At 41.3% G+C, this 288,358-nt stretch overlaps 1 protein-coding gene and 2 long non-coding RNA genes across 13 annotated transcripts; 2 read left to right on the top strand and 1 right to left on the bottom strand.

The window, feature by feature from the left end:
* The first annotated feature begins 58,328 nt into the window (after window positions 1-58,328).
* Window positions 58,329-212,167, top strand: LOC309349841. Of its 3 annotated transcripts, XR_014160212.1 has the most exons (4): window positions 58,329-58,681; window positions 122,263-122,298; window positions 127,494-127,670; window positions 212,107-212,167. It is a non-coding gene; the product is annotated as an uncharacterized lncRNA (long non-coding RNA). The 3 variants fall into 3 exon arrangements; XR_014160213.1 differs by lacking the exons at window positions 127,494-127,670; window positions 212,107-212,167 and adding an exon at window positions 164,231-164,369; XR_014160214.1 differs by lacking the exons at window positions 127,494-127,670; window positions 212,107-212,167 and having other exon boundaries at window positions 122,263-122,455.
* LOC309349839 lies at window positions 201,730-215,412 on the bottom strand. The gene is made up of 3 exons (XR_014160210.1): window positions 215,139-215,412; window positions 210,833-211,060; window positions 201,730-204,795 (listed from the first exon to the last, which is right to left on the bottom strand). It is a non-coding gene; the product is annotated as an uncharacterized lncRNA (long non-coding RNA).
* Window positions 215,413-220,042: 4,630 nt separating this feature from the next.
* On the top strand, window positions 220,043-275,451 carry PCDH10 (protocadherin 10). 9 transcript variants are annotated; one of them, XM_081876083.1, is made up of 7 exons: window positions 220,043-223,624; window positions 225,892-225,950; window positions 226,581-226,687; window positions 238,946-239,251; window positions 260,843-260,864; window positions 263,819-263,894; window positions 272,789-275,451. In XM_081876083.1, the coding sequence occupies exons 1-6, from the start codon at window positions 220,967-220,969 to the stop codon at window positions 263,859-263,861; spliced, it is 3,195 nt and encodes a 1,064-aa protein (XP_081732209.1). In that variant the 5' UTR covers window positions 220,043-220,966; the 3' UTR covers window positions 263,862-263,894; window positions 272,789-275,451. The 9 variants fall into 9 exon arrangements, with proteins under 9 accessions (XP_081732209.1, XP_081732213.1, XP_081732211.1 ...); XM_081876087.1 differs by lacking the exon at window positions 238,946-239,251; XM_081876085.1 differs by lacking the exon at window positions 260,843-260,864.
* The last annotated feature ends 12,907 nt before the right edge of the window (window positions 275,452-288,358 follow it).

The raw sequence follows: 288,358 nt of genomic DNA, 5'->3' as shown, positions 1-288,358 counted from the left end.
CAGGATTAGGTATGGTTTGGCAGGTTCAAACTGAGCAGAAGAAGCAGCAAAGGGGGCAAATTGTTGGAACTAGAGATGGAGGTTCTTGCCCTTTTATCCCTCCTAAGCTGTGGAGAGCCTTGCTAGGGGGAGGGGGTAAGAAGGTGGCTGTGCTGGGGATGGCCAAGCCAGAAGCAGGACAGGCTGAACAGTAATAAGAAAAGCAGGGTGTGGCTTTGACACCAAGGACCAGGTGTCACTTCCATAGATGAGAACAGACTCACCCATCTAAGGCAGTGTACTTTATGCACTTGCCATTTTTACAAGGCTAGACAGATTTGCAAGTAAGCTCACCACACTTCATATTAAAAAGCTTGGCAAGAAAGGCATGGAAACTTATTGGGAAATCTATGTTGCAAACAAATTGTGTATGTTTGTGCCCATTCCCTTAGATTCCTAACAATAATATGCCATTTATTTGTCATTTATAAATTATTTTTAGTTATCGGCTTTACCATCTCAAATTCTATGATTCTATTATTCTGTGTTTTCTGTCCTGACAATCTTCTTAGGCTACCTGTTATCATTATTCCATCTGTACATAAAGTATAACAAAATTCATATTGTACTGGTTCATATTGGAGATCATGAATCTGGAAAGAAGCCTCCATGTGACTATAGCAGTTCTAAGGGACTCCCATCCACTTTTCCTTCCAGTCCCTTGTATTTATTTGTTCACCCTGCCTCCACCCCAATCTGCAGCATATTTTCTTGGAAGATGGATTTCAAAGTTTCCTTTGTAGAAACAGCAGTAGGTGTCTCAATAGTTTCTGCACTCTGGTGACTAAAGATGGTGTGTGTAACAAATACACCATACCAGACTGTAATGCTAAACCAATATGGTGCTCTCCAGATGTTATAGACCACAGTTACCACCTCCCCTGACAAGCAAAGGTTGATGGAAGCTGGAGTCAACAACAGCTAGACTGCACCTCATTGGCTACCTCTGAGCTGAACCTCTGAGCTGATTTCGTTTCCCATTTTACATCCAACCTTTTAACCCCATCAGACTTTTGTTTATTGTGAACATCACAATAGTTATGGAGATGAGATCTTGCTTGGGAGTGTGTGTTTATACTTGTGTGTGGTTCCATTCTGTTTTGTGATGTTAGTCTTTTAACCAATTGAGTCAAACGGAAATGAATGATTAACGATAGGTGGAATGACAACCAACAATGATTTCTATGCCACTTTGTCAACCAGATGGGTTGCATTTTCTTAAAGAAGGAATTAGGGAGCAGAAGGGAGAAAACACTATATAAATATGCAGAAGAAACTGCCGTCCAGAAAGCAGCTGCTTTGCATTTGTTTTAGAAGGGGATAATGATCCAGTATGGATTTTATCCACTCGAAAAGTATAGAAGGCATTATGAAAGTTAGTAGAGTCTAGACAGTGAATTAAGATAGTTGCCCTCAAAAGCCCTTGACCCCAACCTTAAGATGTTAATATCTCCTTTGAAATACAGAATTAAGCTGTTGTTACTTTATATGTGTTACCTTTAATATATTATTAGTTGAAGGAAGTGGCACAGACCTTATTCTATATAATTAGGTCCATATGCAGACATTGAATCACAATGTTTCTTTGCTTGTATAGTAATCGCTCTTGAACAGCCATGAGTAACATAAACTCTTCACAAAAGTCAAGGCTTTAAAAATGGAGGGGAAACTCCATTGGTTGTAGGTTTTATTTTGTTATCTTTAGGGACTTCTGCCTTGTTCTTATTTTCTTTGATACAAACTTAGCTCTCCCCCCCCCCCAGCTTCATCACACTGTTTATTCATGTTAAGCTTGTGGTTCATTAAGACCCTAAATCGTTTTCGTGTGTACTACTAGTAAGGCAGGTGTCCCCCATCTTATTTTTGTGTGCAGCTGGTTCTTCCTGCCTAGGTGCAGAATCATACATTTGCCCCTATTTAAATTTATTTTGATAATTTGGGCATAGGTCTCCAATCTGTAAGGTCATTTGAATCCCAATTTTGTCTTCTGCAGCATTAGCTACCCCTCCCAGTTTGGTGTCATCTGCAAATCTGCTAAGCATCCCCTCAATTTCTTCATCCAAGTCATTTATAAAGATGTTGAACAACAATGGGTCCAGGACAGAACCCTGCAGCCCCCTGCTTGTCACTTTCTCCCAGGAAGACAAGGAACCATTAATGAGTACTCTTCGGGTTTGGTCAATCAGCTACAAATCCAACAGTTACCTAATTCAACTCACATTTTACCAGTTTTCTCACAAGAATATCATGGGGGACTTTGTCAAAAGCCTTACTGAAATCATTGGAAAATTTCACTGGAAAACGACATTGGAAAATTCAGAGAAAGTTGACTTTCAAAGGATGTCTGTGTTTCCCATTTTCTATACCATTAAAGCTTTTAATATTATGCATTTTTCTTTGCCATTTAAATGCAGAGGATTACTTTCAAACTTTGAGAGATGCAGAGAAGTTTGTGCTCTGTAATGTTGTTTGCAACCACTTCTTTGCTAAAGAGGAAATCCATTTGTATAATTAATCAGTCAAAATAACCCCAAGGATTATTTCTTTTCCCCACCCCAGAAGATACCTTTTGTTGTTCACAAAGTAATGAAAACATTTCATCAAGGTTTTCTGTTGTGATTGATGGCCTTTGTTGAATTTGGTTGAAGGTATTATTGTCTAAGCGGTGCCTTGAGCACTTTATTCACTTTCATGGGGATATGAAACATCACTTTAATTCTTTACTAGTAACAGGTGTTTCCTCTATAGGAATCCATTAGCTCCATGTTTTTAAACAATACAAATCTGATTTTTATTTTAGGCAGGAATTAAAACAAAAAAAATTGAAACATTTAATAATTTACAAGCAAACCTCAGAAGCTATGAAAGACAAGTATTCAAAGACTAAAGGGTAAGTTCATAAACTGATTTTTCCCTGGCACTATCAGGTTTTTCATGATTGTGTGAAGCACAACAATGAGCTTGATGCACATAAACCGCACATTTTAATGATCTATTGAATAGTTCTTTCTAGCAAAGGCAGGTGGTGAAAAATTAGTGATTGTTCCTACAGCAGGTTTAGATGTGTAAAGGCACTAAGATAAAAGCTTCCTTTTGCATGAGAATGATCAGTCTAATCCAGTGCTTTTTTTATTTTAAAGAAAAAGAAGGTGACAGTATTCACCATGAAGTTGTCGCAGTAAGTGCCACACTATTAACACTTTTTTTTTTTTTTTACAATGTACCCTTGAGTAGCCCCAGAAAAAAAGCACCAGAAATCTAAAGCAATTAAAAAGATGGAATGAAACATGGGTTCTTTATGAATGGTTTGAACATTTTTTCAGGAGAAGGTATGTATAAATAAATAAATAAATAAATAAATAAAGCCAGTCAGACCTGCACTGGGTAACAATATATACAGAGCTCAGAAGTAAAATTAGCAGTTGCTGGGGGGAGCAGTCAGAAGAACAGGAAGCAGGAAAGAGGGAAATGGAGATGGATAGAGAGGCAAGTTGAGAACAGTAGGTCCTGTAACTGCCTGTCTGAAACATTGCTAATAACAAGTTATGAGTTGCTCCTTTTATTATACAGACAGGGTCATATGAAACAGATTGAACCAGGAGATCAGAAAGTATGTAGTGTAGCTGATCCAAGTAGTTTCAGCACAATGCTCAGCACTGATTCCAAGCCCTGCTTTCCACAGGGATCAGCTTTGCATGGGAGCTCTCACTGAGAGCTTCCAAAGTGAAATAAAGCCCAGCAGAGCATTTGGAATTTGGCACAAAATCTAAAAGGAGCTCGATTAAAGGCCCACTTGCCAAGAAACAATCGAGAGTATATTTTAAGGCTCCTGTTTACTCCTCTATAGTCACATAAGTACCTACCCCACATAAGGCATCATACATAATGTTAGATGTGTAGCGAGTGGGCATAAATAAGGAAAATAGCTTTATGGTCCAATTTGGGGCCCTTGCCAAGCTTAATTTGCCATCTGCTGAAAAGGCTGTGTGGACGTATCAAACATTTCACCCTTTCTCCATCACAAAGGGGGCTTGCTTCACCCTAAAACTCAGTTTATACATCTGTAAAACCCTGGTGCTAAAAGGTCCACTTAATTATTATCAGTTAACAATTACAAATCCATATATACTTATATATGTTAAGGAGGTGCTGAAATATAGTCAAATATGGTGTCTGCCTAAGTTCCAAAGGAAGATGACTCCACATAAAGGGTAATAATAATAATAATAATAATAATAATAATAATAATAATAAAAAATAATTTTATTTATACCGTGCCCTCCCCAGCCAAGACCGGGCTCAGGGTGGCTAACACCAGATATAAAAACAATTGATTGAAATACAACTTAAAAACAAGATTAAAATACAACATTAAAATGCAGCCTCATTTCAGTAGGAACTCAAATAAAAAAATTTTGGGGGATGAAAATGTCAAGTCTTCACCAAGGTCAACTATCCAGGAGGACTTCCAGGTTGGCGCCTCCGGTAATGGCGGAATTCCTCTGATCGGGAGGAATTTGCCCCGTGGGAATCTGGGTCTGGCCGCCACGGGGAAGGCAGAGATCCACAAAAAATCACAGGCGGGAGAAGCCTGTGAATGTGGGATTCGGCGGGCACCTTTTGCGCCTCCCCTACTCATGGGAAAACCCGGTTTCGGGGGTCCGGAGCAACGTGGGGTGAGCGGCGCGGTGCTTCAAATTGTCTGCTTCTTCCACAGAGCGAAGCCGCATAGCTGTTGCCGGAGAGCGCTGACTTTTTCCTGTGGACAATTTGAATCTAAAGTAACTACCCGTGAGTAGAGCTGAAGCAGGAGAATTGGATTTCTAAACGTTTAATTTGGTATCGTAACAGGGAGGTTCAATACAGGAAATCCGCCTTTCCCTTTTGTAAATAGACTGAAGCAATGAGGCTGCAAGCTGAAGTCTTGGAAAGCCTATTGTAAAGGACTAAATTTCCATCGGTAAAGAATATTAACCCCCCCCCCTTGGAGGCAGGAGAAGAGGGGGGAAAGTTGTGAACTAATAAGCCTGCGGGAGAGAGCGAAGAGAGTTAAAATACCGCTGCTCAGACCCTGGAAACGGGCTGCTAGGAGGACTGACGCTTTTTGGAACGTTCACTGACAGCGATCATTCGTTGACAGCTAGCTAATAAGAGAAATACATTGTTTCTACTGTCTCTGTCTGCTTTTAAAAAGGAGTAAAAGTAACTGAAAATTGAAACTAACTTCATTGCTTGAGCTGTGTTTAAAAAAAGGACATTACTGACTAACTTAAATAGAAATGGTTTCCCTCTAGAGGAAGCCATTGAAACTGTTGCAAGAGCTGGGCTGGGGGAATTTCCAGCTGCAAGATAAAAAACTGTGAGACTTTGGGACTGACCTTGAATCGGTTAAGTGTTATGGTTAATGGAAAGGAAAAAACTGACCAGTCAATTCTTGAAAAAACATTAAGGTTTGGGAGGACTTGGCAGCAATCTGGGAGAGCCTCAACATCAGGCCCCCCTGCTTCTTCTACTACTGCTTTTGTACCAGCATATTCAAAATCAAGAGGAATGTCGATAGAAGAGGTCTAAGCGGTTGCATTAAATAAGATAAGTGATTCACTGGAATAGCTTAACAAGAAAGTAAACGTGACAAATGCGAAAGTGGAAGCTGCAACTACTAAAATAGATTTAAATACAGAAAGTATAAATAATTTGGGACAAAAGGTGAATATCAATACAGAAACCATCCAGAAATTGATACAGGAATCTACTTTGACATGGCAGACTGCGGAGGAAGCTAGGGAGAAAGCCGTTGCTGCTGAATGTAATGTAACACAATTGGAGAGAGAGAGAGAGTCCCAGCCTTGCAGAGGCAACTGGATGACCATAGGTCGACGCTTGCTATGATTGAACTTAAAGAAAAACAAACGAATTTGAGGATCAGAGCCCTACCTGAGTTGGAGAAGGAAAGTATGATAGATTTCCTCACACAGGAATTTGCTGATTTTTGGGACTTGGGTCAAGAAGAGATTAAAACTGTGAGGGCCTTCAGACTTGGAAGAGGAGGGAAAAGGGAGAGGAACAGAGTGGGAGACTGTTGGCACTACCGGAAGAGCCTGGAGGTACAACAGCCAAGAGTGGAAATTTTTAAAGACGCCCCAAAATACCTTTTGGATCTTAGGTCAAACTACGGAGATTTGGCTGCCTTGCTGAGAAGGAATAAAATCATCTTCAGATGGGAGTTTCCCCAAGGTCTACTCTTCAGCTTCAAAGGAAGGAAAATAAAAATAAGATCAGTAGAAGACAAAGTAAAGTTTTTGTATAAATATGAAGAAGATCTGCAGAAGGGACTTGGAAAAGAGCTAAGAGCATCAGACAGAAGATCACCAGGTTGATGGACTATATGAAACTGGCGGAAATGACTGGCAGAATCCGAGACCAGGGAGAAGAGTCGGTGGAAGAAGACTGGAAAAAGTTTAAAGACTATTTATAGAAATATTGTAAAATTAATGAATGTTAGAAAAATGTTGGAATGAAGTTATACGGCTTTAGTAGAAATGTTATAAGGAATTAAGTATAAATAGATTATTAGAGTATTAGGGAAAAATAAGGTTAGGATATGTTAAGATAATTATAGGATAGAAAATAGAGGAAGATGGAAAGGAATTGCTGAAACAATCAACAGAAGTGGAATACAAAAAGGGAGGTGTGAGGAGGTCGTTGAAACAAGTAAATGAAAGATATGACATTGAAATTGTATGACGTGTGTTAAAGTGTTTTTGTTTTGTTTAGTTTAGTTTATGGTGTTAGTGCTGTGTAATGTTTTTATATTGTATTGTATTGTTTTTGTTTGTTTGTCTTTTTTCTTTTTTCTTTCTATTTCTGTAGTGCTTAAAAGTAATAAACATTATTTTTAAAAAAACAAACAAACAACTATCCAGGGAAGTCTCCAAATAGGAGTTCCACCAGGGTACATCCTAGTAGACATTGATTACACCTCTATTGATTATGGCAACATAGGAGACTATCAGGGCAAACAAGGTAAATTCTGTACTGAAACTTGGCCTGAAGCTAGACTAAAATTGGTCTAGGTAATCAATTTCTTCGTACTATGCCTAAAGTTGGTACACCACCAGCTTGTCAATCACCTTTTTTTTTTTAAAAAAAAGTAGGTATTTGTGTCTGGACTGTAGTTATAAGGACTTCAGGGTTCAGAGTGGGTTTCTTTTCCTTTCACTTGTCTCTTTCAAAGAGGTGTGTACTGCTACCCCCTCATTATGAGGCATTCACTGCACGCAGGAATCATTTTCTTTTTTTTTTTTTTAAATAATTTTTATTAATTTTCAACAAACAAAAATACAAACAAAAAATATAACCTGACTTCCCCAAACCTCCCCTTCGCTGCATCCTTATTTTATCAGTTTTTTTAGCATTCTTTCATCCAATTCTTAAATATAATTCTTATTAAAGTTTATCAAACTCCAATTTTACAACTGTAATTCCTTGTGTCTAATCCCTTGACATCTTAGCATTCCATAATATTACAAATGTCCTTAAGATAAATTTTAAATTTTTCCCAGTCCTCTTCCACCGACTTTCTCCTCTGGTCTCGAATTCTGCCGGTCATCTCCGCCAACCCCATAAATTCAGTCACCTTGGTCTGCCATTCTTCCAGAGTAGGTAGTTCTTGCGTCTTCCAATACTTTGCCAGGAGGATTCTTGCTGCTGTAGTTGCATACATAAAAAAGGTTCTATCTTTCTTTGGAATTGTTTGGCCAACCATGCCCAAGAGAAAGGCCTCCGGTTTCTTTACAAAAGTCCATTTAAGGATTTTCTTAATTTCATTATAGATCATTTCCCAGTAAGCCTTAATCTTAGGGCAGGTCCACCAAAGATGATAAAAAGTTCCTTCACATTCATTACATTTCCAGCACTTGTTGTTGGGCAAATGATATATCTTTGCAAGCTTGACTGGGGTCATGTACCACCTATAGATCATTTTCATTATATTCTCTTTTAGGGCAGTACATGCCGTAAACTTAATGCCTGTGGTCCATAACTGCTCCCAATCAGCAAACATAATATCATGTCCAATGTCTTGTGCCCACTTAATCATTGCTGATTTAACCGTTTCATCCTGTGTATTCCATTTTAGCAGCACATTATACATTCTAGACAAGTTCTTAGTATTGGGCTCTAGCAATTCTGTTTCTAATTTTGACCTCTCCTTCTGGAAACCTAGTTTCTTGTCCTGCTTGAAAGTTTCATTGATCTGGTAATAATGTAACCAGTCACGGACTTTAGGCTTTAATTTCTCAAAACTCTGTAGTTTCAACTTTTCACCATCATACTCTATAATTTCACAATATTTTGGCCAATCTGACTCCATATTAAGCTTTTTAACCGCCTTGGCTTCAGGAATCATTTTCTTTCAGTGACCTTGTATCAGCCACAATGGTCAAGGTTCAATAATACCACAAAATCTGACGAGGTGGTACACTGGTGCCTCTTCCAGACCTGTCAAAACAACTGTGTCTGGGACACTATAAGGTTAAATGACATTATCCTCAAAGTGCAAAGCAAATTTGCCACAGCTACTGCTCCACCTTAAATAGGGATAGTTGGAAGTTATGTAGTAGAAAGCACTGGGAAACAATTCTCAGTCCTAACCTAGTTCACTTAGAAGTAGGTTCAACTGATGTCAATGGGATTTATTTCCAGGCGAGCATGCTTATGATTGCAGCCTAAATGTGTTAGGATTAGGACGCCAAACTGTAGTCCGCAAAGAATTACGTGTAGCTGCTTGAATTTAAGCTGCTTTTCACTTCCGCCATAAATATATTTCCTTGGAGTGTATCCCATTGATTTCAACTTAATTCAGACTGATGTGACTGTGGTTTGGCCTCCAAAGTTTCGAGAAGGTAAATAACAAAATTGTGAACTACAAACTGATAAAGAAAAGGGGTAAACAAATGAAGATGCTTCCTGATAGGAGCAATTTGGGATTATGCATTTGATTAATGACATGAGCACCCTTGACTTCTCTGCTAAAGTAAAGAATAATATGCAATTTGTGAGCCAGGTTTCTTTCCCAATAGGATCTACTTTCTTTTGTCCAGAACAGCTAGTAAGTTAAATAAATTCCTTGACAGCTCCAGAAACTTAATGTTCAATTAAGAGTTCAATATGAGTTACAGCAATGAATCACAATGCATTAAATTTTTTATGGCTATGAATACCATCAGCCTTTTAACATCAGAGTTACCTGTAGGCAAAGCTCATAAAGACATATGCTTGCCTTGTACTCTCATTTTCTCATTGATGTTAACGTTGCTGCAAAGCATGACCTTTCAAAAACAGTTAAATGGAGACTTTGTGCATTTAGTCCTTTCATCTATTTCCAGTTCTTTCTGAACCAAGTGCATTAGCAGTTATTTAGGCATGCTGGGAGGAAATTTAGACCAAAATTAAATTCTTTGTTTATATGCCATTATAATACTTTAAAGATGCAGCTGTTGAGGTTGTTTCCTCTTCAGACTTTTATAAAAAGGATTGAGTGTATCCTCAATACCGGGTTTTTCTTTGCTTTTCAGAATTTCAGTGATAAGCATATGTATGATTAATTTTAGTATCTTTGCCATGCTATAAGATGTACCCAATTGGCTTTTAAAAAGACATGGAGCATTGCTTTTTATTAACTAAATGGACATATTTTACAAGATGTCATTACATGAATCAAATGAACAAATTCCTAGGAAAATTGCCACAGTTTATTAATGGTAGAAAGAATAAGTCTGAATAAAAGTACAATGATACGTGTTCATTTTAGTGATGTAAATGCAATTCTCTCTCATGAATTTCCAACCCTCTGTTCACATATGTACATAGAACATATGCACACTTTTTTTCAGCTACTGTACTCATGGGTGGATGGCGACAAAAAAAATATTACCAGATTTTTTGGGAGGAGATGATAACCAAATATTTCATGAGGAAATTGCTGCTTACCACATCATATCACACTGCATTGCTCCCAAGGAAATCTCAGGAAAGTTGCTAGAAGAAAGTAGTGCATGGGGCAGAAGAAAATACTAGTGATATGTGAGTAACACTTAAATTTGGCCCCTAGACATTGGCAGAGATGAAAAGTGAAAGGATGGTTAGGAACTGAGGAGCATAATGTGCCTTGGAAGTGATTGATCATGGAACTTATTACTTAAGAAAGATTTCGAAAGAGCTGGTGTTCAAATAAATATATGATTAATCCTGTTTATTTTAAAATATGTGGGAAGTTATGAGTCCTATGGAGATTTGGTACATGGCCTTATAACTTATTGCAAAATATATGCTGGCATGTAACAATATAATGAACCCTTCCTTAGCAAGTCTTGCTGCAACCTCTAGTGCCTGATTACCACTTGCTTCAAAAGCCAAGCTTACCATGCAAAATGATACAGTTGGGTAGCACTTAGAGCAAACTTCATATGAATCTCTACCACAATACATTTTATATGTAGTTTTGGCTGTATTGTACACATTTTTGCACAGCAATTTTACTTAATATAACGCATTGTTGTTTATTATTTTCATTAATATCTTCATTTTTATTCACACTTTCCTCTAAGATATGCATCTTTGCAAATATTGTTTGTTTGGAGAATGGCATGACAAATTTGAAGGATTTGAAGGATAACTATATTTCCGCTCACATATTGATTCGAGAAATGCATATTTGATAGAGTTGGCTTTAAATGTCTACTGAATTAAATTCCTACTCCATAGCTATGGTTTATGATTCTGGGTCCACCTACCTCCAGAAAATTGTAGTTAAAAATTACCAGAGTTCCCAATTCAGACACAATAAAAAACTCCAGTTAGTTTAAACCAGGAGAATGGGGGAGCACTTCAACTCAAGGCTCCATACTGTATCTTTATGTAACACCATGTAAAGCTTGTAGATAACGGTTTAGCATCATGCCTGAAATTGGCCACAGCATAATAATGACTGTTGGAATCCTACCTGAGTTAAAGCTAATGACTCAGGTTTTAGAAAACTAATTTTAGAGCCTAGCTGTCACATTATTTTGTAAGGACATGACTGAAAATGGGAGTAAGGAAGACAATGATTTTTCGAGAAATTAATACATTATGTATTACAATGTGAGAGCTGGTGTTAATGAGATACAACTGTTGTGATACTGAGAATGAACATTTAGGCTTCCTAAATGTGACTTACTTCTCAAGCTTGCTGAAGTGTATAATTATCAACTGGATGATCACACATTTGACCGAGAGGTCACCGCTACTACAGGGCAGATGGCAAATCCAGTATTGCACTGTAGTAATAAGCAAATAGTAACATGACAGCACAAGAGCAGAGGTTATAATGAACTAAGCAGCAGTTGTACTCTAGTGATGTTAATAATGCTCCTGGTTTTGTGTATGTTTTGAAGACAAGAGACAGGAGATGTAACAGATGGTGTTATCATGTAAGTAGTTCCTTCCGAATCATTATAGTCTTCCTGTTCCATGCCGTATGACCCTTTTTGTCCATCTGCTCTGCTTACTTCGGTACTATACTATTCTGAAATGTACAGGTAAGAATTCAGAAGGGGGAAAGTTAGCAATTTGCCACACTCTTTTCCATACAAACCCAACTGGTTCTTGTTAGTTTTGGTGGAATTCTGGATTGATACCCTTTGCTACATCGGGATTCACTTGGCACATTTTTTAGAACTGAAAATTTGGGTAGTTGCCAATTACTGTTCCTGTTACCCAGTAAACAAAAGACCCTTTCCTTCTTTTCTTTTCTTTTCTTTTCTTTTCTTTTCTTTTCTTTTCTTTTCTTTTCTTGGTTCTACCAAGCAGAACATAGGCCATCATACATGGTTAGTTGGTTGGCTATCAGAGGCTCAATACAATAAGCTGCTCCAGGACTGCAAAATTTGAGTACGCCTGCATCAAGCATCTAGCACTGGAATCAGCAAGGTTTACCTTGCCCGGGCCGGTTCACTCCAGCGGAGATCCTTCTGTGGGCCAGATCATATGTGTGTGCATGAGCATGTGTGCCCACAATTTCTGGCATCTGCATCAACGCAGATGCGATTTCCAGCGTCTGCTCATGCACAGATGTGATTTCTGGTGCCATGGAAGCGAGTCCCCATGCCGTGCCGGTTTAGCGCAGCATGTGGGGACCTGCCGAGTGGGCAGCTAGGTTTGGGGGTGGCTTGTGGGCCAGTTAAACGACCCGTGTAGGCCGCTTGTGGCCCATGGGCTTTAGGTTGCCGACCCCTGATCTAGCAGGATGAAACAAATGGCTGCTGCGCTCCCTTCAAAATTGCGGTTTAAGTTGTACAGAGCTATATCTTAGGGCAAAATACGACCTATCTTCATCATCAACATAATGGCTTTTCTCAGCTGGAACTCACCAGAACTTACTTCCAGCATCTCTCAGTTGGGTGCTCTTGCCATTATAAGAGAACAGGGTAGGTGTTCATGCTAAGTTCTGGCACCTCTTTTTTCTAGTAAAATAGCACTGGTCATTTCTTAGTCACTTTTTTGCCACAGGCAACTCAAAGCAACTTACAAAAAAAGCAGGAACAATGCCCTGGTGAGTATCCAGCATGTTGAAGGGATGTTTCTTATTGTTGATAGTCTTGAGAGGAAATGTCAGGATGGACACACCTTGGGCACTGGGGATAGGGTACCTTTTTTTTTTTTTTTTTTTTGCCTCGGTGAACCATCTGATTCACCAGCCAGGATTGTGTTGTTCAAGTTGTTCCAGTCTGGAGCCAGGATTGTGTTGTTCAAGTGTAGTATTGCACTGAAAATTCCCTCTGCATTTTTTAAAATTATTGATTGATTTTATAACAAATACACATTGTCTGGACAGCATTCATGAGGTACGAGATGGATGAGATTGCATTGTGCCTTTCAAATTAGCAAATAACAGATTAACAACTATTATGGGTAAGTCATCTTCCCCATCAGTTAACAAGAAAAGAAATTTATTGAAAATTGTCAGTGGAGAGAAAAAAATTGCAGTAACATCCTCATAGGTGAGGTGTAGAGGATTTGATGAGCATCACCTTATTTTGTGCTGTCTGAGGCTTTTGTCCTCAAACAGTAGCTATAAATCTATATTGCTTGACAGATAAAGAACGTATTCTGGACATAGCCAGTGGATAGTTGATCTCACCTTTGCAGGTGCTTGGTTGGCATTCATGGCTCTGTGGGATCTCCTTCCTTAATACATTTGTGATTTCCTGTGCTATGCTTTCATCTTTCTGTGCTTGCACAGGTGACAGGGAAACCAGGTGAAAGTAACAAAGAATTGCTACTAACTACTATGCTAGAGCCCTCTGCGCTGTTTCAGATGCCATATTTAGTTATATATGAGTGCATGGAGTGTGCACCTGTATCATATTGGCAGCACATTAGGCTACAAAAATGAAGCTTTTCAATTTCAATGTCAATCTATTTCTGAGTCTCTCTCCTACTTAGCAAGAAGCTCAAATGTTTTCATCAGAAGCTTATTTTGCTTCATAATTGTATCTGCGGGATCATTTTTTAAACACTTTTACATCAATTCAACAATTTTTCTGACTACATAGTCTGATTTGCTGTTGGTTTCCTCCATCAGCTTAGGGCAGAAATAAGGTATCTAACTTTTTATATATATAAAATGTATTTGCTTATAAAGATCTGGGCACTTGTTTCCTCTTTAAGTAGAATACAGTAACCTACAGATAAATCCATTCATGCTTTTGTGATATCTGGGCTAGTTTACTGCATTAAGGATGTCATCAAAGAGATGCAAACAACAACTGGTTCTCAATATCTTAAGTATTTATTTAGTTCTTGCATTTGTATCTAAATTATGGAACTATCTCCCTAGGCATGTTCACCTGGCACCTTTGTTACTACCTTTTAGGCAACAGGCAAAGTCCATCTTGCTCTCCCGGGCTTTTAAGAAATTTTGGTGGCCTTTTGGGAAATTTGTTTTAATGACTTTCAATCAACTTGCTCATTGTTCTTCTTGTTTCTATTTTTTTACTGCATTATTTCATCACATTCTGATTTTGTAAGCTGCCTTGAAACATACACAGGGTATAAGCAGGGTACAGAACCCTGAAATAAGTACATTTAGCTTTAGAACTATTCATAAACAAAGCAACACAGCAATTGTTATGCTATTATTGTGTTTTTGGTGCATGATAAGCCACTTCCCACTGTGCTAATAGCTGACCACAGCAACATGACTTGATATGAGTTATAGATCCATTTCGTGTCTTGGCAGTGTTCTCTTTCACCATTGTAAAATGCCTATTTTAATGAACTTTGATTCACAGTGGAAATTGGGAAAGCGAAGTGCTCATCAGTGTAGCTGAACTACACTATGAGCTCAGGATATATTTGAAAAGAATTTTGTTCAAAGAGTTAGATACACTCTTGATATCTTGTTGTGTGCATGCCTGCACACAATTCCTGCCACTTGACTACCATTTGTTTCAAAGAGAAAAAAATTATAGCTTGGGATATATTTGCAGAAAATTTTGTTCAAAGAGCTATGCATTCTTGATGTTTTGTTGTGTGCATGAATACTTGACAATCATGTGCTTCTAAGGGAACAAATTACAACCTTATCAATAATATGATGATCTACCAACAACTAGAGACATGGTTAGGGCTAAACCAAGATAAGTGACTTCCTACAAGCGCCTTTGGAATCCACAATAGCAGCTGTTAAGGCAGCTCACCAGTGGAAACAGTTATCACTGTGTATATGCTAAGGTGAAGAAAATTCCAGAGGGTGATGGTGGAGGAAGGGCGTCTCCCTTGCTTTCTACCTGCACAAGCACCTCTGCCACTGCCCCAGGTCCAGACTGGGGCTTCAGGCAAATGTACCTGTTGATATCTGATTTTTGAGGCATCAGAGATCTTCAGATTTGGGAGAGAAAATGTGGGACAGCAGTAGTTGGAGGAGTATGCTGCATGGCTAAAGGGTGATTACAGGAGGGGTTCACAATCCACATTAAGCTAAAGTATGGACAGGCCTCCATCTTGAGGCAGACACAATGGTCCATCTAGTTGAGCATCTCTCCAGGATTTCAGGCAGGGATTTCTCCAAGTCAGGGATTGTACCTGGGACATTCTGCATGCAAGGCAGATGCTCTTGACCCTTCCAATTGATTTTGCTTGTTAATTCCTGTTAAGTCGCTTTCACACTTTTTCTTTTTTTGGGGGTACAAAGTGGCAAACAAATGCAATAAATAGCAATGGTAATAAAAACAGTAAACAAACTTTGGAAATTCTTAACTATGAACCTTATCATTTCAAGAAGACATATTTGGTGAAATGTCTTTCAAATCCTATTGTTTGTTAAATATGTGGGAAAGTTATTAGTACAGCTATGGCCAACACCACTTTTCCCAGGTATAAAGGCAAGCAATACATCCATCCCTTCTCATAAGTGCAGCTGTAGATGTTGTATATGCACCCCATGGTTCCCACAAAGTGATTCTTGTTTGAATTCATATTAAATGCAAAACTAATTAGTCAGCTCACTGAATTCTCTCTGCAGCATTAAATGTATTTTCATGGAAGTGTTTACAAAATGTTTATCTAGCTCCCATGGAGGCTTGTGACCTGCATGAGAAAATGTGAATCTTATACTTCTATTTAAAAAACCATCACCAAATGTAATTTAAAAATATCTTGAGTGATCTGTTTTACTCGAAAGATAAATAGTGAAATATTCAGAACCTTCTTTTGCTCCTTCACTTCTACATCTTACAGTACATTGAACATTGAAATTAATCTATTTCGATCATCCGTTTGAGAAAAAGCATCCTTTTCCATCTGTTTTCTGTGAACCGTGCAGGCAGTCTTTTCTCCCTCCCTCTGAGCATCACATCCTGCCTTTGCTTTCTTTGCTTTTTGAAGGTTAGTGGCCCTGATTAGGAAAGTATTATCAGATGAATAGTTAGGGTTGTAGCAGGTATCAGGGGCAGGGTGGAGAAATGAATGGGGGGCTAACTTTAACTGGGGTCTCAATAACAGGAAATAAAATAGTTTGATTTCAATTAGTGAAAAAAGTGGTCAGGGTATTAAATTCTGTACAGTGAGTTTAATAGTGTTGGATGCTAAGGCTAATAGTGGGATATGAATAGGCTATGGGCCTATGGGGCCATCCCTACCATTATGTCAGAGTGAGGCAACTGCCTCAAGCAACCATTGCTGAGGGGTGAGAGGAATAGCAGCTCCAAGTTCTCCCCGCTGAATTCTCCCAGGAGCCTGAGGCTGCTGGGGAAGGAACCAGGGGAGGAGCCTTAGACAGAGGTGGGAAGGCGAATACCTTTTGTCCTTGCAATTGTCACAAGGAGGCAAAAGAGTGGCTGTGATACTAGGTCTGCACTATTTTGGTTTCTTTGAACAAAGAGTTAACTTCTCTGACACCAGGTCTGCATCTACACAGCTATAAAAAAAAACGTTCTTAAAATGCTCTGGGGGGAAAATGTTTTAAAGCTCACAGTGGGAAATTCCATAGAGTTCTGTTTTCAGCTCTACAGCATCATCTGGTGTCAGAGTGTTATAGAGCATTTATAACGTTTTATTTTTACTAAAGTAGCTGAGTCCCAGATGTTTTATTGCTGACCTGCCCCTGGCTCCATCTCCTGACATTAGGTACACCGATTGTACATTCATTGAAATAACGAGCGCACGTCTATGAAATCCAGCCTCCACCATCTCACAGACTTGAGCCAGTCACTGTCTCTTAGTCTAACCTTCCTCACAGGAGTCTTGTGTGAATGAAATGAGGACCTTTAAAAGCAAGTATGCCACCTTGAGCTCCTTGGAAGAAAGGGGGGGGGGAGTTAAATAAAATAAACAAATATGGGATGGATGTAGAGAAATCATATTTTTAAAAAGTGTAAAGAAGACGTATCTCAAATAGAAAAGTTGCTTGTCAACCAAAACAAATTGTGACTTGGATAATCTGGTTTCCAGTAGCCTATGAAAGTTTCATTGAGAATAAAGTGATAATGTTCAATGATTTCCTGTGCAGGGCTAGTGGCTTTGGGTTTCTTGTCTACCAAACAACATATCTGTAGAACCTCACTTTATGGTACACCCCATGCCAGAGAAAAACTGGCACAATTTATTATACATCAAAGTCCTATGAGCCAGTCAGATTCATATATTCTGAATTTCAAGCCCTTCTTTAGCTACCTATTTTAAAGAGCTGTGGCACAAACATCCCATCACAATATTGTCTCTTGAGTTGCATGTATTCAAGGTCCTGGTAATATGCTGGTGTCAGTGTTGAGAAAAGCATTTCTCTAATCTCAGTGGTGCAAAATATGACATATTTTGTTCTGCTTTAGCCTGGGTTCTAGAAGTCTCTGAGCTTTAGTGATTGCCACAATGTGCTGTGGAGTGAAGACCAAGTGCATATTTTCCAGCATCCTTTCTGAAAGTGTGAATTTGAAAAGTTGAGCAAGTGAAAAGTGTAAGGTGATGAACAAAAACTTTTCCTTACTGACTGTTTTTGATGTGTGATGCCAATGCCACTTCTGATCTCCCAGACATACATCATTTCCCCCTTGCACTTAGTAGCTTGAACCTGTGAAGTTAAGAGAGCAGAAGTGGATGCCTGAGTCACGGAGCACAATTTACCACTGGCAAATAATAAGAAGTCTTTCTTTTTTCCAGACTTTAACCTTAAAAGATAAAACTATATCATTACATAAAATAAAGAATGGATCACATCTCAAAACCTGGCAAGTAAATGTTTGATCTTCTGAATAGGAATTGTGCAGTTGCTGCCATTACTCATTCTTACAGTATTCTCAGTTATACAACTGTGGGTTCACCCAGAAGTCTGCATTCAGAATAGAGATTTACAGATCTGTCACTTTAGGTTTCTCTATTTCTTTTCCAGACCTAAGTCCAGTTTGCTGCATCAGTTTGTGATTTTTAAAAACATTTACATGAAATCTCAATGCATTTTATGTGCATTTTTCCAAAATGCACACCTATGAATGTCATTTTCCCAAATGCACAGATGTTTCCAAGTGTTTCTGTACATTATTTTTACTAATACCCCCCTTTTGCTGCTCTATTCTCCTAACATATACTGTATACATTTTGGGGTCAAAAACTGCACTACAAAATTCAGAGAAGTGTGAATTGCAAAGTATAGCTGCATTTTAGTTCATGTATTGGCTTGGAAAGTGTGACTCAGATAGGTCCCACATAGCACATTGCAGTAATCTAGACTTAAGGCTAACACAGTAGCCAAGCTCTTCCTCTTCAGGAATAGTTGTAGCTGGCAAACCAGACAAAGCTGGTAAAAGGCACTTCTAGCTATAGAGGACTGTTGCTGTTTTAGGTGCTGGAAGCAGCATGAATGTGAAGACTGAACATAGGGATGGCAAGTAAGTATTTAATGTTCATAATATGGCACTGGAAAGATTAATTAGTTAATAAAAATGTAAATTGCTAGATAAATGTTATTAATATTAGCCCTTGGTAGCAATAAAGAACACCAGAGAAAAAGAACAGAGCAATAATATCCTGCTATTCTAGCATTGCTGATCTTGACTGATGGCAAAAGTTTTCACCCTGGTGAGTTTGGGACCATGATTTAATGGAAGATTTTGGAGTTCATTTGGCACCTATATTGACTTGAGATATTGATCTAGGAACATGAACCTGGTGGAGAGAAAAAAAATCAAATCCTTATCTGTCATTCCCATCTACTTATTTGAGAGATTATTCACAATATACGAAGTATGGGGATCACATCTTCAGTGGAGCATAGAAACACACACCACTTTGGGCAATTATAAGGATAAACTGAAAAGATAAGCAAAAATGAGCCAATTAGGATGGTTTATCTCTTCTGAGAACTTGGAACACATGGGCATGCAAATACAGAGGAGTTGTGCTGCATGGAGAAATAGACACTGCATGCTGAAGCACTAGCCTCTTAACAAACAGATAGAGAAACTGAGATTTGGAGAATGTGAAGGCTTGGCCCAATAATACTGTCAGAGAGCAAGGCAAGACAATGTAGATGGTCTCAGAAGTCAAAGTGTGACTGTTCTTTTATATGTCAACAGGGTAGCACTGAACAGCCCAATCCTATGACTTTGTGCTTGAAGCTGAACCTGTATCCAGCACTGGTAGAGCATTGAGGAGCATTATATGGGGTAACTATGCCACTGAAGAACCAGGCATGCAGCCTGGGAGTCATTTTGGACTCACAGCTGTCCATGGAGGCACAGGTCAATTCTGTTTCTAGGGCTATCAGTTCCATCTGGTACGCAGGCTGAGACCCTACCTGCCCGCGGACTGTCTTGCTAGAGTGGTGCATGCTCTGGTTATCTCCTGCTTGGACTACTGTAATGCACTCTGCGTGGGGCTACCTTTGAAGGTGACTACAACTAATCCTGAATGAGACAGCTGCCAAGACCACATAACACTGGTCTTGAAAGACCTACATTGGCTCCCAGTACATTTCTGAGCACAATTCAAAGTGTTGGTGATGACCTTTAAAGCCTTAAATGGCCCCGACCCAGTATACCTGAAAGAGCGTCTCCACCCCCATCATTCAGCCTGGACACTGAGGTACAGCTCTGAGGGCCTTCTGGCGGTTCTCTCACTCCAAGAAGAGAAGTTACAAGGGACCAGGCAGAGGGCCTTCTTGGTAGTAGCTCCCTTCCATCAGATGTCAAGGAAATAAACAACTATCTGACTTTCAGAAGATATCTGAAGGCAACCCTGTTTAGGGAAGTTTTTAATATCTGATGTTTTATTGTATTTTTAATATTTTGTTGGAAGCCGCCCAGAGTGGCTGGGAAAACCCAGCCAGATGGGTGGGGTATTATTAACAACAACAACAACAACAACAACAACAACAACAACAACAACAACAACAACAACAACAACCCAAGAGGCCTTTCCAGTGTAGAGAATATTGTGGTACTGTCTGGCAGCTTGCACAAGCATGCTGAACATTATTAGAGAATTCCCCACTTGCTTAGTACTGGAGGAATTCTATTCCAGCAAAATGGAAGTGTGACAGCTTGTTTTCCCCAGGAGTTTTAAAGGCAAGAGGAACACAAGTGCATGACATATTCTACTAGGCCCTTGAATATCTGCATGATTTATCAGGTAAGCCAACAGGAGGATTACACTTGCATGGAAAAATGAGGGCACTGTAAGCTGACCAGGATGCATTCTCAATTACCATCCCCATGATCCTCTAAGTAACTGGGGAGGAGCTGCTAGTAGGTCAGATTGCATATTGCTGCCCATAGTGACTATACATGGGGGTTTAGGAACCTCTGATATATCACCCTTCACTGAAGAAAAAGCTGAATGTGCACTGTGATGAACAAGCCATGATGAGATAATGACCATAGAAGAATGGTTATATGTGGCTTACAATAACACATACTAGATGCTATCTACAGTATCTTTACTTGAGCAAAAGATTTGTGTTTTATGACTGTAAAAGACCTGAGCAATCTCTGCACCTCAATCTTCACAAACTCATAGTTCATTGGATGGTTATCTGCTTAAATTAATGGCCAGATTCCCCATGTATTTGTGTGACTATATAAATATCTCATTAGCATTTTTTTCTGTCTCCAACCAATATCTGAACAAAGGAGAAAGTACATTAATATAGATCCTCTCTTGGCAGATTAAGGCACATACATAAACCTGTTTATAACCCTGTTTTCCAGGTGTAAAATAAAGTTATTGATGTGCCTTTTTCCTCGATCAGGTGTAATGGCTGATAATTCTTTACAGTTATTTGCTAACTGTTAAAACAGACTTCTAATGAACCACTAAGAGTATTCCCGGGTATTTAGCCAAGTGTTTAACCTCTTTTAAGTGAGCCTGTACAAATATATACATGGTAAATATTTAAAATCTCATGAATAAGCTTTGCTCTAATCCCTATCAACAGACCTTGGATGTGAAGATGGGAGTATTATGCACTACATTTTCCTAAGTGTTGCCCTTCTAATCCTAGCAATGATGATGTGGGGAAAAAGGTGAGAAGGTCTTTGCTAAATCAGTAGTGGTTACTGTATCCAAAGCTGATGTTAATTTCTGATTCCCCCCCCCCCCCCGGCAAAAAAAGTGATTACTTAATTCTGAATAGGGTTTGTTATGCATATTCTCCTGCATACAAAATCTGTTCTTGACTATAAGGGGAAATGTTCTGTAAAAATATAGTCACTACTATATTTTATAATAGTTAATGCTATGTTTTAACTATCCAATATGTGTGCTCTTTTTTTCTTTCTTAAATTTATTGTAAGTCAGCTTCACTAGGTGACCTTGAAAGTTTTCTAGTTATTTGGGAAGAAGGAGAAATTTTCTCCTTCCTCCATTCTGTTCATATTATTCATAATATTAGAAACCTCTATCATGCCCTTACTAGAATCCATTTCATTATAAGTGTTACCCTGACTTGACTGAAGAACTTTGACAAGGGTGGAAAAATGCACACCGTGATCATGTCAGAACACAGCATAAGTGACTATATATATTTCTGGAGAAAGGAAAGAACTCAGCATACTTTTACAACATTTTCATGGCAGCCATATGTTTGGCATATTTTGTATAGTTTCATCCTGAGATACACAGTATAGACAGTTTGGGACCTGTAAAATATTACCTCTTTGAATGATAGTTTTTGATGTGGATTTTAAAAAATGTAATTTCTAATATTGATGTGCAGTAGTTGCGTTCACCTTCCTGAAAATGTTGGGTAAGGCAAATATAATGTGTATGTGTGTGTAACAACCAAGACTTAGGAATGGAAAAAGTAGCTCAGGAAGTATTGCTGAAGTGGTTAAAACATGCACAGATAGATATCTCATTAAGGTAGACTTAAGACTTGTTCAAAGTCCCCCAGTATTGAATTATTCTCAGCAGAATGCAAATGGATTCCAATGAAGAGCAATAGATCTGAGGTGTTGCCCCATCTGCAGTGTTTGTGATGGCTCATTCATGAATGTCATATATTACAGTTATCAAGAGCAAAGTGTGAACATCTCATCTAGCCATTTGATTCTGCTTCATTCCAGGCTCTATGAGCAAACTTCAGAATGAAAAGCAAGACACAAGTTCTGGACTGAAATGGGCTATAACTATAACTGTCAGGATCTTCAATATAATGTTTAAATACTGTATTGATACATCCAGTTTGGATGTATCATGAGGGATATATATTGGTGGTGATCAGTCACCTGCTGCTTTGTCTCATTATATGGGTGACTCCACCTTAGTTATGAACTCTCCATCCAAAGATGCAGGGAGAGAGGAAAGTTTGAATTACCATTACCACCATGGGTCAATAAGCCCTGGGTAGATGAGGCAGGCAGGCCTGCCTTCAAAGGATTCACATTCCTGTAGTCTCTCTGAGAAACTGGTCCTTCACTGTCCAAAAATTTTCTCAGTTTGCTAGTAGAATATTATATAACCCATATCCTGCCCTGTCTCTGATAATTAAGAGCTATTTCTGATTTCTATGCATATCTTGGACACATCAGGTGACCTGATCTCGCAGTGCATGGCCAGTGTGGATCAAAATGTTTCTACTCATCCTTTGCAAAGGCAATTGGCCATACCTGCATGACGATGCCTGGGAAGACAGGTGGTTCAGTGTTAGGTACCAAGTGTGCTGGGAATGCTGGTATTTTAAATAGTGTTTGCCTGCATTCTTTTGGATGACTTACATGAGGCAAAAGCCAGCAGAGCCTTTGTGCCTTTTCTTCTTAAACATATTTTCAGGTATCCTGCAAAGCTACTGCCACCCTGGCTAAGTAATGCTTTTGTAATCAAAGTTGTTTATAACTTGTTAATTCTTGAGAAGCTAGTGTCAATTTTTGGACTGAGCAGTACAGCAATGGAATACCTTGTAGCTGACATTAGCACTAGATATCACCTTGAGAAGGTGAGGATCCATAGGGTGTTCCTGAAGAGAGAATGTTAACTTTAAGCACTAGAGTCATATAGGTGTTGATTTCTTTGTGATGGTGTTGCTGTCTGGTGACAATTTCACCTTCAAGCAGTACTTATTTGTGGGTGTGGGAGCAGGCATGCACCTGTTTTGTTTTTAAGGACTTTGTTAAGGTGGAGTCTTCATTCTTCTTTCTCCCACAATTCAGCCCTTGAAATAACTGATTCAAAATCAACAAAGTTTGTCAATGTAAAGAACTGCAAACTACTTTGATCTGATTGAACAAATTGATCTCTGTGGGTGCTCATTGGAGTTGGCAATAAATCTTTGCCATTGCAACTCTCCTGTTCACCTCTTGTTACTATATAACAGCTGAAGGGAAAATGTGTAGCTCTTACCTTTCCCCTCATTTGAAACAAAAGAGGTTCTAAACGATGAGGGAGGTCAAGAGTTCATAAGCAGCAAGCGGGATTGTGAAATGAGATAATGGGTGTGGGCAAAAGTCAGTTGAATTTATAGGTACTTAACGTGTGTCAGTGTTCAGATTTCACATCTGAACTAATTTTACCTGAAGGGGGAAAAAACCCAAGGCAAATGGCTGCAGAAAAAGGTGTTATTCCAAAGCTGTCTTCCTTTTGTGATACATATGTCATCGTTTCTGGGTCAGTGGAGAGGACCTCTCCTTTGACCCAAAAGTGACTGGCTTTTCTTTGTCTAACACAGTTTCCAACTGGCAGCCAGCCTGTTAAATAGGTTCCCTTATGGGGTTTTATTTCAGTGCCTTGCCTGTCAATGTTCTTTCTTCCTCACTGCTGATGTGTCCCAGCCATGTCAAACTTCGTTTCCTTTCCATGTGTTAGACCACACACGCCCTCCACAGTTCTTCACCCAGCAATAACTGAAGTTATTCTTTATCTATCCTATCTGTCAAACCATTTTATTGTTTCATCTTTCAATGGTTACAAGATTTTTCCCTTGGTTTAAGAATTGTTCTTTCTGTTACACATCTTAACTTTGATTATAAGTCTTAATTTAAGTATACTATATAGTGCCTTTCTTATAGATGACATAAAGTTAATGGCTCTGAAATATTGTTCATTTCAGTGCTGATATTAATATTCATGTGTACAGCCCATTTCAGTGTACACTGGTTTTTCTTATTTCAATTTTTGTCACAGAAAGTGCCTAAGGCAGAGTTGCTTGCAATAGTTTGACTTCATTTCCCCCCATATACTAATGGTGCAATCTTATGTACATGTACTCAGAAGAAGACATGTTAAGTGGGTACAGGATTGTAGCCTTGATTTGTTATCTATATGAAGCCTTTCCAACTTTAATTATATCCAGACACAAACAAAGATGGTAGCTTTCAAGCTATTTCTCATAAATGGTTCATTCTGTACACAGCAAATAATCACAGTATTAGCATGCTATTGTATTTTCCACTATACTTAGAAGTCTATGCAAACTCATTTAGGGATTTGTAGTTGTTAAAATATCAATAATAATAATCTGCTATACAAGTGCTTTTCCTTCTTTTGGTACTCAAAATACAACTGAGTCATTTACTATTGCATAATAACAATGAGTTTTTTCCAACTAAGTCATACTCTGAGTAGTGCTATTCAAATAAATGGACAAGTAATTTTAGATTTATTTCAGTGCATCTGCCCTGAGTACAACTAACACAATATCACCTGATATATTTCCATTATGTATCAAACTAAAGTATGAAGATAAGGAAGTTTATCATTCCAATGGAAACTCAGTGTACACTCAAACAAATACTATTCTGATGCTACAGGCTGTACATACATGTCTAATTTTTAGATTAGAAAGGTTATGGCCAAGGCTATGAATCTGATGAGCTCTCTTATGAACACATAGTTTCAGTTCAGTCCTATCACAGTAAGTAGTTTTCTCAGTCCAGATGCTTTTCCAGTTTTCCAGGAACTATAACAGGTTTCCTCAAACTCGGCCCTCCAGATGCTTTGAGACTACAATTCTCATCATCCCTAACCACTGGTCCTGCTAGCTAGGGATCATGGGAGTTGTAGGCCAAATCATCTGGAGGGCCGAATATGAGGAAGCCTGAACTATAGCATCAGCAGGGATAGGCATCAACCAAGCAGTATTTAATCAGAGTTGTGTGACTGTGTCTCAACATACAGTATCTTAAGCAGTATAATTACAGGATTTGTGGATAAACTGTTTCTCTATAACTTTTTAATTTTTTTCTGGAATTGCAACCAGCCCACGTTCATCACTAGTTGTTATAAACAGTCTGACTATACAGCCCGATGCATTCTCAGCCTAGATTTCCTTCAGCACTAGTAGTTCAGATTTAAAGGAGTGTCCAGTCTACCAAGACCAGTGCTTGATTCAATAGTAAACTTAATCAGTATCAACTGAGCTGATTTTATTTCCGTCTTAATGAAAACCTAAGTGTAGTTCTGTCTCCTGTTCTGTTTAACAATCGTTGACAGCTACTGAACCTGAAGATGGATCAAAGCCGACATTTTAGTAGAGCACTGAACCAAACCAATAAATGGCTGCAGCTGGGACACATCTTGTGGTTGTGATGCAGGAAACATCTGTGTGGTTTCTGTGGCAAATAACTTTAGATAGCTAGTTTTTGCTTTAAATTGTGTGCAGGTGACATGGCATAAACCATTTGAAAGAGCTGCCTACTGTTGTCAAAAGAAGATTTTGAGTAATTGTTTCGAGATACGGTTGTTAGATCCAGGGCAGCTGGGAGATTAAGTTCACCAAGCAATCTCCCCAAGGCCCTGACAGGTAGTATTCTTTACATGCCACTTACCTGCTATGTGTATCAACTCTCCAGATGAGCATCTGAAGCTCTGTGCTAAATGATATGAAGAAAATGCTACCCATGGTGACTGCTTTGCCTTGGGTTTAGCAAAGGATAGGATATTGTTAGGGTTGAATGACTTGTTCAATTTGAAGTGGAAAATGGGCTGCAGTTAATTAAAAAAAAATTGTATTGGCAAGATCCCATCTAGAAATGTTGTCAAGTAAATGGCAAATCATATAATAAATTTTCCCTTTGAACAATAAACCAGGATACTTCCCTTTAGGGGTACGAAAATGTGTTTTATGCATATACCCTCATAGGCACCCTAGAGAGCTAAAATGTTATAAGAAGTGAAATGAGTCAAAAGAAGTTCTAATAGGGAGATGAACCAAGAGCCAGGGTGAATGTATGAATCTATGAGGAGAATTTACTATGTTATGCCTACCTGAGCATTGTACTTAGAATCATAAAGATGATGCCAACCCTTCTAATTTAAGCTTATTTATTCTCTTAGACTAGAAAGAATGATCTCCAGAGAAAATAAATGTTCAGCATGAGAATGTGCATTTTGCAAATTAAATAGAAAAGCACTGCATATTGTGAAATATTTTGGTCCAAACACATTTTTAAATGTAGCATCATATTGTTTTCCATATGAGACATTTTTCAAATATGATCTCCTGCTGAGAGAGATCATTGTATCTGAAAAAGCAGTGGAAACCTGTCAATAATACCCATATGTCCTATAAAATGTTTTTATTTCTTTCATGGTATGTTATGCTTCATCAGTTCTCTTAATCCTAGCTTCAATTCACGTTGCCATTCTGAAACAGCTCACTGAGCAGTAATTTATCTCTTGGCTGGGCATAGCAACCGCAACTACAGGTTATTTTGGGAGCAGGGATTTGCATTGCATAAACTGTATTTTGAAAATCATTTCCAAATGAGATTAATTTGTGATAGGGAAGGTAGTCCTCTATTTTTAGAAAGCAGCCTCTAAGCCACTTGAGGCCGACACTTGAATGCTTTCTCAGGTATCGGGCGGAATCTTCATTTGAGGATTAGAGGAGGGATGCCACAGGAGAAAGGAAAAGACGTCTCTCCCTATTTGTTTTAATACGTATTTAAAATTGGCAATGGAAAGATAATGACAGATTGCGTCCTAGCCAAATATTTCAGTTGTGCTCCAGATGACTTGTATTTCTTTTCAATTAGGCTGACTGCTTTAGCATAGGAAGAGATTACTGTTCCTGCATGCTGAAAAGATATTAACAATTAAAATAGCAGGAGAATGGGGGGCTGGGTCGTGTACTAGAGGATTATTGTTGTTTTCTGTGCAAAATGACTGGGGATTCTCTTTCTATCATTTTAATGTTTGTCATTAAGCAAAGATGGTTACATGTCAAACAGCTACAGTTACTATGCATTTTTTATATAAAAAGGGGGGGGGGAGAAGAAATATTTGCATATTTGCTATGGAAGCAGAACAAAATTAGGATGCCTTTACCAGTCAAATAAAGTGCATTCATTAGTGGCTACACTGATGGCTACAGCTTGGGCAAAGCAGACTAGCCCAACACTTTCACCAAGCTCTTGAGTGCTATTTCCTGCAGCATTGTCTGAGCATCAGTGAAATGGCCCACACAAAGAGGTAGCATGGATTCCAACTCTATTGGGGGCTGGCTATATCTGCCAAGTGGCACTGGAGAAGCACAATAGGAATTCAACCCAGAGCAGCAGACTGGGTTCTGACTCCAACTCAGAGGTACAAGTCCAGTCCATTAGCACAGCAGCACCAGAAGACAACCCAAGCCCCACCACCATGGCTAGGCCTGACACAGCAAACCTAAAAGATAGCGGGCTCTTGTGTTCAAGACTGCCAAGGCAGGACCTCTAAAATCCATATTCACAGGGCCTGCACAACCTAAGAAACTGCCACCCTTGATACCAGGAACCTGCCTCCCCATGTCAATTTGTCAACACAGACTGTGCAACCAGAGAGAATGGTCAGAGTGTAGATGTGCTATGCTCCAAGGCAAGACCTTTAGGCTTTTCATTCTTTGAGAGACGGGGTGGACCTTTGTTGGGTAGATGAGAGGCAGAAGTTCACAACCTCATTTCTCTTTCAGCCTTTGTCAGAGACAGTTGCTGATGTGGAACTCTTTGCTGTGTTATACACCATATATCAAAAACAACACAGGTGGTGCTTTGACTGACAATATTAAAACTCCCTCACCTTGGAGGTTCACGCTATACCTTTAAGACAACAAACAGTCTAGGGTAATTGGTGTATTGACCTGCTTCCCTCACAGTTAGAGCCTCATAATTGCTCTTCGTTTGAGGGGTCTTTAGAGAGCCCCCTTTAGACCAGGGTTGTCAGTGTGGTGACCACCTGACAGGGGTGCCAACCTAGCCCCGTGACCATGGGTGCCGTGCAGCGTGCATAACCCTGGCACCAAAATTTGTGGGTTCCTGACCCCTTCATGTGGAATTTTGTGGGTGCTTGGGCACCCAGGGCCCCAGAGATTTGGCACCTATGCCTCCTGATGTGGTTGAAATGTCCCACATCATCTCTCACCATTGACCATGTTGGTTAGGACTAATGAAAGTTGGTCCCACAACTTCTTGAGGGCAAAACATTGGCTTTTCCTGCCTTAAATGTAGTGAGGTAGATAAAGGAGCCATTGAAATTCATTTAGCCTCTTTACAAATGTCTAGCTCATTGAAAGAGGAGTCACTCTTAAGGAGACTTCAAGCTGAGAGAATTCAAAGTGTTAAATTCTGAGTCAAGGTCAAGCTCTATTTGGGCTTGATTACAACTGCTTCACCCATCATTCCCAGCCTGTGTCATTTTTTCCCCTAAGCCAAAAAGAATAAATAAATAAAACTTTGGAAGACCTTGTGGGAGGAAGAGGTGATAGGCAATGAAGAAGGCTCACTTCCACAGCTGAGAGGCCATGAAAGGTCACAAATTGTCTACATTTCCTGTCATGGATTGTGGGGACTTACTGACAGAAAACTAGCATTCAGCAAAAGACTTCTGACAGAAAATTGCACATGATCTGTAGGCATTACCAATAATATGTAGGATATGTATCACAACAGGGGGAATGCCCATAAAAAGAGAGAGGTTAGTATGGAAGTGGATAGAGAAGGGGGGGGGGCTGGGGAAATCTCTTATACATGATTAATGCATTCTAGTGTTCAAAAACATTTGGTGCTACAGTTATATCTTATTCTGAAACGGAATTAACTTCAGCATCTCAGTGTATCAGCTATTATGATATGTCCTCAGGCAATGTCCTGAGACTACTTACTCAGGGAAGATATAGCTATCTTCCAGCAAATCGTCTGTGTTGCCTACTTCCTCACATCATGTTCTATGACAAGTATCTTGTTAGGAAATCTCTTCATGGTTAGCATGTATTGAATAATGCAGTCAAAGAAATGAAGCTGAGCCTCAAAGCATTGGCTCCTCAGTTTACATTCATTAGTGTGGCTGCAAGGTAGGAGTTTTCAGTGGACTTGCAGTATTTCATGCCTGCTGAGATTCAAACACCCGGAGATTATTAAGAGCCTCAACTCACAGCAAGTTTGCGGCTTCAGAAATTCAAGATATATACTGTTTAATATCTGGTTTTCCACCAAATATGGAACCCAAGCACTGGGGTACACAGACCATGGGCTGAAACAAAGGATATGAAGCAAACAATGAATAAGCAACGTCATTCAATCTCTTAGAAGAAACTTTGGGACAAGCATCCTAGCTTGTGAATTATATATTAACATAATATATTTTGACATTGCATAATTGAATTCCAAAAACTTCAGGAGATAGACCACTTTTGTGCAGTTCTGAAGCCCAAAGACCCTGTTCTGTCATGGGCTTTGGAAAAGAAGATTAAAGAAATGAAACACAATGAAATGTATTTGACAGAAATAAAACCTACAGAATAATGTTTGATAGCAAGTCATTTATATTTTGAATATGAAACTATTTTTGCATTCCTAGTGAAAAATGCAAAGCTCTGTAGTGATGTCACAACTTCTTGCTGTTGGCATCCATCTGCTTCAGGAGATAGTGGAGGAGTGTGCCTTTGGGGGTGAAGTCAAACTATTGGAGAGTTACTGAGATTGCTGTGGCTGTAGAGACTGATATGGGAGAGACATGTTTTGTTGCAGCTGGGGCAGATGAAGGCAGCCAGTTGTGATGTTGCAGATGCACCATGGTGTTTCTTCTCTCTATGCTCCTCCCAGTGGTCATTCCTCCTCTGGTCACTACTGTGGATACACAACGTGACTGTCTCCAGGCAATGTGGTCATCTGCAAGGGATTCCCACATAGTGAGGCTGACATTGCCAACCTACATGTCTCATTTGCAGATATATTTGTAAAAACATATGAGGAGAAGGCATTGAGGAAAAAATGAAATACTTATAGTTTTATACAGCATAGATTTTTATGCAGTTTATGAATCTAAGAGTATTTGTATTTCATTTGTACTTTGTATATGCATGTGTATTTTCCTCTAATAGCAAACTGAGCTGTTGTATGCTGTGACAGGAGTGTAGCCCAAAAAGCAGAGGCACTGAGAAGTGAGAGAGAAGAATACAGATGCTTGAGAAACTTCACCACTGGAAGAAAGACAAAAATATTTAAGTGAGAACCCTGCAACAGTCCACTGAAGAATGAGTGTGGCCAGTTGCCACAGAACACCAACTGCCTGTTGGGGATGGTGAACAGAAAACTGAGAATAGGAATGAGGTGTCTTAGACGAGAGCACAGCTGGTTGGCTGGCTAGCAAAATGAAGAACAGCACTGCAATCTGTTGTAGCTGATGTGACAATGCCACGAGTATTTAAAACAATTCTTTTTGGTCCACAATGTCTATGGGTCTATCTATAACTTTTATATCTTTATTGACTGTGACAAAATCCCTGAAATAAAGTCATGCAGAGACACACATTTTGTGGATACTCCTCAGCTACAGGACTTGCTTCCAGAGAGATCTAAGCTTAATGAGGTTTTGGAAGTTCATTGTGAACTGAATGGTATTGTGGTAGTGAAGAACTCCCTTTGTGAAATGGCCATTCATGGCTACCACCCGCAGCAGCTGGGAAATTGTTTTCACACTGCAATTTAGTGTACCACTGCAATAGAAATGGTTACCTGCTGCTACTACTACTACTACTACTACTACTACTACTACTACCTACTACTACTACTAATTTATTATTTATACCCCGCCCATCTGGCTGGGCTTCCCCAGCCACTCCGGGCGGCTTCCAAAAGAATATTAAAATACTATAATACATCAAACATTAAAAGCTTCCCGAAACAGGGCTGCCTTCAGATGTCTTCTAAAAGCCTGGTAGTTGTTGTTCTCTTTGACATCTGGTGGGAGGGCGTTCCACAGGGAAGGCGCCACTACCGAGAAGGCCCTCTGCCTGGTTCCCTGTAACTTGGCTTCTCGCAGTGAGGGAACCGCCAGAAGGCCCTCGGTGCTGGACCTCAGTGTCTGGGTAGAACAATGGTGTGGAGACGCTCCTTCAGATATACTGGACCAAGGCCGTTTAGGGCTTTAAAGGTCAGCACCAACACTTTGAATTGTGCTCGGAAACGTACTGGGAGCCAATGTAGGTCTTTCAAGACCGGTGTTATGTGGTCTCTGCGGCCACTCCCAGTCACCAGTCTAGCTGCCGCGTTCTGGATTAGTTGTAGTTTCCGGGTCACCTTCAAAGGTAGCCCCACGTAGAGCGCATTGCAGTAATCCAAGCAGGAGATAACCAGAGCATGCACCACTCTGGCGAGGCAGTCCGTAGGCAGATAGGGTCTCAGCCTGTGTACCAGATGGAGCTGCTAAACAGCTGCCCTGGACACAGATTTGACCTGTGCTTCCATGGACAGCTGTGAGTCCAAAATGACTCCCAGGCTGCGCACCTGGTCCTTTAGGGGCACAGTTACCCCATTCAGGACCAGGGAATCCTCCACACCTGCCTGCCTCCTGTCCCCCAAAAACAGTACTTCTGTCTTGTCAGGATTCAACCTCAATCTGTTAGCCGCCATCGAACCTCCAACCGCCTCCAGGCACTCACACAGAACCTTCACTGCCCTCTACATACTGTAGTCTACATACTGTAGTCATTTACAGTTTGGTTCATTGTTCTATTGGCACAATATAGCAATGCCTATAGATATTATAACCTCCAGACTAGTTCCTAGAGGTTACATAGTGGACTGGTTACCTGAGTGAAAGTTCCATTGAACTCAAGATGATGTGATTATATTGTAAGTGAGCAGAAATGTCTCATGATATAAGTTTATGGCCTTTTTAACCCTCCCTACCCCAACTCTTCTAAAACTGTTGCAATTTTTCAATTCTTCCCAGGAGAATATTTGACAAAATGTTCACAATTTCACCCACAAATAGTGGGTTTGGAAGTCATGTTTTGCTCAGCTGCAGTCTATTTTGAACAGTCATTTAAGCTATGGGAAGTGAGTAGAGCCAGTGGCGAAGCATGGGTTGTCAGCACCCGGGGCAAGGCAAGTAATTTGCGCCCCCTAACCCGTGGATTTTAGCACTCAGAGAGCTGCAAGTGCAAGCGCGCCCCCCCAGATGTTGCGCCCAGTGTGGCCGCCCCCCCCCTGCACCCCCATGCTACGCCACTGAGTAGAGCTAGGACGATCTCTTTCCTTCCACCTGCTAATCCAGGTTTTTTATCACAGCAGTGTTGATGTCACCTTTTGCTCCTGACACACTACTAGCTTCTAAGCCAGGGATGGAGAACCTCAAGCCCAGGTGCCAAATGCAGTCCTCCAGGACTCCTGAGCACCAGATATGCACACGCCCCCAGCCACATACCTTCACAAGCCCTGCTTGGCACCCTCCTTGGGTGTTTCTGCATGGCTAGAATGTACCTTGAAATCTAATAATGCTTATTGCTTGCCTGGATAGAGATGGACATGCAAGTGCATGGAAACTAGCTTAGTGTGCAAATGTAAAATTGGGAATGGGCTGTAGCTCAGTAGTGTGCATCTGCCCCAGGTTCAATCTCCAGCATCTCCAAGTAGGCTAGGAAATAACCCTGTCTGGAAGCCTCGAGCTGCTGCTACCAATCAGTGTAGACAATACTGAGTTAGATGGACCAATTGAAGTTTCCGATGTTCTGAAGCATTTACTGCCAAACTTATTTTGCAAAACTAATGGCTACTGAAAAGGATTCTATGGGTAATATAATATTTAGGAAATAGCCCTGTGTGTTTTCTTGTTGGTTTGTTCTATCTGAATAGATTTTGTTTTTTGTCCAGCTTTGCTTTAAAAATCACATTGTATGCTGATAGCTAAAGAGACAAAATGTGAAAAGTACACATTCAGAATGGCTTTCTCAGGCAAAGCTATTAAATGCTAATTTGAAACAAAAATGAACTGAAGGAAATGTTCTCTGAAAAGGCTTGAGAACTACTTGTGGAAATGGGTTAAGAAATAAACTATCTCACCTTCCTATCATCACAGAAACAAGTGCCAAAACATATGTTTAGTATGTAAAAAGCAAAAGTAACTGTCAGTAAACTGAAATGGAGGAACATGGAAATTGTTGCCTGAATTAGAATGTTGTCGATACCAGCTTAATATCCATTTTCATGTGTTTCTGAGCTAAAGGGGGGAAATAACAGTGGTCCATCACCCACTAGAACAATTCCACTTACAAGATTTTAGAGTGGGTGTTGGGAACCTAAGACTGGTTGTGGGGGAATCAGGGTCCTCACGACATCTCTATCTGGTCCTCAGCAGTCACCTCAAACCACATCCCTTCCCCAGCCACACCCACTTTCCCCAGGCCACTCCCCTCACTTGCCCCACTTTGCCACCTTCCTGTGTGTTTTTGCTTTTCTGGAATGTGTAAAAAATAATCACCTACATTACTTACTTGAGATTCCTTCAGGCTACTTCAGGTACTTTCTCTCTTCATGTGGACTGTTTAAAAACACACATTTTTACATTTTACAGGGCAATTCTGTACATGTTTACTTTGAAGCACGTTCCACTGAATTCAATGGGGCTTGCTCCTACATAAGTAGGCATGGGATTGCAGCTGTGATCTATATAAACTCTTTCTATTCCTAGCCCCATGGAGTGAGTTAAGAGGAACAGCTCATAAAGCAAGATGACTAATAAATGTCACTTGAGATCCATTTCCACACAAATCATCCCTACAGGAGGAAATTGTATACAATGATACTTGGAAGATTTGCTTGTCTTTTTTATTCAGAATAGGGGAATAAAAATATGTGAGGTTCTTTTTTGAAGAAAATGCAGATTTGAGGAGTCTTACCTTGCAGCTGCAGAAAGGCAGTCAAGGTAATCATGGGAAGAATTCAAGGTCATTCTGTGTCAATCATTCTGTCAGGGTAAGCTTTTCAGCTTGCCAGATGAAGCAAATGCCCCTTCCTTCCACTTCATGCTCCTCTGGGGGTTCTCCTGACCCTCCTGAGTGAGTTTTTTTCAGGGGTGCAAAAAGAGGAGGGGGAGCCCCATTGCTCAATCAGAAGTCCTTGTACAGGGCTTCCACTGACAAGACTGGTTAAGTGAATCACACGCCAAATTTTTAAAGCCTTGACAGAATTTATATTCCGTGGTCAGAACCCAACTAGTTGTAAATGCAGGAGTTAAAGCAACCAGGGTGGGATGTTTAATGAGATTACTGCCATAGCACTAGAGTGTCATGGGCCAGGAGTCAGCGTTGCCTACTGAACAGCAGCCAGAAGGGGGGAGAAGGTGGAGTGACTCCACTTGCAGCCTTCAAGGACTCAGAGAAGAGGGTGCTGATGAAAACCAGCTGGCTTCAGCCTTCTTAAGCAGAGCTTCCAGCAGCAGTTAGATGCTGGTAACATTGTCTGTAGTTCCTGGTCCTACCTTGCTGCTTCCCCCTCGTCTTGACCCTTGACTTCTGTGACCATCAGATTCCCTAAGCCCTGGACCATCTGACCATTGCTGATTGCTGCTTACCTGACTGGACTGGACATGTCTTTGGATGCTGATTCTGCCTTCAGGCAAGTATACCTCAGAGACTCTTCTTGCTGCATGGTCTCCCACTCCACTGAGCTCAGCAATGACATTACGACATAGGGTAAGCTTGTGGGCACATTGCAGAGAATACCTCTATCTGAAGGCTAGTCAGAAAGCAGTTCTATTTGACGTGCTGTACAAACCATATCTAGTTTATGCATAAAGAACCATGAGAAGGAAGAGCAGGGGGCTCTTAAAGTTGCCCATAAATAGCATTTGAAATAAGAACACAAGTCACCAGGTCACAGCTGTCTCCACTGTGGTGAGATGTATTCCATTTCTAATTATACTGTGTTTCTAAATATTCATCTAGCCATATGCAAATTGTATACAAAATCATGTCTTTCTTGGTACCCTTTCTGGCAATGTGTAAGTGACCAGCCTACATGGGGCAGGGGAGATCAGACATTTTCTGTCTGATTTTCTAAATTTTCCACGCGCCATTTTCCTGATATTAATGTTAGCAAATCACCTCAAACTGCCCTGTAGGGAAAACATGTGAGTATACTTTCCACTGTAAAATAGATACAGTAACTGTCTCAGTGGACAGGATAAAGTAATGGATAGGCAATACTGACCCAGGGGGATACTGGCCTAAGGAGGGAAAGGTTAATCCATCCTCATGCTACTTCGTTAGTTTGAAATTGCTTTTTCTTCTGCATGGGTATCTTTTTCTATAAAAGGAGGTGTGTACAGTAGTACCTTGGGTTAAGTACATAGGCGCCGACTCCATGGGGCTTGAGGGGGCCCGAGCCCCCTCAAAAATTCGTTTGGGGGGGCTCCGCCCCCCCAATAATCTCCGGCGCCCCTCCAGCAGAGCGCCATCGCCGCCCCTCCCCCAGCCCAAAATGCACAGGGAGGGGCGGGCTGCATGCCTCCTGCCCTCCCTCCCGAGCAAAAGCTCCACCCAATTTCCTTTGGAGCTGATTAATAGGCGCAGCACGCTCTCCCCTATTCGCTCACGAGGAGGCGGCGCCACTTTATTTGCATATTCATGAGCTTATTTATTATTCATGAGCTTTCCCGGGCCCCCCCAATATTTTTTATAAGTCCGCGTCCCTGGTTAAGTACTTAATTCGTTCTGGAGGTCCATTCTTAACATGAAACTGTTCTTAACCTGAAACACCACTTTAGCTAGTGGGGCCGCCTCCTGCAGCTGCGCCGCCGGAGCACGATTTCTGTTCTCATCCTGAAGCAAAGTTCTTAACCTGAAGCACTATTTTTGGGTTAGCAGAGTCTGTAACCTGAAGCATATGTAACCTGAAGCATATGTAACCCGAGGTACCACTGTATGTGTGTGAGAGAGAAACTAGTGATTAAAGCCCCACAGAACAGGAGTTAATGAAGAAGTAATTGATCTGTAAGGACACAGCTTTTAATTAAAGGCACAGGTTTTTTTAAACTTTAATTATATTGTGCCCAAATAGTCTCAACGTTGGTGGTGACTTGACCCCCCTTCTTTCCCAGTAAGTGGCAGCGTCAACTGCTGCTGGGAAGCTAGCCCAAGTGGGAAAGCCCCTTCTGTCCTGTGGGATGTACTACTAGTCAAGTACAACATTTTCCTGTTGCCTAGAATGGACACACAGGGGAATGTGGCTCCAGACAAGGAGGACTTCCTGTCATACCTGCTCTGGAGCTTCCTTCCCATGTGTGTGACCAAGGAGATGGGCATGAGCCTAGCTGACCAGATAAAAGGGCTGGCCATGCAACCATCTCTCTTGGACTCTTACTCTTGGATTCTTGCTCTCCTGGCTCTTAGTCAGTGCATGGCTCAACCTTCATATAGGATGGAGCCCACAAGCAGAAAGTCTGAGATGTAGCTCAGACTTCTTTTCACTGTAAGCACAATATAAAGCCTGCCTTTAGATTACTGCTTTCAACTGAATGTGAGTAAAACTTTATTCTTACTTTTAAAGAAAACTGTGTTGTGTTATTATTTTAAGAGGGAAATAAATGGGAAACTTACCTAAAACAATCCAGACAGGACAAGCCAGACTGAATTGCTTAATTAAAGGATTGTAATGAATCATCAACTTGCTTCCAATAAGCTCATCACTAGCATGAGTGAGGAGGGGTAATATCAAAACAATATATCTTTTCCTACCTTCCTTCTACCTGCTGCCACCAATTAGGTCTCAAGAAGCACAAGAAAATGGAATAGAAAGCATCAGTATTTCCTAGATTCTCCATAAAAATATGAGTGAATAAAGTACGGGTGGTTAGCTCCATAGAAAATGGCTTCTATGGAAGCAACCAGGAAATTATACCAACATATGGGATGTCAGAAGTTGGTTGTAATGGTTTGGAATTATTTTATGGGGTGATTGTGTAGTTTTCCAGTTCCCTAACTGATTATACAACTCTGGATACATGATTTCAGTGTTGTCAAAAATAGATATAATAGTCCAGATCTATAGAAGTAGCTTATGTGAAAAGGACAATTATGAAACATCAACCACATACAGAATTTTACCAAGCAAGAAATCATTTTAGTAGACATTTTTGGATCTAACACCCATTGTTGACCTTTTCCATTGTGCTAATCCCTAAAGTCTTAGAATTACCCTGCCAGGTAATTGCACATGCTATAGTTCAAGTAACTCCACTTACCTTCAGGTACAGTGTTTATAATGGAGCTTTGCTGTCAATACTACAGTGTGGTGTTAAGCAAACAGAAATCCCCATGAGGCAGAAACTGCCAGTGGAGAGCCTTTTATAAGCAAACAGTTGGAGAAAAACAGAAATGTTACAGCCGCTGTCTCAAGAGCTTCACCTAGGGCTGTTCTTGTAAGTCTTTATTTTTGACATCTCCAGATCATTGGTTCCAAAGTAACTAACACAACCAACTTAAAGAGCTGCTTCACGGTAGAAGGTTGTGCAATGGATTGTATCATCTTGCTGCTGCTTCAGCACAATGGTATTTGTAGCAATGTGGCTAATGGAAGCATCCATGCAAATATTTGGCACTGAGATGTAAAACACAGTGGAAAGCATTCACATCTGTCAGCTCTTGAATTAATGCATCACCTATTGCAGGGGGGCTGTTTGGCAAAACTTGATTAGGTTAGGCTTTGGGAGCCCATTGTTATAATTCACATTTATATTGGCAAAAACCTTTTCCTGGCAAAAGACTATAAAGACTACAAACCCCAGTCAACTTAATGAGTTCATAGACAAAAAGAGAGAGAAATCACAGTAACACTTTTCAGGGGAGGCTCAGCAGGACACAGAGATCCTGTATATTCAACAATTTTAGTGATATTGGAAGTAATAAAAGGTGCAGAAGTAAATCAGTGTGCAGAAGCATGTGGTCTCAGCTCTACGTTTTGTTAGATATGGCTCTGGCTCATACAATCACTCCTACCTACTCTACCCATATAAATACATACAAGCTAAATTCACTCTCCTTTTATCCCCAAACCATGACAAACAGCACTGCTGACCCCACTCTATTCCACTAACTTTGCCACCAGTCAAACACTCTCCCACACCCAACTCCAACTATCTCCCACCAGTATTGTTGCCAAGTGCTCATGAGAAGTAGAGATGTCTGCTGAGCCAAAGATTATTTGGCTTCTTTTCTTCCTTCTCCAGTCAATTAATAGGAAAGTTGTAAAACATCTGCTTGAATCTAGACCATCAAATACTACTCTCTCTGATGTATCTTTACTCCTGCCCTGCGCCCATGCTTGGTATGGGCAATACAGGTTGTGCTGTGCCCTAATGGAAGGACCCATACACCTGATTCAGTGCAGCAATACATACGACTGGGTTATAAGGTTCTGGTCTTGGCCATCAATGCTTTCTTAATAGAGGCAATCAGGGAGGCATTGAGCATAATTATTTCAATTAGCAGCACCAATGACATGTTTTAGAGCAGCAAGAGCTCTGAAGACTGTAAAGAGAGCTAAGATACATTTAAGCTTCAGCTATTTACTTTGATTCCTAAGGAAGATAGAGGGGAAAGTACTTTCATGATTTGCTAAATGTATGGTTGCCCTTTACATATGGAGTGCAATGTTTTGAGTTAAATCTGGAAACCTAAGGCTTTGAGAACTTGGGGAAGACCTTTCAGTTGACTTTGCTGTACAGCAACGATCTATACAGACCCTGGTTGGAAGGGTAGCAGCAGTAAAAATAGGACCCAAGGGGAAAATGAAATCCAAAGACAGCAATATACATCATGCAGTGAGCTGTTTTATCTGTTGAGAGAAAATAAATCCAACCCACTGTTAACCTCACAGTTTTCTGGCATTGGTTTTTATTATCTATTTGATCTGAGAATGAATGAATGAATGAATGAATGATTAATTAATTAATAGAAAGAGGCACTGCTTTTGTGCAGGGAGCAAAATACTGGTCTTTTTGACATCTGATGTGCAAATCAAATGCTTCTCATAAACTAGCAATATAAAAATATATAGTGTTTATTAGCATAAGAATGCAGAGTGTGAATCTAAGACAATTATATATCATGGTTTAATCAAAAAGGTTTTAAATTCCTTTTCAAAGTACCTTTATAAAATACCGGCACATTTCTGAACAGACTTATACAATCTTAAATCCCATTGTAATCAACAAGATATGCATCTGTAGAACTATGTTTGCACACTTTATTTTTTACATTAGCATCAGGAAATTGTGCATAAACAACCACATATTGTTGGGGAAATGTTTGAAACGTGATTTTGCTATGCAGCTGGAATATGAAAGATTGGTTTGGGTCACAAAGCAAGATATTCAAAATACTGTGAAGTGCAGTGTGGAATTTTATTCAGAGATTTGTTTGTATAGGTTTTAGCACAAATACCAACAAGGTTATTAGCATCTATTGACCATAACATTGTTTAGTGTGTAAGCAGGAAGTTTTCTTGCTTCTAACATTTTCCTGCCTTAGAAAATAAACAGAGAAAAAAGAAAACAAATGAAGGAGACAATATGGCCAAAACAAACAGAAAAGTATGAATTAGGCTGGAAATCTAGGTCTGGTTATCAGAAGCAGCAGATTAGATGTCTAAAATGTACTTCAAATTGCTGGCAGGAAATCATATGACTGGAATGCGCCTCCATGTAAAAATTGCACATAGAAAATTAGATGACAGAAAAAAGGGTTCTCGCAGCTTAGTTAACTATGAAGTCATGTGGGGCAATTTTGCTGGTTGTATTTGAAACACATGGCAGCTTGCTTACAACTTTCCATATATTTCAAGAGAGTTGTAAAAGGCAGAAGCTGTAATATTGTTACATCTGCTGGCAAACCATGCTTTGTTGGGTGAATTTCTAGTTAATAATACAGAATTGTTGACTTTTGAAAACTAATGGTTAGAAAAAGTTAGATAGCAGGGGATGGGTGTGAGTGACGACCAGCATATCTCCTTATATGGGCCCATCAGTGCAGGCACATACAAAACCCCAAATGAACACAAACTAGACATAAAGAGTGTGATCAACCCTAGCCTGGGGGGTAGGGAAGTCTTTAACTCTGTGCTAACTTTGTGGTCCTGGTCTGGATTGCCCTCATCACCAGCAACTGTTTACGTAGCCCAGGGGGTGGCAGCTCCCATTGATGAATGTTTCTCTTTCTATGTAAATTGCTGGGGGCATGGAGAATCTGGGGGCAGGCAAAGGGACTGTGGTTCTTCTCCTTCACATTAGGGTTCCAATCTAGATTGAGGAAGAGCATTCTGGCCATTTATCTTTTATAAAATGTACACTTAAGGACACAGGGAGCTAACATATAATCCAATTTAGGGGTGCCAACATGAATAAAATATTGGGTGGGCAGGTAAGCCCCACCCCTCATAATCAATCACATGATGCAATGCCTATCAACTTTGGGGGACATCCCCTTCAAATAAGTTATTGGGGAGGGTGAAAGGATCTCAGCCCTAAGAGTTGGTTCCTATGATCCAGTTTGTTTCTGATTGCCGGCTGGGTTTTATTGGTAAGGCGACGGTTTGTTAGTATATTTCATTTTCCATTGCTGGATCATATGATCCTATGTTTACTTTTCTATACTGTTGTTGTATGGGAATGGAAGTCAGTCTGAGATACTTCCACTCTTTGTTTTCTATCTCTCTTCTGAGGGAAGTGTCTGTGTGAGAAGCTGTGTGATGCAGCTCACTGGTCGTCATGATGCTTTTGTTTTCTTTGCTGTAAATGAAGACTCTGACGGTACATATCCGACACAATCTTGCTTTCGCTGAACTCTGCTAATGCGTGCTCACATCTACAGATGTGGGTTGAAGTGTTTTGTGGGATTGGCCCAGAGGAATGTCCCGATACGGTTGTTTTAGTTGTGTGTGTTGTCTAGAAAAATGTTTTTATTAGGCAACTAAGAAATCAAATAAAAAAGTGAAATGAAGTAAATTACAGCCATAATACACAAATGCAGTGACAACTATGACTGACAGTTGCTATTTCCCCCCAAAATATGATGCACAGAATATGCATTTTGAAGGGAAAGATGACGGTTACAAATTCAACAATGTTGCAAAGGAACACAAGTATCTTTCCTCACTCCAAAAATCTGTAGGTTTCCTTACGCCAACATGCAAATGGGAGAAGAGTGTTACATGCTCCTCCTGCCCCAAGTCTCATCTCCTCACTGACCTGAATTTTTAAAGATTTGGTCGTAACAGCCTAGCTGTGATACATATTACTCTTCCAGTGATTCACTTTCATTACTCTCTAGGCATAGTATGGGCTCTTGAGAATCTTTCAAATCAAATATAACATACAGTCCTTTTTCATCCAATGTTTTCAGGATTATGCAGAAAACACATATCAGAATTGCAAGTGGTTGAAGAGGGCTTCATTATTTTATTGTATTTACTATTCAGGATGATTACTCAACCCCTCTCAGTTATTTAATCTCCTTTTGAAAGGCTGGTTGTGTGTGATTACTATGCATACATGACATTCTTTCTGGCTCAATATTGGCCTGATCTTAATAATGAATTCTAAGGCCACACAGCTTTCATAGGTACCTAGCTCTGCAGCATCACAATACATGCTAAACAATGAATTTAAAAGGAAAGTCTGGATGTCTTTTTGTGACAGAGGAACATTGAAAGAGTAAATGATGTTACAAATGGTACTAGGCAAATCATAACCCTCTCCATTAGAGTAGCATGTGGCAGCTCTTTACTGAACCATTAAGCTCCCAGAAATAACAGTATTCTAGCAGTTGTGTTTGAATCCCCATAAAGATAACATATATCTAGGCAGGCCAAGTCTGCTTCACCTCTCTCAAGAGCTCAGGGGAAGCAAATGTAATGGTAAGAAAAATGGTAACCTGCTGGTGATGATTTGACTCTGAATTCATTATTAAAACTGGCTGCAGGTTGGAGGGATTTTGTTATGTTGTAAATGTTTGATGGGTTCTTACGGCAAAAAGAAAAAAAAAGTAGCAGCTGAAATATCAGCTAGTTAAAGCATTAATTTGTTAAGTCTTTGTCTTTCTAAATACATGCAGAATTAAATATTGAATGGTAACCTTTAGAAATATGCCTATGGATACAAGCAGACAAATAAGAATGAAGCTGTTGAATCATATGTATATACAAACACACACACACACACACACACACAGAGAGAGAGAGAGAGAGAGAGAGCGCGCGCAAATATAATGCCATACTCTATAATGCACCGTATTGTGGTGAATGCAAGATATAGTTACAAGAAATTCAGACACTGATTATTTTTGGTTGTTGTTGTTTATTTCCTCTGTGTGAGTGTGACAACATTTCTGAGGTGGCACAAAGACTGGGTTAAGACTTTTTGCTGCCTGAAGCAAAGGAATAGATGACACCTCTGTACCATACACACAACCCAACTGGCATTTTTCTACAACAGTGGCAATGGGACAAGGTCTTCCACCACATTTGGGAGCAGCAGGCTAGCTTAAAGGTTGCAAAGCAGTCCATGTGGTACATACAGCCTTGCCATAACAATAACACATGTCATTTATGAATCAGAATCCCACAAGGAATGCTGAAGTGATGATATATGCGTGTGTGTGCATTGCCAGCTCAGTTTTGTATATTTTTGTTTATAGCATTAGTTGCAACAGGTATCATACCACCTTGATATAACTTCATATCATTGTTCTTTTATAGCCTGGTATAATTATAATTTGTGAGCTCTTTTCCACAGTATTCCCCAGGTTTCCATAGGAATATTACCATCAATTTTCTGTGCCCATGTTATCACTGAATCTTTAACTTGTTTTCTCTGTCTTTTTTATTAAGTAGTAACTAGTTCCATGTCAAACAATGGTGTGAAATAATTATGGATTGTCTCTAATTAAATTCTACTCAGAGTAAAGCCACTGAAAGTTATCTGCGTTTACAGCAAGTGTGACTAGCATTGGATGACTAGAATTAGATACAACCCAGTAATGATAATGGCATGCATCTTCATCCTAAACTCAGATGTAGCACAGTATGTAGAAACCAAGAGTAGAAGACCTAAAAGCACTGACGCCTCACTCCTCACCCTTTCACATCTCAGTTTATTTACTGGAACTTTGATATGAGGTGAATTTTGTAGATATTGATTTGTTTTTAATTTTGTGGGACTAAATATTGATGTCAATGTAAGTTTCAGGCAAAATGCAATCAAGTCATAATGAAATAAATCATAAAATCAATAACTTCTGAAATAAAATCATCATATCATAAATCATGATTCCATGAAATGATACTACATGTAATGAAGCACTGAATGTGCTTATTTGATGATGTGAAACTTATGATTGCTTGTTTATCATAGCACATGCTACAGGGCATATTGCTTAATTGGGTGAGTGATCATTTTTAAAACTCCTGGGCTTTTATGAGTTGATTTTTCAATATCATGTTTGAAAGTCCAAATGGAATAAGGTAATAAAACACACTAAAGTAAATGAAGCATAGTAATGAAATAGAGTTAGCATTCAAATGAACAAATCAATTAATGCAAGAAATCAAGATTTATGCTAACCACTTTTGGAATTGATGGCCATGATCCAAAGAACAGGGCAACTAGTTCCATATATCCAAGTTGTCTTGGACCATTTCCAAGCATCAGTCCTATGGAGAACTATTTTTCAGACTGAGGACACTCCAAATGCAGTTGTGTTAGCCAGAAATAGTTTCCAAATGGACTGAAGAGGAATAGCTATTAAAAGCCTCAAATGGACACAGTTATGGGTATACAGTGATTACAATATTCTTCTTTTATCTGTAGTGGTTTGGAAGATGACTAATCTGTTTCAGATCCACTCTGTACCATTTGTGTCTGATTTCTTATCCTCTTATCTAATCTGTCATATTAAATCTGAAGCTGTTTTCCACCCACTGACTATAATGGGGAATCTACAAAACTGCTACCTATTTTTCTTTTCTTTTCACATAAGTGGATGGAATTTGCAGACAAAAGATTCCCCACTTGCTGCCACAATTACATTAAGCCTGTTAAATTTCAGGCAGATTCATCGGTGGGTAGGAGTGAAGGGGGGTGGACTTTTAAAATTTGATGACTGTTTTGGATGTAAATAGCAGACATAATCACATATTTTTAGGTTGGGGGTGCAAAATTTCAGGAAGATAGGTGCAGTGGTTCTCCTTTAAGGGCAGAGATTACCATTTTGAGTGGGAAAATTCAAATTGTATTCCCTCTCACAGGGCTTTTTGTTAATGAGGGTGGGGGTTAAAACTGGGGAAATAAGGGGGATTACTTCTGGGAAACAAAGCTGCAAAATTGCAGACACTTCCCACCACCTCCTACCTTACCTCTTCTTAGGAGTAACCTCCATGGAGAAAGAGAGAAACAGAGTTCCAGTGTTAGTGGTTTTTTTTGGGGGGGGGGCAAGGAAGTAGTAGGTGAACCCAATAGCCAATTTCTGCTGCTTGCATGCTGTTGTCGCAGTCAAACCTCAGAGGAGCAGGATGACCCCCATGAAGAACAGTATTGCTTATTTACTTGAAAATCCCTCTCCCAAGCTACTGTGATTGGAGTGAACTGGGGAAACAGTGCACTGAATTTTAAGTCAAATTACAAACAAAAACAAAACGCCATTTCTACCCACCTAAGCTCTGGACATATCCCTGGTCACTGGTTTCATTTGCTAGAAAATAAAAGGTATTTAAAAGTTACCACATTTAACTTGGAGAGGGGAGTGAAGCAGTAGAACTACACAGAAGGTTGCGAACTCCCCATTTCACACCAACCCTCCTTAGTAATGAAGTGATTAAACTCAGGAATGTGGGAGTTTGCCTCAAATCACCTCAGTGTCTCTCATAATTCAGATCTGCACACAGCTGAAACACATCACTAATACATACTGCTAGACTAATAAAGCTTATGTATTGAAAACTGTTCCCTGGAAATATCTGCATTGTCTCCCAGGTGTCTTCTCTGCTCAAACAGTAGGGGAGCTGACCTGAAGATATCCCTGACTCCCAAATCAGCTTTACAGTATCTATTGAATAAACATGATAACTTGCACCTTCACTAACATCTATATTAGAGACTTGGGTAAGATGTAGACTCTGTAAGCTCAGAGCTCACATGCTGTTTCAGTACTAGTCATCTTCAGGCACCAGCCTGCTTTAACTGTCATCAGCTGTGAGGGAATGAGGAAGATTGTGGTTCCACTGTGGATTCCAAGTTGGATTAGTCTGAGTCAGAGGAGCGCATTATGACCACAGACTGGCACAATGGGTTTCCTTTGATCTCTTGTTTCCAGGTGAGTTGGGATACCTAGAGCTGTCCCTGAGGGCAATTTCCTCTCCCATTCTGTATGTCTAGCCTTCTAATCTTCCAAGGACAGAGAGTGGAACCCAAGGCCATGATAGCAACCCAGTCTGTACCTCCCAGATTAATGTGTGGATCTGAATTCCGTTATCTACCAGTTTTTCTGTTTCCTGAATATTCCAGGGCAATTCTTGACTGGAAAAGGGACAAAACAAATGTATGTGGTAAAAAACAACAACAACCCACCAAGTTTTTCAACACAAGCTTATTTAATATTTAAAGGCAATTTGTGCAGTTTTTAAAATATAAAAGATAGCAGATCAATTGCAGAACCATGATAGAATAGACTTAAGGGTGAACACAATGCATAAGTGACATGCACTGGCAATGGACTGTTTTGCACTGGCAATGGACTGTTTTGCATAAGAAAAGAGTCGGGTTCTCTTCATAATTACAACAACAATAAAGTAAACAATTGAACCAAAATAAGCTACTTTAATACACCTGCTTCTCCCTGCCTCATGATATTCCAGCCCTGCCACATGTTTTAGGATTTAAGCTTTCATTTCAAATTTCAGTAGTTAATACATGTAGGTTGTTTGTTCTTCTTTTAATAGTTGTGCTTCAATTTACTGCTTACATCTTACACTGTTATCCCAATTGGGAGATAACACACGAGATGCTTAGAATCAATTTACACTTTGTAACATAAGCAATTTATTTTATTTTGATTCTCCCTTTTATGAGTTCTATCCATTCACTGAAATGAGCAAAAGCGGCAATTGACTTTAATGCTTGTTTTTAGGTGCTTAGCTAGCTGATCAATGAATTCCTTACCACAGTGTTCAAGGTCCCTTGTCAACACGACTCCTAATATTTTACTTCAATGGGGGTTAAGCAAGTAAGGGATTAGTAAGTGGAGTGCTGGATTCCTCGTTGGTTTTTCTGTCACATTGAGGTTCCCCACTCCATAATGTAGATGTATATCCCTTTGCAGGTATCTTTTCTCACTGCTCTGTATCTATATTGCTCTGATTTCATATCTATAACATTGTAGGGGACACAGTTAAGCAGGGGTCGGCAACCTAAGGCCCATGGGCCTCAAGTGGCCCATGGGGGTCGTTTAACTGGCCCATGGACCCCTGCCGCTTGCTTGGAACCCCCCCCCCCACACACACTTCAGGGCTGGAGAGTGCTTTTTATTGGGACCACAGAAGCCAAGGGATAGGGCTAAAATCCCTATTTTCCACAGTTATACTATTCCTTCCTTGTGGTGACTGTTGTTAATTTTTATCCCACTCTTCCTGCCATCTAAAAATTTCTTTGAAATAATTCCAATACAGAGGCAGACTGGGAAGGATTTTGACTTAAAAGGCTTCTTGAAAGAGGAAGGTCTTTGATAGCTATCAAAAAGACAAGAGATAGCACATGTCTAATACTTAATGAGTTCCCTGGATGCATGCGACAACAATAAAGATGCAATTCCTGTAATGTATGGAAGAGGCCCCTGATAAGATGGTATCTGCATGTGGCCCTAATCTGCAAAGCACAGTGATTAATAGGGTGATACAAGAGTTTACAGGGGGGAGGGGTTGTTTTGATTTGATTTTTTCTTCTGTTTTTTAATGCTGCTGTGAATGCCATTCACCCAACTAATTTCACATCTAGTTTGGACTGAAGGGGCAATGATCATTTCAAAAGTATATCAATCTGTTCTTTTTCTGAGTTTGAAATGGTTGTGAATTACCTTGTATGTCATGTTCAGTACTGAGAGTCATTGTGGTACATTGCTGCATCATGGTACTTGGACTGAGGAGACTTTGGTCCACATCAAAATTCAATCCTGAATTCACTGTTCAGGTCTCTGGATCTGAGCAATGAATTGCCGATCAATAAAATGGAAATATTAAGAAACTACCTCAGAACATTGTGGGAAGGAAAGATTTGGCTAGAATCCAGAACAGATGATCGGTACATGAATCAGGTTTCCTCACCCTGAAATTCCACCTGCCTTTCAGTTCTGACAGTGCTGATAACCAGTGGAGTGTAAAACCTTTGAGCCCAACAACCTTTCATCATCTGCATACTGATGACAGTGCTGATCATCTGTTTGGCAAGGAATGATCAGATGCCCCTTTGTGCAGCCAAGTAGCTTCAGTGGCCACAGATTTTTATATAATGGTTTAAGGATGCAATTGAGATAAATTTGTGTTTGCGCCCATGCCCCATTGACATATTTATTAATCACATTTATTTCAATGGGATTTTGACATGCTATTTTCTCTGGATTGTGCCATATGCACACTAAGTAAGTGCTATAAGAAGTATTCATTATCATAATTTGACACATATTAAAAAGCTTGAAAGCATTTGTAAACAACCTCTGCATTTAACCTTTGTAGCTTAGAAGCAGAAACGATAAAGCAGATGTTTGAAATACTGATTAACTGTTGATGATAAGTACCAATAAAATTTTCCTACTGAATTATTATTTAGGGTACAGGGACTAGAATGTTTAAAATACTATCATTTACTCTGTTGAGGCTTGAATTGCCATCCCAACATTAAAATTTTTGGATGAGGGTTGGTAGGCCCAACATCCTTCTTCAATGATAAATTTTGACTATGTGCAGTACATGAAGTTTTGGGATGGCGGAAATGGCAGGAGGAAATTCCGCAGCTTATAAATTCAGTTTTCCCTTGTCATGTGATTTCATTATATTGACTATTAGAAAATTTAATTTGAGCTATAACAATCCAGAGCAAATGTAACTTTTGCTCTTAACTATATAAGCAGGATGTTCTGACAGCTATAAGGGATATGTCCTCAGCCATTTTTGACAATATACAACTTAAATTATGTACCTTACAGCCACCATGCAGGAAGCTGCCTTATACTGAATTTAATCACTGGTCAATCTAGCTTAACATTCTCTATACTAAAATCTCAGCAGCTCTTTGGTATTTTAGGTGGAATTCTATTCTCTCGTATGGCCTGGAGATTTCAGGCATTGAATCTGGAGTGGTGGTGGTGTGGAGCTACTGTGTACAAGAATGGTGGGGGGCCTGGTCATGGCAGCAGTGAGCTGGGCAGTTTGGTTCTGCTAGTGCATCCAAGATGCCTTGCCCTTGCCCTTGCCACTGCCCTGCCCTGCCCTACTCCCACACTATCTTGATATTCAATAGCAAAACCACTGCCAGGAGGCCAGATCTGTAGTGAAGAAGAAGAAGAAGAAGAAGAAGAAGAAGAAGAAGAGTTGTTTGGATTTGATATCCCGCCTTTCACTCCCCTTCAGGAGTCTCAAAGCGGCTAACATTCTCCTTTCCCTTCCTCCCCCACAACAAACTCTCTGTGAGGTGAGTGGGGCTGAGAGACTTCAAAGAAGTGTGACTGGCCCAAGGTCACCCAGCAGCTGCAGGTGGAGGAGCGGAGACGCGAACCCGGTTCCCCAGATTACGAGACTACCGCTCTTAACCACTACACCACACTAGTGCCTTCCTTTAACCACCTGCTGCTCCTTCCTGGGACCTACCATTTAATATATATATATTTTAAGCTGGAGGTTCAATGCAACAAAAATAAAGCACACATTTTTGAGCTTACCCTTTCCCCCCAACACCACCACTATAACTACCAGAAAATAGATACTAACAGGGGGGTGGGGATTGTGATAAGATAAACACTAGATACTTTAGGCTTCTCCAATAAAGTCATCTATAAGCCTGAAGTCCCCTCAGCTGAGATATGTATACAGGGCCAAGTGTAAATCTGGAGATAAAATACCACTACTTTTTACTTGTCCCCACAAGCAGACTTCGAATGATGTACCTCTACCACAATGCTAGATGTAATATCACATAGTGAAAGAATCATACTTATTCAATAAAGCAATAACAATATAATCATTCTCATTGTGAAAGCACCAACTGCCAAGCCCATTCCCATATCACTGACAGTATACAGTTGGAAAGACTTCACCATACACCATATAATTTATTACTGCTCAAAAGAATTGCTTCTAAGTTTGGTCTTGTAAATTTCCTGGCTGAGGATCAATATCACTTGTGTAAAGCTACAGTTATTCTGTATAACTACAGTGTAAGTCCTGTCGGAAAATGTTGCGTGTATACAGCCCTAGGGATATCTTTGGGTATTGCTTTTCATTTGGAAAGCCATTTTTGTTGCGTGTATGACTTTTGGAGTGGCTATCCAAATCATTTCTGTGATGCTGGGTATACTGTGAAAACATGCAGTGAAAGCCATTTTAAAACACAATGGATATTTTCCGTCCCTTCGTTCAGTTGTGTTGTTATGAATAATAGAATCATAGAATTGTAGAATTGGAATTCCAGTCCAACCCCCAGCAGTACAGGCACCACAACTAAAGAATCCCTGACAAATGACAATCCCACCACTGCTTAAAAATGTCCAATGAAAGAGAGACCACCACTTTCTGAGGTAGATTGCCTTTAGAACAGGACATTGTGCAGAAGATCTTCTTTTTACCTTTCTGTATTACATGCATGAAACTGAAATTCAAATAAATCCATTGTCCAGCTAAGGGATAGAGAACTCGTGGTCCTCCAGGATGTTGTTGAAGTCATCCACTTTACTTTTCAGAAAAGAAATCATTGTTTACTCCCCAATATGCATACTTTTTGTCACTTCATGTCTAACATACCACACATATGAGGAATATTCAGAAGAATGGTCCGACACATGTGGATATCCCATAGAAAAAAAGAATAATTATTACCACTTTCCTCAGTGTCAGTGCAGTGTGATTTTTTTTTACCAAAGCTCCTCATATCAAATGCTCTGTTGCAAATGAATGCCTTGTTCTGTGGTTGAGATGGAGAATGATATTCATAGTGGACAAGCATAGCCATGAAATCAATTGTTGGAGGATAAGCTCACTTATCGGTGACCCTATTTCATTCTGCCTATCAAACTGCTTGCATTATCCTCTGTCTGAGTTTTTCATGCATTTTGGTATAGCTATTATAGAGGAATGAACTAGTTATGGCTTATGGTAATATGGCTGTCTTAGTTCAAGCAAGTGAAAAAGATACTTTATCTTTCTAAAATGGAAGGCAGAAGGAAATCTTTATTCCCCTTCACCGTGAACAGATGTGGCAGGCGCTGGTCTGGAATAAATTTCCTTTCTCTTTTGTATTGTCTTATCAACCTTGAATTGGTTTTTAGCAGATGATCTGGCTGTCACTCTGGAGCACATCTTTTTATTGATGAAAAGGAGAGAAAGTCATTAGTAGTAATGCTGGTGAAGGAGCATGTAATAGAAGAAGCACAGAATGAAAAACACAAATAGAATATTAAATCCAACAACTTGTAAAAATTCATGTGTCACTGAAAATGAGGTTGCCACACAGAGAAGTCAAGATACTGGCTTAAAAATCTGGCTTCAGAAAGAGTTATGGTAGATCCAGTCAAGTTGAGGAACATTTCCAGACTTTTCACTAGTATTGTATTCTCCTGTGTCATTATGTAGTCTTCTGCAGAAAGCCTATCCTACTGAACCACATTTCATTCACTGTTTATTTCCATTGTTCTGTGCAAGTAGGGGGAACCTGTAGCCTTCCAGGTTGGACTCCAACTCCGATCAGCCCCAGCCAGCATGGTCAATGATTATAGGTGATGGGAGTTGTAATCCAGCAAGATCTTCTCATCCTTGCTCCATAGTGAACAGTAGGAGGAAAGAGGAACTTGGTGAGTTTCATAGCATCTGCAAAAATTAGAAATGGGCATGGCTTCTGAGAAGGTGGTACATCAGCCCATTGATTTGTGTTGACTAGTAAGATGCTCATGAATTACATATTCCAGAGGGGTGGCACTGGCAATTTTTAGGGTATGAATGTACAAGCTTAAGGCCAAGTGGTTGTCTTTTCCTTAGAATTGATTTTTTGGAAGTAAAGTCCCATCATCTGTAGAAGCTGCTAGCTATTTTGCTGCATGCATTTGTGAGTACATTCCTTGACATGTCATGTTATCCTTCTATTTCCGCACTAGGGATTATTATTTATTATAATCAATTCTTTTTATGACCTGTTTCTAGTGTCTGGTGGTCATTGACCTAAATGGCAATTCAACAACTCTATGAGCCCAGCCTCGTAGAACAGTTGAAAGAGCTTTCTGCAGGCCTTTGTTATAAAGCAGATTTAAGGTTAATCCTTAAATTAAATCCTTACAGATATAATGTGGAAATTTAGATTTTAGATTACCTGATTTCTCCCTTTAAAAGAGCCATGGAGGTGTCAGATTTTTTTAATCAAGTAGTGTTACTGCTTGAGCAGGGGGGTGATACTTCTCTCTGTTATATTTTACTGGTCTATATAGTCCCTTGAAGCTGCTACAGTATTCTCTTTTGGGAATAGTAAAGACTTTATTATAATGATGATGTCTCAGTGCTTTTGGTGGGTGGTTGAGATGGGGTGGGGGGGATGGATAAAGGGTAAGACCCCATCACCATCATTCTGATAAAAAATAGAGCTCCCAATGGCTGCTTAGGGGAGAAATGGAGATCCAGTCCCTGATTTCTCAGATCACTGATCTGCCATGGTCCTCAGAAGTTTATAGAAGTGAGTCAAAGAAAGCTATGGAAGTAGACAAGGCTCCTATAGTCCTTGAGACACATATAAAGGCAGAATAGCCTCCTTGGTTGAAATCAGATAAGCCTTAAAAAAAACACAAAAAAAACAACCTCTTCAAAATGTGGATTTTGGAGAGCATAGTCTAACAGAAAATATTTTAAGTGCAAAACCTAAAAAGTTATTCCTTAGATTTAATTTGCTGGTTACCTTTAAAGAGCTGTAGGAGGGAAGGAGCTATAGTTTTGCTTGTGACCACCAAAGGGTCTCCTTGAATTTGGTACCTGTGATATTCACCATCCTGTGCATTGCTGGTGGGGAAATTTAATAAAGATTAACGACAGGTTGGGAAGGGGAGGGGAGGTGGTGATGAGTCACCTGTCTCCAACAGATGAAGAAGCAAGTAGCCTGATCCTTACCTGGTTTGTTCAGAAGTAAATACTGCAAAGCTCCTTGCAACTAAGACTTTGACAAATGTGTTGAGGACTGAAGCACCTGTTACTTTTGGACTATGTGTTCAAATCAGTCCTCTCACACATTTAATAAATAATCATGAGATGAGAGCTGGATCATGTCCTCAACCCATGCCCCTACAATGCTTACGCATTCACTGGCAACCATGCCTATGAGGCTAAATGCAAACAGATATGAGAAAGTAAGGCACTCCCATTTAAGAGGCAACTCTGGTCAATAAGAGTTCCTGTTCCCTTAAAAGAGAAGTATCTGTGTACATCTGTATGAGAGTATGCCCTCTTTCTTACTAACAACAAATGTCTGCCGCCTGGGAAGGGGCATAACTAGTGGACTCTTCAGCATTAGAGATGTGACTTGCAATGACCGCTCCCCACTTAAAACGGGGGGCGCCTTTTGCGTGGACGCGTGCAGCCCTGGACCTGGAGTGGCCCCATCAGCATAGGCTTTGCCTTCCCCCAGGTGGGATACCTGGAGGTCCCCGCCTACCCCAGCGAGTTGTCCATCCCACCTGGGGGAAGTGTTGCCAGGGAAACCAGGCCAGGTAAGGGGAGGGATTACCTGCCCACACAATAGAGGGTGGATCTTAATTGTTAATCCTCACTTGGCTCCAGCTGGATCATGTCCTCAACCCATGCCCCTACAATGCTTACGCATTCACTGGCAACCATGCCTATGAGGCTAAATGCAAACAGATATGAGAAAGTAAGGCACTCCCATTTAAGAGGCAACTCTGGTCAATAAGAGTTCCTGTTCCCTTAAAAGAGAAGTATCTGTGTACATCTGTATGAGAGTATGCCCTCTTTCTTACTAACAACAAATGTCTGCCGCCTGGGAAGGGGCATAACTAGTGGACTCTTCAGCATTAGAGATGTGACTTGCAAATGCAATTCCTCTCCCTTTCCACATGAGAGCAATTCATCTGAATTGTGGGCAATTCTGTGTGAGGGCAATTCATCTGACTTTTATAATCTGTAAACAATACATGGCTGAGAGGTCTTCGGCTTATTGAAACCAGTGAGGCTTCCCAGGAGTCCAATGATGCTAAGATACCAATGGAATCTGAAGACAGATAAATGGATATGAACTGCTGCATAATCCATGAATCAAGTTTTGTGCTTAATCACAGAAATCACTTAATATTATTTATCCCATTCTCTCTCTCTTCCCTCTATATTTCTAAGCAATAAATCAAATAACAAGTAAAACCCAGTGTAGCTGAGCACATTGAACAGCAATCAAAATCCTTATATAAATAAATGTGCCATAAAAGGAACCTAAGAGAATATTGCTAATTGAAAGCAAATCTTTTTTTTTTTTAAATTAGACATCTGAGATTGTATGTAACACTGTGATGTGACATTTAGTTTAGGATTATAAATGATATTGAATTCTATCATGGGGTCACGGGCATCACATTGTTTTTTTTTCAATTTCTAATCTACGAGCTACCCATTTTCTCTGAGATTGGACAGGTCCAGTCCTATTAAGATTTTTGACACAGAAGGTCAGGAACTTCATCCATATTTTTTTGTTATTTTTATTGTGCTTTTGTCAAAAGTTTCTCAGTCATACAGGAAAACTGAAATATCCAATAATAACAACTTTAATGGTTTTCTGCTCATGAGGCATGTTACACTTCTCTTCATTTTTGACTCGCTCTGTGAATAAACAATGGTCTTTTAACCTCTTCTCCTCTAGCGTAAATAGACTGGGTATGGAAGGGGAAACTTTGTACATGAGAATATTTCACACACTTGTACCATGTGTGCTTATTGAGTGCTTATTAGGAACAACAGTTTATGCAGGACATACATTGACCTAATTCAGCAGGGAAAATAACCTCCCATGATTGTTCAAATCCAGCAGGCAGGATACAATACATACAGTAACACCTCCACATACACACATAGAAATAAATATTGTTCCCATTTTGCCCCATCACTCAGAAATGGCAATGTGTAAATAGGCATAGAACTTTTAGATGTGTGTGGCAGTGAAAACTTAACCATGGCTTCAAGATAATATTCACAAGAGGGAGAATGTGTGAATGAAGTCAAGGACAAGAATTTAATCTTGGCTGCCTTTGCTAATTTCCATCAGTAGGGTTTCCATTCGCTATAAAATATAGTTTGCCCTACTCCTGTTCCATTAACAGAGTTTTGAAACGTGTCATGGCATAGCTAGAAATATATGAGGCTGACATATACTGAGTCAGACCATAGGTCTATTTAGTGCTGTATTGTCTACAGCAGGCATGGCCAAACTTGGCCCTCCAGCTGTTTTGGGACTACAATTCCCATCATTCCTGACCTGTTAGCTAAGGATGGTTGGAGTTGTAGCCCCAAAACAGCTGGAGAGCCAGGTTTGGCCATGCATGGTCTACAGTAACTGGGGGCACCTCTCCACAGTTCCAGGCGTAAGCCTTTCCAGGAAATACCTTGAGATATGGAGCTTTAACATGGACATTTTTGCATGCAGAGCACATACTCTACCACTCAGCAACAGCCCTTCCCTTTATTATAGCTAAATATTAGCAACTGATTACAGCAGCAGTCAAAACTTCCAAACACTGCTAAGGGAGGGCTGCTTAGAAGTTGGAAACTCACAGCAGAGGGTATGGGAAGGACAGGACAGGACCTGTACACCAGTTCCAGATTGGACCAGATGCCATTTTGTGACAGCAGTGGGACAAGATTGAGATCCAGCAGACCATGGGCTGCCTCAACTCCACCCTGGCCTCATCCCTTTGCCAGGCTTTCTTCAACCCTTGCTGGCAAAGATGCTGCCCACCTATTCAATGGCTGGTGGGAGGCTGACTCAACCAGTGGACCTCCATGCAATCCAACCTCCCACAGCATAAGGGGGAGTCTAACTTCAGTGCAATACAGAATCCTTGCCCTTGTGTACTATGGAATCTCCACGGTTGCACATCCAGGTCTACTGGTTTCCATTCTTATCAAATTTCCTATCCTGTTGAGTGATTTGTGGCTGCTTAGAGTCCTGAAAATATAGCCTCTCTTGTTAGTGTTCAAGTGACTGGAGAAGCTGCAGTTGAAGAACTTCTTAAAGGAGGGGGAGGAATGGGTCTGGAAACCTTACCTGATTCTTCCTGAGTGCCATCCTGCTTTCAAAATCTTTCTAACAGGCAGGAAAATATCAGCTTGGTTCTTTACGCCGAGAGACGAAGGAAAAGATACACTATGACTTCTCTCTCTGCTTATAGTGTTGCGTGATTGCCACACAATCAGAACAACCCACACAGCTGGAATACTGATTAATAAATGAGAGGCACTGGGAGGAATATATTCCAATCACTCCGCAGAGTTAGCAAAACGAGAGGAAATTGATGGAATAACTTTAAACAACAGGGAAATTTGAGGAAATTACAATTTGCTTATGGATATCCTACCAGCACACACACAAAGGGCAAAACTTGTCCAATAAATAATTCATGGTGGAATATTTGCTCAACCCTAACTGATTTCCCCCCCTTTTATTTCCGTCATGAAAATAGAAGCACTTCTTATTAGCATAGAATTGAAAATGTGCTTTAAATTAAATTACCTCACATTATGCATTCTGCAGCTGACCGTCTCCCTAGGATGGGCACAACACCGTTTTCCTTGTTCTGCAGCTGTCCTTCCTGCACCACATTGTTACTATTGAAATATACTTTTGTTTTGCATCTGCATATGAGGAGTCAATCAAAAACTATTCTTTGACCTGCGTGCCCTGTCAGTTGGAGGTGGGGGTGGAATATCATTTCTTCTGCAAGCACTGTGCAAGCCTTTCTCTGGTTTTGCTTGCTAAATCTTATTGCATAGTAGTAGTCACAGAATAAGTAAGTAAAAACTAAAGGGCCCTTGGATGGTTAAGTCCAGTGAAAGGCGACTATGGGATACAGCACTCATCTCCCTTTAGGCCGAGGGAGCAGGCGTTTGTCCACAGACAGCTTTCTGGGTCATGTGGCCAGCATGACTAAACTGCTTCTGGTGCAACGGAACACCATGACAGAAGCAAGAGTGCATGGAAACACCATTTTCCTTCCCACTGCAGTGGTACCTATTTATCTACTTGCACCGGTGTGCTTTTGAACTGCTAGGTTGGCAGAAGCTGGGACAGAGCAACGGGAGTTGACCCTGTTGCACAGATTTGAAACTCTGTCCTTCCAATCAGCAAACCAAGAGGCCCAGTAGTTTAGACCACAGCACCACCCACTCCACTAGTTACAGAATAGGCTGGTGCTGATTCCCCTTTCCTTTGATTGCAGAGTATGCATCTATACTTAAGTGAATACTTTATTATGCGAATGTAGATGAACATAGCATCACAGGCTGCTCACCTCTGATTTAGAAAGACCCCAAAGCCAAACAGGAAACTTTTATATCCCTTTGTGCCAAGGAGAGCCAGTGACCATTCTGGTTGAAGTTTTAATGTCGAGGGAAATAATCTAACCTTAATTCTATTGGTTACCACATAGGACAGTTGTGCTCAGAATTTTAGAGAGCTGATTCTTGATCCAGGAGGTCCTCACAATGTTTAAAGACAAAATAAATTTGTGTTTTTGTGTGTTCATACAATGTTCTTGGAAGATATTGATCCAAAATGACCAAAATAACCAAATAAATGAATTATCGGTGTACTCCTGTTAAAGTTTTGAGCACGGTAACTTTCTGCAATAAAGCATTTCAACATAAACTCCATTTCCTTTCTGTTCTTCAGTTGTCCTTGTAGTTTTGTTCTTAACACAAAGCTAGCTGGTTCTCCCTATAATTATACTTGTTAAGAAAAGAAACCTATTTTTATCCAAACACAGGCTAAGCTTAGAGCTGTGCAATTTCACGTTTCAGAGCAGAACTTTAGGTTAGTTTGGCATAGTTGTTGGTATACATAATTAGCACCTGAGCACAAAAATTGGAGCTAATTGAAAATGCCACATTGAAGCTTATTATGCTTTTCATGGTTGAGATTACCATATGCTCTAGAACTGATCTGTTGATGGAAATAAAGATAGCTAAAAGTGGAGATTTCTGATAAATTATAAATCTTACCCTTGATGCATATTCTCCTATGAATGTGATAAATCTAATCTGGTGGGACTCGTATGAGATATTAGGAACAGTACTGCATTGGCTGACAAAACACATTGCTGGGAATTGCACCACAATACTAAACAAGCAATTACTCATAGATGCTCTGAGAAGCTAGTTGTCTGCCAGAAATGGTGCAGGTAGAGAGATGTGTGCTATTTTTGTAATCTATGGCCTACTACGTTACCCACAACAGAGACTAATGGCCTGAAAAAAGATGATGAGCTCACTAGACAGCAATGCACTATAGTATGCAACTTTTTGTCAATATGGCCACCCACTTAAAGCAGCAAATAGTAACACAGGGGGTAATCAATGACCCATCTACTGCAATGTGATCTTCCAAACATTAGGACGATTACCAAAGAGATTCAGGAAGGAGGGACAGTGGTAATATCGCTACAGTTAGCTGTAATATATATTGTAATAAAGTTTTTGGGGGTGATTGACTGAGCTTCCCATGGAACATAGGAAGCTGCCTACCATGCCAGACTATTTAACATTTATCCCAGTATTGTCTACTCTGGCAGCACTGGATCAGAGTCTGGCATTGGGGAACTGTGGCAGCGCATCTGCCTTACATGCAGGTTCCATCCCCAGGTTGGTGTCAGCTACATTCCTTCACTGACGAGGAATGAGAACACTGGCATAGAGAAAGAGCAGATAAGAATGGAATGCAGAGGGGAGGGAGAAGGGGCAAGGAGCAGCCATAACTTGATCTCTGGGCTTAGGGAGAAGGGAAGGGAGAGCCAGAGTGAAAGAATGCAGCTTGTCAGCCCAGACAGTAACCCAGACCCAGGAATCCCGGCAGTGCCCTCTCCAAAATCTCGTAAGATCATGAGACTTTACGAGAAGCGTGAAAAGAAAAGGAAGAGGAGGTGGGGGTTTTCCTGTTGGGGAAAAAGGGGTGGGGCTTAGTTCCAGCAACTGTGTTATCTGAGGATGATGGCAGTTAGCTGAGTTCCGACCTGGTTTGTTTGTTTGAACAATAAATCTGAAATAATTGACTGCCAGAGTGGTCTCGCGTTTGTGGGAGAGACCCAGGCCATTACAGCTGGGCAGTGAATGACCCCTGTCTGAAACCATAGAAAACTACTATTAATGCAAAGAATGCATTTTGATTGATTGAAAGAATGATTGCGTGGCGATTCCCCCCCCCCCAAGTTGGATAGAAATAAAGACACAGGACACCAGAATTTAAGGTTAATGGGCAAAAATTGGCCACAACTTTATTGATTACAGGTAGGAGCAGTATTGGCTTTAGGCATTGGTCCTATCAGACTATCCAGTAAAGACTGGGAGGGGTTAACTCCAACAGGGGGAGCCCCTGAGATGCACATCCCTAGGTGCTCCCCGAGGGGTCACCGCTTGGGGGTGCACTTTACGCCCTAGCCTCCGTAGGTTTCAGACGAGGCAACGCCCCCCGGAATCCTTTATCGGACTACCCCTCAACATTTGGGGGAGGTGATGGCACTCCTCCCCCCCAACTCATCAGCATAATAATACCCCTACCAATGCCTAACCGCCCAAACCAAAGGTGTTGTGACGTTTTGCTACGAGGTAGGCGATTTTAACATGGAAAGGCTGGAATATGCCTGATAAAATAGCAACAACAACAAAAACATGGTAGTATGCTGTTTAAGGGGTGGGGAAGCATATCTAAACTTGGGCATATCTAAAGTTGCACATTGGATCTCAGCCATTTTCTTTATTAAATTTGTCATTATGGAATATTAAAGTTCACTGAGAAATTTCTGCACTCAGCTTATACCTGACCTTTCCCTTTGTCCTAAGCTATGTGTTAATTATTGGATTGTCCTTTACTTAATAAAGGACTTCATCCTATCTACTCAAAACATATCCAGAATCCTCTTTTAGGGTCTAGGAACCTAGATAAGAAGACTGCAAACTGCAAGGCAATATAGGATATTAAATTTCATTGGTGCATTCATCCCTCTGTCCTTAATATATTTTTTTGCTTTAGGATATTAGATATTGTTGGTCATTGAGATATAGCTGTACATTTTATTATTGACTCTTTCCAGTTTTATTTAAATCCTAATTTCTTAAATCCCAGCCTCATGGGTGCATGACATGAAGCTCCACCTGAGCCTTCGACAACCTGGTGTCTTCAAGATGGGACTGATGTGATTTGCAGTCCAGAACATCTGCATGGCACTGAGCTGGCTAATGAAGGCTGTTCTGCTTTGTGCACCTGACTCACCAAGGTCAGTAGGACATAATATGGCACTTTTGAATTTACGTGGGGATACACACATGAAATACAAAGGTCCATAAACTAAAACAAATTTGGGGAAAAATCCTATGTGAATTAAATAATCTGATGATTAGAGTTTACTCACTGATATTTTGCAGGTTTGTTATTGTTGCTGTTTTAACTATGCCACAAGTAGACAATGAAATTATGAAGTGTCATAGACTCTACAACCTTTTTCTGGAAAAGGACACCCTGTGTCTAAATTCAAGCAGCTTTCTCTTATTGTCATTTCTGATCAGCTTCTTGAGAGCCTCTGTATTCTGCAAGAATCAACAGTAAAATGTTAAGTGTTCAGTCATTAAAAAATCATTTGATATTCATTGAAACACTATTAATCATCACACATTCATTTGGCATTCATGGGGCTGTCACACGGACTTCTCTAGGAGTTCAGTTATAATATGCATTAGCTAATGAGCATATAAAGCATTCCTGAATCAACATAGCAGCACAACATTTTTCTTATTTGCATTATTCATGTTCGGTAGATTTTAGGGTTGCAATAGCTGAGGCATACTTTTGGCTTTTCTGGGGGGGAATTGAGGCAGCTGCTATCAATATATTTACTTATGAGAGCCCAACGATTTGTGTGTTAGCTAACAGCTGCCCTGCATGCCTGGAACTTTGCCATTTCAATGTGTTTCTGTTGTCAGAATTGAAGCAGAATGTACAATGCAGTATAGGTCTTTAGATCCATGAGTGCCTCTTTGTGGGCAGTCTGCTGTACATCATCAAGCTACTGATGCAATTTGCTTCTAAGTAAGAGGCAATTGCTTTCACAGTGCTAAAGAAATCTTTCAATATTTATGAATGTAGCAATCTGGCTTAATTGTGAAGAAGAATGCTTGTGTTTGCCCCCAGTTCTCTGATAATATAAGAAGCCTGATGTCCTTCGTTATGAAAAGCACATTCTGGATTCAGGCACAAGACCCTTCCTGCTTGGATGTATCAACCGAATGTTTAGTGGTGACCTTTAGAAGCTGCCATTAATCCTTCATCTATGAGGGGGGGGGGGATAAAGGCTATTGTGCTTTTGCTAACATTTTCTGTAACATTTTCTTTTCTCCTCTTTGTTTCATAGTGTGGCCGTGTTCCAGGAAAGTGTGCAAGTATGGGTCTTTCCAGACTGTCAATATTTTGGGGTGGAATTCAGACATATACCAGCAAAGTCAGGTTCCATAATTAAAAGTTGATTTAGAGCAGAACTACTTCCCTGCACCCCCTCCCCACAACCCTGTCCAGGCAAAAATAATTCCACACTTCTTGCAGTAAGGAAAGTGATAAGTAAACACCCTGGAGAGTATAGGATAATATTTTCTTAACACAACATCTCTGAACCTCCCTGCCAAAAAAATATATTCATATATATATCAGAATGAACACCCAATAAATAGCACATTTTGTCTAAATCCCAACTTTTTGCAACCAAATCAGGAAGAATGCTCAGTTAAATAACCCATCCGGAACCAGCCTAATTCTACCTAGCTAGTAGGGCTCAGTATTTGGTTCTCATAATTTGCCTAATGAACAGAAAGCATTGCCATTTTCTCCAGGTTGTAAAACCTTTGCAGCCCATGCATCAATCAAAAGAAGCCAGGACAATCTGGTTCAAAATAATTTTAATCACTACTTACCTTTCAGCTCTGCCTATCTTAGAACCTGCAAAATAATAATAAAAAAATCCTTCCAGTAGCACTTTAGAGACCAACTAAGTTTGTTATTGGTATGAGCTTTCGTGTGCATGCACACTTCTTCAGATATGCACACGAAAGCTCATACCAATAATAAACGTAGTTGGTCTCTAAGGTGCTACTGGAAGGAATTTCTTTATTTTGTTTCGACTATGGCAGACCAAGATGGCTACCTACCTGTAACTAGAACTACGGAAGGCACCACATTGAGCCGCATGAAATGGAAGTCCATCGACCGTATCTGAAGAAGTGTGCGTGCACATGAAAGCTCATACCAATAACTAACTTAGTTGGTCTCTAAGGTGCTACTGGTAGGATTTTTTTATTTTGTTAGAACCTGCAGACACGATGAATCTTATTTTAGCAGAGACAGCATTATGTTTGACTGTCAGGAACCTGGCTTGAATTGTTAATGGGAAACCTACTTTAACCTATACAAAATATTCTTCTGCCTACTCAAAATAGTCATAATGTATTTGACATCAAGAAAAGCATACTCACCAACTTGGAACACCCCACAAAAACTCTCTGCCCACTCTAAGATTGTTGCTAGTGCCTGGACTACATTAAATCTTTCTTTCTTTCTTTCTTTCTTTCTTTCTTTCTTTCTTTCTTTCTTTAAGCTTTTGAAATAACAATCTGACAGAATATTGTATGGAGGTTATTAAAGATAAAACCTAAGAAAGATGACTTTGGAAATATTTATTATTACTTTGAAAATACACATTCATAGAAGCAAAGGGTAAAAATATAATTAAAGTGTGGAGGCTTATCTGTGTGACCTGAGCATGCTTATTTTCTGTCTCGTTTTAAGCATCACAAAGACGCCAGGAACTGATCCTCTGCTCTTTCTTGTTCACAGGCAGCATTTTTTGTTGTTAACAACTCTATTTGGAAATGGCTCTTGATCTCAAAACAAAACGTTAGCATAGGAAAATAAGAGAAATAAATAATAATTACAACAACAACAACAACTGCCATATGGCTACATGATTACTTGCATTTTTTGGCATGCAGAATAAAAAATAAGACATTTCTAAGTCTTTATTCGCCTGGAGAGATTCAGACTGGCTAAACCTTCTAAACATCTGGGTATTTGTCTAAATTGGGGGTGGGGAACCTGTGGCTCCCCCAGTCTTCTTGAGCTATATGTCCCATCATCCCTCATGACTGACAATGCTGGATGGGGGTGATGGGAACTGGAGGCCAACAACATCTCAGGAGTCACATTCCTTACTCCTGATTGAAATTATTCCAGCCCTCAGACACATTAGTGAGTACTCCTTTCCACAGTTTTGGGGACTATGTGAAGGGAGGGAACTGCGATAGTACCTGCTATCATGACTCCTGAAAGCAACATTTCAGAAGTTTTATGGAACATCTGAATAGACCCTATGTGCATGTCGCCTGCGCAGAAAACCTATACACATTCCATTTTATGCATATAGCTCTAGTCAGAACATCAGATGTCAATTTACACCCCACCTCCGTGCATTTGTTGGAAGTGCAAAAAGTGCTGCTGCAGTCTTATTTATTATTTGGAAGATGTCTATGCCACCCTTCGGTTAAAAACTCCCAGGGAAAGTGTACAAAAAAGAGAATAAAAACAGCAATTATATAAATACTCCAAGAATAAAACAGCAGAAGCAGCAATTAAAACAGAGGCATAAAAAATTCAACAGAACAAACACAGTCATAATCTAAGCAAATTTAAAACAAAATAAAAAAATTCCTTCCAGTAGCACCTTAAAGACCAACTGAGTTAGTTCTAGGTATGAGCTTTCGTGTGCATGCACACTTCTTCAGATACACCTGAAGTATCTGAAGAAGTGTGCATGCACACGAAAGCTCATACCTAGAACTAACTCAGTTGGTCTTTAAGGTGCTACTGGAAGGAATTTTTTTATTTTGTTTTGACCATGGCAGACCAACACGGCTACCTATCTGTAACTGGAACTATGGAAGGCACCACATTGAGCCGCATGAAATGGAAGTCCATCAACCTCACCAAGAAACTTGCACAGGTACAGACTGATATCTTCTTTCTTACTAAATGCAAGAACCTGGACATTATACCGTGTATCTGAAGAAGTGTGCATGCACACGAAAGCTCATACCTAGAACTAACTCAGTTGGTCTTTAAGGTGCTACTGGAAGGAATTTTTTTATTTTGTTTTGACCATGGCAGACCAACACGGCTACCTATCTGTAAGCAAATTTAATTATATAATGAGATGTCCAGTGAGATTTTTAAAAAGTTGGCCTCAAAATAGCAGCAGAGTTCATGCTACATGAAACTCTTTGAAGAAGGTATTCCAATAATATTCTCTTCAGGGCACAGTATCCAGAATGTCCCTCTTCCCAGTTACCTATCATCATCATTTTGTAGTCAGACAAAACAGAGGTCAATGAAGAGTTTAGGCAAGCTCATAGGGTTAGGGGTTTCTCTTTCTTTGTGTGTGTTATAAAGCTTAGGTTTCCAATTGAACACAGTTCTAAGAAAAATCAATACAAGCACTTTGACAGACACAGGGGAGCCATTGCAGCAACATATTTTCAAGGTATTGATATGAGAAGGTAGCACAGTGCAGGTAGTTTAAAGGTAAAGGGACCCCTGACCATTAGGTCCAGTCGTGCCCGACTCTGGGGTTGCGGCGCTCATCTGGCTTTATTGGCCAAGGGAGCCGGCGTACAGCTTCCAGGTCATGTGGCTAGCATGACTAAGCCGCTTCTGGCGAACCAGAGCAGTGCACGGAAATGCCGTTTACCTTCCCGCCGGAGCGGTACCTATTTACCTACTTGCACTTTGAGGTGCTTTCAAACTGCTAGGTGGGCAGGAGCAGGGACTGAGCAATGGGAGCTCACCCCGTCGTGGGGATTCGAACCGCCGACCTTCTGATTGGCAAGTCCTAGGCTCTGTGGTTTAACGCACAGCGCCACCCGCGTCCCAGGTAGTTTAGGCCTGCACAAATGTGTGACCCACCGGCCATGGAGGACAGATGTGTCAGATCATCACTGTATGGTTATGTAACCCAAGGTGGGAAAAGCAAATAAGAGGTGACATGATAGGGTTGTCATATGTCCGGAATTTCCTCGACATACTAGGAATATTGCACTCAAAAACAGTGTCCAGGCAGAAATTGGTAAAATAACCAGGAAAATCTAGACGTATGTCAGCAGTGGGGTTTTTGCTGGTTTTCTTTAAAAACAGCTAAAAAACGATTTTGCCAATTTTGCCAAAAAAAAGTTCAACAACTTTGGGCAAAACTAGAAAAAGCTCAGCAATTTTTCACTTTTTGAAATATGGAAACTCTCATGAAAGAAGTGTATAAAACATGGCACGGAGAAAGTAGAAATTTTGTCTTCCTCTCATAACACTGTGTCAGGTTTCAGTGAATTCCGATCCTCTCCCCTCTCATGGCAGACAGCCAAGGAAGTAGACAAGGAAGCTTTTACCGAATCAATATTCAGTCTTCACAGTGCCTCTGTATGCTGCCTCTTAGGTTAATGGTGTTGGTCCAACAGAAGAAGAAGGAGAAGAGGAGGAGGAGGAGGAGTTTGGACTTTCACTCCCCTTAAGGAGTCTCAATCTCCTTTCCCTTCGTCCCCCACAACAAACACACTGTGAGGTGAGTGAAGCTGAGAGACTTCAGAGAAGTGTGACTAGCCCAAGATCGCCCAGCAGCTGCATGTGGAGGAGTGGGGAAGTGAACCCAGTTCACCCGGTCCACCGCTCTTAACCACTACACCACGCTGGCTCTTCCCCCCTTCCTTCCTAGCAACAGCACTTCCCCTTAAGGTGGCTGCCAGGGGCTAATTGTCTCTAAGTCCTTTGCTTCTCCACTTTCAATGCATGTCGGGTTCTGGGAGAAGGGGGGTCAGAAATGCTCTCCAGTGATAATGTGTCAGCTGGCTCCTCTGGCTCTGTCTCCCCATTCTCTTCTCCCAACATTCCCAACTCTTCTGTTCACCTGTATCTGAGCTGTGACCATCCTCAAACCACTGCTGTAATTCAATACTGCCTTCCTCTTTTCTGGAAGGTTGAGGAGGAGGAGGGAAGGTTTTCACCATTCCTCCTCAGTCTCATCCCCCTCAGTCCAGTCCCTGACCCACTAGAACGCTGAACATCCAATGAAGCTGCATGTTGGAAGGTTGAGGATGTAGTTAAACTATGGAATACCTTCCCACAGATGGTCACTAACATGGAGGCGTGCATTATACAAATGCATAGAAGACTATCAATGGCCACTAGCCATGATGGCTATGCTCTCCCTCCGTGGTCAGAGGCCGTATTCTTCTGATTACTACTTGCTGGAAAACATAGGAGGGGGAGTTCTCTTGTGCTCAGTTCTTGCTTGTGGGCTTCTCACAGGCATCTGGTTGCACTTTGAGAATAGGATGCTGGACAAGATTGGTCTGATCCAACAAGCTCTTTTCATGTGTTTATGTTTGTCTCTTTGGAGTATTCCAGGGTAGCAGCATGCTGAGGCACAAAGCCTAGCGATCATGAGATGTAGTTATCCTAAGATTTGCTGGATCCCACTTACCATAAATCTACCTTAGCATAGCTGAAAATAATGGTTACCACCAGAACATCATGCTGCAATCCTGCTACCCCGGTCTGCTCTCGACAAATACTTTGTATGCTGCTCATGCCATGGTTTGGAAAAAAGGTATATATTTGGGGAAATCACAGCAGCATCCTGGAAATGTGGTTTTTCTTGAGCCCATGCTCAGATCTCTCTGGAGAGAGGTGACAATCTGCCTCATGCCTGCCACCCAAACTAATCCAAGCAAGAGACAGCCAATGGTAGCCCAAGCAAGGGGCAACTGGGTATATGGGGCTGACAGTAGAAATGCCAATTAATACATTTCAAAATGTTCCAGTCCTTTCAGAAGGTGCTGAGCAGTTTAGGAAAGTGGACCATATGTTATGATATGGATGCAATGCAGCTGCAAACCACTAGCTTGAAAACAAAACATGATGGGAATGTTGGGACTGTCTGTGGGAAACAGAATGGGATGAAGGCGCAATTGCTGAGTTCACATTTGCCACATGAGTACTGGGCTGAATCTTTATCGTGTTATTGTTACACTTGGTTGAGAGAGGTTTCAAAAGATATGGAGTGTTCTCCTTTTGAGAAACTATTTCATAGAAAACCTTCTGTTGCCCATTTTAAGGTTTGTGGATCTCATGTCTTGACTGAAGCTCCAGGTGGAGTAAAGAATGCAAAAGGCATTTTTGTGGGTTATGAAAAGGGTCTCTACAGAGTAATTTTGTCTGAATCAGGTCAGGCGATTCTCACAAAATTTCTAGAAAGTGCTCCTGAACAGGAAAGAGTAATTGTTCACACATTTCCTACTGAGGACAATTCAGATGATGATGCTGAATATAGTGGTACTGAGAGTGACACAGATAGTCCGAAGAGCTCAGTTGACACAGTCATTGAGAGGAAATCTCACACAATAGATAGACCCTCACAGGTTAAGGATGAACCACTGTTTACCGTTGGAACTGGTTCTCCAAAGAGTCCAAAGGATGAGCCAGTTAGCAAAGAGGATCAACACCTCATACGCAGGTCTGAGAGAGTTACAAAGGGAGTACCACCCAAGAGGTATTCCAAAGAGTTTGTTAACTCAGCTGTTGCATGTGTTACTATTGTTGACAACTCAAGACAGGTGAAAGGTGTGTCTAAGTCAGAGACAAAGACACAACAGGGAGTTGCTAAGCGTAACACTACATTCCCTAGCCAAGGTAATGCAGAAGCACTCATTCCTTGGAAAACAGACAACCAGAGAGGTACAGTGGGGAAACCAGTGGCGGGTAGTTCCAAGGGTGGAACTGAAACAACAGGGGATTGTTATATGTATAACAACTGTTTATTTTCTTCTCTGGATTAAGCTTTGTTAGCAGCTCACATTGATTCATATGGGGGAGTATGTTACGATATGGATGCAATGCAGCTGCAAACCGCTAGCTTGAAAACAAAACATGATGGGAATGTTGGGACTGTCCGTGGGAAACAGTGGGACAGTCAGTTCACAGGGCAATGCACCGAAATTTGCTCAGAGTGTAATATGAGCTCTTCCTCTTGCGTATGTACAGGAAGTACAGGATGTCTTTGTCACTTGACTGCTGGAGTTTGAAGAGTACAGACATGTTTTCTGTAATGCTGCAAAGACAGAAATAAAAGCATGTAAATATGTTTCTGTCTATCTCCTTTACCTGCCGGGGGGAGCAGGAGGGAGTGGGTGTGTTCTTCCCACGTTTGGGAAGAATTACCTATTGAGACCTAGCCTGGATCTTGCTGGGGAATGCAGCCAGGGAGGTCAACAGGAGACCAAGCCGGGTGCCTGGGAGAGTTGCCAGTTTCTCCCAATAAAGGCTTGATTTCCGACACCATAGAGGGAGAGCTCCAGGAGAGCTGATCCATTGAGGCAGACTGGCATTGATGAAACCTTAGCTCCAGCCAAGGTAAACTCAGACTTCAGGGGGCCTTTGGTGCAGTGCTGACAATGCCCCCCACCCCAAAACAGTCTCACCTACTGGGGCAGGCCTATGGAGGAAAGGTAGAGGCCAAGGGCTTAGAGATATCCTGTTCCCAAAAGCCAACAAACCCTGAAGCCAGACCTGTTGAATAGGAAAAGTTCTCTAAATCAGGGAAAGCCAATGTGGTGCCAACTTCCACCAGCCCCAGCCAGCATGACATTTGGCCAGGAATGATGGAACTCCAAAACATCTACCATACTTCTTACCCCTGCTTTAGATTGTGCCTTCTGCACAAGTATTGTACATGAGTGGAAGAGGTGGAAAAGCTATTGACTTGAATCCAAAACCACATCTGTTTGCTCAAGTCAATCCTGCTGAATTCTTTCAATTTCTCCATCTCACTGCAGCCATCACCCTGCCCTGCCCTGTCCCCTTGCCCCAGCCTACTTCATTCCACAGGGTCAGGAGTAGTTTCATGGGGACACAGGCACTGTAAGGGAAGGAAAAATCAGGAAAGTCTCACTGACCAAACAAAATTTCACTCAGTCTTCTATGGATCTAAGCCATATAATGCTGATTACAACATTATAATGTGACATCTCATGTTTAGCCATAGAACTCTTAATATTACCAAATGTAACTTTTAAAAAAATCAAAATGCATTGTTTAATATCCCAAATTTTGCATAATTTATATCAAAACCAGTGTGTGATAAAATGATAGTCTATTGGAGATAGTGACTGAATCATTATCTTGGGTTTTTTTCTCCTTTAAACAAAATCAGAAGAGGGATATATTTGAAAAAGTGTTGTGTATGACTACCATCTAGCTGCTGGCATTTAAAATGTATTCTATTAATCTTATAATCATGAATCGCTCAGACACAATCAAATGAATCTTCAAACTCTAAGTCTCCTGTGCAGTTTATGCATCACTTTAGCAGATTTCCCTTGCTTTCACCCTAACCTTATGATTTCTTATTTCTCCACCGTTACAGAATCAATTAACACTTTGTGTGCCCTTTTTACTTCTCTAATGCACTGCAGGCAGTTTAGAAAGAGTTAAGTACACTCTTCTATAATACGCCATTGTCTAAAGTCGATATAATTCATTTTTACTCAGAGGGAAGATTATAGAGCCACATTTTTTATATAGTGAAATTATATCTTTTAATAATACAAGCAGATGCAAAAGAAGAAGAAAAAAGAAATCCCTCACACTTCTGTTGTTGTTTTCTTAGTGTACCTTACTTTCTAATTTTTTGTTAATTAAATGTGCATTCTGTACCTTAGCTATACATGAAGTGAATACATTTAAAATGAATTTGCCTCTTGGATAAAACACAAACTCTTTCCAAATGAAACATTTCAAGGTAGATTTGTGGGTGTAATTTTCTTATGTGGAAATCATCTTGCCTAGAATTATTTTGTATATAATTTTCTTTTTGAGTTTTTTGTTTCACAATCTCTGGGGCTGCCATCTATAGACATAAATGCTCCAGTACCCGACTTCAATTTTCCTAGAGAGATGTGTAGAAAAAATGAGAAATGCAGTATGAGTTGGAGAGTTGAGATAAATTAGACTAGAGGGAGATGTAAGGTATCAAAAAATGCTCTGACTGCAAAAAAAAAAAAGGTTCACAGCACTCCAAGTCCACCTTCAAACCTGACTCATGAGGAGGATATTCTTTTGTATAATCCTATCTCAGCACTGAAATCACCTTAGGCAAGCCACTAGTTTGCAGTTTCAGTTTAGTTTCAGCCTTTCCCCTTACATAAACTGAGTATGCAGGACTACCTGTAGCCTTATTAGACTTTACCAACTGGTGGGGTCTGCGTTGCTCCCAGGAGGGAGAAAGGATGTCAATTGACACCGAGATTGATTCAGAGAAAGAGTTTATTCTGCTCTCCGGATAGCAGAAGGCACTTGTGTGGTCAGTTCACAGCAAGTCCAAAGAAATGAGAAATTTCATGCAGTATATATATCCTCCAGGCACCCTCTCCCCCCTTCCTCAGGAATTCAAGCACGTCAGCTTATACACGTAAGTTGACATCCACGAACATAAACAGTTATTCCTGTTCCGGCACGCTTGACCATAAAAGGTTGTTCCTGTCCCTATACTCTTATCTTGGGGCAGGAGGTCACCAACTCCTGGCGCCGTTCCCGGGTCTTTTGTCAGACTTGACAAGGTCTGTGCGTCTTTGTGGTCTTTGTGGTCAGGATGTAAGATAAGACCCAGACGTGCCATCCCTGCTCTACTGGAACTGGCAAGGCCACTCATTGCCATCACGGACTGATAAGGGAGAGGGCTTTGAGCACTTGTTTATACAGCTGGGTTTTCTGTTTATACTTTGACTCAAGCTCAAGTTTCCTGAGCTTGAAAAGCTCAGGTTAATGCATTTTAGAAATGCTCCCTTGGAGGAGGAAAAATGGGGATTTTGGGTCAGTTTCAAACTGACTGCACAGAAACCCATTCCTTCATACCTTACAAAGATGATGTAAACATTACTGATATATTGGACATGAACCATTTTAATATAGGGTATATAACTGATTGGTTTAATCCATGAGCAGCTACATAAATTCAATAACAAACATAGACTTACTGTTTAAAAGACAACACAAACAGGGAAAGGGGTGATAAGGTAAGATTCAAGCAAGCAAACTCAGGCAAACTCAGTTCCTAAATGGACCCGGTTGCTGAACAGAGCTGATGGGACAGGCCTCATCCCCATCTCTTCCTCTGCTGCAACCAAACAGATGGCTAACACTAAGTGACAGTTGAAAGATGGGAGGAACCAAATAGAGCTGGTTTCTCAGCAGAGCCAAAATACCCATAACGAACCATCACATTCGTTTCTTCAACTCTCAGCTCATCTCTTCTGTGAAGCCGTTGGCTTAGTCTCATCCAGAACAATCTTGAAAGGTTCTGGGGTTTATCAGGGAAGAAAAACCACTGCTGCATCTAAAGCCCTGCCAGCTCCTAACAATCCAGACAGACCAAGTGGGCAGGTTTGCATTTCCTGCTACTATTCAGCAAATGGGTGGGCAGATGATCCAGGGATCTTTCCAGAATAAGGCCCCAAAATAGGACATTTCAGGGATGGGCCATAGCAGGATTGGCATGGTATCCAGCCTTTGTCTGCTTTGGTACACCCCTCTCCTAAAATGCACTATTTCAGGGACTTCTGCTGACAGGATTCCTTCTGTTGAGTATTTAACAATCATCCCATGCCTTTGGTAGGTACAGTGTGGGCTTCTGAGGTGGAAGATCTCTCCCCTGGGTGGTGGAGTCTGGTGGTAGGGAAAAACCAGCAGTGTAGATTGGGTGTTAGGATTGTGCCTTTAGTCCAGCTCCTTAACTCAAACAAATGTAACGTACATGCAGCTGCCTTCATCCGTTGTCAGTGTCCACTCACACTTTCCTACTCTTCTGCAGTTTGTTTTCTCCTTGTTCCTTCCATTTCCTCCCTTATTGTCTTTAACAACTTGCTGTCTAAACTGAGATTGTAAACTCATCAGTGACACGCCTTTTGTTTATGCTGCTCCATAAAGTGCCATTTACACTGATGGTGGTATATAAAAAGTTAAGCATGCCTGTTCTTCTCTACTGCCTCTTCTTCCAATCCCACTAGGGGAATTTAGTTCATAGCTGTACGTAGTGTGTCCAGGCCTCTAGGAGCTGAAATGGGAAGTGCGCCCTAGTCAATCATCTCCCTACTCCACCACAGTAGCATCAGGTTGTTGACATTTTTAAAGGGGCAGCTGGTAGCACAGCTGCATTAATACAGGCCACTGTGTCAGTCTGCCATCCCAATCAGATCGCACAATCAGTGTAACACCACAAAACATAATGTTGTAGTGGAGTTTCAGCTATTTTGTCTCTTCTCAATGCATTGCTTTGAGCTGCAGGATCAAGTGTTCTGGATTTATTTGCATTTCATTTAATAATGATTTATAGCAGCATCCTTTGTCCTTTTTTTTTCCTTCCCTGAAAAAAATAAATGTCTATTTCTTCTGTCAATGCTTCAAATTGCTAAGTGGTCTAAAAGGCAAAGAGCATATTTGATTTTCAGTAAGGTATTTTTCTTTCCCATTCCCATAGCAAATTGCTAATGACAATTTCCAGAAAATGTATTCCTTACTCACTAACCTATTGTTACTTGTGTCTTGATCTTGTGCCTTTGTCAGACAGAATTCATCAATAGCCAACATTCTTAAGAGGATGATTGTAATGGATGAATATTGCAACTGCCCAGTGCTGTTTTGTATTTATTCTATTTCAGAGAAACTGTCTGTACTATCTTCTAGAACTCGTATTATGCCAACAATCCAATATTCTTTATGTCCGTAAGTCCAATTGAAGATACCAATTCATATGCATATAACTTCGTTTGTTTGTGAGGGATGGGATTTCATTTTACATTACTAAAAAGCTAGGCATGATGTGGAAGATTCATGATGAGGAACTCCTGCAGTGTCTTGAAGTTTTGTTTTATTTTACTCATCAAAAGATCCACTTTGTGCCCTTCCTATCTGCACTTCCCCCCATTCTTTCCCTCCCATTAATGAGAAAATGAATTGTCTTCTTATGTGTAGGGTTATGCTTACCTTACTTTTGAGGTGGCCAAGCGGTGTCTGTGAGTGTCTTTTATTTCATTATGCATATCATCTCACCTGTTGCCTGCACTCTGTACCGTTCCTGAAGAAGAGTTTGGATTTAATATCCTGCTTTATCACTACCCAAAGGAGTCTCAAAGCGGCTAACATTCTTTTCCTTCCTCCCCAACAACAAACACTCTGTGAGGTAAGTGGGCTGAGAGACTTCAAAGAAGTGTGACTGGCCCAAGGTCACCCAGCAGCTACATGTGGAGGAGCGGAGACGCGAACCCGGTTCCCCAGATTACGAGTCTACCGCTCTTAACCACTACACCACACTGGCTCTCTCCTGGGTGCCCATGCTTCAGCTAAAGCCTGGGGAAATACATCAGGAAGCAACTCCTCTTATCAACGGCAGAGGAAGCTGCTCGGGCGCCTGGGGCGGTGCACCCAGGGGCGGTGCAAGCTGCCCATAAGGATGGGGCACACTGCGGGGCCAGCAGAGTCTGCCTGCCTCCTTCCACTCAGCCACCCTACAACTGGGGGGGGGGGAGGCAGTGGGCAGATCGTTTGGGCAGCGCAGAGCCTGTACACACCGAAGCCACCGTGTCTCTCCCAGGAGAGACATATAGCTCAGGCATGCTGCAGGCCCCACGGTGAGTGCCGCCCGGCATTTTGTCACCCCATCAGTGGTGACACCTGGGGCGACCCGCCCCACCACACCCCCTTTCCTCCACCCCTGCCTCTTATTGGGCTTTTTCTGATCAGGAAGTGTGTGCAGTCAGAGCAGCTCTACACAGAAATGTTTACTGCAGGGAAAAATACACCTACTTCTCTTGGCCACCTTCCAACAATAAGATATTCTAAAATTCCATCAAACTGCTAAATAAATTCTGTAGTGCTTGTTCCTCCTACTCTTCTTTATATATTTATCTTTTGATATCAAAAGAAGCTTAATAAAAAACCATATGGTATTTTGAGAAGCATTAAATACAGAAGGATCTATTTAATACAATTCTCCAAAACAGCTGTATGATGTTGCTAATTATAGAAAATGAAAGCTAACCATGCCAGAGCCAGCTCACTGGTCTCCTGTGTTGAATTAATTCATGTCTTTTGTGCCCATCCCCAGAACAGTCAAGTGTTGAAAAGCAAAAGTTTTATTTTTAAGAAATCACTTTTGCCAACACCTATACGGAAGAGAAAAATTAATACTCAGAAATTCAGTGTAATCTAGCCACAAACACTTCTTTATGTAGCATGGGTTATGAAGAATCGGACACGACTAAATGACTAAACAACAACAAAATACCTTTATGAACTGGCTCCCTGCAATTGCTACTGACACTGCAAGGGACCTTGTCAATTTTACTTTCAGTTGGCATGCAAACATAAATTGGGTGCAAAACTCATCTGTTGTCTGGCCTAACATGATCAAATTTTAGCACAGAGAAATATGCAGCAATACAGCACATTTTTACATGACAAAAGGCAATTAACACCTCAGTCCTAAGATTCCAAGGAAATGTGTTGATAATCTCAGTCTTGGACCATGAAAGAGCATTTAAGATCTACGTGTATATTGCAGAGCTTTTGTTCCTTTAGCCGAAAGAATACCTTGAGCTATATCTGTCAGGCCGCTCTTGAAACTTAGTAGGGTTTTTTTGTGTTTTTGTTGTTGTTGTTTTTTTGCTGAGTAATAGGGGTCTTAGAGTAAATCCCCTGCAGGAAGGCCGTGGGTATAGAATGGAAACGGGCCATGGTAAACGCTCTTCTCAAATTGGGCTCCGTCAGGTCTATCAAGTAGTTGGCAAGTGATCTTACCACTTTCACTTTAGGGAGCCACGTGGAGAGGCGAGCTGTGGTGGACTGTGCCCAGTCCATGGCCTCGTCTCTAGTAAGAATCCAGGCCCGGATTTTATGTTGATCCCAATCTGACAGCGTGTCCAGATCTGGGAGGGAGTAGCGTGCAGTAATAGTCTCCATGGCCTTGGACCATTTATTGCTGTGAGAACAAGTTAAAAAGGCTTGCCTGGCTAAAAGGGAACCTGGGGCTTTGATTAATTTACAATAAAAACTAATAATTCTAATGTGGGCTCTCGCAACAATGGAGGGGAGGCCCAGTTCTGTTCTTAACTGTGCAGCAACCGAGCCCTTGGGGAGACCCAGTACCTTTCGTGCAAAGGAGTTTTGTAGAATCTCGAGCCGTTGTAGTGTTTTTAAATTCCACCCCCAGATTTCAACCCCATACAGTAGCATCGGGAGGACTTTGCTGATAAATGCTTTTCTGATTGGTGGAACCAACTGGCCGTCTTTTGCATAGAAGAATTTCTCCAAAGCTTTGATGGTTCTATGGGCAGCCAGGATGGACATATTTAGGTGAGCTGACCAGCTAAGCCCATACTGAAAAGTGATACCCAAATACTTGAATGCTGAACAATATTCAATAGAGTGGCCCTCAAAATTCCAGAATGGCTTCCGAGTTTTCGTGCCAAAAGTAAGAATTTTGGTTTTGGCGAAATTGATTTTGAGGGAGTTGGTATCACAATATGTCATGAGCCCTCTGAGCATGTTGTTTAAGCCCTGCTTGGTTAAAGACAGTATCACCATGTCGTCCGCGTAGAGTAATATGGGGATCTTGAGCTGTTGTAAAGAGGGGGCAGATTGGTTTAGGGCCTTCATGGTTGTAACGATGTCATTGATGTAGAAATTAAATAGAAAAGGGGCCAAGAGGCAGCCCTGTTTGACCCCTTTATTCAGAGGGAAAGAATCAGAAAGGGCTCCCAGAGGGCCAAATTTTACTCTGGCCGATATATCATTGTGAATTTCCATAAGAAGGTGGAGGAGCCTCTTATCTATGTTGGTGTAACTAAGCTTCTGCCATAGCCTATCTCTAGAGATGGAGTCGAAAGCGGAGGTCAGGTCCACAAAAGCCGCGTGTAGTTTGCAGTTGAACCTGTTTAGGTATTTATCAATCAGGGTAAATAGAACAAGACATTGGCCAGATGTACTATGACCTTTACGGAAGCCAGCCTGTTCCGGGTGGAATAGCTTTGTTTGCAATGTTGTACATGCATGTAAAGGCTCATCAGATTATGCCTTTTTATACATTATTTTGTTTTTGCAAAGAACCAATATGTGAAGGGACTCCAGTCACAAGGAGCACTTACATGCATCCAGCAGCTGACACATGACTTTTACAGACACTGCAGCAAATGCATGGGCATTGTGTGCTGCACCAGCATGAGTGTGGGTTGTGGTTTGGCTCCCCACTGCCACATGTGTGCATTGTACATATAGATAACATGAGAAATGGACCACTATGACCGATATGTGGACCACTGTTAGTAAAAAAAAATGTCTACTTATTTCTTTCCCTTTTATTAACAATTGTCTTTCTGTTTCTTTCCCTTTTATGTGGTGTCCTGAATATTTTAATCCCTTGAAATCAAAATTGTTTCTCAAAAAATAACAACAAAATATTAAGCAGGGGTAGGCAACCTAAGGCCCAGGGCCCTGATGCGGCCCATTCGCCTTCTCAGTCTGGCCTGCGGATGGTCCGGGGATCAGCGTGTTTTTACATGAGTAGAATGTGTCCTTTTATTTAAAATGCATCTCTGAGTTATTTGTGGGGCATAGGAATTCATTCACCCCCCCCAAAAAAAATATAGTCCGGCCCACCACTTGGTCTGAGGGACGGTGGACTGGCCCATGGTTGAAAAAGGTTGCTGACCCCTGATATTAAGCTTTAAACGCTGAATTGCAAGAGCACTAGGATGTTGCATGCTGAGGTCCCCAGGACACCCCTACCCCAATAACTCACACATCACACTTAATTTTTGTTTAAGGTTTTTGGCATAATTTTGGCCACAACTTTATTATCATACAAGATTGTGAGTGGTTGCTTAGGCATTGGTTATGACTAGCTGTCCCCCCCCCCCCCGCCTTGGGGGACAGCACTGACTCCCGTGAGTCAGTGTGGAGGAACAAGATCAGGGACAACTGGGGCTGCGACACAGACCCTCAGCTACTCCCCGCATGCTCCTTGGGAACTTACACGGCCCGCACCCTACTCCAAGGGTTTGGACGAGGGGATGGTAAGCCCCAGAATTCCTTTAACGGAATTCCCATGCAGCAGCAGCATTGGAGGGGTAGGCACAGCCAATCCACACCCCTCCACCAACCAATTTAACCAATGCCTAACCGCCAACCTTACAAGTTGTGACGATTTGCTACGCAGTAGGCAAAACCCAATTGGCACGCAGTAATCAGCCAAAAGGAAAAATGCGAACGACCCCATGACAGGCATAGCAAGGTCAGAGCGAACCCCAATCAAGGGAGGGCGGGCGGGTGATCCGGTGTCCACAGCGAAAGAGAAAGGAAAGAGCAGTGGACCTTACTTAAATAACCTCTGGTCCCACCCCTAAATTGGCAACATCAAATTTGCCCCAGTAACTCCAACCTCCAATCTGATTCAAGGCTCTTGAATCTATCCTGCCTGACAACTATGGGGTGTCCTGTTAGCCCCATCCACAACCCGTGCTCTCCTTTAATGAGAACATGCTTTCTGGAGCTCTCTGCTGGCTATGGCTAACAGGAGAACTGCTCTTTGTTGTCTGTCCCAAGAAAAAGTCATTTTCTATGCATCACCACATGGGAATAATTTGTGCTCCGGAGTCCTGAGTGTACTTGTTCTAAGATACAACATAAAAAAAAAAATCCTAGGCTAAAATTAATTAAACCAAAACCAACTACCTCATATTTCCTTTCTTATCCACAGAGTCATTCTTATCCATATGCCTTCTAGTGATAGCATTGGTTTACGGGACTGTTAAAATCCAGCACAAATTGGTATTTCAAAATGTATCATGTGGAACACCAGTTTTGACCAATCTATTTAAAGTGTTATAAATCTATACCTAACATGGCAAAAGATTTTGCTGTTTAGGTTGCACTCTGTGTGGATGAACACTTCTAAAACAAGAGATGCAAATTTAATCAATGGATTTAAAACTTTACGCCACTTGGGGCCCTTGATGAGCTTTTAATCAGCCTAGCAAAGTGAATGCATCATCTAATTGTTTTTCATCTCCCACCCTCTAAATGAAAGACAAACAGATATTCAGGGGGGGGGGGAATTTAGGTGCTATTCACATTTTTATTTATAATTTCTCCTACTCTGTGCCTTTTGCTTTTTAGTAGCATACTGTTTAAAACAGGGGGAGGGAATATCCTTCCAAAGTCTTCTTTCAAATTCAAGTAGTCAAGTGCTGTATTGACACTTTTGAGTCATGTCAAGAGACACCTTTTTGTACCCCTAGGTTAACGCAGTTGTGCTAACCATGAAAGAGGCTTCTATTTTTCTGACACATTCTCAGGGCACTTCAGAATTTATTCAGATTATTGGTGGGTGCAGAGTTTAGCTTGCTTTATTGTAAGCTGGCAATAGGTTAAACTCCATTCTAGCATACTGCATTCTCCCTGGCTGCCTATTCCTCCTGTCCTGAAAAAGCCCCATCAGACGAGTTACCTTATAATGTATTATAATGTCTTTCCCTGAACTTTAATCGACAGGTAGGAAGCCTGCGAAGTTGGTTACAGAATGTCTGGAATTAGTGTGCTCAATGATGTTATTTTTAAGGGAAGTCTTTCTCTTACCTTTTATTGTTAATAACTGATGATTTATTTAAAAGTACAATGACCTAAAACAATAGTTCCAGTTACAGATAGGTAGCCGTGTTGGTCTGCCATAGTCAAAACAAAACAAATTCCTTCCAGTAGCACCTTAAAGACCAACTAAGTCAGTTCTTGGTATTCTGAAGAAGTGTGCATGCACACGAAAGCTCATACCAAGAACTGACTTAGTTGGTCTTTAAGGTGCTACTGGAAGGAATTTGTTTTGCTAAAACAATAGGAAACAGTGAACAGCTGTTAGGAGCACATTAGGAGTGGTCTTCCCATTTTACTGTGCTTACAGATAAATCCATTGGGGATGTCATCAAATTTTCAGGAAAAAGAGCACCCAGAAAGGCTGCAGGGTGCAGAATGGGTAGAAATGACACTCATAAAACATTGCTCAATGACCTTAAAAGTAAGCTTCACATAACAAAGTCTTGCACCACACCCATAATAATTTCACTGTTTAATCTCCCCTTTTCTATTTCTTTTCTCATTAATTGATGGAGAATAGTTGGAAAAAACATGTGGCAGAAAGTTTAGGCTCAGCAGCAGCTAGAACAGACTCTGTTGGCTATAAGGACTGGTAGGGGCCACTGCATATTGAAGTTTGGATTTCTTCTGGATTATGGGTACTGAAATAGATGAGCAATTGTGCCTGACTGCGCCAGACTAAGGCTGTAATCCTATGCACACTTACTTGGGAGGAAGCCTCACTGAACACAATGAAGCTTAATTCTAAGTAAGCATACATAGGCTTGCACTGTAAGCCTTTTTGAACCATCTGAAGTGTAAAAGACTAAGACCCACTTGTCCTCCCCATACCTGTTTCTTCAATATAGGGTTGACTTCCTCATCTTCAGCTAACAGTGATGGCAGCGAAGGAGAAGCTCTTTGAGGTTGGCACTGGATATTGCTATTGTGCACAGGCTTGTTATCATCTCGAAAGTGCTTCTCAACTCCTGCTGCTTCCAGTACTGACTAGCAAAGAGCTTTAACTGAACGTTTTGTCTAAAATTTAAGTTCTGGATCTTGCAGTTTGACCCCCACTATCCCCTTGACCCACAAGTCTTCAAATCTCAGCATTTCCAGGATTGAAGATTTCCATACATCCTATGCATGTTACTGAGTAGCAAGTCCCACTGTATTTATTGGGGTTTACTTGTAGGTAAGTGGGTGTAGGATTCTGGCAATAGTGATATATTTTTAAAATAAAAATGGGACAGGGAGCTTTTAGTAATCCTTTTACACTAATAAGGCTTTCTCTTGGGGGTGGGATATACATAGATCTCATTGCTTAGACTGGAAAAAATAACAGTGAAATGGAAATTCTGCATAGCATTTCAAATAAGCCACTTTAGCCTTCAAATGTGCATGTTTTTAATTACATTTTGTTTTTTGTTTTGTTTTTTAAAAAACTTATTACCTTCCTATTTGTTATAGTAATGTATTCATGATCTTTTAATGCTGACCCCATGTTGAATACCACATACTTTTGCTTGAATGTTCCATTAACATAATTCATTCTGTAGGCAGCACATTTTCCTTTGTTATATTGAAGATGCTGTGTTGAAACATGATGCTTTGCCAGTGTTCCAGTCCCCACACTGTTCTTAATTATTGTACAATATTGTTTGAGTATTTGAACACTATCCAGACCCGGTGACCTGTGTAATTCATTCCATGGATATGCTGGAGACTAAAGTGTCAGCTATTTATTTCCTTTCATTGCTTGTATATGAAGTATTGGTTATCCTTTGGCCTTAGTTCCCTGAAGTACTTCCCATCTGTCATGTGTTTCTGTAGTTACATTTGTTTCTTCTTTACATCCATTTTAAAATGCAGGCATAAACCCAGTCTTTCTGATACATAAATAAAAAAGGAGAAGTGGCGGCAATTCAAGTTGGCAACTACACTCTAGTATTCTTTCAGTGCAATTCTATGCTTATCTGCTCCAAAATAAGTTTCATTAAGTTCAAAGGAATTACTCCCAGGTGTGTGTAGGGCTGAATGTAGTGAGTAGTTTTTCCCATTTTGACTGTGTACTGCACTCAATGTTGAAAATATATATCAAACAGCAGGCAAATCGGTCATATCTAACTTCACTGTATTTTGGGCTGATTGCAAAAACTGAATTGCACAGAAGCCAGGTACATATCATTGATGGGTGTATCAAACATTTTCTCCATAGTTTCCCTCCCATCTTCATTTTGTCAATAGTAAATAATGAAGATAATAAATTAAGCCATTATAAGATCATTTGAGTTTCCCACATAGTTTATTATTATTTATTTAGATAGAATTTTCTGCTTCTGTTTGTGGCCAGTGCTCTTCATCCTGTGGTACACATAACTGCCTGGCATTCTGTGAGTTACCATTGGCTGAAAAGCACCATTTGGTACATGTGTTTGCTCCAGTTAATAAATGGTGGGCCAGTCAATCAGTGAATAACAAGCTGATATAAAGGGAACCGATGATACTAGCACCTGGCTTGCAGAACTTGAAGGTCTGACAGTGTGAATTGAATATTATGTGAAGACCAGTTTCACATGTGCTTTCTTAAGCACATTTAGGAGGTAAAAAGAAGAAGCAATTCATAAGAAATCAAAATAAATCATGGTAACCTTGTTGAGAATCTTAATATATCTCTGCACTGATTATGAAGCTCTTGTCCAAAGCTATACTCCCAAACCATTAAGTACACAAGACAGCTATGAAATACCATCTCATCCTTTGTGTTTTATTGTATCGCAAATGTGAGTCATTGATTTTACAGCTACTTTGCACAGAATTGTTTATGTTCCCGGTCAAGCCTGTAAGCACTCCATTTACATGCCTGAGGAGCTGGTTAAGAACAGAAGTGTTGCCATAGAGACAACTGAGTGGTGATATTCTTTCAGGAGGGCTAAGACTCCCCTCACCTCCCCTGGCAGAATGCTGCATCATCCTAGGGATAAGAGGACAACAGGCCAAGGACTGGTCTTTGTTTTAAGTCTGGTCTGAAGCTGGGAGCTTGCTCTCTGTGAGGAACCCGAAGCTGTGACTTTGGGGACCTTACTTGAAACTTAATGGACAAGCAAGATCTGTTGGTCAGACTCACAGCATTAACACTCCATCTTATGCTTAGGTTGTATATATGTGTAAATAAAACCATATGTACTAAAGACACGACAATGTCTTATGACCTTCTTTCCAAGGAAACTGAACTCTGGATAAGTGTTGGTACCCCTGGAGTCTCTCACCACTCAGATATTGAGATGCATCACAGCCTCCATTCTGATAAATGGTGATGAAGTAACTAGGGCTAGCCCACATATGAGGCAAGGTGAGACAACTGCCTTGGGTGCCAGGACCCACAGAGGTAGCAGATACACTCACTACCTTAAGCCAATTGTGAGCCAAAGGTGAGCCAAACCACAGAATGGTGAGTTTGATGTTGATACCAGGAAAGGTCTTAGAACAGTTAATAAAACATCCAGTCTGTGAACATTTAGAAAAGGATGCTGTGATTACTAAGACCCAGTATGGCTCACTCAAAAACTAGTAATACCAGATGAAAATTATTTTTTATTTTGATGCAAACTTATTGGATCGCTTGGTGGATTAGGAGAATGCTGTGGATGTAGTGTTCTTGATTGCAGCAAGGCTTTTGACAAAGTACCCCAGGAGCTTCTTGCAGAGAAGCAGGTAAAATGGGGGCTAGATGAGGTAACTGTTAGATGGATTTGTGGCTGGTTGATTGACTGAACTCAAAGAGTGCTCACTAATGGTTCCTTGTCATCCTGGGAAAAAGTGACAAGCGGGGTGCCTCAGGGTTCTGTCCTGGACAAGTTCTTCTTCAAGGGCTTTATGAATGACTTGGTTGAAGGAATTGAGTGGATGCACATCCAATTTGCAAAGTGGGAGAGGGGCTAATGCCACAGAAGACGGAATCAGGATTCAATATGACCTTAACAGATTGGAGAACTGGGCCCAATAAAGGAAATGAATGTCAATAGGGACAAATGTAAGGTTTTGCACTGACAGCAATAACGAGCTGTACAAATATAAGATGGGGAATATCTGGCTTGTTAGTGGAACATGTGAAAGGTATATAGGGGTCTTAAGGGGTCCCCCTTAAACATGGGGAGGATTTTGTGGTTGACCTCAGGTGCTAAAATGTCTTGGGCTGGTCCTGGACGTAGCCACTCCTAAAATTATGGCAATGTTTTCAGGTATTTCATGGAGAAATGTATTTAGCCTAGAAGTTATACAAATATCTATATTCATGCAGGAAAACTAATGATAAAAATAATTTTAAACTGCTGGAAATTGCATGCACACACACACACATTTTTGTAATGTAGCAACATAAAAATACTCACAATTTGCTCCTCACTGAATATTTAATTTGCCACAACATGCCAGCATAGCCTAAGACCCTTTTGTCAATCAATGTAATTGCCTGAAACAATCAGGATCCCATGTTACCTCACTCCACATGTTATAAATTAGTTTATAATGGATGAAATTACTTGATGAGAAATTGACACTATATGGTTATGTGTTCAAAGAAATGATAGACTGTCCAAAGAGAGATGTTCAAATCCAAATCTACAGCCACTGTAATCCCAAGTTATTATTCTTATAGAAAGAATTTTTTTTTTTTTTAATGAAAATCATTTTCTCCATCATATTAAATGAGAATATGGATTTGAGACAAAATCCTTACTGCAGAGAAGGACAGACGTGAAGGGGGGGCATCACTATTTATGCAAGAATTGTTCAAATTGTACCAAAGAGAGTCTGAATAACTATCTTTTCAGTCTCAAATTAAATATTCTATTATATGCTCTGCTTCCTTGTTCATTGTCTAATTTACCAATGTGTTTTAAGTCAGGGAAGATCTCTATCTTTGCTTCAGTTGACTGGCACGCCTAGTTTTGATTATTTGTATTGCTGAGCTGTTGTGTGGGGAATGTAGTGGATTTCTGTCGTAGGTAAATGTATGAATTGTTGGCTTGTTTAGATGAAACTTATTTGTTTCTCAGTAGGTAGACTCTGTTGTGGTTCATGTCATTTCACATATTGCCAACAACACTAGACAACCCTCATGTTCACTGCAATTAACAATTCAGGTGGTTTTTAATTGTTGTTCAGTTCTTTATTTAATTATTTATTTATGCATTTTACATACCTTAGTACATCAGTTATACAACTGTCATCGTTTATCTTACACTCTTTGACTTCCACACTCATCCCTCCATGGGACCTTATTTTGTCCTTGTTAAGCTGCATCTCCTTAATTACTACCCCACTTCTGCTTATTTTAACTGCTGCTCATATATCTAACCACAGTTGGAAGTTTATCTGATCGTTATATTTCTTTAAATATTCACCAAAGTATTCCCAATCTTCTCTTATATCAGACTCATCTTGATTTCTTATCTTTGCAATCAACATTGCTAGCTCTGCTTATTCTATTAGCTTATTCTGCCAGTCTATTTTTGTCCTTCCACCATTGGGCATAAATTATTCTGGCGGCTGGTATTTCCCCCTCTGCTATACTCAGTAAGAACATCTCTGGTTTCTTGGGAAATGAGACCCTTAACATCTTTTTTAGTTCTGAATATATCATCTCCCAATACTCTTTGGCTTTCTTGCAACCCCACCACATGTGTATAAATGTCCCTTCAATCTCTTCACATTTCCAACATAAATTGGTTCCCTTTTTATACATTTTTACAAGTTTTCTAGGGTCAAGTACCATCTATATATCATCTTTTGTAGATTCTCTTTTAGAGCATAGCATGCCAAAAATGTATTGTTGTTTTCTACAATTTCTCCCAAGAGGCCATATCTATGTTGTGTCCTATGTCAATTGCCCATTGAATCATAGAGGCCTTTGTTGTTTATTTTTAAAAATAACAACCTCAGCCCAATCTCAAACATATTTACTCTGAATAAAATAGTAGTCCTTACTCTGGAATGTGTTCAATATCAGTAAATGTGCCTTAAATTCATGGGCATCATAGCCACGGTTGATTGCTGGAGATGCAATTTGCCACAAGCAGCCATATAGAAATAAAAATTTATCCAAACAATATCAGAGGCATCAGAAATAAGTGTGCTTTAAGGTTGTTGTTTGTTAAAAAATAAAATAAGGGGAGGGAGGAGAGCTGGGAGTGGGGAAATAAGGAAAAATACTGTTTTATTGTAGTAATGTAAAAACTCTAATAAACTATAGATTTTTTAAAAGTATACTGTGTAGTTCAGTACTATAAAACTATATATAAAGGGGATGTAGAATTATATTGCAAAGAACCAAGAAAAAGTTTTCATCAAAGCTTAGCTTTGGATCTTTAATCAGAAAGGAGTGATAGCTACTGAGTTGCATTTTTTTGCTTACCAAGCTAAATCTAGCCTTACCAGCAGCCGTTACCCCTTAGTATTTTCATCCACCTCATTGACAAGAAACATGGTGTAACTCATTTGATCTATCAGTAATGGAGAAACAGCTTGAAAGACATTCCTTCATTCCTGTCAGAATGAATCAACCTTGTAATATCTCAGAAGATAAGACCATTGATTCATGACTATAATAAATATGCCAATTTCTATTGTTTTCTGTTAGCTATGAATGCATTGATTGTTTAAACTCCAGTGGTAATCTCAATCCCAAATAATGTACAAGAGATATTTTCAGTGCTTTATTTATTTCTCCAACTGCTTTGCATCTCATTTTCCTACTCCCCCCCCCCCCAATGAATCATTTTACTACTTCTAGCATAAACATGGAAAAGAGGAGAAATCTCTTGATTCCTTTCAGTAGTCTCAATTGCTGTGTGCCATTTATGGCAACATCTGCTTAGATTAGACTTCACTCCCCCCTCCCCATTCATCCCCTGTCATAATAAAATATTGACAGAAACAATTTCTACAGGGAAAATGGAAAGTTAATAGATAAGATGAAGCTCTACATGGTTTTTCATTAAAGTTCTGGTGTACTCCCAACTTCTCTTGTATTTATTTAGATGATAATTTTTCAAGTATGAAACTGAACTCTATAGTCTTCTACCCACACTACCCATTTCAAAGGATTTTAACTTCCCTAGCACTGAACCACCTCTTCACATGTTAGCACCAATTATCCAGGAGCCTTCACTAATGTGGCAGCATGTTTTATGGTCTTCTTGTGGGGTTTTAAAGCTGAGCGTTTGCTAGCAGTGAGAGACCTCCCTACCTTAAGTATCAGCTCGGCTACATATGAACTAAATCTTACATTCTTGAACTATGGAGCAGGTCTCCAGGGGGAAAAGGATGAAGGAAACCTGAACATGTGAGGGAAATATTGTGTATATATCTGTTTATGTTTTATTCTTTGAAATGGACTTCTGTGGCTTTTGGTGATGCCAGAGTATAACTTTCAGAGTCCAAGGCCTTGTGCTGCTACTGTGCTGCAGGACTTTCTAGCATTAACTGATTGGTCACAAGTTCTAAAGAGAGAGAGGAAAGCCTCTCACGTTAGAATTTATAGGCAGGGCCTGGATCAGGAAAATGCATTCTGATTGGTCTGGTAAAAAATGGACTCTAACTGGTTGGAGATTCTAGCCAGTGAAGAATGGACAATTAACTGTCAGCCTGGACTTCATTGGCCACTGTGAATTTCAGTTAAGACACAGTAAGGAACTTTGATGGTGAAGCTAGACATATGTCTTGGTATTCTTTGCTTGAAGAGAGGGGTCTTCCAAGGCTCAGGAGGCACCTGTAGCCGACAACATAGACCATGGGGAAGCACTTGGACAGGACTTGCTCTTAGCCTAACTATATGCCCAAGCACAGAGCTTTATCATAGGCAGAATGAGTAGACTGGCCCGAGGAGTAGCACAGAGAGCCAGGCTAGTTCCTTTGGTGGAGAATACAGACAGATTGATACTTCTGCAAAGTAATGCATGTTGGGGTGTAAAATCTTAATTTCACATTTACATTCATGGGTTCTGAACTGTTGATGACAAACCAGGAATGAGACTTTGGAGCCATAGTAGATAACTTAGTGGAGATGTCAACCCAGTGTGCAGCGGGTATGAAAGCGGCAAAGTCTATGTTAGGGATCATTAGGAAAGGCATTGAAAATAAAATGGTACAGTTCTGGTCACCTCACCACAAAATGGATATTTAGAGTTGGAAAAGGTTACGAAAAAAGGGCAACCCAAATGATCAAGGGGATGGAGCAACTCCCCTTTGTAGAAAGGTTGCAGTGTTGTGAACTTTTTAGTTTAGAGAAAAGGTGAAACGATAGACGTTTATACAATTATGCATGGCTTGGAGAAAGTGGGTGAAGAAAAGTGGTTTTCCTTTTCTCATAACACTAGACCTCATGGACATCTGATGAAGCTGAAGGTTGGAAGATTCAAGAGAGAGATAAAAGAAAGTACTTCTTCAGGCAGCACATAGTTAAACTATGGTACTCACCCCTGCAAAGGATGCGGATGGCACTGTGGGTTAAGCCACAGAGCCTAGGGCTTGCCGATCGGAAGGTCGGTGGTTTGAATCCCCGTGATGGGGTGAGCTCCTGTTGCTCGCTCCCTGCTCCTGCCAACCTAGCAGTTCGAAAGCATGCAGTACAAGTAGATAAATAGGTACCACTCCGGCGGGGAGGTAAACGGCATTTCTGTGTGCTGTTCTGGTTTGCCAGAAGTGGCTTAGTCATGCTGGCCACATGACCCGGAAGCTGTAAGCCGGCTCCCTCGCCAGTAAAGCAAGATGAGTGCCGTAACCCCAGAGTCGTCTGCGACTGGACCTAAGGGTCACGGGTCCCTTTACCTTTACCTTTTACTCACTCCTGCAGGAGGCAGTGGATGGCCACCAACACTTTAGAAGTGGATTATACAAATGCACAGAGGATAAGGCTATCAATGGCTACTAGCCATGATGGCTGGGCTCTGCCTTCATGGGCAGTATTATTTTACTGCTATAAAACAAAGGGCGAGTACTCTTGTACTCCAAACCTGCTTGATGGTTTCCCACAGGCATCTGGTCAGCCACTGTGATAACATGATGCTGAACTAGATGAGCCATTGCCCTGATCCAGCAAGCTCTTCTTATGTTCTCTGCCCTCCAATATTCTTTGATTTGGGATAAATGACTTGTTCATTGACAGAAAAACTCCAAGGTGTCAGAGAGTCTATATGACATCCAGCAATGGCTGCATCCACTCAGGACAGTCATAACTAAGCAAATGAGCTGTGAGGTTTTTCCGCTGGAATTTTGAGTCTGGGTATAAAAGTGTGGGCATGGGGAGCTGTTCTTATTATAATTAGTTGGTGGGATATTAATGGACCTATTGACAAACTTTATGTTCACCTTTCTTTTATATATTTTAAATGATTTTTTTAAAAAAACTTGTTGACCTGTTAGTGCTGTAGTGATATTGTATTTTTTATTCCAGATTTTGTACTTACATCTGTTTTGATTTTTTTCTTTTCTTTTTTGTAAATCACTGTGGGAAATGTGGTATATAAATAAACTTTGATCATAATTAAAGTAAAAAGATGTCGTCCAGAGTTACAGAATTTGGAGAGCTCCAACTGAGCAATTTACTTGGACAAGGTCTAGAGCCCAAATTAAGCCTTTTATGTCTTTCTCAACACTAAATGTCTTTCTCAGGTTTCACCTCTTTACTGGAGAGTGTTGTATTTAGAAGGGTGTGTTTCTGGCCTGGAGATTTTGTGTCTTCTCAATTATCACCATACAGTGGAACTGCGGATTACGTACCATCTTCCTTATGAACACTTCAGGTAACGAGCTCTGCTAACCCGGAAGTAGATGCCTATAGTTGCGAACTTTGCCCCAAGATGTGAGCGGAGGTCACACGCTGGTGGCACGGTGGCAGTGGGAGGCCCCATTAGTGAAAGCGTGCCTCAAGTTAAGAACAGTTTCGGGTTAAGAACGGACCTCTGGAACGAATTAAGTTCATAACCGGAGGTACCACTGTATTAGTTTTATGTCTACACTGGTGATACAGCAGTGGAATTTTGTTCCAGACTGAATGTCCACCTCTTTCTTGTAGCCACAAAATGTAAACCTTAGTACCAGGGCCTGATTGTGTTCTTGAGCACACAGTTAGAAAAGTGGAGTTCCAACAAGTTATTTAGTTATGCTATTAAATTACCCTAGAATTTCAACAGGAAATGACAACTTTAACAATATGAACTGTCTGCCCTCATCTCACTTCATTGCTATTTTTTGTCATAAAGTAAATTAATTTTGTATTTCTTCTGTTCTCATTACCTTGGCTGTCAATGAGGAAGCTATGAAAGTTCTAATAACACCTGATGTACTTTGATAATTATTGTTCTGTGCTCCACAACTTTTGACATTTTCAATTTTGCTCTTGATCTGCTGAATGGTTTTCTCTTTTCTATATGATTTTAAAGCATGTAAATATGAAATCAGCTCCTTGGCTTATATAAAAAGGGCCGTTTTCTCATTAGTCTCCTCCCAAGCAAAACTAGGGCATAAGAAAAAGGCAACAGAAAAATCAACATATTGGCTACAGCAAATGTTTTCGCAAGCTTCATTGTTACTTGTTATCATACCAACTTTAATCATAAAATTAGGCTGATATCAAACACTACGGGTGGTATTCCACACTAGTCCTACTCAGGGTAGATCCATGAGAGTTAACGGACATGACTAACCTAGGTTCATTAGTTCCAGTTACAGATAGGTAGCCGTGTTGGTCTGCCATAGTCAAAACAAAATAAAAAAAAATCCTTCCAGTAGCACCTTAAAGACCAACTAAGTTAGTTCTTGGTATGAGCTTTCGTGTGCATGCACACTTCTTCAGATATCTTGGTATGAGCTTTCGTGTGCATGCACACTTCTTCAGATATCTTGGTATGAGCTTTCGTGTGCATGCACACTTCTTCAGATATCTGAAGAAGTGTGCATGCACACGAAAGCTCATACCAAGAACTAACTTAGTTGGTCTTTAAGGTGCTACTAGAAGGAATTTTTTTTATTTTGTTTTGACTAGGTTCATTAGTTTCAGAGGGTCTTCTCTAAGTAAAAGTTATTTCAATGCCATACTCCATTTGTATCATGTTCAGTACAGAAATCAAATATTATGTTTACACACATGTACAATTCTGTACCTGCATCTTTAAAATAGCCACTGGCAGCTGTAAATGTATGATCTTGTTGAGATTCCTGCATTGCAGGGGGTTGGATTTAGATGGCCACCAGGTCCCTTCCAACTCTACAATTTTATGACTCTATGCCTAGGCTTCCAATTTCAAGTATTATAAATGAACTCATAGTTAATAAAGTGCACATGTGTTCCTCCCTGAGTACAGACTTTAGAGTGTTAAGTAGAGCTGTACAAATCCTCCATAGCATGCTGAGGTTGGGTGCCTTCAAAGAATTTTTGGATTCTACAAGATAGGCATGAGTCAAGGCAGAAAGCCCTTGAAGTGCTGTGTCTCCCTCAGGAATCCAGACACTAAATAAAAAGATGAAATCAAGTGTCCTCAAAAAATTAATGTCAGGATGTGAGAAGATGAAGTAGCTTTGTAAAATCAAAATTTACATCCCATCCCTAGGAAAATGTCAGGAGTTAGGGGAAACTCATTCATGACTGACAGGTCTGCTTTGCAATCAAAGGGGATTATTTTATCAGTGCGCTCCAATCCCAATGCTTTGGAGGAGGAAGCAGCATGGTGGGTGAGCTGTGCTGTGATTGACAGGCCATGTCTGCGAGTGCATAGCACAAAATGCTCTGGACCTATTATTCTGCAATTTGGCAGGCAATTTGGCAGGCAATTCTTACCCAATAACACCTCTGTCATGTCTGCAGTTTTCAGATCAATTGGTCATGCAACACCAACGAAAGATAAATATATTTTTTTTTAACTATCCTAAAATGTTGACAGTCTCCTTTCAGGAAAACTACTGCAGATATTCTTCTGAAATTTGCCAGGATTCTTTCCAAAAAAAAAGAATAGACTTGCCTGCAAATTTCTTCCATTTTGTCTCAAGCAGTTTAAAAATTGTAAGTATTGATTTTATAAACTACATATCAAAATTTAGATGTATCAAACACAAAAAACCCTGAGGCTGCTGCCTGCAATCCAGCAGGCTTTATCTATTCTGGGGGAGCTACAGTTCCAAAATAAATAAATAAAAATCAATCTACTTCTGCCAAAAGTGTGGGTTATATATTTTTTTAATAAAAAAGAATATTAACAGTGAAATTGAAGGCGGGAAGCAACATGGACTTGGTCTGATGAGTTGAACTGGGCAACCTATGAAGCATCTCAGATCGAGACAGTCTGTTTTACAATACAATGAATCCAGATCTAAACAAAATCTGCTCATCAGTGCAACTCCTAGTGTTAAGCTTCTCTTCTGTCATAATTGAAGAGTTATTATATTACACTGACTTTTTAAAATGAAAACCCTACATCACATACTTTATTTTATGCTGAACCAATATTGCATTTTTCATTTCTAAATACTTAAGGTAAATTAAAAAACCTTCATGAATCAATGAGACGAAGCAACAGTAACTTGTGAAGGGCTAATGTCATAATTTGCCTTCGTCTAGTAGAGTATGGATGCACTGTATGGCACCAGAAAGATAAATTCCCAGATTGTCCCTTAATTCTCTGTTCTGCTCCTCTTGGAGGTACAAATCAGCAGACAATGTGTCTGCTCCTTTGTATACAGTATAAATTTCCTGTTCCTTAGTGAATCATTAGGTCATGGAGTACATATCCACAAGGTTGTGTGAGTAACATGATTGGCTATCTGGAGCACTCAATAAGTTGTTTTGTTTTTTTTAGTCTTGTTTTTATTTTTTATAAAAAAACAAATCAATTATCTTTATTTTAAAGCCCTATTGTATCTGAGACAGCCATTACTGTAACTTTTCAACTGCCAAGGCACATCAAATATATCATTTAAAATTCTAATGGCTGCCAAATACCTTGGCAGAGATCCAGAATCTCTTGACATACTTAACTATTTTACAGGAGCCAGGGGGATGGGGAATGGTTAAAACAAACCTATTAAAAACACAGATTGCTTTCAAAAAATGTTGAATCTATTCCCCCCCCCCACTTTTCGTTATCACAGCTCAGTTTTTTTTTATTGATGTGGTGGTTTTTCTTACATGGATTACAATGGTTTTTTGGCTGCCATTTCAAAATTCCAAATGCAGCCTTATACACTATGATATACAGGAGAAGTAGCTTTTTTAATACTTCAACTTAGGATGGGCAGAATTCACACTAAGAATCCCCCTCTTCTTGTGCTGCTGTCTTGATGAAAATCTCTTCCCCACACCCATTATTTATTTTAAATCCCTGATATGCAACCTAGTGATGCATTTAGCATCCCATCTAGTGTGACCCTTGTTTTCAAATGTTGCAAGTATCTCTGCTTTCCCATAATTATCATATCACATGAGGATGTTGGCACAGACTTACTTCACTAACTTGATAAGCATCTAGTAGGACTCTTTGCAAACATCCTGGAATAGCATCTGTCAGTTCAGTGGCAGCTCAGATCATGTTCTGGCATGCAGCAAGCTGGGCCTTTAGTAATTTTATGTGCAGTCAAGAACAATTAGGTGCAACTGTGAGATTTGCCAGTGCCTTCAATTCAACTGGTAAATAAAAGAGCTATTTAAAAGACGGCTTTGAATAGAAAATTCTTTCTTAAATTTGGTTAAGTGGCCATTATAATAGCCAACCCAAGTAAATATTTCCTTTTTGTAAGTTTTTCTAGCAAGGGTTAACAGCAGCAGGGGACATGGTGAACTTTATACACCCTGTAATAGGCTGAAAAAAATTGATATATAGGTAGAAATCAACCAAGTATGAAAAGTGTGTAAGAAAGAAAAATGAAACATAGGAGGTTGAGCCACAGCCCCATGTTTACCACCTGGGACGCGGGTGGTGCTGTGGGTTAAACCACAGAGCCTTGGACTTGCCGATCAGAAGGTCGGCGGTTTGAATCCCCATGACGGGGTGAGCTCCCGTTGCTCGGTCCCAGCTCCTGCCAACCTAGCAGTTCGAAAGCACAAAGTGCAAGTAGATAAATAGGTACCGCTCCAGCGGAAAGGTAAATGGCATTTCCGTGTGCCGCTCTGGTTCACCAGAAGCGGCTTAGTCATGCTGGCCACATGACCCAGAAGATGTATGCCGGCTCCCTCGGCCAATAAAGAGAGATGAGCGTCGCAACCCCAGAGTCAGGCACGACTGGACCTAACGGTCAGGGGTCCCTTTATCTTTTTAACATGGAGGCAGTCTTGTTCACTGGTGGCACTAGTGTTGTGGAGCGCTTTCTTTGCTTGCATCTGTTTAGATGAGCATTCTCCTCATCTCTTGTTTTTATTTTTTTAACTGCTGCTTTAATTGCTGGGCTGTTTTAATGGCCTTGTTTATTGCATATTTTAATTATGTGTGTTTATTCCAAGGTTTTGATGGAACTGTTTTATAGTGTATTTGAATTATGTGCAGCCCTTATTTTAAAGTGGTTTTATACTTGCAAACCACCTATTAGCAATTTTGGCAAGTAAGCAGCATATAAATTAATACAGTAGAACCTCTACTTACAACCACCTCCACTTGCGGACTTGCGGATGTTCCAAGTTGCGACCACAGCAAACCCGGAAGTAAACAGCGGGTTTGCCGCCGTTCGCACACGTGCAGGAGCAGCAATTGCCTGCACCTGCGCACAATGGCGCCTCTCCCAGTGACACATTTCGCCATAAGGACAGGCCTCCGGAACGGATTGTGGTCATGAGTAGAGGTTCCACTGTAAATACTTTTCCTGCAGCACTTTCCTGCAGAGTTGATTTTTCTGAGAAAAACCCAGGTTTTTTATCTCTCACATTACCCTTTTCCAGACTTTTTTGCCAAATAGACTTGACTATCTTACCTAGTACCGCCACCCCAACATACACCCGCACAGTGGTCTGGAATGATGCTTGATTATAAAGGATGCAAAATGGTGGCTCTTCTGCTAACATAGTTACAATTTCTGAACCATCTTCAAGGGAAGTCCCACTGAGAGGTTACCATGGCATGGATCATGGTTGCCAATTCCTTCTCCAGGAAGTTCTATAGTTTGAGAAACAGCTGGTGCTGGAAATAGGCATGCCTTGCCAATGGGACCACTTGGACGTCAAGTGATGGAGACAGATCAATGAGTATCCCAAAGTGTTGATATCCTCTTTACCCTCTATGACTTGGAGGCAAAAGTCTGAAGTGAGGAGCCTCCTCTACTAATGGAGTTTCCCTATGTAATTTATAACCCTGGAAATCAGGGGTTCTAAATCATGCCAGGCAGGGAACATCTACAAATAGAGGAGGCTTCCTGCTTCATATTTCCTGCTCCAACTCATGGAGACAGAAAAGTATAATGATACTGGGGTGTAGCCTTTACTCATGAGCAGCACACCCCCAACAAGATTTATGTTAAAATGAAGGAACTGGATTAGCATCCCAAAATTTGCTTTGTTGGTAATAAAAGGTGTACTTTATGCTTGTCTAAACAAATCCAATCCAAATAACTCAAGCGATAAACCTGAAACATCCATTTGGGGGTGTGGGGAAGAGCAATGTTCATCTTTTAAACTTAGCTACAGGCCTGTGTACAAATGCAATACAACCAAAACCAAAAGACTTATGTTTCTTCCTAAATGTCATTGACACCATGCTGAATTTCACAAAGCACACCACTTCTCTTATTATTAATCTTGCATAAGCTACACATTTGAAAATCTTCCTTTCTTTAATTGTTTCTTGGAGCACTAGTGCCAACTAATGCTGTATTAACTTAATGCTCTTTGCTGTTCATGGGGGCGGGGTAATCTGTAGGCCACAATCTGTTTGTCTTATTCCATAGTGTATATTTTGCTTCAGGTGAAATCAGCAGATGGTTATTTCAAACATTCCTATTTGATTTACTGTATTTGGTAGTAATTAACTTTGCACTCTTTGTCTAATGTCACAAAGAAAAGGACATCTTAGCAACATTTTCTGTGAAGGTTTGCAAAAAAAAGTACTTTTGTGTAGCTCCGTTTTGGTTCTGAATAGTTGTAGATGAAGATTTCTCTTTCTGGGCTAATTCATTGTCACAAAGATGTTACTCTCTATGTAAGAAACAGTTAAAACATAACTAGGAAGAAGCAGAAACAGGTGGGGAAAAGAAGGACAATAGGTTGACTTGTGGGGTTTTCTTTTGTTTCTTTTGTTTCCTCACCCTGAGCACAAGTTATTGTGTGTGTATCTGTTGGTTGAAGGTGGGGAACCTGATTCCTGGGGGCCAAATGCCGTTCTCCAACCCCTTTCTAACTGGCCACAACCACTTTCCCCATGCCATCCACTCACTAGCCTTATTTCATATCCTCCTGTCATATTTTTGGTCACGCTAGAATGTGTCATTAAACTCCAATGAAGTTGCTTTCTTCAGTGGAGGATAAAGAGGGTTGGTGTAGAAATGAGCCTACGGTATGCAAAAGTAATATTTGCATTAGTTGCTTCACCCACCCCACCCACCACTGTGGGATATTGCCACCAGATGGTTCCCCAAATCGTAATCCAGCTGTCAATCTGAAAAAGGTTCCCTTCCCCTGCTCTGGAACTTTCTTCTATTGGTCTTTACCCAAAGACCATTAGGCATTGTAGAATGATGCTCAGAACACCAAGATTAGTCCCTATTAATGCTCTGCTCAGTAAATACCAGCGTCATTCATTTTTAGTGCTGTTGACTTCCAGAGGTGCTGCCTTCTACAGTAACTGTTACCACGGTTTCTGCTAGCAGCCGAGACCCCTTATGCTGTGACCTTCACAGGGGTCTGAGGCCTAATCTATCCCAATAAAGTTTTTCTTCATGTTTCATTTCATGCTGGGGTATCTAATCACAATCCAAAACTTGTTATAATTCATAACTCTAAACATATAATAATTTTACATTAAAATAGTGCTAAAATGCACTCCCCTCACCACAGTGTCATTACCTCCTAGTGGTGCAGCAATAAAACCTGCTAGCAGCTTTGTAAAGCAAAGCAGGGTCTGGTATGGTTTGAAATTGTATGGGGGGGGTTGAAATTGTATGTATGTTGAGATGTGTTCCTGCATTGCAGGGGTTAGACTAGATCATGGGTAGGCAAACTAAGGCCCGGGGGCCAGATCCAACCCAATCGCTTTCTAAATCTGGCCCATGGATGGTCCGGGAATGTGTACTGGCCCCCTGTTGAAAAAGTTGGCTGACCTCTGGACTAGATGATGCCTGGGGTCCCTTCCAACTCTACAATTTAATGATTATAGGATTCAAAACTGTGCTTCCCCCACCTGCAATTTGGTGTGATACATCCCAGCATACCACCTCTAAGAGTTCGTTCTGCTGCATGTATAGATCAGGTCACAGACTGTGCCATTTGTGGGCAGCAGCTCACCATGCAAACTAGAAGATATTACTACTACAAATGTGTATTTTTACAACTAGGATGACTATTCCTAAGTTTGCATCAAATGCCTCATTAAAAACAGCTTTACATTCAGTTGCATTTGGTTGTGCTACAGTGAGATGGAAGAAAACACCCCTTTCTCTTGTTTGGAACTGGCACTGCTAATGTTTGGTTTTGTACCTTCTTAATGCTTATTTGACATGTACGCATATTTTTTAATGAGCAGATAGTGACAAACATTACATAAATATCCAGCAATTTCCTTCATAAAGAAAACTGAATACCTGACTGCATTGAATATTTCTAAACTCTACTTGATATTCTTGCTGAGTTTTTTTCTGTCCTTGCTCAGATGATTCAGAGACTGTAATATGCATATCCTCTCCAGAAAGATGTGCTCACTGAATCCGAGCTGCCATTCATTTGCATCTTCTCCCCGTTTTTCCTACATTTTTCCCCATTCCAAAGCTCCAGGCATGATCATGTTTGTGGTAGAAACCTGGTCTCAGTTGGAGAACTGGAAACGGCAATTAAAGCAACAAATATCCACCATCACAATCCGTGATCAGCTGGAAACACAACATGCAAAAGGCTCTGCCCTAGGGCAGTAGCACTGTTTTCATAATGCAAATCTGGCAGAGATGGGTAAGAAAATCTGATCCAGATTGCCAGTGATGTTTCAGAGATTTAAATAAAAGTAACACCATGCTTAGCACTGGAACATGTTTGTGTTAAGAAAAAAACACAAAGGAAACAATTACCTTTTAGGAATCTTTTAGCATTTTTAAGTCAGTATAAAAATTACCCATAACATTATTATTTTTTCTTCATCTGCCTTTATAATGACCGACAATAGTGAATTTTTAATAAGGGTGTTTCAAATGATTCTTTAAAAATAATAATGTGACTGTTGCGCTGGACAAGTTCAGAAAATCTGCAAGGGGAAAAAACAAATGCAGCACATCCCATATCATAGTATTTCCACATGTTAGATCCGCAGTTTAGCAATCCAAACTATAGGAATACAGCTGTAGTAAATTATGGCAATGTAATGTACCACTATTCCAAACTCGGTTCAGGAGGGGGGTTACTACCACATAAGCAAGCCCAAGCCTAGCAGAGAAAGAAGAAGCATTTAAAATAGTTTGATTTGCACCAGCCTTTTTTCTAGTCTAATGTCCAGTGGGTCATGTGTGACTGAGCAGAATAGAGTTTGGAAAAGGGATAGGTTCCCCTCTCTTCCAACTCCAGAACACCCTTTCTGCAGGACATATACCAGCCTCATCTTGGTTGGCTCTGGCTGAGCTGCAAAGGAGGACTTACACCACAGTATCTACTCTCTCTCTCTTTCTCTCTCTCTCCTGGAACCCAGGGTTGGTCAATAAAGCCGAATGGTTGAAGATTTAGCACACATAGTGCATATTCTTCACTTAGTGCATATTTAAACTGTGGAGTTCACTTCCTCACTATGTGGTGACAGTCCCAAAATTGAAGGAAAATTAGGCAAGTTCATGGACAAGAATGCTACCAGTGGCTACTCGTCTTAACTGCTGTATACTACCTCCTGGATCAGAGGCACGATTTTGTTTTTGTTGGCATCTGTCTATCTCAAGAGACAATGGAGTGCCCCTCTAGGGATGAAGTCAAACTGCTGTGTTGGCAGCACCAAAATGACATCCCCGGGACGCAAGCCTTGGCAGTGTGTATGGAGGTCCTGGGCTGCCCAGATAACAAGACATTCCTCTTGGCTTCATTGATGTAGACCAAATGAAAGCAGAGCCATACATTAAACACCAGCTGGGCTCCAGGAATTGCTGAAAGGAGACAAACAAGGCACCATCCAACCATCTTAGGGACTCTTTTCTGGATTTTTGGTAGGATTTACTCATTAGCTTTTTCTTCTCCCAAAGACATCCCACAGGGCAGTGGAAGTTTAGGGTCAAAATTTTCCTTCTCCTAGATGAGCTAGCTTTCCAGGTTTACAAGCCCTACCTGCTCCTCACTTCCCTCTAGAGCACATGCAGAAACCACCTTCTTTACTATTGGACCCAGTATTGGTCTTGTCCGCTTAATTTGCCTATCTTCGCATGCAGGGAGAGTACCTAACTCACTGGTTTACCCTCACCTAATATACTCACCTGTGATCCTCACCTAATTTAGCCAGCCAATCAAAGCCACTGTCCCATGCTTACATCTAGGAGTCACAAGTGAGAGCTGAGTGCAGGGTGGAGGCCCAAAGGTGGACAGACTATCCCAGAAGTAGCATGACGTGTCCCATCAGAGGTACTACCCCTCCCCTAATACATCTGACATCCCATTAGAGGTACCATTCCACTGAATATCAGTTACTGGAGAACAGCAGCAAGAGAGAGATGCTATCCTCATGCCCTCCTTATGAACATCTCACATGTCATCTGGTTGGCTACTAGGGAAACAGGAATTTGGCCTACAAAAGTCTCTAATATGATCCAGCAGTGCTATTGTTTATGTTCTTAGGATTGGTGCTGTTAACCCTGTAAATAAATGCCTATTTAATAAGAAGAGAGGACTAAAGGCATAACAATATTATCTTACACATTAAGACTTGGTACCAATGAAACATGTATAGGATTTTAGTGTTGAGTAATGATCTAGCCAGGTTAAGCACTTTTAAGGTCCATTCAATTCGCTGCAATGTGAGAAGTGTATGCATATGCCTAATCTTCCCCCATTAAATTCAATGAGATGTAAAAATTCTGAATTTGAGCTCAATTGTGCCTCAAACAGTTCATTCCCTTTACAATAAATTATTCATGGGTAGAAAAATGAAACTGTGTCTTTTGTGAGGTTTATTTTTATCTTTAGCAAACAAACCTTCAATTAATTCTTCGTCTTCAAGGCTGTGAAGGCTTGACAATGGCATTAGGGGATTATTTTTTATTAACCTCCATTAATTTGGTATTCCATAAACTTCTGAGAACATGGGAATGCTAAAAGGAAGCACAAAATCAGAGTTCAAACTGCACTAGGGGAAAGTGAGGGCCATATGCCTCTCTCACACTTTTTGCATGCCTGGAAAAGCAGCCAGTCATTCTCAGTGGCAAAACAAGATGGAAATCCTTGAACTCACAGAGCAGTTCTCTAACCATCCCAGCAGTAGACATGAGTCAGGCATATTAGAGAATATAATAGGGTCTTCCTATCCCAAGACCCAGTCATAGATGTCTGTAGCACAAAGGCTTCAGGAGGAGCTCTAGCCTAGCTTACATGCACAGGGTCCCAGCTTTAAATCTAGGGTATAAATGCCCACTAGACATGGTGCTGGGCTGAGCCAATCAAGAGGAGCACCACATGGACAAATAGCCTGGTTCCTTTGTGGGCTAACTAACCCTTTTGGACCACCTTTCTCTTGGCAACTCTTGTAATCAATCATTCCTGCTATTTGGCCTAATAAGCATGTTAAAGATATAAAAGTATATAAAGTATATAAAGATATAATATCCATAAAATGATATGGTTCATGTGCATTGCATTTAAAATGCTATGAAGAAAAGTTATTATTAGGAAGGAGCAGTGGTGTAGCGTGGGTTGTCAGCACCCGGGGCAAGGCAAGTAATTTGCGCCCCCTAACCCGTGGATTTGCGCCCCCTAACCCTAACCCTACCCCTAACCCCCAGATGTTGCGCCCGGTGCGGCCGGCCCCCCCGCACCCCCACGCTACGCCACTGGGAAGGAGGTTTCAATCTGGCAAAAGCGGCAAGGAAAGGTTGGGCATTTTTCCATTTCAGTCTTTAGGCTAATTGATGACTCATCACCAGAAACCCGAGCTGCACCTCTCTCACAGCAGGAAGGTGAAATCTGAGAATTCAGTCTCTTTGCCATGGATGGAGCCAGCAGCAACAGTAGTAGTAGCAAGTAAGCTCAATGATGATTATACAGGCGAGTTGCTTAGGATCTCTCTTTGGGACCAGAGAAAGGAAAGCATATTGAACTGCATTAAGGAATAAAAAAGAAAATGGGGCTACATCTTGTAATGTTTATTTGTAACAGATTTAACACTCTAAAGCTTTGTGGTGGAGAACATTCATTTCTACTCTGCACAAGGTCCTAATCACGGATTCCATTGCAACGACTCTAATGTGCCAGGGAGCATCACAAAAGTTCCTTCCCCCCAACAGTCTTGCCCTCAGGGAAACTGAAGCCAAATTAAATCGTGGGGGGTGGGGAGAGAGCATCTCTATCTACAACTCCATGTAACCATGATCAACATTTTGAGATGGAGTGGCTCCTGAAAATGTTACATGCATGGAGTTGTAAACTGCACACCCCACCAGGGCTCCTTTGGCTTGGACAGTTGTTCTATAGGCACCAGGGTAGCATCTGTTGCATGTCAATAATAATAATAATAATAATAATAATAATAATAATAATAATAATAATTTATTTATACCCCGCCCATCTGGTTGGGCTTCCCCAGCCACTCTGGGCGGCTTCCAAAAAAATATTAAAATACTGTAATACATCAAACATTAAAAGCTTCCCTAAACAGGGCTGCCTTCAGATGTCTTCTAGAAGTCTGGTAGTTGTTGTTCTCTTTGACATCTGGTGGGAGGGCGTTCCACAGGGAGGGCGCCACTACCGAGAAGGCCCTCTAGCTGGTTCCCTGTAACTTGGCTTCTCGCAGTGAGGGAACCGCCAGAAGGCCCTCGGTGCTGGACCTCAGTGTCCGGGTAGAACGATGGGGGTGGAGACGCTCCTTCAGATATACTGAATCATGCGTGGAAATGGGTCTAGGTCAATAGGGGAACCACCGGCAGTAGCCTAGTCACAGCTCCTGATCGTAGGGTGGACTGCCCATATATCTGATGGATAGTACAGCAGCCTGTGGAGTACGAGACCCACAGAGAGAGTGATGAGCCTATAGTACCTAAATTTGGTCCCATTCCCTCCAGTGAATTCTCCTCTGTGATCTGTGCACTTGGTAGAAGATAGGTGACATGCTAAGTTTTTAACATAATCCATCCATACCGGCACAAACAGATATTTGTTTCCATGCACAACTTTTGATTGCTATTATTTTAATGTATCAGCTATCTTTTGGTTTCAAACCATGCTAGCTTTTAATTCTGAGCAACTATTTTCATCTTCAGTGTTGCCAGCAGGAGATGAATAGCATTTAGGTGTTGCAGTAAACTCACAGTCAAATTACATAGCATAAACTGACAATAGCATTCAAATTGCCTAGCTGGCTGGAATGTTGCAACTTGCCTAAATCACTTCCTTAATTCTTCTTAATAGCCCATCTAAAAATCTATTGCAAAGCAACTGAACTATTCAGCGTCAAACTTCATTAAACAAATACGCTAAAAAATTAAGCAATGACAAAAGTTCTCAGTGACGTTCTCAAAGGGATACTAAGCTTAACACATAAATTGCTAATCTACCAAGCAGAAGAAAAACATCTGTCCGTATGGAAGTTACTCCTTGTTAGTCAGTAGGTCATATTTTCAGGTTCAATTAAGTGGATGAAGCAAAAGACAATGCTGTCAATTTTAAACAAAACACAGCTTGTTACATTGTCAGCCATTGGCAGGGTCTCATTATAGCTTTTGTTTACTTTCCTTGTACAGTACCTAGCACAAAATTCAATTCTGTAATAACCACCAAGTCAAGGTGCAAACCTAATATAATATGGCCCACATAATTGGTTTCACTACATGAGCAGCAAAGGAAAAGATGTTCAACTTTGACAATTACAATGCTTTCATTATTTCAGGGGTGTTGCTGAGAAGGTTCGTAATGCAGCCAGGAAATTATTTTAAAATGATCAAAGGTATTATCAGATATATCTGTTGCGGATCTGTGTGTGGCAATATGCACTATTGTTTTGCGTTCTAGTCATGCTAATCCATAATCTGTTGTTAGTGTACAAATATTTCCACACTTTACAGCATAAGGAGATGACTGAGAAAAATATTCTTTATTCTCAGAATATTGTGCAGGGCTTCTAAAAAAACCCCAAGAGACCTTGATAAATAATAACTGGGTTAGGAGAACAGACCATCTGTTATTTTGGGTTATCAAAGAATGGAATTCAGATGAGACTCTCATTTTTGCTCAATAATAGTTTAAAGTTAGCATTGGGTTGGGGGGGGTTCTTGAGAGAGCAGTAAATTCACAGACTTACCTCTTAATGAAGTGTGAATGATGACATTTGTAACAAGATATTTCTTTTTTTAAAAAGGAAAACAAAACATATTTATATCACATTTGAATAATGGCACTGATAAGAAAAACTTTGCATCTATGGAGACAGTTCTGTTGCATTGTTAGCCTCTGCACCCTGAACACTGTCATGCTTGAGCAAACATTCAGTCCAAGCACATTCAGAGCCCTTGTCTACTAGCAAGGACTATTTATCAACTGTTATTTCCAACAACAGATTCATCCCATGGATGTCCAAGGCTGGAATCTGGGGGTCATCACATGCAACTGGTTAGCAGCAGATTCAGCACAGACAAGAAGAGGTATCCTCCTTCATACAGCACATAGTCTGCTGCTATGAGATGTGGTGATGGTTACTAGCTTCAATGGCTTAAAGGGGGATTAAAATTTATGCTATACACTGAGTTGATGAGCCCACCTGTGCCAGGAACTGATCAGACCCAGACCTGCTGAACTTTAGCAAAGCTGCTGCATTTTACGCCTTCAGACCATTCTCTTGGGCCAATGTGGTCTCTCCCACTGTTAACTGTAGCAAAAGAAAAGTGCTTGTGGAATGTACTCCATCGGCCACAGGCAGCAATGGCAACATAGCGTGAGTGGGGTTCTGATAGCATCTTCACTACATCATCTTTGTTTTGCAAACAAAACAAATAAATCACTTTCTTTCCCCATTTTGGCTTTGCTTAGCATATCAAAGTTCAATGAGTGCATTTCTTTAGACAGTCCAGTGATAAATCCCACTCAGTAAATTAGTATTTTTCACTCTATAAGACGCACCAGACCACAAGACGCACCTAGTTTTTGGAGGAAGAAAACAAGAAAAAAAAATATTCTGAATCTCATAAGCCAGAACAGCAAGAGGGATCACTGTGCAGTGAAAGCAGCAATTCCTCTTGCTGTTCTGGCTTTTGTGATAGCTGCGCAGCCTGCATTCACTCCATAAGACGCACACACATTTCCCCTTACTCTTTAGGAGGGAAAAAGTGAGTCTTATAGAGCAAAAAATATGGTACATTGTTCTTCCAGTGATTAGGTGGTGCCATGTTTAATGTTGTCTGTTAACTATTCCATTACTGGATACTTGGAAGTGATCATCATATAGACAATGCCTGTTGCAACATTTAAAAAGTCTCATTGAAGTTCTGCAAAATGGAAAGATTGTTTTGTTTCCAGTTAAACAAGATAATTCTATTGAGAGAAATAAGTAATAACGTGTTACAAAATGAGACCTCTCATGGCCTAAATTAAAAATATAAAGGCTGAACGATGCCTGAATATTCTTACATAACTTGATGAGGAAGCAGAAATCTATACAATTAAGTATACATGCAATTTATAAACAACAGCATCTCTCCCCATAAATCTGCAAGTGCAAGAACATAAGGCCTGAAACTATTTCAGTACCAGTGTTAATTGGTCTAATGTTTACTGCAATATTTTTAAAAATGACCTTTTAAAAAAATGGTAGAGGTGTTCAGCGCCATACATTTTTATTACACACACTCCATTAGAACAGATGGAGTTCTTGCTATTTCAGAAGTCTTTTTGATTACAAATTTCATTTTGGTAAATTAAGTTAACAAATCATCAGGGAAGGGGATGGATAATGTTTAGAGAAAGTGACTGAATTATGGGAAAACAGGGGCATGGGTGAGGAAGAGTCATGAGCTCAGTTTATAGCACAGTAATATATCATAAGGAAGGTACAATGCTAGGGTGCAATGCTATTTAAAAATAATAATAGAGTAAAATGGATTAAACTACATTTGACAATTTGAAGTGGACTTGTTCAAAAAAGAAAGAAAGCTTTGTTGCTAAGGAACTACAAATAATTAGGTAAGTTTACTAAACAAATTTGCTCAATTTTCATTCTATTGACCAAAAAAAGGAAGTATATAACTACTTTGTATCATCAGGTCCTCTTTTTGAATGACAGTTCTGTTGCTGAAGACAGCTACAACAACACACTGGTGGTTTTTGTTGTTGTTAGAATCCATCTATTTCTGGAGACAATGGAAGAATGTGCCTTGGGGGGTAAAGTCCCCCAAGGCACATTCTTCTTATCTCTGTTGGAGAGTTACAGCACCTGCTGTGGCTTTAGAGACTGATATAGGAGAGACATGTTTTATTGCAGGTGGAGCAGATGAAGTCACCTGGTTTTGCTATATTGGGTGCATCATGACATTTCTTCTCTCTGCGCTCTTCCCAGTGGTCATTCCTCCTCTGGTCACTGCTGTGGATACACAACCTGGCTGTATTGCACTTATGTCACTTCATTTTCCTCCACTTGAATTTTGTACATTTGATGACTGATAGCAGAATATGTGGCATGACTCATAGTATTATGCTAAGATGATATGAAAATTATCCAGTTTTGTATTTGTGGTGTCCCACTCCCACTCACTCCATCTAAGGGTAAAATATATATTTTCCATTTAAGGAAAATGTCAGCAGGGAGAGAGAACAGCCTTGCAAAATTGAATCTTATGTATCTAGCTTAAGTAAAACACAAGAATCATGAAGTGGAGGGGGAGCTCTTTCATGACTTGTAGGTCCAGCTTGTAATGAGAAGAATTTTCCTTACACCACCTTTTTGCCAGCTTAGTTCTGTCAGGTCAGTAGGTCACATGATAGAGCTGAAAGGGTTTGGAATATGTATAAGTCTCTCCTTGCTCTGTCCCAGCACCAGCATGACCCTGCCACACATTTAAAACACCCCTTGGGGGGGGGGGCGACTGGCATTACCTTAAATTCCACTGATTCAGCCAGGGTGAAGAATTTACAATTTGTGAGTACCGACTGAGCTGGAAAAGGCCAAGGTTCACCAAATCCAATCTGTCTCATTCTGGTGGATTTTGAGTTTTGAATGTTTTGTTAGTTCTTAAGGAAGCTAGAATAGATACTGCTTTTACTGTGCATCCCTATCTACACTTGCACACAAATGTACATGTGTATGCAACTGACATGTCTGAGTCTTTAGCTAAGGGTCCCTGTGCACCATGAGGCAGATTACATGAGGGGGAGTTAGAAGTCAAAGAAAATGCTGGAGCTTGGAGTAAAAACTAAATGCAGTTTATTGGGTGGAAGTTCCTAACCTTGATAGCTGCTAGTGGCTAAGTACTTATAAATATGTTTGCTGCTGGGGATATCAGTGTTTCAGGTATGCAGTGTCCTCAATCTGGGCTTTTGAAATGTCCGAATAGTGGGCACAACTTGGGCAATTTGACTGAACTAGAAACCAGGCATCTGCATATTCTGGGGTCATTGAGCTTCTTTGCATAATTGGCAAGAACCACTCCTGAAGTTAAAGGTTGGTCTTTGTCCTGGTTCTCTAAGACATCATTTAGTTTATATTCCCTAGTCACAATGGAGCTTCTTAGGGACAAGATGTTGGGGCATAGTTAAAACTGTGCTAAGTGGGAATCGGGGTGTCTTATAACCCTTTTTACAATGCTGCTCCTTGTGATTGATGTTGGCTCCTCATCTGCATTGTTCCAGCCATGCTCATGTCTTGTAAATTTCTTTTCAATAAAAGGGAGAAAGAGGCTATTTCCTCTCTGGCAACACTTTACCATTACCACTACATATCCACTGCCATTTAGTTTCCCTTCTATTCCATCCTTATTGTCAACCCCTGACTGCTGCTGTGAGTGACCATAGCTTACCAGTATTGTGTGTGCTTTGCATACAGAAGATCCTATGTTCCCTCCTGGAGCCTAATTTAAAAGGTTCAGGGAAAAATTGCTGGCATTCCTGGGAAACTGCTGCCAATCAGAGTATATTATACTAGGCTAAACTGACAAATAATTTGATCCACTATAAGCCAGCCTCTTATGTTCCTCTTCTCCACCTAATATACATTGTAAAGGCTCTGGTTTGACATCTGTGTTCTTTAAAGTGCCTAGCATCCTGTTGAAACTCAACAAATATTAAATATTATTTGTCCTGTTAAATAATCAGCTGTAATTACTTTACAGTTGTAGTCTGCAGGATTTGCCAGAAGAAACTTGGATCAGAGTCACATTAGGCTTATTAAAATGTAAAGGTTCTACAGCAAAGATATTAACATTATGTATGGAAGGAATTAGTGGCTAGACTTCATTTATTGTAGTTAGTTGGGTGTTGGCTAGAAGAGCTGCGGGTGTTAATTTTATCTTAATGCATGTGAAATGTTTGGATAACCACCAGCAGCTACTAATAGCTGAAACCATAATGCTGTGAACATTTCTCACAGCCGCACCCTTTTGAAAATGTTAGTAAAGAACTTGGTGAAATCCTTGAAGTATGTGGGAGTTTCCAGTTTGTTGTCATCCAAGGAATGAAACCTCCTTCATGTTAGCTGCCATGAGGCTGTATTTAACAATACGGTTCTCTATCACTAATATAAAGAGAGAATTTTCAATGAAGCCAGTGCAGAGTCTAACTGGAGGGAAAGTGGTATCTATGATGGTTTGTTTTATTATTCTGGTGGAATAATTCTATGATGCTAAATTCTTTGACAGTGCAATTTTATTATGGGCAGCTGGTGTAAATGGCCATACCTTCATGCCCATTTACTGCAGCTGAGGACCTCATCCGGCATGTTATGCACATTAGGAGGGAAAGATTTGCAATTCCATTCCTGAATATTGCTGGTTATTTGAAAACTCTTTTTAAAAGTGTATGTTTTATAGCATATATTTTCTCCTTTGACTCAAAATTGCTGCACTGATCATTTTTCACTATTTCTGCCTATCCTGTTGACACACTATTAAGGATACACCCATCCATCATACAGAGATACACCCAAGCACTTCTCATGTGGTATGTCTGGTGCTTTGGTACTAAACCCAGAGTATGAAAATACACTCCCTAAGGAAAAATAAGGTACCCTGTTAAGTAGTTTTGTGCAACATATTCCCTGAATATATTAATTCCTGAAGGGTAAAGTGTGCTGTTGTAGCCAAAACATCAACAGAATCCTATGGCACCTTTAAGACCAACAAATTCATGCACTACTACATAAAAAGATTAGAGAGGACATTGCATCTAAAAGGATGGGAAGAAAACCAGTTTTACCCAGTAGGACTGAAAAACAAAGTGGAAGAGTCAGCAATACATGTTTCCTCACAATCCTATACAGACTCAAGATAAATGGGAGTCAAGAATAGACCTGTTCCACTCCTACAATAATCAGATAATACAGTTTACCCCCAACTAGTGACTATACTAGAGGTACAAATTGGATTTGGATGAATTCTGCATCCTGAGCCAAAGCAAGATACTTTGCAGATATTTTATCAGAAGCAAATTGGAATCTGCACAAGTACAAGAAAGGGCCCCTGAACTGTTTCGCGGCACCTTGACAGACCAGACTTTTAAAAAATAAAGTCTAAGTAAGTGTCTGCTGAAAATGAAAGTAACATCTCTAAGCTTACCATAAAGTTGGGAAGGGATGAAGCAAACACCAGAATGGGAAGGGGGCATGGAGAAAGAGCTCCATTGTAAGTCTAATTTGTAATCAGAGAGAAAGATATTGCCAGCACTCTCTAGCACTGATCGAAAATGACCAACTTCTAGAACTCTTAGAATAAGTAGAACAGATATTTGGTGAATTCTTGATATTTCAATCATAAGAAAGATATACAAATCACCTGGTAACTTTCTACTTATTAATAGCACATAATGCACTCTTTTTCCTTTGAGATGCCAGCCTGTATTCTCAATACAACCCCCCCTTAAAGTGTTTGCTCCTCCTTCACTCCATTTTTGTTTTGTAGCATTCCAATGAGAACATCATCCATCTAGAATGTCCATGCCAGATCTTGTATGGCAAGATAAGCACAATCAGATTTATTGCTTAGGCATAAGCAACATTTTATTTACGCAAGATAAAGTGTGGCGAAACATGCAGTTGGGTTTGATTTCAATAGAACAGTCAAGATTTTCAGGAAGCACGAGTGTGCTGTTGTGATGTCATTGATAAATACCAGTAGATAGATTAATGTCACTTTGAAGCTACGTTTAGCAAGTGCTGATGTTGAGGAGAAACAGCTTCCTACATTCGGAAGTTTAATAAAGTTGTGGCCTAATTTTAATTCCATATACGTTGTCAGAGTCTTTATTCCTTCCTTATGATCCCTGGGGGCTGGGGCTGTCACCGCCTGGTCGCGCAAAAGTATTTCTACAGAGAAGCAAAGAAAACACAAGCTTAGCTGCCAGATGTCCTTATAGGCAAAAACTATATTCATTAATACCTAGAACGAACTAAGACTGCTTGAGCTGTGCTTGCATCATGAACATGTTCTTTTCTACTAAGACAAAACTCCCAGTGTCCTGGAGACATCCAAGGTCAGACCACTGGCACTAGCTGGACTTGACTGTCACCAGGCAATCAGCACTTAACTGTATTTGTGTCACATGGACCTACCACAGTGCCAACTGCAACACAGATCACTCACTGGTGGCAAGAAAGAGCCATCTCCAGTCAGAGAGGGTGCATAGCAAATAGCAGAAAGTACAGACTTGAATCAACACTGTGACAACTGTCATATTTGAACTCTGTTAATGCTCCTCTGATTCTGCCAAACTGAACTGCTCCAGATATAGCGTCCCCGTAAGGTTGAACCTCAAAAAGGAGGGAATCTACAACACACTATGTCCGCCTTTGGCCAAAAAGAGCAGCAGATCCCTGACTGGTTTGAGGCTGGGAAAAAGAACATTGATGCAAAGCGCAAGGCTCTTGTGAACTACAAGCATGCACCCTGCAAAAATACATTTGCTACACTGAGAAAGGCAAGGAGTGATGCCCAGTGGGTTGCCAGATGATGTGCCAATGACTACTGGCTAAAGCTGTGTGAGAACACTCAACTCGCTGCTGATGCTGGCAATACTCACAAAATGTACAAAGGCATGAAGAAAGCCTTTGGACGAACAGTCAGAAAAACTGCACCCCTGAAAACATGAAAGCTGGCTTCAATTCCTTTCTCATGGCATGCCTCCATGGCCTACTCTTGTCGTGTTGGGAAGAAGGATCTCTGCCACAAGACATGCACAACTCCAGCATTGTGACCCTCTGCAAGAACAAAGGTAACTGCCATGATTGTAACAACTACTGTGGAATCTCCCTGCTGAGTGGGTAAAGCCTTTGCCCATGTATTTTTCAAGAGATTACAGTTGCTCACTGACAGGATCTATCCTGAGTCACTGTTGTGACGTGGGGTCTGTGATTTCAGCTCTCTTGACATAATATGCTGGAGACAGTTCTCTATATAATAATAATAATAATAATTTATTATTTGTACCCCGCCCATCTGGCTGGGTTTCCCCAGCCACTCTGGGCGGCTTCCATAAAAACCAGAGATACACTAAAATATCACAGATTAAAAACTTCCCTGAACAGGGCTGCCTTAAGATGTCTTCTGAATGTCAGGTAGTTATTTATCGCTTTGACATCTGATGGGAGGGCGTTCCACAAGGCGGGTGCCACTACCGAGAAGGCCCTCTGCCTGGTTCCCTGTAGCTTTGCTTCTCGTAATGAGGGAACCGCCAGAAGGCCCTCGGCGCTGGACCTCAGCGTCCGGGCAGAACGATGGGGGTGGAGACGCTCCTTCAGGTATACTGGGCCGAGGCCGTTTAGGGCTTTAAAGGTCAACACCAGCACTTTGAATTGTGCTCGGAAACGTACTGGGAGCCAATGTAGGTCTTTCAAGACCGGTGTTATGTGGTCTCGGCGGCTGCCCCCAGTCACCAGTCTAGCTGCCGCATTCTGGATTAGTTGTAGTTTCCGAGTCACCTTCAAAGGTAGCCCCACGTAGAGCGCATTGCAGTAGTCCAAGCGGGAGATAACTAGAGCATGCACTACTCTGGCGAGACAGTCCGCGGGCAGGTAGGGTCTCAGCCTGCGTACCAGGTGGAGTTGGTAGACAGCTGCCCTGGATACAGAATTGACCTGCGCCTCCATGGACAGCTGTGAGTCCAAAATGACTCCCAGGCTGCGCACCTGGTCCTTCAGGGGCACAGTTACCCCATTCAGGACCAGGGAGTCCTCCACACCAGCCCGCCCCCTGTCCCCCAAAAACAGTACTTCTGTCTTGTCAGGATTCAACCTCAATCCATTAGCCGCCATCCATCCTCCAACCGCCTCCAGGCACTCACACAGGACCTTCACCGCCTTCACTGGTTCTGATTTAAAAGAGAGGTAGAGCTGGGTATCATCTGCATATTGATGGACACCCAGTCCAAACCCCCTGATGATCTCTCCCAGCGGCTTCATATAGATGTTAAAAAGCATGGGGGAGAGGACGGAACCCTGAGGCACCCCACAAGTGAGGGCCCAGGGGTCTGAACACTCATCCCCCACCACCACTTTCTGAACACGGCCCAGGAGGAAGGAGCGAAACCACTGTATAACAGTGCCCCCAGCTCCCAGCCCCTCTAGACGGTCCAGAAGGATGTTATGGTCGATTGTATCAAAGGCCGCTGAGAGATCCAGCAGAACTAGGAAACAGCTCTCACCTTTGTCCCTAGCTCGCCGGAGATCATCAACCAGCGCGACCAAGGCAGTTTCAGTCCCATGATGAGGCCTGAATCCCGATTGGAAGGGATCCAAATGGTCCGTTTCCTCCAGGCGTGCTTGGAGTTGTTCAGCAACCACCCGCTCAATCACCTTGCCCAAGAATGGAAGATTTGAGACTGGGCGATAGTTGGCCATACTGGCCGGGTCTAAAGATGGTTTTTTAAGAAGCGGTTTGATGACCGCCTCTTTCAGCGGATCTGGGAATGCTCCCTCACAGAGGGAAGCATTCACCACCCCGCAGAGCCCATCGCCCAGCCCTTCCCGGCTTGCTTTTATTAGCCAGGATGGGCAAGGATCCAGGAGACAGGTGGTTGGTTTCACGCGTCCAAGCAGCCTGTCCACATCCTCGGGGGTAGTGGATTGAAATCGATTCCATGCAACTTGACCAGACAGAGCTCTAGCACTCTCCCGCCCCAGCCCTGCTCCCACGGTGGTGTCTAGCTCCTTCCGAATATGAGTGATTTTATCTGCAAAAAACTTTGCAAAATCGTTGCAGGAGATCTTGGGGTCTTTACAAAGCCCCGGTGGTAAAGGTGGTTCCGTTAAATTACGAACCACCTGAAAAAGTCTCCTGCTACTATTTTCTGCAGATGCAATAGAGGCGGTGAAGAAAGTCTTCTTCGCCGTCGCTATCGCCACTTGGTAGGCTCGACGTTGAGCTCTAACCTGTGTCCGGTCAGATTCGGAGTGAGTTTTTTGCCACCGACGCTCTAGCCGTCTCAGCGATTGTTTCATCGCCCTCAGCTCCGAAGAAAACCACGGAGCTGTCCGGGCTCCATGCAATCGGAGAGGGCGCTTCGGAGCCAGACAGTCGATAGCCCTGGTTAACTCCGCATTCCAGCGGGCCACCAGGGAATCAGCTGAAAGGCCATCAACATGGGATAAGGCATCCCCTACCACTCTCTGGAAACCATTTGGATCCATTAAGTGGCGGGGGCGGACCATCCGAATTGGTCCCACCTCCCTGCAGAGGGGAAGGGTCGCGGAGAAGTCCAGTTGCACCAGGAAGTGATCTGACCATGGCACTTCTTTTGTTTCACTTTTACTTAGTGTCAGATCACCCACGTCACTAGAGGTGAACACCAGATCTAAGGCATGTCCATGACTATGAGTTGGGCCAAACTTATTCAGGGACAGCCCCATGGAGGCCATGCTTTCCACGAAGTCCCGAGCAGCCCCTTGTAAGGTCGTGTCGGCATGGATGTTAAAATCCCCTAGGACAACCAAACTAGGTGTCTCCAGGAGAAAATCCGCCACGACCTGAAGCAGCTCAGACAGGGAATCCTTGGTGCAGCGGGGAGGTCGGTACACCAAAAGGAATCCTGTACTGCCCCTATTGCCCAACTTCCAGAACATGCACTCAGAAAACTGGATCTTCCCAGTAGGACGCCTGGTGCAAGCTAGTGACTTCCTAAAAATCACTGCAACCCCCCCTCCCCGCCCACATGACCTGGGTTGCTGTGCGTAAGAGAAACCTGGTGGGCAAGCAGCGGCAAGGACAGGCCCATCTGCTTCCTCCAACCAGGTCTCTGTCACACATGCCAGGTCAAGTCCTCCATCCACAATCAGGTCGTGGATGGCAGTGGTTTTATTCTTCATTGACCTGGCATTACACAGCAACACCTTCAGGTCATGTAGGTTTCCCCTGTTGATTCCAGTATCCATCCGGTCAAGGCCAGACCCGGAGGCAGGGATAGTCTTCAAACAACGACTAAACCTGCCTCCTCGGTAATGACATGGTCTGGTCTTAGCGTAACTCCGCCTCCTGCCCATGATCACCGAGATCGGATGTCCCAGTGCTTCCCCCCCTGTGGAACTTGTCCAAGCCATCGTGATGACTGGGGCCCCTAGTAACACTGGGTTCTCTAGTAACACTTCTTTATTAAAGCAACAAGACTGAGACCTGAGGAGGGGAGAGCTACATTTATAGGGACAGGGAACTAGCTAGAAAGGATACATTTTGGAGGGAACAATATCAGGCAATCACAGTCCTGCCTTTTGGAGGAAACCAATAAGACAGAGGATCCAAATACAGCAGCTTAAATGAACCAATAGTAGCTGTACCCTCTGGAACCAAAAGGCAGTTACTTTACCCTAATGCAAATACAGACCATAATAATGCAGATATAAAATCCTTTGACTCAATACACAACAGTCACAATGCAGCTTTAGATCTCAGAGGTCAACAGTCTACATGATTTTCTTGCTGCGTCAGCTGCAGGAGAAATGCCAACGGCAGAGCTGTCCTTTTTACATCGCCTTCATAGACCTGATGAAGTACTTTGACCTCATCGCCTTCACTTCTCAACAAGACAGGGTGCCCACCTAAACTTCACAATATTATTGTGTCCTTCCACAAGAACATGTGTGGCACCATCAAGTAGGTCAGCTCATCCTCTAAAACCTTCGCTATAAAGGTGTGGAACAGGGCTGGGTTCTTGTCCCAGCTCTCTTTGGCATATTCATTTCCCTGCTGCTCTCATATGCCTTCAGCTTAACTGAAGATGGTGTGTCCATCCATTCAAGGAGTGACGGGGGTCTGTTCAACCTGGCATGTCTCCGTGTCAAAACAAAAGTGATAGATGCAGATAGCACCTGCTCATTTTAGTAGATGTAAACTATTATTCTAGCAGAGAAGTGAAACTTGTGAAAGCAGATGCTGCAACAGAGGTTGCACAAGTTTGCAGCAATTTGAATTAAATCTCTGGAGGAGGGTTTCTACACTCTGGTATATCAAGGCTCTGTTCCTTTCCCCCACTCCTTTGTTGAGCATATGGTCTTTTTGCCTGGGGCTTATTGTCAGTACTGTCACCAGGGGAATGGAATTCTGCTGTATGCCTAGGTAACAAATACTGGATTATCTCCAGAAGTATTTAAAGAGTGGAGAAGTCTTTAGGGAGGCCAGATACAATAATGGTTACAATCCTTGTGAAACATTTTCCTACCATACTTGGATGCCACAACTATTTTAACCATGGCTGGACTGAAACATCTGGAGGCCCATACAATATCTTGTAATATCACAAGACATGGTATAGTGTTTCCCTTTTCACATGACTCAGAGCAGCAATCAGTTGATGGGAGCTCAAAATGTTGATGGAATACCCTTTGTATGGCTGCTATTCAGATTAGACTGTGCTCTGAGCTATGAAGAGCTTTGAGAATAGTTGTGTGGCCAAGCTCCCTCTATGCGGACATGCCCTCCGATAATTTCACTACAGCCAGGGACACTGCAAATCTGGGGACATAAATCTCTAAAACATACTTAGGCTGCCTGTCTCTTACTTAAGTAGCATTTTTCATTTTGGGGATTGTATCCAGTGTTAGCCATACACAGAGCAGACCCATTGAAATTCATGACTAACAAGTAAATTGATTTCATTGGGGCTGAGTATAACTTCAGAGGCAGTATGGTTCTGAATACCAATTATTGGGAATTACTGGTAGGGAGATTTCTGTTGCAGTCAGGTCTTGCTTTGGGGCTTTCCATAGGCACCTAGTTGGCAACTGTGAGACTGTGATGCTGGACAAAATGGTCCATTGGCCTGACCCAGAAGGTCCTATTTATGTTCTTAATTTAGTTGGATACAAATTTATCTTTTCTCAATGAATATTGTTCCAGAAAAATATTGACATGCACAAAGATATCTAAGTGCCCTGTGAAACCCCATTCAGTTCCCCAGATCACCTTGATGCTTGTGCTCTGCTTGAGATATGTTTTTGTAGAGGAAGGATGAACCGAGCCTTTTTCATCCATTCACTTTTAATGGTAAAGGTAATTTTCTCAGGTGGTCACCAAGTAGCTGCAATTACAGCTTCTTGTGCTGGAGAAATTTTTCTAAGACACTAATGGTAAAAGACATGGGAAGAGCAATAGAAACTCAGCATGCTTCTCAAACTGGCTACTAGGTACACAGTAGCAGACCTAGAAATATGAAGTCTATTCCAATTCCCCCCACCCCCTTTTGCAATATAAAACTGCTGACTGGGGTTATAGGAAAAATGTGAAAGCCTTTCAACCTGTGGACACTGAGATGACAACCATTTTCATCAGAAAAAAATGAAAAGAAAAGGATGAAGAAGCACTAGTATGCCACTTATGGGTTAGAAGCCATGCTGTGAAAGAAATTCCAGTAAGAAAATCATTATACAGCAATGCACGCAACATGCCGATTTGGAAATCCACAGTGGTGGAAGATTTTGTAATTATTTGAAGCTGGATTTGTGAAGAGAACCTGATTCCCTTCCTCTGTCTATCTTGGAAAGAAAGTAGGACCTATAAAAAGTAGTGTATACATCCAAAGGACAATCAAGTAATGAAAATTAATCACTCTCAGCCAGCAATATTAAAACTCCCCTGACCACACATTAAAAAACCTTTTCTCCCTCTCTTATTTATTTTTTTGGTGGGGGAGGGGGCTGGAGGGGGAGTGGTTTGTTTTTTTTAAGGAAGTGGGGGAAAGAAAATACCCATCAAATTGGCTGAAGCCTCTCCCCTACCAAGTACCTAATTCCTTCCTGAGCAAAATAAAATGAAAATTAACTTTGAGTCAAGTGGGGGGGGGGCTGGTGATGGAGGTAAGTGATGATGGGTGGGAGATCACTAGTAACAGGAGGACCATGGGAGTTTTAAATCCCCCATTGGTTTTTGATGGCTTGTGGTTCTAAAGCCTTCAAGAGTAGGATATGGATCACATACATATTTTTGATTTTATTTCATCTAACTCTAGTTTTATGTCATTTTCAGACAAATCCTATAATTATTTACCCATAAGTACATGAGAGCTGGACCATAAAGAAGGCTGATCACCGAAGAATTGATGCTTTTGAATTATTGTGCTGGAGGAGACTATTGAGAGTCCCATGGACTGCAAGAAGATCAAACCTATCCATTCTGAAGGAAATCAGCCCTGATTGCTCACTCGAAGGACAGATCCTGAAGCTGAGGCTCATGAGAAGAGAAGACTCCCTGGAAAAGACCCTGATTTTGGGAAAAATTGAGGGCACAAGGAGAAGGGGATGACAGAGGACGAGATGGTTGGATGGTGTTCTCGAGGCTACCAGCATGAGTTTGTCCAAGCTGTGGGAGGCGGTGAAGGACAGGAGTGCCTGGTGTGCTCTGGTCCATGGGGTCATGAAAAGTCGGACAAGACTAAACGACAACAAAAGTTCTCCTGTGTTCAGTGGGGCTTAATCCCTAGAAATTGTGCTAAGGGTCACAGCTATCCTATGCATGTTTACTGAGTTGTAAGGCTCATCTTATTCAACTGATCCTTATTCACAGATAAGTGTGCAGATGACTGCGTTCAGATTCTGTCAACTTCGGGTCTTTAGGAAAGGCAAGAAGACCTCAAATTTGCGTAAAACTGTTTTGGTAAAATAGATCAAGAAACAATATTTTCCATGAATAATTGTACCATATAAAAGAAAAGAAACCTCTTACACTTGTCTATATCAATATGTGTTCCACTGAAGAAATGGCACTTACTTCGGAGAAAATTTGCATAGGATTGTATATTATCATGTAAGACTTGCACATGTTTAAGAACAGAACTTTATTTCCTGATTTAGTCAACAGTGTGCATAAGACAACTAATTTACAGCAGCAAATATTGCTTTAGACAAGTGTTCATTAGCTACCACTATAATGTGGACTATCTCTTCTTTAAATGTTAATTTGTTCATTTACCCTTTTATGTCTCCTGAGTGGTGTGGCATCTTTTAATGGTGTTCACCTGACTTGTCCCATATGCTGGCACAGCCAATAAAATCCCACTGAATACCACTGGGTTTACTGATGAGTAAAAATGTCAGACTATGAAAATAAGATTATGGAGCATGATTGATTGTCGGAGCCAGCCGTCACAAATGGCACTTGTTTAGCATAAAATAAAGACACAGAGAGCCAGCAAATATTTTCATGGATGGAGGGCAGCTCATTCCACCTTCTTCACCCTCTCCGGTAACTTTTATTCTCCTTTGTTCTGTCCAGCCGCATGGCCGTTTGCCAATCTCATGTTACCTCATCCGGTCAAGGCTTGACACTCCCCTCTCCATATAAGGTAATCATTGCCCAGAGGAATGTCAGGGGGCAGCCTGCAGTATTTACAAGCCTCTGCCTTGGCTTTATGACTCCCACAATTGATAGAAAAAAGTTAACAGGAGTTGATACAGATTCAGATGTACGTTTAAAAAGTAAATATAGCTTCCAGAATGGTGCTGATTAATAACAAATATGGACTGAATGTTTACTTATTGTAAACTGTTTCCTAGACAGTGTTTGAGATATACAGAAATTCAAACATAGATTCCATAGATTGATTTGCATTGCCCTGCCCACCTCAGAGATCTGTAGTTTAAGGATATAAATTACACAACCATATCAGAGTTTTTATCCCTGGGGCAGGGATAACTGGATGTCATTTTGTGTCATTCAACTATACATTAACTGGTCTTTGGGCACATTTCTCCTTTCTGCATTAATACAGCAGATCCCTCAAAAGGGACATCAGAGATTTTAGTGCATGGAAATTATTATGGCATATGATACAAAATGAAATCATCTCTCTATCACCTGATCTTCTACAACTCACCTAATTATCCTACTTGACACTAAACTCTCTGATAATATCAAGTGTCATTCTTAGAAACCTTTAATAGAATAAAGAATTGGTATCTCTCATTCTCCCACTTCCAAAAAACGCCCCATCCACATCTGGCGCCATTGTTAAGATTAGTTTTATAAAAACTATTTTCAATCATTTCTAACTTTTCTCAACTACAGAAGCATCACAGGAGCTAAATATATACATTCGCTAACTGTGATGGCTTCAGTTTCAAAAGCAATGAGCACCAAGAAACTCTGCTAATGTCAACAGGAGCTGAAGACCTTGATCATTTGAAAAATACGGCCAATATATAGCTTCTAATGCCTGCAGTTTTCAAATATGAGCAAGTGTATTATCTGTGACTGTCATTTTCCCAAAGCCTCAACCATTGTCTTGTTCTGAAGAGATTATTGGCACCATGTTCTAGGTCTGGTGCAGAGATTGCAACATGTGAAAGGTACAAAAGCATAAATGTTCTGGAGTATCTATAGATTGCCATCTGTAGACACAGATTAAAACCTCAAAGTGGTATTCTACAGTAGTTACAGGCACACACCTGTGAGAAATTTCTTTATATGCTTTCTTCAAAGTAAGGACATCATTCTTTACAGGCCTACTTTGAAGGCAAAACTTTGCTGATTTCATGAGGACTGAGCCTGGTGCTCCATCAGCGACTTGTAAAAGATGGATTGCACATTTTTAAAAGGACACCCCAAAATAAGACAGCATTTTTGTTCTAATGAGTACATTGGCACTTACGTTTCTCTATGGGAAATAAGAATTTGATATAAAGCAAATTAAAGGCATGGAAGAAAGTGATCTATAACTGAGACTTCTGTGCTGTGAGGTTTCTGGTCTCATTTTCTTCCTGCCATTTAGCAAAAAGAAAATCTGACAGTTTTAACACATTTTGAGATCCCAAACTAAAATCAAAAGTAGCACATGCTCCATTTAAGAATATCATTGTTTGAAAAATGATGCTGCAAGGGCATTCAATAAAGAAATCAGTGGCTATATTGTGAAATTTAACCTGCCTATATAGGACTTGAAAAAATTGGTGCTTAGGATTTTGTGGACCTGTTAACTGAGAGGTTAGAATCTGTCTATGGCTTTGAATAAGATTGCTTGAATTGGGCTTGCAGAAGGTGCTGTTTCACAACAGAAAGAAGGCTGAAAGCAAACGGATGTGGTATGAAGTATAATTTCCCTGTATCTTTAAACAAACAAACAAACAAACCACCATCCTCTTCCTCAACATACATATTTTTCTTATAGAAATATGTGTATATCAGCCCCATCAGTTTAGGAAAAAGATTGTAGCTCAGTAATAGAACTGCTAATGTCCCAGGTTTAGTCCCCATCATCTCCAGCCAAGGTTGGGAGAAAACCCTTACTGAAATCCTGGAGAGCCATTGTTAGTCAGTGTAGACAATACTGAGCTAGACAGAGCAGTAGTCTGATTTAGAGTGAGACAGTGACCTTTGTTCCTATGTTTTTCCATTGGCCAGAATGGAGTCAATTAAGGATACTAGGTCTATAGAACCTATTAAGAGGTTAATTTGCCCTGCCTTGATCACCATACATCTTGTCCTCCTGGTTTCTGATGAGCGTGTCCTATGGCAAATGAAAACTTGAGGCAAAATCCTCTCCTGGGGAAACAGAAAAATAGTGAGATCTTTCTAAGTCCCATTTTATTGCTTTTTGGAACAAAAGAGCTTTGCTCATTTGCCTTCTTATGTGTCTGACATTTTGAGCTCGGTAGTTTGCCAGCCATTGGAACCAATGGAAAACAGAGAAGAGTGAATATTTTCTGTGAATTAGGGATGGGAGATAAACTCATTCCATTCACACTTCCGTTGCATTGCCTAAACCACTATTATGAACCATAACCCAGTTGTCCTTATAAATTTGCACTTTTGTAAATTTTGTGGTGAAGTTCTCCAAACAAACAACCAAGCTTATATATTCATGCACACAAAAATATGTATATTAGTAAAAACTGTACAAAAAATGGGATTATGCTAAGGAAAATTGCTTGCAAAAATATGCATATTAGAAGAAATGTGCATTAAAACAAGAACAACATTTTGTGTGGACTTTTGGGGGGGAGGGGTGATCATGAACTACCGTAATGCAGAAATGAGGCAGATTGAACATAAGGTTGTAAAAACGGTAAACAGAGAATAGGGTTGCCGTACATCTGCCATACATTTCCTGAACATATCCAGAATACAGTGTCTTGGCAGAAATTGGTAAAAAAATAAAATAAAAAAGTCCAGGGAAATTAAAAAACTTTGCCCCAAAATGCTAAACAACAAACTTGCAACTACAGCGGCAAGAATGTTACTTGCCCCAAAATGGAAAGATGAAAAAGTTGCTGGAAACCAGTTGCTGGAACCCACAGGAGGGAAGAGTGTTCTGTTGCTTAAATCCTGCTTGAGAGTTCCCCACAGGCATTTAGTTGGCCACTGTGAGAACCTATACAGTGGTACCTCAGGTTAAGTACTTAATTCATTCCGGAGGTCCGCTCTTAACCTGAAACTGTTCTTAACCTGAAGCACCACTTTAGCTAATGGGGCCTCCTGCTGCTGCCGCACCGCCGGAGCATAATTTCTGTTCTTATCCTGAAGCAAAGTTCTTAACCTGAAGCACTATTTCTGCGTTAGCGGAGTCTGTAACCTGAAGCGTATGTAACCTGAGGTACCACTGTACAACATAGGTGACTGGCCTGGTCTAGCAGGCTCTTGTTTACATTATTATGCTCTTAGCGGCAGTGATACTACACCAATTAGACACTACCATTTGGGTCACAGGGGCAATGAGAACAGAGACGGGGGGTTTAAGGGGGGCTTTGCTTGCCCCCTGCTACTCTGGCACCATCATTGGTCCCACAATACCAAAACTAGTGTTTCACTGGCACAGCTCACTGCCACTTTTGCACTAAGGTTAGCTACCGTCATACCTCATGTAACGTCCGCTTCATGTTACGTTCTTTCAGGTTATGTTCCGGGGCAAGCCAGAAGTACAGTACCAGAAATTGTTACTTCCCGGTTTACAGTGCACACCAGCCAGAAGCTTTGCTCACATGTTCCAGCTTCCCTACCTGCCACCCAACTAGCCAGCCATCGAGGGAGAGAGGGAATAGTTTGGCCACTGTAAATTACAAAAACTACAAAGGTAAAAAAAAGAAGTCAGTAATAGTGGGAAACAAGAAAAGGGTACAATAGTCTGTCCTCTCATCCCCCTCAAGCCTAGAAGCACCCCTGATACAAAGAAACTGAAATTGACCAATTCAGTCATCCCTACTGTGGATTTTCTCCTTACAGTCTATCAGTAAGGCCTCTTTTCTTTGGCACAGCCAATTTAAGTTAGGTCTGCGCAAACACAATAGATTGTGCCCAGCATAACACTAGTCAAAACTCATTAACTTCAACTGAATTTGTAACGAAAGCTACATGGAAAATAATGTTTTTGGAGTAGCAATAATTCTTAGCTGCTACTTAGGTTAGCCATGGTATTACCACTTCTTTATGCAAGTAATTGTGATAGACATTAAGGATATCTGATTTTACATTTGCTGGTGGTCATTTATGGGGCATTCAAATTTTAAAAATCAAGAGCATTGTGAGAAACCATCAAAACAATATATAGTGTTTTTATATTGAAATACAAGTACCAAATTGAAAACAACAATGATTCTCAACTGCAGTTGCATTTCCAACAAAACATCTCAGGGTGTGATTTACAATTAGCAACATCTTGAAAATGAGCCTTCCTTTTACATTTAAAACTGCAACCACTCAATCCATCAAGTCTTAAAATCTTGCTCTTGATTAATTGCATTCTCTTATGCCATTTCTCTCAAGAAGGCTTCATAAAATCAAGGCCACATTATTCAAAGCATTCTTCAAATGAGATGCATCCCCAGCTAGCCAATTCAATCACTACAGAGCTCGCAAACAGTAGGTGGTTTGTGTTTTTGCAAATTTGGGATTCATTACAGAGGCATTAGGATATAATTTACTATGACTTGGGCATGCTTTTCTACCTTCGCATCAGGATTCAGCTGCCTCACTCTGTGGACTAGCTGAGGGGATCTGGGGGTGTTGTGAACTAAGCACATCACACTAGGGAAAAAGAAGCTGTTTCACAGCAAATCACTCAAATTGATTAATAAGCTGCATTGATTGGCTCCTGAGCAGAGATGTCCAGTTGCTCTCCAGTGAGAAGATTAGGGTTTCTCAAAACAAAGTACATTGTGGAGAGAAGCCTCTACAGGCCTCAGTCAGTGTTGTTGGTAGAAACTGATTTTCCTACAAAGAGAAACAGCATTTCAAATACTGAGGTACCATCTGCATGTCATCAATGCAAAAACTGGAAACAGGAGCTATGAGCTGAACCATATCTGAACATTATATTGAACAGGTGACTTGTATTATTCTTTAAGATATATAAATAGATGCTGGCATTAGGAATGCAACAATTTGAAAGGAAAATCCAATTTTAATAATAAAATGTTGACCTAGGTAAGCATGGTAAGCATCAGAACTGAAGCCTTTTTATGAAAATTGGCAGAATTCTGCAGCACATAAGAGCATCTGTGCTTAAAAATATTACAGAATATAAATGGGTTTTTAGAATGCTACTCTCTTTGTAGAAAACAGAACAGCTTTAGAATATAGCTAGGTAGGACTTTTTCCTCCTGGAAATGTTCATAATGTTGCTTCAACTGCCCTAAGTGAATTACTGAGATATGCTGTGGGCACAAATATCACTTTCAAATGAAAAGCTCAAATGCTTGATATTTGGAGACAGAAAGGACACATTAAGTGCCTATTAAACCAAGATAAATGACTGGTTCAAAGAACATTCATTGTCATTCTCCATTTTCCTTGCAGGTCTTATCCGAATTCAAGGAGGACTGGAAATTCAAGGTGAAGCTTAAAAGTTCTCCTTTCTGTGTGAAGAAATGGTTTGAGGTTTGATGTCTAATGGTACTGAATATTTTAGAGAATTATTTTGGATGCAGGACTGTTCTCAGCAGTCTTGATCTCTTGTATGTGATCAATCCAAATACATTCCTTGAAGTTCTCTATGTTTCCTCATATCAGCTCAGCCTACAAGACTTTTGGTCTACAAGCTGAACACAGCCTAGTTACCATCCATAATATTCATGGGACTCAATAAACCTACTAGTTTTTACTTCCTATCTAGGACTGCAAAAAATAGGAGGGTTGCCAAATATCTAGCAGGCCATGATAGATTAAGCTTCAGGGTTATGCAATTCTGTCTTTTTCAGTTTTCAGACTATGCCACCTCAGGGCCAGAGACACTATGTAACCATCATAGGCCCCAATTCTAGGGGGCAGAGTCCATTTGCCCTCCCAATACTTTTCTTCTGGGGGCACAGCCCCCTCAATATTTTTTATCCCCCCACCTGCCTGCCTGCCTGCCTTGCTTCCTACAAACATGCAGACAGGTGAGCCAGTGGATGTGGTGCTCTCCCATGGCAGGGAAAAGCAACCTCCTCAGGGGACTTCACCCCTGAAACTACTGCAATGGTGGCCCAAGGGCTGAAGAGTGTGCCTGTCCAGCCGACCAAAGGAAGGAGGGAAGAAGGCAGAATGAGTGCCCCAACCATGCTGTCGATGCTCGCTGTGCCTGTCTGGGTGCATGACAGGCTAACCACCTCACCCCACCCCCCGACTGGAAAGGAGAATGGCACTGGCTCCCCTCAATGTTTTGCTCAAGTTGGTGCCACTGGTAAACATACTTTTCCAGACTCTGCTTATTGTTAAGGGTGTGCTGGTGGGACATCCCAGGAGCAAAAAACTGAAGTTCAGGCAAGAGGAACATAAGATATGAAACTGTCAGACCCATGGTCCTATGAGATCAGTATTGTCTATATTGTTTGACAGTGAATCCAGGTTTCAGATAAGAGTCTTTTGCATCCCTGCCTAGATATGCCAGGGGTTGAACTTGGCACCTTCTGCATGTTCTACCACTGTTAAGCCTTTCCCAGCTTTTCTGATGTATTATTAGAGTTCAAGGACACATTCCAGAAATAGTCAAGGAGGATGCCAAGCAGGTTAGGGGTGTTGCATGCGCAAAGGGTGCATAGCTGAGGAATGGGGTGTGGTATGGGTAATAATAATGATGCTATATTTGTTGCCTGCCCTTAACTAGGTGGTTCCAGAGTGGGTCATCCTCACCATACAATGAGAGATGAGGACCCCTGCATTAGTCCAAGTAGCAGATAATAATAATAATAATAATAATAATAATAATAATAATAATAATAATAATTTCATTTCTTATATCCTAACCAATCTGGGTGACTTCCAACAAGATACAGAGGGTCTGGGTGGAGAGACACATCAGACATTAAAAGCTTCCTGAAACAGGCCTGCTTTTAGATGTTGTTTAATTCTTTGACATCCGACAGAAGGGCATTCCACAGAGTGGGTGCAACTACCAAGAAGGCCCTCTGTCTGGTTCTCTGTAGCTTCACTTCTTACAATGAGGGAACTACTAGAGGGCCCTTTGAACTGGACCTCAGTAATCAGGCTGAACAGTGGGGGAAGAGACACACTTTCAGATATACAATCCGAAGCCATGTAGAGCTATAAAGGTCGACACCAACACTTTGAATTGTGCTTGGAAATGTACTGGGAGCCAATGTAGTTCTTTTAGGACTCATACTATATATTCCCAGCAGCTGCTCCCAGTCACCAGTCTGACAGCTGCATTCTGGATTAATTGTAGTTTCTGAGTCACCTTCAAAGATATCCCCATGTAGAGTGCATTTCTCTGGTCCAATCAGGAGATAACCAGAGCATGTACCACCCTGGCAAGAAAGTAGGCAGGAAGGTAGAGTCTCAGCCAACAAACAAGAATGGTCCATTGTCTGAAACAAGCAGTTTCTCTTCTTGAGAAGCTTGTCTTCTGATTCAAGGACCTCCCTAGATTTCCCAGAAGCAGGAACAGCAAAGGGTCAAGATGCTGTTTTTCTGATATTTATTTGCCTCAGTATCACAGCTTTGAACATTTGAGAGGAAGGAAAATGTTGTGTTCCGTATAGGCCATTCCTAATGGCTGCCATTCAGTCATGCCTTTAGGATAAGGGTTTGCTTCCATATGTCCTAACATGATTATCGCTTTGTAATGCTTTACAATGACATCTAGAACAGCCTCTAGCATTGCTTTCTAGTACTCGGTTAACTTTTATTCACCAACATTTAATCTTTTGGAAAGAAAGAAGGGAAAAAAATTGCCTCTTTTCTCAAAAGATGTATGCACATCTAAATTACAAAGTAAAACTTTTACTCTTCACTTTTTCCTGGTCTTATTTTGTTTGAAAAACTTATCCAGAGGGATAATCCACAGGGCTCCTTCTGCATTTTAGCCATTGCCTGATGATTCTGTGAGTTCCAACTGAAAAGCAATGGCACAAAATGCAATCCACATCTGACTGCATTTTTGCATCAGCCTCGCTGCAAATAGGAGATTCTGTGTGCAATTAAACATGTACAGCACACAGAGGAAGCAAAGGCAGATTTAAGGGGGGGTGTTTGGTTCAGCCATCATGGGGGGAAAGTTACAAGTGAGGCGCCACAGGTTTCTGTCCTGAGCCTGTTTTTATGTTTATAAATGACTTGGATGAAGGACTTGAGTGTTTGCTATCAAATTTTCAGATGACACCAGAGTGGGAGGGGTAGCTAATGTGGCAGAAGACACAATTGGGATTCAAACTGGCCTTAACAGAATGGAGAATTGTGCCCAAACTAACAAAATGAATTTCAATAGGGACAAATGTAAGGTTCTACACTTAGGCAGGATGAACCAGCTGCACAAATATAACATGGGGGGACATCTGGCTTACTAGCAGTACATGTGAAAAGGAGCTAGGGATCTACTGATTTCAGTGGGACTACTCAAAATATGACTTTGTTGGATGTAGCCTAGTATTCTTGTCATTGGTATTTTCTTTAAAACCATTGATTCATTTCAATTAAACTTCTATCAAGGTGGTTAACAATCAAGTGGGTACCCATAAACAGACTGGTTTCCATATGTTAGAAAGTATTTGTAGATCACTGTCTAGCCTGAGAGCAAAAGACAAATGAATAATGAATTTGAAAAATATGCATGCAAGCAGGGACAAGCTAGTGTGTCTGGTATGCAGAGAGTTTTGTTCTCTGTATTCAGAAAACCGGATAGAATTTTGCAGTTGAAGTGGAAGAGGTGTGGTCATGAAATACAAAGCCAGGAAGATTTCTATATGAAATACAAGTGGATTAAAAAAAAAAAATCTGCAATACCTTCAAGAGCAGTAATGACAACTGATACCCTAGAAAAGAAGGAAGTTACAGGAACCAGAGTCAACAATAGAATTACATTTTTTTAAGGGGGAAAAAAGAACCAATTACATAAAAACCTTCCACATAGTGAGCACGTAATTAGAACTGATGTCAGGCTTCCACGAAAGATTGTCAGAGAGATTTAACGATCTTCCTGAATGTAAGAATAATGATTAAAATAAAGAAAGAACAAGGAACACGAATTAACATGTTCCATTGGATTTTTTTTTTTTTTAGAAAAGACAAAAGAATCAAGGCTCTACCTCAGTTATGCCATAAGTTGGTGATCACTGGTTAAAAATAGAAATAAAAATGCTTATAACATCCTGATTTGCATTCCCTTCTGTCTGCTGATAGAATGTGAAAAAATAATAATAGAGCAACTGTTTTTATATAAAGTATGCAGCAAGGGCATGATATAACTCCCGGTGGAAAGACAACTATTGATTTCAGCAGGTTTGGAATGAGGCAAGTGTTAATCATCTTATATAACTGTGTCCACCCAGAGGAGAGACTTACTATTCTTCCTACAACATTTGAAATATTTCAGAAGACACTCCTCTATGTAATTCAAGTTGTCAGTATAAAAGTATCTAGCAACTTTGTAAAAAAGGCTGAACTTAGAGACAATGATGTGGCTTGTAACTACACACACACACACACACACACACACACACACACACCAAAAGGTGTTTATGTGGTGATGTGATGTGATGTGATGTGATGTGAGAGTGGAAAGTTTAATTAGAGACAGGATCATTCCATTCAAACATGTGAAAAGAAATTATCCTGGTTATGAAATGAAATGATTGACATTTTCTGAAGTGAATTTTTATTTTCCCCCATAGCAATGTAACCTTGATCCCACGTTAAGTGTTTCCTTCATTTCCTGCCACTGACATGGAAAGTTCTTTGGAAACAACTATGCATGCTTTGTGGAATAGAAACTTTCAGAAAATAAAATAATTTATCCATCTCCTAATGGCTTGACAAGGTTGGATCAGCTAAAGGAGTTATAGAGAAGGTTTAATTATGTAGCTGTGATAACAGTCCAGTTAAAACTGACTAGCAAAATTAACTGATCAGCCAGCTTTGTTCAGATTGCCTTACATTTAAAAAAATTAATGAGACTAATCCATATAGAAGATCCACATATGGTTACCTCTACCACAATGTAATCTTATGAAGCTTAGCCATGCAGTTTTGATGACTGATCATCACAGACCTACGATGTGTAATCACAGATTCATCACATACACTCTTCACTCCCAAATACAGTCCATACTACATAAAATTATATATACCCTGTTACCTTTCTGAATTTTCTTTGGCCCTATTTATACATTATCCCAACCATCAGGTTGCTGACCTGCACAGCTAAGCACTTGTGTTAAAAAATGCCCATATAACCAGAGGCACAAGGTTGCCCCCAAGCTCGGGGGGTGCCTGGCGTGAATCACATGCATGTGATGTTGCACACAGTGGAGGAGTCTGAGCTGCTCTGGAGGAGCTGGCCACTGGACTTGCGATACACGACATGTGCAGGGCTGCCTCAAGAATGAGCCTCATGGTTACAATGAACCTCAGTTTCATACAAGCCACTTCACACAAGCAACCAGTTAATGTTTGCTATTTGAACAGGCCAGATACCATCCCACTGGGATAACAAGTACATGTGGCCTTTAACATGTAGGATTACTGAAATTCACATTTCATGACCATAGGTTCCTTCTACTACTTCACTGAAAAATTATTCTGTATCTTTCTAGGCTGTTCTCCATCAGTTAAGAAAAGAAAAGAAACTTTAAAAAGAGAGGGGAGAAATTGTGGTGAAACATCCAAAGGAGTGGTTTTTTTTATTGCTCAAGATGACTGAGCAGTTTTGTGAGTGTACTTTCATTCTACAAATCATCTCTCCAGTGGTCTGCTTTCCGCAGCCGTCCCAGGTATCTGCATTTCCTAAAAATCCCATTACATCCTCAGCTGGGCTTTCCTGTAATCAGAGTTCTCCCATCCAACTGACCGCTGTTCATTGCTTGCTTTTGTTTTGTTTTAAGAAAAGTATTTTTAGGGTTTTTTAAAGGGAAGTAAGAACTTCACTTAAAAACAAAACCAGTAAGTACAAGGATATAAGGTGCTAAGTAGTCAGCCCCAATAACCTCCCACATTTCAATTAAAGCCTGTGGGGAAGCATCATGAGGTAATTTCTCTCATGGGGCTTTTTCCAATCAGGAAATGAGGGCAGCCAGGGAGGCTGCAGAGTGCTGGATAACTGTTTAATGGAAAGAAAAACCTACACACTGCCCTTGGCTATCTCAGGATGATAAAGTTAAACTCAATGCTAAAAACATTCTAAATTTGCCCTGTGAATGGAACATAGACAAAGAGAAGTCTCTTTCATGGGAGAATAAAGCTTTTTTACAAATTGGAAGACAGGTTTCAGCCCAACCCCTTCAATGAAGTCCTGTAAAAAATGTTCATGTGCTTTAAAGTATTTTAAACTTCTGGTTCTCTTTTCAACAGGCCTTGTTTGCTTTCCTTCTAGTATGATGGGCTATTTACCCTTTTAAATCACCCCAAATATATGCTGCATTGCATATTTAGAAGCAATCATTGCTTTAAAGACAAATGTCCTGGCTATGGAGAACAAGCCTGTGCTAGTTACCAGATATTAACTAACTGGAACTGCCTGGAAAATAGACCCTCTAGAAGCTATGATTTTATGTACCCTGCAGGAAATTGCTTTACAGAAGCTCGTATTTTTAGAAATCCCTCCAGATTATTTTCTTTAATGGCAGCCACTACATTCACATTTATTAGCACATTCTAAATCAAATCTAGAGCCGAAGTTTATTTGTGAGACTTTTTCCTGCTGTTTGCAATTACCTCTCTGAGCTAAAGTCAATGTTATATCAGCAAGCATCTGTAGATTTTAAAATAAATGCCATCAATTGTTTCTTGCACTTCTGTGGTTTTCTTTTTTTTGTAATCCATCCAACCAATCAAGCATCCAAAAGTGGAGAGCTGTTTAAATATGCACTGAAGATGCCATTGCATACTCAGCCATAAATGCTTAAAGAGAAAATGATGCTAACCAGCGAAACACAGGAATAGCTGTACAGAATATGAATACCAATAATGACTAGACAACTGAAATGTGATGAATTAGAATTATGAGATAATTCTTCCTATATTGCTCTCTTCCCTGTATGCTAGTACAACATGACCCTAATTGTTTGGACTAGAAGAAATAGGCGAGTTTAACATCCATGTTCTAGCTTCATTATCACAGGAAGTAAGGGTATGAATTACCAGTTACAGTGGTACCTCGGGTTACGTTACCTTCGGGTAACGTAATTTCGAGTTACAAACGCGGCAAGAGTTCGCCACACATGCATGCACAAAAGTGCTCTATCATGCCACGCATGTGTGCAGAAGCTTTTCAGGGTAAGTATGGACCCCCGGGATGAATTAAGTTTGTATCCGGAGGGTCCAGTGTACTGGGAATCACAAGTGTGGGGGGTGCTGTTATACTCAGGTCTCGTTTGCAGGTTTCTCATGGGCCACTGAGAACAGAATGCTAGATGATGGTGATGATTATAGATTTATATAAAGCCTTACATCACAAGATCTCAGAGTACTTCACAAGATAAAAATAAAAGGCAAAAGCACAAATAAATAGTTAAAACAAAAACAACAAAACAATAACCCCCTTCCCACAAACATACTGAAGAGGCTGTGGGATATTAATCAGCCCAAAGAAGAACGTTTTCACTTGACACCTAAAGATATATAATGAAGGTGCCAGGAGAACATCCCTGGGGAGAGGATTCTGTACATGGGCTGCCACTGCAGAAAGATGCTGTTCTTGTGTTGCCACCCTCCAGACCTCACGTGGAGGAGGCACACAAAGAACAGCCTCAGATGATGAACGCAGAGTCCAGGTCAGATCATATGGGGAGAAGCAGTCCTTGAGGACTAGATGCAACAGGTCTCTTATGTTCTTATGAAATAAAATCACCCCATGTCCTCTCCCAACCCCCACCCCTGCAAATGTAAGTATCCCTTTTCCTTTTTTCCACTTCTAGCACATCTTGGAATTGGCTTTCTGCCTTCCCCTTTGCCTCATTTCTCAATCTCAGTTTGGCTTTCTTGCTTGGGAAGATTCATCTAGGTACTATTATTAATTTATGTATTATTATTATTATTATTATTATTAGTAGTAGTAGTAGTATTATTTGATATTTATACTCCACCCATCTGGCTGGGTTTCCCCGGCAACTCTGGGCAACTCCCAACATAATGTTAAAAATGTGATAAAATATCAAACATTAAAAACTTTCCTAAACAGGGCTGCCTTCAGATGTCTTCTAAAAGTCATATAGTTGTTTATTTCCTTGACATCTGATGGGAGGGTGTTCCACAGGGCAGGCACCACTATCAAGAAGGCCCTTTGCCTGGTATAACCAGAACCAAGATTCTCTGGATGGTTTACAGAAACTTCCCCCACCCTTCAATAAAAATTAAAAAGTTTTTTTTTTCAAAACTGTAAGCATCAGAGAACAAAACCAAGCAATACAAGACTCACAAGCAGACCTCAACACTTTTGGAAGCCATTAAGAACCTCTAAAATGTCCTGTAATCTCTCCCCCCCACCCATAAAATAAAAAATAAACTTTTTCTGACACTGAAAATAGTACAAAGTGGGTTCCATATGAGCCTCTCTTGAAAAGTCATCCTACAGCTTGGCTGCTACTGTGACTGCTGTAATTCACTTGGTATAAATCAGGCATGTCCAACAGGTCTATTGTAATCTACTGGTCGATCGCGGGATGTCCCTGGTTGATCTTTTGATCAATGACTCTGGCTCCCTAAAAAAAAGCTCAAAAACTCTGACACTGGGTAGATCACTGCCATTCTTTTATACAGTGAGTAGATCACAGTCTCTTGGGAGTTTGACTTCCCTGGTATCAATAATCTGGCCAATAGCCATTTAGAGCTTTACATCAGGAGTGGCTAATCTTTGACCCTCCAGAAGTTCCTAGTCCTCAATTCCCCTGAGCCCCAGTGAGCATGGTCAATGGGCAGAGAATATGGAAGTTGTAGTTCAGTGACCTCTGGAGGACCACAGGTTAACTACCCCTGCTTTACAGCCTAAAATCAACTATCAGCTATGGACTAATTTGGAGGTGTTGCTTTTCAGATGGTGATACAACAAAGAATTACTGCCTGAAAGTAGAATGTTAATTAATTAATCCAAGTGTTGCAAAACAGCTGCAAAGGTGAATGAATTTAGTAGAACTAGGGTAAAGCAGTACCACATGAGCAGAGGAGAGAGAATGTCTAATTAGTCTGTTGCTGCCTGGTTCCTGTTGGGTCCATTCTCTTTGATCATTTCTTCTCTTCTTTGTTCTGGAATAAGGCCCTAGGCAAGGCTTGCTTTGATAAGTTAGATGAACAGAGAACATCTCTTTTTGTTGTTGATTTCAAAAAGCATCAGAGACTCTGGTCTAAGATGGGCATCAACAAGAGTGTACACTTTGCAGAACAGATTTTCTCCAACCATGACTTCTCCCTGTTTTAAAGTGTATAAGACCTCTTATTATTAACCTCTCTGGTCACAATTTTTGTACAATTCATCTTTCCAGGGTTTCATATTGACAATCCCTTTGTTTCCCTGGAACTACTGATGAGCATTGACCTTCATAATCAAGTCTCCAGTTCGCATCTCTTTCAGGCCTGGGGAAAGCAGGAAAGCAAGCAAAGTCCATCCCATCACATTTTGCAAAATAAAGGGTTTGCATACATTTCCCAACATTATCTATTTATGGGGACAGCTTTTCCATAATGTAAGAAAAGCTTCATTAGCTTACATCGAAGTCACCAAGATATGCAGTTGACTTGACAGAGAGAGTAGCAGGACATTTATGGGACATTGCAAACATAAAATGCTTATCTTTTATTTTAGATGGATCAAATCAGACATGACTAGCAAGTATTGTCTGAATCTGATCCCTGTTTTTTTGAGTTTTTTAAAATGGAGATAGAGTGGCTACATTAAAGATGCACACTCATTCACTGTCACAGTCACACTGTAAGCACTAACAAACAGAAATGAATTCTTCAAGTGGAGAGTCATTTGTTTTGTCTTTTGTGCTAGTCAGTTATATATTAAAATAAAGCATAGGGATTGATGACTCATACACACAATGATTTATGTCACAGTTCTTTATCTTCTGGTGGCTTTGTGTATGTGTGTTGTTTGCTTTTTGGCAGTGCTGTGAGTACTTTGAAGCTATCACTGCAGAATGAAATGGCTGATTTCTGGTTCCATCTGAGGTGTACTCAGGGGGTTCACTGGTGTGCAAGAATGGACTGCAACCAAGAGAATGAGAGCTTTATCTTTAAATATGCCAGTGATGTGGCAGACAAAGTAATCACTGCTACCCCCACCAATCCTTCTCTGGTACTTTTGTCTGCCTTGGTCCTCTGCTTTCAACAGCTTTTCTCCAACCCTATCGGAGGTGGAGAAGTTGGTGAAAAACAACAGAGTTAGGAATGGGCAGGAACATCTGCTACTACCTTGTCTCCAGTTTGATTGTTGAGGTTAAAGCTACCTGCTTTTTCTCCAGATTATCGCCTGGAAACCCTCCCTAAATGAAAGTAAAGATAGGACAGCAGCACAGAAAACACTGAAATATAGGGCAGAAACTTATGGATTTTTCAGAAAAAGTGATTCAGCAAAATGGTGGAAATTTCAAAGAAACTGCTAGGGTGCAAATAGCACTCTCTGATTTAGTTGATGGTAGGGATGGCCACATCTATAAATTTCAGTTTCTCTTAGTTTCTCTCACCCACCCCTCCCCAATCTTAAGTTCAGGTCTCTGTGTTCCATGCATTTAAAAAAATGTTTTCCTGCAAATTCATCAGCAGATTCTTCCTATGATACACCTGTTCACATGAAATTTCCCCTCATATTTTTAAGATGTTTATATTGTTTTATTGCGTGCTGTCTCGGGCTCCTTTGGGAGGAAAGGAAGGATATAAATTAAACTATTATTAGCAGTGTTTCCCAAACTTGGGACTCCAGCTTTTTTTGGGCTACAACCCCCATCATCCCTAGCCTGCAGGACCAGTGGTTACGAATGATGGGAATTGTAATCCGAAAACAGCTGGAGACCCAAATTTGGGAAAGATTGACCTAAAGGATATTGCCTGCTCTGCTGTTATTTCTCTCATCTTCTCTCTGTATCCCTGATTGAATTTAGTGTGCTCCTGCACAACTCTTGTTCATTTCAATGGGCAACTTGCAAAGGACAGCTCCCTAATGGCTTGCTCTCAATAGTCCACAGTGCAAACTTTGAATGCTGCATATATTTCTCGTTCGGAATAAGTATGCTACCACCAAGATCATAGGCAGTATGCTTCCAAATACTAGTAGCTAGTCAGCTGCAAGAGAGAGCTGTTGCCCTGATGTTCTGTTTTGGGTCTTGCCAGAGGCATCTGGTTGGTCACTGTGAACACAGGATGCTAGACTACACAGGGCTTTGGTTTGATCCAGAAATGGTCTTTCCTATGCCATTGATACATGTTGCTTCTTCATATATATATTTGGTAACATTTATAGGTGTCATATCTCTTGACATTTTGATGTTTAGGTTCTTCATTGTAAAATATCAGCAGCCAATGAAGTGGGGTCAAGGTGTCATCACTTTAAAAACCATGCCAATTCACCTCATGTTTGCTTGAGTTAAACATAATGGGGGAGATTTTAGAAGGCCTGCAGGAGCTACATGTTCTTTCTAACGTGTCACTGGAGTCTTACTGGATTTTTAATATGTTGGCACTATTACTAAATATGTGTATATCTATCTATCTATCATCTATCATCATCATCTATCTATCTATTTATCTATGTATCTATAAATTTATCTATGTGGATTTGCAAGCCATTCTATGATCTCAACACTTATAGACTCACTTCTTACTCTTATCATACATAAATTACATACTGTACTGAGAGAGTATGAATGGCTCTTTTTAGAATATAAGGATTTTCCAAAGCAGAGTGTAGCTTGGTTAAGTGCACAGTGTAAGACAAATTACTGGCCATAAGGTGTGAAGAAGATTACTGAAGTTAGCTTCAGCTGGAGTGGTGTTAAAAGAAAGATAATTTACAGTGCACACATGCCAATTATCTGTAGAGAGAAGGCAGGCAATTTACTTGCATGTATAGTTGAGATAGATGCCAGTGCATCAACTCTCACAATTGACTAATGTCTTCAACCTTCGGTGGTATGCTAGAGACATTTGATTCTGAAAGGATGGATGGCCTTGAAATAACGTGGGTTATCTTTAGGAAAGTATCTTTTATTTCATTTGCAGGCTTCAAAGACATCTTTCCATTTTTCATCAGAAGTAAAAAAAAAGAAATGAAAGAGATGAAATCTGGAATGTAGAGGCTGCTTTCAGATCACACACTCTTATAAGCCTTCTTCAGGCATTCTGCTTGCACTTACAAGCAACACACAAGCTGTACAAATGTGCATACTTCTGACCTATTCAGAATTCACATCATCCGTCATAAATTACTGAAGTGGGGAGCCTCCTGTGTTCCTGGAGGCTCTTGGTGTGATCTAGAACTCTGGAAGATTACCTTATGCATTGCCTATGACAGTGATTTGCAAATCAACCTTCAACTTAGGAATCTGTGCAGACAATTTTCTATCCTATCTCTTGGATAAAAAACTCATACTCATTATAATTCATCTCACCTTTAGCCTATCCATTCTCCAGAAAGCTCAAGGCAGCATATATGGTTCACTCTCTCTACTTTATCCTCAAAACATGTAAAGTGGGTTAGTCTCTCCCAATGACATCAAGGGAGCTCCATGACAGAGTAGAAACCATATCCTGAGACTCTCTGGTCTTAGTCTGACAGTTTGTTGGGTTCTCTGTCTCTGTCTATCTCAGCTGATGAGTGGAGATTAAATCCCAGTGCCTAACCTGCACGATTATGTTTCCTGCTAGGAACAGGGTGGCACTGCCAATGCAGGATAAAAACCTGACCTTTTGCCCATCAGCTGATGTCACCAGTGACATCAGCTGATAGGTGTATGCACTTGGTTTGGGGAAAACGGCCTGGCAGACCAAGATTGGTCTACAAGTCATTCCCCACCTCTGTACATAAGGTGTATACACTCTGTAAAGTGTGCATACAAATGTATCTGTTTCTGAAAATAACATTCAGGAATGTATTATGTTACGGGGAAATGATTTGCAAACTGTGTTATTATTACTAATAACCAGTGCTTTTTCCAGGGGATACTCAAGGATACACAGTACCCTTTTTTGTTGTTCAGAAGTGTGGCACTTACTATAACAACTTCATGGTGAGTACCAGCACCTGTTTTTCTAGGTGAAAAAAGCACTGGACTTACCAAGTCTATTAAAAACTTTTCCTTTTGTCACTTAAAATAGTGGTGCTGACCATCTGAAATAACATCACAGCGTTTGCTTCTTTGCAAGCAAATTTTATCCATCGCACATTGCAGCACCCTGCCTCCAACCAATGAGACAATTAGGCCATTGTCTCCTATTATGAGTCCTCTTCCTCCCTGAGAACAACTTTGCTTTCTTGCCTGTATCAAGATTGCATGGCACAATTAAAAGGACATACAAACTGTGGTTTCTCTAAGCACTTTGACTTCATGTGATAATAAGTACCTGCTGCTGTGGATGTTGCAGATGCTGACATTTCCCCATACATCTTTCCCTGTAGTGTTGAATGCACAGCAAACAATAGATCACACTCTTTTCTCGTTGACTCCAGCTTTCTCTTCCAAAATAACAGTGCCATCTGCCTATGAAAATGTTGGTTTTCTTTACCACAAAAATTAATGAATCGCTTGAGCAGCTTACACATCATAACTCATGAAAGATTAATCTATCTTAGGCGTGTGCTCATAAAATGGTTTTTAAAGCATGCCCTATCATTTGTGTGGAAGTCACTGTGTATCTAAGGCTGCATTCACACTGCGGTTTATTCTGTTTTCTCTAACATTCCCCTAACTCTTCATTTTGGCATTATATTTCACACGATGTAAATGCCACTTCCAGAAATATAGCAGAATATTGCAGAATTTCGGTGTTCATTTATGTGTTATTTACAAAGGTATTTTTCCCCCTAAAAGCAAATAACACAGAAATGAGTGCTAAACTTAGCTCAAATGTTATGCTGAAATTAACTGTTAGGAAAACGGAATAAAACTGTTCTGTGAAGGCAGCCTAAGTTTATATATAAGGCTATGTGTACCAACAAATATTATATACACACAAGGATATATCCTCAAATTTGGATTGTTGTTGCTTTTATCTAACAAGAAGCTATTTGTGAGGAAGTGGTGAAGATAAGTTTCTAAAAGGTAAACTAAACTTAGTGTTATTAAAGTTATAGAACATTTTTCTTCCCAGGTGCTGTATTCCCTTCTAGGCAAGTTCCTAGGGCCCACATGCCAGTGGTGAGTGGAACCAAAATCAAATGTCGGTAGAGTAATAATTGTTAAGTTATTCAAACATTCCTCTCTAACCTTCATCCAAGCAAATTCTAGCCAGGTAAAAGCACTCAAGTGGGGTGCAAAGCAGGGCTGATGAGGGGTGTGAGAAGGTCCGAAAAGAGTCATTAGGGCTCAATATTTACAAATATTGAAACCCTAATTGCACTAGATGATTAGTTTCACAATCAAAATGCGCTTTTATTTCCATGTACTTTCAAATTCAAAAATTCTGAGAGTTAAAATAATCATATTTAAATATGTGTGTTTCTTGAGTGACTTATATGTGCTTTATATTTTTTATTATATTTGCTTTGTCACAGATTCAAGAATTTTCAGTTTTCTTGCACTTTGAACATAAATCTCAGTTGGGATATAGACTAGACTCAAACACAGACTGCCTCTTCATCTACACTGATACATGGTAGACTAGGCTGCTCACTTATCACATTATTTCACAACTGTTTTGAGAGACAGTATATAAGCTAAAACAAAAAATTCCTTCCAGTAGCACCTTAAAGACCAACTAAGTTAGTTCTAGGTATGAGCTTTCGTGTGCATGCACACTTCTTCAGATACACTGAAACAGAAGTCACCAGACCCTTCTATATAGTGAGAAGGTGGGGAGGGGTATTACTCAGAAGGGGGGTGGGAATGGGTGATTGGCAGATAGCTGTGATGAGCCTGTTGACGACTCTTAACGACTGCAATAGGTCTTACAGGAAAAAGCAAGGGGTGAGAAGGTGAAAAATGGCTTTGTCATGTATAATGAGATAAGAATCCAATGTCTTTGTTCAGACCAGGTCTCTCCATGGTTTTAAGTTTGGTAATAAGTTGCAATTCAGCAGCTTCTCTTTCCAGTCTATTTCTGAAATTCCTTTGTAATAGAACAGCTACTTTGAGATCTTGTATAGAATGTCCTGGGAGATTGAAGTGTTCTATATAAGCTAGTTCATCTCTTGGCATGAAAGATCTCCAGTGATATAGCCCTAAACAATTACTACTCAGTACATTAATTTCTTTCAACATACAGCTGCCTGGCCAAAAGCCAGATAGTTAACTTGCCATATGCACACAAAACACCTGATTTGCATACATGCATATTTTGCCTAATTTTGAAAATCTGGTTCTGCACTTCTTTAGCACAAGCCAAAGCCATAATATACAGTCATGTGTTCTCCTGTAGAGAAAGAATTCCCTTTAAAGCTTAGAGGGATCCCATTCTATTCAATCCAGATCTTCAATAAGACTGCCAAATGCTCCCTCCCAAGCTGAACTATAAGTCTCATTGCAACAATGCAATGTGTACAAAAATAAATGTCAGAATTTTTATAGATTTCCCAATGGTTCATAAAAATTGTAAGCATTGCCAATAAATGTCAACATTTACCAGGTTTCTAATGTTCACTGTAATACACATGATACAATAAGGCCCTGTGTTAATTGTAAGCTTCGTACGCACAATATTTGGATAAACTCGGTTCTGAATGAATGGGAATTGTTTTCATTTCGTGTTCTCATGCCATTGGAGGAGGAATTTATTTAGTCCATTTCTCAAAGCAGTCCAAACCAATCTGAGACTGAAACTTGCTTTCAGAATAAAACACACAGTCAGATTATGCATGTTTCCAGATATCAAAATGCAATTTCACTGTACAAACAGTACACACAAAAATGAGGCAGATGTATTGGGAAAACACTGGGGAAAGTGTATTTATGTATAGCTGCATATTTTATGTAAAAAGTGTAAAAAACTATACAAAATCCACACAAAAATGCCCAGTTTGAATGCATATGTTTCATGGATTTTAATAATAATAATAATAATTAATACCAAATGAAATAGGTGGAACAGATTTATGACTGAGTTCCAATTAAATTGAAATATAGTGGTACCTCAGGTTAAGAACTTAATTTGTTCTGGAGGTCCGTTCTTAACCTGAAACTGTTCTAAACCTGCGGTACCACTTTAGCTAATGGGGCCTCCCACTGCCGCTGCGCCGCCACTGCCCGATTTCTGTTCTCATCCTGAAGCAAAGTTCTTAAGCCGAGGTACTATTTCTGGGTTAGCGGAGTCTGTAACCTAAAGCGTCTGTAACCTGAAGTGACTGTAACCCAAGGTACCACTGTAGAATGAATTTGGCTTCTCAGTCCATCCATACATGACACATGGAGGCAATCAACATTTAGATAACCTTGAATATTTTTTTTTTTTTTTTTACTGAGAGTCAAGACACGTTTAATAGTAGCAATGGGCGATATTTGTGTGGATTGTCTCCATGCTGCTTGAAAACAATTTATTTTTGAACATAACATTCACAAGTGCTTATTGTGTGATGACCTCAACATTTATGTGCATGCACACACAAACCGCAAAAGATTGCTAAGGCATGAACATTCATGACATGATACAAGTGTTCTATAGTGGGTACTTGCAAAAATTACTACCAGAAAGGTGATGCACAGTGTAATCTGGTATCTAATAAATATCCATTGTGTAAATTATTATAAATACACCCAGTGTATTTAGTTATGGCTGCCCTGGTGTCAATCTTCTTTGAATTTCTATTATGTTCTGGATTCACTATATGCTTCAGTTAAATAATTATTAATATTATAGTGATAGGTTTGATGAATTCTAGGACAGAGTGTAAATGTTCAGTTTTGTTTGGTAAAGTGTGGGGTTCCAGATTTGTGTTGCAGTGAGGCAGAACATGAAGCAATGATAAAGGGTTCCCCACCCCCATCAAAGAGAGAGACATATTAATTGTTATGAAAAGAGGTGCAATGTTGTGACAACATTGTACGTTAATTTGTGTTCTGATTAGGTCTGAACCAATTAACTAACAGCTTAATTATGGAGGCCAAAGGCAACACTAATGTTCACAATGCTTTGTGATATAGTAACAGAAGAACAGAGAGTAATATCTCTTGAATCAAATGAGTAATTTTGTACTATCTGGAAGAGTGAAAGAGGGACAAAGTTTTATGCAATTATGAGTAATGGGTCTTAAAATAAACAGTCTAATGGGCAACTCTGAACTAGTTTGTCGAAATGATGGAAGGCAGGCCTGATTTTGATGCAATTAAGCATAAATTATTTTCATTGGGATTGCAGTTGGAGATGAATCAGTTTGATAGATTTTTTTTCCCTTTAGGAAAGAAATGTCTAGATTGAGGGGGCTGTAACTCAAATAGTGCTGAACCATAAACCCATAAACCTGTCATCAGTAGACTGTATATATGCATGATGTAAGACTGCAGTGGATAATAAGTTTTCAAATACATAAGAAAGAGCCTGCTGGATCAGGCCGATGGCCCATCTAGTCCAGCATCCTGTTCTCAGTGTGGCCAACCAGTTGCCTATAGGAAGCCTACAAGAAAACCTGAGTGCAGCAGCAGTTTTCTGAAATGCTTAGGATAGATAAGCATACTTGTGTGGAGTCCAATTATGGCAACCTTTAGGTGGTACTGGCAGGAAGATAAGTTGTATTTACACAAATGTATTGCCATGTATACATGGCAGTTTGCCTGACAGCAGGCAACTATGCACATTTCCTGATGAGAATTCTAATTCAAGATATCAGTTTACCTCCATGATGAGCATACTCTCTTGAGGTACAGGTAAGAAGTGTGCATGCACACGAAAATTCATACCAATAACAAACTTAGTCGGTCTCTGAGGTGCTACTGGACAGAATTTTATTTTCTTGAGGTAAATATTGTGTCATTGGCTTTGAATTTGTGCACAGGTGTGCGTCAAAGTTCTAGTTTTGACCTCAAAAACCCTAAGATAAATAATTGCTAATCTTTTAATGATTGTTGATGTATGAATCCTAGCTATTGGAAATAAGTTTAACAAACCAAGAATGAACTACAGATGCCCACACATGAGGTACTCTTCAATATAATTCTGTGATTTATATAAAAATGTAGGTGTGTTGCCTTGGCCCTGTGACAACGGATGCCCATCACGTGCTGTGGCTCACTGTGGCATACATGAGTGATGTCAGCACAACCTGTGGCATACCTGAGAGGATTTGGGGGGTAGCCCCTTCATTTAAAATTTGTGGGTGCTCGGGCACCCAGGGCCCCGGAGGGTCAGCACCCCTGTAAAAGTGTCTGTATATTTGTGCAGGTTCCAGTAATCACTTACCACTCAGGCTGGGTTGGGACTGAGTTGGAACTTCCAAGAGCAAGAGCTGCTATTTAAAGATGGGCTTGAACACTCAGACCCCTTTCTTTTGAACAATAACTATTAGAGCCATTCAAATAAAAAATTGATTCTTGGCATAGGCTGAGGACTAAACAATTTTATTTTAATGCACATATTATTCAATCTACTATTTCTCAGAAATGTTGTGCATCTGAACATGTGATTATTGCTGTAAAATCACATACAGTTCAAATTACTGCCAAGTCCATCTCCCTCTTGTCATAGATTAGCAACCTTTGGGATGCTGCCTAGACCAGAACAAAGAAACTGCATATGTCATTGTCTGCAGGGGGAAAACTGGCAGCAATGATATATACTGATGGCTCTGGAGGAAGCGGATAGCTACAGGCCTTGCTTGTGCAGAAGCCCCAAATAATGCAGTCCCCAAAGCTATGACAATCTATGAGTCTATTAAGTATCCCTAAACCAAGAAAATTAACCAGCTTTATTCAATGCCTCTGCTCGTATCTTAATCTCAAACACATCCACAATATTCCATCACTACATGTGCACATGGCATTCCCAGACACGCATAAACCATATTTTACAATTAACCTCTGTGCCGGGGACAGCTCCAGCCATTCAGTGAGAATGCTTTCACTGTGCTCTCTGTGACATGGGAGTCCATGGCAGTTTGTCATGAAGAACGTCCATGTTCAGAGGCACTATGGTTGCTGAGAAGCAGCAGCCAGAGAGCGCTACTGAGCCCTGCATGAGGATGGAAAAAGAAAAGTGATTTCTATTTCCCCTGTGTACTTCCTGCACCACCACTCTTCCCACAACCACACTGCAAAGAGCAGGAGAATCAACTCTGCTGCATCCTGCAGGGAGTGCAAGGGGGATTTTTTTTCTCTCCTGCTGGCAAGTGGAGGACTCAGTCCTGCTGGCTGCAGGGGACTGCTTCACCTGTGCATTCCCTGCACCGTGTTCCTTTCCTAAACATTAGCCTTTCCTGCAAATTGATTTGAGGCTGGACCCAGGTTGGGTTGGGGATTCCTGGAGTTGGCACAACCTGGATTGGGTCACTGGAGCTTCGGCAGCTCTATTGTCCACTATAAACTGTTGTCTGTATGCATACCACTGTATACACAGAACAGGGCTAGGTCAGCCATTGCTAAACTCCCGCTCCCATCATCACTGTCCATTAGTCATTCTTGCTGGGGCTGATGAGAATTGGAATCAACAATATCTGGTGGACCACAAGGTGCAGCAACACAGGCATAGAAGAACTGTGAATACATACATAGGTTATGACTTTAGTGCCGCTCTGGAAAGAAATGCATGCATATATATATATATATATATATATATATATATATATATGCAATATTCTGTTGATATTAGATTTATGGCATGGAATTTGGTGTAACTGAACTACTTTGAAGCAGCACATTTGCACATTTTGATGTTTACCCATTTATAATTTTAAATCACATGGCAAATCCAGGTATCAAAGCTTTGCAATCACAAGGTGTTAGAATGCCACTGAAGCGGGAAGATTACTTTTGCCATCTTTGAAGTAGCAACAGAAGATGGACATCGCAGCAGTGCTGAAAGTGAGAAAATTGAGAAGCACGTGTAGTGTTTATCAGTCTAGCATCTCAAGCTGTGGTTGACTTTGGTTGCATTTAACAGACAAGTGCTGACAAGCTTTATCAGAGAGACCCTTTGTGTCAGAATTGCTGCTTATCAAAAGGTTTTGTAGCTCCTGGTTGTGATTAAGTGATCTCATATGTTCCTTATGGAGCAACCCTATATACACATAATATGCCTAACAATGAAAAAAGAGGCTATCATTCACTATCCTAGCTTACTAGAGAATGTTATGATAGAAGGGCTATCAGGAGAGGTTGCTGCTACAGTTCACTAGGTGAAACTGCCAGTAGTAGCTGTGTGTCAGTCAAGGAGGAAATTAGAATTCTTAATTTCACATTTAGTGATGGATGGAGGTGTGCCAGCACCGTTCAATAAATGGTTGCTAACTGAATGGTCCTGAATGATACCAGGAACAGCTATCCAGTCAACAGTGAAGCACTTACTAACACCAAGATCTGCCTCTATCAGTGTAAAAAAAGTATAAGGCTAATAGTTCTCCCTTTGCAGCATAATGGCTGTTTGCAGTTTTGCTCAGCAAAACCACTGAAGGCTACTCAAACTTTACCAAGACTCAGCTTTTTCAATGTTATATTTTGAAAATGAGTCATTCTAGAATTTACTTGTTTATTTTTGGTGCAGATAAAGAGAAATGGAAGAATAATTAACATATAATTGCTACACTTTTCATTACTTTTTGATTAACCATCTCTACTCTCTTTGTCACCGTAATTCATGGTTTCGGTTAATTACAGTTTAATTATTTTTCTTTTAACAAAGCTTTTGGGTTTGTTTGTTTGTTTTTTACTGCAAACAAGGCATATGTTTCCTTAGTGAAAGTACTTTAAAAAGTAGTGTAATGCATATTTTATATTTTTAAAATTGCAAAACATCTCCCTAAAAAGGTTTCTTTTATTAACTTTATAATTTCTTCTTAAAGGCATAGCTTTCTGCAAACTGCTGTGTTAGATTCTGCAGTTAACTTGTGAGCATCAAGTTAATTATAAATTTAAATTTCAGTTCCAACAGACCAACTAAAGTGAAATAGCGAGCAAGGATGGTTCATATAGACGTTGCCCTTCTAGATCCAGTCTCACATATCCTAACGGTACTGCATAGTGTTTACTACCCACATGTCACAATTCCATGGAGAGATCAGGACCCAGTGCTATTTTTCTAGAAAAAGAGGTGCCAGTACTCACCATGAACTGCTCCCTCTTTTAAAAAAAATTGCAGTAGTACCTGCCTGAGAGGTGCTGAAACTCACCTGAGAGCAGCTGGAACTGAGTTCTGGTGAGTTCCCCCTTTAAAAAAAAAACCCTGCCAGGACCTCAACAAGATAGCCTGTTTTATTCACTAGGAAATCCTTCAATTCAGGAATCTGTTGGAATCTATATGTCTCTAAAAGGTAAAGGGACCCTTGACCATTAGGTCCAGTCGTGAACGACTCTGGCGTTGCGGCACTCATCTCGCTTTATTGGCCGAGGGAGCCGGCGTACAGCTTCCGGGTCATGTGGCCAGCATAACTAAGCCACTTCTGGCAACCACAGCAGCGCACGGAAACACCGTTTACCTTCCCGCTGGAGTGGTACCTGTTTATCTACTTGCACTTCGTGTTTTTGAACTGCTAGGTTGGCAGGAGCAGGGACCAAGCAACAGGAGCTCACCCGGTCACGGGGATTCAAACTGCCGACCTTCTGATCAGCAAGTCCTAGGCTCTGTGGTTTAACCCACAGCACCACCCGCGTCCCTATATGTCTCTAGGAGAGGACAATTTTAATGTGTCCCCCATTCCTGCTATGAGCAAATGATGTTGTAAAGCCAAAATGCACCAAGAAGTGGCAATTCCATTTTGAGAACCCTCGCTAAACTACAGTATTAAGGCATGAGATTAAAAATAGCTGTCAAATTTTCCAACTTTTTTCCTAGCAGGGCTCTTCTGCTTTTATAACAGCTATGTATCAAAACAATCAAACAGCAGAGATCCTTTTTCTCAGTCAGCAAATCTCTATGCTAGAAAAGAAAAAGTCATCTGCTTATATTTGCCACCTCTGAAGCTGTTAAAGACATGGGAGCCCTACTGGGATGTGGGGCAGCTGGATATCCCCAGAAACCATTTATTATTTAGACCCTTCACAGATGATTAAATAAAATAATGGTCTAATTTGTTTTCAGTGCTACATCTCCCCCGATGCTAATTGCATGGATTTTAGCTGAATTAAATATTATTATTTTATATATAAACAGATTTCTCATGGTATGTTTACACATTGCTCCAGCCTACTGTAACAGCCTTCAGATGCCTAGATGCAGAAGCCCATTTTCAGAATTCCTCTTCTGAGCCTGCTTCATGCTCAGCAGTAAAATAAAAGTCTCTATAATCAATTTATGTTTCCTTCAAGCAAATCTTAAAATGCTGATCTCAAGAGGGTTGTCTTTAAGTGTTGCATTGTGTTGCGCTGTCCTATTAGTCAAATGCTCCCTTTAGATTTGGCATGGCTTTGCCACTAATGATTGCTAGTTAATGGGCAATCACAATAACTGATCACTTGGGCCATTTGGATGGTCTGTTCAGGCTCATCTCCACTATGGGAAAAGATTGTGAAAATGGTTTGAGCAGTCACAATATGAGCTAAAGGTCAGCATACCCAGAACAGGGGAATGAGTTTGGATTTGGATGGTGAAACAGAAATAATTTATTTAAAGCCTGACACGGTGGAAAATTGTTCCTTTGGTTTTGGGGTGTATGGGTCTGCCTATCTATGTATTGCTACCTGCATATTTGTAATGTCCAATGTGTATACACTCATACCTTGGAAGTCGAACGGAATACATTCGGGAAGTCTGTTTGACTTCCAAAATGTTAAAAAACCAAATTGTGGCTTCTGATTGGCTGCAGGAAGCTCCAATCATGTTTGGGCACAGCCAATCATGTTTGGGCACATGCAGTCACAGTAGTTCTACTTAGTTGCTTTCAGTCTCTGGGAGCTTGTGACCAGGACTTGTAAACAGGAGCACTTGTGAGGGATTGATGAAGGAGACTGAAGAGAGTGAATTTGTATCTTTTGGATTAAGACTGGTTGCTTGTCTGAGCTATTTAAAGGCTTGATTGTGAATTTGTTTGTGGGTGTGGCTGTATGCTCTGTTAGACCTCTGCTGCTATGACCCCTCCTTTAAATTGGGCAGGGAAGGTGAGGTACTGCCAAGCTGTACTGGCAGCATAGGAAATCATGTCCTCCCTTGTTGGCGCCATCGCCGAATGGCGGACTCCCTCCGAGCTCCGGAGGGAGCCTGCTCGGCAGGGGCTGGGTTCTACCATGCCGGCGACGCGGGGACCCTCAAAAACCATGGGCGCTGAAACCCATGGGCATGGTGACTCGGCGGGCACCGTTTGCGCCCCCCCGACCACGCGAAGGAGCCTTTTTAAAGGCTACGGAGCGGGTGACAGGGGGTGGTGTGGTGCTGTGAGTCCTCCACTTCCCCTGCCGAGTGAAGCCGCATGCCATTTGGCGGAGAGCGCTGACTTCTTCCATTGAAAATCTGGACTTAAAAGAATAACCCGTGAGTAATTGGAACTTGGATTAAAAAGGGGAACAATTTTTTTCTTAAATTCGGAGCGAGTGGGGGAGGTGCAAAAAGGAAGTCAGCCTCCCCCCTGTTGTAGAGGAGCTAAAGCAAAGGACCTGACAACTAAGATCGAGTGCAACCTTTTTTTGATAAAGTTATTAATTTCGCGATGGAAAATTATAAGCTGGGCTGGAGGAGAAAAGTGGAATGTGAATTAAAATACAACCCCCCCCCCCGAAAAACCCCGGGAGCGATCCATGAGAGCGCCGGGAGAGGAGAAATAGAGGTTTTGACAGCTGTCAAAGGAGCTGCCAAAACTGAAGAACAAAAAGAGAACTTTGTTACGAGGACTTTGCTGGTTACATTTGTTATAAATTGGATATAAACTGTTTAAAACAAGGAATAATAAGTTATTTTGACTGGTGGGTGTGATCGGGAAGGAAACTGAGTTATTATAACCCCTCTAGAGGAGCTGTGGGTCATTACAAGTATTGCTGGCATGGAATTTGAATCGGACTTTTTATCTCCTGGGAAACTGCAGAAATGGAACACTATTTTGTCTACAGAGGTCTACACACTAAAGGAGACAATAGATTTATCTATTGAAGAATGGAAGGGACTTGACGTAATGTTTTGTTCCTGAATAACAAAGCCTCTGTAGAGGAATTACAAGCTTTTTGGAATTAGAACATTTGTGCAGGAGAGCAGGGGGAAAAAAAAAAGAGGAGAAGAGAGAACAACAAGAATAACAAGAATAACAAGAACTGGACAAAGTTGGAAGATAGACCCCTTCCAAGATTGGACATTCGAAATCAAAGATGACCAAAAGACGGCAAAGACTATTAAAAAGACGGCAAAGCGGACTGGTGAAGGATTATGGCTTAGATGTGGGAGCTCCAGGACGACAGTAGACTTGACGGACATTGGGAACGCAACCGGGAAAGGGGGGAGGGAAATTTGGAATCCAAAGGGTGTTAAATTACATTTTATTCTTTTTTCTATTTTTTTTATGTTAATCTGTATTGTATACTAAAGAGGGGAACTCGTGGAAGGGAACAGGTCGATTTTAGGGGATGGGGAAATATTTTTTAAATTGGGTTAATGATAATAACTTCAAAACTTGGGGTAAGAATTTGCTGAATCTATTTGAAAGAACTGGAATACAAGAGGGGGAGGGGAGGGGAAGTCCTGGAAAGATGACATTGAAAATAAGGCCTTAAATTTGGATGTTTTTCTTTTCTGTTATATTTGAAAATTTTTAATAAATATTAATTTTTTTTTAAAAAGGAAATCATGTCCTCCCTTAAGGAGGGCACATGTTGCGGTGAGACCAAACCCCTATGTGGGTAAGATTGGTCAGCCACAACACCCGATTGGTAGGTCCCTCAATGCTGGGTTCAATCTGGCCAATGGGGCACAGTCCAAATGGTTCGAGGGAGCTTTATATACCCATGCACGTGACCCAGAGCTTCCTCTTTCGGTGTGTGCATTCGGAATGGCAACAACGTGTCCTCTGCACAGCTGAGAAAGAGCAATTTACCCGCAGGCAGGAGGACTTGGAAGAGTTGAAGGCAGCTCTTCCTGGACTCAAAATATTTTGGTCACAGCTGCTGCAGCGATGTGTGTGGTGAGGTAGCTGATGCCCAGCTGCCACTGAGAGGGCCAGGAGGCGCATCCAGAGTGCAGTGGCCAAGAAGGTTCTGGTGATCCGTAACCCGGGCATTAACTTCCATGACGCATCCCTTTACAGGCTTGATGGGGTTCATCTGTCTGTAATTGGGAATGATTTGTGGCTGACCTCCGTGTCAGCATGGTTAAGCGATTGGTTACAGGTGTGAGTGGTTGGTGGCGGGCACGGGTGATAGGAATGGGAGGACACTCTCGCCATCCCTATGTGAAGGGTATTCCGTTAAAGGAATCCAGGGACTCAAATGGTTTGGTCAACCCTTGAGAGGGGGTTGTGCCCTTGCCTGAGTCCAGGACGACATCTGGTTGGGGGACATACAGAGGTACCTTGGGTTACATACTCTTCAGGTTACATACGCTTCAGGTTACAGACTCCGCTAACCCAGAAATAGTACTTCAGGTTAAGAACTTTGCTTCAGGATGAGAACAGAAATCGTGCTCCGGCAGCACAGCAGCAGCAGGAGGCCCTATTAGCTAAAGTGGTGCTTCAGGTTAAGAACAGTTTCAGGTTAAGAACGGACCTCCAGAACGAATTAAATACTTAACCTGAGGTACCACTGTAGTCTGTTCCCGACTTTCTGCCTATCCAGGTGTTCAACCTTGGCTGACATATGCTGGAACCGAGTGAGCGCTACCTCCATGTCAGGGAGCTAGTCAAACAAGAGCCTATGCAACCACTAACTGTAATCAATAAAGTTGTGGCCTAAATTATGCCAAAAACCAAACTAAAATTTGAGTCAAGTGTGAATTTATTTGGGGGGGGGGGGGTTCTGGGCCTGAACACGCAAGTGCCAGTCCAGTTAACTCTGCAATGGGATCATAATCAGCACCTAAGCATTTCCATCTCTTTCTCTTTTTTTTAGTTCCCCAGAATTGCCAGTGGTTATTCACAAAAAGTGTGTGTGCACAAACACCACTTTGGCTTAGCCCTAGAAACAATTTAAAAGAAGTTTTGGGAAAGTCAAAAAAAGTTGGGATCTTGCAAATGGGATGGAAATGAAAAGGAAACATGGGCAAAGTTTTGCTGTTCTTTGCTTTTTCTATATGTTTGTGAATCTTGAAACCAGCAGGGTCCTCCCTCCATATTCCATGGCAATAAAATGATAAAAATATAACTGGTACTTTGCACTGTTGGAAGAAAGATGCAGGCCTGCAAGCACCAGTTGCAAAGTGGAAACTGTAGGCCTACAGCTGTTTTGATGTAGTGAAGTTAAAGGGTCAGTCTCTAAAAGGCATTCTGCAGAGGTGGGACTTCATATAAATACAGATATCAATATAGAACCTGCTATTTCCACCTTGATTCAGGTTGGTCGCTGAGTTCAGGTTCACAGCTAAAATGGGTTTCCATCTATAAATAAACAGATGTTACAAAACTTCACAGTTCTACAATGCTGCCATCCAAAACTATGATAGTAGAGGAGTATACAGTGATAACAGAAGCGGTAGCTTCAGAAGGATCTGCGAATATGCTTATTTGTTTTGTTTTATTTATTTCACACAAATGATATACCATTTATTGTAAAAACAACAACCAGCAACCTCAAAGTGGTTTACAAAAAGAACAAAACAATAAAATTATCAGGACCCCCCCCCCCAGATAAAAACAACTTGTTCTGGTCCCTTGATGATTTGGTTTTTGTTTTTTAAAAAATGATGGACTAAGTTTTGAAATAAAATGAATGTTTCTAATCTGTGTTTATCTCTTGTGGGAGAGGAGAGACAGTGAATAAAAACATTAAAGTAGATTCAGTTATTGCACAAGGATGCAGTAGGATTTGCTGATGAAAGCAGGTGTTGACACCCAAAGATTGAAGATAAGGCTTGGGTGTTTACCTGCATATGAAAGACAATGATCTTACTAAGTGACAGTGGTAATTTAAAGACTATTCAGGTATATCCTGCCAATGCTTAAGCAGAAACATTCCCGTAATGCACAAATGACAAGACACACCACTAACATGCTGTATTCCAAAGCTGTCTATTGATGCTATCTTTCTTCTGGGATAGATGGCATAGAGAAAACAATGATACCTGAATACCATGTCCAGATAAAAATGGTTATAAGAGCAATGGTGGTCAGTAATTATATATTTCATAGAATCATAGAATCATAGAATAGAATCATAGAATCATAGAGTTGGAAGAGACCACAAGGGCCATCGAGTCCAACCCCCTGCCAAGCAGGAAACACCATCAGAGCACTCCTGACATATGGTTGTCAAGCCTCTGCTTAAAGACCTCCAAAGAAGGAGACTCCACCACACTCCTTGGCAGCAAATTCCACTGTCGAACAGCTCTTACTGTCAGGAAGTTCTTCCTAATGTTTAGGTGGAATCTTCTTTCTTGTAGTTTGGAACCATTGCTCGGTGTCCGCTTCTCTGGAGCAGCAGGAAACAACCTTTCTCCCTCCTCTATGTGACATCCTTTTATATATTTGAACATGGCTATCATATCACCCCTTAACCTCCTCTTCTCCAGGCTAAACATGCCCAGCTCCCTTAACCGTTCTTCATAAGGCATCATTTCCAGGCCTTTGACCATTTTGGTTGCCCTTTGACCATTTTGGTTGCCCTCCTCTGGACACGTTCCAGTTTGTCAGTGTCCTTCTTGAACTGTGGTGCCCAGAACTGGACACAGTACTCCAGGTGAGGTCTGACCAGAGCAGAATACAGTGGTACTATTACTTCCCTTGATCTAGATGCTATACTCCTATTGATGCAGCCCAGAATTGCATTGGCTTTTTTAGCTGCCGCGTCACACTGTTTAGCTGCCGCGTCACACTGCTCATGTCGAGTTTGTGGTCAACCAAGACTCCTAGATCCTTTTCACATGTACTGCTCTCAAGCCAGGTGTCACCCATCTTGTATTTGTGCCTCTCATTTTTTTTGCCCAAGTGCAATACTTTACATTTCTCCCTGTTAAAATTCATCTTGTTTGTTTTGGAATATCCTGGCTCATCACAGTAGCAGCTACCAATAGCAGGAATTCTGCCCCCAAACTGGTGGGGGGTGGGGGGGCTTACCATTGTTGTTGGGGGTGGTGAGTATGTATGCAGATGCTCCTTGATTCAGCGTTGTCACTGGAGAATGGGATACTCTTCATATGCCTTACATCAGCTTAGGCTGGTATTCCAGCTTCAACCTCTGCTGTACATCAATAGCCTCTGGAACCATGTAGGACTGGCTACTGTAATGTCCTTTTTGTGGAACTGCCTTTGAAAACTCCTTTGAAACATCAGTTAGTTCAAAATACAGCCATCAAGCAATTGACTGAGAACAATTGGTGGGAACATAGCTCACTGGTACTGACAGGACTTCAATGGCTTCTGGTCGATTTCTGAGCACAATTCAAACCATTTCTATGTATTAGGACACACAGGTACTTAAAGGAATGCCTACTCTCATATCAACCTGCTCATGCTTTGAGGTGTCCCTCCAGGTGTCCCTGGCATCTATGGTAACCAGGAAGATGTATGGAAACCAAAGAATGTTTGCTTGCTCAGTGGGGGTCTTCTCTTTGTAGGATTTTTCTTTCTAGAAAGGCCCTCCAAGTGCCAACCTTGTTCAGCTTTTGACACTAGCCAAAGATGTTTATCCAGGCTTCTTATTGCTTATTTTTATTTTTGAAAACGTATTGTTGTTTCTGCATTTTATGTTGCACTTTCTAATTAGCTTGAGAAGTATATCAATGCATTAAGAGAGTACCCAAAAGGAAACCTCATTAAAATATTAATATTTTAAAAATAAAATATGAGAATTAATTTTAAAAAAGTAGTTTTGAAATCATCTTTTTAAGCAATGCCACCTTTTTGATTAAATTTCCTCTTGAAAAGGCTTCCTTGCTGTAAATATTGAATAATGTACTCAACGAAGAAACAACCATTATAAAACTGGAAGTTCCTTTATATACTGAAGCATAATTAATTTCCTGAGCCAAAAAGCGTTGCCTAGACAAGGAAGCACCCATTCATAACACTACAGATTTCACGAATGAACTCTCTATGCCTGAGAGAAAGGTTATACATGCACATTTCATGCCCTCCGGTACTTTTCTGCAATGTAAATGAAGCAAATGCTTCAAGAGCTATGCAGAACTCAGAACCCACACAAGTAGAAACAGAGCCGACAATTGCTAGGTGTGATATAAGATTATGAACTCTTGATTAGGAAATGCAGATGATAACAGCTCAAGATAATTGGCTTTTTAAAAAAGTGACACCTGCCGCCGCCACCACCAAAGATCTAAGTGTATTGCCTTATTAATTTAAACTTTCATATTGTAATTTTTAGTCCCATCCTATTTTTCTAATTGTAAATTGTTTTAATTTACATTTATTTTTTATTTTGGTACCCCACCCTAGCATCTAATGGGGTCTGTTGTTATTGTTGTTACAGTTTTCATTGTGCCATCATTATCAATTGAATCACATACGGCATTAATCATATTGCTTATATTTAATTGAACTTAATATTATAAAGCAAGGCTGTGTAGACACCACAAATTTAAAATACATTTAAAGCACACAACTTCCCACAGAGAATCATGGGGAATGTAGTTTGCCCCTCACAGAGGTACAATTCCCAGTACCCTTAGCAAATTACATATGCAGCCTAAGAATTTTTTGTCGCCTTAGCCTTGTGATTCAGGTCTGTGCCTAAGCAAGTATAATAATGTAGTTCTGTGGAATCAGGAAAGTGGATGTGTGTGTGTGTGTGTGTGTGTGTGTGAAAGTGGCATCCGATCTTCCTACGTGTTCAGTGATACACAGTGTTAATCATTCTCACAGCAAATTCATTGACATCAATGGAATTAGCTCTACAGATGTCAATGGATCTACTGTGAGTATGAGCTACTTGGAAATACACATACAGAAATGTTCAACTTGCAACCTTCCAGAAAGAAATCTGAGTGTGTCTAATACTACATACAAGTGTAACCAGAGTGTTTCATTTGTTGTTAGTGACCTCAGATGTTGCATTTTGATGAAATTATGTAAAGCTAATGTTCTCTACAGGGAACAAATGAATGTACAATCCATTTCTGTGATAATGAAAGACAGCAAGAGAAACAGAGAGAGAAAATATGTGATCTCGTTTGGGGAACTTCTCTATTGTGCACAATGGTACATCTCCTGCCAAAGAAAAGGCTAGTGCTGTCAAATCTGTTTACCTTATGAGAAATGGGAAACTTTACAGGCTGCTAACAGGATTTCCTAGGCCTTCATTTGACTTTGCAAAATAATTTTTGGGGGTGCATTCAAGGCCTCATGACTGTCCCTCTGAGCTCCTCAGCTAGCAAAATTATTCTAATTGTACCTCATGCCTGTGGCCACAAGTTTGTTTATTTCTTCAGTGTATTTGCATCCTCCCTTTCCATTGTAAAACAATGCAAATGGAAACTCACATAGTATGAAACAATAAGAAAGTGAAGACCTGAAGCAGGTGGTGGAACTTACAGGAGGCTGGGGGAGAGGACCTGCTCAGCATTTCCCCTTTGCTTCTGTTATCTTCTGAAGGTGAAAGTGGGCACAGCTCACTGTGGAAAGGCAGCACCTGAACTCACTCTATCCATAATAATAATAATAATAATAATAATAATAATAATAAATCACAGAGACAAAACATATTAAAGCAACCTTAGGGGCAACTCAAAACAAGCCATCAGAAAGAAACTTCTTGGCCAGGGAGAGGACACTTCACTAGACAGAAGTTCCATAGCCTGGGCATGTCAAAAGCTAAGGGCTGCTCCCATTTTCCAGCTAGTTGCATTTCTACTTTTGATGAAAACTTCAGCAGCACTAATTAAAATACAATAGGGAAAGACGCAGGCCCTTAGGTCTCCTGGTTGCAAACCATTTAGGGCTTTAAAAGCAGTAAACAGTCTGAAGTAAACTGGAAGTCAGTCACATGCTCCTAGGAACTAGCCGTTGTCAGCAGCCTTGCTGGTGAATTCTGGGCCAGCTTGTGTTTGCAAAGATTTTTCAAAGGCAGCCCCTTTTAAAATACATCACAGTCATCCAGTCTGTGTGTAACTAAAGCATGTCAACTTTGATCCAACCCACACAGAAATGGCCCCAGCTGGCAAACTAGCTTAAGATGAAGAAAGATACACACCAGGGCACAGCCACCACTTAGGCAACAAGCAGCAAGGTTGTGTTGAGGATACCACTGGACCTGATCTTTCAAGGGGATTAGTACCTCATTCCAACACAGGTTCAGCCCATATTTCCAGATTAGTCATTTCAGTCTGTGCCTGGAATCAGCATACCTCCTACAAAGACATCATCACATGTGCACCCTAGGTTCTGAGATGTTGACTTGTTCTTACTCCCAGGCATTACCTATTGCACAGACAGAACATGCCTTAAAGTCTAGTTTCATCCTCACCCTTGCTTGATCTGGGTGCATTCAAAGACATAGTCCTGTCGCTTCCATTGACAGCCCAATCTGCAAATCAGTTAAACAGAAATGAACAAAGTTTTGTATCTAATAAATTCTTGGGGCAGTAATATAAAACACATGCTTGGCCTTCTAGCAAAAAATGAGAGTCAGAGTCCAAAGGCTTTCCCCCATCTTCTGCATTTAGTTTAATTAAATAGTCAATTAAAGCAATTGTAAGTTTCTCTTGCACAGGATCACATTATTTCAGGGGAAATTATTTCAGACTAATGGTGCAATGTAGGCAGCTCAAATTTAGATGACTGAACTGGATAGGAAATAATTGCTTTATGGGTGGCAACAAATAATATGCCTTAACATGCCATTTAAAATTTCACAGGAATGTTAGCAGATCCTGGCAGTGATGTGTTTACTATTGAGCAATTAAAACGAAACACAAAACCTTGTTTATAAGCAAAAGTGCTATTTCACAATGCTAGCATTTCTGGTGGTTACACCCATCGCTGCGTGTGTTCTCTCTTCAGAGAAATCATGCAGAACAATCCTAAGCATCTTTTACTCACAATTAAGTTCCATTAAGTTTTATGAAATTGCTCCATAGCATGTTAAAGAATGTGTCCTAATTATCCCATATATGCCATTCATATCTGCAGAGTCACAATGCTGTAATAGTTTTGTGAATACATTCACTTAACACTAACTTGTTCGCTAATCTATACTACCTTTGCAAGATACGTAAACTTGAAATTGGATTGTTAAAGATGCTTCTGTGCATCTTTATAACTTCCCATTGCTGCCTTGTGAAGTTCTTCATGCTGTCTTGATTTGACTAAAGGCATTTCTTTCCAACCCCAGTTCAACCATAATATAGATGCAGGGCCAGAGTACAAAGGGCTCCCAGCACAGTGCTGCCAAAGGGCCTCACACCTGGGCTTATCTTTCATATGTAGATCCATAAAATCTATAGACTGAGCCTACTTAGCTTTCAGTAACATGGTGGATGCCTTCTCAATGCTGAAATGGGTCCAGAGGTCCAGCAAGGAGTGCTGAGTAGCAATGAGTCCCTTCTGTTTGGGGTTTGCAACCCAAATTACAGATGCATATTCTGTTAGACAAGCACAGGGCTAGTATACACAGAGTTCTTGAACTTCCTAGAGATGACACTCTGTGTGTGGTCACTTCCTTTGCCTCCTCTGGGCAGGAACTCAGCAACAAAGGAGATGATCCATCAAATTTCCTTCTGCCTGTGAGGAGACTCTCTCTTTCTACCATGCCTCCAAGCTGACCAGACATGCATGACTAAAGCTCCTTGTAACTTAGAAGTATTTATTGTAACTTTAAAAGTATTTTTTTCTTCATACTACTTTTGTTGTATATGTTGCTTGCATAGAAATGTAAGTAAACTAAAAATGTGTGGTTTGTTCTCTGAAACTGGGGTGAAGAGGGGGAGATCAACAGACCACAAATGTAAGGGATAAAAAAGTAACTGCCTTTAATAAGATGTAAAATTTATAAGTGTCTTATTCTGCTGAAAAGGCTTCACAGTCAGATTACCTTTTGTATTTCTCCCACACATGAGGGATAAGAGGTTTAGATCTAAATCTACATATTTAATCTTCAATCCATTTCCCACATATTAAGAGTCCCAAGGACCCTTGGTCAGTATCTGGCCTGGCCAACCTCTGATGCTGGTCCTGTGTGGATGCCCTACCCTGACCATAATTCAACTTACCTGCTACCATAACCCCCCATGTGTTGAAAGAGTATGTGACAGAGGATGTTACTTTATGGTCTATCCCTGTCACTGCTCCACTTCCACACATACAGCCTACAGAACCCATACATTTGGATGAGATATTAAGGAGCACTATGCTGATACCCTCCACTCAAGGGAGAACCCTCTATCTGCACAGAATCCCTTTACATGCCAGATGACTATGTGGGGGGACAACATGGTCATTGGACACATCACAAATGGGGCACAGGTCTAGTTTGCAGAGCCCCCAAGCCCCCTTCTTGTGCTCTACCCTTTTGTCATGTGATGGAGAGGTTACCTGAAGCTTCATATTTGTATAAATAATTACATCAATTTATGTACTAAGCATGACCAAGAGGTACCTGCAGCAAAATGTTGTGGTGTGGAAAGCTCATCCTAAGTATGCCAGCCAGCCCTGCCCTTTTCTAAGATACCCCATCCCACTCCTCTTTCACTGTCTTTTCATTTTCTCCCTCCAATAGTAAGTCAGCATTCTATGGTCACTGAGCATGCTTAGTCCTCATCAACATGTTCTATGTTCATACTTTTATTCCTCCTGTCAAAGATTTTGTTGTACTTCTGCAAGCCTTCAGGTTCCCCCAGGTCTGCCAGTACCTACCTTCAAGTGTATGGATGGTGCACATAAAATGAGCTTGCTAGTTACGTGTAGAATGCCAAAGGAAGCTAAACAGATCAGACTCTGATTAGTGCCATTATGGGAGATTGCCCTAGAACCCTCTGTGCTCTACACAGCCATTATGACATTATGAGAACGACTTGTTACAACTAATTCAAACAATTACCTAATTTCTATGTAAAGGAATAGTTGGAGGAGTATGTACTAGGGATATGTACTTTTTAATTAATGTGATAGTTGTAAGTAAAGTAAAGTTGTAATGTGGTCTGAAGAAAAACTAGTTTGTGAGCTGAAGGACAAGGTGTGGCAAGAAATATGTTCTTTAAGTTGTGACATGTTTAGATAATAGGAAATGCAAGAACATCAAGGGTGCGTCACGAGTGGGAAAAGACTCACTGATAGATGCATTGTGCACTACACAATAAAGTTGTTAGCAGCACGAACATGACTGCATATTTGAAAGGCATTTAATTAATCAATATTTATTACTTCTATGCCACTATGTGCTGTGGAACGAGTGACAACAATGATGTCCACCCGTTTTGGCATGGAAGTCTGCTTCTGCAATAGGACTCCCCATTTTATTTTATTGTCTCTCCCTCTCTCCAGCCCCCGCTGTGTGCCCCAAAGTCTGATAGGCCCGCAATCCTCTACAACAGAATTTTGAGTTGCACATGGGCTGTAGGGGCAAAAAAGAAAGAAAGGAAGAAGCAGTCCCATTGCATGCATGAATATCCAACCTTGCTACAATGGATCTCAGCCAATGGACCCAATCCATTTTAGCTTGTGCACAGCGGACATGTATACGAGGGTAAACACAGGACTCAATAGTTCTAGTTCCAAACTCCATATGTTAGTGCTGGAACACAGCACATATAGAACTATTAAGGGGTGTGTGTGGTTTGTATACCTTCTGTTTTATTTGTTTCTCTTTAGTAACATGCTTAGAGTTTGAATAACTTGCACCAGGCTGAAGAAAGCCAGTCCCCAGTCAAGTGTTTCTCAGGAATGATGCATACTCAAAATCACTTTCACTGTTAAGTGATACCGTGATGTTAAGCGATACCAAGGTTGAAACTCATTGGTGTACCTCAAGGCTCCTCGTAGGCTAAAAGAAAACACAGCAGATCATGCAATAATTAGGACATTCATGGCCTATGAAGCAGGATTGTGCCCCCTATGGAACTGGATTCTGTCCTATTGGGTCTGTAAGTTATTCTTCCATTCCTTGAATGGACTAGAAGGGGAAGGCTGTAGCTGTGGGGTAGAAGCTTTGCATGCAGAAGGTCCCAGGTTTAATCCCCAGCATGCTCAGGTAGGTCTGGGAGAAATCCCTGTATGAAAACCTTAAGAATTGCTGCCAACCAGAATTGATAATGCTGAGCTAGATGGACCAATGGTCTGGCTCAGTAGAAGGCAGCTTCTTATATTCCCATGTTGTAGTTCACACTGCAATGTGTCTTGCCTCTTCAGCATGCATTAGAAATTCCCATAGCACTATGACAGTTCACCATTTCCTTCTATCATTTTAATCATGGAAGCAGCAGAAGTCACCAAAGGTCCCATAACTATTATCTGTCTTAGGGATACTTGTCAAGCATTGGAGTCATGTCAATGACTCAAAAGGTAACTTCCCATTGGGATGCCAGAATTCTGTAATAAGCAGTTTGAAAATAGGCCCCAAACGACTTCAGACATCTGTGTGTGTCCTTTCTCACCGCCACCAGGAAAGTGTTAAGTACTTTATTATAATAGAGCCTCTCTGCAACAGCAAATAAAGAGAAAATAATAGGGGCGTAGCCAGTCTGACATGAAAATGATCATCTGAGAAGCATGTATTGCTTAAACTCATCTTTTGATGTCTTCCTTTTCTCCTGGATTTGTGAGATAAGCTGACAGCCTCAATTACCTTCCTCACAGATCATTGGCAAAGCTTTTGTGAGATAAACACAGAAAAACATGGAACTCAAGAGAAACTTCAGTATTATGAGATAATTTTAGTAGTAGGGATGGTAAATTGGCAGAGCAAAAGGTGGACTAAGTCTTTCAACACAGGGAATCTTTGTAAAGAGAATTCCTTTGTAAGGCTGGGTTCTACCCCACCCCTTGCCACGCTACACACACACACACACTTTCTTTTCTCTGTGTTACCATTTTGGGATTTTGTTTCTGAATAAGAAGAAATGTTAGTTTACCACCAGTAACATAAAATAAAAAATGTTGCAGCTACAAGGAAACATCTGAACATCTTATTTCACTAGATTTCAATTACATTAGTTTAAAAAAGTACAGAGCAAGTTTTTTAATAACTTCATAGAGCAGCTATGTTCTAGTGCTGAAGGTTTGAGCGTCAAGTCAACCATGCTGTTGTGTTATTTCAGCAGAGGTGAAAAATGACTTCCTATTATAGCCTGTTTTATTTTCCTCCCTCTGTGCATTTATTTAGATGTCAATTAGGACCACATGCTATTGATGCTCAAATATTCATTCCAGTTTACAGAATTCTGTTGGCTCACTATTAATCTCTACAATTTCCCATGACAAGAGGTACAAGCCAAGATTTCAGTAAGAACTGGCCCTTCCTAAGAGCAAGAGGTAATCTGCTGTTACAGTTCTACCCATGGTGAATTAAAATGCATTCTCAGATAGACAGCCATGATGTTCCCCAAATAACTCTGAGAGCTGAAGTTTGTTAAGGATGCTGAGAGTTGTTAGTAGGCCTTATTTCTCTCACAGAACTACAATTCCTTAGTTCCTTGGAAATAGGTCTTGTTTGTAAACCACTGAGAAAATGTGGGCTGCATCGCAGTCTTTTCTATTACAGTAGGGTTGCCATATTTCCAGAGGTAAAAATCTGGACAAAGTAAGTTGTTGAGGCCCCTTCAGCCGGCCATTACCGCTGAGACCGAACCCGAGCCTGAACCACCCACACTTGACAAAGCCCAAAACAGAACCAGAGCTGCCTGTGCCAGAGTCAGAGCCTGAACCCAAACCACCTGCATGCACACACAAACATTTTTAACACCCCCCAATCCAGTTACAGATAGGTAGCCGTGTTGGTCTGCCATGGTCAAAACAAAATAAAAAAAATTCCTTCCAGTAGCACCTTAAAGACCAACCCCCCAATCCAGACATTTGCTTACATTTGCAAACCCCCCCACCCCCCGATGGGCATGTAAAAGACATGTCTGGGATTTCCTGGGTGCATGGTAACCCTATGTTATAGTGACTTGTATTGAACTTCAATTTAAATTGCAGGATATGCCTCTGTACCTATAAATTAGCATATGCAGATTTTATGCAGATCTGTATCCTCTTTTGATCCAATTTTTAATGATGCATTTCCTCTCTTTGGACAGCCCAATTCAAAATTACCAAAGAAATACCCCAGAAATAAGAATAATAAAAAAGCTCAAGGAAATACTAAGAAAGCTTCAGGAAAGTGGTAAAATTAACATCTGTACAGTGAATAGAAATTAGCATGCTAGTGCTGGTGCTGTAGAACAACGATCTTTAGCCAATGGGAAATTGCACTGGGAGTTTTTTTATAGCATTTTTGTAGCTTTTTCCAGATCAGTGTAGATCCAGCCCTGATCAAACATCCCTGTCATCCTCAATGAGTTGGTGGGTAACTGTGTGAAACAGGGAGCCCGATTCTCCTTGTGCAGGCTTGCCATATGATGTAAAAGCCCAAATAAACATGCATCCAAGATCTGGCTTCTCAGGAAAGCCTATTTAGAGTAGGCTAAGGAACTTATTTTTGCTACTGCAGCTTTAGCTAAAATGATGTTGATGTGGTTTTCTTTAAAGGGGGGGTTAAACTTTTATTTTAAGCCACCCTGAACATTGTACAAAAAGGTAAAAATATTTTTTTAAAAAATCAAACAATTAAATAAACACATGTCTATGTGTGTTACTTCTGTTCAGAGCTTCAGGACCGTATGGCAAGTCTCTCACTGTGATGAGAATTCTTCCGTTTTGTGGCTTTAGCATAAGCAAATATAGAGCCTTGAGTTATGTCATTCAAGCTCATAGGAAACAAGCAAATATGATCCGGAACACCGCACATTCACCACGCTGTTCATTACAAAACCTCTTTCTAGATAATTATATATTCACCAAAAGGGCAAGGTAATTTGAGCATAACTTTTTATTGGTTGTTCCTTTTAAACTTCTGCCATTCATATTCAAAGTAACAGTGTGTAGTAACATGAGTTGTCCTTGGAAATCTTTAAGGAGGTTTACAAATAATCATTAATTTTTTGTGCCCATGTTCTGCCTCCTGTTTCAGTGATAGATAGACATGTCATTACCTTTCTAAAATATATTCATGATTTTTAACTGCAAAGGTCATTGCTTTTCTCCTCTCCTGATTTGCAAAGTATTTGCGGTTTGTGCAGCAGCAGATTCACCTTCGCCAAACTTTCATATTACTGGGATATCAAACGAAGTGTACTAATGAATGGACTTTTAAATCCAGATAAATCTGCATCCCTTCAATGGCTCTTTTCCCCCTCATAATACTCTAGCTGAGGGCACACAATTATTTACAGAGGCATTCCATGGCACCATCAAGGCACGCTCTGCTGCCCCCTTCTGCCATTGAACCAAGGCTTGAAAGAAGTATTCTGTTGTAGTCACTCAAATAGTCTGCAGTGAGTGCTTTGTTGTGGTTTGCGTAAGGTATGTACAACTTCAGTTTGCAAATGGACTCAAAAGGTTTGGCCATTTCTGCTCTAGGTGTTCAAAGAAGGTGCATGGGAACAAAATGTGGAGGAAGCAGGAAGGTGCCCATACATTATCCCCATTCCCAACATCTCATGTTGACCTCTATAGACTGAGACCGAAGGCGTGAAGTGGAATTATTTACTCATTTAGCTGAACGTGCTTAGAATTGCCCCCATGATTGGGAACCTTGATTGTACAGGCTTCCCATTTTTAGGGAGGATTCCTAATATATTTAGTCAAATGTGTGGTGAATCCCATTTTGACCTCAATGTGGTAAGATCTGGAATGGAGCAGGGCTATTTAGGATAGTGTGCTGGTGCCATGGTCTCTCCACACTTTATTCCAACATTTTTTAAATTTTCTTTTTCAGCGCCTGTGGAAGACTTCTCTCCATCTCTCTTTCAGCTAACAGTTTTTCACCTTTGTCCTCCTGGCTGGCTGCCACATAGCTGCCACTACTGGCCTTACAAGTAGCATGGGATGAGCTAACCTGTCTGGGAGATCAGAAAGGGGGATTGTGCTGAAGCAAGAGAAGTACTTGCTATACCTATGGGGCTTCACTACCCTTCCGTCATTCTGCATATCAAAAGCTCTAAGCCATGAAGCCACTTTATGTTGACAGATTACTGCGATGTAATGATGTTTCACCCCTTCTCCTCTTCCCTTCACCTTCCATCCCAAATAAGTATTGTTCTGCCCTTTGTGGTAAGTGCAAATAGCATTCAAGATTTTGTCCATTACATGTCGTTCAACCTGATCTATCCTTCATCTAGGTAGGTCATTGACATGCTCTTGTTCTGTGGTGAAACTGAAGTGCTTTATGAGAGAAATGACCCTCACAGTCTGCAGTTGCTTGTTGCTTTAAGCTTCCATGAACCTTAAAGGTTCATCTTTCAAAATGTGAAATGAGAGCAATGTGGTACCTACTCTCTATCGCTGGAAACTTATTGAGGAAACCCTATCCTTCTTATTCTACTCTCTATCGCTGGAAACTTATTGAGGAAACCCTATTGCACTAGCGGTCACAGACCCTATTATTCTCATATAGTGGCAGAAAATCATTGAAACAAAACTCTTCATTGCCCTGCAATGATAAAGAAAAGTGCAATTCATCCCTGAGCCAGTGTATCAATTGTCACAGAGCACTGGCGGTATATGAAATGCTCGCCTGCTGAGCCCTGAGTCATCAGTCTGAACTTTTGCCATCCTCTTACTACAGGCACTTTCCTGGTATTCAGTCATTTGCCATCTTAGTGAGAAATGAGAATCTCAGTCAGTTCCATGGGGGGGGGGGTCATCAAAACATACAAAAGACACACAAAACAAAGGTGGATAGAAGGCAACAGACATGTACAAAGAATAAAAATATCACTGGAAATAAAATTGCATGTACATTTCTGCATTGTATATTTTCAGGGAGTTATTTGAAGGAATTCCTTGCCCAGTTTTATTCATTGATAAAAGAGAAATAGGCATAAATCCAAAGAGATTCAGATCACTGGCAGTATAAACATTGATGTTTCCCTACCATAAAAACTGGTAGTGAATAAAATGAGGCTGAAAGCATGGAATTACTGCCTTATATGGAATCATACCAATGGTCTCTCTAGCAGAGGCATGTACAAAATTTGGATAGATATCAAATCCTGAACCAAATTGGGATGATTTGAAAATATTTGGAGCTTGTGCCAATTTAAATGAGATACCTCTGAATTTCTCTAAACACAACTGGAAGCCTCCAAAACATACTGGAGTGCTGTAGGAGGCATATCTGGGCCAAACAGAAATATTTCTCTCAAAGCTTGACTTATAAGTAAAATGCCAGAATGAAAAGATGGTGGAGCACTAATGTAATAATGCCATTTTCATATGAAAATAATAGCTCACAAACTCACAATGAGGGAAGTTTTTTCTTTTTAGTTCTCCCCCTCCACTCCCCAGTTTTAAATGTGCCCAGCATGAAAACCCCTGGATTTCATATTTTTATGTAATACCAGAGATTTCGTACCTAGGGATAATCTTTATGAAGTAAGCATTCCCATACAAATTGTGAACAGAATAATATTCTTTCATAATCAATCCTTTTATAACCAACCAAAAACCATAAAGATAACCCTTGCAAACAAAAAGAAGAAAAGAAATAAAACCAAAACTTTGCAGATATCCTTTTGAAATATGGCAGGATTCATCCCTGCAGAAGGAGGTACTATGCTGGCAAATTTCATTCAATTCTGCCAAAAGGTTGTTGATCGTTTCATTAAACACACACACACACACACACACAAAACCCCTTCAATGAATTCTACCCCACCCTGCAATGCAATCTGCTCCGTATCCTGGGGGATAGACTTAGGGGGCTGATTTATGGAGTCCTGTAACCTACAATCAACCTCTTGTAACTGTGTTTACAGTGCACAGCAACCAGTCTGAGGCAGAATGAATTAAAAGGAATAAATTTCATTCCTTATTAGCATGAAAATGAATGCCGCATTTTAATACTAAATAAGTACAATTTCTTTGAAATAAGGAATATGTGGCAAGCCTGGTCCACTAACACATCTATTCCAGCAGACAGGTTTTAGAAAGACTGATTACCGAGCTCTTGGATTCAAGTTTATAATTATTGCTTATTGTCCTTATTTATTTTTGCTCTTTTTTTCCTGCTAAAAAAAAGCTTCAAAAATGTATTTTAAAAGAAAGAAACACAGGATTATAGTCAACTCAGTTCTGCTGAGAGTAGACACATGGAAACCAATAGGCATAAGTTAATTATATGTAACCATTTCAATTGGCCTACTCTAAGTAGGACTACTATTGGATGCATTGGAGACAAAAAATGGCAGAAGTCCGTTTGACTTCTGAAATGTTCAAAAACCAAGGCACAGCTTCTGATTGGTGCAGGCGCCCCAGAAACAATAACCGACAGCCACATTAGATGCTCAGCTTCCAAAAATCTTTTGAAAACCAGAACACCTATTTCCAGGTTTTCAGCATTTGAGAATCAAGGCATTTGAGAACCAAGGCACCACTGTATTAAACAATCCAAGGTCTTCAGTAGCAGCACACAAACTTTTAAATCTGATGACATGATGAGATGCCTTCTCATCCACCACCTTCTGGTTCTTCTCAGATGCACCAAAGCTGTAGAATCAATGCACAATGAAGAACCTGGATGATGTTTGCTCACCCTGTTCCAGCCTATGCAGATTGATTGTTTTTTTATTTGTTGAGTTTATATGTACCCATGTTTTATGCACAGAGGCTTCTATGTGTGTGCAAATGGGGTTTTGTATGTGTGCAAACATCTTGCATTTCAGCAAGATACCAGAATATGATCTGCTGCCATGTTCTTAATTTCCCTTTCTGTTACAGCTTTAGAACAGCTGAACTTATTGTTGAAGAATGGTTTGACTATGAACCTTTGAACCTCTACTACAAGAACTTCTACAGAGTCCATAATAAGCAGTCCTATCCTGATGGACTATATATCTCACATCTCGAAATGTTTTCCCCTCCCCATTCTGATTAATTCTGTTTTCTTAGAGTTTTTGAAGGACTAATAAAAGAAAATGGAAAATATATGGGAACTGTTTTTAAGAGACTGCCAACTGGTTGTTTGTATGTCACTGAAAAATATGCTGTATTAACGATGTGCTCAGTATCGACACCAAAGTATCCATGAATCATTCAGCCACAAAAGCAGAACTTTTAAAAATTAGATGTTGTAACATTATTCCAGTATGAAAGGCAACAAAGATTTAGGAAGACACTAAAGAGTCGATTGCATAAAAGTGAGACATTACTGAAAGCCATTCTGCTTTTTTAAAAGCTTTGTGTATAAAAGTGCAGATGTCTTCCAATAACTCAGAGGAAGGGAGAAAATGGTTCTTGTATAATAGGAATGAGCAAAAGGCTGGCATTTAAGATGTTGCTTGATGTGCTGGAAATCAAGCTGAGACACAGTTCAGTTCTCAGCTTGAAAGAATGAGGATACCAAAGTCCCTCACATGCAGATCCTGTGATCTAGCATAGATTCTGAGAAAGGCGAAAGGTGTTCATTTGTTAACCCTAAACTTCAAATAAAGTTTTTTGACAATGAAGTTCTCCTTCTGTGCACTAAACTAAACATGAGAATATACATCTAGCCTTCCTTCTGACATCAATGTATGAACCCCATGTTCCCCCTTTGGGCTCATTGGACCATCTAGCTCAGTGTTGCTCTCCAGGTTTTCAGGTGGGGTCTCTCCAAGCCCCACATGGAGATGCCAGGAGTTAAGCCTGGGACCTTCATGCTCTACTATGAAGTTATGCTGCTCCTTCATACAATTGGTTGCTTCTGGTAGCAGGAGTTGCAGAATGTGGTGATATCCAGACACATATTAAGACAGCTCTATGTCTGAGTGAACTTTTTTTTTTGCTCCAGAGCTTTCCCCACCCCCCCACCCCCTTTAAAGCTGAATTAGAGGAAATGGCTATTCAGGATTTATGTCGATTACTGTTTGCTCTGATTCAGCTTTAAAGAGTGGGTTTTCATGGGGAAAGCTCTGAAGGAAAACAAACAAACAGGCACTCTGAACTGGAGGTTTAAAGTGTGCACAGTACCAGGAAAGCACATAGGACAGGTAAGTGTGGCTAAGTTTTAAGTTCTACCAAACATTGCAGAAGTAATCTAGATAGGTGGCTGATGTTTCTGGAAGTGACCACGCATCAGATATTAGCGTCCAGATATTAGCATCTGCCAAGAATATATGAAGGCAAGACATGGCCAAACAGCTATTAACACTGTTTTAACAGTTGGATATGAACACACAAGGATTTATTTAGGGATATCATTTATCAAAATTCCAGGAGGTTCTCTGCCGACATACAGAGCCAAATGGCTATGGGCAGCCTGATCAACACCCCCAGCTAAGTGGTGTACTTCTATTTCTTAATATGAATAAGATTAAAAACTGGTTCAAGAAGTACAAATTGCTGGCTCACAGAAGTCCCAACTGCAGCTACTTGGAGAGGGACACTTTTTCTGACATTACACATGTTGGTAGACATATAACTGACCTGATGGTTAAGTTATCTTAACAAACTCTAACCTACCTCACTGTAACAAGACTGTAGACTGGAGATGTACTTTATTCCAGCTTCCCTCATTTAATCAAACCTTCTAATATCTGCATCTGTAGGGAGAAGTTCCCAACAGAGTCCAGTTGTTGTTTGTTTCTGATGCTGCCTGGTCTTAAAACAAAATAATCTCTCCCCAGTCTTCAACAATATTACTAAATAATTGCAAATGAACAATAACGCTGTCAGTATTCAGGGAGATAAGACAAATGTTAAGTAAATTACACAGAGTAAATGAAAAGCAAGAATAAATACAGTCTCCCTCAGTTGACAGTATCTTGACTTAGTCTACAGTTCGATTGCAATTTAGAGGGAAAGGGCAGGATACATTATTTGGGTATGAGAAATGCTATTTTAAAAAGAGGCAGATTATAGGACTGGTAAATCAAAGTAGCAGTGTTAGAATGAGAAATGGACACGTCCAGAGAGATAAATTAATCAAATTCTGGATAATGTTTATTCAATATTGAAACAACAAGACAACAGCAAGAACCCACTGATGGCATATGAATTGATCTGGCTTACTTGACCCAACAAGCTCCCCGCCCTCTCACAAATGTGAACAACCCTCACTGCAGCCAACCACAGACAACCAACCACAACCTGCCTCCAATACCTCTCACTGCCAAGGAAATGTAATAAGTGAATAGAAAGAGAACTGACCCAGTTGACGCTGACACCAAACCTCACATGTACACTATATAAAAGAATATAAGTTTCACCACCCCATCCCTCCTCTTCCCCCACCTTATACTGTACTCAACACTAATGTCTCATAACAAATGTAACTGATCTGTAGAAAAGATTTTAAAATCTGAAAAAGAGACAATGCACATAATTTTGTAAACCAAGAAAATTTTTAATAAAAAATATTTTTTAAAAAATATTGGAACAAGCATAACATCTTTTGATTGTAAAGGATGGTAAACGATGCACATGGTAAGAAATGCTTGAAATGCATGTGTGGTTAATATACACACAAGAGGGCAAAGCAAACTGTATTTGGGACATAAAGCACTGCAGCGTCCATCCACTTTTATCTTACGATTCTTTTTATTTTCTTATCATGATGAGCACATCCATTTTAAATTGGATCTTAGCATGAGAAACGAATTTAGGAAAGAGTTTGCCTAGCTGCACTTTCCTGTAAGTCTCCACTGTGTTGAACGAAACACCAGAAGATCAGGAGAGCCTAGGCAATTGGGTGGCTCCCTCCAGCACAATGAGAAAATTCAGAATGGATATGATGTGAACGTCCACTGAAGGAATGAAAATAAAGGTAAATGGGTGGGGGGTTTCCCCCCCCCCCCCATAACCATCCAATTTCCCCTCTGAATTTCCTGTTCTACTTAGGTTCAAACCCAAACAGGGCAGCTTGTCAGATGCCCAGTGTCCAGCTCAGGGTGGTCCAACAAGGTCCTTGAGGCCTTTTTGGGTGGTCCTCAGCTACTGTACATTTGACCACCACCACCCAGCCCCTGCACTGCCTTCCGAAGCCAGCTAATCGAGGTTCCCTGGTCTAGCTCCTACTTTGTTGGAATAAGTAGGAGCTAGACCAGGTGCCTTCTTCCTTGACCTACCACTACAGGACTGTCTAGAAACCATCTTGCCCTGAGGCAATGAGGGACCCCACCTGTCACATAACTGAGGTGTAGTAAGCAGCTTGGAAAGTGCAGACAAGAGTATCAGTTTAGGCTATTGATTTGGCTGTGGCAATCATGAAAGACAGCTACATCAAACAGAAATGTTTTTTAGACCCTAGTTATATATGCATTCTCGCTGCTTCTAATATACCTCAACTCAGAGACTTTGCTTGGTGGAGAGTGAAGTGAAATAAACAAATGCCAGACACTTTTGCACAAGGCCCAGTGAAATGAATTGGAAACAGGCCTTAAACTAGTGCTTAATTCCCACAGATGTTTATAATTTTAACTCTGCCCTGGATTACGAACTGAATTTTATTTTGTGCTGTGATTTCAACATTTGGTATGTACACCACTGTGAAACAATGTAAAATGTGGACTAGAAATGCTCTAATTTCCCCACTAAGAAATGCTCAAGGGTGCGGCAAGTAGCTTTCAGCAGGGATGGCCAACTGATGGGCTGAAGTCAATTTTCACATTTCTGCCACCATGGTCATTACCTGTCATATTAAGTGGTGGCCTCTTCCATACTGCTGCTAACATGGGCAGTGTCAGCTGAATCCAGGCCCCATTCCCAGTACCCCAAAGTTGGCTATCCCTACTTTAAGCATGCATAAACCATGCCACACAATCATGTTGTCTTAAAGTGCTCCTCCCTTACACAAAGACACCTCAAAATTCAGTATTTCTGCAGGAGTCTCTGATATGGTTTCTGCTTTGGATATATTTATGTTTGATGCATTCCATTCATTTCCTGGCACGCATTAGTCATTTAAAAACCTGTTCAGAAAGGATATATAAAGTCTCACATTTGTATGTTGGTTGGTTTTTTTTTTTATAATTACAAACCTCTGAGTTCAATTATTTTCCCCTGATCCAATTTCTGTATGACAGCAACCCATACAATAAAAGCAAATTGCCACCATTCCTTTGTGCATTTAATTTTCTATTTCCTTTATTATGGTGTTCATAATTTCATATACATATATATGGGAAATAATACCTGTTTACCAAAATGCAGTGATGTAATATTGTGTGGCTGTTATAAGCACAACAGCTTTCCATTTTGCTTACTATTTTCAGGATTTCTGTCTAATCGCATAACAATCATTACACTAATTTCCTTTGATACCTTAAAAAAAAACTTTAGGAACCAAGGAAAAACGCTGAAACAAACAGGTGATATAAATGGACTTTTGCAGCATTAGAAAGCAGCCATCTAGCAATTTCCTATCTGTAATTTCCTTACATACAGAGTATTAAATAGGGACCTCATCTTGGTTCTACCCTTTGAAGAGCTAACAAGGAATCATAGAGTGCAATAAATTCCCCTTATGGAGAATATAAATACATTGGGATGTATTATGCTATGCATTGATTTTTTCGAGACTTTGCTTTAGTGTGCTTATGGTAATTATGTCTGGCTCCAGATCACAAATCAATGGGAACAAAAGTAATTTGATTTCTCCCCCCCCCCCTTTTGTATAAAATTAAAGGGTTTCCCACCCCCAAACAAAATCTTCAGGAAATATAATTTTGTTTCCTTGGCAGCAAATACATGAAACTGTGAACCAATTTGTACTATCCCTCCAGGGACAACCTAAGTCATTTTGCTGCCTGAGACTAAACAGCAAGTAGATTCACACATGCAAGTAAATGCCTATGCTAGTCCAACTCACTCTTTGGGTAATAGACATGACTAAATTTGGTTCATTGAACAGGATTCTTCTAAATAGTCACACAAATGAGAGCCAAAACAAGTCCTCTTACTGCAACAGAGTTTTTCCTCCTCTGCTCCCCCCTGTGCATGCCCAATGTGACCAAATCAGCTCTCGGGGTCAGGATAATGCCCCCCCCCCGAACAGCATGTTGTGGGAGAAGAGGACCATCCATCCATCCAGCTCAGATTTGCCTACACTGACTGACAGTAGCTCTCCAGGATTTCAGTCAGCCATTTCTCCCAGCCTTACCTCAAAATGGCAGGGACTGAGCCTGGGACCTTGTCCATGCAAAGCAGAGGCTCTACCACTGAGCTACGCCTTTCTCAAGTACTTTCTAAGGGTGTATCCAGATTTTTCACTATTTTGTGGGAGGGATTCAAGCAAGCTGGAAAGTTGAGCTTCTGCAGCTCACCTGGATTAAAGAGTTCTGCATCCCTAGTGCAACAAATCTGCTGTGAAAGAATTGGGCATTTTGCAGTTTGGAAAGTGATGAGGAAATGCATTGAAAAGTGTAGGTTGAATATGAAACAGGAAGATGTCTAAATGCCCTTTGAAGCAAATTAGGAGGGATGATCATTGTCCTATAATTGCCCTGCAAACAAATAGGAATGTATGCTTGATAAAGACCAGATAGAATCTCACCTACATGAAAGCTTTGTGCAAGCAAATCAGGACAATTCCTTAATAAACCAGTCAGGGGCCATGGGCTTATCTCCAAACTCCAGCTTTGGATTTGTTCTCTGCTTTCCACTGTAGTTTACCAATTTGGTCAAAGGTCCATGTTTTATTTGCTACTTAAAGAAAAGTAACCTGCCATATATAAGTAGTTTAGCATAACCCTTTGAAATACTTATATGTGCAGGAATTTTGTCTTATCTGACCATGGAGAACATGAAAGATTAGTACTTTTCTGATCACATAGAAAATGTTTGGGCATTCAGTAATAAATAGCCTATTTGGACATAATTTATGGCTGTTGGGTCACAATGTAGCATATGGTTTCAATGTAGTACAGAAATTGCACTCAAGTGACCTTTGATGTCCACCGTGCTCAGTTAAAGCCAGCTTGAAAGAAGTTTTTGTAATCTTATTAGAGAGGAACTGGTTTATAAATCTAGCAGCTGCTCTAAATCAAGAAACATAATTGATTTCTAAAGAGTTGGAGGAACACCACAATTAGCAGACAAAATAAAAGAAAAAGATCAGGTACTATGAAAGGAGTGGGCCATTATGTTCAGTGCAATAATGTTATAGTTATGCATTTGAAAAGTTAGCTGATTATAATCTTGAGAGCATGTATAATTTCCAAGTAAAGCAGATACTCACTACTGATGGGTATGTACAATGATAAATACAGCTGATGGTTCATTTACAAAATTTGAGGTAGCAGGCTTCAAGTTGAATAAAATGAAAACTAAGGTTTTAGAGAAAAATTTAACTGTGAATGAGAGAGAGAAGTTCCAGGAGGAGACAGGATTAACATTGGTCAAGAAAGTGAAATATTTAGAGGTTAACATGACTGCCAAGAATGTGAACCTGTTTAAGGATAATTACGAAAAATGTTGGATTGAAGTGAAAAAGAACTTAGAAATATGGTCAAATTTGAAGCTATCATTGTTAGGTCGAATTGCTGCGATAAAAATGAATGTATTGCCAAGGATGTTGTTCTTGTTTCAAACATTGCAAATTATAGACAAGATGGATTGTTTCAAGAAGTGGCAGAGAGATATTTCCAGATTTGTCTGGCAGGGCAAGAAGCCTTGAATAAAATTTAAGATATTAACTGATGCTAAAGAAAGAGGTGGATTTGCCCTGCCAGACCTCAAACTTTACTATGAATCAGCTGCTTTTTGCTGTCTGAAAGAATGGCTGCTTCTTGAAAACACTGATGTGCTGGATTTAGAAGGTTTTAACAATGTATTTGGTTGGCATGCATATTTGTGGTATGATAAGGTAAAAGCACATAAAGCGTTTAAAAACCATATTGTTAGAAAAGCACTGTTTAATGTTTGGATAAGATATAAGGACTTGTTAGAAAATAAAACCCCAAGATGGTTGTCACAAATGGAAGTGAAGGCACAGAAAAAACTCAATATGGAGGCCAAATGGCCGAAATATTGGGAAATTTTGGAACAAGATGGAGACAGAGTAAAACTGCAGAGTTTTGAAAAATTAAAAAACAAAGTGCAAGATTGGCTCCATTATTACCAAATAATGGAGGCATATAATTTGGACAAAAAAGTTGGCTTCCAGGTGGAAAAATCAAAATTGGAAACAGAATTGTTAGATCCTAAAACTAAGAACTTGTCAAGAATGTATAACTTGCTGTTGAAATGGAACACTTAGGATGAAACGGTGAAATCTGCTATGATTAAATGGGCACAAGATGTTGGACATAACATTATGATGGCTGACTGGGAACAGTTATGGACCACAGGTATGAAATTTACGGCATGTAATGCCCTAAGAGAGAATTTAATGAAAATGTTTTATAGGTCGTACATGACACCAGTCAAGCCTGCAAAAATTTACCATTTGCCCGAAAATAAATGTTGGAAATGTAATGAGACTGAAGGTAGATTCTTTTTTTTTTTTTTTTTTTAAATAATTTTTATTGGGTTTTTACATTTTATAACAACAGACACACACACAAAGACAAAGACAAACAAACACACAAATATAATTACATACCCTAAGTTTCTTTACCCACTTTCATTGACTTCCCCCCACCCCCTCCTCTTACATCCCAATTCCAAAATTAATTCAGCAAGTTCTTACCTAACCTCTTAAAGATATTCACATTGCTTTTAAAAATTAAATTCTTTTGTTTATCTATATTCAACTATCCAATTCTCTTATAATCATTAATTTCTTTTTTTTTTAAGGTCGATCTAACTTCCCCTTCACAAATTTTCCCTTTATTATATTAATTATAGGTCACATTGACCAAGTAAAACAAAACATAACATTTTATAATTCTATTCTCTCCCCCCCCTGCCCCGGTTTCTGTCCCTTCCTAGACAAATGTCCAGAAAACAAACAAAAAATATTTCTAGCCCGGATTCCTCACGTCCGAGGCGTCTGATTCTCTGTCAGTCCCTCTCTGCCAGCTATATTGGTAGTCCTCTTTGATGGTCCTAAGACCCCGAAGGAGTTCAGTCAGAGTCAGATCATATTTTCTTTCATTCAGAATGTTGAAGAGTGTTTGCTGCGAAAGACCATCTAGTTTTCCATACTCAAGAGAAAAGTCCCAATCATATTGCTTTGTTCTTTCTAGTTTTAATATTCCAAGTACTCCAGGGGCTTCTCTCTTCTTCTTTCTCATCTTTCGCAGGTCTGTAATCCAGAGGTCTTCTTGCTCATACTCTAACGCTGCAGATTCCTGGTTGATATTTCCCACTTGTAGTGTCTGAACTCCTTCTTTTTTCTCTGTCAATTCCAAAGGCATCTCTTCCTGCTCAGCTGCAGAATTTTTATCATACATCTCCTTTGTGCATTCAGCAGAGTTGTTTGTTTCAGGATTCAAGGTCATAAAAACTTTACTCAGAGCCATACTCTGCTCCTGCAGGATTCCCACGAGAAAGAACATTTTTTCTATCTCCGCCAGTAATTTTCCTTCTGCAGCCATTGTAATGTCACTAATTCCCCCTAGGGGGCTTTCAGTTATTTAGTAGTCCTTTTCCAATAATCTGTTACTTTGTTATTATCAATACTTTGTTTCCAATCGCCTCAGTCCAAATGTATCAGCTTTAATTCCAAGAGTTATTAAATAGCAAAATTCTTTACTTTGTCCGCCCGTTTGACAGCTTCTTTGACAGCTGTCAAACTCCTTTCACTTCTTCCTCCGGGACCCAAATAGGACACTCCCGGGTTTTTTTGGGGGGGATACACACAAAGTTCCAAATTCCCTTTCTCTCCAGCACAAAAATCTTGTTCTATCAAATTTGTGAGAAACTTTTAAATCATCAAAACAGTATTCATTCCGCCTTAATTCTCCGTTCCTTGCTTTGAAACGTCTATAAGTAGAGGGGGTGCGGACTTCCCTTTAACACATCCCCCGATCGTGCCGAATTCACAGGATAAAATTTTTAAAGTCCAAATTCCACTACTCACGGGTCCTTTGTTATCCAGTCCAAATTTTGGGAAGAAAGTCAGCGCTCTCCGGCCATGGCTTGCGGCTTCGCTCTACTGAGGTAGCGGTCTACTCTCAGCACCACGCCACTCTCCGTACCCTCTCCGCAGCCTTTAAAAAGGCTCTTCGTGGGTCGGGGAGGGCGCTTAAGGTGCCCACCGAGTCACCAAGTCCGCAGGCTTCCGCGCCTGCGGTTTCTGAGGGTCCCCGTGTCGCCGGCACGGCAAGACCCGTCCTCAGCAGAGCCGATTCCCTCCGGAGCTCGGAGGGAATCCGCCATTAGCCGTTCGCGCTAACCCGGAAGTCGAGACTGAAGGTAGATTCTTTCACCTTTGGTGGACATGCCCAAGGATTAAGACATTCTGGGAGATGATTTATAATGAAATGAAAAAGGTATTTAAATATACCTTTCTGAAGAAACCAGAGGCCTATCTCCTGGGCATGGTCAGCCAATTGGTGCCAAAGAAGGACAGAACCTTCTTTATGTATGCAGCAACAGCAGCAAGAATACTCATCACGAAGTATTGGAAGACACAAGATTTACCCACCTGGGAAGAATGGCAGATGAAGCTGATGGACTATATGGAATTGGCGGAAATGACTGGCAGAATCCGAGACCAGGGAGAAGAGTCGCTGGAAAAAGATTGGAAAAAAATTAAAGATTATTTACAGAAATATTGTAAAATTAATGAGCTTTAGAAAAATGGTGGAATGAAGTTATATGGCTTTGGCAGAAATGTTATAAGGAACTAGGTACAGATAGATTGTTAATGTATTAAAGGAAAAAAAATAAGGTTAGAATATGTTAAGATTAATTACAGGACAGAAAACAGAGGAAGATGGAAAGGAATTGCTGAAACAGTTAATTGAAGTGGAATACAAAAAGGGAGGCGTGAGGAAGTCAATGAAACAAGTGAATGAAAGCTAAGATTGAAAATATTGGAAGTGTTTTAAATTGTTTTTGTTTTGTTTTGTTAATTCAATGTTTTACGTAGTGTTTTTGTTTTTGTTTTTTTTTTTATTGTATTATATTGATTTGTTTTAATTTTCTTTCTTTTTGTAATTTTTAAACTCTTAATAAATATTATTTTTTTAAAAAAACATTCACAAAATTTGAGTTGCATATTGCAAAACAAATGACAAAATCCATCATCACACTGGCACCAAATTTACCAACTGAAGGTGGAGGGCAAACATCAGAAGCATTTTCCAGACTGGGGGTGGGTGGGGGAGGCTTTGTGATCATTTGCTAGATAAGTAAGGGCAAGACTGTTTCTCCTCTAGCAGCCATTTCTTAAAGGTTGTACACATCACATGACCATGTTAAAAATTGTTAAAAATTCCTAAGCTCAACCACCTGAAAATAATGCTGAGCCTGTTCTGCATTTCATCTCCTAATCAATACAGTGCAGCCCCTTTTCTATAGAGAATGATGAACCTGCATCCCTCCAAATGTTATTGGATGCCAGTTTTCATCAACAGTATGTTCAATGACCAGGCATGAAAGGAGTTGGATCCAACAACATCTGGTGGGCTACAGGTTCCCCATCGTGCTATAGAACCACCCCACCATGCCCTGTTCAGGTACGCTTTTTTAAAGAAAAAAATATTTCAAGTGTTAGCAGCACCAGCAGAAATTTAATTTACAGCACTTTCCCTTTCTCCAGTGTTCTTGGCTAGGTTTGAACATACTGCAGTGTCATTCCTGCCACAGTACATGCTTCCCATGTGCAGATCCAACCAGTGTGGTGCTCCTGATTTATCACTTGCATGTAAAAATAGGCTTCATCCTAGGACAACTGATAGAGCAGGTAAACAAACTTCCTCACAGCCATTGGTGCTCTGAACTGCAAACATGGTCTGTACATTCTGAGGTGTTTGCTTCATAATTTTATAGAATTATTATACAGTGAATCAGGATATCAAGGAAGACGGTGTTGTTCACCCATGTTGGAATTCTGTATTTGCCTAGCTAGCCAGCTCTTGCCCTGTAATAACAGCACTGCTAAGTCTTGCTTGTTCAAAGTACAGTGGTACCTCGGGTTAAGCACTTAATTCGTTCCGGAGGTCCGTTCTTAACCTGAAGCACCACTTTAGCTAATAGGGCCTCCTGCTGATGCCGTGCTGCCAGAGCACGATTTCTGTTCTCATCCTGAAGCAAAGTTCTTAACCTGAGGTACTATTTCTGGGTTAGCGAAGTCTGTAACCTGAAGCGTATGTAACCTGAAGCATAAGTAACCCGAGGTACCACTGTAATCCTAAATCCCTGACCCTGCCAAAGATCATGTAGGGCAATGAGAGAGCTCCACAGAGCAAAATCTGTTGTGGGCATTTTGCAAAATAGCCAAATAACTAAGCTGAACATCACTATTCACTCTGGGTAATGTTGGTTTTTCTCCTCCATTCCCAAAATTAGCACTTTCTTAGAGTTAGTGACAATGTGTTGATCAAAGTCAGTCTAAAACATCTCCAGTAGCTTCTGCATTAGCAAATATTTTCAGTGCTTCCTCATGCTGAATTGCTGGTGCATTTTTTTTTTTTTAATATATTCTCTGCAGTCTCTTCAAACCTAATGGGCTTATTCAGGCATGCAATGAAGAGTGACCCTATCAGGCAATTGGCTACAAGGTTACATGAGCAAGCACATGACTCTCCAAAACTTGTTTTCCTAGATTGCCTAAAATGGCTTACTGTAACAGGAACTCCAAACATTTTCTTTTCAAAAAAAAAAAAAGACAGCGTTTTCCTTGACAGCACATTATTATTGGCTCTAAGGGATTTTCTTTATTTTTTTTGCTAGAAAAAGAAAGGAAAAAGAAAAAGAACAGCATATTATATTTTACATCAATTGCATGGAACACATGCACACAAAAGTATTCCATTTCAGTGATGATACTCCACATTTAAGCAGCAGTGGTGATTAAACAGATCATCTTAAATTCAAATATTAAATTGAAATGAAGTAATTGCATTTTCACACCAAAAGCTATCCCCCCCCCCAGTTTTCCATTTTGCAGGCATGTTGCTTTCTAATGCACATTAATCCATATAGCAATTTGCTTCTCAACATGTTGACACTAGAGTATACTATGCACAGACTTCAATACATGACACCATTTTCATAGATTCAGGTGAGGCAGTAGGGATGCTAAATTGATGTATTAGAACACCAATGGACTAGATAACTCAAACTCAACCCAAACAAGATGGGGGTTCTGGTGGTGGGTCGTTCATCTGACCATTGAGCTGGTGTCCAACTTGTTCAGAAATGAAGTTGGACTATCCTGTGAATGTAATAAATAAATGTCAGATTCACAGATTATGGGGTGCTTTTAATTCCAGCCCTACCACTGGAGGCCCAAATCAAATCTCTGGTACTCAGCATCTTCTACCAGCCAACACTGGTGCACCAGTAGTGACCACTTCTGCACAGAGATAGCCAGCCCACAATTTACCTATGTCTTGGCAACCTCCAGGTTAGACTACTGCAACATATGCAAGGTTGTCTTTGAAGACTTCTCATAAACTTCAGGTAGCTGCAGACTGCTAACTGGGACCTTTCACAGAATATATATTTCACCAGTTTTTAAACTTTTGTACTGGCTGGTGATTCATTTCTCTGTTATTCAAAGTGCTGGCAATTACCTTTAATTCCTTAAATGGCTTAGGGCTTTAGCTACCTAAAGGTCTATCTTCTTCAGAATCATGCTTGAACTTTATGATTATCACTGGAGGCTCTCCTTCAAGCCCTTTGAAGTTTGCCAGGCAGTGACTTGCAAATGTACTCTCTCAGTTCTGATGCTTCATATGTGGTGCTTCATATTTAGGGTTTCAAATCTGATATATTTCCACTGCCAGGCAATGACTTTTTTTTATTTATTTGTGCAGGTTCTTCAGCATATCACTGTAGATAAAATGAATGTGTATGCACTCAAGACTACAACTCTGGTTATCCCTGGTCATGGGCCACACTGACTGGGGCTAATAAGAGCTGGGGGACACAGTTCCTGCCATACTCCTGCCATAGATGGTTTGAATTTATAGTTTTATTGGTTCTCTTCTGTTTTATCCCTCAGCTGTGCTTCTGTTGATTTCTGTGGCATTTATTACTAGGTTTTATTTTGTATTTATTATTGTTTTATTGTTTTTATGTGATTGCATAAGGTGCCCTGGAACTTTTTATCTGAAGAGTGACATACTCCCTGGGATACTGTCAGGGAGACATAGGCCATCACTGCCTCCACGCCGACTCCGGACGTCCATCGATCTCCCGTAGACGTGCAGTATCATCAATTAGCGACATGAAGCCTTAGAAAAATACCTTCCACATTCTTAGGCTGGTGCACACTCTATCAGCAGAATTCACACAGCGAAAGTTGCACAGCAGGAGAGCATATTTACAAGTTTATTCAGCGTTGGTCAGAACAAAGAAAAACATGACCGCCTGCTAGCGTGTTCAGGCACCGAGAGAGAGAAACGAAAGCAATAGCAAACATAAACATCCTGTGAACAGGAAATACGCAGACTCTGACTCACACAGCCTGCTCCCTTTTAAGGTGGAACGGAAATATCCTAACATCCTCCCCCTTTCCGTGTAACCTGTAGTACCTGTGGTTCAACCCAATTGCAACCTCTGTACATAAACCTTAAGTTGTTCTCTGTTAACAACCTTAGACAACAGATCAGCAGGAATTTCATTTCCTGCCATGTAGGACACCTGAATCAGTCCTTTTTGAATACACTCTCTTGCACGATGTAGCTTAATCTGCAAGTACTTGGTTCTTTGCTTGCAACTCTCTGAGTTCAGCAAAGCCAAACAGGATCTATTGTCTTGATACACTTGTATAGGACATTTCACAGAAACCCCAATGTCCTTAAACAGTTGCATCAACCATTCACAATCCATGAGTGAAAATGACAGAGCATTGAGTTCTGCTTCACAGGAACTTAGGCTTACTGTCGTCTGCTTCTTGCACAGCCAGTCAAACAGACAGTGGTTGTACATGTAGCACACTCCAGAAGTGCTTGTACCATCCGTGGTGTCACTTCCAAAACTAGCATCTGCAAAGATTTCAAGACCTCCAGTCTTCTGACTGGTGAACCTCAGCCTGTAGTGCATGGTCCCTTTCAAATAGCGGGCTATGCGCTTCAGAGCTTTCCAATCCTGAACAGTAGGATTGTTAGCATGTCTGCTAAGCAGGTTAGTGCTTACAGCAATGTCAGGTCTTGAACATCTAGCAATGAAATTCAACTTGCCTAGAATGCATCTGTATAGCGTAGTGTCAGAAAACGCTTCAGCAGCACTGTCCACCTGGTAACCTGTCACCATCGGTGTGTCTGCTGGGTTTGCATCAACCAAATTCAACCTGGTTAATACATCAGCAATTTTCTGTGTTTGGTGTACCAGAAAATTACCTGCTTGGTCCTTCTCCACCTGCAGAGAAAGATAGTTGGATACCTCACCAAGATCCTTCATGTCAAAGTGCTCCTTCAGCTGAGCTAGGTGCTTTTGTAAAAAGCCTGATTCTTCCAAAACATCAGAAGATCATCAACAAAACATAAACAATACAGTTTGTTTTGCCCCTCCTCCTTGACAAACACACATGGATCAGCTTTGCCCTGGTGAAAACCTAGAGAAAGCAATTGCTCAGTGAGTTTTGTGTTCCAACACCTGGCACTCTGCTTGAGACCATATAAGGATTTCCTCAGTTTACAGACCATTCCCTTCTGTATCTGCATTCCATCAGGTGGAAGCATGTACAGCTCCTCCCCCAAAATCCCGTACAAAAAAGCTGTATTAATGTCATGATGGGAAACATGCAGTTTCTCCTCTGCAGCTATCTTGAGCATCAGCCGAATGCTCTCATATTTAACAGTGGGTGAGTAGGTCTCGTGGTAATCCTGTCCTGGTACCTGTGAAAAACCTCTGGCAACCAATCTGGCTTTGTGTCTGACAACCTTGCCATTCTGGTCTGTCTTGGCCTTGAAGACCCATTTGCTGCCAACCAGTCTCATTCCTGGGACTACCGGTACCAGTTCCCAAGTTTGGTTCCTATTCAAGGAATCAACTTCAGCCTTCATGGCATTTAGCCAAGGCTCAGCATCCTTAGAGGTTAATTCCTGAACCTCTTTGAAGCTTGAAGGTTCCCATACCTTCTCTGAGCTACTAAGAACAGCAGTTGCTGTCTTAGCAAACTCATCAGCAAATCTCTTTGGAGGTCTGCCTTTGGTTGCCCTTTCAGACCTGCGAATCAGACGCAAGTCTTCTGGACTCATCTCCTCCTTCTTAGGAGAAAAGTGACCAATGGTGAACAGCGGTTCTTCCAGTTCATTGTCAGACGCATCAGATGGTCTGACTGAGGCCTTTGCGCTCTTGTAGTCTGCTGTGTCATCACTGTCGCTGACACCAGCAGCAGCACCACCAACTGAACTGGAATCCGAACTCTGATCATCATCATCATCATCATCATCATCATCATCATCAGCTTCCTCAGCTTTCTCAACATTATCTGGTTTTTGCACATCACCTTCATCCTCCTCTGAGTAACTCTGGAAAATTCCCCCATTTTCCCCCCACTTAGGATTGTACTCAACACTCCTTGTGAACTTAATGGACTTAGACCCAGTCATCCATACCCTGTATGCACCTTTTTCGTACCCCATGAACAAACCATGTGCCCCACGCTTCCCAAGCTTGTTGCTCTGTGGGGTGTGTACCCACATGTCAGAACCGAAGATTCTCATGTGCTTGACGTTCGGTTTCTTACCAAACATCTTCTCGTAAGGAGTGCAACCAATGGGTGATGACAGTCTGCGATTTAAGGTATAAACTACCGTTGATAGAGCCTCCCCCCAAAACTTCTCAGGGAGATTGGCATCATGCAACAAGGTTTTTAGGCCTTGAAGCAATGTCTGGTTTGCTCGTTCCGCAAGTCCATTCATCCATGGCGATCTAGGCGTTGACATGTCATGCTGGATTCCCTTCTCAGCCAGGAAAACTTCAAACTGCTGAGAAGTGAACTCCCCGCCCCGATCGGTAAAAAGGCAGCTGATGCGCTTACCATGAACATTCTCCAACCAAGCACAGAATGCCTTGAACTTGGTAAACGCTTGCGATTTCTGCTCAAGCATAAACACATGAATGTACCTAGAAAAAGAATCAATTAGAACCATGAAGTACCGTGAATCTGGGCCCGAAACCTGTTGTTGGGATACTGCCAGGGAGACATAGGCCATCACTGCCTCCACGCCGACTCCGGACGTCCATCGATCTCCCGTAGACGTGCAGTATCATCAATTAGCGACACGAAGCCTTAGAAAAATACCTTCCACATTCTTAGGCTGGTGCACACTCTATCAGCAGAATTCACACAGCGAAAGTTGCACAGCAGGAGAGCATATTTACAAGTTTATTCAGCGTTGGTCAGAACAAAGAAAAACATGACCGCCTGCTAGCGTGTTCAGGCACTGAGAGAGAGAAACGAAAGCAATAGCAAACATAAACATCCTGTGAACAGGAAATACGCAGACTCTGACTCACACAGCCTGCTCCCTTTTAAGGTGGAACGGAAATATCCTAACAGTATGCACCTTAGATCAGTGTTTCCCAACCTTTGGTCTCTAGCTGTTTTCGGACTACATTCCCCACCATCCCTGACCACTGGTATTGCTAGCTAGGGATGATGGGAGTTGTAGTCCAAAAGCAGCTGGAGACCCAAGGTTGGGAAACACTGCCTTAGATGAATCAACAGAGTCAATGCAACAAGAAAACTTTTCAGATAAACATCTTCCAGGAAGCCACATCCATCTCATAAGTCAATATGGTTTTGTCTTATAAGCATGGCTGCAGAGTTCATTCAATATTCAGATTTCTCTAATGAAGCAGAAATGAGGCTTCTTCTGTAGCATATGGGGTCATATCCTATGGATGTTCCACTATCATTTGTGATCTCTGCAAGTATAGTTAATTGGGTCAAATATGACAGATATGCCAATATCCTTCAGATGTTCCAATAGGTGGCTGGACAATTATTTAACAAGTGCTAAATAATAAGTTAATAAGATGATCATGTAGCTCCTTGGTAAGCCTTTTGTATCATCTTGCCAAGTGAGAAGGACAACTGGTCGTCTGCAGCCTATGTGTATCAGTCTTGAAAGACAACATAGTGCCAAACATGGGGGTGCATTTGGGGGGGGGGGTTAGTTTAAGTTTCATGATATATATATATATATATATATATATATATATATATATATATATATGACTTCAAATAAATTACACAAGGCTGGCTTGTATATGTCACAGAGTAAAAGATGAAATACAAAAGGTATGGGCAGGATACCCCCTAAAGATTTGTGACATGGAGTTGTAAATATTAGCAGATTTACATCCAGCAACACTGAGAAGAGAACATGAGCTTAGATTCTTGACAATCTGCATGAGGAGAAAAAAATAAAATACAGATGGGGAATTTCATTTAGTCCTACTGAGTGGTTAGGAAAGAAATAAGCTGTTGTGCAAAATATTAAAGGAGATCAACATCTGTTAAAAATGACTACAAGCTCAGCAAAAAACCCAAACCTGTTTCTCGAAAAAAAATAATCTTCTTATTAATCTTCTGTAGCCCATTAATCTAGACAGGAGAGCAGTGTTCTATAGTCTCCCATACTATTCATATATTGCTGGAGTAGCAGGTTCAATTAATATATACTAGGAAGAACATGGATGCCTTTATGTTGTACTGGTGAAGGCCATAAGGAACCTTATAGTAACTCTGAACTTGTCCTGATGCAGGGGAATCACTGTGGTAGATTTGAAGTGATAAACAGGATAGTGAAAGTGTTAAGCACCTTGACTAATACAAATCCATCCCCCAAATGATATTTGCCTTTCTAAGGTATCAAACCATGGTTACATATGCTAACATGCCGGACTTGGGGAGGGATTTGATTCACTTCACATGTAAAGGTGAATTTACCTGATGCACACTTTCTAAAACAAAATGCAATTTTTTAAAAACAACAAGTTCTGAATTTTGCAAGGCAGTTGTCCAGCCAAGTAATGTGTACCAAAGTACATACTGCATATTGTTGGTTATAGTTGGTTTTGGCTAACAAAAGAGTTTGCCCCAGACATGGGGCAAGCATTCTCTGGTAAGAGAGCCCCAGCAGATATTTAAAAAGCACAAAACATGCAACAAAGCATGAAAATGTAGGCTGTTAGACCTTTAAAAGATCCCCTCTTTAAGTCACTTACAAGGCTTCCCCTTTCTCCCTCTGTAGCATAGAAAAGACCACGCAGTTTGGTAAGCTATCAAAATGATTTACTTACAAACTTGTCAAAGGTCAGCTTAATGTGTTTTCCCATGCAACAGATCTCAAGCAGAAAACCTTAGTTATAGAACTTGGTAAAATGTTTCTAAACTAGCTGATCCTTCCCCACTCAACAAGAGGGGGCATAGTCAACCTAGTCAAGTATGGCAAAACAGCTTACTCTATGGTCTTTACCCCTTTTTACATTAACTAGAGCTAAGCATGCTGGTTATATGAGGCTGGATTTCCCACATATATTAGGGTAAATGTGCATGAAAATACATAAATCAGTGAAAATAACATGCAAACCTGTGTTCCATTAGGAGAAATTGCTTGCAAAGATATGTCTGTTAGGCAAAATTGCATACCAAAATGTACAGTTTAGGAGAAATTCACACTAAAATGTTGGCAAATTTTTATGATGACTTAAAAAAATGTATCACAAACTGATGTGAAAATATGAAAACAGAACTTAAGTTTGGGGGAAAAGAAAAAAACAGAAAGGCAGAAGTTGACATAATCACTCATCCCTGCTAATATGAAATGTAGCTGCATCTAGTATATCTATCTGTTTCTCCCCATCTTTATAAGATCATTAGCATTCCTTTTTTTTAAAATAAATGCTTACATTAGCACTGAAATAATATTAGGTATCAAATAATCACTATTCAGTCTTCCATTCACAAGCCTTGCTTCACCATTTTGAAAATTTATTCCCCATTTCAGCCCTTGCCCCACCTTGGGTTTCCATAGAATCATAACATATGAAAAGTATCTCTTACATCACTCATTTCATTAATAACACATTTTTTTAAAAAAATTAAACCCTCAAATTGAAGTGATGCTTTACTTACTAAAAGCTCTTCATCTTACTCATCTCTCACGAATAACTTGGTTAATTTATGCTGATGATTTTTAGTATCCCTGAGAGCCAAACTCTCAATCTGCTTAAATTTGCTGTCTTAGTGGCTCTGGGATTTCTACATCCACCAGCATGCAAGGATGGTTAGGTAGGGAGGTGGGGATGTAGCTATTTATTTTTAGATTGATATTTTGCTTTTTGAACACATATCCCCAAGGCAGTTGATGCATTGCATATCAGGAGTTAGAAAGATGGATTGATTTATCATGACTTCTCATGCAAGGTAGCCACATGTTATGTGACAGACTTTTCCTATCATGATTCTTGACCCATCTTTAATATGTACACCAATTCTGCTCATCATCTGATACAACTATTTTTCCTCTGCCAAAAAAAAAAAACAAGCAAATTACTGGGCAGCCGGGTCTTTTCTATATCTGCTGATTTCTTCTTTGTGCTTTTCATCATATCCCATGAATAAATGAGAAAAGAGATTGCATTAAAAAATAACAAAGGAGAGAAAGTGCTCATGGCTGGGGCAAGAGTATTTGTTGTGCTGAGTTAGGAGCAGCAAACAAGGCAGCCTCTAGATGTTATTGGAGTACAATGCCCACCATCCATGGCAATTGAGGCTGAATAGGAATTCTTTGTTTATCAGCAATTTGGCTCATGTGGAAAGGAAATTTATGCTTCCTTTGTGCTTACATCATGAAGTTAAGTGTGTTAGAAGTGAGTGTTGCTAAACAGGCTAAATTGGTCATATTTTGGCAGGTAGGTAGAGATGGGAGGATGGTAAGATGAACAGGTGAGCACCTTTGGGGAGATGAGGGACATACCAGGCCCTTTCAGGTTGTGTGACTTGTGCTGCTGGGCTAGGGCTGGAAAGTCTCCCTATTGAGGCTGGGCCTTGTGCAAGGCGCTATGATCAAGTCATGGTCTTGCCCAAGTTCTGTGGAATTAGACTTGCTCCCATGCATGGTTTACCTTCTGGTGACATTTGAAAAAAATATGAGCCTAGTTCAACCCCACATACGATACTTGAGTCTTGCCTCTTCTTTATTGGGGGCCTAAACTGGCCCACCGGTCAGTTTAATTAGGCCCCTGTGGCTCAACATCTTCAATCCTAGAAAACATCAACAACTTTGGCCGACCCCTTGGAGAGCCAGTATGGTGTAGTGGTTAAGAGAGGTAGACTCGTAATCTGGTGAACCGGATTCGCGTCTCCGCTTCTCCACATGCAGCTGCTGGGGGATCTTGGGCTAGTCACACTTCTCTGAAGTCTCTCAGCCCCACTCACCTCACAGTGTGTTTGTTGTGGGGGAGGAAGGGAAAGGAGAATGTTAGCCGCTTTGAGACTCCTTCGGGTAGTGATAAATTGGGATATCAAATCCAAACTCTTCTTCTTCTTCTTCTTCTTGGTTGGCTTCACGGCCCTTCACTTCATCAAATCTGGCCTTCTTTGAAAAAAGTTTGGACACCACTGTATTTAAGCACAATGATACCAATTCAGACAGTCATAGCTTCCTCCAAATAATTATGGGAGCTATATTTTAATAAGGGTACTGAGAGTTGCTTGAAGATCCCAGATACCCTTCCAGAGCTACATTTCTCAGGCTGGCTTAACAACCAACCCCTCTTCATAAGAACTCTGAGAATTTTGGTTACGTGAGAGAAATGGGGGTCTCCTAACAACTCCCAGCAACCTTAATGAACTATAGAATTCTTTAGGGAAAGCCGTGATTGTTTAAATTAGCATCATAGCACTTTAAATGTATGATGTGAATGTGGCCTTAGGCATCTTGCAATGAAAATGCAAGCTCAACCCCACACCCACTAGAATTCTAAAATAATTCAGAAGCACCCTGGGACTGCATCAGAAAAACAGAAGCCTTTTCCACAGATGAAGAAAACTTTGTGGAAATTGGAGGCCTGGTTGTAGCACAGAACTAATAAAAAACAAAACCCTAACCTTTTCTAGCAGTCAAGGGACCAACAGTATCTTTAGCCTTTTTCCTTACTTCCAATGTCCTCGTGGAATCCCACCTCCCCCGGCACACATTTCTAACATTGCTTTTTAGCTTTATAACATTTTGTATTCTTCCTTGCTGGTATTGCAAATGCATGCTTGCTCTATCTGTATGAGGTTTGTGTGTGTATTCTGTGGTAACAAATTCAAGGCAGAAATGAGATCTCATTGGCACAACAAACAATAATTAAAAAGGCAATTGTGGAATTAGAATAGAAAAGGCAAACAATGCACAGTACAATCACCAACTTGTGTATGCATAAACAAATGAAAAAGTCACCCAAGTGAATATTTCTGGGATGTTCTCCACCTCTTCAGCATTAGCATGGCAACCTTACCCGGACAATCTGCTCTGCATTGATCAAGATGGTACAAACAAGCTCTAGAGCAGCCTTCTCCAACTTGATGCCTCCAAATATTTTGGACCACAACTATAGTGAGACATGGCCAGGGATGGTGAGAATTGGACTTCAAAACACATGGAGGGTGGCATGTCAGGGGAGCTGCAACATGGGTGGAAGTAGGGTGTCCATCTGTGTGGATCTGATCCCTGCTGAAAGTAGCAGGGCTCACATTTGGCTTTGCTGCTAAGGAACTCTCAGGAGTGCACTATTTGCATTCAACACAATTTAAATCCATCACCCCATGCAAGTCCTGCTCTCAAGAGGTGCAGTCTTCTTCCATATTGTCTTTGGAGAAAGATCTGGAGCAATAGCTTCAAACTCTGTGTTGCCTCTGGCTTCAAAGTCCTCAGTGGGTTTTCTTAAAGCTGCTTTCTATGGGCTTTTGTGGGGACAAGGAGAGAGGAGAAAGGAGTCTAATGTGTAGGATCAGTCTCTCCTGAAATGGATATTTAGGATCAGTCTCTCCTGTGACTCATGATACCTTCACACTCATTTCTTTCCTCCCCCAACTATTTTCACAGGATAATGTAAGCCAATGGACTCCAGGAACGTTTTATTAGATCTTTATGGCTGTCGCTGGTCCATGTCCAACCAGCAGAGTGTGAGAAAAAGCCTCACACCACCTCTTGATCTTCTGCATCCCAGGTGGACTGCAGCCACTTTAAAGAAGCAGGTGACCCTGAAATAACCAAGGATGCTGTGAACCCCAGCATGTCCTGACAACACCCTATATTGACACTTGTACTGAACATCCCATTAACTTGGTAGACATATGTTTTGCCACAACTTTGCTAGAAAATGGTAATACAGCAGGCCATTTATAGGAGCAAACCAACAGGTAATAATGGGTATTTAACTCTTTCCCTACCACACACAACAATTCACCCCTAAAATTCTCCCTCCTGGTGGTTTATTTCTGTTCTTCAATCCAGCTGGAAGAAATGCAGAAAGAAAGAAAAAGCTGGCAGAAAGGAATAAATGGTGGGATAGGACTTTAAAAAACAAAAATAAAAAACTGTTCTTCAGCTTGTAAGTTAGCTATGCAACTGTTTCCCCTCTCCTGTTTCAATGACCTGAGATAAACACAGGCATGGAGAGAAATGTGTTTATTGGATAGCTCTCTGGAGTGTACCTGGCTGGAACCATCTGGTCAAACCCTTAATGTCATTACAATGAGATGCCCCCCCCCTTTCTTCAAAGAGCAGGCAATCTGAAACATAAAAGGGAAATCTAAACACTGAAAGTTCAATCCAGAGCAATAACTAAATAAAGGTAAAGTATTGTTAAATATAAGCGAAAGCAGGAAATCAAATTAGCTTAAGGGCTTAGCTACACCCCAGGAATAAAGGTTAGTCATTGTTTCAAATACAAAGCAGCCTCTGACTAGTCTAATTAATAAATAGAATTTTGAGTCGTTTACAATAGACCTTTCAACTCTTCCTACGCTGCAGGCTCCAAACAGTATCACAAGGGGGTTCAAGGTCTATTGAACTAAAATGGCAGCTGTTCTTTTGCTCTGTTTGTTCCATACCACCATTGTAAAATGACATGACCTGACTTAATTTTTCTCTCTCAAAAAATGTTATTCTCCCTTTGAATTTTCCAAAGTGGAAGGAATTGTATTTTCCCCTCATATCAATTCCATATTTCAGATTTTGAATCGTTATGATACTGTTGCCAGGAGTACAAACCTAATTGTACAAATTAGCAGAAGTGTATAAAATGGGCAGATAGGTACACATACTTCCTTTCTGTCTGTACATCTAACTATGATATTAATACTATTAGTATTGTTAAATCTATGTTCCATGGGTACCATGCCCAATACATTGGTAAAACAATAGTAGGCATTTATATATGGTTTAGATAGAACAAGTGGGTATATGTCTATGTATATAAAATGTGTGTGTTTGTGTGTGTGTGTGCAAGCTGTTGGTCTCGGGCGGCCGCCGAGACCATATAACACCGGTCTTGAAAGACCTACATTGGCTCCCAGTACGTTTCCGAGCACAATTCAAAGTGTTGGTGCTGACCTTTAAAGCCCTAAACGGCCTCGGTCCAGTATACCTGAAGGAGCGTCTCCACCCCCATCATTCTGCCCGGACACTGAGGTCCAGCGCCGAGGGCCTTCTGGCGGTTCCCTCATTGCGAGAAGCAAAGCTACAGGGTACCAGGCAGAGGGCCTTCTCGGTAGTGGCGCCCACCCTGTGGAATGCCCTTCCAGCAGATGTCAAAGCGATAAACAACTACCTGACATTCAGAAGACATCTTAAAGTAGCCCTGTTCAGGGAAGTTTTTAACGTGTGATATTTTACTGTATTTTTGGTTGCTGTGGAAGCCGCCCAGAGTGGCTGGGGAGGCCCAACCAGATGGGTGGGGTATAAATAATAAATAATTATTATTATTATTATTATTATTATTATTATTATTATTATTATTATTTCCTCATAGACACAACTTATCTGACTTAGAACTATTTCCTACAGAACAGAGATGGGGAATCTGCAGCCTTCCAGATATTTTCAGACTACAACTTCCATCAGCTCTAGTTAGCATGGTCAATGATCAGGGATGGTAGAAGTTGTAATCCATCACCTTCTGGAGGGCCACAGATTTCCCATCCTTACTTCAGAGCAACTATCAAATCGAGGGATATTAGAAGGAAAATAGAAGTTTTAGATGTATAGAGTAAAGGGTCCTATCAGACCAGGAACTTAAGATTAAAGACAACACATTTTGTCTAATTTTCTTGCACATGCCACACTTCTTAGAGTTATTCCATCCCAAATATTAATCCCCAATGTTTTGCTGTGGAAGGTGGAAGCCAAAACATGTAACTACACTGTGTTTGATCTATCTCAGTTTTGACATTCACTTGCCTTTCATACAGTATTATTTAGTGATTGACAATTTCCTTCTAGGATAGATAGATCCAAACTTACCTTATGCTATACACCCCCATTTTGAACAGTTTCATCTATCAAGGTGTGTCCAAAATGAAAGAGTTTCATGCATATTTTTGTACGAAGGAAGTAGTAAAATAGTAATTATCTTATTTTAGAGTCAGCATATTGACTACACACACTTAAAATGAATATGGGGTGTTCTTCCTATCCAGTAGGACAGAGGAGGACAAGATGGTTGGACAGTGTTCTCGAAGCTACCAGCATGAGTTTGACCAAACTGCGGGAGGCAGTGGAAGACAGGAGTGCCTGGAGTGCTCTGGTCCATGGGGTCATGAAGAGTCGAACATGACTGAACGACTAAACAACAACAACAACAACAACAACAACAACAAAGGACAAGACTGGCTGCTACTTCTCTCCACTTTTCTTAACCTTTCTTAATACTTATAAAAACCTTGGAGAGCATAACATGACATCTTCTCACCCCTGGTTCAGAAAGGATTTCTACCATGGACACATTTATATGTGGAAGGTCCCAGGTTCAGTCTTCAGCATCTCCCTTCACCAAGGTCTTCCATCTGAGATCTTGGAGTAGACAGTGCTAGATTAGATGGATCTCACTAGGGCTAGCCCAAGATATTTTGCTGCTTGGGGCTAAGGATAATGTAGAACATATCCTGTTCTGTGTTCAAAAGCTGACCAGACTGGTAGTTGAAACATGCTTCACCTCTGGAAATGGGACCACACCCAATGACAGCAGACTAGCTTGGGTGGCTCAGAACAAGTTGTACACACAGCTCTGTCTTCTAACAATTCACAACCGCTCTGCATTTGCCACATGAGTTGTGCTCCTCACTCTGCCTAATGTAGGGTTGGCTCAGGATCTGACTATGTTTGAGAGAGTTTCACATGAGAAGGAAAACTATTTCTTTAAAGAATCATTATTTCCAATATTTGCCAAAGAGAAGAGACTGTAATTGAAGCACATCACCAGTTCATAAGCATAATGCTTCTTCCTGGATCAAAACGCTGCAGACAATAGGAAAATACAATATAGCTAAAAGAATGCAACTGTTTCTGAGCTCTAGTTAATTTCTGCTCAGTCTCCCTCAGTAGTGGAAAATCCACCTGTTCGGAAGAAAACCAGAAAGGTTTTTAAACTCCATAAACATGAATTGCTGCAATTAGGATTCGGCTGCTGGCTGTGCTCTGGTTTTTTAATAAAAACTTGAACACACATCTTAGCAGCTGGCTGACTCCATTCCAGTTGCAGAGACTGCTTTGCTGCTTATTCATGATCACATAACTGCAGTGGAGAATATAGAAAAGTGTGTATGTGCTAATAGATGCATACATGATGTGAAAAACAATGAAATAGTGCTGCATCCACCTAGATTTTAAATCCTTATGGGATTTAACACCTACACTGAAATGTATATGTAAATAAGTGGCTGATAAAACAAAGCTTGTGGCACTGGGAGCAGAACCAGCACCACAACCTACCTTCTCATTAGCATCAGAGATGGAGAACCTTTTTCTGGAGGCTACATATCAGTGGTGGCCAAGGTTGGGTGCAGGTGGGAGGACCAATAAATGTGACTCTCTTAGCTTTGTACAGTAGGTTGGAGGCTTCTGCACACATGCTCCCCATCTCTCCATCGCCCTTTCAGGCAAGCAAGAGTTCAAGGACATACTCCAGCTGGGAAAAGTACTCCAGGATGGCATGACCCATGGGGAGGGGCACTGCATGGTGTCAGGTCTGAGACAGCTCTAAGTGAAAGGTTGCAGCCTGCTGAAGAACAGAGAGAGTCAAATCACACACAGGCTGAGCAGAGTTCACATCAGACAGGGGTAACTCCACCGTCCCTTGGAATGCAGGTTGGCAAGGGAGCTATCTTGAGTGAGCAGGATCTCAGCCAGGTCTATCAGGGGGAGGGAAAAGGCACGGAAGAGAAGATTGACAGTCTGTCTTCTCAGGAAGAAGTTGGAGGGGATCCAATGAGCCCTGAGAGTTGTCGCTGGGGGAGGGTGTATGACAGGAAACAGAATCAGAAATGTAAGCATCATAGGTTCTGTTTATGTTGGTGTAAGAGGAAAGACTCCTTAGAAGGGTCATCATGATTGATGATGGCAGTGGCTGTGTTAGAGCTGTCTGGAGTTATCTGTTTGTTTTGACAATAAATCATCCTTTTAATGAATTATGTTCACTGTGTTATCAAGCCGGGGACTGGACTCCTGACATGTGGGCAGGGTCTCTAAGGCCAAATAAAAACGTCTTCCTGAAAAACTGCATTTGACCCCTGAGATAGGTGTCCCACCCCTACATGCATATAATATGTAAATAGGGTTAGAGTTGGATTTCAAACTGAGCACTGGTAACCAAGGCGATATTTCTAATAATCTTCCTGGAGGTAATACGCAGTATAGTGATATCTGCCATATGTGATGTAGTGGCTAGAGTGCCGGACCAGGGCCTGGGAGACCAGAGTTCAAATCCCCACTCAGACATAAAGCTCGCTGGGTGAACTTGGGCCAGTCACGACCTTTCCACCTAATCTACCCTAGAGGGTTGTTGTGAGGGTGAAAAGGAGAGGGAGTGATGTGTAAGCCACCTCGCGCAACTTGGATAAAAAAAAGTGTGTGCATGCATGCACAATACAGGTTTTTTAAAAAAAAAAATTTAAAAAAATGTGAAAGTTGAAGTATTACCCTCCAGCATAGGGCACTGGGTGTTTAAGAAATGTGCCCCCTGCCCCGCATTTGTCACTAGTCCAAGATTGGATGACTTTTCAATTAGGAATGCTTTTTTTATATCTGAAAGGATACAGTCACCTATATTAAAACGTCTTGCAACAGGCTGTTCAAGCATTTATGCTGTGATTGCTGACTTGTGATTTCCGGACGGGGCAAAGGTCCATAGATGTTTTCCTAGCATACTGCATGTGACACCCAGGGCATTTGCACTCTGTAACATATATTACAATGCTGGGCTTGCAGGTGATGTAATAGGTCTTGCCAGCCATTCTGCTTTTGAAGTTGACCGTTTTCCTAAGATAAGTTCCCCCTAAGATAAATTTGGCCATTGGATTTATAATGATGCCATTCAGAATTTATGATAGGCAGATTTGGTTCAGCTCTAACAAGTCATTTGCATAGATCTGGAGACAAGGAGAATGCAGTGAAAAGAAGCATACCTATAGCTTTTTTAAGATGTTGTGAATTGGCTGCCAAGGGGTAGTTTTCTGTAATTGCAAAAGTTTAGTTAGAAGATACTGGATGAAATTCTATCGCAAAAGGGACACAGTTGTTCCTTTTTTGTATTTTTTGTTTCCTTTGTGGAGGAAAGTTTTAACTATTTGTTTGTGCTTTTATATTTTATTTTTATCTTGTGAACCATCCTGAGATCCTTTTATGAAGGGTGGTGTAAAATTCTACTAATGATGATGATGATGATGATGATGATGATGATGATTCTCAGGATATGATCCCCAGCTGATACTACAGTCAATCAATTGCATCCAGACTTACACTGCTATCCCAAACATGTCTACTCAAGTGCACTGAATTGAGTAGGCCTTAATCTCACATCGGTGGGTTAAGGTTGGAGCCTGAGTCACTTTTGGAGTAGACCCACTCTAATTGTGACTAAGTCTGAATCCAGACTGGGGCCAGCAAGCAGATGTTATCTGTGCAGTGAATATATCTGGGATCGTTTGGAGTAAATTTCAAGGTTATTACATGAATTATTATGAGGAGTTTGTTATTATTGTTTGTTTGTTTTCTCCCTTCCTGAACACAGTGCCCAAGGCAGTAAGCAACAACAAACAAAGACAGTACCATAACAAAACAAACAAAAAGAAAAATCATAAAAACATATTTCTTGACGTTGTAGAAATGCAGGAAGTCTAGTTTAAGTAAATGTTTACTGAATAGATGCATTACTATGTTATTTTGTTCTGGGGTGGTGAGGACATTAAGAAAAAGAGTGAGATTAATTGTCAATGGTGCTTTTGTGTGTAAAGTTGATTTTGGGTGGGGAAAAATAGAAAGAGTTTGGAAATCTCAGCATTCTCTCTCCCCTTCCCATTACAAAGCTGTAAACTGTGTATCACATTGTGTATCACCACAATATTTAGTTTGTTGGTGGACGCTTTAAGGATGATGTGCTTATGTTTGCTCACTTAAACACTTGGTCCAATGTTAGTGAGGGGGTGGGTGATGAGTGTCTCTGTGCTTTATGGAACTGGAAAAATATTCACAGCAAAGTTAAATTTCACCTGATTTCATAAGTTTACAGGTGCAAATTAAACTTTTCCACACAATCACTAGTAATCTGCATTCCCAGCTGTTATGCTTTGAACCTGAAGGGCGTCCATTTCCATATTTCTATGCAAAACATTTTTGTTCCTCTTTAGCAAAGCAAACCTTGGTCCTTTGCAATGCATTAGTCCAATTCTTGTATCAATTACTAGGAGTTGCCTTAGCACTTCAGTTGACTTAGAATTCAAAGTGGCTTCCTCGCTAGTAGTACTGAATAGTCGGTGTCCTTCTGCATTCTGAGATTGATTGCTTTTTGAAAGGATTGCAAGCACTTCCTGGATACATTTTGTACCCCATTATACAGAACCACCACCACCCATCAAGCTGTAAATACTGTGCTTGTTTTCTGCCTGTTGCTGGTGACCCACTGAAGGAGTCTAATTATTGGTACTTTATTATTTATTGGGCTTGTTAGTCCTTTTTTCTGAAATGTCAACTGAAAGCCACTTACAACTCAACGTGACTGTGAAATCTGCATGACCTACTTCCTGCCATATCAAAGCAAAGAAGCTCCTGGGAAAAAGTCACTTTGTTTATGAGTGAAGTCTTCCTATCCATTCCACCAGCTTCCGGTTTGATGCCAAAACATCTAATCAATAGTGCATGTACCCTTAATTGCCAGCTTCAGACATTCTTGGATTATATGGATCCCAGGTTTGGTACTGATACTTAGTTATCCTGATAACCTAGGTTAGAAGAACCGAAACATGCAGCCCTGAAAATTCTCCTGGGCCTCTTGGCAGCTTTTGATACTATTGGCCATGCCCCCCATCCTTCTGAGCAAGTTGTAAAGGTAAAAGGTAAAGGTACCCCTGCCCGTACAGGCCAGTCTTGACAGACTCTAGGGTTGTGTGCTCATCTCACTCTATAGGCCAGGAGCCAGCGCTGTCCGAAGACACTTCCGGGTCACGTGGCCAGTGTGACAAGCTGCATCTGGCGAGCCAGCGCAGCACACGGAAACGCCGTTTACCTTCCCGCTGGTAAGCGGTCCCTATTTATCTACTTGCATCCGGGGGTGCTTTCAAACTGCTAGGCTGGCAGGCGCTGGGACCGAGCAGCGGGAGCGCACCCCGCTGCAGGGATTTGAACCGCCAACCATGCGATCGGCAAGTCCTAGGCGCTGAGGTTTTACCCACAGCGCCACCCACGTCCCTTTTAGGTAAAAGGTAAAGGTACCCCTGCCCGTACGAGCCAGTCTTGATGGCAATTGGATAGCAATATTGGATGGCAGTTGGTTGCACACTGACAGCCAGTTCCAGGAAGTGGTTCTGGAATTTCACTGATCTGCCCATGATACTTTTGCTGTTGTATTCCACTGGGTTCTACTTCATATCTCAATCTGTTTAGCATCTATATGAAACCAGTGAGTGAGAACATCCAGGAATCTGGAGTGAGGTGTCATCATGTGCTAATGACACCCAGCTCCGTTTCTTTTTATCTGATTCAGGTGATGCACTTGAAACATTACATCAGATCTGATATGCATAATGGCTTCAATAAAGGGCAATAAAATGAAGCTCATTTCAGGCAGGATGGAGGTAAGGTTGGTAGTGAACCAAGGAAGGGGTGTTCAACTAATTCTGGATTGAGTTGTACACTTCCCTAAATGATGAATTTTCAGGTTTGGGAGTCCCATTGTTAGATCCTGCTTTGTTTTTGGATGCCCAACTGGCATCTGTGGCACTGTGGGTGCTGTGCCAGTTGCTGCCTCCACCTTATTTGTGCTCTTGTATTATCCTGTTTAGACACTGAGATTCATTATAGGTGTGGTGCTGCATTTCGGAACTACTTGGATATTTCAATTGGTCCTGAATGCTGCTGATAGATCACTGATAGTTAACAGTAAGACAGAACACACATGACTGCAGTATTTAAATAGTTTTACTGGCTATCAGTCCATTTCACAGAACAATTCAAAATACTGGTCTTAGCATTTGAAACTTGTGCATCTAGGAACTCCAACATCTAAAGGTCTGCCTAACCCCCTACAAACTGCCCATGTACTAATATCATGTGCAGATACCCTTTTCTGGGTATAGCGAGGAAAGTGGCAATCAGGGAAAGGGCCTTTTCAGTAGTGGCAGCTCATGTATGGAACTCTTTCCCACAAGATCAAGGCCTGGAGCCAAGTCTTTTGGATACCTGGCAAAGACCTTTCAATTTACCCAGCTTCACCTAGACCTTTCCTTACCCAGATTTTTAAATATCTCATCTGCTTTTACTGGAAATTGCAGTTGCCTTACCTTTTTACTTTGCTTCTGTTTTTATCCTTTAGTTTTTGCTGTAATTGATGTTTCAGTCTCTTTTATCTCTTTAATTGTAAGCTGAAGGGGGGTATGCTAAATTATGTGGGTAAATAACCAACCAAACAACTTTTTAATATATGGAAGATTAACACAGGAGAGTGATTTGTCAATTTAAGGAAAGATGGTAATATTCCAATTCCATTTTAAACATATGACCTGTATGTTAAAGAGAAGATAAGCCCTGGTTTATTGCCAGCTTGTGATCACTTTATGCTAACTCCCTATTCACAGGAGATAAATGGATGTTTACTGCAGAATAAGCCCTAGCTGATCGTCTTTCATCAAGAATTGCACTAGCCTCAGCTTTGAGATGCCTTAATGCAAAAGCACCATTTTATTTTTTAAGGAATATATGTGTGATTATTTTTATATCCTCTTTATACAAACAGCTGCAAGGAGACTAAAACAAAATTTCCAAAGAAACAATCTGTTGGTAAATCTCCACCATCTCCCCATTTAAGCAGAAGAACAAACACCTTGCATAGTCAGCACCAGGCATACCATGGTACAGTTGCAGTCAGCAGTTTGGAGAAGAATGAGAGGCTGATCAAAAGCCCATTGGCATGAATGGGAGTTTTCTATTGATTTGAGTCCACTCCTCAGCAGTTCCATTAACTCAGCCACCAATGACAGTGAATGGAGAGAAGCAATTCTGTTAGAACTATTTGAAAACAATTCTGGGTGCGTACCAGAGGGGAAAGAGTAGAACTAGCATATTATATATTTCTTATTCTTTAGTTAACTGTTCAAGTGTGTTTGTGTGTGTGTGTGTGTGTTTAGGAAATACAGTCTTTAAGCACATTTGTGTACCAGGAACTGGGAAGAAAAACAAAATAGGAATTGATGAGCCTTCTCCGCCACTTTCAGAAAGGCAAAGCTGTACAACTGCTGTTGCATTGGAGCACCTGGTCAGGAGGCTCAGTGCAAAAACAGCTGGATGAAATAATAACAAAAAAGCATCAAAGTGTCACTGCAGCATTGGTACTGCCATGCAACACTCTCTGGAAAGAGTCCCTGCTTTCTTTTCTCCCAGACAACACACCACAGCAATGTCTAGGCACTCTATTGAGCTGCCCACCTCTAACTGGTCCTTGCTTCTCTCATGCTTATTCTGTGGCTTCTTAGCCACGATTGCACTCCTGCAGGGAATGCCAAACAATTAAGGGGAGCTGGAACTGCGTATGCCATCTCCAACCCAGAATGTGCCTCCTTGCCCCCTACCCTCCAACATCTGCACAGATTACCTATAGGTAAATAGGAGAAGAGATCACACAGATGCTTTTGCACCTAGAGTTCTTCTTTTTAGGCATCTGTGCTCAACTTACAGAAGTCTGGGGGCAAGGAAGCTCATGAGCTCAGGGCAAGGGGAGCAATGTCGCCCCACTTCCTTTTAATCACATGGAGCCCCCTTGACATTTATAGCACATGAAAGACACTTCTGTGTTAGCAGAAATACAAGCCATAGAACAGGCTTCCTCAACCTCGGCCCTCCAGATGTTTTGAGACTACAGTTCCCATCATCCCTGACCACTGGTCGTGCTAGCTAGGGATCATGGGAGTTGTAGGCCAAAAACATCTGGAGGCTGAGGCTGAGGAAGCCTGCCATATAATATACAGAACAAGAAAACAGGGAAAGGGCCTATTACCAAAATTAACTTCAAATTTTGAAGTATTTTTCTAGTGGTTAAAACATTTTTAACGTATTTTTTATTAAAGATTTATTGGTTTCCAAAAGTATGTGCAATGTCTTTTTTTCAAGTTACATTTTCTACAGATCAGTTTCTACATTGTGAAGGATGCTGTCAGGCATATTTCCCCTGTTTTACACCTTTACCATATTGATTTCCATTTCACTGCTGCTGGTAACTTGGCTTTCAGGCAATACTCTTAGAAACATACAAGGCCTTGTGTGGTAATATGTGAAGAGGTAAAAAATATGACATGGCAAAAAGGTGGCATGGAAGTGGGGAGCTTCTTCTCAGTAGGAATTAAGAAACTAACACATCAACATCCTTTCCCATCACCACCACCATTTCCAACATTTTTTTAATTTGTTGCAACTATCAGCCTTCATTTAAGCCCCACTCAATGCAAACCGTTCTCAGGAATTTTCTCAGGAAATTCAATCCAAACAACTTCATAGACAGCAACAAGCGCCCACTGAATATATCCCCTTTTGCAGCCAGAGGGCCACATTCTCTTCCAGAGGCCACATGGTGGTGGGGCCAGAGGGCAAAGGTGGCAAAGTAATGAATGTGTCTCCAGCTTTTTTAGCGTGGGCTACCTTCCAGTCAGTCAGAAGTCAGAGGTTTTTACACCCACATGCAACACATGCCTCTCTTCATCCAACCAAGCCAGAGGCATTAATCCAGTTGATGGACACATTTTGACCAAGAAAGAACCCTTGAAGAGAGTGTCAATCAGGACCAAAGGGGGTATGGTATGGTGAAAGGGGGGGTGTCCTAGTATGGGAGTGGGGTAGGAAGAGTTCAGAGGGAGATGGAGATGATGATAGACAGATGATAGATAGATAGATAGATATAGATATAGATAGATAGATAGATAGATAGATGATAGATAGATAGATAGATAGATAGATAGATAGATAGATAGATAGATGATAGATGATAGATAGATAGATAGATATAGATAGATAGATAGATAGATAGATGATAGATGATATATAGATGATAGATAGATAGATGATAGATAGATAGATAGATAGATAGATGATAGATAGATAATAGATAGATAGATAATAGATAGATAGATGATAGATAGATGATAGAGATAGATAGATGATAGATAGATAGATAGATAGATAGATAGATAGATAGATATAGATATAGATAGATAGACAGATGGATGATAGATGGATGATAGATAGATATATGATAAATAGATAGAAGATAGATAGATAGATAGATAGATAGATAGATAGATAGATAGATGATAGATAGATAGATAGATAGATGATAGATAGATAGATGATAGATAGATAGATAGATAGATAGATAGATAGATAGATAGATAATAGATAGATTGATCAATGATAGATAGATGATAGATAGATATAGATAGATAGATAGATTGATAGATGATAGATAGATTGATAGATTGATAGATTGATAGATGATAGATGATAGATGATAGATGATAGATATGGAAGGCTACATTTAGTCCTCAGGCATGAGTTTCCCAGTTCCCAACTCCTGGAATCCAGGTCACTCCTGGAGAAGATGGATATCTGGGAAGCAGCAGATATAGGAAGATGTGGATTTGGGACTTGTGGCCACAATATACCATAATCCACCCCCTCCTTAAACAAGCACTATACTTCTTTCTGACATAAGGGATCTGCATCAGCACCTGATGTTACACTGTTGCAGCCACGAGTACAATTTTCATAATGATAAATAATGAGAGTTCATTTGTGCTATCTTTGACAGAGTAATGTGAACCCTGAAAGAAAAGCAAGCAATTGAAATGTTCTATGAGCCTTTGAGCCTCATTTGCACTCTCCGCATTCAGTGAAGTAACCTGAATGTTGTTCAGATTTCAACCATGATTGGGTGGTGGGTGGGAAAGAAAAAGAAAAGAAATGTGTATTAGGCTGTACAGACGCTAAAGTGGTTGCCTGAGGTATAAACAGGAGAAACTTACCCTGCATACCCTACCTGGAGTGAACCACTATAGCAATGCATATATCACTCTATGCCACATTCAAATATCACTCCATATCTGGCCTATATCCTACTTGCTGATGCACCTTTGGGTGGAGCCATGGCCAGTTCCAAGACATTTTGCCACTTGAGGTGACTCAGCAGCAGGAAAGCCCCTCGCTCATTGGCTGGGGCCAGTGCTGAGGGCTGGCACAGATGACAGTGACAGGAATGGTGGCAGCTGGAGCCCTCATGTGTCTCCTCCTCCTCTGACCTGTGGTGGCCCCTGTAGGAAGCCACAGCCTGAGATAACTGGAGAAAGCCTGTGGAGCCACCAGGCCCAGATCCCTCCCCAGGCGGGCAGTGGCAAGATCCTTGCAGCACTGCATCTGCAACTGAAGGAGTGGAAAAGGTAAAGGAGAATGCCTATCTCTTTTCTTTTCAGGTCTGTCACGGCTGCCAGCTCTCCTGAGCCTGCCACTTAGGTGACTGCCTCAGGAAGGCTTATGGTCAGGCTGGCCCTGAGTGAAGCATATTGTGATACAGTACAGTGCTGGCACCTCTATGGTGGTACTGTGATTGTGGAATGCTCTCCCTTCTGAAATGCATTTGGCACTGATGCCATTTGCTTCTCTGTACTGACTAAAGCAATACCATTCACCCATGCATTCTTGCAAGACTGGTTGTTAAATAACTGGCTTTCCAGCTTCTTCCATTTCTGACTGTTTCACATCTTTGTCCAGTGCTTTATATTTTTATACTTGTCTTTGATTCTTTGTGCAATTGTTGCATATGTTTTATACTGTAGCCCACCCTATGAACCAATGAAGCACAGGCTAGAAGAGCTTTTCTCAACCTTGTGTCTCCAAATATTGTTGGACCACAACGCCCATCATTCCTAGCTAGCAGGGCCAGCAGTCAGGGATGATGGGAGTTGTAGTCCAACAACATCTGGGGAAGTAAGGTTGAAAAAGGCTGCTTTATAATAAAAAGAATGTTTACCCGTGCATGCACCCCATCTTGTTTCTTCATTAAACACACAACAATTCACAGTTGCATAGGTATTTTAAAATGTATGCTATCTCAAAATACACATATTAACTGCATATCTGGTGTGTTTTTGAGCCAAAATGTGTGTGGCAACCTTCAGAAAAATGAGAAATCCAATGGATAACTTTGTTGCTATCTGCACATTAGTCTGGGAGGTGCACATTAGATCTGTTCGTCCTGTAATTTGCAAAGATCAAAAGTTCCTCAAGCATCCCTAATTGCAGGCAACAAAGATCACCAGCCAAGGAAATCCACAGGACAAATGCTTCATCCTGACCTTTGTAAGATCTTCTGGGTCAGGTTAGTTCACCAATCTGAGCAACAAAGATATCAGTTCTTGCTGTCTACTGACTCCTTGACCTCGACACACCCTTTGCTGCCAGGATACTGCCTCGGATCTACAAAACTAAATTAGGTTATAAAGCCATGCTGTGACATGTACTGAGCTTGAGCAGGTCCATGCACAATACGCTTTTGTGTTTTAGTTAAGTATTTCCTGATTAAAAATGAATTAACCCTAAAGATAAAAATGAAAATAAAAGAATGGACTCTAATTGCCGAGGATAAAGTTATATTCACGACGTCAGGCCACTTAGCTGCAGGGCAGACAAGGTTCACAAGGGAAAACTCATTCATTAGGCAAACAGTGATACATGCTCAGTCAGGTTCCTTTATTTCTTATTTGCATTAATGAAACAGGCATGTAAGAAACATTTTGTTGTTAGAGAACACTTTCATACAAGAGAACAAAATTAATGCAATGACCCTATTCTTGTTTTCTATTGCTCTCATTTCTCCTCTCCTTATAAATTCACCAATGCCAGAGAGAGACAGAGACAGAGAGATTGAAAAGCAGGTGTATAGGGGGAAATGAAGTGTTTTGACAACATACGTATGATTTGATACTACAGTTGTGTGATTAGAGTGGTCAGATGCAAAAGGGGGCAGGCCTTCTGCATCTTTAGTAGTTGTGTAGAGCCCCATGCTGGACAAAAGATTCCTGCATTGCAGGGTTTTGGACTAGATGATCTTTGTGATCTTTTCCAACTCTATGATTCTAATATATCTATCTATATCTATCTATCTATCTATCTATCTATCTATCTATCTCTATCTCTATCTATCTATCTATCATCTATCTATCATCTATCTATCTATCATCTATCTATCCCTTTGTGTTATGATCAGTGTAATAATAATAATAATAATAATAATAATAATAATAATATATTTATACCCCACCCAACTGGCTGGGTTTCTACAAATCTCGGGTGGCTGAATGTCATCAGCCTCATTATTTTCTATTTACAGTGCTATTTTAATAATAACTAACCATTCGGGGTCTCATCTAGAGAGGAAAGGAAAGGAAAGGAAAGGAAAAAGAAAAGAAAAGAAAAGAAAAGAAAAGAAAAGAAAAGAAAAGAAAAGAAAAGAAAAGAAAAGAAAAGAGGTATTTCTAGGCAAGCTGGACTCAGTTGAGGCACTCAAACAATGCAAAACCTGAGATGACTAGTCACTTTGGAAAACCTTTGTCACCTTGTCATCAGGCATCGTCAAAATGTCATTTGGAATACTAAAGATATAACCCAGTTCTGTCACTCTTATTTATATTGATGCACACATCCCAGAACATCCTCTTTCACACACACACATATGATTGTGCACTCTCACACACTCCCCTGTTTGGAGAAAGATAAGCATCATTAACTTCATTTAACTAACATTTAAGCTGTAGCATGGTATTAAGATTTCTTCTCCAGTACTATTTTGAGAGTCTCCCTGTGTATACAGAGTTCACAAGCAGGACCAGACAAGGTGTTTTATTACCTGAAATAAAGGACAAGAGGGTGTCTCATCCCCCAGTTGATATACAGAAGCCAACTGGGCTGGCTGTTGAATATTACTTTAATGCTGAGGCCAGGGCAGTGTCCTCCATCATTCCCAGGGGAAGAAAGCTAGCTTAACCCATGTATGTCCTTCAGCACCTCACTGCCACTGCCCTGTGCTCAGCACTGGCTGGCTGAAACAGCCACCTTGCTCTTTCTAATGGTAGGGCTTGCCTTGCCACTAAAGCAGGAGATAGATCATGAACCTAAGCTACCAAAATTTGAACCTAACAGTGCTTCTGACTAGGCCACAATAGTAAGGACAAGAAATGTACCATCTTGGGTAAATCAGATTGAAATACTTGCTTGTAGTTTCTGGAGTACAAGGGCATTATTCATACAGGAACTATTTACAGGATGTGTAGAGAAGAGAGAGAGAAAAGGCAGATATCTGGTATCAACATGTTGGGAAAGAGAACCAAAAAATAGCTCAGGTTTAGTGGTGGAGTTAAACTGGACAAAGAGGCTACAAGCAAGAGCTGGCTAGATTACTAGACAAACCGTCTCCTTATGTGGTTTAAAGTAACACATGCACTTATTAGAAGTTCAAGAGAAGAAAATGTATTTGCTCTTCTTGAATACACCCCACTCATGAAACAAGTGCTATATCATTCCACTCCCTATAATTGGGACAGGGTTTAGGGCAAGACATTAAGAAATCAGAGGTGGAAGGGGATTTTTTGTAAATACAAACATTTGAAACACATACCCCAGACCAGTATTAATTATGTGACTATGGGTTAGGGCCAGATCTATCAAAAGGCAATGTGAGAATTTTGGCTCAGGTGGCTGATGGGGAGAGGAGCAGTGCAATTGAGTCCCCTACCCTGGGTCACTCACCACTGGCTGGCTGCCAGTGGCACCGTTTTCCTGTCTGGACCCACATGTTGCCTCCTGATGTCAGGAGGCAGTGGGCAGATGTGCTTGATAGGGCACTTCCCCAATCATCCTAATGGACCAGTCTCAAGTACAGACAAGCTTGACATCAACCCACCCTGTGCTATATACCATAGAGTTCCTTACAATGGACTGAGCTGTGCAGTCTGAGTAAGCCTATTGACCATACAGGTCAATGAAGCCTACTTCCTTGGAAGACTGCAGAGGAATGTAGATTTCAATTTTTTTTCTTTTTGTCTCATCACTGGCAATTAAGAACACTTTAGGAGAATAGGTGGTAACAGGCGTAGTTAACCTTTTCCATCTCATACAATTAACCTTAAATTTGGCCTTCCAGGTAATTTCCTGTTCAGTCAGTCCACAAGGTTTGAACCAAGGTGGTTTTTTTGTTTGCCTAAGCCCACCCAATCACCCTACCCCACCAGCAAAATGTAGACTGAGCTGTTAGACATGAAGGCAACTTCTTAAAATATGGCAACAGCTTGTTCTTCTTATTTACAATCCTAATCACATCATTGATTTTGGTAATCTTTCCTGCACTAAGAGCAGTTATTAATCCTCTTGAAACAGGACCAGGGTGTTTGTTTGTTTGTTTTGTAAGCCTAGATAATTAAAATTAAGCTGAGTAATGACACCCTAGAGATTTCTCTTAGAACTGCTAGGAAGACCACATCTAATGTTAATGGAGAAACTACAGCTAGAGCAGAATTTCCCATTGTAACTGAGAGCATGTATGCTTCAAAGAGTATTCAGTAAGATTGTAGTTTGAAATCCTTACTTTATGTAGCATGCTATACTGTCAGGTCAGACTAAAAAGAGAAACCTAAGAAACATTTACTTATTCAGTCAAATGAATCAGAACCTGTCTTGAACCTAAAGGAGTAACAATGTGCAATATTTCTGTAAATTGTAAGGACTGAAAACAAATAACCCCTGATTTGTTGCATGAGTCTGAAATTGAATTGCCATGTTTTTGTGCATCACGGTCATTTGGGGAATTCAAATAATTTCCTCCTCTGGTCAATATTATTGTGTAACTAAAGAGAAGGTACTAGGGGAAAAGTATTTGCCAGAGCTTTCAAAGTCCAAATTCAAGGATGATTGGTGCAAACTTTATTAGCTTGCTTATGATCCTTCAAGCAGAGAAAGTCTCTGCATTTAGTGATCTTTTGACAGCCAAATAGTTTCAGTATTATCATTTCTTGCAATCCAATTTCCACAGAGATTCCGGTCATGTCTGCTTTGCAAGTAAAGTCGAAGTTCATAAGAAGAGAAGATCACTGACAGGCTGTTACCCCTAATGCAGTTCCTTGGTTATGCTTAACCAAGAGAATCATTGTAACAGTATTAGAAACACATTGGAGATTCTAGTAAAATCATTATCATCATCTATGCAAGAGTAAAGTCAGATTGTCCCTGCCTTTATCTGATAGGCATAAATACAGCAGGTAAATGGTTTCCAGACATGATAGTTATATATTAGAGGCATGCGTACCAGTTCCTGAGAAAGAACAGGAGAAGGCTTGCCTGTTGGCTTCCCACAACCATGTGGCTAGCCCCTGCAGAAAACAGGATGCTGAACTAAATAGGCCTTTAATCTGATCTAGTAGAGATAATCTTCCATCCTTATGTGAAATGTTCTCCATCACACCATCTCCATTACCTGCTTGAATTTATGCTTCTTCCAAAGCCCTGCCAGAAGAAAGGAGAGCTACAAATTAATACAAATTAAACATGTCTAGGCAACTAATAAACCATTTGAGTACGATTTACTTGCGACCCTTGCCTTTTCTCCACACAAAAGATCTTCATTGGAATAGCTATCTTACAACAAAAGATGCACAGATGTAAAATACTGTCTTCCATCCCATTTAAACAAAATCTATATCAAAATATTTGGGTTAAGCTTAAATCTTTTCATCTCTCGAGGGCATTGAGGTTTATATCTGTCAAGGAACTGCCATCAGGGCCGGAGGGAGAGGGAGGGCTCCAGAGGGATTCCAGAGAGCGTCCCGGGATGGGGAGAGGCAGCCCATCTTCTGGGGAAGGGAATCAGCGTAGCACCAGTGGAGAAGGGGGGCAGATGGGGGAATGGGTGAGGCGGTCCCATGACTCCTTTCCGGGGACCAGCAGGGAGAGTAAGGGTCCTCCACTGCCCACACCCTCCTTGCGCAGAAGGCTTCCGCGCAGGGAGAGTAGGCGGAGACTAGGCATCAAAGAGCTTCTTTGCTGGAAGAAGTTCAAGAAACGCCCACTGATGGATTCTGCCAGCGATTGAGACAGCCACGGGCGAGTGGCTGTCCAGACAGAAAAGGTTCACTCAGGCAACCCAGCCAGGTGTGGCGCCGGTTTACGCACGAGCAACTCCTAGAACCATTACAGCAATCCGTCAGTCACTGACGTTGCTTGTGCGCAGCCCTGGAGAGGCAGCACGATGAGCCAAACAGGGACAGCCGGAGAGACGGAGCAACAAGCCGTGGTGCGAGGTCTGGTCGAGAGGAACCGAGACCTGGAGGTGCATGTAGCTACCCTGATGGCGCGGCTGGAGGAGAGACGGGCTCAGGATGCACAGGTCAGAACCACCCCCATCGCAAGGAAGGTACCAGGGCTGGTACACAAGTTTGGGGGAAAGCCCCAAGACTACAATGCTTTCCGAACGGAAGTTCAGTACGCTTTGGAATTGCAGAAAAATGACTTTGCTAATGACGGGGAGAGGGTGGCTTACATTGTGGGACATCTGCAGGATGGGGCGCACGAATGGATCAGGCCCCTAATGGCGACGCAGAATGATGCCTTGAAGGACCTTAAGAAATTCTACCAGGCAATGGACGCAATGTTCTCCAGAGAAGTTGAGCAAAGCGTGACACGGCGGGAACTGATGGGGTGCAAGCAGGGGGGCCAGTCCGTCAGAAACTACTGGTCGCGTTTTGCGATGTTAGTCCACAGGCTCGGGTGGGATCTGGACTCTGAACCGATACAAATGTTGTTTGAGGCAGGTTTATCCCCCGAAGTGAAAGACGAGTTGTCCCGAGCGCCCCGGCCGCGGTCGATGGATGAACTCACAAAGACTGTGCTTGCGATCGGCGTACGCCAGGAAGCGCGGGCTCAGGAGAAGCGGGAGATAAGAGGGGAACGTTTCCATGACAACCGCATTCCTGAGATGCCGAGGGAACCTTCCCAGGCGGTGGCGAAATTGATGGCGCGCGTGCGCGTGAAGTTTCAAACGCTGGTGAAGGTTGGAAAAGGGAGGGAAAGGAGTGGAAAACTACCAAGAAGTGTTTCCTCTGTCAACGACCGGGACATTTTGCTAAGGGCTGCAATCAACGAAAAGTCTGGCAAGGCATGGTGGGGGCTGCAGGCCATGACGATAAGGGGGAGGAAGGGCAGGTGCAGGGAAATGACAACGCCTGGCTGCCAACCAGCAGGGGCAGCAGCCAGGCCAGCGACCAATAGAAGTGCCCCAGCCTGACCCCCCCCCCAAGGCAGCTATAGCCATAGAAGTGGTGCTAGAACTCCCGAATGGGCACCCAGTCAAAGTGAAGGGACTGCTAGATTCGGGCAGCTCATGTAATTTCTTCAGCAGAGACTTTGCTCTGGAGCACCAACTCCATCTGTTACCTCTAGATTTTCCCTTGCAGGTGACCACCATCGATGGCAGGGAACTTCTGGGAGGGGAAGTGACACACCAGACACCGCCAGTGTGAATGAGGGTCTCCAGGCACACGGAAACCATTGCCTTTCACGTGGCCACGCTGGCAGGACCCCCAATAATACTGGGAATGAGGTGGCTGGCAATACATGATCCAGTAGTGTCATGGCATCAGCGGTCAGTCACCTTTGGGTCAGCTTACTGCTTAGAACACTGTCTGGGAAGGAAGGAACCAAGAATGACGGTGGCCAGGGTGGCTGGGCTGGCCTTGGAACAAAAAGGGGAGGTGCAACCACAATATGCTGACTTGAAGGAGGTCTTCAGCGAGAGGGAGGCAGATAGACTACCCCCCCACAGGCCCTTTGACTGCCAAATCAACCTACTCCCAGGGGCTCAGTCGCCGGTAGGTAAGCTGTATGCCATGTCCGAGCAGGAGATGCAGGAGTTGCGGCAGTTTATTGACAAGAACCTGAAGAGAGGGTTCATAAGGGAATCAAAGGCAGTGGGGGGCAGTCTGGTGTTCTTTGTGGACAAAAAAGAGACTAATCAGCCCAGCCTAGTCGTGGATTACCAGGCCCTGAACCTGGTGTCAGAACCCATGACTTTCCCAATGCCCAGGATTGACGACATTTTAACACGGGTGAGGCAGGGGAAGATTTTTACCAAGCTGGACCGCAGGGGAGCATACAATTTGATTGGGATAAGGGAGGGGGACGAATGGAAAACAACCATGTTCACCCCCCTGGGGGCTTTTGAGTACTTAGTCATGCCATTTGGATTACAATCGGGATCCGCCTGCTTTCAAGACTTCATGCACCATGTGTTGGGGCCCCTGCTGTACAAGAATTGCCTAGCCTTTTTGGATGACGTCTTAATCTATTCGGACAATGAGAAGCAACACGTCAGAGACGTCAGGGAGGTGCTACAGAGATTGCAGAAGCATCAGTTGTGGGTCAAGCTGGAAAAATGCCAATTTCATGCCAGGGGGGTTCGAGTTTCTGGGGTACAAGTTGTCAGACAAAGGCCTAGCTATGGACCCAGGCAAAGTGAAGGCAGTGCTGGAATGGAAAGCCCCCCAAAACCGAAAGGATGTGCAGAGGTTCCTAGGCTTCAGCAACTTCTACAGGAAGTTCACAAAGAACTTCACTCACTTGACAGCACCCATAACGGATTGTCTTAGTAGCAAAAAGAAGTTCGCGTGGACAGAGAGTGCACAGCAATCCTTTGAAAGGCTGAAGAAGGCGTTCACCTCGGAAGAGCAGCTCCTGCACGTGGATCTGGAGAAGCCCATGAGACTGGAGACGGACGCATCCGACCGAGCCGTTGGAGCGGTCCTTTTGCAGCCCTGGCCAAGCAGAGCTGGAGGGCATGTGCCTTTTTCTCAAGGAAGCTGAGCAAGTCAGAGCAAAACTACACAGTGTATGACCGAGAACTGCTTGCAATCTATGCGACGTTTTGGCAATGGAGACATCTATTGATAGGGGTGCGGCACAAGATCCAGGTCCGAACTGACCACAAGAACTTGGAATACTGGCAGACCACACGAGTGCTCAACCAGAGACAGATTCGATGGGCCCAGGAGTTCGCCAAGTTTTCCTTCGAGATCAGATACGTGCCGGGAGAGGAAAACGTAAGGGCAGATGCTCTCTCCCGGAAACCGGAGTACATGGAAGGAGAGGGACCACCGGAGACCCGACACGTGTTCCCCGAGGACTGTTGGGTGTGTGGGGGAGCATTGGTTGGGAAACGAGAACTGGCAGGGCTTACTAGAGATGATGCGTTCGCTCAGACAAAAATCAGAGAACTCCGAGACGGAAGGGAAGACAATGGAGGGTTTGAGGAAAAGGAAGGGCTACTGTACTATAAGGGGGCACTGTATGTACCGGGGGAGACCTTGAGGGAGAAGGTACTTAAACAACTCTACGACAACCCAACAGCTGGGCACTTTGGACAGCACAAGACCATGCTGCTTGTCACCAGGCAGTTCTGGTGGCCAAAGGTGAGGGAAGACGTACGAGAATATGTATGAGGGTGCGACCGATGCCAGAGGGCTAAGGGGGAGAGGGCTGCCCCCGCAGGGTTACTGGAACCCTTACCTACACCGGGAAAGCCCTGGGAGGTGGTGTCCATTGATTTTATGACAGATCTGCCCAAGTCAAGGGGGAAGACAGCAGTCATGGTAGTAGTCGATCTACTGACAAAAATGTGCCATTTCGTAGCTTGCTCACATGCAGCAACGGCAGAGGAGACAGCCAGGCTGTTTGTGGATCACATTTTTAGACTGCATGGGGCTCCCTTGAGGGTAATCTCGGATTGTGGGAAACAATTTACTTCCCAGTTCTGGAGGAAGCTCATGCGCTTGCTACAGGTAGAGGTGAGTTTCTCGACGGTGAGGCACCCAGAGACCAGCGGACAAGCAGAAAGAGTGAACGGTATACTCCAGCAATACCTATGCTGCTACGTCAGCGAGAGACAGAATGACTGGGTAGAGAAATTAGCTTTGGCTGAATTTGCGTACAATAACGCTGAACATGCGTCCACGGGAATGAGCCCTTTCATGGCCAATTATGGGTGTCACCCCAGGGCCTTCCCGGGGAGGGGGGGAGGAAGGATGGAGTGTACCTGCGGCTGAACAATTTGTGGAGGAAATGGAGGCCTTGCACCAGCAACTCAGGATGAACTTGGAGCAGGCCAAGGAAGTTTACAAGAGGCAGGCAGACAGGCACCGTCGGGAGGGGGAGGCCATACGGGTGGGAGACTGGGTGAGGTTGTCAACCCAAGGGTTACCCCTAAAGGGAGGGTGCAAGAAGTTGCAGCCGAGGCAGCTGGGGCCTTTTGAGGTAATACAGCAGGTGAACCCAGTGGCATTCAAACTCAAGTTGCCTGACAGCATGAAGATACATCCGGTTTTCCATAGGTCCCTACTTTCACCGTACAGGAAGGGGCGGGAATTTCCGCGGTGGGAGAGAGGAGTCACCACCCACCCACGGGTAGAGGAGAGGGAACACTGTAACCAAGCCACGGAAATACTCGATTCAAGGTGGCGAGGTCGCCAGGTGGAGTACTTGGTAGCTTGGGAGGGAGAACCCAGGTCGGAAAACACGTGGGTCCCCGCTGAATCAATCAATGATGGGTATCTGGTGGAAGAATTCCACAGTTTGTTCCCAGATAAGCCAAAACCACTAGCTAGATTCTGGGAGGAAGAATTTGGACCCACAGACAACAAAGGGGACTTTGTGGGTTTTCCTGCCTCCGAAGAGGAGGGAGTGGAGGTGTCCGAGGGAGAAGAATCAGACTGGGATGTTCAACCTGCGGGAAGAGATCTGAGCGGATGGGAGGCTGGTTTTGAATCCTCAGAGGATGATGACAGCTCCTTCAGGGGATTCCCCGCATCGTCGGCCGAGGAGAGAGGAGGTTGTATCGGAAAATCGCGCCGGGGTGGAGGGGGTCCTGGGGAGGAAGTAGATGTGAGGGAACGGCCATCAGGGCCGGAGGGAGAGAGCGGGCTCCAGAGGGATTCCAGAGAGCGTCCCGGGATGGGGAGAGGCAGCCCATCTTCTGGGGAAGGAAATCAGCGTAGCACCAGTGGAGAAGGGGGGCAGATGGGGGAATCGGCGAGGCGGTCCCATGACTCCTTGCCGGGGACCAGCGGGGAGAGTAAGGGTCCTCCGCTGCCCACACCCTCCTTGCGCAGAAGGCTTCCGCGCAGGGAGAGTAGGCGGAGACTAGGCGTCAAAGAGCTTCTTTGCTGGAAGAAGTTCAAGAAACGCCCACTGATGGATTCTGCCAGCGATTGAGACAGCCACGGGCGAGTGGCTGTCCAGACAGAAAAGGTTCACTCAGGTAACCCAGCCAGGTGTGGCGCCGGTTTACGCACGAGCAACCCCTAGAACCATTACAATATCCTTTCACTAATACTAGTCACAATTACAAATTACTATTGTCTTGTCTCGATTCAGAATCAATGATTTAATACAAATTAGATTTTCCCATGAAAGGGATGTGAAAAGTTGATTAAGAGACTGTTCTCTAGCTGCCACAGTGCCACTATTCTTCAGGAAGTTACAACTGCTTTCTCACCATGAAGTGATTTCTGTCCAGTTTGTGTGACATCTCGTTTGCACAGGCTGCTGGGCTTATTTTGATTCAGTCACAAAAATGGGTTCCATGTGGATATCCTCCAGAATAAGATTGCCAAAGGGTCATATTGTAGTTAGAAAATAGTGGTGTGAATTACTTCGTGTTCACACTTAAATCTGTTTGATGCATCCATTCCAGGCACCATAAAGGCAGAGTAATTGCTGACTCCTGAAAAAAGAAAATGGTAAGGTATGAAAAAGTTCTCTAAGCATCATGTATTCAAAGGACTTTTTTCATACAGGGATATATAAATTACTCAAGAATGCTTTCTTCCATGGATTACCCCATTTGTTGAAGTGGGAAAATGCAGTGGTAGATCAATCAATTGCTTTCATTTTTAATACCCCTGAAAGTAAAGTCCAAGGTCAAGAGAGATTGTGACATTTTCCACCTGTTCTTCTTCAGATCATTGATAATAATCAGAAAATGATGGATATTTAGGTCTTGCGGACATTGATGATTCCCAGAAAATAAAGGGGAGAGGAAATTCTATTGGCTGGCACACATGTTCCATTACAAAAACAAAGGGTAGTAGAATAACACTGTGTGCTGAAATCATCTTTTCGTGATGCCAAAGTCTTAGATAATTGCAAAGAAAACATTTTTCTGGAGGCAAAGGAGATAAATGATGATCAAGAAGACCAAGGCACTTTACAAGGGAGGGAGGAATCTGTTGCTAATTTTCCATTTCAATCTGAAAGGTGGATTTACCAGCCTGGAACCATTTATTTGCATTTCTAAGTGGCAGCATGGAGCAAAATGTGGTTTTGCAAAAGATTAGTCTTCATTTGTCGAAGTAATTGCTGCCTAAAACGATGACATATGGAGGAGCTGACAGGAACTGTGGCGGTGGGGTTGATTTTCGTCACTTGCCTCAGAAATGAAGAAATAAATAAAATAAAATAGAAAACCTCATTTGGTGCTGGCATTTAGAGAGAGAGAGAGAGAGAGAGAGAGAGAGAGAGAGAGAGAGAGAGAGAGGAGAGAAGGCATATGTGCTGTAAAACTAGGCCTGGACTTCTTATTAATCAATAGCCCCTATTGAAGAGAGCCATGTACAGCCTCGCAGCTGCAACAGTATTATTAGAAAATGATATAGTGAGCATTAGGATGTATAATTCATATTGCCTTCATTTGCTCAGACCATCGTGAAAATCCATAAATCATTTTCTTGTTCATGTATTGCCTAAGTGCAATTTGTCATTTTGCATTAGGGGGCTGCTTCAGATCATCAGTGCTTCTAATTCACTATTTAAAGCTTAACAAAATGCTGCCCAGCCCTGTCTGACAACTGAGACTATATGAGAATGAAGTGCCCAACCATGGAGCTTGGACAAATAAAGATAAGAGATGTGCAGAATGCCCTTTGCAGTTCCAGAGTCTTCGTGGACCCCGAAGCCTTGTTTATGCATATTACGTATAATCTACTGAGATCTTACCCTCCTGTGGAACTACATGGAAATGACAGGGAATTGCACAAGACCATAGTTTGGGTGTTTAGGCGTAATGTGCACAAGATTGTGCAACTTCATACGAAATGCTTATATACGAGAACTTTGTGTGTGTGTTTTAAACCTATAAGCTTTCCAACCTATCCCCATCATAAATAAAATTTGAATTAAGGTATATTCAGATCTTTCCTATGGAGAATTAGAAAAATAATAATACAGTGGTACCTTGGGTTAAGTACTTAATTCGTTCCGGAGGTCCGTTCTTAACCTGAAACTACTTTAGCTAATGGGGCCTCCTGCTGCTGCCGCGCCACCGGAGTACGATTTCTGTTCTCATCCTGAAGCAAAGTTCTTAACCTGAGGTACTATTTCTGGGTTAGCAGAGTCTGTAACCTGAAGCGTATGTAACCTGAAGCGTATGTAACCTGAGGTACCACTGTAATGATGAAGATGCAGATACGGTGACAACAATCTGGAGGACATAATTCACTATAACCATCTAGAAAAGTACAGTGAAAGATAAAGTGACTCAATTATCTCTGCCTACAACACCCAGCTTTTTTTTATAAAATAAAAATAAAATCCTTCATCCCACAAATTACCCTCCATTCACTTCAGGATGGCATCTAAGTACTAATGGACAAACATGCTCTCTGGGGACACAATGCCACTGCATTCTTTCATAAGGGTTAAGGGACCCTTTATCGACCTGAAGGTCATCTTCTTGCTAACCTTCTGGTAGCCACGAGCCTGTGGCAGGTGGCATGAGAGGCAAAAATAGATGGAGAGAAAAAAAAACTGTATTTTTTTTAACCTTTCTACACACACACACCTCTCTATCCAAGGAAACAAGCAAAAGCACATTCGGATTTCAAGGGCAGTTTCCAGCCAGGCGAGGGAGTCTGTGAAGCAGGGCTAGTAAGGAGCCTGGTGCAAGTGAGTGTGGCTGATTAGGGCAGGCATAGGCAAACTTGGCCCTCCAGATGTCTTGGGACTACAACTCCCATCATCCCTAGCTAACAGGACCACTGGAGGCTGGGGCCAGGGGCTGAGGTAACTCACCCCTGCATTAATATGGTTTGTCCTTCCTGCCCACATGCCTCTCCCATATCAGCCGCTGTAACTCTCCAGTGGTTGGAATTCATCCCTGAAGGCACACGCTTCCATTGTCTCCCATGACAGACAGATGCCAACAACTACAAGATCTATAGCAGGCATAGGCAAACTCAGCCTTCAGATGTTTTGAGACTACAATTCCCATCATCCCTGACCACTGGTCCTGATAGCTAAGGATAATGGGAGTTGTAGTCCCAAAACATCTGGAGGTCCGAGTTTGCCTATGCCTGATCTATAGCATACCTGTGAAGGGATTGTGATAACTATACTAATTAATTTATCTACTGCTTAGTGCCCAGATGGCTTCTAAGTTGCTTACAAAACATAAAAAACCAATTGCACTACATCTATAATCATGGGAGGGGTTGGAAGCCTTATAAGAAGCTGCCCAAAGAGATGGACTGTGAGCAACATCACCGGAGGGATGCTTCTAGGACTAAAGTGAAACTGTGATGCTCCCTTGTTATTTTTGCTATTGCATGCTGCATGTGGTTTAAGTACCGTAATCTTGTTATATTTATAGTACTGAAATATGTCTTTGTATGTTACTATATTTGCCGCTGTTTTACTATGTTCTTAAGAAGTTATTATTTTGCTATGTTATGAAATTGTTACTGTTATGTTTTGCTCTGTTATCATGAAATTATTTTGTAGTGTTTGTTTAAAATATATCTTGTTTCTTTATTGTAGCAAGCCACTTTGAACATGACGCGTGTGTGTCTCTCTCTGTGTGTGGAAAAGCGGCATACAAGTAAAATGAATGAATGAATAATACTAACTAGCTGGGACTCCCAGCTCCCATCAGCACCAACCATGAGGATGCCCAATGGGTCTAGGGCAGTGGTTCCCAACCTTTTTTTTGGCCATGCTCTACCCAAAATCCTGATGTGCTGCCCCCCCCGACATATAATTCTTATTATTCAAAAAGTGAACTCCTATTCACGTTGAGGAAGCCTAAAAGGCCATTGACTGTTAATAACTCATTCTCAAATTGCCCCCGTTATAAATCAAATTGCCCCCTTGTGGGGCATGTGCCCCACATTGGGAAGCATGGGTCTAGTGCAATGGGAGATGCAGTCTCTGGCTCAATGCTGTTGTGCGGTACTCCATTCTGGTCAACGGGCAGTATACTTTCCAGGCTTTTTCTTATCTTTTACTCTAACATTTCTTATTTTCTTCACCCACATGAATTTCCCCGAAGAGATACTTTTGTGTTTTCCTTGCCCCTTGTTTATTGGTTAATTATCCTAGTTGGACTATCTCCCCCAGCCCCTTTCTTCCTTTTTCTTGCTTTAGAAAATGCCTGTTTTTATTATCCCATCTGGATTTCCTATTTTTCCTCAATTGCTCGGAAAAACGCCTCTCGCCAAGCCCCGAGCCATGCCACAATAATAAGAGGATTTAGGAACAGATTGCTTTCAAGTCATGTTAAATCACCACAAGCAGCCATTTATCCAGATGTTAACAAACTGCCCCCCTCCTTCTCCCAAAGGCTGCAGAAGATAGAAAGTCCGTTCTCCAGTCCACCTCACTCTGAAAAGGAACATTTGGGGCAGTATTAAAACACCCACCCACCCACCCACCCACGCAGAGAGAGAGAGAGAGAGAGAGAGAGAGAGAGAGAGAGAGAGAGAAAGGATCAATCAAGGTAAAATAATAATAATACTCAAATCAGTCACCTAAGACCCAAAAGTAATCCGGACATGTGTGACGCAGTAACTCTGTTACCCTGGTCTGAAGGAGGCGAGTGAAGCTTAGCAGCACCTCAAGCCTCAGCTGTGATCGGGACGGTAGACTGCCCCTGTTTTTGGAGGGTCGTGCTCCCTCGAGGACGATGCTGGTGAGCCGCCGGGGCGTGGGGTTTACAGTTGTGCTGTGGCCACAACTGCCTTCGAATGGCACCGCGCTGTTTATAATACAGTGGTACCTCGGCTTAAGTACTTAATTCGTTCCGGAGGTCCGTACTTAACCTGAAACTGTTCTTAACCTGAAGCACCACTTTAGCTGCCGCAGCGCCGCCGGAGCACAATTTCTGTTCTCATCCTGAAGCAAAGTTCTTAACCTGAAGCACTATTTCTGGGTTAGCGGAGTCTGTAACCTGAAGCGTCTGTAACCTGAAGCATATGTAACCCGAGGTACCACTGCATACAGTACACCACGACGCTTTATACCGTCGTTATCCCACCCGAGCAGCTGTCTGATGTAACTCCCCTTTCGTCGTAAATCGGCGGGCGCTGCCCGCGAAAGGAAGAAAGGGGACAGGGGGAAGAGTCACGTCCAGGAGAGAGGGAGGGGGCCGGGGGAAGGTGAAGACGCTCAGACAGGGAGACCGAGCCAAGGCAAAGCGATGGTTTTTATAGCCCAAGGGGACTAAATCGCATTCAGTGCTGCCTCCTCCGCGGAGGAGCTCGCTTCTCAGCTGAAGAGGCGAGGCTACAAATGCAAATAGGCTCTTTCGAAGAGAGGAGGGTTGTTTGAGCCGGAGGTCTAGGCAGGGGAGCTGCTCACACAAACGGACGGAGGAGCCGCACTGCTGCTGCTGCTGCTGCTACTCACAACTCTTTCGACAAAACGTCACGTCTGCAGCAGTGGCTCACTCTGACCGCTAGGAGGAGCCTGCTGCTTACATTTGCCAAGTGCACGCCACTTCCCCCTGCGGAGCTGGAGGAAACTTAAAACGTCGTGGCGGTAGATATCGTGGATTATTTACCACCAGACCCGTCCAGTCCATCTCTCGGCGGCGCATCCCGCTTTCCTCTCCTTTTAAGCGTCGGAGTCAACGACACTGAGCTTTCGAGAACGCTTGTGTGTATACACTGACACATAGACAGGGGTGGCTCGGGTGTTCTCTTCGGGGCAACCAAGGTGCCACAATAAGACAGCGTTTTAAAACCAGGACGGAGGAAACCGGATAAGCATTCGCCACCCAGCGCACACGCGCGTCCCTTGCCAGTCCGGAGAGAGGGTGTTGAAATCGACGGCTATTTCTTTCCCGTTATTTACATAACGGAGGCTGAGGGTTCAGCAGAGTCTCTGATCCGGTGGGGAGGTTCAAACAGGCACCCTGCAGGCTCCCTTCCCACCCCACCAGCCTCTCCGGCTAAGCCACAGGTCCCTTTTCAGCCGGCTCCCCGGTCCCTCCTCCCCTGCTGCCAGCTTGTGACGCTGCCGCGGTTTTCCTTTTGGCTCTGTCTGGCCGCCCGTAAATTTACTGCAGCTGTGAAAGGACTAGCCATTTTGTCTGTCGCTCCCCTCCCCCCCCCCTTTTGCTGGCAGAGAGGCAACCCAGGGTTTTAACTGCTCAGAGACAGGAGGACCCATTCACGTGAAAAGAAGCGGAGGAGGAGGAGAGCAGCCCGCAGTGAAGCGAAGGATGCGCGCAGCTAGGCAGGGAAGGATGCTTAGAAATGGGTGGCTGGCGGCGCTAGGCAGACGAGGCGGGGAAAGGAGGAAAGGGAGACAGCCGTGGCGGCGGCAGCCGTCTTCGCGAAAAGAAAGATTCCCCAGGAGGCTGGGGCTATTTGGAGTCGGAGACGGACTATTATACACGGGGAAGTCATGCTTGTACAGATCTAGGGTCATGCCTCTTTTACTACCAGCCCCGTCCCCAATCTAATATTGCCACTGCTCCTCAAATATCCTTTCCTGAATCCTTTCTTGCGCTTTTACACCATCTTGGGCAAATGGACCCTCGGCCCGAATTAATGAGCGGGCTTAGAGCCAAGGCATAAAGCGGCTGCAGATCAAAAGGCTATCCTCCTCCAGAGGACACCAGGTATCCGATAATGTGCGCTATGCTTTGCCAAAGGGCTCGCTTGTACATTTTCAAGCAACCAGCCCCAAATTATAATGCATCATAAAGAAAAGCGCCCGCGCGCGCCCGCCTCAGCTCCGCGTCTGCGGCTGGGGACCGAGAAGTCGATTCGAATCGACTTCGAGAGAGATGCCGAACGTTAGAATCCGTGTACACACGGATCCATTGCCCCCGCCCCCGCATGTGTATTTAGAAAGCAAGGTAGTCCTGGAAGCACTGTGGGAATGGTCTACGGAGGCTGCCGTTCACAAGCCACTTACTCCGGAGCAATCGCATAGCGATCACCCACTTTTAGCCCGAGAGCACTAGTTTCGGTGGCCATTTCCGATTGACTCTGCATTGATTTTAGAGGAAGACGTGAGGGCAACTTGGAGGAATGACTGGTGGGTACATTTCCCATCCTGTGACGTCAAACCATCCCCTGCAATCCTAAACCCCTTGCTTCAGACAGAGGAGCTTCGCTGAAGCACTACCCAGTGTGTAAGCCTATGCACGCCTACTCGCAAGTAAGCTCGTTGAGTTCAATAGGGCTCCCTCCCAGGTAAGGGAAGCGTAGGATTTCAAGCCTATGTTCACCGGAGAATGAGCCCAAGGGCTCGCTGTGGCTTACTTCCGACTAATAGAAGATCGTACTGTAAAAATGACGTGAGAGCATTTAGTTGCTGAGCTGCATTTTGCACTTTGACAGGCCACTTACTACCGCTGGCCCCTCTTCTCTTTGATTCCGCTCCTCAAATGTAATAAATTATGACGCTCTGCGAGTGGGCGGGGTGTTAGACACAACGACCCGGGAACGTCCTTTCCCTACAGCGCGAAGATGCTTTTAGGGAGGCGAGTGGGAGCCTCTCGCGGCTCCGTGAAGTTCACAGATTAACGTGCAACAATAAGGCGCAAAAGCAAGGCAGCGTTGCGCCAAGGGAGCACCTACGTTCAGTTGCTATAGTGCAATTCCTCTGCGTAAAGGAGCCTTTAGTCACTGCGCGAAGGCAGGAGAGCCAATCGTAGTAAACAGACTCTGTCCCGCGGGGCGTCGAACGGGGGATTTCACCAGTTCGCTTTTTTTAGCCTCGCTGATCGTAATCTCTTCCACCGTCACTGCCTCCAAAGCACTTTTAAGAAAGCAAAACAGAAATCCCAACTCGGAAAGATGCTCCATTCAACTCGGCAGAACTTCTGAGTATACATGTTTTAGGCTAGAGTCATCGACAGTGGGAGAAAAAGTTTGGTAGTCCGTCCATTCACAAGTTTCACTCCTCCCACCCCAAGTTTTAGCCAAAGCATGTTGCCCCATAATCTTCTTTCATCAGTAACTAGGATGGCTGTTAACAAGGTAATGAGCCACAGGAGCCAATTCCTAAGGGGCGAGGAGTCTTTGCACCCCCATAAAATATTCCAGGGTGCCCCCTCAAGTTGATGAGCATTGTCATTCAAATGGGGGGGGGTGCGCGCGCGCGCGCACTGGGTCATGTGATCGATTATGCAGGGTGGGGCTTACCTGGGGGACCCCCAATATTTTATTCAAGTTGGCACCCCTGCTCCCCACTTCTACAATTCTAGCACGGGACACTGGTTATAACCATTTAAGCACCTACATTTAAACTCGGAAACACAGGATAGCCAACGTGGTGCCCTCCAGGAGTTAAGGACTACAGCTTCCATCAGCCTTGCTCACTGGCAAGGCTGGCTGAGGCTGATGGGAGTTGGAGTCCATAACATCCGGAGGGCACCATGTTGGCTACCCTTGTAGTATGATTTTGTAATATGTTTGAATATTGCCTTGCATCGGATGGGCTCTCTAATCCACAATTATTGTTTTTTAAAGCAACAACAAAACCACATCCTATCAGATTATTGGCTAGACAAAGAAACCGAGTCAGACTATTGGTCTAGGATGATATCTACTGTACTAACTGGCGGCTCCTCTCCAGAATTTCAGACAGGAAACTTCCCCAGCCGGACCTGAGTGCGGTGGGGATTGAACCTGCGACCTTCTGCTCTGCCCTGCCACTGAGCCATAGCGAGTACGATGTTCATAGTAGCATAGGTGGCCTGTGGATAAATTCGTTCACCATATATTGTTATTCAGTGTCATCATCACTCTGCGAGCGCTTGTTTTCTGAAATCGATTAGAAGATAAATGCTTGCTGTTAAGGACCCCCCCCAAAAAAAAGCCACAGCAGGCAGTTGGTGGAAACTCCAAGTGGCTCTCCATTGCGTGTCAAAGACGATCCGGCAAAGGAAAATCAAACCGCGGGGAAAAGAAAAATAAGTAAGGGAAATGTATGTCAAGTTTTCCTTATTGGCGATGCTTTCCAGAGCAGAAAGGTAGCGAAATAGGCAATGGCGAAAGGGAAAGTCGGCAGCAGGTGGAAATTCCATCTCCACGGAGCAGCTTGTTTATTAGCGTCATGGTTTGCATTGATGACGAGAGGTGATCTCCTCGCTCAGGAGCCGCGACAGGGGAATAGTAACTTTCCGAGGCAGAGATTCCCCGGCAAGCGCCTCGGGAGTGGCAGGGCTCTTCTCTCTGCCTGAGACCGGCGCGCACGCGCGCCCTCGCGCCGAGTCGACTGGAGCGCAGGGTTCTCCCGGGCTCCCTCCCTCCTCCCTCCTCCTCCTCCCCCCCCCTTTGCTCCGTGACGACAGCTGCTGGACGTGCGGCACATCCAATGGGCTGCCGCCCTGGGGCTGTGACGGCGAGGCGATTGGTTGGCAGGAGCAGGTCGCTGCGCAAAAACAGAAGAGCCGAGCGCTCCGAGCTCAGAAACTGCCAGCCGAGATCGCGGGAGCTGGAGCTCGGGACGGGAGGCGGGCGGGCGAGCTAGCGCGAGGAGCTGCAGTAGCAGCAGCAGCAGCACTGTTTAGTGAATGTGCTTGCAAGCCAGCGAGAAAAAGGCAAAGCAGCCGAGGAGGAGACGGCGGAAGGAAACTGAGCGCAAAGGCATGCAAGGAAGAGCTGGAGATTTAAGAGCATCTCAGCAAAGCCCCGGAGAAATTCAGGGAATTTAAAGTTTGGGGCTGCCGCTTTTCTCCCCATCCTTCCTCTGGCTGTCATATTTTTGTGGCTCTCTTTAAAAAATGTTTTAAGAGAGAGAGAGAGGACCTTCCCCGTCTCTCATGCTTTTTTCTTCATCGGAAGGGGGCATGCCCATCTCTTCTTCCCGCAGCCTTCCGCGCTCCCGCTCCGACCAGGAAGCCCAACGGAGGACAATCTTGAAACCGACCAGTTCCTCGGGATTTGCCGTGGCTACCGCTGCCTCCAGCGCCTTTCCGGCTGCCGCGGTGCAGTGCCAGGACTCTGGGAATAAATTAAAGCGGGCTCCTGTGTCTATATAGCCACCTACCTATTGCCTCCAGTTGGTCATTTCTTGCGAAGATCACCGATGAGGTGGGAGCTCGGCTTGGCTCCCTCCCGTGCCCATCTTGGGTGATATTTCTCCCTCCCCCAGCTATCCCCACCTCAATTTTTAAATTTATTTTAAAGGAAGGCGATGGGGGAGGAAAGAGAACATGAAAGGAAAGGAATCATAAATCCTTTCTAAAGCTCCCATCAATCTCTGGCGCTCCCTCCCCTCCCTCCCTCCCCGCACAGACACGGTGTTTCTCGAAGGAGGAGGGTTTTTTTTCTTTTCCTGGAGAAGGGGGAAGTGTTAGCGTCGGGGAGGGGGGGAAATCTCTTTTCCCCTTTTGGAGATGGTCGTGCTATTCGTCTTTGCCTTAATCTGGATGGTGGAGGGAGCCCTTTCGCAGCTTCACTACACGGTGCAGGAGGAGCAAGAGCATGGCACTTTCGTGGGGAATATCGCCGAAGATCTGGGCTTGGACATTACAAAACTTTCCGCTCGCCGCTTCCAGACGGTGCCCAATTCGCGGAGCCCTTACCTGGACCTCAACCTGGAGACCGGGGTGCTGTACGTGAACGAGAAGATCGACCGCGAGCAGATCTGCAAGCAGAGCCCGTCGTGCCAGCTGCACCTCGAGGTCTTCCTGGAGAACCCGCTGGAGCTCTTCCGCGTCGAGATCGAAGTGCTGGACATCAACGACAACCCGCCCGCCTTCCCGGAGCCCGACCTGACGGTGGAGATCTCGGAGAGCGCCACGCCAGGCACCCGCTTCCCCTTGGAGAGCGCCTTCGACCCGGACGTGGGCACCAACTCGCTGCGCACCTACGAGATCACCCCCAATGGCTACTTCTCGCTGGACGTGCAGACGCAGCCCGACGGCAACCGCTTCGCTGAGCTGGTGCTCTCCAAGCCGCTGGACCGCGAGCAGCAGGCTGTACACCGCTACGTGCTGACGGCCGTAGATGGAGGGCAGCCCCAGCAGCGCACGGGCACAGCCCTGCTCACCATCCGCGTGCTGGACTCCAACGACAACGTGCCCGCCTTCGAGCAGCCTGTTTACACGGTCGCCCTGCCCGAGAACTCGCCGCCGGGCACGCTGGTGCTGCAGCTCAACGCCAGCGACCCGGACGAGGGCCAGAATGGCGAGATCATCTACTCTTTCAGCAGCCACATCTCGGCCCGTGCGCGAGAGCTCTTCGGCATCTCGCCGCGCACGGGTCGCCTCGAGGTGAACGGAGAGCTGGACTTCGAGGAGAGCGGCGTGTACCAGGTGTACGTGCAAGCCAAGGACCTGGGCCCCAACGCCGTGCCCGCCCACTGCAAAGTGCTGGTGCGGGTGCTCGACGCCAACGACAACGCGCCGGAGATCAGCTTCTCCACCGTCAAGGAGGCCGTGAGCGAGGCAGCCGCGCCGGGCACCGTGGTGGCTCTGTTTAGCGTGTCCGACCGCGACTCTGAGGAGAACGGGCAAGTGCAGTGCGAGTTGCTGCAGGGCGACGCGCCTTTCCGTCTGAAGAGCTCCTTCAAGAACTACTACACCATCGTCACCGAAGGACCCCTGGACCGCGAGCAGCCCGGCGGAGACGCGTACACGCTGACGGTGGTAGCCCGGGACCTGGGCGAGCCGGCGCTGAGCACCAGCAAGTCCATCCAGGTGCGCATCAGCGACGTGAACGACAACGCGCCGCGCTTCTCGCAGCCCGTCTACCAGGTGTACGTGAGCGAGAACAACGTGCCTGGCGCGTACATCTACGCCGTGAGCGCCACCGACCGCGACCAGGGCGCCAACGCGCAGCTGGCCTACTCCATCCTTGACAGCCAGATCCAGGGCATGTCGGTGTTCACCTACGTGTCCATCAACTCCGAGAACGGCTTCCTGTACGCCTTGCGCTCCTTCGACTACGAGCAGCTCAAGGAGTTCAGCTTCCAGGTGGAAGCCCGCGACGCGGCGGGCGGAGGCGGAGGACCCGACGACCCCGACGTCGAGCAAGCTCTGGCCGGCAACGCGACGGTCAACATCGTAGTGGTGGACCAGAACGACAACGCGCCCGCCATCGTCAGCCCGCTGCCCGGGCGCAATGGCACGCCGGCGCGGGAGGTGCTTCCCCGCGGCGCCGAGCCGGGCTACCTGGTGACCCGCGTGGCGGCCGTGGACGCGGACGATGGCGAGAACGCGCGCCTCACCTACAGCATCGCGCGCGGCAACGAGGCCAGCCTGTTCCGCATGGACTGGCGCACGGGCGAGCTGCGCACCGCGCGCAAGGTGCCCGCCAAGCGCGACGCGCAGCGGCCCTACGAGCTGGTCATCGAGGTTCGCGACCACGGGCAGCCGCCGCTCTCCTCCACCGCCGCCCTGCACGTGGTCTTGGTGGACAGCGCCGTGGAGAGGCAGGGCGCGGGCGCGGGAGGCGGCGGAGGCGGTGGCGGGGCCGGCGGGGGGCTGGGTCCCGGGGGCGCTGGGGGCCCCGGCGGAGAGCACCGGCCCAGCCGCTCGGGGGGCGGCACCAGCGGCGAGACATCCCTGGACCTGACGCTGATCCTCATCATCGCGCTGGGCTCGGTCTCCTTCATTTTCCTGCTGGCCATGATCGTGCTGGCCGTGCGCTGCCAGAAGGAGAAGAAGCTCAACATCTATACGTGCCTGGCCAGCGACTGCTGCCTCAGCTGCTGCTGCTGCTGCCCTTGCTGCAGCCGCCAAGCGCGGGCGCGCAAGAAGAAGCTCAGCAAGTCCGATATCATGCTCGTGCAGAGCTCCAACGTACCCAGCAACCCGGCCCAGGTGCCCGTCGAGGAGTCAGCCAGCTTCGGCTCCCACCACCACAACCAGAACTACTGCTACCAGGTCTGCCTCACCCCCGAGTCGGCCAAGACCGACCTGATGTTCCTCAAGCCCTGCAGCCCTTCCCGCAGCACCGACGCCGAGCACAACCCTTGCGGGGCCATCGTCACGGGATACACCGACCAGCAGCCCGACATCATCTCCAATGGCAGTATATTGTCCAGCGAGGTAAGGCGTCTTGCTGCCCTCCGGGCTTCTCACAACCTCAGGAGCCACTTACTACAAGGGCACTACTCCTCCTCTCCCTTTGCTGTATCCCTCACTATCTTTTGCTAGACTTACAACAGGCCTGCCTTTCCTCCCTGGAACTGCAGGGGGCACATGTTGTTCTCTATACCCATTTTCCCCTCACAACAACCTTTAGAGGTAGACCAGGCTGAATGATGGTCACCCAATGAGCTTCTTGGGTGAGAAGAGTTTTAAATCTAGGTCTCACCTGCTCCTAGTCTGACACCCTATTATATCTTACTGGCTCTTGAGCTGTAACAGTTACCAACTGTCAGTGCTGGAACCTGATGCGCTTAAATCAGGTGGAAGTTCCAAGTGACGAGTAAACTAATATTTACTCATAAGTAAGTCCCATTGCCTTCTAGGGGGCTTACTCCTGAGCAGCTGCACATAGAACTCTCACTTAACTGGTTGCATATTTTTCTCTAATTATTAATGTTACTACTGGTATTACTACTGGTATTAAGTGTTACTAGCATTGACTTGCCTTATAATCTCCCTGCTCAAATGCTTACAGGTCTCCAGACTGTCATTTATTAATTGGCACTATCAACTTGCTGCTCAGTTCACTTCTCTTAAGTGGGCTGTAGATTACTACTACAGTTGTGGCAAGTAGTAGCAGATGAGTAGTCAGCTGATTTATGCCCTCTCTCCAGCAACACATGCGTTTCCAGCCACTGTACTGCCATCAAACTGCAGTGCAGCTTTCCTTCATCTGCACCATCTCTAATTCCTTCACTGTTATTTAGGCTGTCATGATGTGCAGTTACCTGGGGAAAAGCTCCACTGAACATAAGGGGACTTACTTCTGTGTAGACATGCCTTGTCCACCTTCTTTCTCTCTCTCTCTCTCTCTCTCTCTCTCTCTCTCACACACACACACACACACACACACACACACACACCCCTCCTAAATATCCATCTTGCTCCATCCTGATTCAGGGCAGGCTACTTGGACAGCTCTGTGTGTTTTGAGGCACCTTTTCGGTTTCAGCCAGTAAGTAGCTTCTTTTCAGAGGCAGAAGCAATTGTGCACTGGGGAGCATCTTAGAAATGGTTGCAGCCAAGCGCCCACACTATGTGCATTTGAATGAAGCTAGCCTAGCTTCTTCCTTTTCTGTATCAAAGCAACACAGCCCTGGGTCAGCTGCCAGTTTTTATTTTCCCTCAGTGCAGACCAATCCATGCATGTCAGGGAATTTTTCGCTGTTCGTTTGGTCCTTTAGTTATTTTATTGCTCCTTTCAGGAACGGCAAATCTGAAATAGTTTCTGTAATGATGCTTCTATTCAATGCAGTAAAGTTTTTTTTTGTGTGTGTGTGTTTTAATTAAAAAGCTGCCATTTACATCTCAAAGTGCCTGCCTTGTATGATTAAGGTTGTGGGGGGAGTGGTGGGGTTTCTTGTGGTTATGAACATCTAACTATCAGGCAGCAGTTTTAATTAATTCAAGAATTAAGGATTTATTAATTAACTTTTCATGACTCTAGCAGAGTGGTTCCATATGAAGCATTTTTTGTTATAAAAGAACCATCTCAAAAGAATGCAACTGCAAGCTTCTATCAAAGCTTAACATTCTGCCACATTATGCATGTTTTGTGTTACCCTGGTGTGTAAAGAATTTTTGCAGATCACATAATCTGGACTTAACATTCTTCGATTAAAATGTGGTCTGCTGGGTATTTAATTGAGTGTATACTCTCTGTGTCTATTACTGAGAGAAAACAGTGTTTTGCACCTTGGAGAAGCCAATGAAGAATTTTTGATAATATTTGAAAAATTGTTCTTCTAGAACCTAAGAAGAAATATTCTCCTTGTTCATCTTTTTTTTTTAAAAAAAAAATAAAATAAATTTGTATTTCTTCTTTCCATATGCTTCAATGAAATACACAGAGGTGTTCAAATTGTAGGTTTATTATTCAGAATAAGTAGTACCTCATTTGACATTTTTCACCCATTGCTATTCAATATAGGCATGGAATTCAAGAGTAATCTTTGTTTATTTGCCTTAGGGCTAATATTTCAGTCCTTGCCGATGTAAGGGAAGTAAGGAACTCAGATACACCAGTGATACTTGTTTCTTGGGTATTAAATGGCTTAACTATAATGCACTTATAGATCTATTATAATAATTATAGATACATAAACTGGTTTTGCCTGCAAAAAACACACTGGGAGTTCAATTATTTTTTCTAATTATTTTTCTAGACTAAACACCAGCGTGCAGAGCTCAGTTATCTAGTTGATAGACCACGGCGGGTAAACAGGTAGGACCTCCTGATTTCCTAAATTATGGCCCTAATTTTGCAGAACCTGAGATGTATTTCAGCAAGTATGAAGGAGGACGTGGAAATGTGTTTACTGCAGATGTCGAATAATAGCTGGGGAATATAAAAATGAATTTGTTCAGACAGGAACATTAAGCAAAATAAATCGGCCCTGAATGAACACCTTTGAATTATGGCTTTTGGTGGGTCTTGCAGAGATTACCTGAAAAGAGAGTGGAATCTCATTTTGTGCTGGTCTGAAACGTGCCTCAAATACTTATGAGCCTCTCTTCAAGAACTGGCATATAGTATTGACTTCTCTGTGCAGAAATTAGCTTCCCAGTTTAAGCAAATTCAGCCAAATTATTCATAACAACTCTGTAGCACAGGCAGTGTAATAATGGCTACTGACTGTCCAGATGGATTATTAATGCCTGGAAGTACAAGTTTTGTCTCTGATGGAAAGAGCTTCTCAGCAACAGCAACATCAGCAACAGCAACATCAGTGCTGTGAGTGGGAGGTCTGGCTGAGTGCAGCTCCACATGTGGCCATGTGATGGCAGAAGAATGTTTTATGACTTTCCCTTTTTCCTGGGTGTTCAAATATTAAGCGCTTTTTTATGTTTCTAGTTCTGCATTCCAGGAAGCAGACATAGTAAGCTCTAAGGACAGTGGTCATGGAGACAGTGAGCAAGGAGACAGCGATCATGACGCCACTAATCGAGGTCAATCCTCTGGTAAGTCTGATAAGGGGGAATCTAAATATTTGATCTTTTAATAAGCGAGGCAGAAAGGGCAATTACAGATAGATAAATAAATAATAGGCCTGAAAGTAATGGGATACAGAGTGTTTGTTGTCTTTTTCTGCAGATGCATGGATGGGTTTTAAGAGTGTTCCATTTAATACATATTTATGTGTGTGAGAGTTTAAAAAACACACACACCACAACCTTGGCTTGCTCTTGAGAGCTACAGAGTTTTGGTATGTTAATGGTATGTAGTGGACTTTCCTTCCCCATTAGAGGTACAGAGGTACTGACACATTTGGGAGCAGGCAGAAAAAGATAGTCAGAAAAGCTGTTGAGAAGATTTCAAAGCAGTTTGCAGCATCAACTGGATAGCAGGCTTTGTTGAGTGATGCACAAGGAGTGTGCCCCTAGGGGTTTGAATGAGAAAGAGCGAGGCGGCAAGAGTCATGATTGAATGACAGTTGGATGGTGAAGGTTTGCGCGCGTGTGTGTGTGTGTGTGTGTGTGTGGTGATCAGTAGCTTCTCACAGGGTATCTTGAATATATGATGCCTTGCACTTGTTAACCTGGCTTTTATAAGCCAATAAGTGGGCTGCATCTAATTGTGATATTTGGATTCATGATTGTGTGGTACATGGTGATTTGATCTTCACCGGCTTCTGGATGAAAAGAGAGCATAGTCTTGTGGTGGTGGTGATGCTTCCACCAGTTTGAGAGGAGCAAGGATTCTTTTGGCATTTACGTGGCTGTTATGCACACCTTACAGTATTCAGTGCCAGCTGTTTCTGAATTGTCATCAGCTGAGGCCTTGGAATCCAATCTTTGCATCAAGTCACAAAAGTTCAAGGGGCTTCCTGTTGGTTGTTACAGCCACACCTTTCAAGGTGATCCTCTGAGGAAGTGTGTATGTCTCTCTTGCTAGAACAGCCTTCCTCAATTGGGTTCCTGCAAATGTTTTGGACTACATCTCCCATGAGCACCAGCCAGTGCTGGCTAGAGCTGATGGGAGCTGTAGCCCAAACCATCTGGAGAGAGGACATGAAGGTGAATCCCACCCTACTCAATTTCCTCAGAAGCACTGAGAGACGGAGTGGAGGCTGGCTGGTTGGTTTTTCAGCCCTTTGCTCTTCCAAGTGTGTTGTTTCCTTTGCTACAAGAAGCCTGGGTGCGTTGTAAGAAGGGGTTGGGTGGGGGGAGAGAAGAAAGCCTGTTCAAGGGCTGCTTTATATTACTGCAAGTCATTAATATGCAGACCTAATGAGACTTGAGGAAAGCCAAGAGCCTCTGAGCTCCCTGCTCCTTGCAGGGCTTCATGCTTAGTGAACAGAGCATCTATTTTGTGTCTGGGAACCTGACAAGAAACCAGCTCTTGCCAGAAGTTTACATTGGAACACAGAGCCGCTCTCTCTCCCCCGCCCTTCTTTTCTCTCTCTATATCTGGCATATGGTTCCCCCTACCCGGACTTCCAGATATATGCATTTTAGGCTCCTTCCTTCTCCAAGCTACCCCTAGTTCCTTTGCATCATTTCAGAGGCAGCAGTACTCAAGCATGATAAAATCCCCCTTTGCCCTCACCTCCCTGTCTGCTTCCTCCCCACCCCCTCCCAACACACATTTTATTGCGGTACTCATCTCTCTGAACATTTCAATCAGTTTATTCTCTCAACATAATGAACCATAATAACCAAATAGGAGAGAAAAGAATAAACATCTGTACAAAGGCCTGGAATGGAGAGGCAGAATGCGGGAATATAATCATCGTAATGCACATCAAGCAAAAAGCCATTTTAGTTGAGAAGCATCTACCAGTGTACTACACTTAGCTTTTTGTTGTTGCTGTTTTCTGTGTGTTTTTAATGGATTATCTGAAATTAGGGTATTTATGATGACCTGAGACTTTTTATCTGTTCTTGCATTGCCCTAATGCATTGATGCTATTTATTTGACAACATAGGGTCCAAACTTTAAAGGCTTCATTTTGTTTTAATCTAGTTATTTGTGATTTCAACACCAAAACCCAACAAGCTAAAATGCTTGAATTTAAACCAATTCTGATCCATTTACTTAAAAAAAACGCATGGTCTGTGGTATTCTTGACTTGTAGACTTGCCTGTTAAATTACAGGCTTGCGCAAATAAAGTGGAGAGGAATAAATTATATTGAACAATTTCTTTTGAGTCTAATTAGATTTAACATTTTGAATTGAAACTTTGACTTAAGTTAATAATTGAAATAACCAGTTTTGAGAAATTACTGCTAGGCATTTATGGCTATCGCTTTGCATAAGGATTTTTGCGGTATACTGACACTGTGTGAATCCATATTCATGGAGTGTCCTGGAATATCTCACCTTACTCCTGTGACTTTGGGATACATATATTAAGCTCTTTGATAAATGCAAGACTTCCATTTTCTTCACATAGGTCACGTTTTCCCTAGCACCCTTTCTAACAAGTGGATCCTGCTTTCACTCTCACTCCCGTCCATTTTGCCTGGTTTATTCTATGAAAGAGAGGGAACTAGTTTTCTTTGAACTTCAGTAGCTAACAACTATCTAGAGGAGTGTTCAAGGGCACTATATATTTTCTCTCATGTATACACACACACACACATACACACACACACACATATGAATGAAAAACAACAAAATTAAACTGCATTAAAGAAGGCTCTATATATGATGCAGCCAAATAGTAATATATAAATAAATGAATTAAGTTAAGTGTTTCAGCCTCCAACTTCATCAGTATTCTAAATATAAAAAATAAGAGGCTAAGGCTGGAATACTTAACTATCCCCATCTTCTTATCCACTTACTTACATATACAGGTGTGTGTGCTTGTATTATTTATTTATGGATGCAGAAGTTGTTCTATCCGTAGCAAATGACCACAATGTCTTTCTAATCCCCGCTTCCACTTTTGCTTTTAAAAATAGTTCATTTTCACTCTACATGTCTCCTAATGCTGCTCTCTTGCTTCACATTTTGCTTGTTTTCCTGATTCTGTTTAGTTTCATCTCATTCCAGAAGTGCTTGCATAATAGCACTGCATCAGTGATCTAATAAATGAAGTCACCTGGAAATTAAGGGGAAAAATACAAAAAACCTCAAGCTCTTTTCGTTTATGCCCTGTGTTTAGCATCAGGTAGAAGAAAATGCTGTAGTGTTCACTTTAGAGATGTCAGGTGTTTGTGGCAAGCTTGGAGAAAATGGTTCTTAGGGTTATGCCAGCAGGGATGCATAGCAACCATGGACCTGGTGTGAATCCTGTCTCTTGCATGGTGAATTCACTAGATAGCCTTAGGCAAGCCATTCACAGCATCTAACTCCTCATCTTCAAATAAGCACACAGTATACTTAGGTACACCCATAGGATTGCTGTAAGTGTTGCAGCTCGATAATCCTTGTGAAGTGCTGGAAACATTGGGAAATAATATACAAATATTAAAGGTTGTATACAGTTGGTGTCCCGCAGTTGATGGAAGGCAGTTAGTGGACCAGAGAGGGAGGTGATTCCCACTATAGCTCCCTGTGTCCCCAGGTCTTATCCATAGGGCCCACCAAAACCCTGAAGCAGATTTGGAGAGAAATGGGGGCCAAAAATTACCTCCTTCCCCATTCCACTGACAGATGCCTTCTGTTAGCTGATACCAAATGGTATCCTTAGAATACCACCCTTAGAATGTGCTATATACAGCTACTAAATATACCTAGATTTCCCCTTTTTCATTAAGTGTTTCAGCACAACAACCCATTACCTAATGCAACTAAGCTTAACAGTGGCGTCCTATAGATGTATAGTCATTGAGCTAAATGGAGCTTGCTTCCAGATAAGTGGGTCTATGATTGCCTCCTTAGTACATGTAATTGAAGGAATCCCATATTATTTCCCTATGTAGAAAGGGAAAGCGGGTTGGAACAACCTCCCTATGAAGCCAGGCTACAAAGTTTGGGGCTTTTAAATATATTGGGGGCGGGGGGGGGGAGTCAGCAAGGGACATGATTTCGTGGTATCAAATTATTTTTGGTGGGAAGAAAGTGGATAAAAGTTTTTCTCACTCTCTTATACTGCTGGAACCCAGTCCCCTTCAACAAACCTGAATTTTGGAATACAGTGGTACCTCAGGTTAAGTACTTAATTTGTTCCGGAGGTCTGTTCTTAACCTGAAACTGTTCTTAACCTGAAGCACTACTTTAGCTAATGGGGCCTCCTGCTGCCGCTGCTGCCACTGCTGCTTGATTTCTGTTCTCATCCTGAAGCAAAGTTCTTAACCTGAGGTAATATTTCTGAGTTAGCGGAGTCTGTAACCAGAAGCATATGTAACCTGAAGCTTATGTAACCCGAGGTACCACTGTACAGTACTTGGGAAGGACAAAAGGAAGCACTTCTTCACACATCCCATAGTTGAATCATAGAATCATAGAATCATAGAGTTGGAAGAGACCACAAGGGCCATCGAGCACATGATGGCATGTGCTACTGCAAGTTGTAGTGATGGCCACCAATCTGGCTTTGGACAGCTTGAAAAGGGAGGAATTCGCAGAGGATAAGGCTATTAGTCATATTCAAGGAGGGTGCCAACAACAAGGAAGATAAGACCGTCAGTGACTTATTGCCACTTGTTCTACTGAACACCAGTTGCTAGGGATCATGTGTAGGAGAGTGCTGTTTGGTTGTATTTAAGTATTTAAGTAGACTCAGTGAAGTTAATGAGTCTAACTTAGTTATAGCCATTAACTTGAATGGGTCTATGTTGAGTAGGACTAGCATCTTCCCAGTGTGTTTATGTTCTGCTTATGGGCTTCCTATAGACATCTGGTGAGCCACTATGAGAACAGAGTGTGTCATCCAGCAGGGCTTCTCTTATTTTCTTACGTTCTGTTTATACTGCCTGAATTTCCATCCCTCTGTGTTGAATTACAGATTGTAAACTCACTGGACATGGCTTTGCCTTCTTGTACTCTGTAAAGCATCATGGACACCGATGGCTTTATACCAGTACAACATAATATTATATATATTTTGTTTCCTGAAAGATGGAATGGTATATGATCTAAACAAAAGAGTCCAATTCCCTGCTGCAACTCACTGAAGTATTGTGGACTAGTTATTTGATTGAGATCAATTACAGCTCAGGAAAATCGTTGGACTGTTCAGTATATTCCCCACATAAATGTTTTTATTGGGGTTTTAGAGGGGGGAGGAATCTCAAGAGTCTAAAATAAAAAGTAAAAAAAAAAACAACAGGAAGAGTACAACAAAAGGAGAGAGAGGGTTGGGGGGAAAGACCCCAAAGTCAACAAATGAATCCTCATGCAGTAATTTTAGTGTAGACAATAAATTTGACACAAAGTAAGGGTGCTAGATTGTGACTTCAGGTGATATAATTGTGGTAGCTTTTGGCAGGATGTGCTCCATTAAATAAACACTTTCTGCATGTAGAATTATCTCCTGAAGATAAAGCTTTTTAGGAGTGCATCTAGTGGTGTATGTATGCCTCTGTCTTGGTGTGTGTGTGTTTTTTTTAATCCATGAGTAATTAAGTTCTTGGCTTCTCTTCTGAGACTTCCAGCATAGGTGCTAAGTACCACTCTCTGTGTTTGTTTGCATTTATGCTGTGTGATATGAGCACCTGTCTGCCAGGACTTGGACCTCAGCCACCACCTCATTGCATCTAGATGTTCACGAAATAAACATACAAAAAGTACGCTGACTTGAGAAGGCTAGATTTTTCACAGGGAAAGAAAAAGGCAAGGGATCTTCTCAAACTTGAACATAGCAACAGTACAGAATTTTTTTAAAAAATGGACTTGGATTGTAGACAAAATTTATGGCTTTGCTTTTGGGCACAGATCTGAATGAAACAGGGATAGAGTGACTGTCCAGTGTGTGATTGGCTGTACTGCAAGGATTTATGTTTAGTTTTTGTTTTTAAATCTTTGCTTGCATCTGAGCATCTTAAGGGAATTGCCATTAAAAAGCCAATGACCAAGGGGGTGTGTGTGTGTGTGTGTGTGTGTGTGTGTGTGTGTGTTTAATTTAGCAGGATTCTCTTGTCAAGGGATTTAAGGAACAATTCTTAGCTGCTCAGATAAGAACCAACAGGGTTCAGTTCTAGGAACTGGAAAGAGAATTGCATTGCTGTTACTGTGTGGAGAATGAGAAATGAAAATGCCAAAATTCCAAAGGAGAATATCTTATTTTTCATCCCAGGTTGTTCCTTGATTTGAATATCATTTTGGTGCTTTTATTTTCTGGGAAGACGTTTGTATCTGTTAGTTGTTTCCCTGTAGATGCTATCCTTAAGATTGTTCACAATCCACTGGTCTAGATTCTGTCATGACGTTACTGTAATATCTAGAAAACCTTGCGGTGACATAGAGCACAGATGGAAAAAAAGATGCATGTAGTTGAAAGCAAACTTTGAATACTTTTGCTGCCAAAGAGCTGGGAAGTGCCTTTTATTATTTAAAAATGTAACTGTTTTGGAGAAAGTAGGTGCAGTTGGCGGGTGGGAGGAGGGGAGGAGGAAAGAAAGTCTGGCATACTTATTACTTACAGTTGCAATTTTTAATTGGATAATTAGAGACTGATACTTTGAAGATTATTCAAAATCTCTAGAGGCTTTCTGTGCATACTTTTCTCTTTCTCGTCTTAATTTAATTTAATCAAGAAGGAACAAATCTCAAAAATGCCTAACGTTTGAGAGCAAATCATGTTATTTCATGTAAACTTGAATGCCTTATAAAGGCTTCATTATTGTGAATAGCTAGACTGCTTTAGCCCCATTGAATTCAATGGGATTGCACTTCCACACGTAGTTATAACCTACTTCCCTGTTTAAGTTCTCTTGCAAACTGGGTGTTGACTGGGGGAGGAGTTTCAAGCACACTCCTTTGTTACTTCAATCAATACTACTGTTGACTGTAGTCTTTATAATCATGGCCTTTTTGGTTTCCCTAGTTTATACCCCATGATATGGCTAGTGGCAGTGGAAATTGTTCAGAAATATAGATGGAGTGTGAGAGACAAATTGTTTGTTTGCTCGTGTTTTTTGTTTATAATAAATGAGATATTCTGAGGGATATTATTGACAGGTAACTTGTACTAGTTGTTAGAAGAACCCTTTTGGCACAGCCATTGAAAATCCATAACTCTCATTTACTTTTAAAATCCCAGTTTAACATGTAATGGAATTTCCCCCTTTTTTTTCAAATTCAATTACCATTTTTAATTCAATCTCCCCCAATGTAGATTTGGCAGAAATAGTAGATAAGTTAGCAGAGAGAGACTGCACATCATGTTAGATTTATGACAAAGTTGAGATGGAAGTGTTTGAGTGACTGAACATTTCCTTTATATATAAATCAGTAACGGGATTCTTGGTTTATTGAGAAGTCCAGAGGAAGCAACTACTTCCTTAGTCCTTGGCAGGGCTCTTTTGCACCGAAGTTTACCAAATAGTGAACAAGCTGTGTTTTAGTGGTAAATCAACAAGTGTTAGTGATAACACCAGCCAATCATTGACTAGTTGTTTATTTCTTGCAAAATAGCTCTCCAAGTCTAAAGAAATGTATAATTACTATGATTTCCGGAACATCATAAGCCACAAACATGTTTATTTGGTTTTGCTGGGTTTTTGTTTGTTTGCAAGAGGAGAAGTTACCCACATTCAGTCTTTTGGGGTGGTACAGGCTATAAATGTAATGAAATAGATGGTGTATGAAACCCAACCTAACACTGTAGCAGTTGCCCTCTATCCTAAATATACACTCCAGGCCATAAAAAGACTTTTGGTGACATTGCATAAATGGAAAATGGTATTATAAAACTTAAAGAAACTGGTTTTGTGCTTGGTGGTTTTAAATCACTTATTTGAAGCCACTGCGCTTAAAATCTGTCAGTTTTATGACTGATTGTTTCTACATCTGTCTTCAGAGCTGTTACAGAAAACAAAACTGCAATGCAATAGTGCAACAGACATGGTGCATAACAACAATTATAATATTCCTACTACACAATGCAACAATTCATTCAAAATGTATCAAAGAAAATTAAGACAGCATAAAAAGCAGGTTCCTGGGAACCAAATGTGGCCCACCAGGCCTCTGTAGGTGGTCCTTGGGATTCAGGCCACACCCCTTCCCCAGGCTCCACCCCTCACTGAACCTTCTCTGCATCCTCCTCTTGTGGTTTTACCTGTGACAATACGTCTTGCTTGCCTAGATGGAAGGTGGAGAGTGGCATGTATTGCCACATACCCCACTGGTACGTGGCTCCCAGAAGGTCACCCTTGAGATATTGTGGCCCTTGGGTTGCAAGAAGATTCCACATTCCTGGCATATATTACAAAGAGGCATATGACAAACTGTGAAAATAACCCTAAGGCAATGAGATTTGTATATAGCCACCCCCTTCCCCAACTTCTGTCCTTCTGTCATCTGTCCTAATGCAGAAGAATAGGGCATAGCAGGTGGAAGCAGACTTTCCCTGATGGTAGACAAGGTCTCTCTTTCTGTAAAGTAGAGCACAAAGCCCAATCTTGTTTTTTCCTCTAAAAGGTTTTCATTATTAAATATTACATGAGAGTGACAGAATGTGCAATCCTAAACACACCAGTTAGGGTATAGGTCTCATTGAATACAGTGTGACATGCTTCAGAGTAAACGTGCATAAGATTGCTAGCTTGCCATAAAACTACATTGCAATCTGATCTGGAAAAAAAAAACAAAAAAACAACAACACCCCAGAGCCAATTCAATTCCCAGACACTGAGCTATTCACAATCTCTCTGTTTACTGAATCTATGCATCACCAGCTGTGCTTCTATTGCTCCAATTCTAGGTCATTATGACACCATGAAGAAACACCTGTTAGAAACCATTTGGTAAAATGTCACCCTGTTATAGACTGCTTAAAAATGGGAGAATGCACAACTTGAATTAAAGTCTGCATTTTTGCCAGTGCAATTTCTAAACCAGAATCTTCATTTCTCTTTATTGTATTGTAGGATGTAATGGTCTGATCATTTCAGTCTTCAAGGTTTGGGTGGGAGAGACATTTTGTTTCTCCTATTGCTAAACAATTGGGATTTTGTTGGCTTTATGCTAGCAAAACCACATCTGCTAGCACAAGGAGAGCCACCCAGTTTTCACCACTGGATTTGGCAGTAGAAGTTGGTGGAAACCGGGTCTTGAAGAAACACTTTTGGTTGTGCAACCTGCCATTGGCTACAACCCTTAAATCCATGCTTGCCTAACTTACGTTTTGTGTGTGTGTGTGTGTGTGTGTGTGTGTGTGTGTTAGGATGTGACTCAGGCAAAGTTTAGCACCTGAATCACAAACATTATACCCCTGGGAATAGGGCCCATTGAAATCATGGTAGTTTTTCTGAGCAGACCAGCATTTTAAAAGTTCCTGTGGCTGATATCCAACATTAGTCATGTTCTGGGCAGACCCATTGAAATCAATGCACGAAAGTAACTACAGTCCGTTGTTTCAATGGGTCTATTCTGAATGTCACTCTGTTGGATAGCACCTGTTATTATCAGTTACCTGATGACATGGGAACTTAAAGTGCTTAACTAGGGTTTGATTATACCTATTTATAGTAGCTATTGTATCGTTTCCTATTTTGCATTATACTATATTATTGCACAGCATTGTACAACATGTTTAATTCACTGCATTTAGCAGCAAAAATCAAAGGAGTTTACAATTTCATAGATGTTTCACAACTGCAAACAGGTAGTTTTGAATTGGGGGAGAAATGACCTAGACAAGGAATATAATATAGTTTTACTTGTTTTCTCATGTCTTTGTGTCAGTTTCCAAAACTGAAATTTATTTTCAGAAGCCTTTCTGAACAAATACAGAGATTGTGACTGTAATGAAACTTGAAATCCTTCTGGATAATATTATGACTTATTTCTTTATATTTGCTTCATTTTTGATGAAATATAAATGTTAAGCTATGTTTTAAAAATCAGCTTTGCAATTGCAATATCTGCTGGAAAGTTACTAGTTGGATTTATTATATAAAGAGAGGAATATTGCTGGAGAAATGTTGAAAATGTCTCAGAATGCCTTTTCTGTCCACCCCTTTTCTTTACCATTGTGTCAGCAAAGAAATAAGCTAGCCATTTATTTCACAAACCATTTGCATGTCTCGGATGCTATTCCTCCCCTAAATCTTTAATCCCAGCTGCCGTTCACGTTTGCATTCCTCAACAGCTCACCGATTAGTAATTTACTTCCAGACTTCTGCATAGCAATTATCAGTAGAAGGTTACAGTCAAATCCAGACTTTGTATTGCACAAAGCTTAATTTAAAATAAAACTGTCATTATAAAGTGAGATTAATCTTGAGACAAATCCCCTTGTGTTTCTCTAGTTATCAAGCACTTGTTGGTAATTGGGTGGGATACCTTATTTGCAGAAAATTTGCTAAGACACTGCTTCTACTTATAAAAGCTGCAGCAGAATTCTTAATATGAATCTTTGCTTGGAGGGTAGTGTGGGTGGGGCTAGCTGATACTGACTTAGGACAGTGGCTACATAGTCTTTGCTATAGTAGACATTTCTCATCAGGAAAATGTAATCTGTAGGAACCAGCTGCCATTCCCGAATCCTGACACAGAGGAGCTGTACACTTTAAAGGTCTTGTGGCAGATTATTCCTTTCTCTGCAGTCCGCAGCCTGCCAACTGACTTGCAAGGCTGCCATGATGCAATGCCAGTGAGTCTTGGCTCTAGGTTTGGGAAATGACGATCTGCGGCTAACAGTGATGAACATCTGATGGTGGCCAGGCTGTGTGGATCATTTTGTTGGTGTTGAACAGTATCTTTAGTGTTAATGAGTTTTGGTGTTTTGTTGGAGCGGTAAGCTTTGTGTTAGGGAAGGGGTGTGTGTGATTTTATTGCTGCTGTTGTCCAGCCAAGTCAACACGAGGCTTTTTTCCACTGTTACATGTACAAATTCAGCTCTAAAACCTTTCAGTTCTTTCTCCAAGCAAAGCCATGAAAAACAACTTTTGACCACTGAATTCTTAAGCATGCAGTAATATCACTCTTGAGCAAACATCGGTTATTCCATTCCACTCTTAATGACTTCAGCCATCACTGCTCCTTCGAGAAACCTGTCCTAGTGCCTTAAAGGAATCAGTCTATTGAAATGCCTATCGGAAGATAGTCTCACTTGTCATTTAGAATTCTAATAGCTTTAAAGGATTTGTAAGCAAACAGTTTCATGTTGGCAGGGACCAGTGTTTGCTGGTATAGAGTAAGCATTAACACGTTTGTCAATAGTATCTGGATCTTTGTCGCATCAGGCTTCAGCTACCCTTAGTGCCACTAATTAGAGTAATTTCACAATAGGCTTTTTTTTATAGCTACTAATGTGGCTTAAGGGACTGTAAAGTAGATGGTAGCAGAAAAAATAACTTGGAAGAAATGGTGCCAAAGTCTGGATCTTTTAGGTCATGTTCCTTCCTCCAAAATAAAGTCCTTAATCTTTAGCCTATCTGTATATTGACATTTTCCACTAGTCAAACAAGTGGAATTTCATTCCACTTAGTTACATCCCTTTCTCATCTTTCCTCCCCACTATGCCACCCTTTTTGTGTCATACTAACCCCTTGTTGACGACTGTTGGGCATCAAGCCACTGCCATTACCATCAAACACAGTGGGACCAGCTCCCAGATAGCTTGATGGAGGAAGTTCGCAAGATTTTATATTATTATTATTATTATTATTATTAATAATAATAATAATAATAATAATTTATTATTTATACCCCGCCCATCTGGCTGGGCCTCCCCAGCCACTCTGGGCGGCTTCCATAGAAACCAAAAATACAGTAAAATCCCTGAACAGGGCTGCCTTAAGATGTCTTCTGAATGTCAGGTAGTTGTTTATCGCTTTGACATCTGCTGGAAGGGCGTTCCACAGGGCGGGCGCCACTACCGAGAAGGGCCTCTGCCTGGTTCCCTGTAGCTTTGCTTCTCGCAAAGCTTTCCTGTCATCTTATGCTTGCTTTGCCATTTGTGGAGCGTTCTAGCACTTCCTTTCTTTTTAAATGAAGGTGCTGTCTTTTGAAGACTGAATGATCAGATTCTTTATTGGGAGAATGAAGGTGATGAAAAAAAAACACCCAACTCCTTTTTGATCACCATACATCTATCAGCAGCTGGTCATGATGCTGAAGATTATATCTACAGTTTTTCTCTCTTTCCTGCTTGTAGGCATGGATCTCTTCTCTAATTGCACGGAGGAATGTAAAGCCTTGGGCCACTCGGATCGGTGCTGGATGCCCTCTTTTGTCCCTTCTGATGGACGCCAAGCTGCGGATTACCGCAGCAATCTTCATGTGCCCGGTATGGACTCTGTTCCAGACACTGAAGTGTTTGAAACACCAGAAGCCCAGCCAGGGGCAGAGAGGTCCTTCTCCACCTTTGGCAAAGAGAAGGCCCTTCACAGCACTCTGGAGAGGAAGGAACTGGATGGACTGCTGTCTAATACACGAGCGCCTTACAAACCACCATATTTGAGTAAGTACTGTTCAAAAGGCTGCTAGAGAGTTTTCCCTTGATGGGAATAAAACTCCATTCCCCAGGGTGCTTGCTAGGAATAGAACAGTATACCAGAGGCAATGGGGGGAAGAAGCCCTGAATCCCTTTGGATTAAGAACCACTGAAGAGAACAATGTTGATATATTATTATTATTTTTTAAAGAAAATGCCTATGGCATTTTAAGTTTGTAACTTCTAGGACCTTGTTGAAGAAGGATTTGTTTTTTTAAAATGCTGTTTTTGGAACTGTTGCCCTAATGAATTTTTTAAAAGTAAATAGTTAGCAAGACAAGTATTTCCTCACATTTGTAAGCTGTTTGTGGTGCTTCTTCACTGGGACTACTTGTGGTACCAAACTTGTTTTGTACCCAACAGCTGCTTTGTTCCCCATTGAGCAAGGCTTGGCATTCATTCTCCGATTCATATTTCTCTGCTGCTGCTGCTGCCATCGTCTTTTGTTCTCTTGACCATCCTTCATGGGATGAACTTTTAACAATCTTTTCTGGAGCTTTCTGAATTCTTGAGACCATTGTAAGTATGATGGCGCTTGTGTGTGATACAGAAGATGGTGCATAGGGTTAGGGGAAAGAGGAGAATTCCTTATTCATTTCCGTGCCAAGTGGAGTGCCTTGAAATCACTCTTTGGCCCGAGATTCTACATTGCAATGCTTACCAGCCCATTATGTTTTATTAGAAGATTGTAAAGTCTTCCCTTGATTATAAGTGCTAAGGATGAGTCTGTGTGTCTGGAAATGAAGAAAACCAGTGCCTTCATTTAGGAAGTACAGTGGCTGCAAAGGTTGCAAAGATCTTTCTGAAAGAAAGAAAAGCAAATCTAATTGATGAGAGTGGTAATGTCACCACTGAAATACAATATAGCAGTGCTTCCTTTCCTCAGTTCTGCCCTCCCCTCCCCAGTTCTGTCCTAGAGGGATCCCATCTTAAAGCGGGAATTTATGCTTTATTTATGCTTATTTTAGCTTTTAGACTAAGAAGCCAGACATAGCAGAAGCTTCTGATTCCAGCTTTGTATATTTTAGTTTCTAGCAGCTGATGTTAAGGCACATCACTTGTTCCAAAAAGAAAAAGAAAAAAGCCGAAACACCATCTAGTTGTACTTCTTGTACCTGCTGGGTTACCTTTGAACTTAATGATCTAGAGGAGGATTGACAGATCTTTTTTTCACTGTTCAGCAGATCAGCCATTCCAAATGCACCCTTCACTCTAGAGATAGTACTTCAGCCATGCATTCCTAATAACCTTTTCATGATTTTAGGTCATATGTTTCAGACCTGTAGCATTGTACATTTCTTTAAGGTGATGCCTGAGCTTGTTCAGTTAAGGTAGTGTATCTTTTTTCTTCTAATGGCTGAAAATGGACAGCAACTTTGCAGTGCCAAACAGCTATAAGAGGTTTATCATCCAAATCCAGCCTGTTCCTGTTGCTTCTGCCTTTTTAAATCATAGACCAATCTGCATAGCTGCCCCTCTAGTTTGTTTATTTTCTCATAAATTGTGATGTACATTTGAAGATTTTTAAGCCTGCGCAATGTGTTGGTGGTATCTGAAAGTCATTTAAAGGGGAATAGGGATTCAGGGCTGTTTTTTTTTTTTTTTCATCTAGACTTCAGGCAAAAGCTATATTAAATCTAAAATCAGGCAGGTTTCCCCCTACCTGCAATTAATGTTTTCTTTTGTATGAAGTTAGGTTTTGAACTTCATAACAAGCAAGAGTTATTTTAGAGAGAGAGGTAGGTGAAGGAGAAGAAACCAGTTATTGAAGAGCACGATGTTTCATAGAGTTGAGAAAATATTTTACAATGAATAATTTCTTTTTTGAACACAACAGAGAGAGAGAGCCTATTTTCAGTTGCAATTCTAAGAGAAGCAACCAAGTTTATTCAAGTGGTAACTAGAGTCGAGCTATAGTGACCACAGGCTAATTAAGTTTAACATTCTCTTGGGGCAAATTGTGCCCCCCAAAAAGTATCAAGGAACTGTTGAAAGCTACAAAGGGGATTAAAACAAACAAACAAACAAAGCTAATTTAGAAAACTCTTAACAGAGCAAGGTATGCTACCCATGTCTGCAGCTGGGGGAGGGAGGGCAGCCATACTTGACCCTACAAATAAAATGCCTATTGTTTAAATTGTGTTATTTCTTAGCTTCAGGATGGGAGGAGAGAAATATATTATTTGCATATTATTAAACAAGTTTAATTATTCAAAGGATAAAGAACAAAGCAATCCCAGAAACAGAATGGATAAAGTCTAGAACTTCAGTCTGTAGTTCCACTGGGACTTTTGACTCTATTAATTTCCCAAGAAGCAAGTTCCTAGGATTGAGGGAGAGCTGCCCCCAAACTCACACTGCCTGTGCTGAAGCCTCTGGGTGTGCTTGAAAATGTTTTCCCGAGCAGCCTTTGACATGGGAAACATACATTTGGAGAAATGATAACAGGGAATGGGAAGGGGGGCAGTGCAACAGGCAGCAGCTGCAGACTTAATCCCATCATGAAAGCTCAGGGATAGTGAAGCAGAGCTGGTGAATGGCCTGGCGAGAGTGTTTGTTGTTGAAGAGGTTGTGTGGCAGGAGGAGAACTGTAGGGCCATATAGAGAGGTTTGAGAGACCACATTTGGCCCATGGTTTCCCCACTCCTGTGATAGCCAAAGAATGTATACTTAACCAGAAATGTAAAAGAGGCATATACATTCTGCACCGCAAAACTTCAAGATGCTAAATAAAGCTTCACAGAGTAAGTCAGGTATATGGAGTGGGTTAGTGAAAATTACAGCTAACTCAATAAAATATAGCATATATCTCACATAACTAATAAATGCCCAAGCCTAGCAGTTGCGTGTTTAAAAGGTAGTTGGAACAGCATAAAAATAATTTAGTTTAGCAGAGATCGACTCATAAGATTAAGCAGATTCCAAAGTAGCTGTTATGACAGTTGCATTCATTTTATCTGTTCATGTCAGGTAATTAAGAGGCCGCATCTGAGAATAAGAAGTCAAGTGACAAAGTGCTGGAACATACTAACACATTAAATAAAAATAAGTTGCTTATACCAGATGGTATTCATCCAACCGTTGCATATGATTTTCAGGGGGGAAGTTGACTTTATTTCCAACAGAAATAGTCCTGTCCCTTGTTCTAGATAAATTAAACTAGGAAAATATTTTGGTTTGCAATGCTTTATAATTGCTGTGGTTATCAAATCTCATCCATTTAGAATGGCACTATTAAAAATTCAGGAGACGTCATAAGGATTGAGAGACATGAAATGTCTAAGAGAAGAGTAGTCCTTTTCCTATCTGGCGACATTTGTAAAGACAGAATATGGGCAAATGGGTTCTGGGTCATACAGATGCAAAGCACAATTCCTGCAATGGTAGGAATGATAAAGTCTGTTGAAGCAGAGAGGACAGACAGCAGAAAGGGTTAAAGGACATGAAGTGGAAAACCAAATGGGAATAGAGTGGGAAAGGAGACAGTAATGAGTGTATAAATGGCAGGGAAGTTTTCCCCTTCTCCCATATGGACAGAAAGAATCTTGAGACTGTTACATATAATGTTAGCCCCAGATTGTAAGTATCTAGATAATAACGGTATGTTGCGGAAGCTCTGTAGCTCAGTGGTGTGCAATCAGTTCCAACATCTCCAGCTAGGGTTATGAAGCTCTCCTGTCTGGAGCCTTAAAAAAAGAGTAAATGTGATATTTATTCTTTTGGAGTTATTTAATGATATTAAAGAGTCAAAAACCAAGTAATGGGATTCTAAGATTGGACTGAGACCAAAACGGAAGTTCTGTGAACTTACCTCAGAAGCAAGTCCTATTGAATGGGACTTTCTACAGTCACTAAAAGAGATAATTAATCATGGCAAAGACTTGGGACTAGATGTGCTGATCGATAGCTGGCTTTAAAAAGGTTTTCAGGTTGCTTGTCCAGCCTTTGGGAAAAGTGACCAAAGGGCGTTTTATTAGACTCAAGTTGGCATCTGCCTATAAAACGTGAGATGAGGAGCTGATGCTAAGTATTTGATACAGCCTTGGCTCTGGTCTGTTCAAGTCAGGTAGAATGTAATCATATATTGAAAAGCCTTTCTTCTTCTTCTCCAGCTGAAGAGATAGGAAAGGTTGCACTCCAGGTGTTGTTGAACTATACCTAGCTAGCATGGCCATTGGTCAGGAGTGATTTCAGTTGCAGTCCAAAATAGTGGCGGGCACCAGGTTGGGGAATTTTGAGTTAAGCATAGGCTGAGTCTTTCCAGATCGCCCGTCTCACAGCCGCCACATGTTTTGAAAGTCACTCCTGAAGGTCAGTGCCCCTCTGCAGTTAAAGAGGCTACAGTTAAAAGTGAGGATGAAGAAAGTCTTTTATAATTTGTGATGGCAACAAGCAGAATCCACACAGGGCTTTTATTTAAAGATTCTCTGTATTTGAACCAAACCCTTGCTGACTTCAGTGGGATTATTATGCTACTCAGACGAAACCACATAATTCAGATGTTATAACCGCAGCCTGTAATTTGGCCATGGATAATGGCATGGTCAGAAAAAAACTTTTGAGAAGACAAGCTTTCAAAATAACAACTCATGTAAGTGTCTGGACCATATCAGGATGTAAAAGAGACCTTTTACTATGCCAGATATACTATGTGCAGAATTTCCCACATTTAGTCCACCTGCATTTTGAGATATTAAACCTATAATTCTATACATACCATACCTAGCAGAAGCAAGTCCCACTGGCCATGCTGAGATGTTCTTCTCAATAAACATGCATATGACTGCCTGCAGTTCTAAAAATCACTGCTTTTAAATAAATAAACTAATCTTTTTTTCAAAAAAAACCAACCAAACAAATTGAAAAATTTTCCCCATACCAAACTAGTGTTGTTGTTCATTTTTATGGGTTGTAATAATGTGATCTTGTAAAAATCATTTATTAAACTGTTATAATGTATGAAAAGATTTTCTATCTCATATTTTACCTCTTGTTAGTAATCTTAAGGAAGCAGCTACTTGCCCTCTCAGAGGGCCATAGCAATGGGATGGTTGGAATAACGGGCAGTGAGGAAATAGTTATGTTGAAATATCCTCAAAAATTAACTTCATTTTGGGAATAAAATTACATATAAATAATATTTATTCCATGAATATTTTGCATTCTGCTTAAAAAGAACAAGAAAAACAGGAAGGGGAATATATCCACTTTTCTAGTTTTAAATATATGATTGACAAAGCAGCTATTTTATGCAGCTATTGCAGGAGCTGCTTTGTGTGGTAAAGATGCTGAAGAGAACTTTGCAGTATGATGTCTCTATAAAATGCAGCAAGGACAGAGATGATTCAGTGCCATTTGCGTAGTACTTTCAACCACAACGACTATAAGCTTCTTTGCAAACCCAAGAATAGATAACGTTAGTTCATCACCAGAGGTGGAAAAATTATATATGTGCTCAAGAAACCATTTAGCTGCACAAAGAAACTGAAAATTAACAACTGTATTAGGCAAACCAGAAATATCACAAAATAGCATGCCAGCTTCCACATTCTCCATAACTCATGGTCTGACAGCTTGCCATCACCTCTGTAAATTGGCAAGAATGATTTTAGCGTATTATGGATTGTTATGGTTGTTTTTCGGAATTTCAGGTATATATCTTACTGAAAAATGGCACTGCACCACACTTTTGAGATAGTACTAAAATGAGGCTGTCAAAATGATTTCATTTACTATAATTCAAGTAGTGGAGATCTTAAATAGGATATGGAATAGTTGCTCTTAATTTGGGAGAACATGAGTTAACAGGGTACACAGCTAGAAATTTGTAAGCATTAGCATTACTGATTCTTACTGAGCATTCCCCAACCCCATAAATGCCATCTTTATTTGTCCTTTCTGCTTGGAACACCTTCCATGGAGTATGGAATCCATTGATCTCAAGGAGGTGTACAGTAGAGCTTCCTGTTGCAATGTTTTTCTTGTTTTTGGATCTGTATGATAGGGAGGAAACCCAGCTGTTAGTAGTTAATTTATCTCTCAGCAATATTTTCTAGGTATCATATTTTAAATTTGTTTAATTTATTATGTTTTTCCTAATACTCTGCCACTAATATCTTAAGGTCCCTGGTTACAAAACATCCACCTTCATTTAAGAAGACTTCCTTTCAACTACCTTCGTCCTGCAGAAGAAGCAACTGTATGAAGAACAGAGAATTAAACTAGCTCTTGGAGAGGCCCCTGTTTATGCATGCATAGGAATACAAGCTTGCATTGGACAAATCGGTTGAGATAAAAAAATACTGTGAATGGGTTATGATTTGTAATCAAAGAGATTTAGTTGTCCTAAATCTGAATCCAAACCTTCTTCCCCCTGGTTTCTGTTATTCAAAACTAGATTTCATTTTTATACCAAAGATAATAGTTACACAAACTTAATTAGCAAAGGATGTTATCATAGTGGTAGAACATGTACTTTGCATAGGTTAAATTCCTGGCATTCCGTTTGTTTTTGTTTTTAAGGATCAGACAGCAATAAATGTGAAAGATCTCTGGAAGAACCTGAAAAGCTGCTGCCAGTCAAATTAGACCAGGCTTTGTCACTCTGGTGCCCACAGATGGTTTGGACTAAAACTTCCCTCAGCTCAGCCAGTTGGGCTTCTTGGAGCTGATGGGAGTTGTAGACAAAAACTGCTACAGGGCACCAGTTTGGCAAAGGCTGCATTAATCAATGCTCAGCCAAATGGACAAATAGTCTAACCATGTAAAAGTCAGTTTCTTATGTAATCACCATATAAAATACTTGTGTTAGTTTTGGTTAATAATGTTCTGCAGTAAATCATATAGTGCTATGCTAGTGCTCATCTGTGGAAAGGTAGTGGTGGGGAACACACAATAATATTTGAGGCATAGTGATTGAGAGCAGCCTTCTCGAAATGTGAAGCAGAAGATTTATCTGTGGGGTTAAAAGCACAAATGAAAATAACATTCACTTTGCCATAAGTGTGTATTTAATTTATGTACCCGTAGAGAAAAATGGAAAAGGATGTATGTAGTGTCAAAACTAAAAAGGAGAAAATGAAGCTTATCTACCTAAATGACTGCCAACGCTATTTTAGTAAGAACGAAAATAGTTAAGTGCTACATTATATAATGAAGAACATGAATAAGTCAGGACTAAAGTCTTCAATATAACAAAGTTGTTAGGTTTAACATGCATTACATTTGTCATTCATCTACCATGCATTTTCTACTCTGTGGCTTGCTTCTGATCCACATTAAAGCCTCACTCTCGTGACTGACATGTGGGCTGTTGTGATGAGCATGTTATGCAGGCAATTGTGCCTGAGTTAAATGTATTTTAGATCTGGGGTATGTTCGGGGACATTGTCGCAACCAAAGATACATTTTGTGCCCTATCCACCCACCTGGCTTGTATCATGAGCAACTGCTTCCCATAACTGGAATTAAATATTCACACACATTGCAGTTTCTTGGCAAACATATTTGCATACTTGAACTGGCGTTTTGATTTATTTTAAAGCAGAAAATTCTCAAAGCAACTTTGTTTCTGTGAGGGGGAAATGGAAGGAACTGCATAGGTTTAGCATGAAGAAGAGAAGACCAGGAGAGGTGAGGGGTGGGGAGAGAGAAAGGCAAAGTTGACTACGCAGCAGCAGCTTGCTGGAGTGAGGTGGCGGAGAAGTCTGTACTGTGTGGGCACATCAGCCAAGCCGATCCGGCACTCTCAATAAACCTACGACTGCACCCATTTTTCTCTCCCTCTTGCTAAGCTGTAGCGACCCTGCTGTGGGAAGGTCAGGTGTATGGCCATGCCTCTCTCTGCTGGCTGCAACAGATTTTTATTTAGTCATTTAGTCACGTCTGACTCTTTGTGACCCCATGTACCAGAGCACACCAGGCACTCCTGTCTTTCACTGCCTCCCACAGTTTGGTCAGACTCATATTTGTAGCTTCAAGAACACTGTCCAACCATCTCGTCCTCTGTCGTCCCCCTCTCCTTGTGCCCTCAATCTTTCCCAACGTCAGGGTCTCTTCCAGGGAGTCTTCTCTTCTCATGAGGTGGCCAAAGTATTGGAGCCTCAGCTTCAGGATCTGTCCATCCAGCTTCAACAGATATCAATCTTCAAATACCTGAAAGGCTGTCATACCTAGGTGAAGTCAAATGGGTTTTTTGCTGCTGCCTCAGGGGAAAGGACTAGATTCAGGGGACTGAATTTACAGGAGGATGGTTTTCAGTTGAGTACTAGGAGAAATGGTAAGAGAAGTTCAATGATGGAAGCAGATTACTGAGGGAAGTGGTGGGCTCTCTTGAAAGGAAAATTCAAATGGAGACTGTGCAGCCATTTGCTGGGAATGCTCTCTAGCTCTGGATTTCCTTCATCTTGCAATGAGATGGACTAGGAGGACTACTGGATTCCCTCCATTTCTGTGATTCCACAGCAAAACATTTTTAATCAATCTATCTGGAATACATTAGGAACTAAAGCAGAATTTAATTAAAAGGCAGGAGCTACTGTTTGAATGTGTTTTTGGGAGGGGGGTTATTGGTTTGTTTTTGTTTTTGTTGCATTGTGTATTTTTGTATTCTCATTTTATGTTTTTCTATTGTGAACCACCCTGGGGATCTTTTGATGAATGGCATTATACAAATTTAATTAATAACTACTATTACTATTACTATTCAGCACTTCAGCATGTCCCCAGAAGTGGTCCAGAAGCCAACTCAGCTGTTGTAATAGGGGCCTCCCAAGCGTTGAATGAGTTAGCACTCCAGCTACCATGTTCTGAACCAACTGACAATTTCACATAGCATACTATACATTGCATTTGATGTGGTAAATTCCTGGCTCTGATCTGGCACACCAAGCACTTTTTTTCACCCACCCACCCAGAACATACCAATTTGGGCAGAAACTGGCACAAAAAGTCAAAGTAGACACAGCACTTGGGGATTCTAATGGAGATGCAAATTGTCCCCTCCTCAGTCATCAGATTGACCATATGATGAGCAGGGTGGAGACAGTTGTCCCATCTGCAGTTTATCTGCATGGATCAGAAAAAGAGAGGAGAGGCTATATGCCTCTCTGTGTGTGCCCCCCAACACATAGTTAGCAAGTGACCCACGCAAAGCTGGTCAAAGGTAAAAGTTGCCCTCAGTTAAAATTTTAAAATACCAAGCACCTTGTGTTGCATTAATTATGTGATTAGTAATTGCATCATTATTGTTAAACCAACAAATACCAGGTAAGGGAGGGAGGGATGGGCCTCTTCCTGCATTCCTTTGAGTGGAAGGGTGGGATATAAATTTAATAAATATTTTACCACAGTTTTAGCCTGTCAAGTTTCCCAAGCGAACACAGAGACTTAGCTAGCTACAACCTGCACATGGCAGGTGCTGCAGAGATATTTGGCCCATCATTTCTTAATTTAGTACAGAATTTAATGTATTTAGCAGAATTTTGCTTGGACAGAATGTACAGTAAATGGCTTAAATATGCCAGGTGGCTATGTTTTCCTTTCCTTCTTGGTACGCAGTACCTTCTTTTCCTCATTTGTGATTTTACAAGAAGCAAAATGAATTGATTTCTTTTATGTAAACTGCATTTAAATAATAAATTATAAAAAGAATTGAGTTGTTTATATTTGTAGTAGCCTGTCCTTTAACAAAGAATCAGAGCTGTCTGGCCCCTTTTGCCATCTTAAACCCGGGAGGCAGTAAACATTTTGTTAGGCCTACCTGTGTGGGGCACAGAAATCTACAGCGTTAAGTTTGCCCAATTCTAAATCAAAGTCATTGTGTCAGTACCTTTTTGTAGTTAAATAAAACAAGAGCTCAGAAATATAGCTTGCGGTAACAAAGCACACTAATTGTTGTTATGATGGCCTAGTGTCAGCGATGAAGAGGATAACAAGTGGCCTATTTCAGGCATAATATGACTCATCAGTGACTTAGACATTGCAGTGAAGAGTATGCTAATCACATATTTAAACAATACAAGCTTGGAAAGGATTGCAAATCTTTTGTGGAATGCAATTAAGTACTCTATAATCTTGATAAATTAGAAGGACGGGCTGAAATTTGATAGGATAGCACTTCAAAACACGATATAATTGCTTTGCTTTTGAACACAAAATCAAAGACCGAAGCGGATAAAGAAGTGACACACACAAAAAAGAAGAAAATAAGGACGAGTAACTCAAATGTGCAGAAGTCTAAGGAAACACTGGCTGGATTATGATAATGCTGTTATCTGAAGATCTGTGCTGTAATAAATAACAGCCAGCATGGATTGAAAGCATCATTGTGGATATGTGAACTCATTTGGTACCTTTAAGAAAAGAGTGCATGCAGATCCCACCTGCAGCATCCCTGCCAGAGACCTTCCTGTGTTGAGTATGGGAGCCTTCAAACTTCCTCATAGTGCAGTGGTACCTCTGGTTAAGAACTTAATTTGTTCCAGATGTCCGTTCTTAACCTGAAACTGTTCTTAACCTGAGGTACCACTAATGGAGCCTCCCGCTGCTGCCGCGCCACAACCACGAGATTTCTGTTCTCATCCTGAAGCAAAGTTCTTAACCCAAGGTACTATTTCTGGGTTAGTGGAGTCTGTAACCTGAAGCGTCTGTAACCTGAAGCATCTGTAACCCGAGGTACCACTGTATGGGAAGGTCAGGCAGGAGTATTGCAAGAAGGGCTGGCATATACATCCTTCAGGCACCATGCCTGAACAGGGTTGATGTTTCCTGCAGATTAAAAGAAGAAAAAAGGAACTTGAAGCATGAATAAAACTTGGGTGCTAGACAGAAGGATTTGCTGAAACATTCTCCTTGCCATGTTAACTTTCCATGTGCAGGGATTTTTTAAATGCATTGAAATCACTGAAACCATCAGTACCAGTTGCATTTTAAATTGGTTACTGTTTTTGGAGGAGTGCACATGTTTTCCCCAAATATGTAGATCTACTCTTTGCTTTTTCATTTCATTCCCACCAAGTGTTAATGTTTATTTCAGAAATTGTATTTTAAGTTGAGAATTGAAAAGGGTGAGAATTGATTTGTTAAGACTTTTATCACATTGGGTTTTTATAGCACTGTAGTCCATGTATCCCTGCAAAGCTGCACCTGAATGTCTATTGACGCTTCAGATTGCCTGGGGGAGGATTTTTATGTGGCCAGATGTGTGTGTGCTTGTGGGGAGGGGCAGAGATCTGAGAAATGTTGGAGGGTATGTTTCGATCTTCTCTGGCACGACTGCAATGGTATGTTGGATCCATGCCAATATCCAGCAAAATATAGGAAAAAATGAGAGACTCGTCTTTTGATGTGCATATATTATTCAGCTAACCCTTTGGGATATATTTTCACTGTTACTGAGCGGCAAACTTAGTGCTGCAAGGAAAACGTCGCATTTCCATTGTAAAATGCAGTGGGGTTTACTTTAAGAATATAGGTAACAGTAGCAGGACTATGGCTGGACAGGAGATGGCTATGAATGTTAGCTTTTCCAGAACTTTTCTACTGCATCTGGAGAACAGTTTGGTGGAGTAATCAGATGGTTTGGCGAGCTAGCCCTACACATGAAGAGGAAGAACTTCCATTGCTGTAGTTGATTTCCAGGATACAAGTCTATTTGGAGAATACCCACTGACAACCCAGGTCCAGAGGATCAACTCTGAAGGGAATGGTACCCCTTTGGGTTGTTTCTTTTGGATGTGACAAGGGCAAGGACACTTTCCATGAGTTATTGCTTGTAGGTGGTCTTACTCCTATGTGACAGAGTGAGCAGTTGGCGGGGCAGGGATGTGAGTTAACCTTTCCTCTTTCAACTGCCTTGTCATCCAAATGTTCAACCACATCCTTAGCCAATTTCCTGCTTTAATGTATTTAGATTTCTTTCTTTCTTTCTTTCTTTTCCCTCATTGACTGCTTACATTTCTTTTGCTAAAATTTGTATACATTTTCTCATTTGGACATGACTTCCATTTTCTGAAGGAAGCCTTCTTTCCTCTATTAGCTCCCTTGAGTCTGCTAGTTAACAACATCAGCATACTGTTGACCCTGGTTGGACCCTTCCGGATCACCACCTTAGATTGACTAGATGGAATAGCTGGAGGGCCTTTTTTTTTCATCTGCCCATGCCAATGGAGGCTAAAGAAATACTGGTTTCATTGGTATCTCAACATTCTTCTGCATCCTTGTGGCAAATATTTGTGTGCTTTGACTGAAATAATCTATATTTAATAAATGGCATAAAAGAAATAAAGCAGAGACGATGACATGTTTATTGTACAAACTGGAGTTTTATATTGTATATGTGTATCCCTATATACATAAAAATGTAAGACAGTCACCATGTAGCCCCAATTGGAGGATTTATAAAGAAGAATACGGTAGGATGGTGGCTTCATAACTAGCAGAAGTTGAAGAGGGTGCTTAGTAGCTGCAATGTGTGTCATGGGTCATAAGCAGGAACTCTAAACACAATAGGCAGGTCCTGTAAAACCCGTCTTTTATTTATATGCATGAATTTTTAAAGTTTTTATTTGTTTGTTTTCATGTTCATACTGTGTTGTAAGTCTAAGTCAATTTTGTGAGCCAAGTCAATAATATTATTAATAGCAACAGCTTTATAAGTAATGAGGGCTTGTGTCCCCTCCCCAATATGTGATGGACTGATAATTCCAAGGGGCAGAACTGTAGTAGTATGTCCTTTGGCATCTTCAGTGAGAGAAGGTAGACTGAAGTTAAAAATCTCAAGGGCCCAGAAGGGAAAGTGTCATGCAGGCATGTTGGCTTGAAATCTGGACAGCAGGGCTGGTCTGCCCATGAGTCAATGTGAAGCAGCTGCATTGGGTGGCAGAAATTTCATGAGAACTCGCATAAGGTCTCACAAAATTTTGTAAGAATACATCATCGTCATCACTGTTTCACAAGCATTGCAATCCAGGTAAGGGAGTCTGCAGAAGTGGTGCAGCAGCACGTTCTTGTTTTATCCCAGGCAGAAAAATGAGATGCATCACCCCTGCTGGACAGACTGCTGAGATGGTAGGACATGGGATTATAGGATCTGGGAACATGAGGAGGATGTGGTGAAGGTTGTGCAGGTTGGTTGCATATAACCTGTGTTGTTTACATTGGGGGAATAGAGTGGAAGATCTGCATTTAGGAAAAGGATAGGGATGATGCTACATGAAGATGTAGAAAAGCTATGCTAATACATTTTGATTTCAATCCTATGCCCACCTATCTGAGAGTAAGCCCCATCAAACTTAGTGGGACTTAGGTCTGAATAGATATTCATAAGATTGCACTCCAAGTTAATTGCAGTCACATTTATCTCACTTCTAGAAAGTTTCTTTAAGCTTTTCTTTTAGCAGGTATTTTGAGCAGTTATATGCAAGCTTGGCAATTAGTTAAACGTTGCTGCTAGTTAGAGAGATCTTGAATATGTGCTAATATGTGCTTAAAGAAGTCACCACAACAGAAGCACTGAATAATCAGTTAAAGCCTCTGAAAGCATGGGATAGCTGTCACAAGATAATCAACATCAGAGGCTGCATTTCAAATATATCAGTGTGCAGTAATTATTTGCAATATACTGTTGAGTTGGCGGTGTTCTTTATGGAATGTGTAGCATGGTCAGGATAATTGTTTATGTATTTCTTTACACAACTTTTTTCATCCCCCGCATGTTGAAAATTTAGGAATAGGTTGAAGTACATTACTTCACACTACTGACCATAAAAAACCTAACATTTTATGCTGCATCTGGAATATCAGGATCAGATTTGTCTCATTCATATACATATATATATATATATAGATATATAGATATGCACACACATACACACATACATACAGTGGTACCTCTACTTACGAATGCGACCCATTTTGGGGTGCCATTCGCACCCCAAAAAGTCCGTAAGTAGAGTGCAATAGAGCACTTCTGTGCATGTGCGAAGTGCGCAGATTGCTTCTGGCGTGCTCGCGGAGCGAAACCCAGAAGTATACACTTCCGGGTTTGCTGCGTTCACAACCCGAAAATCCACAACATGAAGCGAATGCAACCAGAGGTATGACTGTGTGTGTTTGTATTCACACACACACACACACACACACACACACACACACACACACACACTTATATTCTAAACATTAAATGCTTTCTTAATTGTCAAGAGCTCTCCTAAGGTAAATCAGTGGTATTAAGTGTTTGAAATGAATGCATATGAACAGCATAGACCAATGAATATTAACTTGGTAGCAAGTTCGGTGATGCTTAGTTGCAGGTAAGTGTAGATTAGATTTTAGCCCCAGAATGTAGTTCTTACAAAAAGGCTAACATAAAGAGGACTTTTTTAAAATATATATATATATATATTTATTAAGAGTTTAAAGATTACAAAAAGAAAGAAAAAAATAAACAAATCAATATAATACAATACAAAAACAGAAACAAAAACAAAAACACTACATATAACATTGAATTAACAAAACAAAACAAGAACAATTAAAAACACTTCCAATATTTTCAAGCTTATCTTTCATTCACTTGTTTCATTGACTTCCTCACGCCTCCCTTTTTGTATTCCACTTCAATTAACTGTTTCAGCAACTCCTTTCCATCTTCCTCTGTTTTCTGTCCTGCAATTAATCTTAACATATTCTGACCTTGTTTTTTCCCTTTAATACATTAACAGTCTATCTGTACCTAGTTCCTTATAACATTTCTGCCAAAGCCATATAACTTAATTCCACCATTTTTCTAAAGCTCATTAATTTTACAATATTTCTGTAAATAATCTTTAATTTTTTTCCAATCTTCTTCCACCGACTCTTCTCCCTGGTCTCGGATTCTGCCAGTCATTTCCGCCAATTCCATATAGTCCATCAACTTCATCTGCCATTCTTCCCGGGTGGGTAAATCTTGTGTCTTCCAATACTTCGTGATGAGTATTCTTGCTGCTGTTGTTGCATACATAAAGAAAGTTCTGACCTTCTTTGGCACCAATTGGCTGACCATGGCCAGGAGGAAGGCCTCTGGTTTCTTCAGAAAGGTATATTTAAATACCTTTTTCATTTCATTGTAAATCATCTCCCAGAATGTCTTAATCCTTGGGCATGTCCACCAAAGGTGAAAGAATGTACCTTTTTGTCCTCTTATCAGAATTCTACTAGATTGCCTTAATAACCTAGACTACCAGACTCATCTAGACAGCTAGGACGTATTCTGTGCTGGAATTGATGAAACAATCTGTCTGTCTGCAGAATTTGGTTCATAACCCTTTTTAGCAAATTCACTTGATTGCTGGTCCAGTATCCACAAATATGCTCTGACAGAAAAAGTGACCTATTTGCATTTAGATGAGCCATCTGCCCCATTTTGATGGTGGAGGTAACAGCATCAGCATCAAAGTCATTTTGATGGATAAAAAGCTCTGAATGGTTAGTGCTATGTCCATCAGTGCCTTTTGCATCCCTGCTTATGTTTGTATCAGTGTCACCAAAATGAAGGACAGGGTTTTATTCCTGCTGGGGACAAGATAGCTTTTGGATGTGCTTTTTAAATTTTTTTTGATCTCTTGAGTATGGACAAAACCACTGGTACACTGAATAGAGATGAAATGATCTCTTGTATTTATATATTTATATAGATGAAAGCAAGGATGTTTGTTGCAAAGGGGGAGAAAACAGCAATTACTGCAATCATTGTTTTATTGCACAACCCAGAGAGCTGATGCTCACATCTCTCATTTGATTTTTACACAGCTTATAAATAATTGTACATGTCAGGGTGAGCATTGCTGGCTTACTTTAGAGTTTCCTATGTGACTCTTGGACTTTATTCTCAGCTACTCTGGAAGCCATGTGACAAACTAGATGTTTGCTAGACATGTAGCATGCCGCTGCTAAGCACCTAGTTTTTTTCTTAATTACAGACACGGTGGGTCAACCCTTATGGGGAAGGCAGCTCCTAGGGAGGTACGGCTTATATCTCACCACCTCAGCATGATTAGAGTGAACCTCCACCCCCTACACATAGCTAGGAGCCTTAAGAATAATGCTCCCCTTTGTGTCAGTGGGGTCCTTTTCTTTTAAGACTCCTAACTGTTTAGGTGGGTAAAGAGTTTAGCTCCAATAACACGGAGGAAGGATGCAATATCCTCCCTTCCCATATGCAGCCTTTTCAGTAAGTATCTCAGTCCCACTTTGTTGTTGTTGTTTAGTCGTTTAGTCGTGTCCGACTCTTCATGACCCCATGTACCAGAGCACACCAGGCACTTCTGCTTTCTCTTGCCTCCCGCAGTTTGGTCAAACTCATGTTGGTAGCTTCGAGAACACTGTCTAACCATCTTGTCCTCTGTCGTCCCCTTCTCCTTCTCCCCAACATTAGGGTCTTTTCCAGGGAGTCTTATCTTCTCATGAGGTATTGGAGCTTCAGCTTCAGGATCTGTCCTTCCAGTGAGCACTCAGGGCTGATTTCCTTCAGAATGGATAGGTTTGATCTTCTTGCAGTCCATGGGACTCTCAAGAGTCTCCTCCAGCACCATAATTCAAAAGCATCAATTCTTCGGCGATCAGCCTTCTTTATGGTCCAGCTCTCACTTCCACACATCACTACTGGGAAAACCATAGCTTTAACTATACGGACCTTTGTCGGCAAGGTGATGTCTCTGCTTTTTAAGATGCTGTCTAGGTTTGTCATTGCTCAGTCCCCGCTACCTATAATTAAATAAGAAAATATAGCTGCATGCTGTACATTTATCAAATACTTAGTTTGAACCCTATGCTATGCCAATGGTGTGTAACAGACAGAGCCATGTAGGTGCCTTGAATGCTAGAAAACTTGAGTATAGGTGATGGCAAGGAGTATTGGTTATATGGATAGCTTACATGCTCAGAGGAACATAGGATGCTACCTTGGACCAACTATCTCAGTACTGACAGTGGCTCTCAAACAGGAGTCTTTTCCAGCTCTACTAGAGATGTCAGGAGATCTGTTACCTTTTGCTTACAAAAGCATGTGTTTCACCACTGAACTGCAGAATATTAATTCTCAAAGTTGTTTTTTTCAAAACAAACAAACAAAACCAAAGCTTTTGATGAAGGAAATAATCTCACTAATGCACATTTAAAATGGCCTTACAAAATGTTATATGCAGAGACATTAAAAATTCCCAAAGCAGCTAATAACAAAGTACACAGTTGTTGGCATCCATCTTTCACAGGAGACAATGAAAAAGTCAAACTATTGGGGAGTTACAGTGCCTGCTGTGGCTGTAGAGACTGATTGGGAGAGACATGTTTTTTAGTACAGGTGGGGCAGAGGAAGGCATCCAGGTTTGCTACTAAAGGTGCAAATGTCGTTTCTTCTCTCTGTGTTCCTCCCAACGGTTATTCCTTCTCTGGTACTAATCGACATAATGAGAAGACAGTACTAATCAATATAATGGGGAGAAAAATCAATGTAAAATGCCATGTAATATCAGAACCACAGTGAAAACAATAGAACAATCAAGTACAAGCAGATTAAAAAACACACAACAGATTGGAAGCTAGTTTAAAAAAACAAATTAATATTAAAATCCAGAGCTGCAGAACTGCTCAAAATTACTTTTTGTTAGAATGTTGAGGCAATGTAAGCCATATTTGGAGTATATTTTAAGACATGGCACCTTACCTTAACAGCTTATACTTCACATCCATTTTAAGAAGAAGAAACAAAATGTGGAAGGCATTGAAAACTGTTAATATACTAATTCCAGCATGCCCACAGAACCGTATATGAAGTGTGTGTTTATGCTTCCTAGGGCTAGTTACCTAAAAACTCACATGCATTATTGATTTATTAATACATTTTATGAAACAGTGCACATCTATCCACATCTACAGTGCACCTCAATATATGTGGGTAGATGGGGGGAGATGCGGAGGAGAGTTCACATTCCAGTATGCATTAGCATTTATGAATACATTTAAACTGAGGTGTATCATAGCTTCTTCTTCAATACGCATACAATTCATGCCTTACCAGATGAAAACTAAGAATTTTCTTCGGTATTTAATATTTCAGTTCATCCAGGATCACAGCCTGAGAGGTTTTCCTATTGCATATTTCTAAAGGCTCTTCTTTGCCTTCTCTATCTAGTATTTCTCTATGCTGCCAGTAACTCAGTGAACCAAGAATTTGAACTTATGTCTCTCCAGTCTTAAGTCTTACACTATAACTGCTGCACAACAACGGATCTCATGGTTAGCGTGTATGCATATAGTCAGCTCTGATCTTGCGGTGTTTGACATCATGCAGCCATCCTTGATTCCTTTCTCATTCCTTTCCTCATCATGCTTCATTTTTCTGCTAATTTGCTTTGTGCTTTTGTGTGTTTCAGGGCTCCCCCAAAAACATATAAAACCATTTCTGCAAAGTGTGGCAACATGCCTATTTTTAACTTCACCCTTGTCTTCAGAGCATGAGCCCCCAAGTGGAAATTCCTTCCTGCTCTTCATTTGAACTGTAGCAGGAAATGTATTGTTAAATAACTAGCATTGTGACAGTGCACATAGGGGTCATGGTAAGAAAAGGCTTCAAATGGCTCTTCACTGCTACATTTAGCTGCTTTTCAAACACTGAATAATGTTGCTATAAGGACTGACATTGTATACGTATTCCAGCATCACCAGTTGTCAGCATATCTGTTTTTATTTTGGGAAAGTAGTCTTAAAGAGAGTACATAATTTTCCAAGTGCTCAGCAGTCATCCATAGCCTGCAATGACAAGAACACAAGAACCTAAGACAAATCTGCTGAATGAGGCCAGTGGCCCACCTCGTCAAGCATCCTGTTCTAAATGTCTGTGGGAAGCCTATAAACTGGACATGAGCACAGCAGTTCTCTGCCCACCTGTAATTCCCAGCAGCTGATATTCAGGGGCGTGCTGCCTCTGCCAGTGGAGGTAGAGCGTAGCCATTATGGCTAGGAGCCATTGATAGCCTTGTCCTCCTTGATTTTATCTAACCCTCTTTTACAACCATCCACGTTGATAGCATCCTACTTCCTTTCATTCTCCACTGCAGGCCCCCACTCCCTGGGTTGGGGTTCTGGGCCATCGAGAAAGTTACTCCAGTACACAAACAAGTTGAAGAATAGATGCCACTCATCTGACTGTTCATCTTGGCATGCCCTAAAGTAATACACCTAACGTATATTTACAAAAAATCAGAAGAGATGTTTTGATGCGTCTTGAGCCACATCATTTCATCGAGTGGTCTTCAAAAGGGAAACAGCTTCTCTGCCTGTGAAAGCCTGGACAGGTCTTTGGATTCTGGCCATTCATTTTTTATTTTGGAGACAAGTGAGTCTCTGCATTGCCTTCTTACAGGTATCTCGCCCTTCGTCATGGTATGCTTTACTTTTCTGAGAGAAATAAGTAGCTAGTATTATTTTATTTTCCATTCCCACATCATAACACTAATGGGAGTCTGTTTGTCTGTGATGTTGGGGGTAGCTGATTTTAAAATCTATTTGGAAAGCAGGTACCCAATAGCAGAGGACATCATGCTGGGAAACAGTAATGTACTGGGCCATTGATTGCTTGGTGCTTTAGTTGTAAAGCACATAATGACTAATGCTGAGGTTTCTGTTTGGATGGAAATGGTATCAACAGACAGAGGCAGCACTACCTTTAGGCAAAGGTCACATCCACATCATATGTTTAAATCACTCTTGTACCACTCTAACAGTTACGGATTTCCCCAAGGGACCCTAGGAACTCTAGTTAGATAATGGAGAGGTTCTGATGGTGTGAATGTTACCATAGTGAGGCTACTATCTCAGGCAGTTGTTTTCTTGTGACATGAAACACAGAAATTTGTTATTAATTATTATATTGTTTCATTATTTTAATATTTCACTTTATTACCTTTATATTTATTTTTCCATTTATGGATCCTTTCTTCATGGAACCCAAGGTGGTGTACATGTTGCTCCCAGGAGGTCACCCACCCAGGCACTGACCAGACCCAGACCTGCGTAGCTTCAGGAAGGTGTTAACCTCAGGCAAGGTGCACCATGCCTTGGGAGTTTATGGTGTTTGCTGTCTCAACTGCCAAACTAACTTAGCTGGCTTGGGTACTTTGCTGTTTTCAGGTAGTGAAATGTAAGGTTAGGTTTTGCTTACAGTCTGGCGTTATTGCTGTAGCTAAGAGCGATCATCTGTAGTCCCAAAATTAGGCATTGGATATTTCCCTGTCCAAATGGTACTAGCAAACAAAGTGAGTCTGTTTAGGACAGACTGTTTACTAAACTGCAAGGAAACAATAGACACAGATTTAGTAGTAGATTTCATAATGCCGTGCTTCTGAGTAGCACTGTTAACAGCTAGATGGAAAAAAGAACTGGTGTTTGATTGGCGCAGAATGACTTTTTAAGTGTCTACTTGTGTTTTGAGACTTCATGACTTTATTTATTTGTTTCTTAAATGTATATCCTGCTTCCCCACCAAATGATGTTGAAAGTATTTGCTTGAATAAATCCTGGAACATACTTGGAGATTGTTTCCTTTAGATTTCCTGATCTGGTTCAAAAACTAGGATGCTACATATTTCAGTAATAGATTGGTGGCTAGTCCTCTGTTGAGATGTCTTGCAAATAATGGCCTAATGAGTTTTCCATTCCTAGAAAGGTTTTATGAGTCAGTGCTGTTGTAGATGCATGTATTTCTTGACACTTTCAAATAAATGACCTCCTTTGATATGAGAGCTCCTTTGATATGTCAGAGTACCAGAGAATAGCCTGAGCAATCTCCTTTTAATTAACACCTTTTTGACTTCATTTGCTAGCTCCCCACAAGGTGCCAAGAGTTCCTTTCTGGCCACATGGTGCTCATCTAATTGGTTGAGCCCACCTGTTTGCCACTCAAGCTAAACATCTCAAAGATGATCCCCCTATTCCTTTTCACCTCTTTTGACCATCCAGGGGTTCCTGTCTGCTGAATCTATGCAGAGAAGAGATGGTGGCAGAAATCTCTTAAAAGGATAGATGTTCAAAACTAGCCTACCCTATATGGTACCTGTAAGCACAGCTTTGGTATAGACTCTTCTTTCATCTTGCAAAATAACGTGTTTCTCCTAGCTAGGATTCATGCATCTAATTCTAAACAATTGCCAGAATTTTGTCATAGTCTTCCATTGATGTGCCATGTATTAGGATTCCATCCATGGGGCAATTGCTCCTTTTAAATCTCTTAAGGAGTTTTGCCACCTTTCTTTGAAAATTTTTGGAAGCGTTTGTTGTTCCAAATGGCAAGCCTTCAAAAAGAGTGTGATGAATGTAATCAATTTAGCACTCTTGTTTGTCAAAAGTATTTGCCAGAAATCACTTGAGGTATCCAAATTGACAAATATTTTTATTCCTGTCACTTTTGGGAAAGATACTAGTGTTGGAAGTACATATTTTTTTATTAGAGTGCGTCTTCATTCAGCTTTTAAAGATCAATACAGATCTTCTTCTTTTTTCCACCTCTCCCCCGATGACTAGGAACTTTGGTGCACACCACAAGGTAGGCTTGATTTCCTTAATTATGCTATGTTCCTCCATCCTTTCCAGGTCCATTTCCACCTTGTGGAGTAAGGGAATGGGTGTTCTGCAGGCTGTTTGCATGCTGTATGGTTTGGTGTCAGGTCTTAAAACGTCCATAGGATTTCTTTTTATTAGACCAGGGTGTCCAAACCCTCCTTAAATTTATCCCACTGTTTTGCGCAGTCCCATTCTGCCATTGCTCCACATTTGAGGAGATTATCCAAGTTTTGACTTCATAGCACTTGCATAGTATACACAAGCTGCTCTTCTATGCAGTTTGTTTGTACGTTAAAGCATCCAAGACAATTTAGAATATTCTCTTGTCTCTATAAAACAATCCCTGCCATATGCAGATCTCAGGAGATCCTTTGTATGTCTCTTTTGAAATAACTGTGACATCAGCTCCTGAATCTTTTTTTAAAAAAATAGAAATCAGTTGTCCTAGAAATCTATTCTATAGAGACCACCACTGGCATTCAAGAAAATTTGGCTGTCCGCTTGCATCATGTAGGTCAATAGCTCAGTGATAGAACATGCTTCCTAGATTCAGTCTCCAGGTACAACTGGGAGTGACTCTTGCCTGAAATCCTAGAGTCACTGCCGGTCAGTGTAGACAATATTGAACTAAATAAACCAATGATCTGCCTCGCTGTAAGGCAGCTTCTGGTGTTCCTAACACATGATAGCAAAATGTCTTTTTTTGGAACATTTGGAACTGTGCTCCTTTAGCTGACAAAATTCCTCTATTGTTATAAACATTTCCACATTTTTGCATGCTCTCTTAAAGGGTGGTCTTGTCTTGTCTTGTTGTGTCTGGCTACAGAATGCTTTTAAAATGGCTGGACTGCTTTCCTTTGTGCTGCTTTTGAAGAGAAATGAAGAGTGAATTTGTGGAATGGCTGCTGCTTCTAGTGTTTTGTGAAGTAGAGGTTACGTCTTCCAAGTTACATCACTCACTCTCTATCTTTGCCCTGATCTGTTTTGGGATGGGATCTGGAGTGCATTGGATTCTGACAAATCCTGAACCAAAGTGGGCTATTTAAGACAGTTCTGGGACTTATTTGAACTGAAGCAAGATCTCTCCTAGGTGCCATGAACTGAAGTGGGGGCCTCCATAATGCTGTGTGATGCTTTAAAAGCTCGGGTGTTAAAAAAACACACAACACTACAGACAGCGTGTCTTCCAAAAATGAAATGTTTCTCCCCAAGTTTGCCATATAAGGAAAATGCCAGAAAGAGAGAGCCCCTTGTGTGACCAGCAGATCTGCCTTCTCAGAGGACATTATGACCCCACTTTAAATGGACATTGGCTATGGGATACGGGGGTTTTGCCATTTGTTGCAAAATCCTTGGGGTTTCAATACACTGAGATTTCTTCAAAAGTCCTTCCCCTGGATTCACAATTGAATATGCTTCTCCCTAGCCTGGGTACAAGTCCCCTAGGACTCCTGAATGTACAAAGGAGCTTAACTTTTCCTTTTACCATTGTACATTTTCAACATTTTAAAAAAAGAAATGTGCTCTTTATTTGATCTTAAATATGGTTTGAAGCAGCCTTTCTCTGCTGCTTGTCGGCTGCTGGCTCCGCACAAGTAGCAAGTTGTCTGCTTCAGTGTTTGGAAGAGATGGTTGCAATGTTCTTTCCTGCTGGTATCAGCCAGGAGCCCCCAAAGGATGACCCAAATACTCCATCACTGCACTGTCAGATCTGAACAGGAATAAATACTTAATTGTGAGTCATAGACTCCCTTGAGCTGCAGCAGCTGATTTTTGTACATGCTGTGCTTAGAACATGGGCTGTATGAAAACTCTACAAAGGCAGGAAGAATCTTCTGCCTTTCCCTGATCTAACTTACTGAGATGAAGACAGCCACAAGCTGCCATTTACCATAAGCTGGGCTGCATTTTTCTCTTGCCAATTTCCATCAAATAATCCCTATGGCTATTTTTCCAGACATTTAAATGTCTATTTGGGAAGCATCACAGCTCCGGACCACAGGTTGTGAACAAGCTGCATGCAGGACCTGCTAAAGATCAGATCTTGGTTTCTTATTCTGATTTGTTTAACAACATTAAATGAGAGCTTCCTGATTCAGATGCAATGGGCGACTCTGGTCCAAAGCAAGCCAGGATTTCTGTATCAAAGAAAGTGAGGAATATACTGCCATGGCATGTGGTCATGTATCATAAACCGTGGTTTATGGAGCCATGGCCAAACATCTGAACAGCTACTATGTTCAATGAAGCTTACATCCAGTAAGTACCTAGGGATGGAGCTTTAATCGGGCAGATCACTATATACAAGCATTTAAATAAAAAGTAGGGTTCCCCATTTCTTTGTTGATAATGGGATTCATTAGTTTTCTCCTATCCATATTGTCATTGCCTTTTTACAGACTCTCACATACATAGAAATAAATGCACACATTGTTATAAATACATTTGCTTTTTAGTGGTTGCTGTATTATATTACATCCTGTCCTTTCTGTGTAGCTCTTAAAATCCATCACCTTTTGGAATAGAAACTGCTTTATATACCATACTGTGATTTGTGCCTTTAAAATATCCGAACTCTTCTTGGAATAAATGTGTTAAGGTAGAAAACCCCTGAACAGATTTAAAAAGCGTTTTCTCCTCCTGCTTCTTCTGTGTAACTGATTGTTAATCCCTTGTCCCCCTAGACACATATTACAGGACCTAGTTTGTTGTGCAAATATGGTAGCAATTTTATTTAACTTTGCTAATGATTTAATAATAAGAAATGAAGCAAAAAAAGGCATCAGACTCAAGGGATAAACAGAAAGCTATCCTCTTGATTCTCTTTCGGTGAACCATAATGAGGATACTGTAAAAAGCTTCAATATAGTGTGAGCTAGAATTCTTTATTTTTGATGCGAAATCTTGTAATAACCGTTATGCTTTCCGCCTCTCTAGGCCTTGCCATTTGTGGATCTCAAAGTGGATTATAAAAGAATAGTGATTTAAGGCCAGCAGATCCTCTGTGAGATAGGTAAGCATTATTATTCTCATTTTACAGATGGGGGAATCATGGACAGAGAGGTTTAGTGATGATTTCCTCCCCCAACCTCAAGACAAAGCCAGAAATAGCTCAGATATATTGTCTTCATATCTCCTGCTTTAACCACATGGCAATCCTTCTTTCCACATAACCTCTCTGACTCTATTTCCCCAACTGTAAAGTAAGGATAATAATACAGGTTCAGACAGATATTCGTGCAGGCACATTTCTTTGCCTGCTGGAAAGTGAGACATTTAGGTCTGACCCCACCTTTGAGGCTGGTCATATTCTTCCACTTGAAGTTTGGAGTGGAAAAAAGCTCTCTTAAATTTTGTGGAAAGGAATTAATTCAGCAGGATATTGGCTAACTTTCGTTGTATGGTGAATTAAGAGTTTTGAAAACGGCAGAATTATTTTTTTATGAGGTGATTTAGAAACGGTCAGATAGAGGCATCATTGTACTCTGAACTGCTGAATTTCCAAAACTGGAAGAATTTAAATACAAGTGTTTGTTTGTTTTTTTAATATAAATAACAGTTCAGTATCATCCCATTGATGGCCAAACTAATGAAGCAGTGAAGGAGTTTACAACAGATGAACATGCATCATATTTTTATATAGATAAATTTAGGCAGTTAAATTTAGGCAGTTTAATCAAGATTCCAAAGAGCATTTTTACTTATATGGAAGCCACAGGAAAACAGAGAGTCCTCAGAGACCAAGCAAAAAGGAAAATAAAATCCCAGCAGAAGTGTGTTATTACTCGAGGAAAAAAATCAATATTGATTAGACTCAGAAGGGACTTTTCTTACAACAGCTTATGTCTAAGAATCTCTTCTCCATGAATCCCCAAGATCTGCAGGGGTGGTGGTGTTTGTTATGATGGTTATGATGATAGAGGTAAATCAAAATCCTTAGATGAATGCCAGTTTATTCCAGTTTATTCTTAGATGAATGCCAGTCTAAATGGATTTAAATGTGCATACTTCAACTCCATTTGTTGTGTGAATCCCTCTACGCATCCTTCATTGGTTTAGTAAAACCAAATTGCTTTTTGTGCATGTGTATGGCTCTGACTGCCAAAACACTCCAGTATTTAGCAGTTGTTGCCTATGTATACATGCAGCAACTACATGAATGGTAAACATCATGTTTCCTGGAACCCAGTTGGTTTTGAGATAGTGATAATATTCAAAATGCATACCATTGACATCTGTTTCTTGCAATTGTAAGGAAATACTGGTTAATTGTTTTATTGTGATTTGACATTCTCAAACTATTTGTAATAATATTTCTTTTTCAAAGATTTTTGTGCAGATGCTTACATATATACGGTAATCATTCATTAACTGATGAAAAGCAAAGTGATATATTGAACACACTAAGTATTACATTTCATGTGGTTGTAGTTAGCAATGTGCAAGCTTCACCAGACTTAGTTCAATCTGGATTTCACTAAAACACCTTAATTTGGACTTCATTACCATCAGGAGCCAGGAAGTTCTCTGCTACTAACCCCTACCCAGACAGCCTTTGCTCTTGTCTCTTCCATTTCCAAACCAAACCTGCACAGTATTGCAGGATGGGTGTGCAGACGTGGCCAGGTGCATTCATTATACTTCTGCTAAAGATACAGAGGCAATTACATCTCCCTTGCTTCCTTGTGGCTGTAGGTGCATTAGCCATTAAGGCCAACATGGAGACTCAGATGCAATTCCTTCCCTGCATTATTTGGTAAGCTTGGTTAGAGAAAGAAATGGGCAGCAGTTATTGGCTTAAATGATGACAGCCAAGCCCATTACGAGCTAAGTGCAAACTTCAGGTGGTGGTGGGGTATTGGCTTGGTCTGTTATTGGCATTAGATGTCCAAAACTGGGAGAACTGATTCCCAACTCCCTTTCCCCATTTATGACCTTTTGGCAGCATCACTAATTGAAACTAACATTTTTCCCCGTATCTTACATTTACTTTTATTTGTTTTATTTCTTTAATTTGTATACCACCCTTCATCTGAGTATCTCAGGGTGGTTCACAGCAAAAACATGCAAGATGAAAACACATGTGTAGCTTCTACTTGCCTTTAATCAGATTTATACAGATACTGGTGATTCATGTAATTAATTAAGACCACATAAGTAATTAAGAACATTCACGTAATTAAGACCATATCATTTTACTCTGCCCCTACTACCAGGATGCTCATGGAAAGATTATTGCCACATTGCTTAGAAGAATGTCCAGAAGTTCTAATTTGGAATTGTCTAGATTACTTCTAGAAGATGGAAAACCAGAGATTACAATATTAGTCACAAAATTTTGCACGTCAGCCTATAAAATCAGTCACTCTTACCTACTGGATATATATAGACTTCCTATCTCTCTTTTAAATTATTAAGCCTTCAGTTTTACTTACTTACCTTTTTTTTTTTTTACTTTATTTTATCCCTATTGGTACTTGTAGTATTAAATAGAGTATGCTGGTTTTTAACTAAATAATAATTTCTCTCTCTCTCTCTCTCTCTCTCTCTCTCTCTCTCTCTCTCTCTCATAATAAATCAGATACTGTTTCATACTGTCAGGATTCATAGAGTTTCTGAATCTTTAGAGATTCTCCCAGTTGTGGGGGAGCTGTTTATTTATAAGCAGCTCTTGCAGACTGGCAGAATGTTTAAATGCCCTAACCTTGTGGGCCGGGTTCAACTACATGAGACTTTCAGCCCCTCTCTTCTTCCATGATACCAATTTTCACCGGAAAGACCCATACAATCAGGCCCCATCCATATGGTCAGGCTGGTTTCCAGAAGCCTTTTAATCATTCTCTGAACCATACAGCAGTTCCCACATGGATTGGATAATATTGTCCCTAACAGATACCTTTGTCTCAGCAAGCAAAGAATTCTGAGGCCACACACTTTTTCTGGCTGTTTTGAGTGATTCACAATTCAGTATGTTTCTTTATAGAAAATGCTAACTCCACCCCCATCTCTTCAAATAATTCTGACCCTGCTGTTTGTCCACATGATCATTTTAACATTATCTTCATCCCATGATGTCAAGGGAGTGTTCTTGTTGGGATTATTATCTGTCTTCCAACTCTACGCAAGCATTGTTTTATAACAGGGATAGAGAACCTATAGCTGCCATCAGCTCCAGTCTGCATGCCCAGTGCTCAGGGATGATGTGACTTCAGCAATGTTTGTAGAGTCACAGTCTTCACCCTTGGATTACATGCTAACTTTGTTAAATTCCAGAGGATTAAGTGAGTTCAGGAATTGTTGTCCCAGGATCTGATCAAGTAGGCCTACAGTCTGTTAGTTTAATAACTGCATACTCTAATGAGTGTTTAAATTGGTTTTTAATTGATAGTGCCCCCTGGAAAGGGATATTCAGCATTGTCATGACGCTGCTGTAATGAAATTGTGTGAATAGAGAGATGATAGATAGAAGATAGATAGATAGATAGATAGATAGATAGATAGATAGAGATAAAGCTTGATTTGGTCAGTGCTTTATAAGTGGCTTCCCCAACAGCAAATAGTTGTCCAGTTTGCACATAACACTAAGCAAAACCATAACTTAGCACAAGTGAGTCTTCCAGAAAGAAGATCAAACCATGTTGTTCTTCCTCTTGTCCTGCTGCCACTGTGCTTCCGTAAACTAAACCATCCCATCCAAACCCAAGATCATGGTTTGTCTCCCCAAGACAAATTAAGAGAGGTAAGCCATAAAACAAACCTTGGTTACAGCTTGTGGTTTGTTTTGAATGAGGCTTCACAATGACTTGGCTTTACAGCAGCAGCTGAACTAGATGAGGATAAAAGTGGCCACAAGGAAAGTTGTACAGAGACTGGATCAAAGCCTCTGTGCTATTCATTTGTGAGGGCCTCTTGGTTGTTGTTTTTTTAATCTTAAAAGCAGCCAGGGTGGTAAATCAGTTCAGGGGTGCAGTTTCCAGCGAGATAGCTGTTAATGTGTTGCAACATAAACAACAGGGTCTTGCGGTACTTTAAAAACTGCCAAATTAATTACAGCACAAGTTTTCATGAAGTAGAGTCCACTTCATCAGACAAGGTGAATGGTAATCCTTAAATGCTTATGCCATAATTACTATCAGTCTTTGACATGGCAGAAGAGACTTCATTGTTCAGGGCTACATCAGCTTTTAGAACTTGTGTTGTTTTCCCAATATAATGCCCCCTACAAGCTGCCAATTTCCCCAATGGGCAAAAGACATGGAACCTGTTACGTGTCATTCCAGGGGGCACAATATGAGCTTTAGGAAGCAAACATCGAGGGACGCAGGTGGCACTGTGGTCTAAACCACAGAGCCTAGAGCTTGCCAATCAGAAAGTTGGCAGTTTGAATCCCCATGACGGGGTGAGCTCCATTGTTTGGTCCCAGCTCCTGCCCACCTAGCAGTTAGAAAGCACATCAAAGTGTAAGTAGATAAATAGGTATCATTGCAGTGGGAAGGTAAACAGTGTTTCCGTGCACTGCTCTGGTTCACCAGAAGCGGCTTAGTCATGCTGGCCACATGACCCGGAAGCTGTTTGCGGACAAACGCTGGCTCCCTCGGCCTATAGAGCAAGCGAGATGAGCGCCCAACCCCAGAGTCGTCTGCAACTAGACCTTTACATTTACCTTTAAGCAAACATCTGGAGGAATGGTTTCGCACCTCCAATTCCCAATGCCCTGATTCTTTTTCTCCTGCATTGGTATTTTTAATAGTTTTTTTTAAAAAATAGAGATCATGGATCTCCTCCTGTTTTATTTTGCTCAGATCAGATATTATGGGTTACATCCTTCCCTGGCTCTCCTCTTCTGGAGGGGGAAGGAATTTGTTTTGCTAATTTCCCTTCTCAGGCCCCTGCACTCATACCCCCAAAACCCTGCTACAAAGACTGTAGACCAGAGACCAACTGGCACAGTGTGAGGTAGGATGGAGAAGAGGGAAATTGGAAAAATCACTTTCTATATCTGGCCTTTCCAGGATCAAAGTGCTTTCCATGAGGTGTGAGTGAGGGGTTGGGGGACTACAACTGGACACAACAATAACATCCACTGACAACTTGATTTATTGATGTCTCTGTTTCTGCAAATACATGATTTGCATATATTAATTCAGCTGTGGGTTATGAAAACACATTTTACTTTGATCCCAACACCTCCATCTCACAAACCACCTAAACAACAGATTCTCCATATGGCTTTGGCTACTGTGATGTCAACACTAGCTGTAGGATGTTGCAAAAAGTAACACTTCAAGAAAATAGGCATTCTCTTTCTTTTTTAAAATGTAAAGTAGAGCCACACTAAAGAGTAAATAGTATCTCAGTTCGCTTCATACTTTGTATTCCAATACACAATGAACAGAGTCTACATTCAGTTTTCCAATTCTAGTAGCTTACCACATAGTACTGAAATCCAAACTGCAGTTTACAGTTCTGCAAGTTCAGTGGGGTTTTTTCTCTTTGTTTGAGCAACTTATCCTCACACCATATCACAAACTCCTTTTAAAACTCCCCTTACTTTCAAAACTTGCTACCATGTGGGATGGAGGACTGTTGCTAATAGGGTTGTCCTCATAGAACTGATTTCATTGGATTCTAGGCAGTTAGTATCATCATGTATTTTGTTCATTTAAAATTCAATATAAAATGTTTAAACAATGCCTTTTTGAAAGCCTAATGGTGTCTCCACTACATCCAATCATGCGTTCCAAAATAGCCAGAAAGCTCCTGTTGAAGGAAGGGAATCTTCATCCTATTGCTTTTCAGTGGAAGAGTTTCATTCTTTCACCTGCAGTCCATAAAGTATCAAGTTTATCAAGTGATAAACCTTGATAGAGCATCCTATATAAGTTTAAGAGTTTCCTGCTTTTCGTTGTTTATTTTAGTTTTTATTTGGATTGTGTTTATTGTTAGTTTATAATAGGATAACATCAAAATATATTGTAAGCCTTTTGGGGGAAAGGATGTATGTAAATTTGTTGCTTATTTTTAATAAATAAAAATATGCATATATGTGTTTTTTTTATACTGCCTTTCAGTAAAAATAAATAAATGCATATATGTAAATTTTTTATACTGCCCTTCAGTAAAAAATAATCACAGGCTACATAAAAGTAAAATGCAAATAAAGACATAGGTAAAATAAATAAACAAGTATAAACATAATAGATACTAAAGCTGCATATTCTTTGGACTAAATATTATTCCAACCTTTTAGTGTGTTTTGTATAATTTTGCCATAGTTTCTTTTAAAATTATTGATAGGATCATATTTGTTTTTTTTATTATTATTACAATTTATTACCTGCCTTTCACCCCAAGGTCCCAGGGTGGGTTACAACAATTAAAACACAATATCAAAATGTGTTTGAAACAAGTTAGGGTTCAAAGCAATTTAGGTTTACAACAAACTAGAGTGTTCAACAATATTTCTGAAAAAAGTTTTAATTTATTGCCATGTAGCAATGTTTCATTAAAGCAGCTTTAGGGATTTCTTTGTATTTCCTTCCCTCATAATGAAGCTTTTTTTTTTTTTTAACCCACACCTTATAATCTGAAGACACTGAAACCTTGGAGGTTAAATTTCACCCCATAAAACATGTTAATGATGATTCTTCCATGTGGCCTTTGATAGTTTGATGGCAAACCGTGTATTGACACAATTGTAATATTTTCAAAAAGAACACTTCAAGAGAGCAAGTTTATTTCTCATCTTAGCTGCAGGCATGCGACTCAGATGAGAATTTGATTTGGTGTCTTTTCTGAATGCCGCTACAAATTGTTTGTTACCTTTGCTCCCAATTACAGTCAAAATAGCTGATGTCTAGTGCTAACAATACACGGCTAGCATAGCTGGCAGATTTGGATACCCGTCTGCTAATGCGCTGGCCCTTTTCACCTACAAAAAAGAAGGTCAATTTTCAGCATGACAGTAAATGCCTGGATTTGAATGGTGGGATTAGTGCAACATATTTTCGTTTTCTGTCAGTCCCAGAAAATACATATATCTGTTGGTGACTACGATAATGGTTCAGTTAGAAAGGGAAGGAAAAACCAGTTTAAGATTGTTGTGGGATCTTTAGCTTTAGCAAATAGGAGAAAGGAGAAAGCAAATTGGTTTCAAAGTGCTACTTTTATAATGCTATATTGAAGTGAAAGTGCGCTTCTTAATCATCCAAAATGTACAAAAAGCATTACTGAATCCTTGCCATGGCCTACCAGATTATTTATCGAAAAATAGAGTACCACAGAGCCTACAACAAGTGGAGTTTGTTCCTCAAGTCCATTTGTTTCATTTGCATTCCCGTATAATCCTACTGGCCATTTCACTAGGATTCCAGCAGTCATTTCCTAAACCAACGATTGTAGGTTTAGGAGAGACATTGGCTCACTGGCTCTGAAGTTATAGTATCCCACTATCAATCTCAGGTGACTCCAAGTACCTGAGATAGCAGTTCTTGGAAAAGTTTGACCCGTAAATCTAGAGAACTGCTATTGGTTAGCCAGCCAGTCCTAGGTCCAGTGTAGGTTCCTATACCTGATATCCTATACCTGATATCTCTTGAATTGGTGTTTTCATTGAAATTTTTTTTAGTGTCTTCAAGGTGAATGTGGTTGATGTACAGTGGAACCTCGTATTATGTACCATCCTTCTTGCAAACGCTTGTGGGTTACAAGCTCCTCTAACCTGGGAAGTAGATGCTCCCAATTGCAAACTTTGCCCCAGGATGCGAGCGGAAGTCATGCACCAGCAGCGCGCCAGCAGTGGGAAGCACCATTAGTGAACGCGTGCCTCATATTATGAGCAATTTCGGCTTAAGAACAGACCTCTGAAACGAATTAAGTTCGGAACCAGAGATACCACTGTAAAAGCTTTCTCTAGCCTGGTTTGCACATAATGCTAAACTTTGTTTCTTTAAACTATGGTTTGTTTGATTGTCCAGCAACTTAACTAGGGTTTCTTTACTGTGAACAAACTACAGTATGAAGCCATGGTTTGTTGCTGGCATACAGACCGTAGTTTGCTTTAACTATTTCTTGGTGTTTTGTGCAAACCCAGTACACATCCTTAACCATAGTATGCTAGACCACCCCATCCCAGACATGTAATCAAGCTATAAAGGCATGAAACAAGAGGATCTGGAATACAATAATGCAATCTTGGGATAAACAAGAGCATTATATGTGAACCAGGCCACTCTCCCCTTGTCTGTCTGGTGTGCAATTTTGGCACTACCAGCTCTGAATATGATAGATTGATGAGGCAAGCTGCTCTAGAAATAGTAGAACTATCATGCAGAAATAGATTGTGATTAGAACAATACATTGCATAGATTGTCCATGTTCTTCAGTCTAGGTTACAATTCTACATAGGTAGCTATAACCAGGGCTACCAGAGAAGTCATAACAAGCAGTTGGGTTTCAGTAATGTAAAATCACAGTAATTCTCCTCTCCTAAATCTAAAATTCAGCATGATCGGATACAGATCAAGAAATTTGTGATGCTTCAATATACTTGGGAGCAAACCCCCATGGAAATTGGACAGAATTTACCTACATTTATGCTGCATGACCTGTTGATTTCAGTGGGGAAGAAAGCACATGCTCAAATATCTTCAGTTTTACAAATGGGACTTTAAAACACTGTAGTTTTGCTAAACCACATCCACTTTGTTGTAACAACTTTACTATTTGCCTATCAAAATGGAAAACTACTGAAAGAGAACATTAAAGCCCAGTTATCACTGTTACCTATGGAGTACTGAACTCTGCCCACTGCTGTTTCTTCTATTTAATATAGAGCACCAGCTATGTGTTAACATGCCACAGAATTATTCTTTGTTTTCTCAGAAGTTTCTTTCTTTCCCCCCACAGCACGGAAAAGGATATGCTAGTCAATTCTACGGGACTTACCTGAAGCAGCATGATTTGCACAAAAGTCGACCAACAAAAGCATCAACTTTTCAACGTCATTATCTTGGCCATCCGATTCTGTGTAAAACTGAAGATTTACTGTGCTGTTGGAGACATCTTGGCCAATAATAGGACCTAATTGCTCTCAGCAGGCCTGAGAAATGAGTTGAAATGTATGGAACTGTAGAAACTTCAAGGGGCAACTGACTTTGCCTCCCTGATCAGTGTGTGCCTGTTTACAGCACTATATCGCTCTCTGTTTCTCTTTCTCTCTCCAAAATGTCACTGAGCCCTTTAGATGTTTATATTCGCCACAAGAAGCCAATCGTACAGATTTTAAAAAAGGAAACGTGCATTATAAATGCAATATCACTGTTTTAAACTTGACTGTTTTATATTATTTTTGTGTGATCAAGTGTCCCCCAGACTATTCCAACTTTACAAAAGAAATTGTGAATCATGTTCTTTTCACCTGTGGGTCATGGAAATGTTGTTAATCTGCAGACCCACAAAATATCAAAGACATTCTGTAGTTTATACACCGTGTTGCAAAGTGTTTACTGTACTATTTCAAAGCTTCTAAATAAATATAAAATATATATATTATATTACATATAATTTTCCGGGAAACGTGGTACCATTTAGTTGATTTTTAAATGAATTCATACAATCCGCACCATACACTAAAGTGAGAAGGTAATTCAGGGTCCTTAAATTATCCTTGCCTAAAAATAAAATAAATCTTTAATAATACTTCCCAAATTTTTGTACTTTGGTCAATCCTGTTTGTCCTTGTTAAAAAAAAAAAAAAAAAGCTGTAAGCAACAACATTTTTTTCCTGAAAGTTGTACTGAATTTTCAATGCCAAAGATACAGCTGTCAATAATTATGAAAATGAGCACTGACTATGTACTATCAAAGTATATATATCAACCTCCATTATTTTGATTCTATTTCTATGGTTTTTAATTTGGAATCAAAAAACTTTTTATAAAGGCTCTATAAACTCACATGTATATGTTGTTAAAGAGTACACTGGGTGTCTGTACATTTTGCAATGTAAGATATGATGTTAAGTGAAGATAACTATTTTAAGGCAATCTCCCCCCACACACATGCACCACCAGACTCATAGCTGACAACATATATCATCCTTTAACCTTGTTTTGCACAAATACATCTTTTCATGCTGACTTGCAGTGGTTTTCAAAGAAAGACCAACCACAAAGTCATACATGTTGCCAAGCCATTAATTTGATTAATTTCTCTTTAACGTAAAAGCGATTTGAAGTTAGGAATAGTCAGAACCAGCTTCAGTGGTAAGCAGGTTAGTCCTGCCTGTGTTATCGTTTTGTAGTTTGGATGGTTTGGAGTGTCTCAGAAAGGATATTTTTATCAGAAAAAGAATAACTTGTCAAAAATTCAAAATGCTACAAAGTAAAGGCTTCCTTTACTTTCATGGCCTCTGATTACAAGTACCATTGAAAAAAGAAAGGTCAAATATAGTGAGGTTTTTCGTTTGTTCTTTCTGTCAATGCTACTGTCTTTTTCTTTCTCTCTGATGACTACCTGTCAAATGTTCAGGCAAACAACAACCATAAAAGCATGTCTTGTGTTTCAGTTGGAGGTAATGGATGCAGTGCCCTTTTGAATGAAGGATAAGAATCCACTCTTTTTATTTTGGAAGCTTTTGGTTCATACCCTAGGACCATACAATTGCTTCCTTGCTGACAATGAATTCTGTTCACAGGGTATATATGACTCGGTATAAGTAAGGGGGGGGAGTGAAAATACTATTACACCATTATTATTATTATTATTATTATTATTATTATTATTATTATTATTGAGTCTGTGTATACAGCAATGCACACATGAAGCTTCCCTGCAGGCAGACTTCATCATTCACTTCTTTGGTGGGGGTAACTGTTTGCAAGCATATATTTGTACTTCCAGGTGTGTAAGTGCATCAGAGTCCCAATAGCTGCAAATTGTTGCAGAGCAGACTGACACCAGTAGTAGCTACAAGAATTTATTCCGCCAATTATTTTCTGCCATATTCCCATTGTGTGAAAGGGAACTGTGTGTACAAAAGTTGTTGACTTATAAGCAATGTTAGTTTCCAAACTCGTAACAAAACAAAACAAAATATTCCTGCTAAATACTTTTAGTGCATATTTCTAAATTATTTATATATTGACAGGGATTTCTTGGGATCCATTTAACAATGTGTATTATATATGAATCACAGAAGAAGAAGAAGAAAGCACACAAATTAACTATTAATTTGAGCAAACACAGCCGTAAATTCTTCTTTAGCTTTAGGTAATGGGAGTTCTGGTCACCTATATGCCTTGTTTATGGCGGGGAGGGGGGAATGGGCTATTAATAATGAAATGTGTGAAGAATATTTCATTTGAAGAAATCTGTCAACTTGAGCGTGCTTTTAAGGCAAGAAATGAAATGCCCCTCCTGGAACTGGTTTTGCTTTATTTTTATAGCCTCTCTATACAGAGGTGTATACTGTAAATTAGGGTTGTTTCTAGTCCTGTGGAGAAAAAAAAAATATCACTTTTTCTTTTTCTTTTTTATAGACTATTAAAGGTGTTTTTATTTACTGAAAATCTCCCTCACATTTTGCCCGCAACTTTTTTGGGGAAAGTATTCATAATGCTGTTATTTCATCTGTCTTTTCTAGTGCATTTATTCCATCTCTCTCTATAATAGATTATGAGTAGAAGACAAGGGCATGCATCAATTCATTTCATGCTTTCGCCTTTCCTTATTCTCCTGTTTCTGTATATGCTCAGTGCAACTGAGGTCAGTGGGAGACTTGTGCATGGAAACATGATCAAACTGGGCTTTTAGATGCCTAAACAGAAGATGCTAACTACGACAAAGGGGAATGGTTCAAGGACAACTTCCTTCCCCAACCTGGTTGCCTTCAGATGTTTTGGTCTAGGACTCCCATCAGCTCAAGCCAGCATGACCAATGGTCATTCATGGAAGATAAGTCTTGTAGTCCAACAGTGACTGCAGGGCATCTGGTTGTGGGGTAGCCTGATCTACTACTGTCGGTGATTACTTTTTGTTACTACAAGGTGTCTTCTGGTATATATTCCTAGCAGAGTGTTTTCTGGTATTTGTGGCCTGGTGGAAACTCAAACCTATGTTTTTAAAAACCAGTAGCACATTATGCAGGTGAAACAATTCACCACATGGACTGATGTGAGCAAATCTCTTCATTTTGAAGAAACAATTTTAGAAAAATTTGACCTGCTGGAGAAATTAAGCATATTACTCTTGCTCAGCAGCAGCCAATGTGGTGACTTCCAGATCTATGGGATTTCAGCTCTAATAATCCTTGACCATTGGCTGCACAGGTTGGGTTAGAAGGAAGTCGTAGTCCAATTTCATCAGAACAGCATCATGCTGGCCACCTCTGCTGTAGCTATTGCATAGACAAGAGTGTAAAATATTCAAATAACTTAAATACTAAGTTTGTTGACTTGATGCACTTTTGCTGTAGGCATAAAGGCAACTGGGATTTTTTTTCTTTTCTGATTTCCTTGTGAACCATCAAATGTGGAATTTGATTTTCTTTCAAGACTCCAAATTCTCTGCACTTTCACTCATCCCAAGACTCTTGGGGAAACATTCACAGCAACTTCCAATGCAGTATGAGAAGTTGCTGTGAAAGATATAGAAGTTTCAGGTGTGATCCTAAAGGACTTATCCAACACAACTAAAACCAACATAATCTGCTTAAAGAGAATGGATCCTTCTAGCTTTCTGCATGCCAAATGCCTGCACAGGTATAGAATATCTGAGGTGGTACAAATGCAGTTCTGCAGCTGAAGCTAAGCAGGTTTAAGACTTGTAAGCTGCCTGATGGGAAACCACCCAAGTACAAGAGAAAAGTATGTTGTGGACTATTTGAAGGAACTACAGGATGTCAGTTTCTCAGGCATGGTAGACTTGCAGCAATGCAGCCGGGGGGGGGGGTATTGGAAATGACAACATGCAGCTACTTTTAGAATAGTTTGCATCCACTTATTAGATAGCATATCAAGGTGTGCATGCGGTTTGGATTTTTCATCAAAATTATATGAATGGGCCCCAAATCCCATAACTGAAGGGTGGTTTTAAAAGCCAATATATTTTATTTTATTTTGTTTTTACTTTGAGGATCTTTCCCTAGAGTAAAAATAAACAATTTAAACAATTCCTTGCATTTCTGAACGATGTTTAAGTTTTCCAATACTGATGAAGTATGTAAAATGGCATTTAGTATTCAGCCCCAGATTCACAGAGCTGCATATGGCACAGAACCTCAGCTTCCTCCTTTCAACAGCGAGCCCCTGATAGGATCTGCATTTGATCTGATCTGCATTGTCCAGCAAGATTCTCCTGCACCTTGCCAGAAATTTCACAGAAGCCTCCAATGCAATGTGAGGAGATTTCAGCTGTGAAAAATTGAGCAGGTCCAGGTTTAAAGCTTGAGTAGGTTGCCTTGAGCCTGGCCAACACAATTAAATTATAATTGCTTTTGGTTATGTCACAGAGATTGTAAACAGATGCAGCCTGACTTGTTAGGAACCCTGGAAAGCTGCCTTATAATGAATCAAATCATTAGTCCAACTAGCTCAGGGTTGTCTACACTGACTTGCAGTGGCTCTCCAGGTTTTCATCCTTTCCAAGCCCTACTTGAGATGCTTTAGCTTTCAAAGCCTCTGCTGTTAACATGGAGCTGTGGTCATTCACCGTAATGTTAAGTCAGTAGCAAGAGTTCTCATTGCAACATTTTCCAAACTATACTTTCTTTGCAATTTTTTAAACTTTGTTTAATATCATGGTTTTCATGTCTAACAAATAGTTCAAATGTCCAACAAATAGGTGGAAAACAAGATTTAGCCCTTTTATGTTACGTAGCTTAAGCTGCAACTGCAACCTTAGTTAATGGAGAACAATCCAACCACCATCACCACCGCTTATGCCAGGATTGGGTTGAGTAAAGGCAAGCTGACTTCCAGATCTGTGGGCAGGCAGCACCCCCACAAGTGGAAACCAGTGAAGAGGCCCCAAATGGGGCATTCTGGGGCAGGGAAGGGACTGAGCTGGCTGAGGACCTGCTGACTCCCAAGCCAGTCTCGCAGCTTTGCAAACTGACATTGGGCCCAGTCTGGACCCGATGATCCTAGCTCACACATTCCGTTGTGGCTCCCATAAGTAGAGTTGCCACATGTCTTGTACAATACAGGGTAGACCCATATTTCAATGTAAAATGCTGTGTCCTGTATTGATACAGTTTTGTCCTGTATTTCAGGTCTCTTTCTCTGCCCAGTTTAGGATTCTCTCCAAAGGCATGTGTTTTAAAACGTGTGTGAAAGGTTATGTCTTTAAGTCCTGGGTAGTCGAGCACAGACAGATTTACAAATTCATGTTTATGTGCGCATGTGTGCATGCGTGTGTGACAAATTCCAGAGGAGTCATCCTATTAGGCTGCAATATATCTTAATGTATTGCTTTGAAGCCACCTCAGCACTAGAAGAAAAAAAGATGTCCTGCCCTGTATTTTGCCAGAAGAAAGATGGCAACCATACCCATGAGACTTCAGAAGCAGCTGTGGCTCCATCTCTCCAAAAAGGGGTCAGGGGTTGCAGGGAGTTTGAATTGCAGCCTAAATACAATTGAACACACTTACTTCAATATGCTTCTTGCTAAGCACAGTCAAGCTTTTATTTAATTTATTTATTTTAGTTATCGCACATCTACACATTCTTTTTCGTATTTATGACTATACATTCTTTTTCGTATTTATGACTACCTCACTCATGGGTCACACACACATGCAGCATATATAGGGAAGGATCTTAGCTTGGTGGCAGAGCACAGGCTTCGCATACAAAAGTTTCCAGATTCATACCTTGGCAACAGGAAATATGCCTGTATGAAACCCTATGAAAATGCTGCCATTCAGTGTGGACAGTAATGGGCTGGAAGCACCAATGATCTGATTTAACTGGTCCTTGCCATTATTCCATGAACAAAAGGGCTCTGCCAGATTGGGTCAAAGACCAATTTGTCCAGCATACTGTTCTCACAGTGACCAACCAGATGGTTTTAGAAAACCTGCAATCGGGACCTGAGTGCAGTGAAACTCTCCCCACATGTGTTCCTTGCTATTTATAGGGATACTGCATCCCAACTGTGGAGGTAAAGCAACACCATCGTGGCAGGTGGTCTTCTAACACACGAAGGAAAATTTGCAAAGTTTCCCGAAGGTCACTACTGGCCAAGCGCCTTGATCCATCAGTTCATATCCAAGTGACCTGTTGCACATACAGATTCATCTACCTGCAGGACTCTTGTGAAAGCAACATGCACACATAGCTACCATTCTTGAAAGGAACTGCGAAGTCCTGGTTGTAGGCTTTACATGTGAGCCTCAGTGAAATGCAATACTGTTACATCCCAACAAGATGTGTGATTCCCATTAATTTTGATGTGCATTGATCGACAGCAGCTTCTAATGGGTTGTGTTCACAATCCTGAAATTAATAATAAACTTCAGGGGTGGACCAAATGTATCTGGGAGTTGTGGATTAAATGGAGAATAAAAATGGTGTAATCTGTCCAGTATTCCAATAAGACTTCATATAACCAGGGATGGAAAGTCTTTTCAAGAGCTCTCCCATTTTATCCTGCACCCCACGTGTCTGCTAATATGCCTCTGGTATAAATGAAAGTGTGCACATAAATACTGTCTTCCTCTAGCACATAGTTCATTGCTGATTACCAGCAGGTGAGGCAGCCACCTCAGGTGGCAGGATCCACAGAGGCAGCACATCCGGTCTCCAAGGGATGCTGTTCCATGGTGGCAGCAACAACTGTGGGATGCTCCTTAGGTACCAAATCTGCCACTTCCTCAGCAGCTCTCTCCTGCAATGCCATCTGTACAGCAGGGGCGTAGCTAGCTGCTCCGGCACCCACAGGGGCAGGGTGATCCACACACGGGGGTGCCGTGGTGAGCTGCCTATGGAGTCCACCTGGCATACGCAAGCTGCACACTGCCATTTCTGGCAGTGCAGGGGCTGAGCCACCGCGTCACTCCCAGGAGAGACGCGTGGCTCGGGCACACTGCAGGCCAGGCCCCGTGCTAAATGCTGCCCCCCCATGGTGTGTCATTTTGTGACCCCCCTCAGGGCAACCCGCACCCCCCTTCCTACGTTGCTGCTGTACAGCAGCCTTTGGGTGAATAGGAGACACTGCTGGTCTCCTCCCACCCTTGTTCCCAACACAGATCTTTATTACCTCCTTGATCCTGATGCAGATCTTCACTCACCCCTTCTTCCCTGGCAGAAGCTGGCATCATTTTGGCATTCACAGCATCTGCCCAAATGTATTGGGCTGGCCCTAATTATCTGCATCTTTGTAGATACTCTTCTGTGTCACATGCAAGAGCATATTTTGACAGCTTTCTCAAATTGAAATTGTTTTAGAATTTGAGTTTGTTAATAAAGTTCATGAGACTGTGTGTCCTCTTATGGCAGTGATGGCCAAACTTGGACCTCCAGCTTTTTTTGGACTACAATTCCCATCATCCCTGACCACTGGTCCTGTTAGCTAGGGGTGATGGGAATTGTAGTCCCAAAAAAGCTGGAGGTCCAAGTTTGGCCATCACTGTCTTATGGGAATATAAATCAATGGTCTCTGTGTACAGTTCTCTTCAATGACTTCAAAGGTAGAAATGATATACACTTTTAAGAATAAGTATGAGCATTTGTCCATGGGATAGTTACATTGTCATTTCTGGCTTATTAGGTCAAAGGTCCACTGAAAACAAGCAGTTAATCTAGTGTAATCTTGTCAACAATGGAATTCTTTATTTAGATGATTGTTTTTTTTAGGATCTAGGTTACTGAGATGAAATAGAACCGAGGTCTCTGTAAAATACCAGTTGTAATAAATCATGTTCCATTGTTTCAATTTAGCCAGAGTTTTATCCTAAACCAGGGGTGGGGAACTTGTGACTGTTCAGATGTTTTAGGACTCCAATTTCCATTAGCCACAGCCAGTATAGCTAATGGTCAAGGATGATGGGAGCTCTAGTCCAACCTCTGGAGGGACCCACGTTCCTAATCCCTGTCCTAAGCATTCTGAATCACAGTGAACAAATGCCTAGCAATGACGTCTGTGCACACAATCATTTTCCCCCAGCAAGCTCACTGTGGTCCTACAGATAACCAGAGTAGCTCTTGATACTATAGAGTGCATGGTGTATATGTCTATGGGGGGGGGGCAGATACTAGGTGTTTCTGTTATGTTTTTCTTTATTACCAGAAATTAGAAGTTTTTGTATGTGTTGGAAAACTAGCCCCCTCGGGAGAGGCTGGCCCCTCTCCCAGGCTCCAGGGGCTTGTGTGCCGGTGATCTACCCTGGCTGGCATCCCAGCAGTCCAGGGAGATCTTGATAGGTGACACCTCCCTGATGAAAGGTGCACACCCCCTTCCCCCTTGGATACCAGCAGGAGAAAGAAGTTAGAAAGTCTATTTCATCTCTACTTTATTTCTGACTGTACAACTGTACAATAACATGTCTGCTCACTCAGTCTTCTCTGAGCAGCTGCTTGTTCGTAGCTGCGTAGTACTCATATCCCAACAGTATGTTCCTGCACGTAGGTAGAAACAGTCTCAAGATACATTAAAAGCATGGGCCACAGGAATTTCAGGCTGCTTATAATGTTCACCTGCATCACATAGACACTATCTATCTATCTATCTATCTATCTATCTATCTATCTATCTATGCATGTTCTCCTGAATGCTCTCAATACATTGCTTACTTTTGCTTCTGGCTTCAGCTTCTGGTGCTATGCCAGAGTGCTCTAGAGGGGTCCCTGGACCCACAAGGAGCTGCACCTGGGAAATTGAGGGGTAGTGGGACATGCACATGCAGAAGCCATATTACATTTATTTGGTTCTATATTAATATTTCCTCCCCTAGATTAATCTCTGTCCTGACCCTAGGGGCTACTTCAAACATGACCAATTTACTAACTGGAAAGTACATCTGTGTAGGAAGAAGCATGTTAGGCCTATGGAGGTGGCTATACATTTATAATGAGTAACAGATTATTCCCTGCACAGATCTTCCTTTTGAGTGGTTAGGGTATTAGCAAAGAGTATGTGTGATGTTTGTATATTTCTCTGTTTGGCTGCATATATAACGTATATCAGAAAAGACATATGTATGCATATTTTTCTTATTACACATAAGTAACATCTGTGCAGGAAATCTGTTAGGTTTGAAGCATCCCTAAGGTTTGCAGTGAAAGAACAAAATGTTTGAACTGTGGTATACAGACAGTTGCACAGTTTTATGTATGTGTTGACGTTGCAGGGCTGAGTTGCCAATATTTCAGAGAGAAAGCACCAGGGAATTTTTTTAGGATCTGGGGTCAGAGGAGCTATTTTCAAAATTCAATAATTTGGGCCAATAGAAACACATCTGCCTGAGTTTGCAGATTGTCTAAAGTAGTATTTTTAAATAAAAATCTCCATGTCATTGTGGAAGTGCTGTTGCCAGGAATAAAGATAGCACTTCATTATGCCAGCATTAATCCACTTCGAACAGCTTCTTGAGACTTGACAGTACTGTTTGTTGGTTTCTTCACAACATAATCCAGTCCAGGTCTGCTCCAACTGAAGTCCTATTGAATTTCAAGGGAATTACTCCAAGGTAAATGGCATAGGCTTGCAGCCTCAAGTAGAGCACAGGCTTTTAAATTAGCATAGAGCTGAATGTATTGTGGTCACGTCACCTTTAGCTTTATTTCTTGGTGTGATTGATTGCACAGTTTTAACTTTTTATTAAGATTGGATTGTTCTCACTGTGAGTGTTAATGGGCAAGTGTCTGTTGATGTGCAGAGGAGAAGAAATGAGTGTCTGTCTCTCTGCAGGTGCTCACCTTATGCAGCTCCCAAGCTTCTCCCCAGGAATGTTTAAGTTATGTGAAAGGGACTTGCTAACTAATTCTTCTCAGAGCTTAGAGCATATTTAACATACCGTGTGCACTGTGTGCTGTTAAAATATGTAAACTCAAAAACACACAAGTTCAGTGTGCAATTCCCGCAATCATATTTTATTCAGATTCATTCACCTTCCCTGAAATGATTAAAACAGTGTGTGTGTGTGTGTGTGTGTGTATGACTGAAGATCATTTTTTCCTCAGAGAAAGCTAAACTATGCTTTTCCACCTGGGAACAGTAAGAGTCGAGAACAAGTTCGAGAAAAGCCTTGTGGCTGGTTTTGTTCTGCTAATGGCTGATGGATGAGAGACATTATGATGATGGTATTGTCAGGATTCCGGCCATGAAGGCTGAGACAAAATATGGATTCAGACTGCAGATTAAGTCCAAGTTATCAATCCAATGGGTTGACAGGGTCACGACATGCACAATAAATGCATTTGGATTGCCTCAGTGAAGTTCTGAGCAAGAGTCATCTGCCCAGAGCCAATCTAGACAGCACAATTTGCAAGTTTGAAATATACATTTTGGACAAGGCTTGAGACTGAGGCCAAGGTTTCTACCAATGGGTTAGAAACTGAAGATTCAACTGAGTTGGGTAATTATACAAAGTTGCCTTGCCACAGACATGCATGATTGTTTAGACAACCAGACTAGTAAAGCTAGTCTAGGTAGCACTATGACAAATCTACCTTTCTCCATGTTTGTTGTGCAATGATCAGCTTCTTAGGCCAGGAATTCAAAAAGATTTCAGTTCCACAGATACCTACCTCTGATTATGTCCATACATCCTTCTCTCAGCTGCTGCTAACTAAAGCTTGTGAAATCAGGAAAGCAAAGCACCAGTCTTCTTCCACCCTAGCTCAGGGATGGGGAATGTGGCTTTAGACTCCAATCCCCACTGGCCTCATCCACCAAGCCCAGTATTCAGGGATGATGGAAGTTGCAGTTCAGCACCGTATTGAAAGCTACCAGTTCACCATCACTGATCTAGCTGTTCTAATGGTTTCCATTATTTGTGCCTGAACTGTGTTAGAAGACAATCTAAAATCCATGAATTATATAGGCATAGTGATAAATTGGCCAAGTAACTGTATGGTGCCATATAGTAGCGCACTGTGTGGAAAAAAATGTAGCACTAAACTGTATAGTAACAAGCGAAGTTAACCATTTGTTCTGGTTTTGTTGACTTACCTCGGTACTATTAGCTGCCATATGTAGGCTTTTGCTTATCAGCAATGAAAACATTGTAAAAAAAAAGTTAGCCTACCAAACAATCTGTGGAGTTTGAAACAGTTGCATAAAATAGAGAATGCAAGAGAAGATACCCAACTACCATCCTGTTAGGTTATTCTGAAATACAATAGTCCAGACATTCTAGAAGATAATTGCAAATAGACTAGATAGAAAATGGTAGTAACAGTGCAAGCCTATGCATGTCTCCTCAAAAGTAAATGCTATTGAGTTCGGTGGGATTAGCTCACATCATGTAAGCATTTATAAAATCGCAACCTTGAGGTGATAGGGGAGGCTTGGAATAGAGGAGTGTAGCATGGACCAAAATTCTAATGCAATCTTGGGAACAGAAATATTTCTTTTAAAATACTTAAGCATTATTGTTTTATGACCCACTTATTGGGAATTGCTCTTCCATGGAGAATAATAATTCCAGGCCATATTGCAGATGCAGCTCCAGTTACTTTCACTTTTTAGAACAGCATGGACAGATACTGAGTCAGTAAAAGCAAAGCAATAAAATATTCCACTAGAGGACAAAACAGCAATGACCATAAAGAGGGCCTCTTAGAACTTTAGACTGCTATATACAGTTTTGAAAGTGCAGACATTAAAGGCAGATGAGATTTTGTTTGCTTTTGTTTTGTAGCTGTTGGGTTTCAGCATTTAATTTTTATTTTGCTACCTGTTCTTAATTTTTCTGCTCCCCAGTTTCTATCTATGAGTGATTTCCCCCCCAAAAAAGCCCTTTTAAAATAAATAAATAAATAAATCATTATATTATTTTCACATTTCCCATTAGAATATATCTCCAAGCAATGCCAATATAATTTCATATAACATGATCTATTTTGACTAAATTGTCTATTCCAAAACTTTAGAAATAAATTTCCATTATTTGTTAATCAAGTTCTAGCCTTCATGCATGGTGCACCACAGTAAAAGGTTAAGTAAAGGTAAAGGACCCCTGGATGGTTAAGTCCAGCCAAAGACAACTAAGGGGTTGCGGTGCTCATCTAGCTTTCAGGCCGAGGTTTGTCCACAGATGACTTTACGGGTCATGGTGCAACAGAACCGCTTCTGGTGCAACAGAACACCATGATAGAAACTAGAATACACGGAAACACCATGTATCTTCCCGCCGCAGCGGTACTCATTTATTTACTTGCACTGCTAGGTTGGCAGGAGCTGGGACAGAGCAACAGGAGCTCACTCCGTTGTGGGGATTCGAACTGCTGACCTTCTGATTGGCAAGCCCAAGAGGCTCAGTGGTTTAGACCACAGCGCCATCTGCGCTCCACATTACCCTCAGCCAACCATCAATAGAGAGCTCCTTCCATTTCCCATTTAGTCCTTGCCATTTTCTCAATCCTTGCCATTATAAGTGAATCAATCAATCAATCAATCAATCAATCAATCATACATTCTCTGCAGTACTTGTATCATTTTAAATACATTCAATAAAACCAGCACAATCTTGGGAGAAGCTCTCATTTAGTGGTTTACTTTATCACGTCCTTCTGCAAAAGAATCTTTCCAAAATGAGGCCTTCCATTTCAGTTTTTGAATTGTAACATTTCAACGAGATTGTCTTTTGTGACTTGTTGTAAGCTGCTTCAGGGAATCTGGCCAGGAAGTAATACAGATTTCTATAACCATCCACACAGCCAAGTAAGTAGACAAGCAGGTAAATAAACGAACAAATAATATACCTTAAAAGATGGCAGCAAAATTGCTATATAATTTTTCCCTGTGCCCCCAACATACATCTGTTAAAAATATACATTAGGCTGCAAGCTGGTGGTCTTCAGGAGGGCATCCCAGGGACACAAGATTCTTCAGATCTTCCTCTTTGAAGGTGTAGAAAGGGGTCTGTTCTTAGAGAGGGAGGTTTAAATTTGGGACTATGCCAGCCCTGGAGTTGGGTAGAGAAAGGACTCATTTGTATATTCTTGTAGAAATGGAAAACCCCCCACAAGACTCCCATCTTCATAATATCCTAACTTTGATTTGTATGTGTGTGTGTGTGTTGATCCCTCCTCTATTCTCATCTCTGCTTCTCTCGCTTAGCACTGTTTATTGAAGCTAACCTAAGCAGTTTTTCTCCAGGGAAAAACCAAAAGGTGTTGATTTCCTCCTGTTTTTAGGCTGGGTACCTTTCAGCATGCTCATTCCCACCTGCAGGAGCTGTTAGCACTTCAGTGGAAACCATCTCTGTGTGACTGCTTGTCACTCTTCAAGGGAGTGCTCTCCTTTTGTTCCCTGCCTTCCCTCTTTTAGATCATTTCCCCCCAGATTTCTCAATATTTAATAAATACATAATCAAGAAAATGCTTTCATCTATTCATTAGATTTTTGTAATGCCTCTGGAAATGACTTCTCCCTTTGCATAAACTTGTCAGCAAATCTGTTTACATCATTCACAAGGAAAACAAAGCCTCTTTTATTTATTTTCCAGCTCAGAAACACTTTATGAGATGGGTTGCACTTTTTTTTCATGGATAATATTTTTTTCTGCTTGTATTCACTCTGGTACTACAAGCCATGCTGCACCCGGTAGTGAGGAATTCTTTTCTTAGGTGAGAGAAATAGAAGCATGCAGAACCAGATTTAAATGATTGTATGGCAGGGACAGAAAACCTTTTTGGCTCTGTAGGTCAGATCCAGTCACAGCCTTGTGGCCCAAATTTAACAGGTGGGCAGAGGTGATAGGTGGTAGAGTAGAAAGATGCTTTCTGCTTTTCCCCTGGGAGCTTGCTTGAACAGCTGGTGCAGCAGGCTTCATTCCACTGTCAAAGCATGATTGGGAGTGCCTTTTAGGGCTTCCAAGTACATGTGAATAAATGTATAAGTGTACAGCTCAACTACTTGTGTACACAGGTACACAGATTGTACACCTGCTGAATGTAATGTGTAAAAACCCAAGCATGTCTTATAGTCCATGTTCCCAAACCAGATTATTTTGGGGTTTCAAACCATACACAGAGTTCCTGTAGGAGCAGGATTTCCTGTTCAGATCAGTGGAGGAGGAAGTTCCCAGGCAGAGGCTTGTAAGCAGTGCTTTTTTCTGGGGTGACACAGGGGTACGCATACCCCTAAACATTTTGTGAATCTAAGTCTGGCCTCATTAAGGGGCAGTATTTCAATATGAGTAGGAAAATGAGAGTTCCCCTCAACATTTTTAAAGAAAAAAGCACTGCTTGTAAGCATGCTCAAAGCTGGGGGGGAGGACGAGAGGACCAGCATACCTGCCCTGCACTTACCACATGACTACATTTTAATAATATCTCGAGAGGACTAGAATCTTCCTAAGTGGGTTAGTGCCACATGGTGAAAGGGAAAAAGTGACCCTGAAAAGGCAACTAACAGAAGTAACCAAGTCCAGCTGTAAACACATAAAAACAACAATAACAAGGTATATTTGTATGCCCCACTCAGGGGGCACTTCACTGCCCCACTTTCATTTTGTCAGCAAACAATCGCCACAACACTAGTAGCAATATCAACCTGGTAATAAACACTAGTGTAAATGCAGTGCTTTCATGGCATGATCAAGGAGGGGCCTGTTGCCCAAACATCCACATGAAGTCAAAGGGAAATTAACTCAGGGAGTCAATAGCTGTGCTGGGTTGGAGTGAAAGTGGGCAAGGTGCTCTTTGGGAGCACTGCCATCCTCTCTACCCTCTCCTGTCCCATCATGTCCCACCCTGACTGCTCTGCTGCTGGCACCTGGTTGCTTCCCTCCCACAGCTTCTCAGGTAGTGATGTGAAATGAGAATCAGACTCTTTTTGTCCATATTCCTTTTTTTCAAGAAACAGCTATTTGGAAGGCTGCACTCCTCAGCAAAGTGCCTGCTGTTGAGGATCCAGCCATGCCAAACACCTTCCTTTACCCGTGGTGCCTCTGGCATGCAGTGGCAGCATTTTGCTGTGTAGCCAGGGGTGTCTTACCCATAGAGGTTAGTCAGTGGCGTAGCGTGGGGGGTGCAGGGGGGGCCGGCCCCACCGGGCGCAACATCTGGGCGTTAGGGTTAGGGGGCGCAAATCCATGGGTTAGGGGGCGCAAATTACTTGCCTTGCCCCGGGTGCTGACAACCCACGCTACACCACTGAGGTTAGTGGCACAGGGCGCCAGGGCGCCAAGTTCTGGAGGGCACCAGGGAAGAGGCGGAGGCTGGATGCAGTGCCTCCCGGCATCAGCTCACCACCCTCGCCCACCTCCGCCATGCCGCGCTGAAGTAGTGGCATGCCCGGAGCCTCCAT

This window comes from Podarcis erhardii (assembly GCF_964252035.2).
Source record: "Podarcis erhardii genome assembly, chromosome: 9".
Classification (NCBI taxonomy): Eukaryota; Metazoa; Chordata; class Lepidosauria; order Squamata; family Lacertidae; genus Podarcis; species Podarcis erhardii.
The sequence above is the reverse complement of the archived record's forward strand: the minus strand, read 5'-3'. Positions and strand labels throughout refer to the sequence as shown.

Bases quoted from the DNA above. Each gene is read 5' to 3' on its own strand.
- PCDH10 (XM_081876082.1), top strand. From the start codon at position 220,967: ATGGTCGTGCTATTCGTCTTTGCCTTAATCTGGATGGTGGAGGGAGCC. The intron at 223,625-225,891 runs GTAAGGCGTCTT...TTATTTTTCTAG, and splicing joins GCAGTATATTGTCCAGCGAG to ACTAAACACCAGCGTGCAGA. The intron at 239,252-245,406 runs GTAAGTACTGTT...TAATATCTTAAG, and splicing joins TTACAAACCACCATATTTGA to GTCCCTGGTTACAAAACATC.